Source organism: Perca fluviatilis, chromosome 4 (genome assembly GCF_010015445.1).
Source record: "Perca fluviatilis chromosome 4, GENO_Pfluv_1.0, whole genome shotgun sequence".
In the NCBI taxonomy this organism is placed as follows: Eukaryota; Metazoa; Chordata; class Actinopteri; order Perciformes; family Percidae; genus Perca; species Perca fluviatilis.
In genome coordinates, this window is record NC_053115.1 from 34,925,401 (window position 1) to 35,213,758 (window position 288,358).

At 41.2% G+C, this 288,358-nt stretch overlaps 4 protein-coding genes and 2 long non-coding RNA genes across 8 annotated transcripts; 3 read left to right on the plus strand and 3 right to left on the minus strand.

Annotated features, from left to right (window-relative positions):
- Nucleotides 1-1,597: 1,597 nt before the first annotated feature.
- si:dkey-19e4.5 (UBA_like_SF and PTH2 domain-containing protein) lies at nt 1,598-12,874 on the minus strand. Its single transcript, XM_039798459.1, has 7 exons — nt 12,684-12,874; nt 11,510-11,623; nt 8,908-8,979; nt 8,720-8,794; nt 8,056-8,153; nt 4,933-5,047; nt 1,598-3,006 (listed from the first exon to the last, which is right to left on the minus strand). The coding sequence occupies exons 2-7, from the start codon at nt 11,615-11,617 to the stop codon at nt 2,920-2,922; spliced, it is 555 nt and encodes a 184-aa protein (XP_039654393.1). The 5' UTR covers nt 11,618-11,623; nt 12,684-12,874; the 3' UTR covers nt 1,598-2,919.
- A 9,495-nt stretch (nt 12,875-22,369) lies between these two features.
- On the minus strand, nt 22,370-226,403 carry plxnb1b (plexin b1b). 3 transcript variants are annotated; one of them, XM_039797858.1, is made up of 40 exons: nt 226,047-226,403; nt 185,813-185,883; nt 157,396-157,522; nt 103,602-103,690; nt 101,382-102,546; nt 96,745-96,927; nt 59,299-59,427; nt 58,901-59,001; nt 56,775-56,907; nt 55,455-55,611; nt 53,491-53,599; nt 52,061-52,169; nt 50,339-51,304; nt 47,912-48,046; nt 47,676-47,798; nt 46,882-46,975; nt 46,584-46,750; nt 46,289-46,440; nt 46,003-46,108; nt 45,622-45,758; nt 45,320-45,496; nt 44,981-45,203; nt 44,634-44,876; nt 44,128-44,307; nt 43,866-44,014; nt 42,076-42,176; nt 41,466-41,683; nt 41,197-41,375; nt 41,047-41,113; nt 37,402-37,548; nt 37,100-37,265; nt 36,747-36,850; nt 36,563-36,647; nt 35,301-35,467; nt 29,804-29,964; nt 29,452-29,599; nt 29,088-29,152; nt 27,839-27,914; nt 27,678-27,752; nt 22,370-25,425 (listed from the first exon to the last, which is right to left on the minus strand). In XM_039797858.1, exons 5-40 carry the CDS (start codon nt 102,534-102,536, stop codon nt 25,321-25,323), a joined length of 6,792 nt encoding a protein of 2,263 aa, XP_039653792.1. In that variant the 5' UTR covers nt 102,537-102,546; nt 103,602-103,690; nt 157,396-157,522; nt 185,813-185,883; nt 226,047-226,403; the 3' UTR covers nt 22,370-25,320. The 3 variants fall into 3 exon arrangements, with proteins under 3 accessions (XP_039653792.1, XP_039653791.1, XP_039653793.1); XM_039797857.1 differs by lacking the exon at nt 185,813-185,883; XM_039797859.1 differs by lacking the exons at nt 50,339-51,304; nt 185,813-185,883 and having other exon boundaries at nt 226,047-226,402.
- Nucleotides 78,072-79,368, plus strand: LOC120557494. Its single transcript, XR_005638975.1, has 3 exons — nt 78,072-78,325; nt 78,930-79,124; nt 79,235-79,368. It is a non-coding gene; the product is annotated as an uncharacterized LOC120557494 (long non-coding RNA).
- On the plus strand, nt 79,542-80,728 carry LOC120557490. The gene is made up of 2 exons (XM_039797860.1): nt 79,542-79,913; nt 80,006-80,728. Exons 1-2 carry the CDS (start codon nt 79,549-79,551, stop codon nt 80,529-80,531), a joined length of 891 nt encoding a protein of 296 aa, XP_039653794.1. The 5' UTR covers nt 79,542-79,548; the 3' UTR covers nt 80,532-80,728.
- Nucleotides 226,404-238,083: 11,680 nt separating the features above from the next.
- On the plus strand, nt 238,084-274,596 carry ube2v1 (ubiquitin-conjugating enzyme E2 variant 1). Its single transcript, XM_039797861.1, has 4 exons — nt 238,084-238,215; nt 247,575-247,723; nt 272,145-272,270; nt 273,412-274,596. Exons 1-4 carry the CDS (start codon nt 238,194-238,196, stop codon nt 273,556-273,558), a joined length of 444 nt encoding a protein of 147 aa, XP_039653795.1. The 5' UTR covers nt 238,084-238,193; the 3' UTR covers nt 273,559-274,596.
- An 835-nt stretch (nt 274,597-275,431) lies between these two features.
- LOC120557493 lies at nt 275,432-283,664 on the minus strand. The gene is made up of 2 exons (XR_005638974.1): nt 283,216-283,664; nt 275,432-275,650 (listed from the first exon to the last, which is right to left on the minus strand). It is a non-coding gene; the product is annotated as an uncharacterized LOC120557493 (long non-coding RNA).
- Nucleotides 283,665-288,358: the final 4,694 nt, after the last annotated feature.

The following is a 288,358-nucleotide window of genomic DNA, read 5'->3' on the forward strand; positions in this document are numbered from 1 at the left end:
ACAGAGGATCTTTACCTTCAGAATTTCGGGAAATGCTCTTTATTAAATTCAAATGCCATGGAATTGGAATTAATGTTTTTTATTTGAGGGTTATATTTATCTATTTAATGAGGAAGGAACTATCATGCAATTACATAGTAGCAAGCGTTAACTACAACACGGGGTCTCTGGGGCCCAGTTCCAGGGACACCAGAGGCAGGGTTAGCCCACTGGGTCAGCCCCACCTACCGGTACGTCAGATGAATGGAGCGTGAGGCTTATATATCCATGGTATGAGGTGTCGCTCTCTGGTAGCATTTCGGAAGGGGTTGGACCTCTTTATATAGTCTATGGGTTGGACAGGGAAATTGACCAGTGCTCATGCTTTGTAAATACTTTTTAATGGTCTATCTACTTCTGCTAGCTGCCGAAATCAGTCTATTCCCACACTCTGCAACAGACACTGAACAAGTAACGGACACAATTTAAAATACCTCTCAGCAGCGGACCCCAAAAATTCTTGGGAGTTGTACAAGAGAGACAGGCGAAAAAACGAGCACGACCTTTGCTTTGCTGTGATGTAATGCTAGTTATCGGCTTAGCTACCACGCACACTGGATTTACAAACAAAGCGTAGTCGTTATTTTCGTCGGATACAAGTAAAGAATAATTTTGGACGACTGCGATTTTTATAAACTAATAGTCACGGTTTCTTGTCCTGTCATGAGACTTGAGGGGTGGGGTGGGACTCTGATTGGCTGTGGTAATAGATGCCAACGTCATTTGTTGCAGAGGTCTGATCATGTGAATGGGTCTGATGAGCTATGGCTACGACATTAGACAGCGGAATAATACAATTGTTGCGGCTGTGAGGCTTCCATAATAAAACTGATTAAGACTCAGTTTCATAAATCAGAATTAGGAAATCACGCTTAGGGTAGGCCGAACAAAGCAGTATACGGATGTAGTATACACTGCTCCCTATATGTCATAGTGGCACAACTTAGCTTGACATCAGAAATGACAGACCATCATAATGGTATGTAATTAATGTAGTAACCATGAGGTACGTAATAAATCAGTCAAAGTACATTTTTCAATGTATTTGAAATAGGTTTCAACACAAGCTAGCTCAGCTGATGGCGAAAATGTATCTTTAATAGTCGAATTATATAAAAGAACAAACTATCCACAGCAGTAAGGTAGATATCAGTGAATTGACTTCTTTATGTTTGACGTTACTCATAATTTCACTAGTATATAAATAAGTTTTCTTAGAATAGCGCTTTCCCGTCCTTTTTGTGCATCTTCTCGTGATGTTGCCCTTTATAAACTTGACCACTAGAATACTTTGACAAAACATCATGATGTTAATAATTGAAAGACAGTTAATAAATTTCTCAGCCAGCCTCCCATGATAGGCAGTGAGCATATTTCACAATACTGCCATTGTAACTGCGGTGAAAAAGCAATGTCATATGGTCAGTCCAAACCACGCACTGCAATATGGCTGTTCAACCCTCCCCCACACTGCTTTCACTGCCACAGCTCCAGCAAATCTCTTTTATATGCAGTATGTATGTTTGAGTCTGTAAAGGTAAAACACGATTCAAGCTGCTTGTTACTTAATCTGGAGACATTTTAATGGTCTCCATAGTCTGGAGCATTCACACAAATGACTGTATAACATAGGAGGTATCAAAGTGTGGACATGTTACTAAAGTTGACATAACTGTGGGATTCCAACTGACTGTTAAAATGTACATTTCATATTGCATGCATGCCACTGCAATTTTTTTTTTTTTTTAAGTTTTCTGTTACAAATAAAATCTTTGACATTAACCTAAGAATTTTGTGTCCTCTCATGCCCACAAATGTTACCGAGAACATACACATCATTCTTTGTGTAAGACTATTAGTCCCCAAGTCCACAATAATCGTCATATAAGCACAATTATCTGTGTTCTGTCAAGCTGTAAATTGAACTTCATTAGTGTAAACTATCCACCATAGGAAGTCAGAGTGCATAAAGTTAGGCCCAGCACAGATCTTTACTATTTAACATTTTGGCTCCACAGGACCTCTCGTCCATCAAATTCTACCAATACATCCAAAAATTAGTAAATAAGTATTTTCTTATTTTTGCACAAAGAAAAAACAATACAACACATTTCAGTAACTGTGCATACTGTTTAGGATGGCACACCACATATTATACAGTATATGGCCCCCAACAGGCATTTACAAAATATAGCCATTTATTAATAATGAGTAATATTATTGGTTCTATAAGATAGGGATCTTTGGGAGAATAGTTGCAGACAGACACAAATTATTTAAACGTCAAAAATGAGTGTTCATATATTCTCAGTTAATAAGTTACCCTACACTCAGGAGTAGAGAATCCAACACAGACATACATCTGGTATGGGTATAATTATAATTACATTATGTATTAGTCCACAACACATTGCCCCTTGAATAAGCACAATTACAATATTGGTCAAAGACCAAAAATGCTTGATTTTACTTTGCCATATCTGACACTGGACAACAGACTAGATGTGTTTGAAAATGTATTAAGATTCTAATGTGACTATCTTCTAAGTAGATAGCCTGTTTGGAAAAGAGAAAGGTCACCAGAAAAAGAAAATTCAACTGCCTTCGCCTCATTTCCCTGTGAACAACCGGCTCTTCTCTCCTGCTCTTAACAGCCGATTAAGCGGCTCAGACAAAGAATGAAAGGGAAATAAATGGCTGAGGGTGTTTTCTTGTGTTGGGACATGTCTTGTTTTCCCTCATTCTTTAAGCCTTTTTTTTTTTAAAGGTTGTTACACACTTGCATGCCAAGACTCTCCCTGCCGCTGGGAAATGCTGCCCTCTGCTGGATGCACTGTGGCACTGCAAAGCTATGCCTCCCCCACAGTGAGAATGAGCCCCTCAGAGCAGCTTCAGACTCCCAGTGACATTGTTCACCATCTCTTCCTCCCCCATGATGGCTAGCACAGTGCGGGACCCAGCCTCCACCTGCCAAAGACAAGTGGGTTAGTTTTGTGCTAAGACTCAAATGTCAAGTTAATGGGCAACACTGACTAATGGCGCTTACGGCACAGATCCATTTGTCCGACACAACTGAAGCGTGGTGTCGCGACGTCATACAGCAATGGTTGATGCTCCACGCCCCTGACCAGCAGCTGATTGGACGAACACGTGACATGGGTCTGGCTACTCGAGAATACTCATGGCAGCTAGTTGAGAATACGATCTCGTATTTTACAAAAATAGTTCACTGAAACATGTTTCTGAAAACATTTTAAGCAAGAAATAGGCCATGCAGTTGCTGAATGTCTTCATTTCAGATCAACAAAAGGTTAGTTTGAAAGATTTTCGTCTACTTCTACTGGATAGTCGCGTCGCGTTCAATGGATTCCTTTGCATAAAGCTGGGCATCGGCCAGCTTTTTGACGCACAGCATTTTTTCCAATGCAGCGCCGCCTTCCCGGAATGCTTTGCAGGCGCGTTGAAGTCGCTTGACGTCAACCACAGGAATAGAGTGGAGCGCGGCGCGACAGAAGCGTTGCACGGTCAAATGGATCTGTACAGTTACCCACTGCTCGTACCAGCTCGGCTCGGCTCAACGTCGTCCTTTTTCCATTGCAGATTTAGTACCGCCTCATGCGCAAGGTGAGCGTGGCTGGTTGTTTTAGCAACGGCGCAGGAAACTGCCGTTACCTAACGCGACACACACACACAACGTCGAAGGTGTGTCGTTTTTGATTCTCAGCATGTGGCTGTTGCCACAGCCAGAAGCTGGAGGCAGCAAAAAAAAACACCGCTGGCTGAACTATTTAAAAATGGCGGGTTTGTTCAGGACACCCCCGTCTGTCTCTAGCAATGATGACGCAGTGATTAGTGACGATTCTCTCTGACCAATAGAGAGCCGAAGTCCCGCCCTTCTACTTCCGGCCAATGGGACCTATCTTTCAAAAAAGTATGAACTAGAGTCAATGGAGAGATAATAATTATTTTTTGATCCCGTTTGAATTGAGCCATGGATTACAAATATGATGTTCGTCAATTTAAAACATTATTTTTCAACCGAAGAAAGTCTCCGTTTATTGTTAAACTGTTGAAGTATAAGACTGTGAAAATACTTAATTAGAAAGACTACAAACTTCATGGATGACGTCTCGCTGAAGCTACGATGTCTTTGTGTATCGTACCAGGGATGTAACGTTACTCTAATGAGCAGAGGATCTTGCTTGTTCTTTTGCTTATCTGCTGAAAACACTTCACTGGATAAAACACAGCAGTTACGATAACGTTACATGTGTTGTTTAACAGAGCTAAGATAGCTAGCTAGCTAGCGAGCAAGCCGATCATCAAGCTAGGTGAGGTAGCTAGCGTGAGACGGGAGATGTAGTTCACTGAACGGTTTCACACAAAACTAAGTGGTACTATGACAAACCTACGGCTAACTGAGACTTTCTTCGGTTGAAAACTTATCTTTTAAATTGACAAACATCATATTTGTAATCCATGGCTCGATTCAAACGGGATCAAAAAATAATTTGCCTCTCCCCATTCATATTTTTTCCAAGTTTAGGTCCCATGAGGTCCACCGGAAGGGGCGTGACTTCGGCTCTCTATTAGTAGTCTGCAGATTTTCACGTCACCTTTCGGTGTTGCCTCAGCTCGCTTGGAACCTCGACGGAGGGGATACTAAAAAAAAAAAAAAAAGTACCTGTTGGCAGGTACCAGGGACTTTTTTTTCATAATGGTAAAGCAAAAAAGACGAGTCGAGGAGAGTCGAGCTGGTACCAAAAACAGCATAACATTTTTTTACCAAATCTATTAGTACCAATAATCAATACAATATTTTGGGAATAACTACTGGTGCCTCCAAAAGACATTTACACACAAAATAATCTGAAAATGGTCTGTTCCACTGACCTGGGTAAGCCCTACATCCTGGACCAGGTAAGTGGGCAGGCTGAGGCTCATGGCCAGGGCCTGCAGTTCCAGTAGATGAGCCACATTTGTGCCCTGGACCACCACCTTCTTGGCTCTGTAGCAACACCATGCACATTTATTTTTCATCATTAGAATTGACTTAATTATTAAACAATATTATAAATGCTGGCAAAAGATGTAGCAACAATGTCAGCAATAACACACTTGACTGAACTGAGCATTTCTACAAACAATGACAGAACCCAGTGTGGAGAGCCCAGAAAGATGCCAGAACATGATTGGAAAAGAAAAAAGTTACACAGCTATCCTGACACAGTTAAAGGATTGCATTTTTTAATTCAAAAGACTAAGGGTGACAAGGGTGAACATTTCAGGAACTGGAGCATGAATGTGGAAGATTTTGTTTTTCTGCAAACGGCGGCAGTAGAACATGCTTGCTACTGCTAAACAGGGCCAGCGATTGCTATAGGCGACTGCCTAGGGCGTCAAAAGTGTTGGGGGCGCCGTGTCGCCCTTAGGTCTACTTCCCATTAATAATAGAATTATGAATGACAAGCGAAATAAAACGTGTTTATTAAACATGATCATCCTAGGGCGCCCTCTCAGTCACACGTTTACTTGTCAACCTTTCATTACACGACGTTTCCAGTCTATGGGTCAGACTCAAACACACGGAGCTCTGAAGCAGACCTGTGTGTCGCTCAGTGTCCACTCTCGCTGAAAAAACAGAGACGAGCAGCGGCACAAACAGGGAGCTGCTGCAGCGCGCCTTCCCTGGTCTGTGCAGCTTCTGGATCCCCAGACCCCCCCCCCCCCATCATAACCATGCACACAAATCTGGAAACAAAAAAACTGGCCTTTGGGTTGCCAGACCAGTTATGATTAGACCAAATGTTGGTGCCATCTAACTTACATGGAAGCTAGAAACTAAAATGAACATACATTGCTACTCTATTGCTGACACAGCGCTGTGGAGATCTGGTAATGCAAGACTGGGGGGGGAGGGGGGCGCAAAACTCAATCTCGCCTAGGGCAACCAAAGGGCTAGAACCGGCCCTGCTGCTAAATGAACTGTGACGTTGCCAGGCTGGCCCAGCAACAGGAGATCGGAGACTGTTGTGCCCACATCTTGCAGAAACCTGGCTTCATCGTGGCATCCCAGATCGGCACCTTATGTACTGACAGAGCGCAGGACTCCGGTGGGACGAGGGGAGGCGGACTCTATCAGTCAGTGCGTTTACATGCAAAACAGTAAGTGAATAACCGGGTTATAGCAGTTCTCCCTGTATGTACATGAGCGGGGAAGTACGGGAAAAAATGAAGGGAGTAACTCCTCCTCCGGTACGGTAAGTAGCGCTCGGCTAACGTACAACTGGTCAGAATAAGACCTTTGTCAAAATTACAACAAATTGAACCAAGAAATGATAGCTCAACGCTGGCTCCCCCCCCCACTCGCTTTGTATAAAACAGTGGTTAGCATATTTCCTAGACATAGTTATGCCTGACCTCTCTACAGCAAGGATTAACAAAGCCAAACTATCAACTATCAGCCTATGGGAAAGCGCAGCAACACAAATATCAGTCCTAATGACCTCAACGCCACAAGAACTAGAGGAGAGACAACTAGGCAAGGTGTGATTTCCGTTTGTTTTTTTTCCTCAAGACCGCAGAGGGTCAGGGGTGGGTTTTTGTTCTTGTTCAATTTTTGTTCATCTGTTCTCTGCACCACTTGACATCACCTTGCACGTATTGTTTTGTATGTCCGTATGGTAAATGGTGCTAAAAAAAATATAAAAATTGATCCCCAAAAAAAAAAAAAAAATTGGAAAGTGGGGGTCTTATATGGATGGGAGAACATGGATGAGTTTTTAGCTCTGTATATTCGTACGATTACGATCGCCTTACTTTTCATTAGGTTAAGCGTGATTTATGCTTCTGCGTTAAATCTACGCCGTAGCCTAACGTGCACCTAGAGGTGTGAATCTTCACGGATCTCCCGATTCGATTACGATTATCAGGTCAGCGATTCGATATCTCGATGCATCATAATGCTTCAAAATAAATTTTTCTATTAAAGCCATATAGAATATTTGACTTGACAAACTTGCATTGTCAAGTGCAATGCCCCAGCTGCAATACGTAACTTCAGACTGGAATGATGAAGTTTTTGGGTTCATTTCTTTAAAAAGGTAGCTACCAGGAAGGTTTACCTATTTTGGATTAGTCATATACCACCCTACTTTTAACCAGCAAATCTATTGTGCTGTATTGGAATAACTGACCCCAGACAACTCTTTAACAAAAAAGGTACCGTTTACTGAACAATAACTTAAATGTATAAATAACATTTAGCCATTAGATTGAATAACAACAACAAAAAAAACATAACACAAATCACACCCTTCAAATATGCTAACTGCAATATTTCTTCAAATGATATTACACACAACTACCCCTTTACCAGTTTCTCTATCAGTTTCCACTTAAAACACTCCAGCTACACAAAACGATTCCTCCTTACAGCAGTTTCAATGTAAAACTTACTCAAACCCTATTAAACCACTGTGTTTTTTAAAGTGCCTGCCCTTTTCCAGTTTCCAATGGCAGCTTCTCAAAAAGTTCTGTATAACAAACCATCTGGCGCGTCAGGTTAGTGTTTTACAATTACAATAAATGAACCTTGAAGGTTGCAGAGCTTTAGATACGGACACTGTAACTTTCCATGCTATATTTTTACGAGAATATCAAATGTAAAAGATATGTACAGTAAAAGTTAAATGAATGGCATTGTTAGGGCTTTTTGAGATTATTAATGTTAATCGTTTTTAAATTGCTAAATTTCAAAGTTCATTGCTTGCAACTCATGTTTTGCTTTAATTATTTCTTGTTAAATGTATGGTCACTAAAAGTGAATTAACCACGATTTACATAATCTTAAAATTAGATATTCAGTGTAAAACAAGTAAATTCATTTTAAGGCACTGCTAATGAACTGACATCATCACAAAGTGAGTGGTTGTTACATACAGATACAGAGCTATACAACAAATGCACAACTGTTCAGTGCATCTCCTCTTTACCTACATACTGTACAGGCCTTACCCACTGTGGTCCCACTTCCAGGCCATCTCCCTCCAGCTGTTCTTTTCCTGTAGAGCCTGGTATAAACCCACAGCAGCATGACCAACTTGGGCTGCAACCTGCACAAACACATAGCACTGAGGTCACACCTACGAGAATCTGTCGGGAGTTTTCAGCCGTACTGAAAAAGGCCTATATGTGATGTTTCTGACCAAGTTCAAATAAAAGTTACACACTGAAAAGATAACTGCACAAAAAACATTTCATTTCTTTTCTATTAGAATCAACCTAAAAACACTATGAACAAATGATATACACAAAATATTTTTAGTGCAGGTCATATTGGCATAGTAAAGAGCACAGAAGCTGGTAGGTAATAATTATTGAAAGAACGTGGGAAATTCCAGACTAATGCAAATTAAAGACATGCTTTGTGAAATAACAGAACACATAACAGAACACATAGCGGCTTTACGTCACTGTAAAAGTAGATATATGATTGGTTAAATATAGGAGTAAGAGCCTAAAAGTTAGCTTGGCTGAAAAGTCCTTCCTTCATTTTTTGCCAGTGGAGAAGCAAACCATGACTGAGCTGTTAAATATTAGGACACTTTCTTTAGGATGGATTGTGTAATTTAACACAGCATATATCCCACACAGTACACATTGGCACCGCTAAACTTACCTTTCCGACACCCATGGCAAGGTCCATGTTCACCACAAATACCATCTTGAACATGAGGTCATCGTCTCCCTCCTCCTAAAGGGGTAAGAGCATACAAAAAGAGACACTCAGATTTGGCTTTGGACAAACTCCACAAGGTCTAATGTACCAATGTGTACCTGTAGGGACTAAGGCTAGCTTATGGGCACCTCATTCTCCAGCTTGTTGAAGTAGTACATTGCCGCCTCCTCTGCAGACACGTTCCGAGTGTGTAGAAGTGCCTGAAGTGATGAGAAACAATGAAAAGGGTCAGAGAACAAATAGTGTGTTCCATTTATTTTGGCTGACAAACAATTAACTAAGCAATACATATATTCAGTAAAATCTCATTTTTCACAATTTGTTTATTCACACAGCTCAATTGAATTATTATTTGGGATATTCAACTATTGGTGGATGTAACCACAATAAATCAAATAAGTCCTTATTCTTAACATTAAAGGAGAATTCCGGTCGATTTCAACACTGTAGCTCTTTTCGGTGTTGTATTTTGTAGATGGTCCCTAAGCACTCGTCTTGCCAAATCAACACCGGAACTAAACAGAGCTGGATTAGCACAACTTGTATGCATTTCTTTCACATCTACTGCAGTCAGATTCACTGCGTTAACTCGTAAGGAATCACTTCACATGGGTAGGCACTTGTAATGACATTTCGAACATGTTAAGAGGCTAAAAGCACGTTTAAAACCTGCCTGGTTTCAGCCTCCGAGTGCTGAGGATAACATGGTGTAGGCAATACAGATTATCGTTTTTCTCGCTACTGACAGTAGGCCTGTCACGATAACAAATTTTGCTGGACGATAAATTGTCCCAGAAATTATTGCGATAAACGATAATATTGTCATTGAGAGACCATTTGCATCTAATATAATGATAATGTCCAAATAATAGGCCTAATACTACTACTACTACTACTACTACTACTACTACTACTACTACTACTACTACTACTACTACTACAGGTACACCTTTTCAAAGATCAATACACTTTTATTTCTAAAGAATATTTAACACTGGAACTGGAAGACATTTTAAATATCCACAATATGTCTTTGATCTCCTTTGGTATGTCGTCTTTCACGCTGATGTAGGCTACAGTTGTGGAATTGCCGTTTGTGACACGTAAGTTCTCAGACTAGAGACTCTGTACTACATTTTACAATTATTTAACACTAAATATTACATTTAAATAATATATAATAAAAAAATAAAATCTAAATGTATGGCTAGCTGCCACGTGGCGAGTAAATGTACCAAAATAGTTCTGTTTTTCAGCCTTCATTTTGGCGAAGGTGCGGCTTCTACTCCTCTGCAGGTCGGAGCTTCGTGGGGGCGGGCCGACACACACAGACACACACACACACACACACACACACACACACACACACACACACACTTTCCACACTCCGTGTCCGCGGACAGCTGTAGGCTTGTACCGTTAATGTTCGGTGCATTGTCGGACACATGGAGCCACTTTCCTGAAACCGCTTGCGAGACTGAAGAGTCCACAGCGGCGTGTATGTCCGAGCCCGTCTCCACAGTCTCCACCTGCAGGTTGTCAGCTGTGTGGTTTGGAATGAAACGGAGAAAACGGGACGCCGAGTAACACGGTGGATATCGCTATACTTTCTTTTTTGGCCGGGCGCCTTAACTGCAAAGTGCTGCAGGAAACCCTGCTCCAACTCTCGCTCTCTCCGCCTGGAGTAGCCTACCGCCCACACAAAGACCATGCGCCTGACAAGAGGGTTCACTCCTCGTTACGCTAAGGAACCGAGAGTGGTCCTCCAGTCTCTTTGGTAGAGAGAGAGAGGGAGAAACGAGGAAAATAAACAAGCATGCAAACGGAAATTATCGCGGCCGGAAAAATTATCGAGCTCATTTTTTCTTATCATGCGATAACTCGATTTATTGACTATCGCGACAGGCCTAACTGACAGCACTCAAAATTTACAAACAGAGCTACGTGTTGAAATCGACCGGAATTCTCCTTTAACGAAAAGCGTAACTACGACCTGATTGAGCAGTGGTATCAAAATCAAAGCACTGGAACCAGTCACTAACATTTTCATATGCTACCCATTCCAAATTTCAAAGGACCCAGGAACCGATGATCTTGCACAACCAGCTAGGTCCCATTGGCGCGTACAGCATCCAAACAACTCTGTTCATCCAGGTGAAGTGTCACAATGCTCAGGCTTGCTAACAGCATCTCTTTGGACTCCATGCATGTTTTAAACTATGAATACCAACTTTTGCCTTTTAACAGGCGATTCAGAGTCCCTTCGTTTATCAGTCCATCCTGTAGCTAAACCATAAGCACGGGGCTGCCAATTAAGATCTGGACCACATGATATCATGCATGTTTCTTTGTTATGGCTGTTGATGTGTTTTCATCTTTTGTACTAATTGTGTAATTGTTGTCTAACTTTGTGAGTACTTTTCTTTTGAGCAGAACTGCTGATCGGGAACGCAAAATTAATTTTAGTGTTAACTGATAGTAAAGTTGTATCTTATCGTATGCTCCAGCTATTAAAGTATGCTATTCAAATTCATTTGATAATGAGATAATATTCTAACAGCAGTGAGGAATGTTTAGCATGAAAGCAGTCAATTAATGCAGTGTTCACATTATATAGTATGGATCATTGGAGGTCAGCAATGGGAGCATGCTATATTTCCATTCATACAAATTATTGAATGAATATGTAAATATGGTACATGCTAAAAGCAGCTGCGCGTACTGTCCCACCTGTTTGGCTGCCTCCTCTGGGATGTCCAGCTCTCTGAGCTGCTGCAGAAAAACAGGGTTGACATCCTGAGAGCCGGAGTCTGGGCCTGACTGCTCTGATGGCTCCATTCTTGACTGTAATAGGAAAACAGTAACACTGAACATCCTGCTCAACACTAACCCACGTGAAATAGGATACTATGGTCAACTAAATTGACCATTTTAGACAAAAAATGTCAAATATACCTCGGGTCCACAATTGATATTTTTTCATATCAATGACTGTGTGCAGTTTAGAGAGACATTTAAAGCATATTCAGATTTATTCCTCAAGCTCACAACATTCTGCATGCCTCTGAATGCATACAGGATTATTTGCCCATATGGATGGGTGGATCATGGCTTACACAAACACAAGACAATAGAATAAACTGAAGCCTGCAGCCTTGAAATACACATGCATATCGTAAATGCATATCTAGCGTTACTAGCAAACTGCCACACTGTGTTTTAACCTATATATGAATTGAATTGTATAATTTCGAAAAACGTCGTAGTTAGGTTAAGGTTACTTTACCGAGCAAGGCCGTATTAAAGATTTAAGAAAGTGTGATACGACGCTCTCTTAATATGCGAGAAAGAAATATGAAGTGAACTAAAGATACCCCTAACAAACGGCCACAAAGTGTAACAAACACATGTCCTGAGATAGCTAGCTGTAGAAACACAACGTTATGCTAGCTAACGTTGGTTCCAGTTGACAGATGTTAGCTTACTACACACGTTAGCTAGCTAGCCCCACACACACACACACACACACACACACACACACACACACACACACACACACACACACACACACACACACACACCTCAATGGCTAACGTTACACACCATTGAAATTAGCATCGCATACAAAGCAGCTAGCTAGCTAGCAACGTTAGCTTTCGTTTAGACTACTAGCTAGCTAGCTAAACTATTTAAGTGATAATACAAATAATAACTGCACTACGACGCTTAAAGCTAATGCTTTCTTGACAGTTGATTAACGTTAGGACATCGTTCCTTGCTAAACAGCTGTTGGTACAAAGGTAGCTAACATTAGCCGCTACTGCTAACTGGACTAACGTTAGCTTCAGTCCAGCAGCTTTCCTGCAGTAACTCATACACATATTTATACATGGTAGTTAGTTACCTGTTCTTCTGCGCAAAACGACGCGATTTCTAGAAGTATTAGTTTTCACCTGCGACGGAAAAATTTCTGTGTGAACGGGAAATTACATTAAGTGTAATTCCGACTGCACTGTCTTCAGGGTTAACGTTACTCCATTTTGGACCCTTCTGATTGTTGGCACAGGATGCTGCCTCTTGTCGAGTGTGGTGTTACAGATGTTCTGGTAATATGTGGTGACTTGAGTGATGATGATGCGGGTGCATGATTCACATGTGCCCCACGCAGTGGTGTAAGAAGTATTAAGATCCTTTACTTAAGTAAAAGTACTGAAAACCAGAGATGGCAAAAGTACTCACTTCCCGTACTTAAGTAGAAGTACAGATACTTGTGTTAAAAAAATACTCTGGTAAAAGTAGAAGTACTGATTTAACTTCTTTACTTAAGTAAAAGTAACAAAGTACAGGCTTTGAAATGTACTTAAAGTATAAAAGTAAAAGTAGCCTTGCGAATGACAACCACTTTTTATGCAAAGCTACCTGGACCACACATGTTACTAGAGTGTAAGATGAGAAACTTCAGTGGACATAAAAACCAGGCTCTTTATATTCCATTGTCTACATTTTAAATGGATGTCTGCCACATCACATATATGATTATTGTGACAGAGACTGGGACTCCAGCTTAATAAGATTCTGACTGAGTAGCAAGATATGAATTCAATTGTGATTCTGTGAGAATTCACAGATCCAGTTTCTCTTTTTTAATCGTCCCCTTAACATTTAAAGGAATCTACATGTATGTGTGTGTGCTCAAATATAGAAAGAAAATAAAGGATACAATATGAATTACTAAACATAGATTAATTAAGAAGTTCCCCATACTTTTAGAGTTACACAGCACATTGGCCAGGAGTCACTTGATGCCTCCTAGCCTATCTCAAACATCTCTCTCAGATAAGGCCAGGGATGATTGGGAATGTCTTGCTGCTTGTCTGCCTAATCTCTGGGATCTCTGTTTTCTTCATTTTCAATCATGTCGCCGTCCATACTACTAGTGCTAACGTTACCACCATCAAGCTGCAATTATTTGCCGCAAATGAATGCGGCCGAATCTGTCGAGTCGTCTTGTAGTGGTGTGTTACATGCAACGTAGCCTACAGTATTGTAACGGACTGTGTTAATCCTTCAGATTAATGTTAAATGTTAATGTCAAATGTTAAAGAGTATCACTGTTCAGATACAGATTAGAGATGTTGAGTTAAACACTGAGATTTCCGCCTGTCAGTGAAGTAAACTTGAGTTCAGATGTTGTGAACCTTCTACAGGTCATTTTCCTATGAGAGTGAGCCGCGGGAGATCGTACACCTGTAGTTGGCTGAGAGCTAAGGGGGGTGTGGCTGTTGTTGTGTCCTGCAGGAAGAGAAAGGGGGGTTAACTGAAAAAGCTAGGGGAAGGTGTCAGTACCCGATCCGTTCCACCTGCACAATCCGTTCTGCGCATGTGCAAGATGACACGTATGCCATGACGTAGGCGCAGATGATAATGCTGCGTTCATGCCACCTCGAAATAACAGGCACCGCCCCACTGGTTACGTTGTTTCTGCAGCTAGATTCAGTCTAAAATAACGTTAAGTCAAACTTAATGGGAAAAGCAGGCTACAGCTAAATTAAGACATTACAGTAATAACAATAAAGACAAGTATTGAGTGATTGTATTTTAAATGAGCACAAGTAAAGTAGAACTAACGTAACAGCTGTTATATATGTTAACGTTTATTTTCAAGTTTTATTTTGCGCATGTGCAAGATGACACGTATGCCATGACGTAGGCGCAGATGATAATGCTGCGTTCATGCCACCTCGAAATAACAGGCACCGCCCCACTGGTTACGTTGTTTCTGCAGCTAGATTCAGTCTAAAATAACGTTAAGTCAAACTTAATGGGAAAAGCAGGTTACAGATAAATTAAGACATTACAGTAATAACAATAAAGACAAGTATTGAGTGATTGTATTTTAAATGAGCACAAGTAAAGTAGAACTGACGTAACAGCTGTTATATATGTTAACGTTTATTTTCAAGTTTTATTTTGAGGGTCTTTTAAAGTTTACATGCTGTCTCTGCTAGCGGTTAGCCGAATTAGCTGTTAGCTAAACTAACGTTAGCTTAACTGTGGAGGCTGGCGGCAGACCGCGCTGCAATCAGCTAGCGGTTAGCCAAATTAACCGTTAGCTAAACTAACGTTAGCTTCCCGTGAGAGGCTAACAACGGGACCCGCTTTAAAATCACCTAGCGGTCCGCCCGAATTAACCGTTAGCAAACTAAAACGTTAGCTTCCGGGGAGGCTAACGGCAGACCGCTATAATCACCTAGCGGTCCGCCGAATTAGCTATTAGCTAACTAACGTTAGCTGGAGGGGAGGGATCTAAGCGGTGGTGAATGAACATCGCATTAGCATGCGCACGGCGCTACCGTCATGGCATACGTGTCATCTTGCACATGCGCAGAACGGATTGTGCAGGTGGGCGGATCGGGTACTGACAGAAGGTCAGGAAAACGTGAGTTGGCTTAACTGTTCTTGTTTTTTTTGCCGTTGGCTACGGCCCACAGTAGCCTGTATTCGGGTCCACGCCCGCCGATAGGGGGGGACAAACGGGTCTGTTGTCCCGGGCCCACAGTAGGGGGGGGGCCCAGAACTGGGCCCTCATTAAATTATGGAAGAATTAAAAATCTTTTTTTAAATAGGCCTATTTGTGGAAAAAAAATATGTAGCATAATATTTGAATTACATAAAAGCGTTTTATTTGTTTTCTTCCTAATTGTCCTGGAAATGGTGGTCAAGAACCCCCACCCCCAACATAAAAATGGTTTGGCCACTGATCAAAAATTTGATATTGTCACTTGATTTGAAGTTCAGTACGCTCAAAATGTCCGGTCAGCACAAGTCCGAGCTCGGAAAAGGAAAGAAAAGAGAAGAAGAAAATAGAGGCCTTAGAGATTTTCTAAACAAATATTTAAAAAAGGTGGTGACGGTGAAGCTGGAACTGTCAACGTAAGAGCAAGGGAACCAGGCCAGCAGCTAACGTTATGTGCCATGTAACGTAACGTAACAGGCCAGCTCTAATGTTAACGTCCATTAGCTCGTATAAAAGCCTGACACAACACGTTAACTTTGACAGAAACAGTTGAGTTTGGTAGCTCCATCAGTAAGGATGAGACAGAGAGAGATCCAGCTGCAGTCAGGTGACAGAGAGAGTGATGCGGGAGGGGCCCGCTGCCCCGCAACGGAGGGACAGAGTCAGGCTACCCGTGAGAGAGAAGAGAGAGAGATAGAGAGAGAGTGATGCGGGGGGGCTCGCTGCCCTGTCGGAGAGTCTGAGCAGGATGGATCAGAGACTGATTACACACTTGATTTCAGTGAGAGATGTGAGGAGAGGAAGAGCAAGGGAAAAGGAGAGATCTGGCCGCGAGGGGGGGGCCCATCTAAGATCTCGTCCCGGGCCCAGGCAAGACTGTCAGCTGGCCTGTTCGGGTCAATAATAAAACTGACAGTAAACTGGCTAAACGTCTCGCCGGCTGCTTATTGAGGGACGTTACACTGGTGTCAGAAGTTAAAAGACGAATAGACTCGTCGCCGCGAGGCTTCCAACGGCCGCAGTGTTTTTCTTTTTCTCCCCACATCGGGCTAACGGAAAGCTGACGCTGGGACCACTACACGGTGAGGAAATGCTGCACGGAAAAAACCCAAATATCAAGCTGGAGGAGGGAGCTGATGAGCGGGATTATGATACCTCTGCCGGGGCTTTGAGAGCGGCAGGGCACGCTGGACACAGAGAGCGGGTGAGGGATATGACTCTGAAAATGGCGGCAGACGCCGGTTTTGGCCGCGCCGACGTTGGACGGGTCGGCCGTGTGGGAACAGCGGCGGTCGAAGTCACAGCTGTCGGGCCACCCTCAATTAAGACTCCCAGATACGATGGCAGGACTGACTGGGAGGCATTTCATGCTCAATTTGAACTGTTGGCTCATGCAGGCAAGTGGTCCATAGAAGTTAAAGCCCTCCAACTAGCAATGTGCCTTACTGGGGACGCTCTTTCAAGCCTGCTGCTACTAAGCCCTCAGGATAGAAGTGACTATGATGCGTTGGTGGGAGCCTTAACCCTTGTGTTGTCCTTCGGGTCCCAGTGACCCGAAGGACAACACAAGGATTATGTACTTCCGTTTACTTTGTTGAGAATTGCTCTCTAAAACCTGTTTCTTGTAAAGTTTATTTCTAGAACACATTTAAACACAGTTTAAGCTGACCAAAATGCTGTACAAACAAGAACAAAGGTGCTGTATTAACCCTTGTTTAGAGAGCAATTCTCAACAAAGTAAACGGAAGTACATAACCCTTGTGTTGTCCTTCGGGTCACTGGGACCCGAAGAACAACAAGGGTTAAAGAGGAGGTTTGGACAATGTTCTGCGGCTAGCCTGCTCCGCTCAGAGCTGTGCAGCAGACAGCGACGACCAGGGGAGTCTGTGAGGGATCTGGCCAATGACATTGAGAGGCTGGTTCACCGCGCCTATGCCCACATGCCCCCCGCCATTCAGAGTGAAATAGCCCGGGATCATTTTCTCCAGGCGCTGCTGCCGACAGAGCTGCGGTTCCAAACGCTGCAGGCTCACCCCAAGTCCCTCCTGGAGGCTTTGGAGCTTGCTTCAGAGAGGGAGATGCTGTGCGCGGCAGAGTGTGTACCGAAGGTGAGAGCTGTGAGTGGGACAGAGTCGGACACAGCCACACCCGCGTGGGTGGAGGAAATAACGCAGCTGGTACGGGCTGCTACGCTGCGTGAGGGGCAGCGCCCCAGATCGCGTCCTCTGGTTTGCTGGGGATGCGGCCAGCCTGGCCACCTGCTACGACAGTGCACCCATGACCCGAAGAAGCAGGGAAACGGGCCGGGGACCGCATAGTTGGGACAAGGCGGATCCCCGGGACAGTGTCCCGACCCCGCACGGGCAGGGAGACAATGCAGCGTGATCAGGTGGGGACGCTGCAACCAACAAACAGTGTGGATGGCCCAGTGGAGCGACTGGTGATGCTGGGCCGAACCTGGGTAGGAGACTGCTGGTATGCCCTGGTGACTGTTGGGGGAATACGCTGCTCTGCACTGGTGGACACAGGCTCCTCTGCAACCTTGGTAAAACCAGATGTGGTGAGGAACGGGACACCAGTTATCCCCACCGCAGTGAAACTGCAGACTGTCACCGGAGAGCGGGCTCCCATGATGGGAGAGGCACTAGTGACTCTGGGGTTGGGGAAAAAGACTGTTCGCTGTCCAGTGTGGGTCGCGGACCTGGAGGACTGCATACTGGGGCTGGATGTTCTGGGCTCATTGGACTGTGTCATTAACACCAAAAGAGGAACACTCATCTTTCCAGACGGACACGTCATTCAGATGGCTAGACAGCCACTCAGGCTGGGCTGCACTGCTGCTCAAACCACAGCTGTGCTGATAGCTGAGACAGGAATGGACATGGCTGCCTGCTCCACTGCCACGACCAACCACCACCACCCCTACCCCAACCCTCATTCCACCGGCCGCTTGTCCGACCCCGCATCCTGCCGCCGCCACACTGTCTGGTGGAGGAGATAGAGTCCTGGCTGTGAAGGATGTCTGGCAGAAAAACTGTGATGGACTGACTGTCAGTGAACAGGATCGGCTGTGGCAACTCCTACTGGAGTTCAAAGACTGTTTCTCCCTGTCAGAGGACGATGTGGGCCGGACAGGTCTTATCCAGCACGACATTGACACAGGGGATGCACCGCCCATCAGGATGAGACCTCGACGCCTCCCCCTGGCCAGGCAGGAAGCGGCTGACAAAGCTTTGGGGGAGATGCAACGCGCTGGACTTGTCGAGCCTTCCACCAGCTCATGGGCCTCACCAGTTGTCATGGTCCCTAAAAAGTCGAACGTTGACTGGCGGTTCTGTGTGGATTTCAGGCCCCTCAACAAAGTCACAAAAAAAGACCCCTACCCGCTCCCGCGCATCGACGAGGCCCTGGACACAGTGGCGGGGTCCTCCTGGTTCTCTTCTTTGGATATGCGCGCGGGTACTGGCAGGTCCCCCTCTAGAAGCCAGACCCAAAACCACTTTCATCACCAGCCGGGGCCTGTGGCAATTTAAGGTACTTCCATTCGGCCTCTGCAATGCCCCCGCTACGTTTGAGAGACTGATGGACAGGGTGCTCGCTGACATCTCCCGCCAAGAGTGTGTTGTCTATCTGGATGACATCCTTGTCCATGGTGACTCCTTTGGGTCAGCTCTCGGAGCCCTCAAGAGGGTGCTGGAGAGAGTGGCGGCTGCAGGGTTAAAGCTACACCCACAGAAATGCTGCTTTATGAGAAGGGAGGTTGTGTTTTTGGGTCACAGGCTTGGAGGTGGCGGCGTTGGCACCATGGACGACAAGGTGCAAGCTGTGAAGGACTGGCCCATTCCCAACACCTTACGTGACCTTAAGAGCTTTCTGGGGCTGTGGAAGACTACTGCCGCCGCTGTGACAGCTGCACGGCACGCAAAGGCCCCACAGACAGGTCTCACGCCCAGCTCCAACAGTTCCCAACAGGCTGTCCTATGGAGAGAGTGGGGATTGATGTTCTCGGTCCGTTCCCTCGTACGGAGAAAGGTAACCGCTATATCCTCACTGCCATGGACTATTTCACTAAGTGGCCTGAGGCGTACTGTATTCCAGACCAGGAGGCCGAGACAGTGGTGGACGCGTTGGTGGGAGGAATGTTAGCAGATTTGGGGTGCCCGAGGTCATTCACACTGACCAAGGCAGGAACTTTGAGTCCCGTGTGTTTGCAGTCATGTGTGAAAAGCTTGGCTCCCACAAGACCCGTACCACACCCCTTCACCCGCAGAGTGATGGACTGGTCGAGAGATTTAACCGCACATTGGCGCAGCAGCTGGCCATAGTGACGGCTAAACATCAACGGGACTGGGACAACCATGTGGCCCTCGTGCTGATGGCGTGTCGCTCTGCTACACAGGACTCCACCTCCTGCTCCCCTGCCCTTCTAATGCTAGGAAGGGAGATCAGGACTCCGGCTGTGATGATGGTTGGAAGACCTCCTGATGACCCGGGAGTCCCGCTGGGGCCCGACTATGCCAGGAAGCTCCAGGACCGCTTGGAGTCAGCTCATGAGTTCGCCAGAGACAAGCTGCAGTTGGCAGGGGCAAAACAGAAGCGGAACTACGACGTGCATACCAGAGGGCGTCACTTTGAAGCCGGGGAGTTGGTCTGGGTGTACAGTCCACAGAGAAAAAAAGGCAGATGCCCGAAGCTGGACAATGTATGGGTCGGTCCTTGCAGGATTCTGGAGAGACTGGGTGAAGTGGTATACAAGGTCCAGCTGCCGCCAAGAGGCAGGAAAGTGCGCCCTACTACAGAGAGCAGGCTGGCCCCCCTATCGGGTACGGGCCACCCCACAGGGGCACGTGAAACCCCGGACACGGCACAATCTCAGCACCCTCCTCATGCCCTCCCTGGTGACTTGAATTCCCCCTCTGACCCCCCACAGAATGGACTTTTGCCCCCTTTCCCTCTGGCTCCACCAGCCCCCCCCCTTGTCTCCTTCTGTCCCTGCCCCAGGTTGCTCACGGCCGCGGAGGAACCGCAGGCCACCCATTCACCTGAGACTTTGTTTGCCCCCTCGGGGGCGAGGGACTTTGAAAAGGGGGGGTAGTGTAACGGACTGTGTTAATCCTTCAGATTAATGTTAAATGTTAATGTCAAATGTTAAAGAGTATCACTTCAGATACAGATTAGAGATGTTGAGTTAAACACTGAGATTTCCGCCTGTCAGTGAAGTAAACTTGAGTTCAGATGTTGTGAACCTTCTACAGGTCATTTTCCTATGAGAGTGAGCCGCGGGAGATCGTACACCTGTAGTTGGCTGAGAGCTAAGGGGGGTGTGGCTGTTGTTGTGTCCTGCAGGAAGAGAAAGGGGGGTTAACTGAAAAAGCTAGGGGAAGGTTAGGAAAACGTGAGTTGGCTTAACTGTTCTTGTTTTTTTTTGGCGTTGGCTACGGCCCACAGTAGCCTGTATTCGGGTCAATAATAAAACTGACAGTAAACTGGCTAAACGTCTCGACGGCTGCTTATTGAGGGACGTTACAGTATATTCCCATCCAATTAGATTGAATTCGGTATTGATCACGTGAAAAATAATAACGGTAACTCCAGCGAAATTATTTGAAACTTGTTCGTGAGGACTAGATTAGGACCGTATTTAAGTTTCAAACTTCGCCCCCCCTCCCCCCCCAGGTGTGTCTGTAAAACACGGACAGAGACAACTTCTCTCTTTTGATGCTTTACAAGCAACGTGAAACCTAGCTAACAGGTGAAGAACACAAACAACTAAATCACTAGCTAACCTACTTTGATTGTGCAGGAACTAGACCAATACGACAACAGGCTTACATGAACTGACAACATAAGTTATACGACTTACAGTTCTCAAGGACGCACAAACACGATCTCAACTGATTATCCTCCGGACAGCGGTCTCTCTTTCTTTTTTCTCACTTTTTTCTGTGTGGCGCACGCGCCCGCTCGCGGTGTGAGGCGCGTGTCCGCGCTATTCTCCGACATTACGATCTCTTGTACAAAACTAAAGTAACGAGCCAATTTTTAAAATGTAAGGAGTAGAAAGTACCGATATTCGTGTTAAAATGTAAGGAGTAAAAGTAAAAAGTCGCCACAAAAAAAAATAGTAAAGTAAAGTAGAAATATCCGAAAAATCTACTTAAGTACAGTAACGAAGTATTTGTACTTCGTTACTTCCCATCTCTGCTGAAAACACACTATAAAAATACTCTGTTACATGTAAAAGTCCTGTATTGAAAATGTTACTTAAGTAAAAGTAAGTAAGTACGCAGGTCATCAGGAAAATGTACTTTAAAGTAAAAGTACTCAATGCAGAAAAATCCTCACATTTTAGAAACTGGAAACGATCCCAACAGTTCTGTGTTTAATGGTCTAATAATTTCAGCTGGACTTGTATATTGTCTAGTTTCATTTATAAAAAAGAAAAAGACGTGTTTTGTGTGCAAATCTCTCAATTTGCAAAGTAAATAGTAACTAAAGCTGTCAGATGAATGTAGTGGAGTAAAAAGTACAATATTTCTCTGAAATGTAATGGAGTAGAAGTAGAAAGTGGCAGGAAAAGGAAAAAACTCAAGTACAAGTACCACAAATTTGTACTTAAGTACCGTACTTGAGTAAATGTACTTAGTTACATTCCACCACTGTGTCCCAGTTACCGCTGTTAAAAATGTGACAAGATGAATGCCAGCTATTGAAAATTAAGCTGTTTTTGTAATGTCATTGTAACATAAATTTTATGACATTTTATTTAAACCCACAATGATAATCCCTTCCAATATTTTGAACCTCTGAACAGGTGAGAATGTATTTATGCTTTTATACTGTTGCAGCTTAGTAACGATAATTCCATATATTTGTTAAACAGGTACTGACTCTGCCTCCTGATCTCCATGGTGATCCCGGCATCATGAACATGCATAGTACCAGATCTGGCCCCAGATAATTTACCATTAGAGGCATCCTGTCAGTTATTACTGCAGCCCTGATACAGTCACACACTTACATATGAACATCTTGAGGGATTCAAGTGAGTGTTTCAAAAGAAAAACAACAAATAATTTTAAGAATACTTTATTACATCAGCATCTGTGATAATTTGCATCAATTCTCTTATTAAACAGGTAAAATCACTACAGTTACATTTTAAATCAATATGTACAATGATATTAACACACAAAATAAGAATAAGAAACACCCTTAAAACTGCTCCTTGCAGAGCCTGCTCTACATTGCCAAATTTATACAGCCTAATAACAGTTATAGTTTTCCCTCAAATGGCTTGTCTTTATCATCACTGAGCTTTCACTATCTAAACTAACAGTGTCTGACAGAACAAACCATCTGTTCATATGAGTCATTAGTTGCTTGTATGTGTTAGGTAATGTAGTAATAAACCTACGGGCTACATTCTGAAATGCTGAGCCTGGACCTGGGAATGACACGTATTAGGCATTAGGCTCAGCTGACACTCTTCAACACTCATCTTTTTTGGTCACTGATGACTAGGGCTGGGTATAAAACCTCATTACTTTTAAAGTAGAGACTACACTGCGTCTAAAGCACTGACTTGAGTATTGACGAACTCAAGTATCAAAGTTGGCAAGTATCTTTGTGGATCTGGGTTTCCCCTTTTGTTCACCTGAACCCAACCAGTTATCTCTGCAGTGCCTAGCCATAACCTAAATATTAACAGAAATTAAGCCCTAACCACAGAGGGCAGTGCTATGGGGGACACTATTTAAAAAGGGAAATATAGAGGTTTACTCCTCGACGCAGCGGGCCCGGGTTTGACTCCGACCTGTGACCATTTGCTGCATGTCAGTCCCCCCTCTCTCTCCCCTTTCATGTCTTCTGCTGTCCTATCCAAATAAAGGCTGAAAATGCCCAAAAACATAATCTTAAAAAATAAATAAAAAGGGAAACAGAGTTTGACACAAGGAACAGCATCAACAAATGTCCAACCATACCCAGCCCTACTTACCCCTAGGAAGCCATCTCAGTCTTTGTCATTTAAAGGTGGAGTCTTTGTTTCTGAAAAAAGACGTTTATTTTTTAACTCAACACCCAAACAAATAACCCACTCCCGTCAGTGCTCCTTCATGTGCCAGATTTACCATCACTACCTTTCTCTTTATACATCATGGCCTTTCCCATGTCCTGTGCACCAGCACCAACAGAATAGTGTTTTGCTTGTTTCTCATTCACAGAGCAGGACTGTGTATGGACGGACAGCAAACAGACTGAGGAGATATTCGCTGAATTTGACAAAAAGTGTATTGGATTAAAATCAGAGACTCCACCTTTAAATGAGAACAACATCAGCAAACATGAGCTCATGTATATAAGGTCTCTGTGCTCTAACTGAAATCAGAACAGTGTCACAAGATCAAATATACCTTCTGAACCAGTAGCAGTATAATCAATGCATAATCTGTATCAACTTGACAAAAATAAAATGTCATACATTCCATCAGCACATGAAGAAATGCCACCTTGTGTTCAATACAACTGTATACCAACCATGATGTCGATACCAAAAAACATGTACCATCACCTTGGCTTGGAGTGGACCAAGGTGAACCATGATTACCTTGTATTGATCCCAAAAGGAATGTTAAAAATTTACAAAATAGACATATGACTGACTTACACAATAAAACACTGTGGTGCACACTAAGAATCCACTTCATGGAGTTTTTTTTATGGAAGGAGTTTTTATTTTCCTCTAACATCTTTCCCATGACTTGAATCTGCATGAATAAGTTTAAAAGCAAGAAACAAAAACTAAAAAGTAAACTGTCACTCAGTTGGGGTTTAAGTACCTTAAAATGCTCAAACAAGCATGCTTTGATTTCCAATCACACACAGGAAAGAAAATGTGTGTTTGTACTGCTGCAATTGAGTCCAGCTGGAGTTAGGCCAGATCTTGCTGTGCTGCTGTATTGGTAGTTATAGCTGGTTAACTTGTACATAGTAGTGTTGCGTGAACAACACTGAAAAAATAGAAGAGTATCTGATGCAGCACAGTAGGCTGAGGTAGAGAGTGGCAGTGACTTATTAAACTCTTAGCGATTGGCTTTGTGTAAAGGGGTTTCATTCTTAAACATTCAGAGACATTTCAGATCACTGTTTTGTGAATACTGCTGTCTTAAAATCTAAAATATAATAACCACTTCAATACCTTTTACTAGAAACCAGAAATGTGACAATACAAGATGTAGAATGACAACCAGGGTAAAATGGAACACACACACAACTTTTGACTAGACAGCAGCGAAAAGCACACAAGGCATACAAGATACCGCTTTAAAAATTCACTCAAGGGAAAATGTCATCAGTCTTTAGTCAGATCAGCTGACTATGGAACAGCTGCTTTATAAGATTGTTAAGTTTTAAGTCCAGCACTGTTCTGTAGCGATGAAACCAGGGTGCAAAATTTACTTTTTTGTCCACCATCCAAATGGCTAGTGAATGTTCAAATTTGACCAGTCACTCAATAGATTACTATTGTTTTTTTGGCTGGTGAGAAAGCAAATCTCCCAGACACTTGTATATTTTACCAGCATTTAGCTGGTGGAGTGTGCAAATATTGTACCCAGGATAAAACACAATGTTCTTCCTCTAAATGTCTCTTTATAAAGTTAACAGAGGGACAGCAGGACTGACTGGTGTCTTTTACACTTTCTTTGTCCAGATTTGTTCAGTGCCCTGCTTCTACAGAGAGCTCAGACTAAAGTAACTGATGCATCCTCAGCCAACACCAACAAAGGACTGAAGGTGCTGGGATGTGAACTTCAATGCTAAGCTGAATCTTCCGATACTTCTGAAAAGTTTCTTCAAAAACTCACAGCTCCTTGACTCCAAACCTTCCTCCTAAAACAAAGGTTGGTACTGTCTTCCAATTTGTCTGTCTGTTGCTTTCTGCTTTTCAGTTCAACCTGCAGGGTTTAAGTGTCCCACTCTTTGCCTCCTCGATTTGCCATAGCTCTGGTGGGTGTTTCCTCTGTCACAAGTCCGTGACTTTATTCTCCACGGCGGCTGCGATCTGCTGCAGTCTGTAGCCGAGCTGCATCTTCTGGGCTGTGGGGTCCTCCTCCAGCGCTGTGATGATCTGATGAGAAGAAGATGGCACAAGGATGGGTGGAGAGAGAGAGGTTAAGAGGAGGAAAAGAGATGTGACAAAAACACAAATAAGTTGCATCATTCCCGTAAGCAGAAATGTACTGAAGGATTAAAAAAAAAAACAACAACACATAAACCCCCATTACTAATCTTTTAAAACTGACAAAAAAAAAGTAGTAGTTGTTTGTTTTTTCTGATTCAAACGGAGGATCTAAGGACAGAAGAGGGAAAGGCTTCTGAGACAAAATGTTATGGAGTGCCATGGGGAAATAGTCTTGAGGTGCACCCAGTCATTAAATGGTTTGTTGATTTTCCTGTGAGAGGATTGGTGTCCAGGATTTATGCTAAACTGATGCAAATATCCATAGGAGAACCCCCAATAGTAAAGAAATGGGAATGAGAACTGAGTCCTGAGGGGAACGTAATTAATTGGGAGACAGTTTGGGACAACATTGGACAACTGTTCCAAGAACCCAAATCCCCAGCAGATCCACTTCAACATATGCCATAGAACATATTGGACTCCTCAGAAGAGATCCGTCTCTAAAGTCATTCCTACTCCCTATTGCACGTTCTGTCAACCTGAACAAACTGGAACCTTCCTGCACATGGTCTGGGAATGTGAACAGGTGCATGAGTTTTGGAATAAAACAACATCAATAATATCTGATGTGATAGGATGTCAAATTCCTACTGACCTGATTGCTTTGTTACTTAATGACGACTCTAAATTACAGCTGCTTGGGAGACAGAAGAAAATTTGGCTAGCCGGCTCAACCGCAACCAAAGAAATGATAGCTCAACGCTGGCTCCCCCCGCACTCGCTTTGTATAAAACAGTGGTTGGCGTACTTCCTAGACATAGTTATGCTTGAGCTCTCTACAGCAAGGATTAACAAAGCCAAGCCATCAACCTATGGAGAAACGTAGCAGTACAGGTATCGGCCGTGGTGACCTCAACACCTCAAGAATTAGAGGAGAGCGACTAGGCAAGCTGTGATTTTTGTTTTCTTGTATATTGGTTTGTTTTGTTTTCCTCGAGACCGCAGAGGGTGGGCAAGGGTTTTGGTTCTTGTTTGTTCTGTATGTTGTATGTTCAAAATATAAAAATAATACAAAATTGATCATTAAAGTTGAGTCGGTCTTAACTTTTTGCCGCAGGCCCGTTGCATTTTTTTGCATATGCAATTGATTTAGGCTACAGAAGCAAACAACACTGCTATTTTCAGCCAGTTTTCTTTCCTAAACCTAACCAAACTGCGAAAATAACACATTAACTAAGAGTAAAACTAAAAATCAATTCTGTTCTTGTTGATACATGAACCCCACCTTCCAGGGTGTAAGCTTCGAGTCCGACCCACTCAACCCACAACTTATTTGCTATGGGAGAGAATAACCGAATAGCTGCTGTGTAACTATTCTAACCCGAGTGCAGATACTCCATAGTTTTTTGTTTTCGATAGCCTATTTCAAAGTAAATGTATGTTTTTATAAAAAAACAACTGACAGCTCTCCTGTTAAAAACCAACTTGCGGCTGACCTGTCGTAAAAACAAACCATGAATGAAATTATCATTTAAAAAAAGAACATATACATATTTTAAATTGTGTGCCTTCTTTCCATAAATTTAAATATAAAAATAAAATATAAAAGTATAAATAAATATATACACATTCAAACATTTAATTATATAATTATACATTTATTTATGTATTTAGTTATGGGCCTTAAATGCTTCCATGGCTTCAAGGTGTGCGCCCCTAAAATTTTCAGTTAGGGGCTACAGTGCCCCTAACTGAAGTGTAAAAAGTTAGTCTGTAGCACTGAATAAGTATTATTTGTACATTCATCCTGGCTGTGAAAACAACTTCATGATTGGTCGGTCCCATTACAAAAGGCAACCAAAGACTTTTGAAATTACATGTTTTAAATGTCTGCCACAGTGTCACAATGTTTGATACGACCAAAGTCAGAAGAACAAACCTGACTGAAGAAGAACCTACTTTTAATTCTCTCTTAAATAAAACAATGCTGCTAGCTTTACATGCAGCTCCTCATCTAAATATTCAGGTGGAAGTTGTAACTTTTGATATCTCACACTGACTTAATTTAGTGTAAAGACTTTAAATATTTTTTTATATTTTTGATCCATTTTACAACTTGCACATCATCACATCTTTATATTGTGCCATGATATACTGTTACACCTCTACTGTTGAGTCCGACTGAGTGATATACACACCTGGTCATAGTATTTGTTGATGTACTTGTAAAGCTCGTGCAGTGCGACCAGGTAGTTCAGCTCTCCAGAGTAGTTCTGAAACACAAAGCATTGAGGTGAGATGTGGACCTCTGTGCCTTTATGTCTCTGTACTGTGGGCTCTGAGGTTTGGCTGCACTCACCCTGGACAGTTCAGCCAGAGCAGAGTTCATCTCCTGGTCACTGGCTGAGATGGTCTGCCGGATGTCAGCATAGTACCTGCAATAATGATAATAATAACATTAAAGCTGCAAGCAGCGTTGGACGGGCCCTCGAGCCTCTGCGCACGTCAGGGTTACTATGACCAAAAGTCAATTTTGTCCTCAGGCCTGGACCCTTGTCAAACTTGAGAAATTTCAGGCAGATATGACAACGTACACTTACAACAACTTCTTTGTTCATCGATAAATGCTCAAAATGGCCACCACGCCACGCCCATACTGTTTGACGAAAAGTTTTTCTTTTAATAACTTTTGACCATCCTGAAAAGTTTCGAGCTAATTGGACAATGTACACTCAAGTTAAACCCACTTCCTGTTTCGATGGCGAAACGCACAAAATGGCTGCCTAGCCACGGCATGCCCTATGACAATTTTTTTTTTAAATAACTCTTTAACGTCTTAAGATGGTACAGACCAAATTTCAAATTTATCAGATGAAATCTCTAGGAGGAGTTCGTTAAAGTACAACATGTGGAAATGGCCAAAATCACATTAATTTCGAACTTTCAATTCAAAATGGCGGACTTCCTGTTGGGTTTAGGGTATGGCTCCAATGAGCTTTTTTGTACGTCTTGACATGCTACATATGTCTACCGAATTTCTTAGTCTACGTTAAACATACTGCAGGGGCTCAATTTTTTTTTAACTTTGTAGGGGGCGCTAGCGAGCCATTTTTGTGCGCCTATTCCCGAAACCCTTAAAATACGTAAATTTTCACCAGGATTGATGCGACCGCCAATTTTGGTGAGTTTTTGAGTTAGAGTACAAAAGGTGATTCATTTGCCAGGAAAATAATTCCTTCAGTTTCAATAGGGCCTTCGCCGATGTCGGCGCTCGGGCCCTAATTAATATTATTAATGCAATTATGATCAACGGGAGTATTTATTGGTATAACATTATCTTGTGAGTGAAAATTCAATAAAGACATTGTTGTTTTAATAAGCTGATGAAAGCTGATTTCATACTAAAAAAGAAATCTTTTATAAATGTAGAGAAAATTTTACCCAAACAGAATTTTTGATAAAATCATTATATTTATATTTTATATTTAGAGTACAGAGCAATTAATATTAAATAATTAAATTCCAAAATGCATAAATTATATTGGGTGTGAATTGTTAGTCATATTAGCCAAGGATCTGTTTTAGAATAAGTTTTAATCCAAACCAACCTTTCTACCATCTGCTTGTAGCGGGGGATGTCTCGGGCATACAGCAGCTTGTTAATGGGAGAGTCCTGTTGACAAAGAAAAGAGGGAATGAGAAGCAAAAAGAGAAGGAGGAACAGGAGGCTGCTGTCTGAATGTCAACTCTATTTCTGACTGCTGTAAAGTCGCCACCTGCAACTGAAACATCATTGAGAGCCCTTTGAAGCATCTTCTTGCCTTTCATCATTTGTGTTCAGTTTCAATTGTGACTGTATACCAAAAACCACACACAACTATTTAAAATGACAAAACACATAATGTAAAGTCTTTTGAATCAGTACTAATGTGCCTGAAGCTTCTACTGGCTTCCTCCCCCATCCAGCCTCACCCGTCCCAGCTTGTGCTCAGCAATGGTGCAGGAGTCCATAAAGGTTTGGGCAATGACAGAAAGTACTGCATCCACGTGGTCTGACGCCTGGACATCAAAGATAAACTGAGGGTTCTTCACAATATTGATCCAGAAACGCAGAGGGAGACTGGAGAAACAGAGGAAATTATTGTTGTTTCAAGATCCAGCTTGCATCAATCTTTGAAGTGGTTTAAATTCATTATTTTTAAAATTAAATACAATTGTGCTGAGGTAAAGCAGATCTAATATATTTTTAGACAAAACACTTTTAACCCTTTACATTCCTGGACAATGTCATCCTCATGTCTGCTTGTGTAAGTCTATACCGTACCTGTTGGTCTTCCAAATGTGTATAGTCTCTGGGTCGGAGATGCCATGTTGTCCTGCCTGGTCGTCCAGCAGATCAAAGAAGTATTTGACAGCCAGCGGTACAGGACGACTGGTGCTGAGGATCACTGTGAACAGATCGTCTACAAACTTCTGCAATGTACCCTGAAGTAAATGGAGAAAGAAGTGAAAATGATTCAGTACGGAGGATTGTTTGCTGCTGTTCAACAATGTACACATTACAGAGAGGAGGACTGTGTCACTGTGTTGACTCTGTTTAATCAGTATATATGCAGTTGGATACATGGATTCCCATTGTGTACCAAAATCATACAGCTAAATAAAAACTTTATGAAATATTGTAAAACAATTTTGCCCATTAATAGTCATGCAGTGGTTGTATAAATAATTAGGTAGCAAAGTTTATAAAAGAAATTAGGCTATAGTAGCCTGGCATCGCTAAACTCATTCGCAAATGCGTATTATTCTGGAACCTCTCAGTTCATTTTCAATTTCCAAGGGCTGTGATGCAGACCAAAATGCCTCTCTGCACGCAACTGGATAGACCTACAACTAATCAGAGCAACGAAACAACATAGCACTGAGCTATTTGTTCCATTTTAAAGCAGACAAAAAATTATGGCAGCTAAAATTACAGCTAAACAGGACACTGCAAATGTGTTTCTGAAATATTTAAGGCGAGAAATATGCACTAGAGTAATAGAATCTTGATTCATATTTGATCAGCACCACCTAGTTTGACGGTTTGATCGGAGTTTCCTAAGCCTGGTGTGTTGTGCTGGAAATCTGTATGAACGGGAGGGGGGCCAGACGAATAACTGCCTGAGCAAATAAAACATGAGCTGGCAGATTCAGCTGGTTTCAAGGTTAAGGCTTATCCTGCTTATTACAAGGCTAATGTTACTTACTAAATAAATCAATAATTTGACACAAAATATATATTTATTTGACATAGCAACAGGCATCATTTGGCCCGTTTCCATTTAGTAACAGTCACTGATATAGTCATAACCACTACAGTGCTCAATTACCTATTTTTGAGGGGGAAATAAAGAAAATTTTTTCGCCGCAAATACATGACCTCCCCTCCGGAGGACATCCACCAGACCAGCGGGCGCTAGTTGGATCGTTGTCAGCAGCGGCAGGCGAGGAATGCGGCCAGGGAGGAAGCAGAAGCAAGGATGTCGCTGGGCGCGCCTGCTAGCACGGCTAAGGATACTAGGGCTGCAACAACGAATCAATAAAATTGATAAAAAAAATTGGCAACGAATTTCATTATCGATTCGTTGTGTCGCGCAACTATTACGCCACTCAGTTGCGGAGATAAAAATTTTTTTTGTTGAGCGCGGAGCGAAAGAAAAGAAAAAAGAGCAGAGAGGGGGTAGAGGAAATACGGAGAGAGACCGGAGAGACCCGTCTGAAACACATGGCGGAGGCAGAGAAATCAGTACGACCTATATCATCCAAGGTGTGGGAGCATTTCACACTAAATAAATTGAAAACGTGTTAATTGCAAGATAAGCAAAAGCGACACGGCATGGCACGGGCGCACCACGGTGATGATTCAGCACCTAAAACGTAAACATATTGGAGTCCTTGATGAGGAGGAAGGGAGTTAAACAGCAGGGTAAAGTCAATACAGAATCCTACTTTTGTTCCGTTTTGAAGTTAGGAACCTAACGTTCTTCCAGTAGCTCTTCTGTGCTGAAGTGGTGTTTAGTCATTATCCAGCTGACAAGCATGACAAGCTAGCGTTAGCTCGTTAAACAGTAGTAAAGCAGGGGTGGTGTAGTTTGCAAGACTAAAGACACGGTTTTATTCACTCGCCTTTTTTGGCCCATTCATTTTTTAATCTGTTGTCATGTATATATTCTGTGCTTTGTCCCATATCAGTTATTATTGACAAATATATTTGTGAGTGTTGTATAAATGAACTTAACTTGCACTTACTACAATGATGGTAATAATTTAATGAATAAGCGTCTGTCTGTCTGTCTGTCTGTCTGTCTGTCTGTATCTGCTCTTTGGGTTACTTACCTTTACACAACTATTAACTAAAACAACAAGTATGTATGTAAGTATATATTGAGTTGATGTAAATTAATGTTTTTTGTTTTTTTTTATCCGATTCATTGATTAATCGAAAAAATAATCGACAGATTAATCGATTATTAAAATAATCGTTAGTTGCAGCCCTAAAAGGAAACTACCACATAGATCGCCACTGCCAAAAGTCCTACCAACCAACGCCAGATCGTTCACACAAAATGGATGTATATGCTACAAATACACACAGAACTGCTGCTTGTTGATTATCACCGAAGGCGGGCTGAACACACTCACTCATCCCAGACGGCAGCTAGCAGCTAACAGGGTAGGTGATTTTAAACAATGTCTGAGTTGAAAACGCATGTTGTTGTCATGTAAGGGCCCTGTTTCACAGACATTTTAATTAGGGCCACAGCGCCGACAGCGGCGAAGGCCCTATTGAAACTGAAAGAATTATTAGGGCCAGAGCGCCGACAGCGGCGAAGGCCCTATTGAAACTGAAAGAATTATTATTTTTCCCGTCAAATGAATTGCCTTTTTGAGGGGCTTAACATATTCAAAAACTCACCAAATTTGGCGGTTGCATCAAGTCTGGTGAAGATTTACGTATTTTAAAGGTTTCGGGAATGGGCGCACAAAAATGTCTTGCTAGCGCCCCCTAGAAAGTTAAAAAAATTGAGCCCCTGCAATGCGTTTAACGTAGACTCACGAAACTTGGTACACATATGTAACATGTCAAGATGTACAAAAAACTTCATTAGAGCCGTACCCTAAACCCAACAGGAAGTCCACCAGTTTGATTTCAAAGTTCGAAATTAGTGCGATTTTGGCCATTTCCACATGTCATACTTTAACAAACTCCTCCTAGAGATTTCATCCAATCAACTTCAAATTTGGTCTGTGCCATCTTAAGACGTTAAAGATGAAAAGTTGTTAAAAGAAAAACTTTTTGTCATAGGGCGTGGCCGTGGCGGGGCGGCAATTTTGTGCGTTTCGCCGCAGAAACAGGAAGTGGCTGTAACTTGAGTGTACACTGTCCAACTGGCTAGAAACTTTTCAGGATTCATAAGGCTCCAACCCTGAGGACAAATAAAGGCCGATATTTACTTAAAGTCATAGCGCCCCCTAGTGGCAACAGGAAGTAGGCCTAAAAGTCGAGGTGCTATACTTTAACGAACTCCAGATAGAGATTTCATCCGATGGACTTCAAAGTTGTGTCAACAAGTGTCAACACCTTAAAGATGAAAAGTGATTAAAAGAAAAACTTTTCGTCAGACGGTGTGGGCGTGGCATGGCGGCCATTTTGAGTGTTTAGCGATGAACAAAGAAGTTGTTCTAACTTGAGTGTACGTTGTCGTATCTGCCCGAAATTTCTCACGATTGACAAGGGTCCAGGCCTGAGGACACCCACAGGCCAAACTTGACTTTTGGTCATAGCGCCCCCTGCTGGCAACAGGAAATGCGCCTTATATGACAAACATCATCCATGTGTGAGGTATCATTGATCTCAGAGACTTCATTCTTCATTGGTGATGGTTTGGCCCGCCCCCTAAGATTTAGCCACGCCCCCTTTCATCAATGCTGACCCATCTAAGGTAGAGTCTTGTATGAGTTATCATTGAACTCAGCAGAGACTTCCTTTTTTATTGGTGATGCTTTGGCCACGCCCCCTTTCACAGCTAATGAACCGCATGACGTAGAATCTTGTGAGAGGTATCGTTGTACTCGGCGGGGAGTTCCCTTTTCATTGTTGACGATTTGCGGTGTCTGAGTGCCACGCGAATGCACGGTCGCAAGGAGCGGCGTCCGCCAGTAACCCCGACGCGCGCAGAGGCGCAAGGGCCTGTCCATCGCTGCTCGCAGCTTTAATTGTATTTTGTGTCTGTTAAGAGGCACAAGGCACTCTTTATCTTATGTCCCCTAAACTGCCGTTTTAGCTCACTGGAAGTTGTGGGCATTAGCTGCAGGGCATTAGCTGCAGCAACTCCAGTTTGCTAGGACCGATTCGGCTCGTTTTTTTTGCTATCGACAGTACTAACATAGTTATAGCGATCAAGATTAACATAAAAATTGGCTGGAGTTCTCCTTTAAGGAACAGTGTGAAATACCCTATATAACCATTCTATCACCCCTTTAACATTGATTGCGTAAAAGGGCCAAAAGTGGTCTACGTAGACTTTAGCGCCCCCCTAATGGCCGATCTTCACCAAATTTGGTACAGAGCCTCAGATTGGCATGCCGAATGAGCATCACAAGTTTCATGTTGAGAGCAATTACTACGGCAGATAAATTGTATTTGCAAATTTCCCATTTAAATGCATGGAGTTATTTGCCAAAACACATAAACGTTGATTATAGCGCCCCCTAATGGCCAATCTTCACTAAATTTGGTAGAGAGCATCGGAGTGGGATGTTGAACAGGTCTTTTGCGGATAGCATATCATTTGGCTGAGATATGATAACATTTGTGTTTGGTAGCAAGCTAGGAAAATTTGTTTGGTCGTCAAATGCGCATACTTTAACGTAGCAAAATTGTTTGCATAACTTTTGGTCAGGTCCATCTGGAGGTGCTACCTACCAGGTTTCGTGCAGATTGGTTGCACAGCGTAGGACAAGTTCGAAAAAGTTGGCTTTGTACATTGCGCGATATTGCGAAAAAACGTCTTAGCAGAAATGGGCAAGGCCTACATGATGTGATTCAGCTTCATTCAAGGAACACGTGGATGTAAGGTTTTCTAATGTGTGATGTGTAATGTGGGAGTTAAAGGCAAAAAAACATAGCGTTATGTGCTCACATTAGTGTAAGTGGTGAATCCAAGTGTGGGTCCATAGGCCACGCCCACTTTAACCAATCAGTACCCCACTGTAGGGGTGGCCTCAGGAGTGGCCCTAGACTTTGTACTTACTTTCGTAAAATGGTTGGGGGACCCCCAGAGGGTCATGACAAACAAGAATCTAAAGTTTTGCGTTGATAGCATTAATTTTGGTCGAGATAAGGCAAAGTTGGTGTTTTCGTACTTCGCTATACAAATTTATTTGTGCGTAATATGCGCAATTTTTATCCTATACAATTCTTTTCATAACTTTTTGTCAGGTCAGTCTAGAGATGCTACATGCCAAGTTTCATGCAGATGGGAAAATGGGCGTGGCCTACATCAGGAGATTCAGTTGGATCCAAGGAACGCGTGGATATGTGCATTTTTAATGTGTTATGTACGGTTTGGAAGTTATAGGGCCAAACGCGTTTATTCTCCTGTATTACATGTGTAATTTTTTGAGATATATATATATATATATATATATATATATATATATATATATATATATATATATAATTACAACATTTCACAAGCTCTTGGTATGGTATGAACTTGTATGTGTTGGACCATTTTAGCAACATTTCATGTGTGTGTGCATGTGTGTGTGTATACCTTCATGGACAGCAGGCGGGTCAAGTAGATCTCAGGGATGGCCTTGGCCCTCTCTCTCTCCCTCAGGCTCCCTCTGCGGTGTTTGGGCAGCTCAGGCTCCTCGCTGGCTTTCACCAGATGCCACAGCCTCACTCCACCTTCATCTGCATCCTCCAGCATTGGAGTCTCTGCACAGGTCAATGTTTCAAAAAGCTTTATTTAGTATAATTTACTGACCAGTGGAGCCCTGCTTCACCATCAGATATACAGAAAGCTCACATTGTCACATTTTATTTATCAAAAACAATTATTGGAATTTATAGAGATTCACTTTGAATATAAAAAAATCAATAAAAAAAAAAAGTTCAAAACCTAATATATGGGAGGACCGTGTATGGTCAATATGCTTAGTAGTTACAGGAATAGTCACTGATGGTGTCTATAATGCTAATATAGATATTAAATGTTCATCTGTAGTGGCGTTGACCGTATTTTCATCGTCATCGCGATATGAACATGAACAGATCGCAAAAGACTGCCTAAAATGCAATGAATAAGGAAAATCATTTAATTTAGGGTTGGGTATCGAAATCCGGGATTAAACGGGCCTAAAACTGTAGTATTTATCCTCACTCTCTCCCCTGCTCTGTCAGGGCTGAGCGCACGCACACACACACACACACACACACACACACACACACACACACACACACACACACACACACACACACACACACACAAAACAACACAAAAAAAAAAAAAAAAAAAAAAAAAAATAAATCATATAATCACACAAATTTATATATTGGCTATACGAACTATCAGTCATCAACCGGTTGCAATTTTCTGAGTCTGTAAACAAAAGAAGAAAGGGCACAGTCACTCGTTGGCTATTGTAAGCTGTGGACGATTGGTTCAAGTCGAAATTTTTTAATTTCAAAACTGCTGTCTGTGGATATCTTTAATTTTCATATTGTGTTTGGAATAAACAGTAAAGGCTGGACTACAATTGAGCTGTTTGGAGCAGTTTGTGAACAGTGTTTTCTCTGGAAGATGGTAAGTCCCTTTGGGGTGGACTTTGGGCTTTTTCACTTTGTAAACCTATAATGTGCACAAAAAGATATATAACACAATAAAGGAAAGAGGAAAAGCCAAAAAGCACAATATGAGCACTTTAAGATTCAGTCAAGAGTTTAGTAGAAGCGTAAAGGATTTTTAGGTGACATTTCGATCATCATGAGGAGATTCATTTTTCCAATAATACTGTTCTCATGTTAACTCACTCTCTCCTGCAATGTAGTCGTGGTTGTCATTGTGAATGTGTTTTGTGTGGCGAGGGACCAGCGCTACTGTTGCACCGTCTGGGACCTGATGAACACAAAATATAGATAGCATTATTAGAACACAAAACTATCTACTAACTACTTTTAGTGAGTAAAAGTGTGTTAGAGAAACGTGAACTCTGACCTTGTAGTGCTGCAGTGTGTTAAGGCGTTTCCAGTTGCCCTGAACCACAGACGTCAAGTCCTCATCTGACAAAATGAGATGACCAGCAACACCAGACCGCCACTCTGAACAAGAGACAACAGCCAGACAGTTAGCACAGTGTGTGTGTGTGTGTGTGTGTGTGTGTGTGTGTGTGTAGACATTTATTGTTGCCTTGGACACAGCTCAACAAAAACAACAGAGAACACTTGAAGTCAAGTGGACCATTTCACAATTTCTCTCACTTTACGGTCGCAGATATAAGTATGAATAACAAAAATGCTAGAATTGATTTTAGGCAATTTAAGGTGTGTAATGTGTATATGAATTCTTACCAAGGTCCAATGAGTCTGCGTGGGGTCGGTGGGAGAAGGAGGTGCCCTTGTACACCTGATCCAGCAGCTTTTCTTTCACCTGTGTGATGGTGTCACAGTCCAACACTTTGGAGGGCAGCGGCTGGCTCTCGTTCACTCCTCCACCCTGCACCAACACATTCAGAGTCTGCAAAAGAAGACAGAAAGTAAGAGGGGTAAGAACGTGAAAGAGGAAACAACAACTTCCTGAAGGTCATGGTGGATGTCTGGGATTCTTCAATAAGATGCAAATGATCATTTGGTATGAAGTCAGTTCTCCACACCAGGGTCTTGTACTCCACGTCCTCTCGCAGCAGGCGGTTGTCATTGAGGGTGTACTTGGCCTTGCCGGTCACAATGTCCACTGGTCCTTTATCTACCTGGTGCTTTATGGCCCTGAACAGCATGTAGAGAGACTCCCCCGCTGAGTCCTAAAATGCACACACCCACACGCACGCGCGCGCACACACACACACACACACACACACACACACACACACACACACACACACACACACACACACACACACACACACACACACACACACAATTAGCACTGTCCTAATACTCTACAGGATAGAATGAAGGGCTCAAACGACAAGGACATTATTTTATCTATTTTAATCAGTGACTTGCAACTTGAAAAAGAAGCCAGAAAGATTACATTCTACAAAATCATAGTCTATCAGGAATCAGCGTTTTTTTCACTCTAAAGCCGCTGAAGAGGCTGCTGTTTCAATCCTGTCGGCTCTCTGCAGCGGGCAGGGCTGCTCAGTCCCCCCCATGACTGACGCGTGCACACACACAAACACACACAAACACACACGTGGATGCAGGGAAAACCGGAAATGAGACGTACAGGATGACCTAAATTGAGTTGTTATTGTAAGTGCAATGAGTTAAATAGTCCAATAAGTACTTTATCAAAACCGTATCAATGTGTGTCCCAGCCCAGGCCAGGACAGGAAATTAACTAACAATGTAAAGATCAACAAGCCATTGACAGACATGTTCAAATTTGATTCAGTCATAAATTATAATTTTTTGTCCTAAATCCACCAGCCATTTTCATATTATACCAACATTTGGACCATCCTGAGGCTTTTTGGTAAGGTTACTAAGAAAACTCAGCCGAGAGTAGTTTTATTCTCCCCAAAACAAGTTTCCTTTTTATTTTTAAAGAACTATACAAAAAGAATTTTTTTTTTTTATGTTTAACATATTCTGACTTATTCAAAAGACGGAGCTTTAGGAGTTCCTCTTTTTCTTTTAAAGGATACAATTTTTGTAAAAAGCATTGTCTGGCTGGATGTGGCCTGCGGGCCGCCAGTTGACAATCGCTGGTATAATGGCAGAACTACCATATACATATAATTCACCTGGTTCATCTTTTAAATTTTTTTTTTTTTTAACAATTACAAACAGCCATGTGATCTGATGGGAGTACCACTCACTTTCATCACATCACACCTGCGAATGCTCTTGTTTTATAAAAACTGGGCTTATAGGGAAAAGTAATTGTATGGAAAGTAGATTTAATGACATATGGACAGACTGGATGAGAATAGTGTAATGCATAAAAAAATTGTTTTGGGAGGGGGGTGGGATTTTAGGCACCCCCATTCCTTATTTGACAGGAAGGACTGAGCCTTTGTACATGGGGCGCACACTCAACCAGGTGAGCTACCAGGGGTGTAATGTGTCTTTCAGGTCATACGGTCAAATTTTTCACAGATATTGTTCATCAACTCTGAGATGCTGCAGAGTCTAATATGCTAAGATACGAAAATGTTATAACATGCAGTCAAGTGACTGATGTATTATCAGATATTTTTGTCTACCAAGCATTATGTTGTTTAGTGATGACTGACAGCTACTAAGACAAGTTTTAAGAGGATATACCCACACACACTCTATTCTATCTATTTAACATTGTGTCCTCTTTTCATCATCTTTCAGTTCTAATAATGTTGACTGAATCTGTAAATGACCTTACAGGATCAGTTCGACATTTTGGGAAACACTTATTCTTGGCCAAAGTTTGACGACAAGATCAATACCACTCTCATATTTGTACATTAAATGTGAAAAAGTTAGCTTAGCACAAAGACTGTTAACAGGTGGAAACAGCTAGCCTGACTCCAACCAGCACCTCCATAGCTCACTGATTAACATGTCATATCTGGTCTTTAATCTCTTAATTCGTACAAAATGCATAGTGTAAAAACATGTTGTGTTTTTTATGTGCTGGACTTTTTCTTAGCTGGGAAGAGTGACGTTTTGGATTCTCAGCTGGTTTTACAAGACTTCAGGAAGTTACTGCTTGACTAAGCTAACCAGCTACTGGCTCCAGCTTCAAATTTACTGGTATGGATTTTCTCTCTGCAAAAAAGTGAATAAATGTATTTCCCAAAATGTAGAACTATTTCGGTGGGCTAAATGAATTGGATGTCAGCGAAGGCATTGGGCCCTATCTTGCACTCAGCACAATTGCCTTTGTACACTGTGGCATGTATGATTCCTATTTTGCACCCGACGCACAGCGGACTTTTCCCTCCACAGACGCACGTCGGTAAATTAGGGATTGTATTTGCGCTCCCGGGGGCGGTTCAGCGAAAAGAGAAGGCGTGTTCCGGCGCAAACGTTACCTGGTGCTATTTTGCAGTTTCAGAAAACAATTCCTCCACTGACCAGGAAAAACCTGGTCTAAAGTCAGTGGCGCTAGTCTAAAGTCAGTAGCGCGTTATTCAGATGCTATTTTAGGGGCGCATGCTTGCAGTTCCCATTTTTGCAAACCATACATAATTACAAGGAAAAATATTACTGAAAATGCGCTTATAAAGTGTTTGGATAGATCAGGAGGCACTTTACAGTACAATCCTCAAAAAGTCGCAGCATTCTTTGTGGCTTGTTGTGTTTTACACAACAATTCCATGAATCATGGATGTGTTGATGACATAAATGAGGAAATATTAGAGGAACTAAGGAGACGTGATGTTGAACTACGGTGGGATGTGGGATTGGCAATGCGCGATGCGCTCCTGGTGGAGCGGGTGGACGGAGATGGAGTGGGGGGAGGAGGAAGGGCCACAACAGGTGCAGGTGGTGCGTTTGGAGGCCCACGCTCCATGGCTGCAGCAATCCTCTCCAGACTTGAGGAGATGCGCCTGAGAGGCTGCAGCAACATCGCCACCCAGCCAAGACGGACATTTATTACTTTGCGCAATCCCGGACAGCCGCCGGCTGTGCGCGGCCAGGCAAACTACCGGCCCATAATAGCAATCCGCCATGGAACAAGCGCGCCTGCTCTTAAAGGGAATGTGAGATGACGCTCTAATTGGTTTATTGCACGTTAAGCCCAAACCACACCTAGCTACTTCAGACCAACCTATTTTAGATTTGTGTCGGGCGCAAGAGTCATTTATCCCGCCGTTATAATAGCAACAGCGCCCGAGATCCGCCCACAAAGCTACTTGCGTTTCACGTTTGATACTTGCGTTTCAGATAGTTAAAATAGGGCCCTTTGTCTCTTTCTTTTCATTTTCTTCTTTATATTTAATTTATTTAGTAAAGAGGATATATATTATTACATTATATTTTCATTATTAAATCAGATCTTTGATTCGACCACTTGTGCCTTTTTGTATGAATGGTGTGAAATCTAATCTAATAAAAAGATGGTCATAAAAAAGAAGTTACAATGGAACGTGTTCTTCTTAAGGCCATCTTAACAAAACATGTCATGTTTAACCTTCCCCTTACACATTTTATCACCAGGTCCCAGGTCTCAAACACTCACAAACACAGATCAAATCATTAAAAATGTTACTTAATAAAAAAGATTTTAAAAAGTATCACATTTGATTGTTGGTTGATGTGTAGTAGTGTAGTAGCAGCACTATAAAATCATGTCTTATGTTTTGACTGACCCTGAGGAAAGCATAGAGGCAGATGGACATCCAGTTGGTCAGCAGCTTCTCCACCACAGTTTCTGTTCTGTAGAGAGAAAACACTGAGTTTGAATCACTGCCAAGCATCTTTAAAACACCTTTAAACTATGACCATGTTCTTCTTCTTACCGTCGCAGCATCAGTTTGGGGTTCTTGGCCACATACTGCTCCACCAGATCGTTGAGGAGAGTTTTGAGGATGTCGGTGAAATACTCCAGTTTGCCGTGCAGCGACACCGTCAACAGGGAGGCCACATAGGCCCGGTCTCTGGGAGAGAAAGTCCGCTGGCTCTCCAGAGTGTGAATGAACTGAGAGGAAGAGAAAAGGGAAATTATCTCTCTACTCAAAATGAAGGTATCGTCTTAAACCATTGCTCTGCTCATGACACTGATGACTACCTTGGTGAGGAAGAGTTTACTGTTGAGCAGGTTGGACAGCTGCACCAGGCCTTGCTCCACCGTCTGTCTCCGACACTCCTGAACGTCCAGATCTCTCCTCAGTGGAGACTCCCGGTGGCCGGGGAAGAAAATGCGCTCAGCGTACCTCCGGTAGTCAAGGAAAGGGATGCCAGAGCCCACCAGGTCGCTGGACATGTCCATCATCTCCGTCATTAGGTCTGAGTCAGCGTGGAGGAGGAGGGACGAAAGATCAGCAGGTGTAGCTACAAGCTCTTTTGTCTTCAGCTTCTTCAGCTTCTACAATATATCATATTCAAAGTGTATGCTGTTATGAGGTAGGCGCTGGTAAATATTGACACTGGACAGTGTTGGCAGGCTAAAATTAAACTCCTCTGCAGCAGCCATGTGGGATGGTGCAGCCATCCAGGAGGTATGATGTAATGGGATAATCTCATTAGGCCATTGTGAAAACAAAGTTTATTTTAGTTTTAGGGCCAACAGATTGTTGGCCTCAAACTAAAATAAACTTTTTGTTCTTCTGTCTCTGGCTCTCAAACCTAATTTCTCTCTTTCCTGCTCTCCCCTTTGTCATGTAACTTCACTCCTTTACCTGTGAACTCTTTCTTGCAGCGGTCTCTCACACTGGTTTCCAGGTTCTCAAGTTGGATCTGGACCTTCTTGTAGTCCCTCACAGCCTGCTTACTCTTTCTCCTGACATGCAGCAACAAAACAGGACCAGAGAGTGAGGCAGGGATAGAAAAGGGAGGACAAATAATACTAGTTTCACACTGGATTAGTTGAAATCCAGTGAGATGAAAAGGTTGACTCAAGTGATTTGACCCAAAAAGCCCCCACCAGGAAGTATCAGAGTTAGTTATGGGGTCATGCTGGTTCAGGATGGGTCAGGATGGAAACATTGCCTGATTTAGTTACACCAAAACGTGAATATCCAGCTCACTGTAGCACTTTTATATAAACTAGTTAAAGTGTCATCAACAATGTTCTTCCCTCCCAGTAGCCTATTGCATAGAGTATTCTTTATAATGTCCAACAGAGCAGTATCTTTGAATGGCAGGACAACTCTTATTTAATTCCTATTTGCTACTATGCTGTATGTAAAGTTTTCAGTTGGATTTTCTGAATTTCATCCAGGCAGCTGGCATGAATGAAAAGTGAAAATATAGAGTGCTTCTGGTCTGATGATTGGACGTTGTTCTACAACACACTGTGAGAAAAAATCTTTTGATCTGACATGAAAGATATCTCAACAAATTAAAATGTGTTCATTCACAGTGTTTCATAATGTATTAAAACTAGTGTAGTCCCTGTTTAAAATTTAATATTTATTTACTAGGACAATGCACATTAATCAACATTTCTGTAAATGTGCCAGTGTTAGCAAGTCGGCTAATTTTCAACTTTAGTTACCTAGTTACCTAGCAAACGTGTCTGTTGGGAACAGGCCGATTGCTTGGCCTGTGGTATTGCTGCTTGCAGCTTTCTTGAAAACCACTCATCTTGTGAACATCACACTGCGCTTCTTTGGGTCCTCCTGAGCATAGTTTTACTTCAGACAAAAACTTTTTGAGTAGGCCTACTTCTTCTATCACTGCCAATACCAACGTTCCCAGTTAGAGAAAGGGTGAAAAGTAAATGAAGACGCTGTTTGCCTGGGACCCATGTCGAGCAGATATTTTTTGTTGTTTTATTGTCAGTCAGCTCTCCGGAGTAAAATCATTTCACTATGTCAAGTTGTGCCATCCACTCGGTGAAAAAGTCAGCAACCGTGTTCAGGCTGTTCTTATTATATATCCATGGACAACAGGCAGCTGAACCGGACCCAGGGTGAGTCTCAATGTGAGACGGAGGCAGCCGTCCCGAGGAAGAGATTTGACCGGTCAGGCTCCGAGATAACGTTATCATACATTTGATCAACATGTTAAACTGCCATTAAATTAACATAATAAGGGCACCCGGATAGCTCAGTTGGTAGAACAGGTGCCCATATATAGAGGTTTACTCCTCGACGCAGCGGGCCTGGGTTCGACTCCGACCTGTGGCTCTTTTCTGCATGTCATTCCCCCCTCTCTCTCCCCTTTTTTTCTTCAGCTGTCCTGTCAATAAAGGCCTAAAAATGCCCAAAAAAGAATCTTAAAAAAACTAATTTACATAATGAGCTGCATGTGTGAAAGGGGCTTACAATTATAAAGTCGTAACTTATAAAGTATTGATTGTACTGTTTATTACCAAGCCCTAAATAGTTCTCAATATCATCAAAACAAAAACCCCATAAGGTACCTTTAACTGACTTATAATTTGACCAGATTATGTCTCATTTTTCTTTCTCTATGCTCAACTACACAGTAAAAAATTACAGAAACACACGGTCCACCCACTGACCTGTAAATGAGCACGATGATGAGGACGATGAGGGCTACTATGGACGCCCCAACCCCAACTCCAATCTGAGCCTCCAGGGGGAAGGTAGACAGGCTGAGGTTGTCATACTGAACCTTTCCAAGGGAGAAGTTCAGGTTGCCCATTTGGACCTGAAATACACACAAACAGCAGTGTCCTTGTAAGATGCTCACACAGTCCCACCCTCCCTGATGAGTCACATTAATGGGTTTTCTGTGGTTTTGAAGTGAAAGCACGGACTCACTGTGAATTCAGGCAGATTGTCAGAGCCCTCACGTTTCTTGCCGTTGGGTCCTGGTGCAGGCTGCTGAGGTGGTGGCTCACAGTACAGATGGTTTCTGGTCAGGGTCTTAACAGCACACACACCTTCCCCAACCAACACTACCACCTCATCCTTAGTGATGGCCAGGTCCAGATCTTCCCCCTGAGAACACATGGAGAAAAAAGTGAAAAACATTAACCTTTTTTTAATCTTATTGTAAGAACTGCATCACCTAGTTTTTTTTTTTTAATAATAACTGTTGCTTGATTTTGATTGATTCGTGTGACTGTTCTGTCCTAGCACAATGAAAAAAAGCCACTGTTAACACCCAAATCTGTAGTGAGTAAATGGTAAATCAGCATGTGAGTCTGGTTGTGGTTTTCAATGTGACAGGGCCCTTATACTTAAAAAGGATTGTAACATTAGCCAATGCCACCATTGCTTTATTAAGTAAAACAACTACTTCCTATCACTGGCTCTCCTCTGACCTCCAGCTGGATGAAGCTGCCAGGGTTGTAGCGGTAGGCCTTCAGAGGGTCCTGCTGGTTAAGGGGCCGCAGGACTGGGTTGCGTGCATAGCTGAAAGTCTGGGGGTTCAGACTGCTGAAGTCAAAGCGCAGGTTGTCTAGCAGAAACTCTGTTGTGACCTTTGACCCCCAGATGGAGGAGTCCACCATAGGAGAGCGGCATAGGATCAGTGAAGAGGAGTTCACCTCACAGCGCTCCATGAACTGATGAGACAGGGAGGGTGCAGAAAAGATCTTCAGTAAAGGAAGAATAAAACACACACACACGCACGCACCCACACGCAGGCCCCACACGCACGCACACACACCTGTTTGACAGAGCAGAGTGGGTCTCCAGGACAGATAGGTTCAGGAACCATCCTCGCTTCCCTCCCAAAAGTCTTCTCCCTGTCCTCCTCTTGCTCTCCACTCCTCCTCCTCTTTCTCCTTTTATTTGGGCTGATTGACGTGAAGGGAAAGACAGCCACCACCATCCGGGGCTCCTGCACCACGTCCAGGTTTTGGCCCGACACATAGATCAGTCGACCACCACTAAACAGACACAAAACTCTTAAAATTCACAGCACTTTTGGCACCTAACAACTTTCTAAGTATCCCTACACCTAGAGGTGATGATTGAGAAATGAAGGTCAGATTCCCAGACTCACTCCAGGAAGCTCTTTGCTGGTGTGGCATGGGTGATGTTGGGGTTGTGAGTGTAGCGGTAGGCTGAAGTGTGGAGGTGACGCTGGCTGCTACCGTAATGCAGGGTGACCCGCAGATCTCCTGTCTTATTACTGCTGCCTGTCACACACTGAACACTGGTACTCTGCACCTCTGACACACTGAGGAGAGAGGCGAGGAGGCACACAGGAGAGACAGATTAACAAATTATGTGATACTTCATTGACCCCAGAGAAAGAGAGAGAGAGAGAGAGAGAGAGAGAGAGAGAGAGAGACAGAATCTTACATGTGACAAGTCACCCCTCCCACAGTGATGGTGAGGTCAGAGGGACGTCCTGTCAGCAGGTTTCGGCCAATGATCGTCAAGGACGTTCCTCCGGCTTTGGGTCCCCTTTCAGGAGACACCCCCATCACAAACGGGTCCTGAAAATGAGGAGAGGAATGAAGAAGAAGGCAGTTAGAACTGTCTCAACCTAAATAAATCAATTAAAATAAAGTTTCATTTAAAAATGAAAAGAATCATCAGAATTCTGATTTATTATACTGTATGTCTCCGATATGTTGATGTTTTTTGTTGTATGCTTTGCCTATTTGCTTCTGCAACAACACAACAACGGATCAACAAAACTTTATCTAATCTACTTTAATTAAATCTAATCTAATGTACCTGGTAGCTGAATGTCTGGCTGGACACACCAAACTCTCCTCCGCTCACTTTTACAGAGATATGGCCCACCTTCTCTCCTCCACTGGCTTTGGTCCTGCACACAATTCTGAAGGACAGACTTGTTCTTAATAAAGCAGAGTCAGACCTGCACCATGGTAATGTTTCATTAAGTGAATGTGAATGCCCCCATATGCTTTTAAGTGAGTTTTGTGGTCAATTCACAAAGGATTCCATCAAATTCCCTTAAAAACAAGACACAACACTTCAGAAATCAGTTCGTCTTTACCTGGAGGAGACCTCATAGAGGCTGGGAATGACCGTGCAGGGAATCCCGGCTACTGACACAGAGTAGAGGATGTCTTCAGCCTTCTGGCCCAGGTTGGAGCCTGAGATGGTCACCATTGTGCCACCTTCCAACAACCCAGAGAGGGGCTCGATCTGACGAAAGTCAGGACAAATCTTTATTTATTAATAATCTTAAATAAGAAGATAAATTGTGACTATAAGCACCTACATTGTTGTATTTTGTGTTTTCCACACACCCAAAATAAAGCGTGAAGAGGTCAAAGGTCAGTACTCACAGAGTGGATGACGGGGGCAGGGCACATCTGCTGTACAGATTCACTACAGGAGTCTGAATACAAGCAGCTGGCCCGAGCACCTCCACACCACACACAACCATACTTATGGTCAGCTGTGTGGCAGCGGCTGCAGTCAGAGCGGCCCACAGAGCAGTTGTACAGAGTCACTGAGGTCATAACAGACAGACAGACAAGAGCATCAGTCAATGTTAAAATGTGTTAACATTCAGTGTCTTTGGAGAAAAGACGGTGAGGATAATAGCTGTATGTTGAGTGCAAAAAAGCAGAATGACCTCACCATATAGATCAGGAGAGCTGTCCACATGGAAGGTGTCCCTCCTCTTCACGTACACCATGGCATTGTATTCCTCCACTGGAGCAGAATATGTGTACTGGAAAAATAATGGTTTCATTAAAAAGACAATTACTATTCGTTACACTGCAATAATATCAGACATCAAAGTAGACACAGTTTAATCCTGCCTCAAAAAACATTACTTTATCATCATTCATGACATAAGTCCTATAGAGCTCAACAGTGTTGTTCCGCAAGTAAAAATCCATAAGGATTTTGATTTCATCAGCCATAATGTCTAAACCAATCGATGTAGACTGACCACAAGCTACGAGGTTGTGAAACGAAAGTTTCTGCTCCTGTAGAAGCTAGAAGTTCATACAAATCAACCTTGTTTTCAGAAAAACATGTTTTATTCACGATCTTATGGAGAAATACTACATTACCCACAATTCTAAGCATAACAGCGTCGGCTCCGATTGGTGGAACTCGCGGTTATCATTGAAATATTAACCGCACTCTCAAATGGCTAGAGCAAGCTTCTACCAATGAAGTCTATGATAGTTTCTGTACACATTCCTGTACTGTTTTTGCAGTTTTCAAAATATTATTTTGCTCCGAATCAAATGTTTTATTGTCACAATTAATCTCTGAGCTGGTTAGCTTAGTTCCAGGCTTAAAACTCTTTATGCAAGCATTTAATGAAACGTCACTTCCAGAGACAAAAGTGGGCAGTCTGTTGAGCTCAGCGGCCCTGGGGTTCAAATCTGTATACATCTGTCTGTGTTGTTACACACCTGGTGTAGTTGACAGGTGATGTCGAAGTTTGATGGATTCATGTCATCAGTCTCCACATAGGCATCCACCACCACCGTCTGCCCCTCGATCACCAACACACACTCATAGTCCAGCTCTGGATCCTGAACACACAATAACTTGTTTTTGGTGAAGGGGTCACCAGCCAGGCAAACAGAATCATCGTGCGTGTGTGTGTGTGTGTGTGTGTGTGTGTGTGTGTGTGTGTGTGTTTTACCTGATAGAGGTGCAGGTTGCGGGCCAGTAAGGTGATCTTCCTCTCCACTCTGACAGGGAGCAGTGATGAACCCTGCACCTTCTCCACACAGGGACAAGCTGAGGAACCCCAGCTGACATAGGAGCCCTCGTCGCCCTGTTGCCCAATACACACACAGTATAAACACACAAGTTCCCCCTTCCTCACTCTCTCTATGTTTAAACCCACAATGTTTCATTATGATCCAGTGAGGTGTCACAGTGATGCTGCAGATCAAACTAACAATTTACTGTTTACATTAATGTTATGTGATTATTGCAGCTTTCAAATTATTCTGATGCAGTTTATTTGTTAAAATATTTGACAATTGCAGGGTGCACAGCTGTGCCCCAAAGTTCCATTTTTCATTGAACCACTGGGTGGCACCAAAGCTTGACATTTTCAACAACACACAACACATGCAACATGAACACCCCCCCTTTCGTCATCACCACCCACCCAGACAAAATTCAAGAAGATGACACAGTAATTACAATATTCTAGACAATTGTGAATTTCCCCTCGTGGGATAAATAAAGGCATTCTTCTTCTTCTTCAAGACCATTCAACAAAGCAGTAACAAAATAGACAATAAACCATTTTTTATGTATTTATTTTATGAGGAATACCTCTTGAGATGTATCATCTCATTTTCGAGAGGGTCCTTGTCCATATAAACTATATATATATATATATATATATATATATATATATATATATATATATATATATATATATATATATATATACACAGTACAGGCCAAAAGTTTGGACACACCTTCTCATTCAATGCGGTTTTATTTTCATGACTATTTACATTGTAGAGTCTCTCACAAGGCACAAAAACTATGAATAAACACATATGGAATTATGTACTTAACAAAAAAGTGTGAAATAACTGAAAACATGTCTTATATTTTAGATTCCTCAAAGTAGCCACCCTTTGCTTTTTTGATAACTCTGCGAACCCTTGGTGTTCTCTCAATGAGCTTCATGAGGTAGTCACCTGAAATGGTTTTCTCTTCACAGGTGTGCTTTGTCAGGGTTAATTAGTGGAAGTTTTTCCCTTATTAATAAAAAAGCAAAGGGTGGCTACTTTGAAGAAAAGGAAACGCATTGAATGAGAAGGTGTGTCCAACCTTTTGGCCTGTACTGTGTATATATATATATATATATATATATATATATATATATATATATATATATATATATGAAAGAAACACATTTTAAAATAAAATGTATTAGTTATATTATAGTTTATGGTGATTTTGTCTGTCTTGACTTCTCAGCTGTGTCTAGAGCAAGATACGCAATCATGCACACTTATGGTGTTGTCATATATATATATATATATATATATATATATATATATATATATATATATATATATACATATATATATATATACATACATATATATATATATATATATACATATATATATATATATATACATATATATATACATATATATATATACATATATATATATATACATATATATACATATATATATATACATATACATATATATACATATATATATATATATATACATATACATATATATATATATATACATATATATATATATATATATATATATATATATATATATATATATATATATATAATATATGAAAATAGCTCAGTCTACTTAACACTTTGCAGCTGTATTTCAGTGCGTGGTGCGTTAACTGTGCCATACTGGAACGCGACCGCACGCAGAAGCACTGCCAATAGCTACAAAGCGCTGTACAACGCCAGAAACACCGCAAGGCTATTTTCATTTCGGTGCCCATGTAATCCAATCTGTCTGGCCACACCAGGCGCAAAGCGGTGGCGCTGGCCCAGGCGCTGCAGCAATCGTTTTGGCATCTGCTCTATTTCCTCCGTATTGCATACAGGAAGGCAACAGTGCAGCTGGATACTTTACAAAATAAAACAAATTTCAAAATAAAACACCTAGGTTTATGGTGATTTTGGCTACACGATCACACACACACACACACACACACCAATATCGATCAGACATTTTTTAAGTCTTTCAGTTCCACATTATATACAGACAAGGATATAAGCCAGTGTGGGAAATATTGTCTAAATGCAACGCTTTCATTCACTGTAAACACACACAGCATCCTCCAAGAAAACTTTTAAAATGAGTTTTTTTAAAGTAATAAATGTAAAAAAAAAAAAATAATCATTATTGACTCAAAAAACAATGGAATCAGTCTATGAAGCAAAAGCAAAACAACAAAAAGATTACAGGTGTCAGGCAGTAGAGGAAGAAAAGGGTAACAAGGGCAGACAGGGAAGCTGGAGTATAGAGTCAGGAGCTGGGAGCGCTGGGAGGCTGCCAAGAAGAAGAAGAAGTAGTAGAAGAAGGAGGGAGGCGGTGGAACTCACCGGGAGGAAGGCGTCAGCTGGATCATACTGGTAGTCCAGCTCTGAGTCAGTATCCAGCAGTTTGGGGTAGGATGGGAGGGTGTGGTCGACCTCACCATCACCTGACAACACAGTGGCAGCAGAAAATGTGGCTGTGTCATTTTCTGACTGGACGACACTCTGAGCGTGGACGTCTCCTTCTTCTTTTGGCCAGAGGAGCACCTCAGGGTCGGTGCCTGGGCTTCCTGCCTCAGTCTGGTAGTCTTGTGGGGGCATCAGGGTGGAAGTCTGGGTCAGGTCCAGGTAGAGGGAGGGCTCGGAGTCGCCAGGTTCGCCCACAGAGAAGGGCGTGGGCAGGGGGAAGCCCGAAGAGGCCGATGTGGGAGGCTCTGCCAGGCTCAAAGCTCTCTCTGCTTCCTGGGCATCGCTGGGGGGCGACTCTGTCACCACCTCAAGGGTGGAGGAATCCGGTTCATGCGGCGGGATGATCAAAGGCACCACAGGGTCCAGATCTCCACTTAGACCATCAGCCATGGTTACAGGCACCAACTCTGTGGCTACCATGACAACAGTGGGTGTAACTGCAGCACCTTCAGTGTCACTTTGGGTGACAACAAAAAGCTCTCCTGCTTCAGTCTCTTCTTCCTTTATGGTGGTGACTTTCGGGGGTAGAGGTGGAGTGGGTGCTGGTGTGGTGGATGTTAGGGTGCTGGCAGGCTGAGGGGGCAGTGTGGTGGGTGGAGTGGTTGGCTCAAGGCTGGTGGTGGTCGCGGGTGGAGTAGTGGGTGCAGGGGGGGTGGTTGGCTCCTGAGTGGTTGCTATTGTGACAGGGGCTGCAGTTGTTGTTGTGGCAATAGTTGTACTTGTTGTGGGAGTTGTTGTGGTAGTTGTCATGGTACTGGTTGTCAGGGCAGCCGTTGTGGTAGTGGCTGTTGTGATGACTTTAATAGTTTTGGTTGTGGGTGGAGCTGAGGTGGGGAGTTTAAACTAGGGGAGGAAGGAGGAGGGGGGTAAGACATGGGGAGAGGATAAGACAGAAATGAAAAAAAAAACTAATAGACAAAGAAAAATTGAAATAACCAATAACTGAACATAAATGTGATGTTAAACAAATACTCTGCTGGAATTGTGTTATTGTTGCTTATGACAGCAATGATTTATGTTACAAATAATGTTGGCTTGCATATGAGGCACAACAAAACATGTATGGGCACTGATGAATGTATGCAAAAATGCATTATATTTAAATAGAAAAACATTGACCATTAATTCACTTAATATGTTCTAATTAATAAAAAATACTTGTGACAAGTACTCAGTACAACCGACCAACACAATCAAGTGCTTTTAGTTTTGAAAAAAACCAAACTTGTTTGGTCTTAGAACTCAAATGAGTAGAAGAGAAGAAAATATCTATTGAATAAATTATTGATGTTTTCCTCATATCACATGCTCTCTGCCTCCTGATGGGTCAGCTGTGGAGGTGATGCGAGGCAATCCACTAATGCTTCACGTTATTTCCCTGATCTACAGAGCGCATCAAAAAATTCTCAACTTTACAGTCAGTTTAGCCCTTTGGCTCGTGGGTGAATAACTTACAATACAACTTTCCCCAAAGAACTTGAATACACAAGAGCACAAAGTCTTCACACATGCTTTATTTAACATGGTGCACCAGCTGTGATTGTGTGTAATTTACATCTCATTGAGTGCTGCACAGATGTTTTTGTTTGAATAACTTACATGTTTGTTGTAGATGATCACCCCCTCTTCACAGGTGGGCTTATGGGTGCACAAGTGCTGGTGAACACACCAGTTACAGCCCCATCGGCTCAAAACACAACCACGGCAACTGCACACAGAAATAACATCATGTACAGATTAGAGACATAAAACTACAGGCTCTGTTGAAGGACTGTGCAGAAAGGTGACAGATAAGTAAAGGGGAGGCAAACAATGAAGCTATGAAGAGGTCCAATCAATAGAAGTAAAAAAAAAAAAAATCAAATTTATTCACAAACAATTCACAAAAATTAAAAGAGAAGTAAAATCATAAGACATAATGCAGATATATGCAATGGGACACCCTGGTAAGCTATTTAAAGCTTGTGTAAAGGGGCGCGGACACTAGCAAATAATACACATTATAAATACAATCATATTGTTTGGATAAAAAAGTAAAAGTATTATACAATTACATTTACACAAAAAGAAAAGAGAAAAGAGAAACCATAACTACCCTAACTCTACCTAAGTGGTCCCAAAACATTTAGTCCATCAGTCTAAGTATTGGTCAAATATAGTAGAAGTGGGAGAAGGGAGAAGAGAGAGAATGGTACGGAGAAACAGAGAGATGCAGCTGCTGTAGTTTAATAATCCAATTGCTGCCAATCTGGACTCTGTGGTAAGAAGGTCGGTGGTCTAATTTAATTGAGGCTCAGTTTCTGGTGGTAAGAGGAAAAGACCGACAGAGCGAGAGGCTGATAAAGCGAGCAGGTCTGGTAGGATACTAAACAAGCATTCGACACAGTGATGTTCAGACACACTTTCATGACTCAGTATTTATCAAAACAGAGTAGCTTTTTTCTCAATTTTGAGCCTACTGAAACTTGCTCCTTAGTTGGGTTAGAACTACATTACAATTATTTAAAGAAAAGAACCAAGAACCACTCGTACAAACACATTTGTTCTTAAATGGCACGTACAATTGATATTTTGCTGATATAAATCAGCTCGGGGTCATCTTTGTGTGGGCAGTGTGTGCATATGAACGATGTGTGCAACACTTGTACACGAAATCTTCACTGAAAAAAGTTTAGGATAAAAATTTGAAAAGCATGAGACCCAATGTCTTCCACCTCTTATATAATGGCGACTACTCTAAACTAAGCCAATCGATATGGTTTTGTGGTTACAGTTAAACCCAGAGTCAAAGAGCACAGCGGAGCCATGTGATGAGGACTCATAGCCTCCTCTACTCAGAGGTTTAAGTCATTCATTCAGTATTAAAAGCAGTCGAGCACGTGAGAAGAAATGGTACAAAACAGACAGATAGGGTACAAAACAACAACAGCCAGAGAGAGAGAGAACAAGACTTGATTATAAGGTGTGCAATGAGCAGAGCAGATCGGGAGGAGACTGGAGAGCAGAGCTGATAAATCATGGTAACTCACGGCATGCTGCCAGACAGCTGCTTAACAGCCGTACAGTCATAGAAGGTGAAATCCCTCGCTGTGACGGTGATGTCGCCGAATCGAAGAGACAGGGTGACTGTGACAAAGTCTGAGGAGAACACAACATAGAGAGAGGAAATAGCATCATGTTTCACCTGAGCACAACACTGAAAGAACAGCCTTCTGAAAATATTTGGCCAAGCTTATCATCTCCAGTTCTGAAAGTCTGGGATGAGTACGATGTTTCTTAAAACACAGTGAGAAAATGTGGGAGAGGTTTGGTCTAGACAGCAAAAACATAGAGGCCTAATAGAACCCATGTGCATCTTCCATCCTCATCCCAGAGAGTGCAGACATAAACAAGACACAAGATGTTTTAAAGCTGCATGAAGCTGCACTGTATGGGTACACTTGATAAAAAATGATGGAATACTAAATGTGGGTCTTGTTTTCATAGTTCTGACCATCAGTTACAATAATATTGTACTTACTAATGTAATTTATGAAGTCAGGGAACAGGACAACATTCAGATGGTAAAACCAGATTATCTAAACAACTTTATTTGGGGATAAAAGTGTAAGCACACCCAAAATGTTGGCAATAATTCCTCATTGCACGAGAAAACATGTGCACAACTACGAACCAGGAAGTTGGTTTGTAAACTGTATGCTTACAACTGACAGTTTGAGTAATAAAAATTGTATGGGTTGCCTTCATTTTTTTTTCCAAATAAGATCAACTGGTCTGATTGTTTTTTTGACCCGTTTGACTTCTTTAAAGTTCTCAGATGTCTGCGATTAACATGCTGAGTACAGAATTATTATAACTGATAGAAATAAAAATTAGAACATTGTTATTCACAATAACTAACTGATAGAAATGATAACCTAAACCACATTAAGAGAAAACTATATGAAACCAGAATGTTTTCATTTTTTAAATACATTTTTACTTTTACACAGCCATTTGATCCTTTGTTATTATAAAAACATTGATTAGTGCACCTTTAAGGTTCCAGTTTGTTCTGTCCTGTGGATAAACAAATACCAGAATGGTCTCTTTGGTCTCAATTAGTGTTTAAGAGATGGCTTCATTGCAACCATACTTTGGCTGATAAGGTAACATGGATTTAAATTGTATTTTTTATTTATTTACTTATTTAAAATTTTTTACATACAACACTTGCTGGTAGATGAGGACGACCCCATTTCAATACATTTCGGACTAGTCAAAGCAGAGTTCCAAAACTGTACAATGTGTTTTTGCATCAGAAGCTTCATTAGATGGCAGCAGCCAGGTGAGAATCAGTTGCCCTTACAGGCCTTGTCTTTTGCTATTTATTTTTTTAATTATTATTATTATTATTAAGTGAGCGCTGGCACTAACCCTCTTTAAGTAAAGGTAAGCCACAGCTGGATCCTTAAATGCAGCCTGTGTGTCTATATCTCAGTAAACCCCCCCAGGCTGATTCTTCCTGATCCCTGCTCCCAGAGAACTACAACAAGCTTTTCAGAAATGCAGGCATGGGAACCAGTGTCTGTGTTTGTGTTTGTGTTTATGTGTGTGTGTGTGTGTGTGTGTGTGTGTGTGTGTGTGTGTACGTGAATGTTTGAGTGAGTATGACCTCTTTAGAGGCTTCAATTTTTATTCACAAGCCCCTTAAATCTTCTTTTATCATTGCCACTGACCATAACAAACAGCACTCTGCACGCTAAACAACCATCCAAATATAGGAAAACCAAATCACATATCATAAAGCATAAAATCTCGAGATAAAAACATTTTTGAGGAGTTGTTTGCTTTAAAGTAAATATTACTCCCTGCTGTGTAAGCTGGTTTAGGAAAAATGGATTGGGTTAGAAGTGTAAACGTGTATTGTATGTCTGGGCATGCAAACACACACATACAAAAACACACACGCACAAAGATTATTCTCATCACAGGATGCAGCCAAAGCGCTCACCCTGTCCAGGAGGCACCATGGGTACTTGGCTGGTGTCAGGAGAATGGCAGGTGACCCCAGATTCAGTGACAATGGCTGGACTGTGGCTGTCCATGAAAAAGCAGGAGTAGGACTCATCTTTCTCTAACACTGGAAGTCCTGTGACTGTCAGAGACACCTGATGAAAGACAAAATATTAACATTGATTCAGACAGAGCTGCAGTGCATGTGATAGACTTAAAAAATCCTCATGGGATCCATGTTTGCAGACTGTTTTATGTGTGGCCATTTAGATGGGGCCATTTATGATTTTCGAGTTTCTGTCCTTTACCCACGCAACGTGACATCACATGAGACAGAGGAAGAGAAGAGGACAACCAACATCCAGCAGCAGACTGGTGGAGCAGGAAAACATGACATAGAAACAGAATAATAGCAGTCCATACCTGTGCTGTTACAGGACACTGAAGGTCATAATGACAGTAAGTGATTCAATTGTAAATCTGATCTGCTCAGTGGTAAATGTCAATATGAAATAATTCAATTTGAAAACTAAAATTGATTCCCTGACTGCAGGAATATGACTCATACTTGATTTATTATCATACTAATTTTTCCTCATTCATGTTTTGTTTCTGCACTGCAGCTCCAAGATTTCATCTGTAAATCAAAGAGTTTGACCTCTACAGTTTGTAGATTAGCCTACGTCTTCCATCTACTGGCCACTAAGAGACACAGATATACTGCCAAGGTTCTTCAAAAAGGATAACACTAAATCATAACTGCAATTCTCATCCATATCAATATACCTTATGTTGAGTTTATATTCATCCCACACATAAATTGCATTAGTTGATAAAAAAGACACAGGCCCATATAGGTTTCTTTATTAATTGATGCAGCTCTATGACAGACATGGCATCCTGCTGCAGGATGACCTTTTATAAGTGACAACACAAAACAGCTAAACACATTTTCCTGCATAGTTTCTCTTACATAGGATCAGTGAGGATATCAACCATTTTGTGTGGATTAAACCTTAATTGATACTATTTACTTTAATTAGTAACTTTATTAGTACCAAATCATAGTACCACACCTTTTTTAATAAATGCCAATGACTGCACAGCAGAGCTTACCACCCACAAATGTTTAAGCTATTATCTCATTAGACAAAGAAAGGCAATATTGGAGGTAGGTGCTTGAGGTGGATGATTCTCTTATTCTGCAATCAACAGAAACCAGAAAACATGTTTCCTCGTCATTTCTTTGTAAGGATGTGTACAGACGGGTAAATGTCAAGAGTTTTGTTTGAGTTTATGTAACTGCATTTAGACTTACTGTCCTGCTCTCCTCCCTGCTGATGTTGAAGGGGTTGAGGTCCTGGACGGCCAGACACTGCTGCTCCATGTCAAAGCTCCACAGCCACTGACCTGGCTGCTTCCCACGAGCACACTCTGACTGCAACACACACCTGCAGGGAAAACACCAACATACATACACTGTATTCACTGGTAAAGTCAGGCTATTTGTCTCTCAAACTATACAAAAAAAGAGGAGCAGAGAGAAAAACATTAAGGGGAGAGGGAGGAGGAAGGCCAGGTGGTGAGGCCAAGCAGTGAGGAGACACAGATGGGATGGAGAGGTAGATTTATTTCATCAGCCTCAAACATCATCTCACCAGTGCACACTCACTTAGTTCTTAACATGACTTGGTAAAAACATTTCAAAAACTAACGAGTGCCAGTAGCTTTTTTTGTCCACTGATATGTCAACACTGAACTTTTTATTTCAGTTATATTCTTTAAATTACATCTGCTTGAAAATACATTACTGAAAATAAATGTTTTACAGCAACATGAGCAGCTCATTTATAATGCTCATTTATAAACACTGCTTATAATAAATTTTGATAATGTCAAACTTTAGATAACTTACAAATGAAATGTATCATTCATCTTTATGTGGTCTGGTATAACCACTAGCTTATAGTGGCTAACGCTAGTGAGTGTTAGCAAACTTTAGAGAGGTATTGCTGTATCACTGACATAACTGAGTCACTTAACTGACTTTGTGGCTCTTTGCTAATTTTTTTACTGTTACACTACGTCTTAGCATTTATCTTCATTGTGTAATTTCCCCCGCCATGGAGGTCATGTTTTTGACTCGGTAGGTCTGTTTGTTTGTCAGCAGGATTACTGAAAAACTACTGGCCTGATTTTCATGAAACTTGTTGGAAGGGTGTAACATGGGCCAAGGAAGAATATATTACATTCCGGAAAGGATTCAAATCACAGGGTGGGGACACAAACTATTTTGCACTTTTGTTAACATTGAGATGTATTTGTGTTTATATCATGTGGTGTCAGAAAACTTATTCCAGACTAGAAAACTCACACTGCACTGACATTGTAAGAATGGGCAGTCTGCGCCCTCCGAGTGCCCTTCTAGTTATAATTTGTATATAATATGTATTCTGTTCAGCGAAAGTGTCATAGATTGGCTGTAACAGTAACAATTCAAGTTTACAATATTTTATTTGGTTACTATTATTCTGAGATAGTGTGTTTTGTATTATTTTCTCCAAGTCAGAAATTATACTTTTTCTAGTTTTCAACTGAAGGTGGGGCAAGCAATGTAAAAAGAAATGATGCAGACAAATGCCTATCATGCCATTAGCTGAGCCAAAACTTATGCTTATTTTGTCTTATGAACAATAAATCCAATAAAAAATAAAAAACGAGATTGATGCAAAACATAAAGATGTTTAGTTTTCCTAGTCATGCTAGCGACAAGTCAGTCTGTTGGTCAGTTGTATAATATTTCAACAACTTCAGATACCTGTATTGGGTAGATTGCCAAGAAATTTGGTACACACATTCATGTCACCCTCAGGATGAATTTTAATCAGTTTGAAGACCTCTGAATGTTCATCTAGCGCCATCATCTACTCAACATTTCAGTTTGCCCAATACTTGGATTATGACCATTATGACATGGTGATCACAGTAAACATACTACGTGCTTAGTGCTTACCATCAGCATGTTAGCATTGTCATTGTGTGTATGTTAGCATACTAACATTAACATTTAGCTTAAAGCTCTGCTGTGTCAAAGTACAGCATCACAGAGCCGCAATAATGGTTGTAGACTCTTGATAAATGACAATAGGTTAAGACACTGTCACAGATTTATTTATTTTTTGATCATCCAGTTGGTTAATGGACTAATTAACGCTTTTAGCACTGGTTCTTATGTTCTTTATGCATTACATGTTAAGGATCATATGGTATCTGATAAGGTCTGATCTGACCTTTATTTGTAAATAATCCAACACTGAGTATAACCAGTTAGATTAGGTAAATTATTTTACACCTTAAACTTTAGTTCTAATTGAATTCAATAACAGCCACACTTTCTTAAATGCTTGATTAGGACACATTTTTAACTGCTGGGGTTTATCTTACCTTCCCTCCAGGACGCACCAGCCACAGTATGGGTCGTGGGCCAGCAGGCAGGAATGGCAGTCTGGGTACTGCTGGCATTCTGCCACAGGCCGCTTCTGCAGCTGTAACCAGGATAACACAATTGTGTTCAGTCGTGCAAACCATGCACACTAAGCTCCCAGAAACCTGATTAAAATGAATAGGTGGCCCACATTTTTCCAGTAGAACAAAGCAAAATAAAATGATGGTCATTAGAATAATCTTAACTACAGGCTGCTCTACTGGAAGACAAAGAATTGGGGCAGAAACAAGAGGGACTGAATTATTTCTCTTTAGCTTTATTACTGCAACACAGGAAGGATGCATAGAGAAAAAAAAACATGAAATGAGTCTACAAGAGTCTCTGTGTGTGCATATACCATGTTATGAGTCATGATGAAGAGATGTTCCTCTGTTTGGTCCAGGATGAGGTCTGAACTGATAGCAGTATTCTGCTGAATGGAGATGACCGAGTACTCCTCCACCTCGCCGTTTGGCCCCAAGAACACCTGAGCAAATGTACACATACAAATGTTTGAATTATGTTATGATTTAACAGACTGCTAAATAAAAACATGCACTGAGTTGCAACTCAAAATGTGAATCTCTTTTAAATGTCCTTATGTTATACCATTATTTTAAATAAGAACATAAAAATACACCAATTTATTATTTTTCCTTCTTGCATATATAGAATATGCAGTATTAAAGGACACAAACACATAGTAAGGCTAGTAGGCTATAGTAAGAATTTTATTTGACCATGTTATATGTGTTTAAGCCAATATGGATGAGAAATCCTATGTGCTATTATAGAATCATATATGCTCCTGAGCATGTCAACAGATCCATCTCTATGACAGCTGATGAAGACCGTGTGATATGGTGAAAGTTAAGAAAAGAGTGTGGATGTTGAGTTGGGGTTGTTTTTTTAAAAAGGGAATTTAATTTAAGAAAAATTAAAAGCTTAATGGAATCCAAAGAGTACTCCAGCAGTGCACTCATGTTCAGACACACAATGGAAGTTTTAAAAAAAAAGGATAAAAATGTATGCAGAAGAACAAGATATATCATCGTTTTTCTTCTTCCTTGTTAAAGGGACACTTCACCGATTTAGCATTAAGCTTTGTATCAGTAGAAACCCGGTAGTATTTTTGAATGACCGTGCTTCCCTCCCTCATGTCCCCCTGAGAGGGGAGATCTCTGTATTGTGGGTCTGGAAAAAAAGCCTCAGATGACGCAAAATGACGATTTTTGCGTCATCTGAGGCTTTTTTGCCCAGAGGCAAAAGACTACAGCCAGTATTAGAGCTGAAGATCTTTGCCCGAACCCGACGTGACCCGACGGAACCCGTCGGGTTCGGTCGTGGTTCGGTCATGTTCCGTCTTAATTTCCATTATTTTACACGGGCTCGGGCTTGCGCTTCAGGTTGCATGGTAAATGAGCAGTCAGCTGATCAGTGGCGGATGCAGAACGTGACAGATGGGTGGGCCTGGATTAAGTCAAGGTGGGCCTGAATCTAGGGCGGTACCGCTGCCCCCGCCCCCCCAAAGGGCGTTCAGACAATAACAATAGTACATGTTTACACTTTAAACTACTTGCAAAAAACAGTGGTCTGCAACATTAAAAGCTGCCAGTTTACAGCACTGCAACTGGACGAGACAGTGGATCATAACTGCTGTGCTTCTGTCAGCTTTGTTCGGCGCAGCTCTGCGCTGCCTTCACGGAAACGGGATGTCAGAGCATCATCTTAAATGAGCTCTGTACTTAAGCGTGAAGCTGCATTCAGATAAAAAAAATAAAAAAATCACCGCAGTGTGGTGCGAGTCGTGCGACGTCCTGTTGTGTTTGTTAACCCCCCAATGTAGCACAAGTAGACTTTATATTTCACAGTAACAGTTTTTTGTCAGATCGTTTATAGAACACAACGTTTTCTACTGCACCTGAAGACAGCTTCATTTCACGGAGAAAGAGAGAAAGAAAAGAGACGAGCGGAGAGATAGACTTCGTTGTTTGCAGAGCCGCGGGAATATATTTTGAACTGGGGGTGCTGACAAATTTTCCAGAGTAAAGTTTTGAGCCAAAGTCAACCACCACACACCAGACTGCATCCATCACAATTTATTGAACTGTATAGACACTCAATTCATATAAATAGCCTATCCAAGACCGTAATTAGCCTGCTGTGGGCTACTGATCCCGAAACACCAGGAAATAATAGACCGTTATCGCTATTCAACCAAGTTACATTTATTTCATACCCATACTGTCAAGATGAAGACAAAATATCTCTATTTATTAAAACAAAGGCACTTCGTGGTGTCAAAACAGTACTAAGGCTTCGGTAATAAAACTGGAACACAGGTACACACTCGGACGCTCCACAAGCGAAAAAACAAAAACAAGAATAAAGTCCAAAATCCAAGACAGAACAAACTAGGCACGGGTAACGCAGGATATAGACACACGGCTACGACAATGGTACAGAATATGCCTACTACAACATCAAAAAACGGAGCCACAAAACACAAGGGTAACACATCACTGAATCATATTAAATCAAATCAAAGTGAAGCAGCCAGTCAGTCCTGACACAAACACTGGAATAGTAGCCTGGGTAAACCCTGACGACCTTCCGGCAAATTTTAGATTTGCTCTGCAGGTCAGTCTGGCGAAGAGCCCATTCAAACCCATTTCCAATGTCCTCAAAATTGAGGCACCAATCACAACCGCTGAGGTGGGCTTTACACCAATCACAACCGTTGAGGCGGGCTTTACGCGACGAGGATAGCGCCCCGACGGCGAGCAGCTTTTTGTTTACATTCAACATGACGACCACCAAAGCCGTGCTTCACCATGACCAGGGACCGGCAGGTCAGTCTTACATATGCCGATTTTATACCGGTCAATGCTATAATTAACTGACAACATAAGTTATACGAGTTACAGTTCTCAAGGACGCACGCACACACGGACAGAGACACTGGGCTAGATTTATCAAGCCGTTTGCGCCTGTTTCCAGGCGCTAATTGGTCGCAAAGACGGACGTAACCGATGCGGCATATTTACAAACAGGGCGCACTTGGGTAGAATCGCAGATTGTCTGCCACATGAGCGAGAATAGACAAGTTGCGCTTTCAATATGCGTTCGTGGGAGGGTCGTGGGGAAAGTGAGAGTTCCACCCAAAAAGGTGGGAGGATAAGTAAGCGCGCCTAATTATATATTCCGTGGTATTTACAAAGACTGTCAGTAAGAGCGTCCTATTCTGCGGGGAAATTCTCCGCCTCTTAAAAGCAGGTCTAAACCAGCTGCAATCGAGTTTCCTCGTAGACCTTTATGCCGCTGGTGAAATGGCAACAGTAATTTGAACAAGACAAAGACATAGGCGAGGCTGAAAATATTTTTAAACACAAGAATCACACTTTGTCAGTGAACACAACATCATTTAGCGTTACAGATCAAGCAGCCATGCAATATTAGAGTTACTGGAAGAAATCAAAGATGAAATTGAATCTCCCACTCAGCGTTCACATCCCATTCCAGCAGTTGTTAAACTCCTCCCTACATTACAAATATTGGCATCAGGATCATTTCAAACAGTCCTAGCATCAGCAGTGGGAATATCGCAGTCTGCACTCAGACATATCATAGCACAAGTACCGCTTTGCTACAGCGCAATTTACGGTATAGTGGGCGGAGAAAGACGCTGATTGCCTGATGGGTGTCAGGGTTGATAAATACTACGCAAAATGTGGAAGCATAGCGTGCGCTATTACCGAACTCGCATAAACAGACGCAGCGCAAACTCTGCTAGTGTTAGTAAATCAGGCCCACTGTCTCTTTCTCCTTTCTCTCAACTTCTCCGCCGTGTGTGGCGTGTACCCGCTCGCAGTGTGAAGCGCGTGTCCGCGCTATTCTTGCACATGTAGGGAGCCTCGTGAATTAACCTGCATATCAGCTGTTTGGAAATTCTTCAGCGTGTGTGCAGAAGATAACAAGTTAGCAATGTGCAACACCTGCAAGGAAAAAGTAGGGCGTGGAGGGACGACACCAAAAACCAGAATCCAATGGCACCCAGAGGTATTTGAGTGGCGTCCGTTGGTGACGCCCCTCTGGAAATGAACTGTCAATGAACCTTTCCCAGACCCACTCTCAGTTACAGCTGAGAAGGGTCTGGTGTTAACCAGGCTACTGGAATAGAGAAATGCAGCCTTAAGTTTTTGTAGCACAGCAATAGCAAATTACAGGCATAAAGATATTGGGCCTGCGTGTTAACCTGGGCCTAATAATTTTATAACAATACGGGAGGATAATTAAAAAATCGGTGTGACCTCATTCTGGTTTTCCAATACGTACGCTAAGTAGGCTTTACACAGCATAATAATAAACCAGCATTATTACCTTGTGTTGCAGTCATAACACAAAAAAAAAAATCCTCATCTCCAAAACGTCTAGCAGGAAAAGTGTGAGCCCGAGGCTGGCAGCACTGAGTTGACGTTGACGTTCCCTCTGCGGCTACCCTGGTGCTGCTAGCTTGGTTTACAGGATTAGCTCCCTCATCGTCTGTTGCTAGCAGGGTCGCTACTTCATTCAGTTACAGTTGAGTTTTCTGCCTCCGGTCTTTTACGTTTTTTGGCTTGTGGTTAATCTATAAAGAAATCCAAAATGCGCTTTTGTGCCATGGCTAGCTAACTTCTGTACTGTTGACCAGCCCGGAAAGTTTCCACAACTATCTTCACCACTCATGAATGAGCGTCAGAGGTGCACGGCGCGGCTCGCTCTTGGCAAAATCGGCAGATTCATCCTAATCAATACTGTTGTCCGCGCCCAATTGCAATAGTGCTACATTGATGTTGCATTGACCAATGAAAACTGGTGCATATATACTGTAATAGACGTAACCGGCACGACAGCTTGTCAGGCGTAGCAACAGTAACTAGGGAGGGCGGGGCTTAACGAAGGGTCGGGCGGGACAGCTGACAATGTGGAATGAAAACACACAAACACACTAAAGTTTGAATTTCTGATTGGGCGGGCCAGCTGTCAATGTGGGCGGGCCCAGGCCCGTCCAGGCCCGCCCACATCTCCGCGCCTGCAGCTGATGCGTTTCGATTAGCGTGAAAATGGATCCTGAGGAGGTGAAACAGAGCCTGGTCTCTGGAGGACTAAGCCTGTTTCTTTGTTCCAACTTCCAAGTGACCTATAGCCTCCGTTAGTCATGAATAAATGATGTTAAAACCAGTGGCGGCTGCTGGTAATTCAAAGAGGGGAAGCTCATTTTTGGCCTACATCATAAAAATTGTCCATTTATTTATATAATAATAATGTAATTATTAAATTATATAATAATAATAATAATATAATACAATAATAATATAATTATTATAATAATTTATAATATCTGTGAGAAGGTTTCATCAAGAGGCATGGCATGGCCAGCAGTACATGTTCGTTGTCACAGCACTTCCAGTCAGCCAGCTAACTTTGTCATACCAAGAGAGCTGAACAGACCTGGTACTTTGCCCTGTCTTTTGCACTAAATCAATCTTAAGTGTTGATCTAACCCTGCTGTTTAATTCTAAGTTTCTCCTCGTAAGGAAGACTTTCAAATGGCTTTGCCAAAATCAGGTCGACAATATTAGCATTGTCTGCTATCGTGTGCAGTTTGCTAGCTGGTTAGTTCACCGCTGCAACACTAGCCTAGCCTACTGTATGAATGAATGAATGAACAAACGATCTAACAAAACGATATTAAACTCGAAGGTGGAAATGTTGGAATTATGTTAAACTAAAACAAATGTGGTGTATAATTGTATGAAATGTATAATGAAAATTGGCTAGCAATTTCTGTGGTGGCAAATTTTATTTTAACCATTTGTTTAATGATATTAACCATTGGTTTGATTGTTTTAGAACACCACAAGATTTAGCTTCTTCATGTGTAGATTCAAAAGGCTCCAAGTGAAATAGTTGGCAACCGTGAACTATAGCCCAGTAGAGTTATTTAGTTCTACTAGCCTGAACCTTCTCACATTGTTGTCTTTTGCTTAGATAGAAGTGGAGAAGGCCGATGACTGTTTACGACAGTGAGAACTACGTAGGATTCTGTCTCCTGAGATAAATTGTTGTTTAGGCTAATGTTAGGAACAGAGAGCAGAGGGGAAGGTGAGACAATGGTTTGACTTTTCATGATGTCCTCTTTTCAACTATGGCCATACTAAAAGATACATTTAGATGGGTGGCTTAACAGAGTTTCTTCACTATATGATGTTTGGATGTTTAGACTTTAGGTTAGAAAGACATTTTCAGTTGTGCTGCGTGTACATTTGAAACTGTGTTTTCTCCCTTTGCAAATGTAAATAAATACTCAAAGACCAAACTTTGGTTTAATTCTCAAACAGTCGTTCGTTTTGATTTTATCATGAATATCACTAACTCTGCTGCTTCAAGGAAAACTTCCACGACAGTTTGGCGTTGTCCGGCAGGATGGATGAGTTAACAGAGAAAAGAGCTCCGTTGGGTTGCTGATGACTGGCTATCCAGGGATCAAAAATCTCCTGCCTCATACCTCTAAACCTTTAAAAAGGTTTTTCAGAGAGAAGAGGGTTAGGACCGCGGAGCGCTCTTGACTGTTTTCCACTCCGTCAAAAACGAACAGGGAGAGATTTCAAGCAGCACGGGTAAGATAAAATTGATTAATTACAATTGGATTGCAAATTCAAGGTTTTGAACAAACATTCTAAACAAGCAACTGTTGCTAAACAAATTAAGTAATGAATAATTGGCGAAATCATTCTCTTAACTAAAGAGAATAAATGAAACTAATTCTGACTTTTGGGAAGTGAGTAACTGGGTATTTTTTGGGTCAGATAGGACAAAGATATAACTGGGTTACGAGTGACATCCTTTAACAGACAGACATATTTCTGATTATTTCTTTGATACGGGTGTGACAATAGATTACAGAAGAGACAGGCTGTGGACTGTCAACAAAGTTAGTTTGATAACTAACAAAAGGGTCTGAAGACCAAAACAATTACAATTGAACAGAAATAGTCTGAGAAACTATTAAATAAAAAATAAATTAAAAAAATATATATAGTCTGTGACAATTTAAAGAAGCTCTTGACTATTTATAAGATAGTCTGTGACACTTTGAAGAAGCTACACTTTAAAGAAGCTCTTGACTACTTATAAAAAAAATGGTCTAAAAATTTTAAAAAAGAAGGGCATACAAAATAGTAAATAGTCTGTGACACCCTAAGCAGGTTCTTGACTATTAAGCGATTTTTGTCTGCGGGCGGCGGGGCTCGGCGGTTTTTGAAGGTTTGCTGAAGAAATAAAATAAGCTTTGTGGTGACGATCACATTGAAAAAATAAAAGCTTCTGTCATCATGGGTAACGAACCATCGAAGCCCTTTGAAGCATCTGGACCCATTGTGGGTGAGATGTGTCAGAAATATGGACCGGATTGTTTGAGATGTCGGGTATATTGGTCAAAAAGCTTTGGCTTTCCGCCAAATGGATCTCTAAGTCTAGTAAAGCTAAGGATGTTAAAACACGCTTTAGAAGAGGAAGAGAAGAAAGCAAAAGGGGAAAAAACAATTAAAACAGAGATTTTAGAACAAATTGAGGATAATAAGGCATGTTTTAATGTGTGGATGAAAGAAGCTGATAACAGAGAGAGAAAACAATTGCAGAAACATACGACACTGTTAAACATGAGTGATACTAACAAAACGGAGAAAAAGAAAAAAGACATGAACACTGTCACTGACACAATTTCTCCTCTCTATCCGAGTTTGAAAGGCGTGGATCCAGGTCTCGACGTTCCACTGCCATACCCAAACCCCCCGCAGCAAGGGAAAAGGCCGAAAGGCGGATGGGGGAGAAACAAAGACGCGAGAAAACATCCACCCAATTCACCGCCACCCTAGTGCATCCGTGGCTGAATTATCAGCATTCCAAGCCCCCACAGAAGGAACAACAGAGAGGGATGCAGACGAAGATGAAGCTGATGCATTCCCAATGATTCAGGTTGCTACACAGGGAGGAGTGGGTGTGCTGTATAGACCCTGGACTGAAACGGACATTAGAAGAGCCACAAGCCATCTCCCCCGTGTAAAGACTCTGGTGCGCAATTTTCCAAGTCCCTCAAAGCATTCATTGAGACTTTTCTGCCCACTGTTCAAGAAATACGACGCATTCTGATGCAAAATCTTGGGCCTATGGAGTATGCAAAGATCAGAAACTCCAGTCATTCGTCATCCAACTCTTAATAATAGAGCAAATGATGACTACAACGACGCGCTGGAGGAACTCTTCACCGGGATAGAGACCACTTTTCCGGTCAGGATTGATATGTCACGTGTGGCAAACACCAAGCAGTTGAATGACGAGGCGGTGGAGGATTTCCAGCACCGACTGGCTGAGACTTTTGACCGACACAGTGGCATTGCACGCACAACCGCCGCCGGAGCGGTGGTTGAACTTTGGGAAGCCCATTTCAAAAACGTATTTTTGGGTGGGCTGCTCCCTGACATTCGAGCTCACGTGGAGAAGACATGCATTGGATTGCAAGATTCAGCTCTGACGGAGATTGTTAGACATGCCAGACATGCTGAGAAAATCATGGCTAACAGGAAAGAAAAGCTAGAAAGGAAAAGACAACAGAACAATGACAATGCACAGCTGACTCTCATGAAAACTGTAGCAGCACTGTCCCAAGAAAGGAGAGGTGCTGGCAGAGGAGCTTTCAGAGGCACAAATAGAGGGGTCTTCAGGGGCAGAGGAGGCAAAGGCAATGGCAAGGATAGGGCAGTGATTAGAGACACATGCTTCAACTGTGGCAAGAGAGGACATTGGTCCTATGACTGTCCTTACCCCAGGAGGGATTCATCCGAAGAACAGCACAAATGACCCTCGGCAGTATGCAGTTTGACAGAAGGTGGGGGATGGAGTTGGTGGTGGGACTAAGAGACTGGAGGACATTTGCATCTTTTCAGGAGGGTAACATGAACATACGTAACATATACATGCTTGCAATGAAGACGCCTTTTGCACGCTGCAACACTCCCTACACGATAGACAGATCAAATTAGACAAAAATACTGCACATTGAATAGAAACAACTTTTGGAAAATAGCTCAATTTATTCAATGTATTTATGTGATGAGTATACAAATTGCCTACCATGGTGTTAATTATACAAGGGAAGAAAATTGGATTTTTAGTTGATTCGGGAGCAACAATTTGGGTTTAGTGAAGATCTTTGTTCTTCAATCAGAAGCTCTCTGGTAAACTAGTTTTTCCTTAGAGAAGTGATTAGTAGAATGGTGATCCCAGAAAAGTTCACCATTCTTATGATATGTGTGTATTCAGATCCTTAGGATCCTGAACTAGATAATAAAGGAAAATGTTCATTGTTTCTTTCTCCCTTTCATCTGAGTGTCCTGAAAATTTGTTATGCAGATTGCATTTGAAAATGTCTGTTTGAAATTGAAGACATTCTTTCACCCACGGGTCTTAGGAATGTTTATTCTTTTGCCCACTGGCTTTAAAGTTGTGGGTTTGATAAAAATCACTCTTTGGCTGACATATTTTTGTTGCAGCCTAAAAGTACGCATTTGTTTACAAATTATAATGGAACACGTACCATGTCAGTCTGTTAATCTCCTTACTACGGTAAAACAAATTGGGACACCAGTAGTTAAACTTAAGGAATCACAAATATTACATGCATTCCTTTTGTCACCTTTTGACCCTGATGAAGACTACGTTGAAAGGTTTTTTTTAACAAATCAAAGGACGAGTATGAGTTTTCTTTTGTCTACTGGCATATACACATGTCCAGTGGCTGTCACCTTGACTGATAAACTACAGAAGTTTTTCAAAAATTCTAACTCAAAAGCTCACATTCATGTTTCTTTGTCTCCAACAGAAGAGGAGACAGACCTAAGACACCTTGTGACTATTTGTAAAATTGACTGACTGGACTGACACTATTGATGATGTGTTTATTTGTCTCCATCGACAGGAGACTATAGAAAACCTATACAACAGCGTATGCCTTGTATTCACAAGCATTCACATATTCAGTGAACGTGTGACTACAAATAGATGCATATTCACACGGTAAAAACGACATTTTATCTACTGATGTTTCACCACTTTTTGTCTCAGGTACAGCGTTATCTCTGGGCAAAACACACAAATGTGACGTGGATTGATAGACAAATTGTTAACCTGTAGTCATCAAGCTGCGTTCGGACTACAGGCCCCAGAATACATCAGTACACGCTAAAACAGGAAGTAATCGACAGAAATCCGACCGTGTATTTAACTCTTTATTGACGGATGGGGTTTATAGTTCCGTGTTTAGATTCTCTAGCACGTGCACTTATTTTCTCAAGTAACATAAATAAGAGGAATGATTTTTATTATGAATGTTAAAGTTTTGTTTCATTCAGGACCTTCGAGCAGTAAATGCAGTGGGTCTATGCTCGAGCACCTAATGTCTCCCACAGCTAAACATAACATTCTGCAGGGAATGTTGAAGGTTTTCATTCTCTGTTGTTTCGTCTAACGTTTTTCTTTCCTCAGTGTTCCAGCAGAAAAGACAGTAAATATCGTTTTATAGTCTGGGTGATGGTAAGATGTACACCTTGACACACCTTTATGAGGAATACATTGAGTTGTTAATTAATGATGCCATAAATTAAAAAGAATAACAGTGTGTTTATATGTACCCTGGAGAAATCCTTCTTTCTTTGAGAGAGGACAGCCAGAGGGGGAGACACACACACACACACCACACAGAGATAAGACACAAGCTAAAACCAAACATGAGTAGTACAAGTGAAATTTTGGTTTAAAGAAATGATTTTGATATACATTTTTGTTGAATGTTATATGATATGATGCTTCCCATAACAGGTAACGATTTGGATAAATAGAAGGCTAAAAACTTTAAGTTGTAATGATTCTTGGAACTAGCAGATAGTAATTAGTGTTACTTTGGTTTGTAAACTGGAGATAAAAAATGACATAAACAATGTATTTTGGGTAATTCGTCTTAGTTTAATGGTGATATTGAATAAATGAAGGTTTAAATGAGATTTAATCCTAAAAGCAGTACATTTCATATCATACTCTAATGAGTTTTTGAGTTGCTATGTCACCAATTGTCTAAACTACATTAGTTGATGTTGACGTTGAAACACTTTACTGAGGTGAAAATTCCCCTAAAGAAATTATTCATTGAACTTTGGTTACTGATAAACAGGATTTGCTGTAAAACCTAGAACAATGTTAAGGATTAGTATATTAAACAGATTATTTATATTGCTTTTGAGTCATGAGCTTTGTCATGTCTCAAATAGGAGGGATATAGTAGCAATGATAAATAAGGGGTTTAATAAAGAGATAAGTGGTTTAATAAAGTAGCAAGGGAAATAAATAGTGTTAAATAATTTTTCTAAAGACGTTTGAAACATTTGTTGTGACATCACTGTAGCTCCAGTTTAAAAGACCTTGGATAACCAAAGTGCTAGAATAGTTAACAATTGTACATTGAGAAAATCTGCTTAGCTGAGAACAAAATTGACAAAATTGATAGTTCAACTGTAAACAAAAGGATCATCTACCCCTGATTGACACAGTAGTGTAAGGGGATGCAATAGTAATTGTTTTTGTTTTATTGGTTCTGATTTGCTCCAAAGAATTTTGCTCTAAAGATTTTTTTTTCTTTATTTATACATAGGTAGGGAGAGGCCCATAATAAAAAACACCTTTTTCTTCCACGGCAGTATAAGGGAAATGATAGGTTAGGTTATTATGTGAGAATTTTCTTCTGCTCTTTTGGCCGTAAGAATCCAGGTGTCAAGTCTGGGGATTCTGTGGTGATACAACTTCAGGAGTAAGGATTGGCAAATAGACGGTGACAGAGACCATCGAGATCCTTCCAGTGACACACAGGGCAGTGAAAGGTTCCAGGCAGAGTCACCTGGATACACGCATCACTACAAAAGGTTCCAGATGTGGAGAAGAGGACAGGTTTTTCTACAACCTGCAACAAGTGACGAGCAGATCCTCTGCTGAGTCACCTACGTGCCATTTCTGAAGCGACAGGGAAAACTGGAGTTTTTCTCACTGTTTGCAACACATTGAGAGAGGAGAAAAACGAGAAGTTTTTCCAAGGAGGAAAAAACCAGAAGCTACATACTGCTATTGTAGCCTGCTGTTTAAAATCTTTTCAGAAGACAGCAGTGATACTGATCTCTTCTCTGACAACCACACAGCACATTCTCTGACAGTGACAGCAGAATATACTTCACAATTGTAGAGGACACACCACCTCTCTCTCTCTGAACACACACACACTCACTGCACATTCTTTTGAGGAACTGTTGACATTCCTCTGAGATAAACACACACACTTTCAGAGCAGAGTGCTCTGAACACACACACAAGGAGCAGACGGACAGAAAGGACTGGAACAGGTACCCTTCAAGAAGAACATGGGGGGTTTTTCCACATTTGTAGTGTGATTAATATGATTTTCTATTGCATTTATGGTTTTTGAAAAGTATGATAAATCACGTGTAACCATTCCTCCCAACATTTACATACACCAACACATTAGGGTGACTGGAGGAAAAGACGGGTGATGCGTTCACTACTTTCCATATCAATGAGAAAATGGTGGTTGGTATACGAATGCTACTAAATTGGGGCTAATTGGGGTTTCGTACCTTATGTGGTTCCTCATGACCACACAAACTCAACTGATAGATTGATGAAAGAAAGTAAATTATTCCTAAACAGCAATATTGTTAATATTGAACAAAGTTAAGTATAAAGACCTAGGCCATTTCGTTGTGTGCTTTAGAACTCAGGAAAAGTTCCTTGTGGATCTTTTATTACATTGAGGTAATTTCACTTTCCACATTGACGACACACAGACACCACATTTGACATTTGAAAGATTATCTAATAGATGCATTTTCTACTAAAGTATGACTTGGTTTAGTTAAGAAATGTATGCGTGATGTAGGTTATAATGATTTTTGTTCACTATTTCTTCGCTCACAGAAATAAGCTATTTCCAGTGAAACCACACACATAGAATAACTGAATTTTATTTGTGCTCTGACAGCACTTAATGAGGTTAGAGACAAGGAGGGGTCAGTTTTATTCTGATTCTTCTCAAACTTTCACTCTGTGAGAGCTTTGATAATTGCACTGAGCGTGCTTCAATTGATTTATATTAAAATAACCAAAGGAGGGAAGCATTTGATGCTATTGGATAATTTAATTATCAGCTTTATGGAAAATTTGACTTCGCTGTATGGGTTTTCTGTACTTGGGGTTTAACCATGGGTTGTCAATGGACATACGCATGGGTAGATATGAAATTAGTAAATATTCACACTTCACACCAGGTTATTTTAATGGTTAAATACATAACATATTCTTTACACAAATTATAAGGCACTAGTCTGATGTGACATTAACCAGTGAAATTAAGGTCCAGGGATTTTAGCAGATTATGTTTGGTCTTCGGATTTGTTTTTTTTGTTTGCTATGTCGTTACCCTAATCAAGAAAAAGAGTTCACTTCATTCTTATGGTAAATATGATTGAGCCTTCTGACGTATTCCGTCTTTCTGAATATGATAATAATGTTTGGACACCGTCTCTGATACTGTGTGAGATTGATTCTTGCTACTATTTAAAAGAGGTTGTTTTTGTACCTTTCCATTTAACATGTAAGAAATAGACATGAAGATCCATAAGGTTGAATAATAAGAAGTGTGATTAATTCTATAATAAGGGTTGAATCTTTAAAAGTAAAATTTATTTTTGTGATTATTTTGTAATCAAAAGGGTGAACTGTGGTGGCAAATTTTATTTTAACCATTTGTTTAATGATATTAACCATTGGTTTGATTGTTTTAGAACACCACAAGATTTAGCTTCTTCATGTGTAGATTCAAAAGGCTCCAAGTGAAATAGTTGGCAACCGTGAACTATAGCCCAGTAGAGTTATTTAGTTCTACTAGCCTGAACCTTCTCACATTGTTGTCTTTTGCTTAGATAGAAGTGGAGAAGGCCGATGACTGTTTACGACAGTGAGAACTACGTAGGATTCTGTCTCCTGAGATAAATTGTTGTTTAGGCTAATGTTAGGAACAGAGAGCAGAGGGGAAGGTGAGACAATGGTTTGACTTTTCATGATGTCCTCTTTTCAACTATGGCCATACTAAAAGATACATTTAGATGGGTGGCTTAACAGAGTTTCTTCACTATATGATGTTTGGATGTTTAGACTTTAGGTTAGAAAGACATTTTCAGTTGTGCTGCGTGTACCTTTGAAACTGTGTTTTCTCCATTTGCAAATGTAAATAAATACTCAAAGACCAAACTTTGGTTTAATTCTCAAACAGTCGTTCGTTTTGATTTTATCATGAATATCACTAACTCTGCTGCTTCAAGGAAAACTTCCACGACATTTCGCCAAGCAAATACCAAGAAATAGGTTGCAGCAGTTCGTCTTTCAACTAGCTAGACTTGCAAAATCCGCGATGGGACTGAGCTGAGCTGTGCTTGAAGTTGAACAGCTTCGGCGACTTGTTATAGTACAAAATCGCTGTCAATCAAAAGGAGATACAGTCCTTCGACAGATCCTCCAATCATCACGCAGAAGCCCAGCGTCCAGGCCAGCCCACTGCTCCATTGACCCCCAGAGACGCTGAGCGTCCGTGGGCGGGACATCATTTATCCAATGACCGTCTAGTTTCGAAGCAGTGAAAAAAACTGTTCAAAGCAGTCCCGTTGAAGTCAACGGCAAGCCCCCAGGAGGAGCGCTAAGTCTAAATGCCAACATGGGCTTAGCGGATAACGGTGGTACTGCACCCCATGGCCCAGAAAGACTTTTCACATAGACATTACATGGCGAAAGAAACGTCTATATTTCAGCGGATAATTAGTTTTGGGGTATATCAACCTACCAGCCCGAACACTGAAAGGGTCCTTGTTTAAAACGTTACGTTTTTAACATTTTTAACATTCACTAGAAGCGACAGAATACAGAATTATTAAATTTGAAATGATGAACGCGCATAATGGACGCGAGCAGACCCACGGGACTGTGCACGTCCGCTCTCATGACTGTTCTCCCGAGCTCATGTAGCTAGCTGTAATAATGGATATAGCTAATGGTTGTAATTCACCATGTGTTCTATTAATACGTCCATGGTATTATCTTATGCAGTTATGATACATCCGAGGGATGTATGTATGTTGTAAAGCCTGTTACGTGGATGTAACGTCATTAGCGTTTCCCAAACTGGCGGGGCTATCGGCTAGCTAGCTAGTTGCTAACATCAGGGTTAGCTAGCGTGGCTGTATTAAGATCATGCCTACATAACGTTACTACAGACATAGTGATTACATGGCCTTGGTTCTCTCTTATGATCCATCCGAGGACTGTATGCTGTAAAGCTTGTAACGTGGATGACAGATAAAGCCATGGATGAGCTCTGTTCACGAAACTGCAGGCTAACTGCTAGCGCTAGCTAGTAGCACGACATAATGATTAAATCTCCTTGGTTGTCTAGTTAAATACATCAATCGTTTATTTAGTTAAGCATGTAAACGATCTGGAACAACGAAAACACAATGTTTAACGTTAGTGAATATTTTAGACAATGAAAACGGCGAGTTCATGAGTTCGCCACTTGTAAGAGCCACGAGAGATAAGCTCATGAACGAGCATGTTGCTACCGGTTGCTACGACAACACAAACAAATTGTTGCTAGTGCGCGTGTCCACCGTGACGTCATGGGCCAAGATTGCGGAAAAGCCGAGCTCCATGTTGTCTTAATGCGCTTTTGAGCACTCTCATTGAGAAGGGTCCAACTGCAGCTTGCAGCAGTCGCTCACGCCACGCACCCTGCTCACGCCACGCCCCTGCTGGCACGCAACTTCCGACTTTCAGGGTTAGTTTACAAGATGCAGTTGCACCATGGCTGTATAAAGCCCATGTTGCAGGTTAACCACCACTGTTGATTAATAGGTACATATAGCACTCAATATGTGTATATATATATATATATATATATATATATATATATATTTTTTTTTAACAATACGGTGATGACGTCATGTTGGGGAGACGTGTATCAGCCTGGTACTAGAACTATGGTGACTGTGTATCAGCCTAGTACTGTAACTATGGTGACTGACTGGGATGAGGAAGATGTGTTTTTACTGTCAGTGAATAGCACCAAGTGAAAGTCAATGTTTTCTTTATATCTAGTGACAGTGATCATGTCTTTAGTTCAGATAAGTACCGGTAAACTTATCTAGATCTAGAAAATACAAAGCATCATGCTAGCTATATGCTAGCAATGGGCTAACTTGCCAGTCCAACCGTGTAAACACCCCGACAGTTGTAAACATATTGATTAGATATCTCACGTTTTGATGGTAGCCTACTAGCTCCAGTAACAACATATTTGCCTAGTGTTTATTTATTACTTGGACCGGGGATGTTGTTCAGCTTTCAGACAAGTTTAGACAGCTAGCTAATGCTACGCCGACGTTTATACGTTAAGCGTAAGAGCGTTAGCCTAGACGGCTAGGTAAATATTACGACTGCCTTCGGAGTTTCCTATATCTGCGTCCACGTTGTCAACATAAGACCTGTGGCTGTAGTGCTCCTTTTGAACCATAATGTTATTGAATGAAACGTTAAACGAGATGGGTGAGTTTTTGTTAGTTACACACAAAGCTAACTGGCTATAGTTAGCCTGTACGTATGCTAGCGGACATTAGCTAATGTTGCATAGCCAGCCAGCAGCTTTGGCAGTAGTTTCGGCAAGCTAAGAACGACAGCTAACACATCCATATGTCTCCATTTCAAACATCACTGCAGATTGACTGCTTTTAGCAGCAGAGGTTGATTGTGGGCGACATACTGTCGTGGTAAGCTCGCCGAAACTACTGCCGATTGCCGAAGTTGCTGGCTGGCTACGCAACGTTAGCTAATCCCGCTAGCATACGTACAGGCTAACTATAGCCAGTTAGCTTTGTGTGTAATGTTACAAAAACACCTATTTCATAGGAGCAAAGCTTAATATTTCATTCAATAAAAGTATGATACAAAAGGAGCCCTAACGCCACGTCTTATGTTGACAACGTGGACGCAGCTCCGAAGGCAGTTGTAATACCGGTATTTAACTAACGCTGCTGCGCTAACGTTAGCAAACGTCGGCGTAGCGTTAGCTAACTAGCTAAACTTGTGAAAAGCCGAACAGCATCCCCGTCCAAGTTGTGTTCCACTTTCCCTCCAATATTATTATACACATAACAAAGACACATTGACTCGGTCGAGACCAAAAGCCATGTTTTTCCAGAACATTGGCAGAAACCGTGACCGGGACAGCGCCAAAAAAGAAGGGGGCTTTTTTTTGTAAAGTGAAAAAAAAGAAAGGGGCTTTTATTTTGAAGGCAAAGAAAAGAAGGGGGCTTTTATTTTGAAGGCAAAGAAAACAAGGGGCAATGGGCGGGCCTGGCGGTGGAGTGAGCAAAGGGGGCGTGGCATGAGCAAAGGGGGCGTGGCGTGAGCAGGGGGCGTGGCGTGAGCGACTGCTGCAAGCTGCAGTTGGACCCTATTGCTCTCATTGGAACGTACGAGGCTTCCCGCCGAACACTGTATCCAGTTCTCTTAATACATCCATGGTCAACGGACGCTAGGCTTCAACAGGGAAATGCACTGATACGCTAGGGGAATGAATGAGAAGGAAATCGAGTCAGCTAATTCTGAACCAACTCGTCTTTGAGATGAACGTATTCTAACGCATTTTAGTCAATAAAATGTTAACACAATTGTACGTATTTGACCATTACATTTTAGGGGAAGCTGAGCTTCCTTTGCAGTCTTAAAGAAATCGCCACTGGTTAAAACATGTATAAATGACTCATTTTTTTACGAAAGACAAAGGAGCTGTGTGCGTGCGGCGCAGTCTCTTTTTTCTTTCTCTCCCTTTTCCAATTGCACCTGACTGCAGTACGCAGATCGGGGTTGGGCCAAATGTGGGCGGAGCTAAACGTTTGACTCCGTGGGCGCGCCATCTGGTGGCGGACATCAGGCAGCACATTCGTCATTGCAACACCTTTATAATATAATATATATTATAGATATATAGATTATAATAAATAATGATATTTGAATTATAGATATATAGATTATAATAAACAATGATATTTGAATTGTAAAAAGGAAAAAAGAACGGGGTTGGGTTTAGGAAAAGAAGAACGGGGAAAGCAAACATGACTCCCGGGAAATGAGCCCTGGTCTCTGGGGAACGCCAGACAACAACTGACGGTTGTTAAGGCAGTGCGCAGTGCAATCGGAAAGTCGGACGGACTAACCTGCCGCCTGCCGGACGGACTAACCTGCCGGGCAGCCAGCGAACGGACGCTGGCTGCCCGCGGACGGACGCTGCCTGCCCGCGAACGGACGATGGCTGCCTGCCCGTGGACGGACGCTGGCTGCCGGCTGGCTGCCCGCGGAAGGACGCTGGCTGCCTGCGAATGGACGCTGGATGCCGGCTGGCTGCCCGCGGACGGACGCTGGCTGCCTGCCCGCGGACGGACACTAGCTGCCGGCTGGCTGCCCGCGGACGGACGCTGGCTGCCCGCGAATGGACGCTGGATGCCTGCTGGCTGCCCGCGGACGGACGCTGGCTGCCAGCTGCCTGCCCGCGAACGGACGCTGGCTGCCGGCTGGCTGCCCGCGGACGGACGTTGGCTGCCCGCGAACGGACGCTGGCTGCCCGAGAACGGACGCTGGCTGCCGGCTGCCTGCCCGCGGACAGACGCTACCTGCCCGCGGACGGACACTGCCTGCCGGCCGGTGGTCTACATAATTTCCCGGTAGATGTTTTGGTTCCACTCCGCCGCTGGGTTAAGGAAAGGATAACGGGGAAATCAAAAGTAATTCGCGGGAAACGAGCCCATGTCTCTGGGGGACGCCAACAACGGACGGTTGGGTTAAGAAAAACAACAACGGGAAAAGCAAACTTCACACGCGGGAAAAGATCTCCGGTCAGCTTGAAAGTCCTGCGTTTTCCCCTCACACCAATAGGCTATATGCACAGTTACTTCCTGGTTACGGACAAGCCAGCCCAATCACTTCCGGTCGTCTGTCGTCAGGTGAGCTTTCTGTCAGAGCCGGCAAAACCAAAACAATGACTTTCTACACTCGTTGCCTTCAAGACTTACCCCGTGTCACTATCAACGATGTACACCGTCTTATTAAGGCTTACTCAACCACGGCATCAAGCAAAAAAGAAAAAGGATTTAAGCTGTACATAACCAGCTATATTCATGACTATGAAGGTAAGTGTACAATGTAACCGTTAATCTAACGTTAACTGAGGTTCTGCGAGAGTAGCGTTACATAGCAATGACGTTAACGTTTATAATGTAGCTAACATCGAACAATATAATATAATCATGCTGAATCACATATTAGCAGTGAAATGTATGTGAGCTCCTGCTCTTTGAGATAAACAGGCTGGCAGTCATAAAAATAGTGTATTAAAGCTATGTTGTTATGCTGGCGTAAGCTAACGTTATACCGTTACGCTCGCTGATATGTTTCTGTTTCTCAGTTTCTGACAAGAGCGACTCAGGAGAGGTGTCTGTGGGGCAGCGCGGCTGCTTCAGGTCAATGAGGAAAAGCGAGAGACCACACAACTTAAGTGTAGGAAAATGAGAGCAGGTTCAGTGTTGTAAAAATGCATTTTAGTAATGAATGGTATTTGCAGTATAAGTATCAAGATATTAGTTCACCCGCACAGCAAGTGGACTTAAATACACCAGTGACTAAATTCCAGTAGGTTAATACATGTACAGTATTTTAGTTATATTATACACTAACATACCAGAACATCAAAAACACATAGGTTACTTTACCAACTTGTATACATTTATTTTACAGATTGTTCTCAAAGACTCTAAGCCTGTTGAACTGCTGGCATGCCAGTGCTCATGTGTGGCAGGGCTTGCGCTATGCAATCATATTGCAGCATTGCTGTACCAAACCTCACATTACAGCCAACAGGGAGCAATAGCTGTCCCCCCTACTCACAGCTGTACAGGGTCTGAGCAACAATGGCACAAACCCAGGACCCAGGTATTGTTTGTTTACAACACTTCCATAATTAAAATATTTCAATCAACTCTCAACAGGTTCGCACATAGGCTACATCGTCCTTAAATAAGTTATTGTACATTTGCTTACAGGGTTTCAAGCCTGGTCCAACAAATGAGATGGTAGTGTTGTCAGCTCAGCCCAAGGAGAGAAGAGTGGCTGAAGGAATCAGGTAACATTAGTTAAACTGAATATTTCTGCTACATTCTGTGTCTGCTGTGTCTGTCCACACACACACACGCACTTAGCGTAAAGCTACAGAACACAGAGGTGTTCATTCATTTCTGATAATAATAACATTACTACCTGTTTAACTGATCAGTTATGTTGTATGTTTTCAGGAGTAACTTATACAAAGGACCTTCCAGACATGTCAGTCCTTCGGTTGAATGACATCTACCAAGGCATGCCAAGGAAAACTGCTCCACTAATAACAACCATGGGAATAGCAGGGGGTGTACCATTAGTAGACAGTGCCTTTGGAAAAGTCCAAGAAGGTAGTGTTCTCTCCTACCATCTTCCAGCATGGACTCCACCAATGACATATCTACATGCGACTGCACCACCAAGACCATCCTTACCTCTTGATGGTTACTCTTTGGGGCCCTCGGAGTGTTGTTTTGTGCTTAACTACCATCAGCAGCTGCACATGAAATCTCTTCAAACATCAGAGATCATGGCGCACCAACTTGAGGAAAGCACAAGACAACAGAGCACACTGAAGGAATGGCACCTTCTAAGAAAGCCACGAGTGACTTCCTCTAGATTCAGGTATGTATAATCTTTTTTATTGATAGTCATTACATTGTTTAAGATGTTGTTTAAATACTTAGACCAAGTTGTGTGTGTTCATGCATTTCTAGAGAGGTTTGCCATGTGAGAGGACAGTCCTCAGCGGAGAACCTGGCACTCAGGATTTTACGGCCAGGTTATCAGACCGCAGAAATGAAGAGGGGTCTTCAGATGGAGTCCAAGGCTGTAGAAGAGTACTGCCTTGTTAAGGATGTAAACCACTATCCTTGCGGTTTCATCATCCACCCAGATGCACCATGGCTCGGGTCATCACCAGATGGGTTGGTATACGACCCGAATGCCGAGCCTGCGTTTGGACTGCTGGAGGTGAAGTGTCCTAATGTGAGAAGCTATGTAGACTGTACGTACCTTAGGGTCTCCGATGGAGTGCTACAGCTAAAACCATCTCACACGTACTACTGGCAGGTACAGGGACAACTGCTCATTACTGGTCTGGAATGGTGTGATTTTGTTGTCTATGCAGAAGATGACATGTTCATTCAAAGAATATACAGGGATGGCAGAATCATGAAAACAATGAAAGAAAAGGTTGATTTCTTCTATTTTTACTTTTATCTACCTATGCTTTTGGCTTGAAAAAAAATCATGCCATTGACAGTACTTATTTCAATCAGTTTTAATCAGTTAGTATTTATTTTAGGTTTTAGTGTTAATTTGATCATCCATACACAACTCCTAAATAGCCATAAGTAAAATGAAGATCAGGCCTGCATAGATAGAGATACTTTATTAATCTGACTGAAATGTATTTAAATTGTTGACTGTAGAACATGTCACCTTCAATTACATATTTTCTTATGTTCATTTGTTCTGAGATTATTTATTTGTATCTAAACACAGTATTGTGTAAGTGCTGCTTGTAATGACCACAGTAAAATACACATTTTGTGAGATCCCTAAAGAAAGGCTGTGGTATCATTTTATTTTTAATTTCACTGTAGCAAAATTATATGTGGAACGGCCATCAACTGTGTTTTATATACAGTAACGGTTTTAACAAACAATAACATTAACAACTATAACAACAACAATAACTATATTCTTTGAATGCTCTGCCCTCCACAGTACCACGCCACAAACATATTGACACCTCTACTTAGACCAGGCTTTTACAAGTGGACCATTCTGGTAATTTAATAGGAGGCATGCGACTACATACAGCTGGTTAATATTTCCAAACATGTTTAGGGGGATAACTGTATCAAAGAATTTGTGCTCCTTCAACCGACGAATTAGCCGCTCAACATGCACCCTAAGGCGTGCAATAGACTGGGTCTCCCTGACCTCGTTTGCTGGCATTTGAGGTCTTCCGGCTAGGAATGCAGGCCTGTACACTTTACAAGGCACACAGTCATCCACCAGGAAGCCTCTGTCCACCATGATTGCCATATCCGGCCTGAGCAGTTTACATAGTCCTGACTCCACAAGGATCTGCTTGTCACTGACTGAGCCAGCAAAGAGAGGAGAAACAAAGGTTACAGCACCATGAGGGGCCATGCCAATCATCCCCTTCAGTGTACAATGGGACTTGTAACTGGAATAAACTTCACTCTGGAGTAAAGGAGAGGAAGGTGTTTGGCATCTGAGCTCTGTGCAGTCCAGGATAACTGTAGTGTCTGGGTAATCTTTGAACTCTGCTGGCAAGTGCTCACTGATTTTGTTTTGGGGTATCCAAATTCGCTGTGAGCCAAGAACACAAAACAAAAAATTACTCCAGGTGTGAATGATCCTGCTAACAGTAGACTGGTGTACCCCATACCGGTCGGCCAAGTCCTTCTGCTTCAGTCCAAGGGCAAGGTAGTTCAGGAAGAGGAACAGTTCATCTACTGCCTGTATAGCCTGTGTCTGTACCATGGGTGTACTTTGCCTTGCTGAGTCACCATCTGCAGTTCTTGTTCTGGTCCCCCGAACCATGTACTGCAGTGATGGTTCGATGACCTGCCAAAACCGCATCAGGTGGTCATAAGATGAAAATCTGTAAAAAACAGGTCTAGTGAAAATAGGAAGCTTTTATTAAATCTACTAGTTATTATTATTGTACCATGCTCACAAGCCTACAGATGGTTAGAGGTGAACCTGTACCTTAGACAAATGGACGTGCATACAGGAAAACAAATGGTAGGCTGCATTATGCATTTTTGAATTGAACACACTAACACTATAACAAGGCTAAACATAAAAAATGTAGCGGTAAAGCTGACGCTAGACCGGGTCATCAACTACATTTTTCCAAGGTCTAGAATTTTTTCTAGACTTAACTAGATAGGCTACTTAACTAGAAAATGATCTCAGATTAGGGAACAGTTCACTGAGGAGTGATGGTTAAAGTCTTTGATTACTGAAACGTTGTTGTAGTATGCAGTGTCCTGATTGGTGGAAAATGCTTGCAGAAAGAAAGGCCTGTTTACGCCTGTAAAACAGGTAGGTGGGTATTAAGTATATAGGCTACTTTTTAACCATGGAGGGTTTATTGTAGGCTAATTACAGTAACGGTATGTAGCGTTTGTTCATCGTACGCACAGCAAAAAAAATAATCGATCGTACGGTTTCCAGTCAGTTACATGTCCGTGTGTGTGTGTGTGTTGTGTTTGTGTAGCGGGGTATCGCTTTTCAGAATCACCTATGCCGAGCCCTGAATAGTTAGGTATTACAATAGTATAGCCTATTAAATTACGAAAAAAGCTAGCTTTACATACCTTGTGTAAAAACGAATGTCTGTGTCCGAGCCACCAAATCACTGTAACCCGAAACGTTGCGTGGTGACAGCTGCTCCAGCTGCTGCCTCAGCTGGGCAACTTCATCCCGAAGAACTCTCATTCTCAGAGACCACCAAGTCCACAAACGCAGGGTCCGGCCTTGAACAATAATCATGATCGTTGGCACAAAGAGTGCCAGCAACTTTGTCGGTCTCCATCCTCTCTGGTCTGGCGCTGATCCGGCTCCTGTACCCCAAGTCTTACTTTCGAGAGAAGTTATTCCAGGGAAACAAGACAGGAACGGGCCTGGCTTTAGCCTCCTTCTACCCCCTTCAGCCGCCCGGCTCGACGGCTCTGATACAATACGTCTACTGCGCACACTCGAGTGTGGTGAGAGATAACAAACTTTTCTCTTCTGATCTTCACAATCCATTTTTACGTTGCGCGGTGGTGGGAGGGAAAGTATGGAAGCTCAAAGACGAATTAAATTTTGCTGACGATGAACACAGAGGGACACAGCAGTGCTCAGCTGTCGTTCCTTCCGGCGGCTGAAATTTATACGACTTTCTCATCTCTCCATCACTTATGTATTAGGCCTACTGCTAAGAAATAACTGTATAACTATACTAAACTACTATACTTCGCTACTATAATATATATTTACTGTCCTGTCCTGGTGGTTTTCTACAAATGTCCTTTAAATATGCTGCAGTTGGTGGCTGTTGCTGTGCTGTTGCTGTGCTGTGCTGACATTCCACCGGAAGTGAATGAGCTGGCTTACATTAATGCGGAAGTTCTAAAGAGCCTTCCGTGCATAAAGCCTATTGCCAGAGTGATAGAGAAATGACTCTGCCAATTGCTATTTGGCAAGTGGGCGGAGTCAAACGTTTAGCTCCACCCACATTGAGCCACTCCTCGATCTGCGTACTGCAGTCAGGGCTTACTCCCCTTTTCCGCCGAGTGGTGCGTGTGCCCGCTCGCGGTGTGAAGCACGTGTCCGCACTATTCTCCGACACTCTAATGACTGTTGATCTGATTACAGCCATAGACAGTATATAATGGACCAACAGACCCCGTTGCTCTGGACGGAGACCAGTGAAGGCTATTAGACTTATATATATGTCAATGCTATTAGAAGCACTTTTCCGGTGATGGCCAGCTTTACTGCGCAGCCTCCAACTGAGTAAATGTGACGTGAGCAACGTGTCTGAAAGTTGTAAGTCTTCTGGTAGCTGTGCCAAGAGAAATCTCAATTCATTCCCAATCTTAAAGAGAAGGAGAGTGTAAAGAGATAACATGGGCACAGGCTAATTATCAGTGTTGCCACAGTTACTTTGAAAAAGTAACTTAGTCACTTTACAGATTACTTGATTTTAAAAGTAGTTTAGTTACTTTACAGATTACTTGATTTTAAAAGTAACGAAGTTAGATTACAAGTTACTTTATTAGTTACATGCAGCAGCTGCCGACAACACCCCTACAGCCTCAACATAAAAATGACAACCGGTTTACTGTGAGGCAGCTCGGCATTGCCAGTAGTAGGATCTGGTTAATTATGGCACGAAAGAGAGCGAGTCAGCCGTGTTTAAGGGCAGCATTTCCTCTACAACATACTGCCCGACCAAGTTCTTCAACTCTTCCCCACTTACTGGCTTTGCACCGAAGTCCAGCTTTTGTTGTTTGGGTGGTGGGGGGCCTCCTGCTCTCTGCTTCGCTCCACCTGCTGGGACTTGCTCTGTAAGTTTGGCTGCAGTGCTGCGACTCCAAATGTTTCTTCAAATTAGATGTAGTCGCCACCAGCACAGAGTGTACAACGAACCTTAATATTGCCGTCTTTAGCTGACACAAACTCTAAATAGTGACTGTATTTCCAGCTAGAAAACGCACATCTCTCTCCTCCCTCCATTGTTGTTTACGTTTGTGTCGCTGCGTGGTACACGTGAACTGTCCATATGCTGAAAACGTGACTTGTCGCATACGTGACTTCACTCCCAAGATGCAAGAAGAAAGCAAAAATATATATTTTTACTACGGAAAATGACAAATAGTAACGCACAGTGACTTGGATAAGTAACTTTAATCTGATTACTGGTTTGGAAATAGTAACGCGTTAGATTACTCGTTACTGAAAAAAGTGGTCAGATTAGAATAACGCGTTACGTGGCATCACTGCTAATTATTGCTAACTAAAATGCTAGTTAACATTAGTAATTAATCCTAAAAAGCTCATGTAAATCGAAACTGCCTGCAAGCTTATCCTGTACTATACGGTAATTCCTCTACTATGTGACACAATCATTAGCCTATTTTTACAAAAATGTTTGCTACGGAGTCATAACGTGAGGTACAAGGTAATGGAGCCTTTTATACATTGTCGTGTTTCTTTAGAACTAAACAATGGACAAATAGAGTCTTTAAACGCTTCAGATGTAAAGTTATTCGCTGTCAAGTGGCGCCAAAATGAATGCTAGTCAGTGGAATGCTAGCGGGAGGTGATGGCCAGGTAGCAACAAAATGGTGCCATAGGAGGTTCGAGTTCTGAACAAGGGGGTAAGCTTCGCTTCAGAACTCGAGCCATCATGGCGCCATTTTGTTGCTAACTGGCCATCACCTCCTGTTAACATTCCGCTGACCGCCATTTTTTTTTTACGTCACTTGACTGAGAATAACTTTACATCCGAAGCGTTTAAAGACTCGATTTGTCCATTGTTTAGTTCTAAAGAAACACGACAACGTATAAAAGGCTCCATTACCTTGTACCTCACGTTATGGCTCCGTAGCAGACATTTTTGTAAAAATAGGCTAACGATTGTGTCATAACCAAGTGACTTACTGTCGCACAGTAGAGGAATTACCGTATAGTACAGGAGAAGCTTGCAGGCAGTTTCGACTTACATTAGCTGTTTAGGTTTAATTACTAATGTTAACTAGCATTTTAGTTAGCAATAATTAGCCTGTGCTTATGTTATCTCCTTACATATACCTACACTCTCCGTCTCTGTAAGATTGGGAATGATTGAGATTTCTCTTGGCACAGCTACCAGAACACTTACAACTTTCAGACACGTTGCTCACGTCACATTTACGCTGTCTCTCTCAGTTGGAGGCTGCGCAGTAAAGCTGGCCATCACCGGAAAAGTGCTTCTAATAGCCTTCACTGGTCTCCATCCAGAGCAACGGGCTCTGTTGGTCCATTATATATATGTCAATGGTTCTGAAGCGAAGCTTACCCCCTTGATTACAGCTTGTATTAGGAGCCACTTCCGCATAGCCCATAGGGGGTTGGACTGTCGGCTTTTTCCGGAGATTGCCGAGGAAAAAACGAGTGTCAGCCATCTTGAATCCTCGCTTAGCTTCTCAGCAGGAGCAGAAACTGTTCATCCCGACTGAAATTTTAGAACAACAATTACAGTACAGGCCAAAAGTTTGGACACACCTTCTCATTCAATGTGTTTCTTTATTTTCATGACTATTTACATTGTAGATTCTCACTGAAAGCATCAAAACTATGAATGAACACATATGGAATTATGTACTTAACAAAAAAGTGTGAAATAACTGAAAACATGTCTTATATTTTAGATTCTTCAAAGTAGCCACCCTTTGCTTTTTTTGATAACTCTGCAAACCCTTGGTGTTCTCTCAATGAGCTTCATGAGGTAGTCACCTGAAATGGTTTTCACTTCACAGGTGTGCTTTGTCAGGGTTAATTAGTGGATTTTTTTCCCTTATTAATAAAAAAGCAAAGGGTGGCTACTTTGAAGAATCTAAAATATAAGTTTTCAGTTATTGCACACTTTTTTGTTAAGTACATAATTCCATATGTGTTCATTCATAGTTTTGATGCCTTCAGTGAGAATCTACAATGTAAATAGTCATGAAAATCAAAGGAAACGCTTTTGAATGAGAAGGTGTGTCCAAACTTTTGGCCTGTACTGTATTTGCATTAAAACTACCGCACACGTGTACCACCGGGATACATTGGTACACATCGGCGAATATGCATAACACTTTATTACAGACGCAATACTGGACACACTACGCGAGCTTCGCCTGCATGGAGACCAGCGGTGGTGCTCGATGCCTCTGGCCGGTAAAGAGACCTCATCAGCAGGGAGCGTTGAACGAGTGTGCCGGTGGAAAGCTAACGCTAGCCAGCCACCTATTCCACCAATCCTGCTTGCAAGTGTCCGCTCATTAAACAAACTGGACTACATCCAACTTCAACAAAACTCCCAACGTGAGTTCAGAGACTGCTGTGTTTTTGTTGTTGTGCAAATATTGCTGTACCGGACAATCAGCCTGCCGCTCTGTCACCGGGTAAGACTAGCTAGTGGAGGAGGGCTGTGTTAACACGGACTGCCTGTTGCAGAAATGGGGTGATTTGTATCCAACTAACTGCTAACTGCTGGTGGAGTTTGTGACTGTAAAATGCCGACCATTCTACATCCCACGCAAATTTAGGGCTGTGTTTATACTCGATGATTATACCACAGCCCACCAAGAGCTAATGCTAGTAGCTATGTGTTAGCGTTCTTTTATGGCTTGGTTGAAGTCTAATGTCTGTTATTTCTTGATAACAGACCGCTGCTAAGGATAACACACCGTTGCCATGCATAGCAGAGCGTTGCCATGGACACAGTTCTGTTCACTCTGGAGCTATCAATCAATCTGCTGAAAGAAGTCCGGATAATGTATCAGCTGTGGCAAAAAAGTATATGTTTTAAATGTGTAACACCACTTGAGCCACGGTGAAACATTTTTTCGTGTATATGGTTGAAATGACAATAAAACACACTTGTTGAGTTGATCGCCTCACTGTCTGTCTGTAGGTTGGTAGGCGTGGCTTGGGAGTAGACGCTAAAGCAGCGAAGCAAGTGCATTCTGGGATTTGGTGTCTTTCAGCCACATGAGCCAAAAACACATTTTCTGGCTTTTCTCGGCCTAGAAGCCACCAATTTCTAAAATAATTTCACATTTCTACTACATAAGTGACCCAATTTAAATATATATTCATCTATCCAATGGTGAAATATTCCTTTAAAACTTGCCACCCTGTGTGTGTTATCCTAGTAGCAGCTAATGTCGCCTCAAGGCAGTAGCTTAGAATAGACAAAATAGTCAAAAAAACATGAATCAAACAAACATATGTAAAAATTACAACACCATAAGACCATCATACACGTCACTCCCCAGCACAAAGCTTCCTAGGAGCCCTCCAGAAAGCTCAGGTACTTTCCCCATTTGCTAGTGTAGAATTCCAATCTGGCAAACCGTTTATATGACATTTTTTCAAACGCCGCCACCCTGGCCATCTCACAAGCTCACTCCTGGATTGACTGTACCCCTTCATTCTTCCATCCTCTAAAAATAATCTGTCTGGCTATCATTAACTAGTCTGGACCCAGCTTCTTATGAAGCTCAGCGCAAATTCTTTCAGGAAGACGTCATTACCCCAGTCACTACTCCATTCTTAAATCAAATCAGCTGTTCAAGAAGTGACGTGTCAGTTAAACCAATCAGACTCGACCACGAGATTCAATTCTAAACAAACAATCTGGAGGGAGTCCAATAGAAGTGATGCAAAATCTTGAATTAAATGAGGGGCACCCTCACATCGGGTGACATAATTTTAATAGTCCCACAGATTCTGTCCCACTCCTCATCATCACAAAACAACAAAGGATAAAGCGGTGAGCCGTGTCTTGTTCCCCTTCCAAGAGCAAAATATTCAGAAATGAACCCGTTGGTTTGCACTGCAGCCTAATCCACTTTATAAAAATGCTGCCAAACCCATACATTTCCAAAATGTTGAACAATTGACCATATCAAACGCCTTTTCGGCATCGAGGGAAATAGCAGTAATTGGGGATCGTCTATCAGCTATACTTGCAATACTTTTTTTTTGGGGGGCATTTTAGGCCTTTATTTGTATAGGACAGCTTAGACTTGAAAGGGGAGAGAGGGGGAATGACATGCAGCAAAGGGCCGCAGGTCGGAGTCAAACCCGCGGCTGCTGTGTCGAGGAGTAAACCTCTATATGTGGGCCCCCGCTCTACCAGGTGAGCTAACCAGGCGCCCAGACAGACCATGCAATATTAATGAGATATTATCTGACGAGCTACGCCCGCGAATAAACAGCACCTGATCAGGATGAATTAGAGAAGTAATAACCTTATTTATTCTATGTGATTCGACATACAGCATCTCCTCCATGGTCATTTTTCAGTTTGAATTGTTCTATCTTTCTATTTTTGCTGCTTTTTTGTATTCTTGGTCTCCCTCCACTTTGCAAATCTGTTTATCTCTTTTTTAGTTTTGTATTCGGGGACTTTTTTCGAGTGTTGATTGAGAGCTAGTCGTTTATGCTGCCACCTTAGACTGGGTCCTCCACATCAGCCTTTTAATGTTATTTACAGGAACAGCATGCTTAATTGCATCTAATGTCATTAGTGAGATATTCCAGCACAGGTCAGGAGGAAGTGTTGACTCCCTGATTTGCCCGTGTGTGTGTGTGTGTTAGGGCTGGGCGATAAAACGATAACGATATGTATCGCGATAGACACGTAATCAATATCAATAGAAAATGCGTTCGATAAAACGTTCGATAACTTGTTTTTCTTCTTCGGAAGAAACCAGAAATTGCGAAGCAAGTTTGGTTGCATGAACAAAGGTAACCTAGCAACGTAGGGAGTGACACTCTAACAGCCAATCATGTAACAGTATCAAGTTTGGTTGCGCCACATCGCTGTCTCGTGTTGGATTCTACCATTCTACAATAACAGAACCGGCGGCGTGTAGCGATAAGTGGAAAGTGAGTGCCGCAGCGAGCGAGGAAATTGTTGATAAAACAGGAAAAGTCAGTATGGCAGTTTTGGGGAATTTATAAGTCTGACCGTCGTCCCCACCAACACTACCGCAAACTTGTTTTACCACCTTAGCCGCGCTCACACTTTGGAGCAAAGCCGTATTCGCCAGCAACGTCCAACATCTGCAGCTGCTACACCGAACAAGTAGCAGACCGCCATGGAGAGGTACTCTGCATCAGCGCCTTACTAAACGCTACAAAGAAATAACGGAGGCAGACGTGCTGAGCACTGTCCAGAAGCCAGGTTACCAACCTAGCACTAAACCTGCAGAAAATAGTTCTTCTCAGGTTTCAAGTTTCTCTGTGTTTATATTTAACACTTTGCACCATTTTATTACACCTTATTAAGCAATTCTTACTTATTCTTTCTTCACTGTGATTTTAGACTTATGTTTACATTTTAATTATTTGAGTGGTTTCCATGGTTGTGTTGACATTTCTGCTTTTATAACTGAGGGGATTATAATCAGAGCAAGGTTAAGTTTAAAATAAAAATGTTTAAATTTAATATATTTTTCTCCTGGTCCTTATTTTAAATAGGTCATAAAAAATATCAATAATTATCGATATCGACCGATATGAAACACTTATATCGTGATACATATACATACATACAGCCATATCGCCCAGCCCTAGTGTGTGTGTGTGTGTGTGTGTGTGTGTGTGTGTGTGTGTGTATGAGTGAGAGAGAGATATGGTGATATGGGTCAGTTTATTTCCTCCAGGTATGTGGAAGATTTGAGGTCAGTTATAAAATCTGATACTGTTTGATCCCACAGCACCTCAAAGACAGACTTTCCAAGTTGTAATACCTGTCCATCCAGACTATCGCACATCACTGATACGACACAGATGGGGAAACCGAGACAATTGACTAAATGACGTTCCCTTCTTCAAACCAGTAAAAGAAGAGCAAAAGGGATGCGTAGCAGAGTTTTTTTTAGTTAGTTAGTGAGGAAGACAATTATTTCAAGATTTTTGAGGGCAGGGCAACATTTGAGCAAAATGTGTCCACCCTAAAGAAAATAGCATAAAATATGTAAAATAAGATATAACACAAACACAGATGCTAATAGAAGAGTGGGACATGTAAGAAAGAAAGTTAAACTGGAAGCTGCAGTTGCATGCTTGCTCCAGAAACCCTCTCTGTCTTCCACCATGACGCACAGAGCGAACCTCAACAAAACAAACATTTAGAGATGGAATCCTAACTGGTTAGCAATGCAAAGCAAAGCATTTATAAGGTGAGGTTTCAGGAATAAGACTTATACAAATACAACTGGCTCTGTGTCTTGAACACCATCTTAACTTCATTCAGCTGCAATTAGCCAATCACTGTATACCATGTTTACCTGCCAGGGGCCTGAGGTCAACAACACTGGATGTCAAAACATAGGATTACATTTTTATATTAGCTAGACTAATATACTAGTTTATATTATTATTCTATGCTTATAAAGAACCTGGGGGATGGACCCTGGTCAGCCCTCAAGAAGACATGGGAAAGGGATCTGAGTATTATACTGGATGATGAGGAGTGGGACAGAATCTGTAGGAATATAAAAAAACTATGTCACGCAATGTGAGGGTGCGGCTCATTCAGGTCAAGATAATGCATCGCTTCTATTGGACTCCCTCCAGATTGTTTAGATTTGGATTGAAAGACACACCAAATTGTTGGAAATGTTAGACAGAGGGGTCCAATTACTTGTCCTGTGGTCTTGTGATAAGGTCCAGGATTTTTGGACTGGAATACATGATAATCTGGGTTCTATTCAGCCCAAGATGGTTTTTCTAGGAGATGGACCAATGTTAAACGGGATAGATAAGCACATAAGAAGTCGGGTCTATTAAGGTCTATTTTCATTCCAGTCCAAAGATTTACTTTATGTCTTCCACCATAATTACGTTTAATAATTAATAAACTTATCATTTCTGACCCGTAGACCTGTCTAAGAGATACAGTACTTTCAAATTGATTGTTAACCTCCATCCTTAAATGGTAACTTTAGTTTTTTTCAACCTGGACCCTATCTTCTTATGTTTTCTGTACCTAAGTGACTAATGGGACCAACAATCTTTGAAATTAGTCCAGTGTTAAGCAAGATTGCTACAGTTGGCAGGGGCGAAGCAAGCTACAATGTAACCTTATTGGGGAGTTTCGCACTATCAATTGACGCCCACTAAAAGTGCTGTTCTATGCTCATATTATTATTCTAAGTGTCTGACAACAATATGGAAAGATCATTTTTGTTTAACATGAAACAGCCCTGAATAGCTATCAAACCCACCAGACTCCATTTAAATAAACAGTAATTCTACCATTGTAAAACACACTTCATTCAAAGTCGACAGAAACTAAATAAAACTATCAAAAGCCGTCTTGGTTCGTCTTTCCACCGTTCCAATAATCACCACTCTGGTTTGGTTGAAATAAACCCATTTATTAATTTTAAAATAAAATAAAAATAAATTATATTTTTTGTTAAGTAAACCCATTATTAACTGAACCATTTACATGTGGAAATGTGCAGGCTCTATACACGCTAAAAGTATTGTTTATTTTAATGGGGTGGACAATAGCGATCTCTGAGCTGTTTCTGGTTAAACAAAAAGGATCTTACTCTATAAGAAAAAGGTCTATTTCTGTAGGGATCCTTTACATAATGTTGTCAGACAATTAGAATAATAATATGAGCCTGTCAGTAGCAAAAACAACACTTTTAGTTAACAAAATTGATGATGCACATTTGCACAATAGGATTACATTGCAGCCCAGTTCGTGGCTGACAGTGTAACAGCGTTCTCACTCATTAATGGACCAATTTCAAAGAGTTTTGTTCACATTGGTCACTTAGACACCAATGCATGAGAAAATAGAAAATACCCTTTAAAGGTGCAGTAGGTAGGATTGTGAAGATCCAGGACTTCGCCAAAGAATTTGAACATCGACAACTTCTCAGTCTCTCCCCCTCTTTCTGCTAAAGCCCAAACGGTCTCCTAAGCCCCTCCCTCCACAAGGAAGAATGAATGTGTGTGCATGAGCAGTGACTGACACACAGTTAGAAACCCCCCGGCCATGATTGGAGCATCTGAACAGGGAGCGGTGGATTTTTGCAAATCACACTACAGGCCAGAGGAGCCAGATTTTTTTTTAAATTACCAGCTTCATATAGTTCTACTGGAACATAGGTTCAGTTTCAGAAAATATGACAGAAAGTTAGTTTTATAAGTCTTACCTACTACATCTTTAAGTAACAGATTAATTAGGCTGAATGTAGACTGAACATTTCATAACGGCTGCCAGTCAGTTTCTATGATTAGTTTAAACAATCTATACTGTGGCAGGAATAACCACATGTAAGCCTACTTTAAAAAATGCTAAATGTATAAAAACGGTTTCCTGGTTTCCTATGTTCCCGCCAGTTTTGTGGCAACAGTTAGGGGAAGGCCTTTCCTGTTCTAACATGACAATGCCCTGTGCCAGGCCTGATGTAGGGGTTATTTTTGCCAACGGTAATGTTATTAGTGTTATAGGTTAGCAGCCCACTTAAACAACTGGACCCAGGGTGAGCAAAGAGGGCTAGTCTGACTGAGAAGGAGGAATACTGCTCTCTTTGCCCGGACAGTTCCAAGATGACATTATCTTCTGCTGCTGTGTGCTTAGTGCCCAAGTGGTGAATTTACAGCTCACAGCAACTCAATACGATCAAGTGTCTACGCGATCTAGTGTCGGTTTCCTCTAAGCAAAATGCTGAGTGAATTTAAGCTGGACCTTTACTGTGAAGGGTAGACGTTTTTTTTCTCAACCTTTATTCCTCAACCTTTTATCATTAGGTCGTTTAGTTTAATTCACAGTTTATTAATTTCCAATGCCCCAAGTTCATTGGGTACCCAAGAAACCAGGTGTGAAGTAGATTGGATGAACGGTTCATAAGATATTTCTCACACACACACACACACACACACACTTATTAGAGAGTTGTCAGCAAAGCTTTTGAATGCCAATGCAGATAATGATGAAGAATAAGGGTTACATTTACTTGCCACTTCAGGAAACACTGGAAGGTGACTTGACAGAAAAAAAATCAGAAAGGAAGCTCCAGGATTTATTATGAGAACAAGACATCACAGCTTTAATCAGCTGGGATATAAACTGCTGAGTGTCTGAAGTGATCGAACAACAATAAGCATAGAGCCCACATAGCCCATTTAAAACTCAAATACAGACACAGTGTCACACGTTTATGTCAGCATTTCAGAGAGGTGGCCCAAGTATCAAGGCTTCTAACTAGAGCGAGCACATTTCATCTGTGTATTACATAACTGCAGATAACACATAAATAAAACTCTAGCTGTGAAGAACATTGGCCGTTTCTGACGAATCAATATAGAGTGCGCAAATTATCCAGCGGCCATGTTTATTTTATAAATTTTTTTGTGTTACTTTAATCATGACGGCCACTAGAGGGCATAGGCTGACTGTACATGAATGAAGAAATTAATGAATAAAAGAAAACAAAGGAATAACAACTTTGTTACGATATTTTCTCTGCTACACAAATAAAAGAAAGAAAATGAAAGAAAGAAAGAATTAATAAAAGAAAGAAAAAGAAAAATGAGAGAGAGAGAGAGAGAGAGAGAGAGAGAGAGAGAGAGAGAGAGAGAGAGAGAGAGAGAAATGAGATTCACTGTGGTGGTTGCAGTCAGACAGCACAGACTGACAATGTATCCATTAATGACAGTGACATTGACACAGACACTGTCTGCTGTACGCCAATACTCTACATCAATCTGAATGAGTCTCTCTGTTAGGACATGCACGTGTCTGCCGGTCAGCGATTACAGTGCACAACACAAGTAAGAAGCTGCGTTATATGGTCACAGTGATGTGCGACTGTGTGACGTAACTGTGAAAAAATATGTTAATGGCTGTCATTGTGCTATTTCTCCATGTGCAGGGGGCCTCAATCACAAACCCCCATTGAGAAAAAAAATGACACAAAGAACCGACTGTGTGGAGGCAAGCTCACAATCTGTAAACTCCTGATTCCCTACAACCTCCCTGCTCCACTGAACTTCGAGCTTAGTCCAGTTATTAATTATCAAAATAAATAAAATACATCTGTGATCAACAAGCCCAACACTTGTGTGCTTAAAGTGATGGTTCGGAGTAATTTCACCCTAGGGTCCTTTGCACCACGACCTTGAGCCAAACGCCCCCCGGAAGCTTTTTTTAGCTGGGTCGAACATTGGGAGAGTTAGCGTAGAGTAGCGTTATCAGCTGAATAGCTTAGCACAGGGGCTAATGGACCCAGGTTTGTAGCTCGTAAATGACCCCACTAATAATGCCCAAAATGATACCAAACTTCTACACTAGTACAAATAGGTTATGCATTCATGAAATGATGGATTGGAAAGTTTGTAAGTACACCAGAAGTTTATGTAAATAACACTTGCCTGTTGGCTTCTCGTCTCTGCTGCTGCTGTTGCTACTGAGTGCTTAGGGCCGTCTACAAATTACAACACCGAAAAGAGATACAACTAAAATATTTAGTAATTTAATGATTAAATAAGTCTCCAAACTTACCTCAATTATAACTTGTCTCCTGCTAGTTATACTACAGCAATTACTTTAAAAAAAAAGTTAAATTAATAAATATTTTTGTTGTATCTCTTTTCGGTGTAATTTGTAGACGGCCCTAGGCACTCGTCTTACTGCCGGCAGCAGCAGCAACAACAACAGCAGAGAGCAGAAGCCAGCAGGAAAGTGTTATTTACATAAACTTCTGGTGTACTTACAAACTTTCCAATCCATTGTTTTATGAGTGCATAATTTGTACTAGTGTAGAAGTTTGGTATCATTTCGGGCATTATTAGTGGGGTCATTTACGAGATACAAACCTGGGTCCATTAGCCCCTGCGCTAAGCTATTCAGCTGATAACGCTACTCTACGCTAACTCTCCCAATGTTCGACCCAGCTGAAAAAAGCTTCTGGGGGGGTGTTTGGCTCGAGGTCATGGTGCAAAGGACCCTAGGGTGAAATTACTCCGAACCATCACTTTAATTGCTTTTATGCTTCCCAACGAATACACATGCTCAGCTGACATGTTCTATTCAATACACATGTACCTGTTATCCCCCTGATTTGCTCTGATTTGTCTTCCACAACAGGACATAACTTGTGTCGGGCCGAGCTTCACCCTGATCTCCATTTGAACCCACAGAGACACTGCCATACATGACCACTGTGACTCAAGTGGGACCCCCTCATTCAACTGCAGCACCTTGGAAATCAAACTAACAGCCTTGTTGAGGACAATGTCATTTCAGAGGAGCTTCACATGATCCAGCCACAGAGCTGAACAGGCTGGTTGCCATGACTGAAATGTACAGACATTTCTATTGAGTGGCACCCAGTGCCAGCAAGGACATCCCCAACAGAATGAGCTTCATTATAAAAAGGAGAAGGGGCCCACAGCTCCTCTCTGTCCCTGGTGACAGAAATTGTTGCAACCAGTCAAGACATTAACAAAAGTTTTTTTTGCAGGTCAGGTTGTGAGTAGTGAATGAGCAGATTAACTTGTGGATTTACACCTATAACAGTTCTCATAATAAAATCTTGCTACGTTAACTAAAGACTTAATGACATCCAATTTTAAAACTTATGAATCTATGTGCCATACAAACTTGATTTTGATTTTATAATCTTTTAATTAGCAATGGGTTGATTGTCTTAAAACACCAGAGGCACTGATATACCAGGCATGCACTGATGTTTTTGGAGGTCTATGTTCTCATTATTCATTGGGTGACTTGAACAACAACGGAACCAACTACCATAATCTTAGTGCATTCCTTTAACAACAAGATGTACCAGGACTCTGCTCCTGAGATTATTTCTGAAGTGCTAGGTTCAGATTACCATGTCTGTGGGACAGGTATTGCAGATACATGACAAATACCCAACACATTACCCAAATAGGGTCTGAACTCAAAATTATGACACAATTTGTTGGGTATGCCAGACTCACTTCATATTTTCAGCAATAACAGCACAATCTCTACATAACATCACAGTTAGCCCATATACAAAGTGCATTGTGTGTGTGTGTGTGTGTGTGTGTGTGTGTGTGTGTGTGTGTGTGTGTGTGTGTGTGTGTGTGTGTAATGCAGGCTGACAACCTGTCTGTGCATGCCTTGAAATCTGTGACCTCACGCTACCTTGTGCAGGTTCCCCTTGGAGTCTCCTAGGAAAGCAATGGTATGTCCCGCCCTCACGCTGACAGCCACAGCAGTGAGACGGGCAGATGGGCTGTCCAATATGGTCTCTGCTTCTATGGGCATCCTGCTGGCCATCGGGCTAGGGGTGTGGTCAGAGCCGCAAGGGTATGCAGTCAGAGTGTTCTTATAGTGGGGACACAGGAGAGGAAAATCAGTATGTGTCAAGATGTCATGTCAGGTAACATGAAGATTAGATCAAAAGAATGAATAACACACATGTAGCATGCAAACTATGACTGCTTGTTTAGTGCAAAAAGAACCCTTCAAGTGATTTGCTATTCATTTCTCAGCAAGGAAGCCAACTAACTAAAAATAACAGCAGTGTTTCTTCTGTGCTTAGTAAAATCCCAGTAGAACTGATTGTGGAGCGTTTGGGAACAAACTATAACTAGATTCCAGCGACTTTTACACTTTAAAGCCTACAGACAATTTGTTTTTGCTTCCACAGTTTGGCATTAGGGAGTCTTTGCTCTGGCAGCATGGTTGTTTTTTGTTCCGGGCAATTTATTTTTCCACGACAGCGTTTGAAAGCAGGGTTATTGCTTCATTATTGGTCATCTTAACAATAGGAAGTAGAGGGAATGAACCTGAGAGCTCTGCTTGTTGAAGGCTACTTGTTTTGATGGATTGCATGTAGTTGGCTAGTGTGTTGTTATGAATGGACTCCTTATTTGGCCTGCTGTTTAAGACTGCTGATATATGGCACACCACTGTCCAACATTAAACTTGGCTGTAATAACATAGCTGAAGTGTCCAAATAGCTATATGTAAGCCTCTGTGAGTATTGATGAAGTTAATCATGGGGAATGAAGGACAGTTTAGAAGGCCTGTTAGTCCACATTATGAGAACCCAACCATTAGAGCAAAGCAAGCAGGGGTGACTGCATGCTAAGAATAGCCCAAACTATATTATGACTACTGAAATAGTTATGAACTTATGACGTCCGGTCTAGGAACATGGCCTGGAAGCTTAAAGACTGGTCTGTCACTGACTGCGCTGGCCGATGAGAGCCTGTGATTACACTGTAAAGACACATTCAGGCTGCAGTCATCTGGACATTTAACACCAACACTGAGGGCAGTAATGACCACAAGGGAGTAACATAACGAGAAAAGATTGCTAAAGTTGCATATTGGCCACTAATATTTGGTAGGAGTTCTGAACCCTGATCATCAATAACAAAGCATTCCCCATAGACGTGGCATGAGAGTCTGTCCCTGGTGCAGATGGACTGTCCTGGCAAAGACTAAACAGGGATGAAGCTGCTTTGTTTTTTGTGTAAAGGGATCTAAGTAAGATTTTACATATTTAATGACACTGTAAATCTCTTTTCACTGTTCCCCTCCAGCCATAAGGTTTGCTTTGGCTCCCCCGTTTTCACCTTTATTTTCAATAACATGTATTCATACCTAACCCCATCAATTAACTTTTCTTTCACTTTTTGCTTTACTGTACATCTGTATCCCTAATGTATTTTTCTCTTTCTCCTTCAAAGCCTTGTTTCTGCCTGGTGTGTCTTTTTGCATTCTTGTCAGGCCTTGTTAAACATTACAATTAACCCCACCCCACTAAGTATGGCTAATGCCACTGATCGATCTCTCCCTGACCAGCAATTCTATTAAATTATACTGCCCACACTACCTTCTCCCCTAGAGCTAATCTGTTGTACGTGGCTGCAAAGGTTGAGGGGTCAGCGCTGCTCTATGTCCTCAAAACAGGAGAAGTGATAATAGAAACAGGAGAAGTGATAATAGAGAAGGACGTCCTCCATCCAAATGCAATGTTTACATGCAGTAAACACATTAATGCATACGCATGAACACACCCCATAAGTCAGGATTCCAGAGTTGGGGTTATGAGAGGGTAGGGCTGGCAATATACAGAGAAAATCAAATATCACGATATTCAATACATCGATATTGTGACAATATTGCTTTCACAAAAAAATTTTACAATTACATTTTAGATAAATAATCATCAATAATGTAGTAAACATTAGTAAGTAAATCATGTGAAAATATAGAGAAAAACTATTTTTTGAGTGGGGGTGCCATTTTCAGGACTGGACCAGATCCCTGCAAGGACCTCGGACAAAAAAATTCACCCACTTCCACCATTTTTTCTTCTGCGCTATAGCAGAAGAAACGCATTTGGCTTTATAACTCACCAATCGTACATCGCACATTAAAAATACACATATCCACGCGTTCCCTGAATTCAGCTGAATCTCCTGATATAGGCCACGGCCATTTCCGCCTTGACTTTTTTTTGCGTGGAAAATCTTGATTTATTGTAAACCTACTTTTTCGAACTTCTCCTAGACCTGTGCGACCGATCTGCGCGAAACTTGGTACGTAGCATCTCCCAACCGACCTGACAAAAAGTTATCAAAAGAATTTTTATCGGATGAAATTTGCGCAAATTATGCACGAACAAATTTGTGGAGCTAGCTACAAAAAAACGAACTTTGCAATATCTCAGCCAAAATATATGCTATCAAAGCGAAACTTGATTCTTGTTTGCCATGACCCTCTGGAGCTCCTCAACATTTTATGAAAATTGGCCACTATGGGGCGCTTCAAGTACAAAAAGTTTATATCTCATGACCAGCTCATCCGATTTTTACGAAATTTTGAGGGTACCATCTAGGGCCATTCCTGAGGCCACGCCTACGGTGGGGTACTGATTCAACAAAGTGGGCGTGGCCTATGGGACCCAGGTTTGGATTCACCACTTGCACTAATGTGAGCAACTTCAAATTTACAGTGTATATGTACAATGGTTCATGGACCTCACATACCAAAAAGTACACATATGGACCACTAGGTGGCGCTATAATGACGGCAAGCGTGTTTTTGACTCCCACACTACACATACCACATTAGAAACCCTCGCATCCATGTGTTCCTTGAATCGAGCTGAATCGGATGATATAGGCCACGCCCATTTCCGCTAGGACATTTTTCCGCAATAAGCAAAACCAACTTATTTGAACTCCTCCTAGACCGTGCGACCGATCTGCACGTAACCTGGTAAGAAGCATCTCCAGATGGACCTAACCAAAAGTTATCAAAATAATTTTGCTATGTTAACCTCTGCGCAATTTACCACCAAACAAAATTTCGTAGCTAGCTACCAAAGACGAACTTAAGCATATCTCGGCCAAATTAAATGCTATCAGCAAAAAACTGCTCCGTACCAAATTTGGCGACTATAGTCAACGTAGACCCTTTTACTCAATCAATGTTAATGGGATATTTGCAATGGCAATGTACCACAGACCTTGCAGCTCACACCTCTTGATATTTCCTGACATTTGCCGTTAGGGTTTCACTTTGGGTTCCGCTTTCGCATGCTCCCCGGGTCGTCGGGGGCGACTCGCACCGATGAGGCTTGGACCCCGTCTTAACTGCTTGCTAGCTAGTTAACTAATTAAATCACTCCTCTACAGCATTACATTTGTCTGTTAGAAAAATTCAATTTCATTCTCTCTGATACAAATAACACGTTGCTGGAACTATGGATGCAGCGATCTGATGCCGATATCTAATATTGGGCCGATATTGACTCAAATGGCTGAATCACGTATCGTGACAATGTAGTCTATCTATTCAATTCTATGTTTATATATTACATACATTATATACTGGAATTTTAATTCCTGCTGAAGTTTTGACAATTTTTTAACCAATTCAGTAAATTTACTTACGTACTAGCTATTGGACTGAAAAAGTCAGATTGGTGGATCCCTAGCTGAAATAGGAATAGAACAGGTAGCTTCAGTTGCATGATATAATATTTGGCAGGGGGATGCTCATTCAGTCATTACAGAAAAAACTCACTGTGTTCCACTCTGCCTCATGTTTTTCATTCAGAGAAAGAAAATATACTCCAATATAGAACAGCACAGGGCGAAGAATGAAGGCTGTTACTCTTAGCATGTAAGCTGTTTTTCAGTCATACCCTGTCACACAAACATACAATTACACATACTAACACATGGGAGTAGAGCGCTGTAACTGCTATGTGGTTCAGCATGTTGACCACTGGAGTAAAGTGATGGTTAAGTGACTTGCTCAAGTATATCTCAGTGGTCAGAAACACATAAATTCTAGGACGGTCTAATTGATTTAAACCAAAAATGTATTAGTGCTCATTTGTTCATACTGGATTGTTAGAAAAGCCCAAATACAAATAACTATATGACAAGTACAGGCCTGCAATTAGAGCTGGGCAATATATATTATATCGATATCGTGATATGAGACTAGGTATCGTTTTAGATTTTGGATATCGTAATATGGCATAAGGGACTGTTCGTTATTTATTTTTTGGGGCTTTTCCTTTTATTATAGTGACAGTGGATAGACATGGAAGGGGTAGAGATGGGGGATGACACGCAGCAAAGGGCAGCAGGTCGGATTCGAACCCGCGCCGCTGCAGGACTTAGCCAGCATGGGGCGAACGCTCTTACTGGGTGAGCTAGAGGACGCCTATTTTTAATTTTTTATATAGAAAACTGATAAGCATTAACACAGTCCTACAGAAACAAGCAAATTAAATCTGTTGGACTCACCTCTGGCAGGTTGGCACAGTTGGATTTGACTTCATACTCTATGTAGGCTGCCTCCAGTCCTGCTTCTTTCCCCATCTGTGTGTAGCACAGGTCTCTGGTGGAGTTAATCCTGTAGTCCACGTCCTTAAGGTCAAACATGCAGAGGGCCGAGTCCTCACTGGGCCGAGTTGATGAAGCCAAATGAGTGGAGAAGACACCAAGAAGAACTTCTGACCCTTGGCTCAATTTACTGTCCTTGTTGAGCCCAAGCTGAACAGCTTGCAAGAGGTTGTAAATTTTTCCTGCCCTGGAATGGCACGTCAAGGGAACTTCTACATAGGAGTAATAGGCCTGGTCGTCCAAACACACACGAGAGACGTAGGTGCGATATTCACGTGACTGTGACTTTAGGTCCCGCCTGTAGAAGAGGAAGTATACATGCTGGCGGTGGGCGAATGAGGCTACAAAATGATGGTCATATTCTGAGAGACGGCCAGCCACAGCCAACTTGGCAGTCTCTTCGTAAGAAAAGATGGGTTCCTGGGCAAGGTTTCGTGTGGAAATAGGTGGGTGGCTGCTGGTGTAACCCCGCCCAACAAACAGAACTGGCTGCCTGTCAGGATGAGAGCGAACCACCAGTCCCACAGTGCTAACATTGGGGTGGTTAGCTGCTACGTATTGAGTATCCACCGGCCTCTCTGTAGAGAAAAGTACCACATCCACAGAATCCAGACTACGTTTCTGGCAGATTCCTTGGTTGACGCTCCCGCAGGTAATAAGTTCCATGGAATACGGGTCGACCAGCAGGAGCTTGTTGTGGTTGCTGGTGACCCTAGCCTGGGGGCAGTTGCTCTCAGTTACAGGAGGTAAACACTCCCGACTGTCTGTGACTGGTCCAGTGTCATCCTGAAGTTCAGGTTGGAGAAACTGATCCAACTGGAACAAGTGATCTCGGGCCCCGACGTAGACCCGACTCACACTGGGGTCAGGATGCAGGGCCAAGTGCTCAAACAGAGTGTCATTCCGGATAAAGGTGGGATAAAGACTGGAGGGGGAGGACTTTGATCCTTGGACAACACCACTAGGTAATGAGGTGAAGGGCCAGCCGACAGCTAGCAGCAGGAGAGACAGCAGCGTTTGGACTGCTGAAAGACGACGCACCATCCCCGGAAGCATGGCAATAGAGCTGAGGTACAGAAGACAGGACAGGTTGTTAGAAAGAATGTCTGTGTTCACTAGAAAAGGGGATCTCAAATGTTTTCATGTAACAGACCTCCAAACGGATATATTATGCCATGGATCCCCATATGATCACACATTTAGTTGCAGAAACCCTTTTTTTGTTTGTTAATTTAGTATTTATTAAAGTCGCCATTTCTTGCATCAAGCATTGGAAGCAGAAAGCATCTTTTGTAAAAGTATAACAAGATCATCTGCATAAAGAAGGGCACTCACATTCTCCTTATCACATCTCACTGCACATTCTAGTTGTTTAATAACATTAACCAAATCATTTATGTAAACTGCAAAAAGTGTTGGTGAGAGGAAATCACCCTGCTTAACCCCACTTGGAGTTGAGAACCACCCTTCATTAAATCATTTACCCTGACACAAGCTTCTGGATCTCCATAAATTTATTTGAACAGGTTATAATATTGATCATTTACTCCAGTTTCAAGTAGTTTGTACACTGAGAGGTCAAATGCTTTCTGGAAGTCTCTATAACAAACAAAAGTATGCAGGCCCTTTTTCAATGTATTTGAAATCACTGTACAGGTTGTGTATAATATATGGTCAATGCAGGCCCTTCCTTTCGTAAATCCATTTTGCTCTTCAGCCAACATATTTGTAATCTCAATAAAGCTAGTTAGTCTTTCATTTAGTATAGAGGAGTATAGTTTGTATACTTTACTCAATAAACTAATTCCTCTATAATTTAGGGGTACTCTAGGATCTTCCTTGTGAGATTTTACTATAGGATTTATAATCGATCTATACCAGAGGGTGGGCAAGATTCCAAAAATAAAACAGTTTTTAAACAGGCCATGCAGAATCTGCAGCAGTTTCAGAGATCTTAAAACTTTGATAGGTATATCTTCAATGCCTATGGCTTTTCACAACTTTGCTTAATATAATGCATTTTGGACCTCTTCCATTGTAATTTCAGCATTTAGATCTTCGTTGCTATAGCTCTCTATTTGTGCCATGTCATCTTCAATGTCAACTTCATCAGCTCCTCACCATTGGTTTCCAGTGCTGTTTTACAGAGGCATGTCCCCTCTTGACCTCCCAGCAGTTCGGGTTTAAAAACACATCCTTCTGGACACAACCTGTAACACAAAGGAAACAGAATACACATCAGTATACTCTCTACCAGGGATTCTCGAAGTTTTGATGCATACAAACATAGACTCTGACATTCAAACACCTTGTATATTTTTTGGCATCACTGCAGTCCATTAAGAGTAATTGTACCTATTGAAATTCCTGTCAGGCCTATGTCTGACTGGTTACATCCGTTTTTGGGTGTGAAAAGCCCTCAGCAGAGGCCAAGTCAAGTAGTGTCAGTCCAAGAGGGCTTTCAGTGCCACACACACACTCTGGCCCAGTATACAATCCTCCCTCATTGCTAAGATACAAGGTACAAAACCCTCCCGGCCAGAAAAACAAGTTGATGGGAGGTAAAAGAAGATGGCATGAGAACCTTGGGGTAGAGTTCCCTTGTTTGATCACTTGAATCCGTGGTTTCACGCTTACTTTGTGAAATATTGTAATATTTAGCAGTCAGTTATGACACAAAATTCTCCTTTGCACTACATATACAGTAAATCCTACTCTTTCCTGCTCATTATCTCCTTCTTCTTTCTATCCACCTCTCCTCCTCCATCGCCTCCCTATACACTCACACTCTATCACTGGCACAGAAGCAGGATTCTCTCTTCCAGTGGGCTTATCCAAAGGGGAGGTTGGGAAAAAAAAAGACAGACAGACTGAAAAAGACACTATTCACCCCACTGAACAGACCGATCCTCACCAAGTACACACACACACACACACACACACACAAACAAACACACACACTCTTTCGCTGCCACACTAAAGGTATTAAAAGCTTGCTTTATAAGTGGCAATCTCCTGTATGTGGGAATGAGGGTAAAGGCCTGGCAAGAGGCCAAAGATGAAAAGATTACATTTACTAGAGCACAATAATTTTGATCATTGTTGTATATACTTTATACGATATACTACTACTATCATCAAAAAAGTCAATTAAATCAAAACTCCTCAGCAGGCTGATCTAGAATCTTGCTCCTTATGAGGTCATAAGGAGCAAGGTTACCGCCCCTTTCTCTGCTTTGCCCGCCCAGAGAATTTGGCCCACCCATGAGACAGAGACATCATGGCTTTCAAACGAGCAAAGTGGCAGTTGGTCAAGGCCACACCCCCACACTCCACCTCAATAGCTACAGACACAGAAATGGCACATACTAAGGAAAGCTCATTGTGGGACTGGCTCTAGTGGCTGTAATTCTGCACCAAGGCTGAATTTTGGGAAAAGACTTTAGATACAGCATTAGGGGACCACTAAGACCTATATAAAAGCATCCAAAGAGCACCACGTCATGGGACCTTTAACAAATACAGTGCTTCTCCTGTTCCCTCCTCTCGGAACAGTGTTGAATTTGAGCACACGGTTGTCTTCTCCAATAACTCTCAACATTTGCAGGCTGTCACTGTACTCATCTAAGAGTAATAGGCCAATCAAGTCCTCATCCATCTTATTTTGCTATTTGCTGAAAGCTGCAAATCAAAGAACTACAACTACAAAAACTACAGTAAACTGGGCTGACATCACTCCGAACCAATCTCATTTGGAAGCGCTTTCCTGCAGTGAATAATCCAATCAGGCTCAACTTGAGACACGTGAGAACAAGAGAATGGACTTTTGATTCAATTCTCCAACGTTAAAAATCACATTTCGTCTATGAGTGGAAGTCTTTTTTTCTGGTGACTTCAGCAAGCCAAAAAGGTACCAGTTTGATGAGAGGAGAGATCAGGAAATGTTTGCCTGTAATTGCTTTATCTAAATGTTCTTTTACTTTTAAGTAATTGTCTCCACCTTGTTCCAGCACTGTTTGCAGAAATGGTGATTTAACTCTGTTCACGTGATAGAGCAGGTATTCCAACAAAACACACATTTTGACAAATAGAGTGTGGTATATGAAGGACGCACAAGAAATAATCATACTATGGAGTTATATTACTATCATAAGTCAAGAGCGCATTATTTCAATTTGAGAGCATTTCTCACTGATATTAAATTCAGATTTTTTGCTCTCACACTCAAATAGTCACTGCTCGTGCTTGGATTTGCTCTGCTTTCACTCAAACTTTCTGCTTGGACTCAGATATGTTGTTGTTTGGACAGATTTCCTGCTCTCAGCTTTGAACCTTCTCCTCGCACTCAGGCTGATTCTGCTCACTTGCAAAGTTTCTGCTCTCGGATTTCTCCTGCGCGCTTGGATTTTTTTGTGTTATAACCCTGTCAAAAGTCAACAACCAATAGAATGCCAGCTGTAGTGTTGACCAATGAAATGATCCCAACCCCGTTGAGGGTGCGTTCGCTTTACTTTAGAACGTCTGTTGAGGGCGGCTGCACTGTAACCTGACTGTAAACAAGTTTATATATCCCCGCGCCGTTTATAGCTTTATTATAAGTATATGTCAACAATGTGCACAGAATGTTCGACTGCACCCATCAGGAAACGGGAGAAAGCTTTGAAGTGGGACGTATGAAGTTATGTCCACAACTACGAGGGTGAGTAACATAACTTAAGCACCTAGCTAGCTAGCTAGCTAGCATATGGCGCTAGCATATAGCCTAGCTTGATGTCCACAAACAAATAGATGTTCTTTATTGTATAGCTAGCTAGATTGAACGACATATGACGGACAGTATGTGTATATGTGATGACCCTACTTTGTGTTTTTTCCTCGTTTGGTTAACCATGTTCCTGGGATTTGGCTAATTTCATGTTAGAGCCAGTAGTAAAACCTAAACTGTAATATAACTGAAAGAACACAAGAAACTGGATTGTTTGTGTCAGTTTTTGCATCACTGTTGTGTGTTGTTCATCAGAATTTAGTCTTCATTCCTTCATATAACATTAGTTTGAAAATGGATTCATGGCAGTCTGTATAAAACGTTGTAATGTTAAGTTCAATTTTATCACTATAATAAAAACAGATCTAGAAATGATATGGTTTCTTATTTGCTCCTTAAATAGCAGTTATTTGTTTAATTAATACAAAGCAAACTGAACTGAAAAAACAAGTATTTTGTTTTACTTTCTTTTCATCCAGGTGGGGCTGAGGGGCTTGACCCCTGTTGATCTGTGTGTGTCATATCACCAACCCATGATAGCTAGAATTCACTCTGCTACTCCAGATCTACCTGCTGGATGGCTGGCTACAGACTACAACCATCTGCTCCAGATCTACCTACTGTATGGCGGACTACAGACTACAACCATCTGCTCCAGATCTACCTACTGTATGACTGGCTACAGACTACAACCATCTGCAAGTTTTGTTTGTAGTGAACATCATCAACAGCTGCACTTAAAGTCTCTTGGGTTCATATGGGACTTGGTTGTTCTCCATACTGCATTAAACACTATATTATTTTTTGGTGTTGTTATATTAGTACAGACAACAGTAAGTATCATTACTTAATCACAGTATATATTATTCTGGTGTACACTGTTGACTTGACTCCATGCTATTGACTATACTTTAGCTTGCCACCTCATAACTTTACCTTAATTGCTCTTGTATAGTTAATTTATCTTCTACTAGTTGTAAATACCTCCTATTTAATTGAATTATTCTTAATTCGTGTTGCCATACCTGAATCATCCCTCTTGTGAACACTAGGCTTATCTTATCTTTATTCATAACCCTGCTCACAAACTCACCTGAACGTGGGTCATCTGTTTGCCAATATCAATGTTCCTGCTACAGTAAATCCTATAGGCACATTGTACTGCTTCACCGTAGTATGAATCATACACTTTTAAGGTTTTGTGTCAAATATTGTGAAATTTGTTATGAATTACTCATTGTTTTGACAAGGTAAATTAAAGCTATTTACCAAGTGTCAGCTCTGGTAAATTTAATTGTACGGTTGTTGTTTTTTTTATAAATGTTATGGAACATGAAAAAACAATTTGCCTTGATCAGGGTTTTAATTTGTTGCAAATGTGAACATGGTTTTAATAATCTGTATCTTATTGCTCTGAAAAACTACAATGATTTAAGAAACATCAGTGATACTTATCAACATTTATTGAATTGATTGAATATATGGGCAGACATTACAGGCACCTATTCATGTCAACAGAGAAAACAATAATTTGTTCTCTCTTTTATCACTTTGATTATACGCTGATGGTGCAGAAAAGGGTGAAGTCCTTGTAGATCTCTGGCACTTTGAGGACAGACCGATCCAGGAACTCTCCACTGTTGTCTTTGTATAGTATGCTCCTATTAAAGACAGATTCATAGACATCAACACGTAATATATTAGGTGTACATAGCTTGCTTTAACATCATTACTATCTTACCTTACCTTCTCTTCTCTGATTTGGTTTTGTGGACATCAGTAATTTTCTCTCCCAGGCCTGGTTGTGCACCCTGTGAATTTAAACAAGAAACATAAATGATAAGTGTATGTAACATGATTTTACTATTATATTATTATCAGACTTGCCAACCGTCTTGGTTTGTGCTACTGCTGCCTGTCCTCTGCACACAGGTGAGTAATGTTCTGACTGGCACAGGTCCATGCACATAGTGCAGCTGTGATGCAGCTCAACAGGGGTACTTCAGTCACACCTGGAAGAAGAGAAACAAACAAACAGAATACTTGTTCTTTCTGCTCAGTTTGCTTTGTATTAATTAAAAAAATAACATTTAAGTTGCAAATAAAGCATATCATTTCTGTATCTGTTTTATTAGTGGTGAAATTGTACTTAACAGACATGGTCGGTCCGTGTACTTTTTCGTTCATTCGATTTTCATTTCATAAACAGACTTAAAAAACAAAAAACGAATGGTTATTTGATTTTCGTTTTAAAATACAACAATTGAAATTGAAATACAAGGCATTTTTTTCCTTTTCATGGTCAAAAGGGGTTTGAGAAATTAAAAATATGCTGTGATTTTCATTTTCTATTTCATGTAACAAAAATAAAATCACTCGGAAATAGAAATGAAAAAAGGTTTTTTTTTCATATTCAGAGACCGGATGTTGTCATTTCCAAGGCAACAGCGCCAGCATAGTCTACCAGTGTTGCTTTCAGCCCAGGCTAAAATTACTTTGGAAACCTGTGCTCTTGATAATGCTTGGGGGGGAATTTTATTTCATAATGTCACATGTATTTATTCCCCTCTCCCTGCCTCCCTCTGACTCTCTGTCTCTACCTGCCGCAGACAAACTTCGCAAATCGAACCAGCTGAGGAAACAGACTTTCGGTTCACGGCTGCAACGTTACCGGCACGCCACCGTAACAATCCCAGCAAACTTTCTGTTGCTGATCTGGCAGAGTCACCGGCGGTTCGGGATCAGATCATGGGGATCTGACCTCCGGTGCTGGGTCTATTATAATATTAGCTGCTGTTGCAGCTAGCTAGCAGCTAGCCACCAGCCCTGTGACCTCGGTCCCCACGGTTCGCTCCCGGGTGTTGACTGACTCTGGTCCCGGGGGGGCGGGCGGCGCCCCCCCCGCCTTGGGGGGCTGGGAATCTGCCGCGCTCGTGATTTATTCATATTTTATTTTATTTGCAGATAGTGATATGCTATGATGCACTGATGTCAGGCAGGCTTGCTGCTGCTTTTAGTCTGAGTCTGTGAGATAACCAAACTTCCCTTAAATATAACGTGCATATAAATAGATGGATAAATAAAAGTCCCTCGAAATACATAGTAAAACATACATGTATTTAGGCTATTGAAGTATTATGACTAAAGCCTGTATTTCATGATCTATTTCATAGCCATATGTATATTTATGTAAAGGGGGGCAAAAAACGGAAGTTATAGGCTACAGATTCCCTCAGCTGCAGCCGGGACATTCTAAAACGCTTAATGTGAAAAAGCTTAACTTTAATGTACCTAAACAATGATCAATCAAATATCAGTCAGTTATCAGTCAGATAACGTCCATAACGACTTTGTGTTAGATTTTTTGATCACTGTTTATAAACAGTGATCAAAAAATCGCTTAACGTGAAAAAGCTTAATGGTTAACCACGTTAAGCTTTTTCCTTACAATTTCCCTTAATGAAGCAGAAACCCTTAATGTGAGCTAACGTCCATAATAATTGTACTTTGGGTTAGATTTTTTAGTTTTTCAGTGGTTATGAGGAGCAATATGAGAGAGAAATTTGGTAATCCTTGATCATTGATCATAGAGCAGGTAACGCCAGCTCTGCAGAGTCAGTCCCGGGGAGCGAACCGCGGGGACCGAGGTCACAGGGCTGGTGGCTAGCTGCTAGCTAGCTGCAGCAGCAGCTAATATTAGAATATTAGACCCAGCACTGGAGGTCTGATCCCTATGATCTGATCCCGAACCCCCGGTGACTCTCTGCCAGATCAGCAAGCTTAACGGCAGCAACAGAAAGTTTGCTGGGATTGTTAACGGTGGCGTAACGGTAACGTTACAGCCGTGAACCGAAAGTCTATTTGCTCCGCTGGTTCGACTCTCTTCGGGTGAAGTTGTCTGCGGTGGGTAGAGACAGGGAGGCAGGGAGAGAGGGTAATAAATACATGTGACATTATGAAATAAAATTCCCCCCAAGGATTATCAAGAGTATAGCTAGCTAGGTTTCCAAAGTAATTTTGGCCCCGGGCTGAACACTGGTGTTAGGCTGGCGCTGTTGCCTTGGAAATGACAACATCCGGTCTCTGAATATAAAAAACAAGCCTTTTTCGTTTCTGTTTTCGAGTGATTTTATTTTTTATATAAAATAGAAAATGAAAATCACAGCATATTTTAAATTTCTCCCATTCCATTTCGACAATGAAAAAGAAAAAACGCATTGTATTTCAATTTCAAATGTCATGTTTTAAAACGAAAATCAAATAACCATTCGTTTTTTGTTTTTTAATACCTGTTTATGAAATGAAAATCGAATGAACGAAAAAGTACACGGACCATGGTCCGTGTACTTTTTCGTTCATTCGATTTTCATTTCCGTGTACTTTTTCGTTCATTCGATTTTCATTTCATAAACAGGTAATAAAAAACAAACGGTTATTTGATTTTCGTTTTAAATCATGGGGATCAGACCTCCGGTGCTGGGTCTAATATTCTAATATTAGCTGCTGCAGCTAGCTAGCAGCTAGCCCTGTGAGCTTGGTCCCCGCGGTTCGCTCCCCGGTGCTGACTGACTCTGGTCCGTCTGCAGTGCTGCGTTACCCGCTCTAGCTGACCTGGGAATCTACCGCGCTCGTGATTTATTCATATTTTATTTTCTTTGCAGTGATATGCTATGCACTGATGTCAGGCAGGCTTGCTGCTGCTGCTTTTAGTCTGAGCCTGTGAGATAACTAAACTTCCTTTGAATATAACGTGCATATAAATAGACGGAATAAATAAAAGTCCCCGGAAATAAATATAAGTAAAACATATGTATTTAGGCTATTGAACTATAATGACTAATGCCTATATATGTATTGCCTCATTTATGTATTTCATGTTCTATTTCATAGCCATATTTATTATGTAAAGGGGCAAAAACGATAGTTATAATCAGTTATAATTAAACAGCAGCCGGGACATTCCGCTTAACGTGAAAAAGCTTAACGTGGTAACTTAATGTACCTAAACAATGATCAATCAGATATCAATCAGTTATCAGTCACATAACGTCCATAATAACTGGACTTTGGGTTAGATTTTTTTGACAGTTTTCAGTGGTTATGAGGAGCAATATGAGAGATATATTTGGTAATCATTGTTTAGGTACATTAAACCACGTTAAGCTTTTTCACGTTAAGCGTTAGAATGTCCCGGCTGCAGTTGAGGGAAACTGTAGTCTATAACTTCCTGAGCGACATTTTCTACAATAAAGAACATCTATTTGTTTCTGGACATCAAGCTAGGCCATATGCTAGCTAGCTAGTTAGGTGCTTAAGTTATGTTACTCACCCTCGTAGTTGTGGACATAACTTCATACGTTCCACTTCAAAGCTTTCTCCCGTTTCCTGATGGGTGCAGGTGAAAGTGCGTCGACCATTCTGTGCACATTGTTGACATATACTTATAATAAAGCTATAAACGGCGCGGGGATATATAAACTTGGTTACAGTCAGGTTACAGTGCAGCCGCCCTCAACAGACGTTCTAAAGTAAAGTGAACGCACCCTCAACGGGGTTGGGATCATTTCATTGGTCAACACTACAGCTGGTATTCTATTGGTTGTTGACTTTTGACAGGGTTATGGTGCGTCTTGTAATCGCGACTAGTAGCTCGAGCGTGATGTCACATCCGTGTCAAAAAACGAATAACCGCGGGTTGTTGCATTCTTTTTGTCACACAATACTACGAGTAGGAGAAAAGATTTGATTTTTGTAACATTTGTAGTAACATTTAGGATTCTATTCACCCAGTTATTGACATATTACACATATATTTCACAGTTTGATACATGAAAATTACATTTGATTAACGTTAACGTTAGGCTACTGCTCTGCTTTCTGCTCAAGACTCGGCTTAAAGCCATTGTTGTCATATAGCAACCGAGCGTCTCTAGCCAATTTCAGCTGCACAAGCTACAAAATAACTAATCAGGTGGTATTTAACTCCTAATAAGACATGCCTATAGGTAGCAGTATACAGCGCTATGTGTACGACTTCTTCATTTGGTTACAACAAAGACAAAAGTGCTTAAAATTGTAGATAACCACAATGTTTACTACGTGTGATGCACGACGTAGCCATCTTTGAAAGTGAGCTAGGGGTCCTCTGAGTTCAGACGACTTGACGAGTCGTAAATACGACCTCGGGGGCGTTCTTTTTGCAACTTCCGGGTCGTAACTCCGGAAAACAACTCGTAAAACGACTTCGGTGGACAAAAAGAATGCACCTTTATAACACAAAAAAAATCCAAGCGCGCAGGAGAAATCCGAGAGCAGAAACTTTGCATTGAGCAGAATTAGCCTGAGTGCGAGGAGAAGGTTCAAAGCTGAGAGCAGGAAATCTGTCCAAACAACAACATATCTGAGTCCAAGCAGAAAGTTTGAGCGCAAGCAGAGCAAATCCAAGCACGAGCAGTGACTATTTGAGTGTGAGAGCAAGGTTTTGAGCGCGAGCAGTGACTATTTGAGTGTGAGAGCAAGAAATCTGAACGTAATATCAGTGAGAAATGCTCTCAAATTGAAATAATGCGCTCTTGACTTATGATAGTAATATAACTCCATAATAATCCTGGTAAATTGGTCATGATGACACATTTTTGACACAAGTGGCATTTTATAACTCATGAAGCAAAGGCTGAATGAGAGCATCAGTCCAAGTATATTTTTTAATTCTAAAAATGTTCCGCTATGCAAATATCTTGGTCACAATTCTTTGAAAAAGAAAGTTGTCATGTGTTTATGTAAACAAAGTAACTATCTGTTGATAAATTATAGTTATCATATGTTTTAAACTCTCAAATATCGATACTGGTGGGTCAGCCTTAGATAGGTCAATAGATATGTTCACCAACCATGTTCCTTTCCTTGCCCTTGTCTTGACAGAATTCAGCTGGTAGCCACATATCCTTTCAGTCGTCCCAATGACTTATTGTTTCATGTTGAAGAAGGCAGGGCCATGTCACAGTGAAGGAACACAGGAGGAAGGTTTCAACAGAGCTTTGAGGCTGGACCAGGCTTTGTTCCCAAAGGAGAGATTATATGTAAAAGCACTTCCAAACTAGTACTAATGTTTTGATAAGACAGAGGCCAGGTAGTTGTGTGACCTGAAGTAGACTGGACCAGCAGGGTAGAATCAATATACGACAAACCTCTACCCACCACAAATGGACTGGAGCTTGAGCTGCAGCCAAAAATACTCAACAAACAACCAAGCATTCCAGAGAGGCACATTCATTTGAGCCATCATCCGCTTCATTGAGTCCAGCCTTTCATTCATTTTCAATTCAACTATCCTATATTCTGGAGGAGGCCGAGAAGGGAGAACAGCAGAGAGGGGGACAGACATTCTGAAGTGAAAACGCTGGCAGAGTGACATTAGTGGACAGAAAAAGGGCTACAGGAAGACAATGGTGCATGGGGGAGACAGGGGTGAGAAAGAGAAGGAAAGAAACGACGAGGGAAATGGCCACAAACAAGTGCTTGCAAGCCTCAGTGCTCACTGAGTACTGATGGAATGTGACTAATGATAATAAGCTAGAGAGAGAGAGAGAGAGAGAGAGAGAGAGAGAGAGAAAGAGAGAGAGAGAGAGAGACACTCATTCAACACCCTCATTCACAGTATGAGGGAGAGCGGTAATAAACCATGTTTCTAATTAGTGACATGATTGTGAGCATAAAGAGACAAACGTGCATGAGCACACACACTCCTATAATGAGAAGTCCCTCCTCTGTACACTTTAAACAAATAAACACGCACACACAGGGAAATAGTGGGACTCAGCGAGGCCTTGAGTGAATGCAGCCATCTGCAATCAGTCACTGCCCTTACATCAACAAACAGTGTTTACAAAGGATGCTTTAGTGGCTAAGAGAGCCTACGGTGTTCAATTACACAAACACTGGCCGTCAGCATCCTCCTACTCCTCCACAACACAACTGTTACTGCTGTGATATATAAACTGTGGAAACCATTAGGGCGACCCTGCAACACCGAGCAGGAAGGACACCGACTTTTGTCCCTCTGGATTCACAGAGACAGAACATATCAGACTATAGAACCATAAGAATGGTTCTGGACGGAGCTAAGTACTGGTGTGATTTATTGTACCATAGTGTCAGGTTTGACAAGTTGTCAACACGTACAGGGGTACTCAATTAAAATTGAGTAGCAAAGTACAAGAAGCCACTGGTTCCAAAAGTATTTGTTTCTATTGTCATTTGAAAGTTTCTTTTAATGATATTCTTAAGGTTCCTCAACATAGAATAATGTAACAATGCTCTAGGTTTATTTTATGACTGTAAGTGTTTAACTACTTAAACTGCACATTTAAGAAATTATAAGTTATGTACCAGTTTGGTATGGTGAATGGCCCTAAATAAAGCAATGCCCATGAGCTTCAACTGCCGTTGCTATGAAGTAGCCGGTCAGAGACCAATCAAAGCTGTAACAAAATTCAGAGCACTTTGTTGTGAATGTATCCAAAACTGACCTAGAATGTGAAAGTGAATTTGTTAGCCCTGTAGTCATAAGTAGTCATAAGAATCCTAAATTATTATTATTATTATTATTTTTTTACTGTGTTACATATTTCTAGCAGATCGTTGGCAAAGGTTTTACAGAAGTGTCATCTGCTCTAGTCAGCGCTTTATAGTTACTTTGAATAACAGACAAACATTGCTTCTGGAGAGGTTTTAGCTGCACACAGCTGTCACTTATAAAGTGTGAGATTTACATTTCTTATAAAAAGATCTGAGTGTGGAAATCAAAACCAATTGCTGGCCCATGGACTGTAAATCATTCTGAATGTATCTGCCTCACAAAATGTGATTTATGATAAAAGATTGTGAGTCAGTATTTTAAAGTTAGAGATAACTGTGCAGAAGTAGCAGTAGTTAAAGGGATACTTCACAGATTTAGCATTAAGCTTTGTATCAGTAGAAACCTGGTAGTATTTTCGAATGCCCGTGCTTCCCTCCCTCATGTCCCCCTGAGACGAGAAATCTCTGTATTGATCTGGAAAAAAGATTTTTTGACCAGAGGCAATGGACTACAGCCAGTAGTAGGAGCTACTTCTGCATGTTTTCAACCCGCCCATAGGGGGTTGGACTGTCGTCTTTCTCTGAAGATTGCTGAAGCAAAACGAACGTCAGCCATATTGAATCCTCGCTAAACAGTAGCTAAGTCTCTCAGCAGCTTTTACAACAATTATGTGCATTCAAACTACCGCACATGTGTACCACCGGGATACATTGGTACAGATCGGAGAATATGCAAGACACTTTATTACAGACGGAATACTCGACACACTACGCGAGCTTCGCCCACCTGATATAGAGACAAGCGGTGTTGCTTGATGCCTCTGGCCGGTAAAGGGACATCATCAGCAGGGAACGTTGAATGAGTGCCGGTGGAAAGATAACACTAGCTGGCTACCTATTCCATCAATCCTGCTTACAAGTGTCCGCTCATTAGACAACAAACTAGACTACATCCAACTTCAACGAAACTCCCAACAAGTTCAGAGACTGCTGTGTTTTTGTTCTAGTAGAAACACTGCTGAACAACAGTGTACCGGACTATCCAGCTACCAGGCCGGCTGCTCTGTCGCCAGGTAAGACTAGTGGAGGTGGACTGTGTTAACACGGACTGCCTGGTGCAGAAATGGGGTGCTTGTATCCACAGGGCTCTCAAGTGTCACGCATTGAGCGTGACAGTCACTCATTTCGGTCTTTTGTCACGCACTCCCGCCACACATTGTATTTCTCACGCGGAAAAACTATTTAAAATAAATTGAATTTGCCGCAGCACCCAAAATTTCTCTGGCCGCACCGCTCTCACTATGGAACCGGCAGGAATCAAGCGCGTCTCCCCTGGAGTTCTTAGTCGAGCCTGCTACTTATCAGCCAATCAAAAAAAAGAAAGGGGCTACACAATAGCCAATCAGAAAATAGCACTATTGTATCTGGGTAAGATTTAATGCAACAGCCAATGAAAAAAAAAAGCATAGAGCAGCGTACAGACACTTCCCTAAACATTCGCTCATTCAGAGACCAGAGACCCAAACAGGGCTCTGTGTCTGTCAGACGGTCTGAGATCTACCGTCTCAGCAGAGCAATCACGTTAATGCACAGCAGAATATTTTCTGAAATATATTGACTATTATAACTTTATTTTTCTCAAAATATCACGACTCCTCCAAAACTCAGATAAAACAGATATATTTTGAATGTGCACAACATTTTGAACATGAGCAGAAATCTTGCTCAAACAATTCTGTTTATCAATTCATTAAAATTAATTAATGTATCATTGACGTGAATAATTGTCATATGCACATTTAAGGAGGTTAAATCCTCAACAAAAGATGCAAAAGAAAAGGGAAGAGTAAATGATGCTAGGCTACATGTGTGCTGACACAGATTTAATTAGGAAAGCTGATCTACAGGAGAATAAATAGATGAAAGCAATACAGAAGGCCTGAGAGCCTTACTGCCATATATTCCATTATGTTTTTATATTTGGATAATAATCTATGTTTACCATTACATAAATATTTCCAGCATGAATTGATTCAGAAAAAGGTATAAATAGGTGCATAAAAATTCACCAGAATGCAGGAAATGAAGAGTTTAATGCTCAAAATATTCTGTGGGAGGACCCCCATACCCCCCCTTATCATAAGTCACCATGCCATGCGGAAATTGAATAAATACTTTGTATTTGGTTGAATTGTCAGTGCCATGTGTCAAATCTTTTCTTTTGTAAATCTGAGCAATTATTAATAATAACAAAAACACTAATAATAATAATATTATTAATGAAACACCCCTACTCCTGCGACTCGTCCAACCCGCCACCAATCTATGATCTTTTTTTTGTGTGTGTGTGTGTGTGGGGGGGGGGTGTCACTCTTGCCTGTCTTCAAAACTTGAGAGCCCTGTATCCAACTAACTGCTGGTGGAGTTTGTGACTGTTAAATACCGACCATTCTACATTCCACGCAAATTTACGGCTGTGTTTATACTCTGTGTTTACAGCCCACCAAGCGCTAATGCTAGTAGCTATGTGTTAGCTGAACTTTACGGAGCATATAATGTGTGTGCACTAAATGTAGTTGTTTTTATATAATGCCGTTTTTATATATTTTAATTGTGTAACCACTTGAGCCACAGCGAAACGTTGTTTCGTGTATGGTTGAAATGACAATAAAACACACTTGAGTTGACTGTCTTACTGTCTGTCTGTCTGTAAACAGTAGGTGTGGCTTGGGAGTATACTCTAAAGCAGCAAAGCAAGTGCATTTTGGGATTTGGTGTCTTTCATCCACATGAGCCAAAAACAAATTTTCTGGCTTTTCTCGGCCTAGCCACCAATTAAAAAAAATAAATAAATAAATAAATAAATCACATTTCTACCACATAAGTGACCCAATTTAAAGATATATTCATCTTTTCAACGGTGAAATATCCCTTTAAGTCTGCCCCATGGAGCTGGAGTGCCCAGCTGGCTGCCTGACAAGAAGTTATTTATAGAAAAACACCCAAAAATCGGCGACCATCTAAAAGAACACATTCCTCCTCGCCTGATGAATTTAAGAGAAAGAATCATCACCCTGTGCTCTCTTCCGGAAAACATCCTTCCAGAAATCAAGACTGAGCCCCTCAGTCTCCCTGATCAGGACCTTTTAAGGGATGGAGTCCCTCAATGAGATGACAGTGGGCTTGTCTCAGTGGTCAGAGGAGAGCCACTCGTTGCTGCAGAATAGCTGGGTGGGTAAAGGAAGTTCCCATGGTTGTTAAATTTTATGGCCCTCAAGAAATCACCCTGGGGTGACAGAGGCTGAGCTTGGAAATATATATATAAGACAGGACGGATATCCGGGTCCCAGGGATCACCTCATAAGTTTGAGTAGGACTCTTTGACCAAAGTGTACATATTGTCTCCTTTTTCCTCATCATGAATCAGTGTTTCTTTGTGTTAAGGTTCTGTTCATTGGGCTGAGGTCACATGTGACAGCAGCCACAAAAGGACAATTCCTGCATTATTTGAGTTTTTTCCTGTTTTACATTTCACTTTTTTCATGTTGACTGACAGTTTTTTTCATTTTCACATAATCCAACATTTCACGCTCATCAACATTCATTCAAAACATAGCAATTAAGAAATGATTAAAGAAAATAAGTTAACATTATTTTTTGATATTCATACTCACGTTCAGGAGCACAACAGCCAAGATAAGACCGCCTTTTTCAAAATGAAACTTTAAATAAAGGCTAAGCTGTACCTCTTTGATGACACTGGGATCTGCCTTCTGCCTCATCATTCAAGTCAGTAGACAAACCAAAACAAGATGTTTCTACCTAGAGTCTAGAATCTAGGAAATAAAATATGACAATACAATTTAAAGACAATAACATTATCCCACTTAAAATTTCAAATAGTGTCTTCTTTTTATTGCCAGCAGTGTCAAAATATCAGACAGATAAGAAATGAGCAACAACTTCAATCACGCTGCAATAGTCCTTTGTGTCATGCCACATGATAAAGGGGCATGTCTGTGGTGGAATTAAATGTTAAGGGGCATAAATGGGAGCAAGTAGCAAGTCATCAGGGCTATCATAAAAAGTCACAGCTGCCAGACAGGAAGCTATTAAATCTGTAGAGTTTATCTGGATCGTAACTTAGATGCAGACAGGTGCGGCTGGCAGCACACACATCATAAAGTATCTAAAGCAATAACGTTTGAATGCACTCAAGCAGAGAAGCTATGGGATTATTTTTGTGACTTTAATTCCAAGCAAAACTTCTCAAGTATCAAAGAGGCGGGTCTTACAGGGGTGTGTACCCATTGGCTAATGAGTTTTTGGAGTGCTCTTGAGTGACAGCTCAGTGCCTGCCTGCACCTGACGTTTCAATGCAGCTAACGTTAGACTTTGGAGGACACACAAACCACTCCACAGCAGATTCCTACAAGAATAATAAAGTGTAAGCAAAGAATTTCTAATATAGGAAGAAGTTCCACTCCCTCGTTACTTCCGGTTTCTGAACTGTTTGCAGTTCCACCAGAGTTCCATATAGGGGGCGCTCACAGGCCAGTGCAGAATGAATGGGACTCTATGGAGCTATACCCCTCAAAACCCACTTTTCTCAGGATATAATTTTTTGTCTAGTAATTTGAATGTTGCATTCGAAAGGGGAGGCTAAGAAAATACACACTGCTGTGTGTTAGATTTTTTTAAAGTCGCTTTTTTGTTCTAAAAAGCCTTTTAAAATGTCAATGGCGTCATACACATATACGGCCAGAGATACTGCTTTACGGTGAGCTCTGAGTTGCTTCCTTTGTTCTCTCGAGGCATCGACAACACAGCTAACAGGTAAGGCTCTCCCTGTTAATACATGCTAGAAAGAGGTTTGCTAATGTTTTAAAGACCACACCGAAAAATTCACTCTGATATTCAGGCTCTGCTTCGGATGCCGTCAAGCGGGATCTCCGATCGTAATCACTCCTTCACTGACCAATCAGCATTCATTAGCAGAATGCTAGCGTGTTATGGGCTACAACGACTCACCCTGTAAGAAATCAAAAGGACGTAAGTACTCGTTCATTCAACTTTCGACCTATAACCCATGTTGAACTTGCAAAAACTACAATCAAATCTGAGGTTTCTCAACGACAATCAGGCGAAAGAGCTGATTTTTTCTCCACCTTTCCTGTCAATCTAGAGCTGTACATAACATAAAAGGCAAAAAACCTGATGATCCTTGCTCTTTCCTGAAAGTATTAGTTAGGTTTGTATCAGAGAACTAATATGTGTGGGAGTGTTTCTGATTGGTGTTTGTTGCAGATGTGCTGTGTACACATGCATGGTGGAACCTCGAACCTCTGCATCACAGTGTGTGTGTGTGTGTGTGTGTGTGTGTGTGTGTGTGTGTGTGTGTGTGTGCGTGGGTGCTCGCCCACAGCAGTCACTGTGGATGGCAGCTGAATTATTCACAGAATAGAAGGGTGGGGACACACAGCTTATCATTACCAACCTAACACACTGAGACACACTCTTGGAAACTGCATTTAACTTCTTGTGAGTGGTTTAGAGAGTTCAAAAATGATAAAACATGACAGCAGGAAGAGACTCTAGCCAGAGGTGGAGCCTTGATGTCAGAAGTGAAACACAAGAGCAGAATGGGCTCTGAGGATTGAAACATTAGAGGGGGACACCATATTGATATGTGACACCAATAAAACAAACAGGGAAACTCTATGAAAATAAGCATTTCTACGTCATCAGCAGGAGGCACGGAGCACGTTAGCTGCTGAAGTAAAACTCAGTGTATAGCTCTGCTGTTCCACCAGGAGCTCGGTGGGCAGGGCAGCAGTTATCCAGAGGCAAATTAGTCAAACACAACCTTTGGCATTGGTTTTCTCTGGCTCTGCCCACAGCAGATCATGGGCCAATTATGGACACAAGTGCATGGCTACTAGCCTTGCTGGGCCAAGTATGCTTCCACAATGTCAGCCATCTTGTGCCTACATAAGTGGAAAACGAGGACCAGTTGACTGGTTAGTATGTATCATGATTTTTTTGTGACGATTTTCAAAATTGATTATTTTCCCCAGAATCAAATAATTTTTTTCTTCCAATGATTAACCTAACTATTTTCAGTTTATATGATACCGCTGACAGCGACTACATCATATCCGTTTCCAGCAAAACAGACGGAAGTAGAAAAGCAGAAAATCCATGTTATGTACTTCTTTATAACAGTGCAGTTCATTGAGTCAGCTCCTCCGAATTTTCCAAATAGACTTAATAAGAAAGGTGGTGGAGTCGCTATTTTGTTTAATGACTCATTTAAATGTACGAAATTATCTTAGAGCAATTTTGCTAGTTTTGAACATGTGGCTCTTCAGCTGAGGTCCTCTCCTCAAGCTATATTTCTTAATATCTACAGGCCACCTAAATACTGTGCAGCCTTTTTTGAAGATTTTGCTGAACTGCTGTCCAAGGGTCTGAACATTTCCAATGTTGAGGTGACTGATGTTGCTTTATCTGACCATTCCTGTCTTTTCTTTAATGGCATTTTCTCTCTAAAAAAAAAAGTGTTCAAACAAAGGTAATCAAAAAACAGTATATCACTGAGAACACCAGTGAGTCATTTGTTCAAATTTTCTCCTCCACACCTGCTCTTTCAGGGGTCTCAGTCACCGAGCTTGTAGATAATTTTAATTGTAAAATTACAAAAATGATTGATGCCATTGCCCCCATTAAGGACAAAACTGTCTCTTTTAAAAATAAATCTCCATGGAGAAATGCCACATTGGTAAGAGCAGAAAAAAGGGAGTTCCGAAAAGCTGAACGTATATGGCGAAAAAGTAATCTCCAGGTCCATCATGAGTCCTATAAAGAGAGACTTCACATTTATAACTTTGAACTAAGGAATGCAAGGGACTCCTTCTTCTCTGACATTATTGCTAGAAACAATAATAACTCACATACTTTATTTGCTACTGTCGATAGACTAACAAACCCTCCAGTACCAGTAAAATCTGAATTGTTATCCGCTAAAGCCTGTAACGAATTTGCCTCCTTCTTCACAGATAAAATTGAGAAAATTAGACAGACAGTTAATGCGTCCGTATCAAGCACAGGTCCGGTGTTGTCACAGAGACCAAGCAATATAAATTCCATTATGACACAATTTCATATGATCAACCACAATAACCTGGAGGACATTATACAACAATTAAAAACCTCCTCCTGTTGCCTCGATATTTTACCAACAAATGTTTTTAAAAATGTTTTAAACTGTTTGGCTTCAGATCTCCTACATATTATAAACACATCTCTTCTTACAGGTATTTTCCCAGAGGCCCTAAAAACTGCAGTCATCAAGCCTCTTTTAAAAAAGAACAATCTAGACACATCACTAATGAGCAACTATAGGCCGATATCAAACCTTCCATTTTTATGTAAAATCATTGAAAAAGCATTTTTTCGACAACTCACCCTTTTTTTTGTCAGTAAACAACAATTTTGATGCTTTCCAATCAGGTTTCCGACCACACCACAGCACTGAGACGGCTCTTGTAAAAGTCTTTAATGACATCCACTCTAACACAGATAGTGGCAAAACCTCAGTCTTGGCGTTACTTGATCTTAGTCGACCATGACATACTACTAGATCGACTGAAAAACTGGGTTGGCCTTTCTGGATCAGTTCTTAACTGGTTTGAATCATATCTAAAGAACAGAGACTACTTTGTGTCTATAGGCGATTATGTATCTGAGCGTAAAATTATGACGTGGAGTTCCCCAAGGTTCAATTCTGGGACCTCTCCTGTTCAACATCTACATGCTTCCATTGGCTCAGATTATGGAAAACACAACATGGCATCATGACTTTGCGTAAATATATACGCCACTTTCATAAAGCCAAATGGCGTGTTATTTTACGCCATTTTCAGCTATCCACGTGTATGATACACGCTGGAAACAGCTGATGTAAACAGACCCACCACGTGGCCTCGCCACGTTAAGGCGTATATTGCGGCGAACGCTAATGTATTATTGCGAAACAACGCTACACGCCTGTCAAGAAAAAAAAAAAATGGTTGAGTTTAGTAAAAGAACACAGGTAAAGGCTTTAGTAACAAAACAGTGACAAAAACACGGAAAATAACGACTAAAACACGCTTACGACAACAACAAATGGTTGGGTTTAGGAAAGAAACATTGGGTAAGGCTTATTAAAAACAAAAAATTAAAAACAAAAAACGGCAAAAAACGGCCGAAAAATCGCCACACGCAGGGCGCGAACCCGGCTCTCCCAGGTGAAAGTCCTGTGTTTTACTCATCCGCCACCCCAGCCTACCTCCTTACCAAATCCCCCGTTCCTTTATACCACTCGCTACGGTGGAAATGGACTCGCAATATAGGCCAATGGCGGACGATTTGCGTTGATATACACGCAAAAATGCGATTATGCGTCTTCATAACACGCAAAAACGGATAACAAATTGGCGTGTCATACATACGCCAATTCATGAGATCAGTCTGGAAAACAACAAGATAAATCACCATAGCTATGCTGACGACACACAACTTTATATAACTTTAACGCCAGGGGACTATAGTCCAATACGAAAACTGACTAATTGCATTGAACAAATCAACAACTGGATGTGCCAACATTTTCTTAAATTAAATGAAGAAAAAACTGAGGTGGTTGTTTTTGGAGCAAAAGAAGAGAAACTGAAAGTCAGTGCACAGCTTCAAACGGCCCTGTTAAAAACAACAGACAAAGCAAAAAATCTTGGTGTTGTCATGGACTCTGACCTGAATTTTAACACACATTAAGACAATAACAAAATCAGCCTATTACCATTTTAAGAATATATCAAAGATTAGAGGACTTATGTCTCAGCAGAATTTGGAAAAACTTGTCCATGCTCTTATCTTTAGTAGACTTGACTACTGTAACGGCGTCCTTACAGGTCTTCCTAAAAAACTTTATGCTCCACATATCTGGAACAAAATACCAGAAAACTGCAGGTCCGCCCCAACTCTCAGCTCTTTTAAATCAAGGCTGAAGACCTTTCTTTTTGATGATGTTTTTTGTTAACTTTTTTTTTTTTTTAAGATTTGTCTGTTGTTGTGATTTAAGTTCTTACAAGATGTTAATGGTGTGTAGGAAGGATCTACAGATACATTGATACACCATTGATATTGATACATTGAAAGTCGTATTTTACAAAAGGAATATACACAAATGTATAACCTTACAGACACACCGTACAAGGATGATGATTTTCAATTTTTTAACATCAGAAGAGAATATAAGAAAAAAGAAAGCTAAATAAATAAAATCTATACAAAACAAAAACACAAATATTACACAAACTGTTCCCCCCACCCTTTTCCCTTGTATGGTTCTCAGTTTCCTTTCATTTATATATCTAAACAGTCTATATACAGTTTATACATACACCCATCTGTATACATACATACCTACTGTATATAAATCTACATATTACTCACAACAAATGCATCAATGAGGAAGTTATACTAGATAAGCCTGCAGAGGGCTAATTTGAAGCCAGTCCATGAGGGTTCATAGTAGCACGGTCAGCCAAGTCCAGAGAAGGCAGAATGTCTGTGAAGGGGCCCCAGATTTCTCTAAAGGCTGCATGCTTTCCTCTCACATTATATAATATCTTTTCGGTTGTGCAGTAAGACACAAGCTCATTAATACAATATCTTACTGATGGTGAATTTTCAGATTTCCAGTTGATCAGAATACATTTTTTTACTGCAGTGCTCGCAAGTAAGATAAAGTATTTTTTGTAGTAGTTTACATTAATAGAGCTTGTGTCCCCCAGGATCCATATTTTTGGGTCCTGTTCAATTTGACTTCCTATTACCCTTGAGGTTAGTTCAATTACACGTTTCCAAAATTCTTCTATCATTGGGCAACTCCATAGCATGTGTATAAGATCACCATTGGTCACTTTACATCTCTGACATTTGGAGGAAATGTTGCTGTCAATTTTATGTAATCTGTAAGGGGTGTAGTATGTCCTATGAAATATATTAAATTGAATTTGCCTGTGTTTTGTGGCGGTTAGCACAGTCTGTGCTTGTTCCAATAGATAATGCCAATCTGCCTCCTCATAAATACAGCCTAGGTCTTTTTCCCATTTCCCTTTTGTAGATGTTTTATCATAAACCGGTAACTTTCCATTGATGATACCATATAAAGAAGATATTATTCCTTTCGTTGATCCGTGTAATTTGTTACATAAGTGTGTTTCAAGAGGAGTTTCTTTTGGGATATATGGGAACGTTTCTTTGGATATCTCCTTAACCCAGTCTCTAATTTGTAGGAATCTGAAGAAACTATCTTTGGGAAGGTAGAATTTTTCATTTAGTTGTTGGAAGTTAGCAAATGTATCATTAATGTATAAGTCAGCAACTGTTTGGATTTCTCTTTCCCTCCACCCTCGCAACACTGAGTCAGCTATGTGGTGTGAGAGGTTGGGATTACCCCACAAAGGTGCCTTTCTAAGAAAAGAAATATTTGTGTCGAGAAGTGAGTGAGATTCTTGCCAAGCAGCAAATGTGTTCAGTATTACTGAGTTGTTTGTGAGAGTGGCTAAACATTTTGTTGTGCCTATGAATGGAATATCCTTTAAAGGAATAGACTTCATCTCATGTTGTTCTATTGGGACCCATCTAACCTCACTGTTGTCTGCATGCAGCCAGATCCAAATCGATCTGTACTGGGAAGCAAGATAATAATTCCTAAAATTTGGTAAGTTGAGTCCTCCCCTTGAATATGGAGCCTGTAGAGAGATGAGTTTGACCCTAGGGTTTTTTCTTTGCCATATAAAAAGGAGTAAAAATTTTGTTAAGCTCTTTGAAGAAACTCTTGGGAACATTCATTGGGAGACATAATAGGTAAATAAACTTAGGCAAAATGTTCATTTTGATAGTATTAATTCTGCCTATGAGAGACAGTGGACGATCAATCCATCTTTGAAGGTTACATTTGGTTTGTTCCAATAGTTTTATATAGTTCTGTTTAAAAATATGCTCATCCGATTTACCAATTTGTATACCCAAATATTTGAAACCAATGCTACACCATTTTAATGGGTCAGTGAGAGCTCTAATATTATTGTCCTGTATATTTAGTGATCTCGCTTTTAGTGTAATTTACATTGTAACACAATTACATTGTATTATCTTAGGTATAACATCTTCCAGTCTGAGAGCAATTAGTTTGGATAGTATCTTATAATCTGCATTTAAGAGGCTGAGGGGTCTGTATGAGTCACATTTCTGTTTGTCCTTGCCCGGTTTTGGAAGCAGTGTGATTGTTGCGAATTCCAATGAATCTGGTAATTTTTTATTTTCTAGAGCTTCTTTAATCATGTTTGCGAGTGGCGTTAATAATCTTTTTGAAAAGGCCTTATAATACTCGAAAGGAAAGCCGTCTGGGCCGGGAGTCTTGTTATTTTGTAAAGAATTAATGGCTTGGAGTACCTCCATTTCTGATGTATCTGCATCCAGCAGATCTCTATCCTCATCTTGTAATTTGGGGAGGGTTATTCCATCCATGAACCTTTTTGCTCCAATATTATCAGCGTCCTGCCCAGTTTTATATAATTTTTTGTAAAATTGTTTGAATTCTGCATTAATGGATGGTGAATTTTCAAGGAGTCTGCCGTCCTCTGTTAATATTGAGTCTATAAATTTATCGGATGTTTCCTTTTTAATTTGCCAAGCCAAGAGTTTACTTGTTTTATTCCCGAATTCATAATAGCAATATTTAGTTCTGGCCATAGCTGCTTCCTCTTTGCTGGTACATAAATTATTATATTGCATCCTTGTTTTGGTTAGTGTGTTAAGATGTTCTTCCTTTTTGGTGGCAATGTAACACCACCAGGAACATGTCAATTCTAGAGTGTGTATTATGCGTAGGTGAAAAGAAAGAAATCCCTCTGGTTTGGATAAAGATTTTGCCACACGTCAATTATGCCTATGTCTTTCATACCTTGGTTTAGATAGTGAAGATGTTTTGGGTAATGATCGATCCAAAAGAGGGTTTAAGACTAAATTAAAGTCTCCACCCACAAAACATTGACCCCCCTATTGTGGCCAGTTTCATAATCAGATTGTTAAAGAACAACGGGTCATCATAATAGGGCCCATATATATTCACTAAGGATATCTTGTTCCTATTTATTTCACAATCTACAAGCAAAAATCTGCCATTTTTATCCTTTTCAACTGAATTTAATTTAAAGTTCAGGTGTTTATTAATGAGCAACCCAGCCAGCAATGACATGTGGGGCCCAGATGGGTTAAGTACGGGTTCCATGGTTACTGTGTGGGCATGGGCTTTGGCTGGGTGAAATCAGCGGGTCCCATGTAGGTTTTGTAGTATGAGTCCCACATAGGAAGCCCATATGAGCTGATTACATGGGCCCCATAAGGGACAGGCATGGGCCAATTGGGCATGGGTTTGAACTGAGAACACATATATGGGTCCTGCATAGCATATTTATGGGCCAAGTGGGCATGGGTTTGATCTGGGAACGCATATATGGGTCCTGCATAGAATGTTTATGGGCCAAGTGGGCATGGTTTTGATCTGGGAACGCATATATGGGTCCTGCATAGAATGTTTATGGGCCAAGTGGCCATGGGTTTGAACTGGGAATGCATATATGGGTCCTGCATGGCATTTTTATGGGCCAAGTGGCCATGGGTTTGAACTGGGTTTTTTTTTTTTTTTGGGTTGGATTTTTGTTTGTGTTTTTTTTTTTTGTGGGGGTGTGGGGGTTGGGGTAAAAAATTTTTTTTTGGTTTTTGTATTTTTTTTGGGGGGGGGGGGTGGGTTTTAAAAAAAAAATAAAATTTTTGTTTTTTGGTTTTTATTTTTTGGGAAGGGGGCATGGTTTGATCAGGGAACACATATATGGGTCCCTGGCATGACATATTTATGTGCCAAGTGGGCATAGGTTTGATCTGGGAACACATATATGGGTCTTGAATGGCACATTTATGGGCCGAGTGGGCATGGGTTTGAACTGGGAATGCATATATGGATCCTGCATAGAAGTTTTATAGGCCGAGTGGGCATGGGTTTGATCAGGGAACACATATATGGGTCCTGCATGGCATTTTTATGGGCCAAGTGGCCATGGGTTTGAACTGGGAACACATATATGGGTCCTGCATGGCATTTTTATGGGCCAAGTTGCCATGGGTTTGAACTGGGAACACATACGTGGATCCTGCATAGACGTTTTATGGGCCGAGTGGGCATGGGTTTGATCAGGGAACACATATATGGGTCCTGCATGACATATTTATGTGCCGAGTGGGCATGGGTTTGATCTGGGAACACATATATGGGTCTTGCATGACATATTTATGTGCCGAGTGGGCATGGGTTTAATCTGGGAACACATATATGGGTCCTGCATGGCAGAAGCGCAAAGTAACTATGTAGGCCTATTGAGTTATGTAATTATTACTGTACAATTTTTAGTAACTTGTAGTAACTCTACATTTAGGCTAATCAAGCATGTTGAGATTTAGTAATTGTAACTCAATACATTTCAAGTCACGCTCGTCACCAAAGAACAAACATTGCATACATGTAGATCTTTCGCCAAAACAATCAGTCATTTTTGTTAGTCGTGCAGAAAATGAAAAATGTAACTTCCCAAATATGTAAAAAACATCAAAATAGGTCAAAGTTTACGCTGTGTTGAATTATGCTGATTAGTGAAATCTCAGAAAGGTTGCAGGCCTACAGTAACACTTCAAATAATAGCCCAGTCCCTGACGCCTGTCCCTTGGACAAATAACTATGCTCGATATTATCGGCCGATATTGGCTTTAAAAGTCAATATCGGTAAATATCGGTATCGGTTTTTGAAATGGTTTAAAATGACTAAAGTATGTTATTTTATACCTTATTGGAAAGCTTGTTTCCTCTCAAAGCGAATGCAGACAAAATTTGGGTGTAGGTTGTTGGCCAACCAGCATACACACAGGGTTTGTAGAGTAAATAAATTCTTGAGCAGGGCAGATCTAAGCCCCAATGAGTGGAATGAGTTGAATTTTTGTTCTTGTGTTGCTATTTGTTTTCAGTTTACCTCAGTCAAAGAAATGTTCAGTTGGCATCTTCTCGAAAGGGTAAGTAAGCACCGCGCCCCCAGTTAGCCTACCGGTTGCTGGCTAGTCCTTCAAAACATTCAAATCCCCAGTATCAAGGGAGTCATGGAACAGTGGGCAGTAAGCCTATGAACGATCATATGTTTCGGTATCTGTATCGGCTAATATCGGTATCGGAAATTAAGCATTGGACAATATTGGTATATCGGATATCGGTACAAAATCAATGTCAAGCATCCCTACAAATAACCCCATACGGTTATCCACATCCCATAGATGCCTGTCCCAATGGTCTATTTGATCAAATAAAACTCCGGGATCCTATTCGAAGTTTTATGGTACTTCATTTTTGAAGATGAGGCCAAATAGCTCACAGACAGCTAGTACCTTTATGGACATGAATATGATGCATTTATTACCTCTTAGGAAATTGTAATTCAATATTTGTTAGAAAAGGACTTGCAGGAGGCCTCATCATCAATCTGTCTTCCACTTCTGTGTTGTTAGATGTCCTTGGACCAAGGAGTAGCATGTGTTTCTATCAAGGTGTAGCTCATACACCAACAATGACTGATGTGTTGGCTGTAAAAGGTACAGTAGAAGAAGTGACGGTGGTTAAAAGTAACTAATAGTCTGAGTAGTTTTTTGTTGTTGTTTTTTTTACAAATTGTACTTTTACTTGAGTATTTCTCTCTGTTACTTGTAACAGAGTAATATTTTAGCAATGTAACAGTACTTGTACTTGAGTACAGATTTTCAGTACTCTTTCCGCCTGTTATGCACACAACACCTAATTAGGCTCATTCATAATGAAGCCAGCGGAGCAGTTAACGTTTGCTGATTCTCTCAATTTACGAATTTTACTGTATTTAATTGTTATTTGGTCAGGCAGTTCTTAGGACATCTATAAGGGGCCTGTATGCAAAGGCCTTGTTTCGCGCTCAAAACGTTAGCAGTCCATTCGGAAAGCACTGCTGCTAGCTGTGACTTCAAGGAGAACTTCTATCAGACATTCACAAATTTAGGTAAGTTGAAATATTATTTTGCCATAAAAATAACACTGCAGATTGTACAGTGGTCTGTATTTTTGGTTTGTGCTGTTTAATCTGATGTAGAATCTAACCAAAAGGAAAAACAGCGGGAGAAGTTGGACAATAATTAATATATCACGATACACGGAGCTCTGAAGCAGACCTGTGCGTTGCTTAGTGTTCGCTCTCTCTGGATAAAGACGAGCAGCAGCACAGACACCAGGGGCATCGGACCGGGGGTAAAACCAATACTGATTACCAGGGCCCAAGGGGAGAGAGGGCCCTTGAAAAGTCTGGAATATATTTTATTTTACCTGGATATTTTTATTTCCTAATAACATTTCATAATGCATATCAGATGAAATGTAGTGTTAGTGTATTGGCAGAAAAACTTGGTTGATTGACTGACTATTTTGTATACAAAAAGGTCTCACCCCTTGCTAATGTGCCAAATGGTTTAGTCCACCTGCATGCATTACGTTAGCTAGTTCAGTTGAGCGTCTGGTGGAGCGCAAACTTCTGCTGTAGAAATGTCTTTTCTCAAAGAAAGCCAAATCATGCTACCAAAAAGAAAGGAAAGACAGGAGGAGGAGAGAAAACAGAATGAGGGGAAACAATTGGTAACTGACTTCTTTTCAAAGAAAGGTGAGCACTAACTAGAAAACGAAATCCATGGTGCTTGTCAGGGACCAAGCAGTTAGGCATGAGGAGTCGCAAGGAGATTTCCAAAAAAGGGGTTTTTATTTTACACACAAAAAATTCTGACAACAAATAAAGATAAAGTTTGGGCCCTTAAAAGAGGTTAAATAAACAAACTGAACTTAAGCTCTGAACATAACAAACAAAAAAATACAACTGACCTCCTATACAAGAAACAAAGGGGACTTATATACTGGGTGATCAGACCAGGTTTGACACCCAGGGGGAGACTAACAATAACACTAATATGTAAATTACAAATAACAAAAGAAAACAACTAAACACTTACTCCAAAAGAAATGTAATCTTAATTAACATTAACTGAATAAATGTACTAAAGACAATACAAATCAAAACTCAAATATCTTAAAGGACAAATAAAGCTAACTCCCCCCTGACATAACAAGTAGTGGTAGAGTCCAATTTAGCCACCACCCCTATAAAGCTGCTGTAGTTCCAGACGCCACCCCTTTGTCCCTGCAGCCTGCATGCCTCACTCCAGGGTGTGGAATCCGCAACACTGGTAAGCTCAAAGAAAACAGTTATATTAGAAAACCAATCCAAAACTAATAAAGTATATATGTAAACCAAATCCAGTGCCCTGTAAGTTATTTAAAACTAAATAAATGTTTACAACAAAATATATGTGTCTGAAAAGATATAGAAACCAATCTTAAGGAAAACCGCATGAACTAAGATAAATGTGAGTGTATGAGGTTACCGCCTTTAAGATGGCTGCGTGTAATGCCACCATAGGCTAAACTGCTTGAATATCTCTGTGACTGTTAGCGCTAAAAAACGGACTGAGACAACCCATTGAAAGAGCAGAACATGCACTTGTTGGAGCAAAAAAGAACCTTGCTAAATTGACTTATGCTCCTTTGTTTTTAGGTGCACTGAAGAGTAATGCAATGACTCAAAATGTGAACCGCAAAGAAGTGTAAATGGAGCTGTTGAAGTGGTTTACCGGCGCACGTGACCGTGGAGGGGAGAGGGCTGCAAGAGCCCAAAGAGAAAAAAAAGGAGCGTCCACCACACAGACGCCATGAGTGTATTTTATGGCGTTATACATGTGTCACATTCCTGAGCGAGTAATTGTATGTTTTGAGCGCAGAGAACTATATTTTGCAAGCACATTACATTACATTTTGAACAGAAATTAACACTCGCAAAAAATTATTTAGTTTGAGTAAACAAAAACCTATTTCGGGCACAATAAATGTATTTGCATGTCTTTCTCTGCTCGCAGGTAAAAGCTGCTGCGCTCCGGTCCTGTCTCCCTCGCTCTCAACCTCTTCTCTCTGCGCGCTCAACTCTAGACACGCTCGCTCAGATTTTCACAGCGTTACAAGTGTGCCACAAAACCAACCAATCGCAGAATCAAAAGGTCAATTCTGATTGGCTGTTCGTCTCCAATTAGATTTCAATATCAGGAAACAAAAATCTAGGAGGAACCGTCTTTTTCAGTCAACACTTGTTGGTACGGCAAATACCGTCTACAGTGGAGCTGTTCGACTAATGTTACTGGATTAAAACACATTTCGGTCAGTATTTTGTATTATTGACATAGCTATATCACAGAAATGTCTTAATATTTGTGTGTACTATAATGCCGTTGTTTTGTTTGACTCATATCTCCTTATGTTTGACTCATCCTTCACAAGCAATCTAGCTAGCTCACACACAGCAGCCGACATGTCATCTGAACAGGCCTCGCAGCACTGTAACTAGCTAAGTTAGGTCTCGCAATGCGAGACTGAACAGCAGTAGGCCTGTCACACTATAGCCACATGTAAGTAGTTTTTAATACTTTGGTTACATTACCGTATTTTATTAACCTGAATTATGTTGCTATATCAGCTTGCGAATGAGCTATCCGTTGCTAATGCTAATTTATCAAAAAAAAAAACTTTAGCTAACTACTGCCAAGATATGATTTCACGAGACCAGAGAGGTGTTATAAGACTCGTCAAGTGTTGTCATGTCTTAAAATGAAATCATATCTTGGCAGTAACGTTCGTTAGCTACTGCTTTTTGACATAAATAAGCTAGCTAGCTAACGTTAGCAACGGATAGCTACTTTGCAAGTCAATTGAACCAACCTTAAAGAATTAAGGTTAATAAAACGCCACATCGATGTAACCAGTATTACAAACTTCTTTTAAGTGGCTCTATTGTGACATTTTAGGTTTGTTCAGATGAATATGTTGGATGCATAGACTGTATCCATGCTGGGCTAGCTAATGTTAGATTTCTTGTGAAGGATGATGTTAGTCGCACACGGAGATGTTATTCAAAAAACGGTGTTGTGATTAACACAACTATTAAGGCATGTCTGTAATATACCGGTCGGTCAATAATATAAAATACTGTGGATCAGTGCTTTCCAACCCTTCTGGTCTGAGGTTCCCCCACATCCCTGTCATATTAACTTACATACCCACCCCGTCAATTCCCAATGTGTTCACACTATCCTATTAAAGTGAATATTCTTACATTTTCATGCAGTTGAACTATAGACATTTAGGTTGGTTTGGTCAGAAATTCTACTAGCTTGGCCTTTTACTTGAAGTGTGGTTAATGTTTTAAAAGTCATACATTACTTTTAACTAATCATTTAAACTGTTAGCTAAGTCAGTAGGCCACTTTTAGCTTTTTATTTCTACCATTGATTACTTCGCTATATGTTTAAACATATGTGTTGAGCTGTTTCAGCTGATATATTGTTTTAAATCAATCATAATTAAATTATTTTGATTAGTTATGCTGCTCCACAATCTTTCCAAGTACCCACTAGCTACAGCAGAGATACCCCTTGCTGGGGAATCACTGCAGGTGTTGTGTCAAAAACTGTTTCCCTGTAGATATGTCTTTCCTGCTACTTGCGATCTAATTGGAGGTGAACAGCCAATCAGAATTGACCTTTTGATTCTGCGATTGGTTGGTTTTGTGGGACACTTGTAACGGCTGTGAAAATCTGGGAGCGACGTGTCTAGAGTTGGCGCAGAGAGAGAGAGGTTGAGAGCCGAGGGAGACAGGACCGGAGCGCAGCAGCTTTTACCTGCGAGCAGAGAAAGACATGCAAATACATTTATTGTGCCCGAAATAGGTTTTTGTTTACTCAAACTAAATAATTTTTTGCAAGTGTTAATTTCTGTTCGAAATGTAATGTAATGTGCTTGCAAAATATAGTTCTCTGCGCTCAAAACATACAATTACTCGCTCAGGAATGTGACACATATATAACGCCATAGTATTTTGTATTAATGTATTTTTTGGAGAGGTGTTTTTTTTCAGAGATTTTTAAAAAATATATTTTTGATTTGTTTACCGGTATGTTGTGACATTTAAATTGTTTTTTAAAGATCATTTTTGTTGTTCAATTTAACAATATATTTCTTGCAGTTCAAAGCGTCAAGTGTCTTTTATTTATCTTGGACTTACATTCATTCTTCGTTTTTCTTACATTGCTTCCTTAAATCATTTGGCATGGTTGGGCTTAGATAGGCCTTGCATGAATTGCCCAGTTAGGACCCACATAAGATCCTTACAGAGCCCACTTTAAGCCCATAGGGGCATTCACGGTTGAATCCTGGTGCAAGCCCACTTTAAACCCCTTTAGTCAGGTGTGGCCCTAATGGGTCTGACATGAATTACCCAGTTAAGACCCACATAAGACCCTTACAGGTCCCACTTAAAACCCATCTGGGCATCCACGGCTGGCCCCCTTGTGGATCCCGGGTGCAAGCCCATTTTAAACGCCCTTTAGGCAGGTGGGGCCCAAACGGGTCTGACATGAATTACCCAGTTAGGACCCACATAAGACCCTTACAGGTCCCACTTAAAACCCATCTGGGCATCCACGGCTGGCCCCCGTGTGGATCCTGGGTGCAAGCCCATTTTAAACGCCCTTTAAGCAGGTGGGACCCAAATGGCTCTGTCATGAATTGCCAGGTTAAGAACCCACATAACACCCTTATAGGTCCCTTTTAAAGCCCATCTGGGCATCCACGGCTGGATCCTGGGTGGATCCCAGGTGCAAGCCCATTTTAAACGCCCTTTAGGCAGGTGGGGCCCAAATGGGTCTGTCATGAATTACCCAGTTAGGAACCACATAAGACCCTTACAGAGCCCATTTAAAGCGCATCTGGGTAGCCATGGTTGGATCCCGGGTGCAAGCCCACTTTAGACCCATTTGGGCAAGTGGGTCCCAAATGGGTCTGACATGAAGTGCCCAATTAAGACCCATGCAGTACCCTTACAGGTCCCACTTTTAGTATGTCTGGGCTTCCACGGCTTGCCCCAATGTGGATCCCGGGTGCAAGCCCGTAATGGGGCCCACATTTGCCGCCCATGAAGCCCTCATCTGGGCCCCACATGTCATTGCTGGCTGGGAAGGCGACACCTCTTGCTTTTGAGGAGTAGGAAGAGTAGAAAACATTACCCACCCAGTCTCTGCGCAGTTTTAAATGTTCAGAGTCAGTGAGGTGGCTCTCTTGGATAAAGGCAATGTCTACATTTTGCCTCTTTAAATATGTCAACATTTTCTTCCTCTTAATTGGTTGACCCCTCTTATATTCCAAGATATACATGTTAATTTACCCAGAATATAAGTTCTTCATATGGATGAGAAGGATAAGTGTCATTCTATGCGGCTCTAAGGATGTTTTTTTATACATTCCTGCATTGATTTTAGAGGTAGTAAAATAACGAACATGGGTGTAATGATAAGACTGAATCTAAACCTGAGAGTAATATGAATGTGTGTGTAAGTAGAAGTTCGAGTTTTAGTGAGAGACCATACGTAACCCCAAAACATTAAAATAAAAACCTGCCTAGTAAAACCCCTGTAACAAAAACGCATTAGGTAGGTAACTCTCTTAAGTAACAGTGGTGGCTCCAGCAACTGTTGATAATTAAAAACTGGCCACTCATAACAGTTTGTATATGGGAAAGTTTGCAATTTTACAATATTAGAGATAAGGCAGAAATATGTAAGGGATAGAGAAGTTGGTTAAATGAGGTGTGATCCAATTCTACCATTGTGGTGTAAACCATAACATCACGTTCATTAGCCTGCATGCAGGGTCTACAGCTTATCATCAGCCATGGTCCCATTTATTTTGAAGATTTGAAGATAACAGGATTAGGCTATCATGTCGTAGCTTGATTCACAACCTTTCTCATCAGTGTCTATAACGGTGGACTGTGTACTGCAGTCACTTTGTTTAGCTTTATGCTACTCACTTGGGAGTTCTTTCAAAAAGTGTTGCACTTCGGCTGGAGTGGAGAAAAACTTGACTATTCCCAGATGTTTGATGCGAAGCTGGGCTGGGAAGATCAACGCGTATTCCACCTCCTTCTCTTGCAGTATCCTCTTCACGTCACGGAACTCGTCTCTCCTACGCTGCAGGTCTGCGCTGTAATCTGGGTAGAACGATATCCTTTTGTTCTCATATGTCATCTCTCCTTTACTTCTGGCCAGTCGAAGGGCTTTTTCTTTGTCTGTGAAGTTCAGGAATTTGGCGATGAGGGGCCGCGGTCTGTCAGACTTCTTCCCGATGCGGTGTGCTCTTTCCAGGGTGACAGGTGAGGTGAAGTTATCCTTACCCAGGATTTGCTGTATAAACTTTTCCAAAAATCCTACAGTATCACGACCCTCTGCTTGTTCCGGCACATTTATTATCCTGATGTTAGACCTCCTGCTGCGGTTTTCTAAATCGTCAGTTTTGTCTTTGAGGTGCGTTATCAGTTTCTCCATTTCGCCAACACGGTCGCGCGTATCTTTGATATTGTCTTCATTTGTACTCACTCGTGTCTGTATCTCCTCAACCTGTTCCGCCAGTGTAGAGAGTGAGGACTCGATTCTCGTTAATGTTGTTTGTATGTTGGCTGTTTTCTTGTCAATATGCTTTGTGAGGTCGTCTTTAGTTTCTTGAATAGCATCGAGAAGTATGCTGAAGGATGTTTCCTTTTCCCCGTCCGCCATGTTTCTTGTATTAAAGGTGTTCTTAATGGCTTTGCTTCTAGCAAACAAATTAAAGAGATGAGAGGTTAAATCATGAGAAGCAGAGGCAGATGCTAGGTACCACCACCGAGAGCTCACGAACACACGTCTGCACTCCTCCGCTGCATCCGGGGACTCCCTTTTTGTTAACTCTTTTACCAAACAGTGAATTTTATTCTTGTATTTTATTTCATACAAACTTTTAATACGGAATTGTAAATTTTATTTTTGGATTTTTATTCTCATATTAACTGTTATACTGAACAATATTTTTATTTATGTATCTTATATGGTATTAAATTTGTATTCATTTTTATTCTTATTTTAATCCCTATTTTGCTATTTGTTCTTTAATGATTGATGTTTTGTATAAAGCACTTTGAGTTGCCTTGTGCTGAAATGTGCTATATAAATAAAATTGCCTTGCCTTTACAAATGAAATAAATATCAGACTGACTGACTGACTGACATGTGATGTGCATTCTTCATAGAAAATCAGTTTTTAGAAATGAATCATGATATATTGTCTCTAGAAGTGTATTATTTAACTTTTGTTTTTGTTAAAGAAGGAAAAGAAAATCGCAATACTCAATACTATCTAATTGCAACACTTCTAGAATCGCAATAAATGAAAATCGCACTACAAATCAAATCGGCACCCATGTATTGTGAAAGAATCGACAAACAGAAGCTCCAGTCGGTTTGTCTCAGCTCAGTGTTATCAGCTGTAATCTTGCTTATATTAACAGAACAAAGTCACTGTCTAGCATTAACTTGCTGGGCAGGATGAAAAACATATGTGAGAGCCAATGTGAGTGTGCATGTATGTGCACACACTTTGTGTTGGTGCACATTTGTGTTATTGTGAGGCAATGCCTTCACAGGCAAATTATAGCTTGTGTTTTGACATGCTGATTATGGCAGGGAGAACTATGCACACATTATCAGAAAGAATGCAGAAACTGAGAGACAGAGAGTAAAAGTAAGGACAGGAACTATTTTTTTCCTATCTGCTCTTTTTTATTACAAGTTAGACATCAGCAGCAGCAACGGGCCTATAGGCAGCTGTAAAAGGGAAATACCACTGCCTCGACATACAGTTGGAAATTCAGAACTTAGGAGTGTACATTTGAATAACGTGGTGAGCAGGAACTTTCTTATACACCACATGCTGAGTTGCAATATATAATGGGTGAAAAGCACTTAAGCCAAAGTATAAAGAGTACAAAAACATGAGACTAAATTATTCAGCAAGTCATCAGAGTCCCTGATGCACATTTCTTTTCATATACACTGCCACTGTATTTCTGATTAGCCACACAGTTCTTATTAAACCTATTTGACCAAGCAGGCATGCACACACGCATGCATGCACGAGGACTATGGTTAACTGCTCCTCAGATCTCTGCAGGGTAAATCCAGACAGCTAGTTAGACTCTGTGTCCAACCTGAGTTTTCTGTTGCAAGACTAAAACAACTTTTGAACATATACGTTCCACCAAAACAAGTTCCCTCCTGAGGCTATTTTGCAGCGGCACGGTGGCTCTTTCCAGCTTAGCGCTGCCCATGACGATTGCGATTGGTTTAAAAAATTTCAAATAAACCAGAGCACACAGTTTTTCTCCCATCCCCAAATGCTGTGTGGACTAGCCAGACACTCCTCCGCAGCAATGTGGAGGACGGTCTGGCAAAGCGAGACTAATGCAGCCCTAATTCACTGTCAATGCCTACCCACATGTTAAAACAAAATGCTTTTGTCATGTCACGTCTGATGAACAATAAGTTAGCTGGAAACACAAGGCATTGTGAGGTCTTAACATCACGGAGCACGTAATGTTAGTACAGGGGGAGTGACAGGCTGTGGCTGGAAATCGGAAGGATGGGAAATAGATTTAACATGACTTTAATATCAACATCCCCTGAGCCAAAATGCTTATTTTATCATTAGTTAGCTTGTTCTTGTTTCCTAACTGCGTCGCAAGTTATAGTAACGTTAGCTTAGTTGGGAGCTTCATGGAGACCGCTAAAGTTTATGTTAGCTGCCCTACAGCTGTCAGAGTTAGCTTAGACTTCATATGTTACCTTCTAATAGCTGTATTCTCAGTAACATGACAATCTGCAAGAAACAGGTTCCTTATAAATCCCTAAAATAGTAGCGACAGCACCATTTGGCTTAGTTATCAATGCTGTTAGCATCGTGGCTAACACTATTGTTACTGAGTTTATGACAAATCGTTTCGACTGTGCTTTCTAACATGATGTAATTGTGCTAACCGAGCAACGTTAGCCTTTACAACAGAGCCGCTTGAAACGTGAGAGGGGGTATCACATGACCGAATGACGCTTAGACAGAGGGCTCTGTATTGTACTAATGTATTTATCCTTTTAGAGATACCCAGCCAGAGGTATTTGTGCTTAGTCTGGAGGAGAAACATTGTGGAAGCCAAAGATGTTGAAAAACAGAAAATCGGCAGCCTGTGGAGATATTAAGAAGCATATCAACAGCGGCTGTGACGGGCCAAGATAGCACTGCTGCAAAGCCCGGAGAAGATGTACAACAGGCTGGTGGTGCAACGCAGGCGGACACTGTTAAAATATTTGCAGCACTGGATGGGATTAAGGCCGATCTAGAGGGTCTGAAGGAAATTCGGTGCTCCATCGTTTTGATGGAGTCAAAACTCTTAGTCCTAATCACCAGAATGGATGCAGTTTAGAATTGCGTGGAAAGTATCAAGGCCGCCGAGAAGTAAAGACGGGATAATCCAGCTGCGAGCAAGAGAAAGGTGGATATGCTTTGGGAAAAAATTGAAGATTTAAAAATTAGGAGGGCGTAAATTGTATTTATTTCTATATATCCGGGAGGAAGGTTAGTTAAGGACTGGGATACACTCAATTTGCCCGGGACTCACTTGAACTGAATTGAAAAATCAGAGACAATTTTTTAAACCCAGCCCTAGGCAGAACAGTTACATTTCCCATAAATTCTTCACAATAAAAGTCCTCCATTATTTTGTCATTTGAAAGCTTTTATTATGAAGCAGTAAAATCTGAAAATGTTGGGTCTTCATCAGCAAAAAGTAACATGACTCCTATAAGCGAACATTAATTGTAACATAAAATAAGTAAATAAACCCCTAACCCCAGATACTGACTGGTTTTCGGACCCTGAGTACGGTTCGTTTCCGGAGGGGTCTGAGTCCCTTTGGAGTGTTCACATATGCGCAAAAAATGCTGACTAATAGGTCCAAGTTCTTTTGGAGGGCTGAAACAGACAAAGTGTGAAAACACTGTAAGACCTAAGATCTCAGCAGTTAACGTGGTAAGTAAAATGCTAACTAAAATTCTGAAGCCTAAACTCATGTCCTGATTTTAAAATCATTGAGAGTACACCTGGTTCACACACACGCGCCAGATCCTCCAGCCAGCCCTGGTTAACCTCCACCTGGGTTTCTCTGCGCCTCACCAGATAAAGTGCTGGTTCAGGGCTTGCATTTCAGCTGGTCTGACCTGCTATGAAGACGCACTCCCTCTGTCTTATCGTTTGTTTGATGTGGTGTGCGACTGACTGAATAAAGCCAGAAGCTGCTCCATATTCATGACTAGTCACAGGAGAGGGTACCAGACACACACCCCTCAGGCCTTGACAGCTTGTTAATAATGCTACTTGGCCTTGCAGTACAGGATTTCATGCTATCAGCACAATGCTGACTCTGAGAATTGAACCAATAGTGCAGCTGCAAAATGAAGTGTGACTGGTTCAAGTTTCTTGGCAACAGAGAGGGAGATAGTATCCCTAGTAACATCATTAAAACTTCACTTTCCTATCTCTTCCTGTGTGTGGTGATCTCAAGACCCAGTCGGCAGACATGCCAAACACCAAGCCAAACTCTCTCAATTCATTTTTAATAATGCTTACTCGCTCAGTGTTGTAGTCTTACTAAAACAGCTATCCCTTAGCTTCATTCCTGTTTGTTTCAGAGTCTGATGTTTTATGAGCTCCTCTAAGACCACTATGCCATATGTTTCCAAATTTGACATGAAGCCTCTCTGGATGCCCATAACTATGAGATATCAAAGATGGCTGCAAAGATAGGCCACTACAGACAAAATAAATCCGGAGCCGAATCTGGCCAGAATGTGACATAATCACCCAACGTCAGTATACCAAACTAAACATACATATTGTAGATGGCACTATAGCGATTGAAGTTTGGGTCTGTATCTGCTGGTCAGTCAGTCCGACACTTTTGTCTAGACTGAAATATCTCAAAAACTATTGCATGGATTGCTATGAAATATATATTATACGACAAGCTCGGGCTGAGAGGGTTAATCATGAGGCAATATAAATTTGGCAATATTCTGACACCTTTATTTGTCAAGTATTTCATCGCTGAATTAGCGAGGATTAAAAGGTCCCATGGCATGAAAATTTCACTTTATGAGGTTTTTTAACGTTAATATGCGTTCCCCCAGCCTGCCTATGGTCCCGCAGTGGATTGAAATGGCGATAGGTGTAAACCGAGCCCTGGATATCCTGCTCAGCCTTTGAAAAAATTAAAGCTCAGATGGGCCGATCTGGAATCTTGCTCCTTATGAGGTCATAAGGAGCAAGGTTACCTACCCTTTCTCTGCTTTTCCCACCTAGAGAATTTCGCCCACCCATGAGAAAGAGACATCATGGCTTTCAAATGAGCAAAGTGGCAGTTGGTAAAGGCCACACCCCCACTCTCCACTAGGGTTGGGTACCGTTTGGATTTTTACAATTCCGATGCCGAACCGGTACTTTTAAAACGATTCCGATTCCTAAACCGATTCTTGAAAAACTGAAAAATGACATAAAAGAAAGGCTTTTTATGGAGTTTTTTTTTTTAAATTGAAAATTATTTCAAAAAGGGAGAAAGAAAAAAAAAAAAAAGAGTCTGCCGCTGTCCGGAGCGACAGAGGGAAAATATTTCAGTCGGAACCGAAATGAGGAACCGAAATTCGCATTCTAATCCGGTCCGAATACTACCGTTTGCGTAGGAACCGGTACCATAGTGGAACCGGGTTTTGGTACCCAACCCTACCCTCCACCTGGCCCCCCCTCTCTCCGCCTCAATTACTACAGACACAGAAATGGCACATACTAAGGAAAGATGATTGTGGGACTAGCTCTAGTGGCGGGAATTCTGCACTAAGACTTAATTTCGGGAAAGAGACTTCAGATACAGTATTAGGGGACCACTAAGGTCTATATAAAAGCATTAAAAGAGCACCATGTCATGGGACCTTTAAGTATTTTTGGTATTATTGCTTCTCAGTAAACATCACTAAAAGTGAAAGGTGGAAATAAATAGGGCTGAACCGAATAGTTCAAAGCTTGATTTAGAACATCAACATTTTAATTCTAAATAAAAAATGTTTAACACTTTCTATGAAAGCCGTGTCTATAATCATTATAAGCACATAAGGCTTTGTTAAACTCTTTAAAAGCTTGTCAGCTTGTCAAAAATGGCATTCTGTACAGTCCTAGAAATGAAGCAAAGGGGGCTTCATAACTGACATTCATTGTTTGTGGAGATAATAATTTTACATGCTAAAAACAGTATAGTGTAGTCCTCTTTGAAAATGTGGAAACATTTCTAGACATTAAGTATTCAACTAGACATTAAGTAGAAAGCAAGCCTTAATATCACAAATACACCAGAATGCAGGCACATAATACTGGGTGAAATAGAGTGCAAGAGAGCGAAGTTGAGAGAAAAGGTGTGAGGAATAATCTTTTCTGTTCTATAACTCTTCCAACTCATTCTGTGCTTTATTATCATGGTCATTTTTTTTTTATTTTGCTCTACAGTAAGGACATTTCAGTTTGACAATTATCTAGCATTACCCAAAGTCTGCTAGTAAAAGCTGCCTATTCATCTTTTATTTGCTCATAAATGCAAAACAATATTGTATAAAACTGAGTTTTTTTTCCATTTTAGATAGAACACTACACTGAAAGAGATCTCCAGACACCTGAGAATCTACTTTTATGATTCAGTTGCATGGTAAGATGCAAGACACAAAAAGCTGACAGCTGAAAGATACTTGGAGACTCTGGTCTTCTGCACAGGTCATCGGCTGGACTTTGAAAATGATTACATTATCAATCAGTTCTTCAGTCAACAGAAAATGAATCTGTCAGTTAAGTAAAACCAACAGATATTTACTGATTTCAGCTTCTCAAATGGTTTGGTGTCATTGGTAACTGAATAGCTTTGAAGTTTTACAACAGCTGTCAAAACACTGCAGCAGTCACTCTGTTGTTGTCACGTGATTGTGGCTTTTTATGGTCTAGCCTTAGTTCACAGTTAAACAAAAATCTTAAGCATTGAGAGAAAGAGATATCCATTCTCCTGGAGCAAAGACACCATAACTGGCATCACAGCACAAAACAAGCAATTATTGGAATTAGTAGTGGAATAGGGACAGCAGCCAGGCAGCCACAGGCAGACGGATGGATGTTATGAGAGATAGAGGAAGGGCAGGCTCACTCTCAGGGGAGAGGTGGACATTTTAGACAAGTTGCACAAAAAGAAAGAATATGAATATGGAAGAAATGACCACACATAAACTAGGGATGCACCGATCCGACTTTTTCAGTCCCGATACCGATGCCAGGGCTTTGTGTATCTGTCGATACCAGATACCGTTGCTGAATTAATAATAAACTGTATACCTTCCACCTTATACCTTCCTTCCACCATGTGGAAGAGACTAAAGCCACCAGACCTTCTTAACTAAACATTACTTTCCTAACTAAGACAAAATAACATAGATGTAATGTATTGAATTCTTATTTATTTGTTATTTAAAAAACAATTGTGCATTCAAATCGAAAATATAATGTAATCAAACTTCTTAAAATAAATGTAAATAAATAATAATGGCCTTCAATAATGGGCCACCTTTATATAGGTTAATAATGGCTTATTATACTGTCAGGAGTACATAGAATATCACAAAAACATGTTAATGTCATCATGTTTACTAAAAGCTTTTATTACTAAAGGGTTTGGCTCCAAGACATTATACAATAAGTTATAACTTTAAAGGAGAATCCATGAAACAGTTACAGAAGCTAAACTATTTTTATTGTGCAAAGTAGTAAAGTAAATTCAAATCGAATGAATAGCCCACACATACAAACAACTTTAACATTGTTTCCCTTTCAAAACAAAAGAGTTGTAAGCTAGCTAGTTGTATAAACACTACCTTGGCCAGAGGTAAGTAAGGTTGTAGTGTGGTTGTAGTGGGCGACTGAACGTAGCTCTGCTGTCGCTGTTTGAATAATGTTAGTAGGTTGGCGGACGTATTTCAGCGAGGCAAGACATCTTAAATCCAGTGTTTTAATCATTGCTCTGAACCCGTCTTTCTCAGCGGTCTGTAGCGGGACTGTAGGTGGATTGCGTTCATAACGTTGCTCCGCTGCATGCGTGACATGTCTTTAAAGTTTGCACAGTAACGTTAGCACGGTAACGTTAGCACGGCCGAGTAACGTTACGGTAACGTTAGAGCGACGGGCAACAACAATGGCTAAATTATGTCAGATTTTTTTGAAACAAAAAACTTCGGAACAACAGACAGCTCCTCTCTCGAGCACACGTTGTTCTGGTGTATCTCCGGTCTTTCTTCATCCTCTAGCTCACTTTCTTCTCGGTTCTTGAATGTGCAGTACTGACCAGAGCCTCTCCCAGCTTAACAGACTGTTATGCTACCTGGCTAGCTAGCTAGGCTAGCAGCTGTAATGTTACCCAGCATGCCGTTGGGCGGTGTAGCTACTGTCACTACCCAAAGTGAGTAGAGTGCAGATTTGAGTTGCGCATGCGTCACTTTGCGACGAGTGCAGATGTGAGTTGCGCATGCGTCACTTTGCGACAAGTAACCTACAAGATGCTAACGGCGGTTTGAGCTAACGTTTGCAATCAAGTAGCCTACTAGATGCTAACGGCGGTTTGAGCTAACGTTAGCAATCAAGTAGCCTACTAGATGCTAATGGCGTTTTTAGCTACAAGTTAGCAAACAAACACAACATTGGCTGTCACTTGAATGGCGTTTTGAGCTAACGTTAGCAATCTAACAATCATAGAGAGCTAAAACGTTTTTGAAATGACTGCTAGCTACAAGTTAGCAATCAGACACAACAAAGGCTGTCACTTGAATGGCGTTTTGAGCTAACGTTAGCAACCAAATAATCATAGATAGCTAAAACGTTTTCGAAATTATTTCCATCTTCTGTTATTGTATGTAAAGAGAAAAGTTTATTATTTTACAGATTTCACAAATTTCAGTAAGACACGTTATGCCATAAACAGTTTAAATCTGAGCATGCGCTACTCACATTTGCGCTCGACCAGAGCCGGTCTGACTCGGCTAACATCGGGTATGACACGTTATGCCGTAAACCTTTTAAATCTGAGCATGCGCTACTCAAATCTGCACTCTTCTCACTTTGGGTAGTGACACTACATTTGTAAATGTAAAATTATTAGTGTTAGAAACTGTTTAAGTCACAAATTATTATATGCTATGGTGTTTTATCCTTTTAAAGAGAGTTAGTTGTGGGTTATTAATTGTTGTGTTATAAAGTTACTACCATGAGTGAGAAGGGTACACAGTTAACTGGGGTTCCGGTGCTGCGACGGAGAAAAAAAAAAAAACTGGATCGGCCCCTGGATCTGTTAATTTTTCCGATCCCCGATCCAGATAATTTTTCAATATCGGATCCTAATTTCGGATCGGTGCACCCCTAACATAAACGCAATATGTCATTTTGGGACTGTCAACTTTGATTACCGTGGAGGACTTCCAGCCCGAGAACAAGTGAGGACGCTTAGTAAAGGCAGCTACACACTGGGCCGATAATCGGCCGTTGGACAGTCTGGCGAGGTTGGTGACGCGCTGTCGTCCGTCTGAGGGGCTGTCGGCCTTTATTTTGGCTGACCTGACATGTTCAGTCGTAGACAGGGCAGTCGGGACTCACCCAGAAATGGCGAGCGGAATGAGCGTGACTAGAGTCTCTCAAAATCTGACGAAAATCTTTTAAACTGACCTTTGTTGATCTGAAATGAAGACAGATTCAGCAACTTCATGGCCTATTTCTCGCTTAAAATGTTTTTAGAAACATGTTTCAGTGAACTATTTTAGTATTTTAGTCTGTCTTTGAATTTCCGGAGAAAACAAACCCACATGACGAGTTCGTCAAATCAGCTGCCGGTTTTCATTTTTTGGGCAACAATACAGATTGCTGTTATGGAGACGTATTACGTCTCGTCTCTTCGGTGTGTTCTGAGGCACTTTTTGGACCAACTCGGACGTGACTGATCATTTCGACTGGCTTTTCTGCCGACGGTTGGCCGTCTGGTTGGTGTGTAGGCCTATGTGGAATTTGCCCTACTGACCATCAGTAAACTAAGCTAATAAAAAAAAATGGAGGACACTAGCTTGTCGGAAGAAATGTGTAAATATGTGCACAGACATGATGAAGAAAAACTTTCAGGTTCTGGAAACAATGAGCTGTGCTGATATGAGACAGAGCTCAGTAAAGAATTAGCCTCCTCATTGAAACATTGAACCTAATGACATGGTACTCACCTACACACACTCATGCACACAATAAACCCACTCTCTATTTCTCTCTAGAAACCAGTCCCATAATCCTATTTTCTTACAACACTGCTCTTTTTCTGAGCAGCTGCTGAAGTGTTAACTGTTACAACTTGAGGATAATATTAAAGGCAGTGTTTCTGAAGTAAGGAATAGAGGCGATTTTGCAAAGCATGGATAGCATGCTCTTGGGGAACACACACACACACACACACACACACACACACACACACACACACACACACACACACACACACACACACACACACACACACACACACACACACACACACACACACACACAGGCTCCTTTCTGTGCCTGCTTGGGCAATAACAAGGGCAGTGCAGAGAGAGTGAAGGATAAATGTTAGTGTGACTGCTGTGTTGTCTGGTCCTCTCTGAATGCGGTGTGTGTATAAAACACACAGCTACACAAAGAGTCTCTTTGTGGTCCCATGCTGCTTTTCCATAGTGTTGCCTTAATTAAACATTAGGGTGTGTGTTGTTTATGGAGCCAGGCTTATTGCATAACATATAAAAGGTGAGCATGAAGTCGTAAAACAGTTTGAGGGCCACTGCTGGAGCTCTTTTCACCAGACTGCAAAAGAGCGTGCAGTAAAAACTTAATGAGCTTCTCCAACAACACAATCAGAATAAAAAAATCATTATCCTAAAGAAATTGGAAACCAGAAGAGCTGCCAGCCACTCCACAGTATTGACAAGCCTTGCAACCATAAAGAGCCCCGGGCGTTCCCACAGCTGTGTATCAGATAATGGGATGATACTGTACATAATAGGTTGATAACTTTGACAAACAAGGCACTCACACAGTCGGAATCCCTGGAGGGTCAAACCAAATATACCCAATTATTTGTGAACAAATCTGTTCATCAAAAAAAAAAAAAACTACTTGCTCTTGCCACTGATTCTCTCTAAAAGTCTGTTTCCCAGGAGGCTGAACAAACAAATATGATACTGTCACGATGAAACCCTTAGATAGCCGTTAAAGGTATAGTAAGCGATGTTAATCCGATACACTTTTTGTCAAATTCAGCAAATATCTCCTCACGGTCACCTAGCTCTCCATTTTCTGTGTGTGCTAAAAATATCTGGTGTTCCTACACCGCCCTGGTTGTGTAAATGCAAAACAAATGGAATGGTGCGCTCGAGCCAAACAACACTATTCCAGCCAATCAGCGTAGGCGGTGCATGAAAGCAAGTGATGGGGGCGGGGGGAGGCAGCGGCCGGGGCCAGGAGTTATCAACAAGAACAGTTTGCAGAGAAACAGCACAAGAGGAAAAAAGACTGAAGAATACAAATTAAAAATCAAAATTGTATAATCAGGAAAGGAGCAGGATCCCTGTTAAACTTGGTGAGGCGCTGCAGAAACCTCTGTGATTTCAAAGGAATGAAAACTGATGAGGTTATGGATGAGTGAGGAATAACGTTAGCTTTGCTGTTTCACTGTTTTCAACAGGTCAGTTTAACCTTGTCCGTTTGCTATTGTTTGGGATGGCTTCTCCCAACTGGTCGGCTTTAAGGCAGTAGCTAATCCACATCCTAACATGAGCCAACATCGACTCTGCCATATAACGTTTAGCCAGCAGAGACACTAAAAAAAGTGATCACTATGGAAATGTGCGTCCATGAATCTGGGGGGCGGAGATTCTGAAGGGGGGGGGGGTTGTATTTGTTTGGAAGTTGAGTTCAACGATCTTCTAACAGCATCGCTTACTTCACCTTTAACAAGCAATACTTTTGCATCTTCTAGAAAATACACAATAAGCTGCTTACAATCATTCAAACATTTTTTTTCATTAAACAAACCAACGTCCATCAAACATCCACTTAGGGCACGACTTGGGGACAATCTCTATATTAAACATTCCTGATGACTTCCACAGCTGGCCACCTCACTTCACCAGGCTTTGTTAAATGTCATTGATTTCTCTTGGACAAAACCATGTCTGCTGCTGCTTTACCCCAGCTTTAGTCCTGCAGGCTGGGTGAAGTAAACAGCCCAACAGCCAATTATGGAGCTCAGGAGAGGGATTTTAAGAGCTGCTTACAATGCAAATGTGGCTAATATTTCTGGATATGTCATCAGGGATGGAAGACAGTGTGTGTGTGTGTGTGTGTGTGTGTGTGTGTGTGTGTGTGTGTGTGTGTGTGTGTGTGTGTGTGTGTGTGTGTGTGTGTGTGTGTGTGACCCACCATGTTTCACATAATCTAATGTAACACCATGACAACTGCAGCGAGTTACCTTTCAGTGCAATACAGGCTAAGAACCATGACACTGTCTGATGCTATAAGTAATCTCTCACAACAAACCTGCTCTGCCACAGTAGACCACCCTGAAGGTGGACTTGCCATCGTGGTTTGGACCACCCTTGGTGAGCGCACCCGTATGAAGACGCTGCCGGCTGGAGCAAAGCATGCTGGTCTGACAGAACTGACACACGGAGGAACGCCATAGAGATGTAAATTAAACTTTAAAGTTCTCTGCACATTCCGGTCTAAATCCAGAGTTCACAAATGTTGTTTACTTCTCAAATGACAGTGTGCATTTGTGTGTGTGTGTGTGTGTGTGTGTGTGTGTGTGTGTGTGTGTGTGTGTGTGTGTGTGTGTGTGTGTGCACAGTAAAGAAAGAGAAAGAGTTGAGAGATCTCACTGTCTCTCTCTCAACTTGCGATAGCTAAGCTCATCTCATCCGTGGAAGCTGCCATGTTGTTTAGACTAACAGTTGCTTCTCATTGCGTCACACCTAAACCCGCCTCAAAACAAACGCTGATTGGTTGGTCGGTTGGCGAACGGCTCCAAATCTTCTCTATCTCAAGATGCCAGACTGATCTGAGAGTAGAAAACTGGAGCTCGCGAGATCAGGAGGAGTCTCATGACTCATGATCTGATGTTCCCCCATTATATTCTCCCCAATCGGTCTCTGAATTCATACACTTCTAAATGATTTCCCTATCATTTTAGCACGTGCCCTCACACCTAACCTTTTTGGTGCAGTTTAAACAAACTGCGTGTGTTAGCCTATTTCGTTCTGTTCGTTTAGCTGTCAATCAGAATAACCAGGCTGCTTAAAAAGGTGGTCCTGGTGTGGCCCTTTTGTGGTGTGAAAGCAAAGAGAAGAATTAACAATTATTAATTACATATTTGCACTATTGTAATTTTTCTTTACACACACAGGACCTAGAGGTAGGCATTAATTGTTGTGTACAGATGTCAGAGTGATACCAGGCTGCATTAACAGACCCCCAGAGCAGTTTGGGGTTTGGTGCCTTGCTCAAGTGCACCTCAGAAGTGCCCAGAAGGTTAACAGGCAGCTACCAGTCTATAATCTGTACAGACTGATCTGTGCTGGACTTGAACTGGCCACCCTCCAGTTCCCAAGCCAAGTTACATAACTGGGCTACTGCCACCTAAAGCAGAACCAACCGCCTTATATTATTTAATTGATGTTAGTTTTTCCAGTAATGAAAATGCATTTAATTTACGTGTTGGGGTGCCTTGAAATTTTCCTAACTTAGACATGACTAAAAAGGTTTGCAATAACTTTTGACTTTATATTTTATATAACCTTTACCTTAAAAGGTATTCTTTGCAGGATTTGCCAGTTGGTGTTTTTAAACAGTGTACAAAGCTGGCCCCTCCTTCACAGCTCAATAAGTGAGTAGCATTTTCTTATTTAGACGTGTGATACGCCAATATTACTCAGGTTTTAGAAGCATTCTTAGGACCTGTATACAGCACATTCAGAATCTGTCTCAATCTGGGTTTTTACTGCAGTTTGTGACAGTTTACGGCCTCTTGGCTGTTTACGGATTACGGTTTACGGTTTACAGCTCGCGTTGCTATGGTTGTTGTACACAAACCAACCAACCAGCGGTCAGTTTAACCTCGTCAATTTGCTATGGTTTGTGATGGCTGCTCCCAACTGGTGCTTTACAGCAGTAGCGACAGCTAATCCACAACCTCACGTAAACCAGAGCTGCCAACTTTTCCAAAAACCTTGGAGTGAGATTTGGTTGGGCGAACCCAAATTTTGCTGCGTACAAAGCAAATTACTTTGGCTCATTCAGCATCAGTACTGTCAGGGTTAAATTGTGATTTGTTATGTGGGGGGGTGGGGGGGGGGGTTTGGGGTTCTCCCTAGGGGGGTCCGGGGGTATGCCCCCCCGGGAGATTTAAAAAAACAAATAAACCATTAAATGGCACTTTCTGGAGAGTTTTGTGCAAAGAAATGGAGAAATCGAGTCTTACATGATATGTGCAAAACTGCAAACTTTGCATTGTTGTAGTATCAACAGGTATTAGGGCATTTACGTTACTGTTAATCAATCACTTGATTACACATTATATTACCTTGTTATGATATAAGAAGTGACCCATACAATGCCACATGAAGAGACAGTGCAGCATATGACAGTAGCAACAGCTGAGAAGATTTGGGTCTGTGGTGACCAGGTCCACCTCACACAAACTTCCTTCTCCCATTCTCTCTCTTTACTACTACTACTACTACTACTACTACTACTACTACTACTACTACTACTACTACTACTACTACTACTACTACAACAACACACACACGCACACACACACACACACTAGTGGTTCTCAGTGTAGGCACCAGGGACCCAAAGTTAAATTAACATTGGTCTACCAAAGGGATCTACTAGGACCACTGGAATTCTAAAGAATGAAAATCACTGATTTACATACATTCTAATCCTTTCAAACTAAATAAATAGAAATAACCATTTTTTTATTTTTTACCAGGGGGACTGGTGGCCAAAGACCAAATCTCATTAGATTAGGCAGTGAGGGAAATTCATTCTTCAATCAAGGTCTTTCCCCACCACAAGGTCCAGCAGAAAATGGACTGAAAAATACCAACAGCAAGACAAAAGACACAGCATGGCTCATTTTGTGCATGTGTTATAGCACAGCCTTTCTCAAACGTTTTTTGTGCCAAGGCCCAGCAATGTTTGGCCCTCATCCTCTGTGCCCATGCGTCCATTTTATGAAACATTTAATGAATTATTTACAGTTACATTTAGAGATGCACAGAGGTTAGAGATGCACAATAGTTACCCAAAGTTTCCCAGTATTCTCCCGGACCAGTCACAGCTGCAAGGCCTGGCAACCCAATGGAATATGTTCTGTTTCCAGATTTTGTGAGGGGACATAATTTTGAGCATTAAACACTGGATTTTTATGCACCTATTTCTACCCTTTTTTTTTTTACATCAATTTATGCTGGAAACAATTGAAAATATAGAAAAATAAGGCCCTCAGGCATTCTGTAGTACTTTCAACTATTCTCTAGTCTAGTAGATCAACTTTATCTAATTTAACGTCATCTCTCTGAGTCAACAATTTACTCTTCCCTCCTCTTTTGCGTCTTTTGTTGGGGAAGTAGGCTAAATCTCTTTAAATGTGCATGTGGCACTTATTCATGTGAATCATACATTAATTAATTTTAATTAATTTATAAACCCCTGGACTTCAATAGCTCAGATGTGTTACATCAGATTTCTGCTCGTTTACAACTTTGTGCACATTCAAAATATAACTCCTCCCATCTGTGTTCTCTGAGATTTGGAGAGTTGTAATATAGTCTGCTGTGCATGTTATTGCTCCGCTGATATGGTAGTATCTTATTCAGACCGTCTGACAGACACAGAGGCCCATTTGGGTGTCTGGTCTCTGACAAAGTTTAGAGGTGGCTGTACGCTGCTCTTCATCAGAGGTAGAGCATGGATGCAACGCGTCACTGCCCACAGCAGAGCAAGTCCACTAAAATTAACTGAAGTTGCTACACTTACCAGCCACGCTTCTCACCTCTATTTTTACAGAGAGAGCGGACACAAAGCGACGGACGGGTCTGTAATACTCAAAGCATACCTGAAGCCGGGGAAATGCGCCTGGGATGGCTCGTGAAGAAATGTTCTCACATTTACGACATTTCAAACATTCCAGACAGGGAGCGCTCATGAACCCCCTCACCGTCTCTGAAAGCATAACTAGTCAATCACGAGCGGCTCGACGGGTAGATCTATAGATAAACTCATATTTGAGGCATTTGACCGACCGGGTTGCAAAAATGTTTTCCCACTATGGCCACGCCAAGACCCGCCCTTCAATAGCATTCACACACTACTATTGGCCAGGCGTCCATGCTGGTCCTATACCCTGACCAACCAGCTATCCTAACCCCAACCAATCGAGCTGCTTTGTAGGGCGGGTCTTGGCGTGGCCATAGTGGGATTCGTAATTTTGCGACCGGGTTGACACTTCAGCGTGAGAAATCGGGGGTGTGGCGTGTGAAACCATTCAAATGCGTGTGTCTCACGGCCAATGCGTGAGAGTTGGCAGCTCTGCGTAAGCTAATGTCGATTCTACCATATTTCGTTTAGTCAGCAGTGACACTAAGGGCCGGGACACATCAGGCCGATTATCGGCCGTGGGACAGTCTGGCGAGGTCAGTGACTCAAATCTGTTCGGTGTGTCCCGTGCCGTCGTCCGTCTGGGGGGCTGTCGGCGTTCATTTTGGCCGACCTGACATGTTCAGTCGGCGGCAGGGAAGTCGGGACTCACCCGGAAATGACTAGCGGAATTTAGGTGACTACAGTCTCTCAAAATCTGATGAAAATCTTTTAAACTGACCTTTGTTGAGCTGAAATGAAGACAGATTCAGCAACCGCATGGCCTATTTCTCACTTAAAATGTTTTCAGAAACACGTTTCAGTGAACTATTTTAGTACAATATGAGATCGTATTCTGAACGGTTGCCATGACAGTCTGTCTTTGAATTTCCGGAGAAAACAAACCCATGTGACGCGTTCGTCCAATCAGCTGCCGGTTTTCATTTCTTGGGCAACATTACAGATTAGCGCCGCCTGCTGTTATATGTTAGAGGCAGAGCTGGAGGATGATGGGGGATTGTCGTCAATTTCCTAGGCGGAAGTCACTGATGTAGTAAAACAACTCCACAGTGGCAAAGCCCCAGGGATTGATGAGATCCGTCCAGAAATGCTCAAGGCTCTGGGTGTGGAGGGGATGTCCTGGTTGACACGTCTCTTCAACATTGCGTGGAAGTCTGGGACAGTGCCAAAGGAGTGGCAGACTGGGGTGGTGGTTCCCCTTTTTAAAAAAGGGGGACCAGAGGGTGTGTGCCAATTACAGGGTTATCACCCTTCTCAGCCTCCCTGGTAAAGTCTACTCCAAGGTGCTGGAAAGGAGGGTTCAGCCGATAGTCGAACCTCGGGTTGAAGAGGAACAATGCGGATTCCGTCCTGGTCGTGGAACAACAGACCAGCTCTTTACTCTCGCAAGGATCCTGGAGGGAGCCTGGGAGTATGCCCAACCAGTCTACATGTGTTTTGTGGATCTGGAGAAGGCGTATGACCGGGTCCCCCGGGAGATACTGTGGCAGGTGCTGCGAGAGTATGGGGTGAGGGGGTCTCTTCTCAGGGCCATCCAATCTCTGTACGACCAAAGTGAGAGCTGTGTCCGGGTTCTCGGCAGTAAGTCGGACTCGTTTCAGGTGAGGGTTGGCCTCCGCCAGGGCTGCGCTTTGTCACCAATCCTGTTTGTAATATTTATGGACAGGATATCAAGGCGTAGTCAGGGTGGGGAGGGGTTGCAGTTCGGTGGGCTGGGGATCTCATTGCTGCTCTTTGCAGATGACGTGGTCCTGATGGCATTATCGGCCTGTGACCTTCAGCACTCACTGGATCGGTTCGCAGCAGAGTGTGAAGCGGCGAGGATCAGCACCTCTAAATCTGAGGCCATGGTTCTCAGCAGGAAACCGATGGAATGCCTTCTCCAGGTAGGGAATGAGTCCTTACCCCAAGTGAAGGAGTTCAAGTACCTTGGGGTTTTGATCGCGAGTGAGGGGACAATGGAGCGGGAGATTGGTCGGAGAATCGGCGCAGCGGGTGCGGTATTACATTCAATTTATCGCACCGTTGTGACGAAAAGAGAGCTGAGCCAGAAGGCAAAGCTCTCGATCTACCGGTCAGTTTTCATTCCTACCCTCACCTATGGTCATGAAGGCTGGGTCATGACCGAAAGAACGAGATCCAGGGTACAAGCGGCCGAAATGGGTTTCCTCAGGAGGGTGGCTCCCTTAGAGATAGGATGAGAAGCTCAGTCATCCGTGAGGAGCTCGGAGTAGAGCCCCTGCTCCTTTGCGTCGAAAGGAGCCAGTTTAGGTGGTTCGGGCATCTGGTAAGGATGCCCCCTGGGCGCCTCCCTAGGGAGGTGTTCCAGGCACGTCCAGCTGGGAGGAGGCCTCGGGGAAGACCCTGGACTAGGTGGAGGGATTATATCTCCAACCTAGCCTGGGTACGCCTTGGGATCCCCCAGTCAGAGCTGGTCAATGTGGCTCGGGAAAGTGAAGTTTGGGGTCCCCTGCTGGAGCTGCTCCCCCCGCGACCCGACACCGGATAAGCAGAATTAGATGGATGGATGGGAAAAATTCAAACACACAAATAAAATAAAAAAAAAAATAAAAAAAATACTGTCTGTACTGGATGCTGGATAGTTGGAAACAGTGAGTAGCTTACCTGAGCCTGCATGTAAGATACAGACAATATTAAAATAATCCAGTTTGATACGTTCATTTAGATTGAATTATGGAAGGACATCTATAGATACAGACTTTATTATTCCCATCATGAAGGACAATTTATTTGAGAAGCTTACACACACACACACACACACACACACACACACACACACACACACACACACACACACACACACACACACACACACACACACACACACACAAAAATCTATCGTATCTAATGTATGTAATCAAGTGGTGGTGATACAGAACTAGGTAATTTGGATCAATGTTCTGTAGTGTTAGTGTTATTTATTAGTATATGGCAATCTTGCATCAAATAGTGAACTACATACTAGACTTGCATGCAGGGGTTAAATTGGGCCGGGGCTCAGCCCCAGCACATAAGCCTACTCGTGTCCGGATGTGCCTGCTTACAGTCTAAATATGTCACAAAAAATATGATGAAAGTGATGCTTTTGAAAACATGATATTTCTGACAATAAATGAAAGATGTTTGAAATGGCATGTCTATTTTGTCTCGACGGAGCTGAGATGAGAACAATCAGAACACGGCAACAACCCGCCCAGAACTGCAGACAATACACCACTGCGGGTCAACAATATTGCCAAAGTGTCTCCGTCGGTAGGATTAACAGATAGAACGCCTTCTCCTAAAGCTAAAAATCCCGTTCGCAGTGGTGGAAGCTCGGTGCTCGGAAGCTCCACCGGCCTCTACGAGTTCATGTCAGCTGTCGCATCTCCTCCAGCGGCTCGTCTTCGAGCATTGGAGAGCCCCACTCGGTACCGTGTGTGCGTGTGTTTGTGTGTGTATGTGTTAGTAAAGAGAGAGAATGGGAGAAGGAAGTTTGTGTGAGGTGGACCTGGTGACCACAGACCCAAATCTTCTCAGCTGTTGCTATTGTCATATGCTGCACTGTCTCTTCATGTGGCACATTATGTTTGGCACATTGTATGGGTCATTTCTGATATCATAACAAGGTAATACAATGTGTAATCAAGTGATGACTGATTAACAGTAGGCCTAATGTAAATGCTAAATGCCCCAATACCTGTTGATACTACAACAATGCAAAATATAGGCTCTTAACCTTGCAGTTTTGCACATATCATGTAAGACTCGATTTCTCCATTTCTTTGCACAAAACTCTCCAGAAAGTGCCATTTAACGGTTTATTTTTCAATTTTTTTTCCCGTGGGTGCATACCCCCGGACCCCCTAGGGAGAGCCCCCCCACATAACAAATTCCAATTTAACCCCTGCTTGCATGCATGTACAAATCAGAGGGGGTACAATTTGATTTTTTGTCATGGGGCCCAAAATTCCTGGCGGCGCCCCTGCTCCTACCTCTGACACAGCGCTCTTTAATTATCTCATTCATTCATTCAGTCTGTATCAGGCGCATTTTAGCGCAGTTTTGTTATCTTCATGAATAAAAACACAGGGTTTGTTTATTAACTGAATATAAAACGTTTTTTTCTCGAACATGGCATGTCCTTTTCTTTGACAATCCTGTTGATGAAGAAGCTGTATTACTTCAGAGGGAGTTAACGATACATCGGGAGATGATATTGAGGCCCCAACTAGATGTATTTTCATTTCCAGATAACTACCTATTTGAGCCATATCGTTTTTCTTCACAGTCCATCAGATATATGCATACGCCGACCGATTTGTTTGTGGTTATTGCCATGGTAAATCGTAGTATCATGGTTCCATTCATGCTGCCTTTTTATGGTGGTGGTGCACACACTTAACTCTGAGTCAACCTACTCTGAGTTGATTGAACCAACTCAAATCAGCTGTTCTTGAACTGAAAACTCAAGAGTTTCCTATCTCAGAGTAAATCAACTCAGAGTTCAGGGTTAGACTTTTGTTAAACCTCCTTCCTGAAACGGGTCCCAAGTGTTTGTGTTAAAGCATTAAAAATGTATGTCTTTGAGATTTCTTTTGCTTATTCTAGTCAAAAAAAGGGACTAGAAGGAAGACTTGAGGAACTGAAAGGTACAATATTTGAAAGCATTGTTTTAGTATCAGTACTAAAGCCCATTGATCATACTGGCACACATTTATGCAGGAGTAGTGTGAAGTTCATGTCTGAGTGAGTGTGTGTACATTTGTCCGATGGTAAAGAAATCCAGTCAAGTCTCACACCTCCACCCTAACTGTCTCATTTATCATTGTGCTCTAGCACATGGGTCACCGCACGGACACTCACACGCACACACGTCTGCTCTGAATTCACCCAAAGGAACATCATTCACATCTAAATGAGGTCTGAGTGACCTGACCTTGAAAGGCAGGCAGCAGCCAGGACTTTACTTTCATCCAGCCAGGAACACAACACCACACAGTTTGGAGGGGCAGCCAGGATTTCTGCAACTTTCACTGATATCCCAAATATTTCAGTAATTGGTACAAAGAGCTGAACAAAAAGATTCTGACCTGATCCACTGTGTTCCTCCGATGACAAGATGAGGTTTTTCCCTGGCCACAGCTATTTACAAGAAGTAGAGTCCCCAGGTTTGAGCAATGATGGCAGTAGAGGATGTCACTCAATGGTGAGATGTGGCTATTTACACAGAGGAAAGGAAGACAAAACATTTTCCCCATCAGTGTCACAAATATGAAGTACAAATACCCTTCAGGTCATTGGCATCTTTTTATGTAGCATACAATCAGCATCTTGCACTTAAATGAGGGAGAGGATAAAACATGTGTGTACCAAGTACCAAATCTATTTATCCATGAAAAAACATTATATATGGAATGTTACTACAGATACAAATGATAAGCAGACATGAAATAGTAAAGTAATGAAGAGAAGTGACAATACCTCAAAATGTTTACATTAATATATAAAGACTGTCTACAGTACATACATACAGACCCTTGAAGATCTGTTTTTTTATACCTCTATTACTCTTTTCTGTTTTTTTCAGGGCCAGTGAATTGTCAAGTCTACAGGTTTACCCAATTTATATCATGAGGGTGGGCCAACAGAAACATCTCAGTATGATGCAACACAGTTCCTCCAAAATAAATTGAATCAGCACCTCTCTAAAACAATTTCAACAAAAACAGAATATATTACCCTTCATATAAAGGATTTATTGTTGGACTGCTGGATTACATTGCTGGAAATTAGTTTTAGTTAGGTGTTCCTAATAAACTGGCAACAGTGTATTCCCCACAGGATACATTGTAATAACTGCAATGCCAACTACCATATATAAGCATGTTAGCACACCAGTCTAAGATAATGACTGATAATGATTCACATTAAAGAACAGCTGTCACAGAGATGCTAGCATGTTTGCAGATGCAGTCTTTTTTCACTTGTGATGGAATGATGTTCGCAGTTTTTCCGGTCTTCTTTTAACTAGAATGAAATTGTCCCAGTATCTCTTTACTGGACATACAAAGACAAAATGACATCAATCTTCATATAAGCGTGTTTCCCAAAATGTTGTGATGTACCTTCTGAAGTGCAAAGCTATCCGTCCAACATTTAGCACCACAACCCAGTGCCCATTTGACACTGCTTCAACATTGTTGGTAATGGGATCAATGAGATTACACAACGTTAGTTACACAGATGCCCAGGCACTGATAAACTGATACACACGCACGCATCCCCCCAAAAACACACACACACACACACACACACACACACACACACACACACACACACACACACACACACACACACACACACACACACACACACACACACACACACACACACACGCCACTGGTGCACTTCACCCCTCCATCTGCATGTAATGACTGTCCCAGTCAATTCCCAGTGTAATCAGTCCAAACCAAAATACCACCCAACCAAGGTAAAGACAAGAGGATGTGTAAAGAGGAGGTGGGAGTGTGGAGGATGATTAGGAGCTGGGATAGACAGGTCATGGGCTTGATTTATGAGTCATCCCAACTGTCATGGTGCAATCAAAACGCACCAGTGGTCCCATTCTGCATCCATTTCCTCCTCCCCCAGTGGCAGGGCAAGGGAGGCTGGGAAAAACAGGAGCGTGTGTGTGTGTGTGTGTGTGTGTGTGTGTGTGTTAGGGGTTGGTTTGTTCTGTGTGACCACCTCTTACGCCTTCTGTTCCAAAACAAGGGAATAAGAACTACATTAAAAACACAATAGACACCCTCCCATCCCCCATCAGTCTCCTGCTGGTTGCAACTACCAGTGTGTGTGTGTGTGTGTGTGTGTGTGTGTGTGTGTGTGTGTGTGTGTGTGTGTGTGTGTGTGTGTGTGTAGCATAGCAGTTACTTACTGACCAAACTGAAGTAGTACATCACAAATTTCAGCCTGAGAATAATTAATGTTTTGAGAGGAGCTGTGCCTCAGGATTTAAGCCAGGACTTGCACTTTCTGTGCTACCTTCTACCTGAAAAGCTGCCAACTCAACGGGTTTCGTACTCCATACTCTCATATGAATATTCAAATTAAGAGTGGTTGTACAGTACCGTGAAATACATTCAATTAAAATATCTGCCATTTTTTTACAGCGTGTAACAATAAGAAAGCTGAAATGATAAAATCCCTTCTTTTTGCATATTTGTGACCCTTCTCTTTTAATTGTTTCATCATGTTTTGAGACTGCCATGGAGGATAAAGCAAGAAGACATTAAGGTTAATGAATAAAGTTGGTACCATAATAAACAGAGAGATAATGTCCCTAACCCCAAACATGAACATGCCCAATTAGAACATATGGGCAGCCCTCAACCCTTCAATATCTTCCTTTTACTGCTTGAAACAGGTCCACACTGTAATGAGGAACTGCTCTTTTGCATTTTCTTAAAACTCCTGTTCACGTTGCTTGCTAAATTCAAATTAATCCACATCTTTTCCAGAAATACTTAACTTAAAACTTGTGTCATAAAGACAAGATACTCCTTTTGTAGCCGTTTTAAACTTTAACCAATGACTTAAATCTTTCATTTTGCAGTATGGTGCAAACATAAAATACATTAAGTAACCAGTGCCTTAAGAAGGCATTCTAAGTCTTTTGTGGCTTTTTTTAAACATTTCCTCCAACTGTTTTCCTGGTAACAGCTCCCCATGTCTCTAATGTACTGATCTGCGTCCACGGGTGTGTTGAAGACAGCCGTGCGCTTCCCGCTGGTCAAAAGCAGTCGGGCGGGGAAGATGATCCGATGTTTCATGAGTCCCTGTCACCCAGTTTCTTTCTCTTGCAGTTTATAAACATCTGCTGATAAGAAATCTTATTCTGCTGTTTTTGTACATCACCTGTTTCTTCGCCCTTGCATCTCTAAGGATGTTTTCTCTGCCTTTGTAGTTTAGGCACTTCACAATAAATGTTCTCGGAGCAGTGTCAGGTTTTTGGCCTGTTTTGATTCGGTGAGCCCTCTCCAGAACAGGGGGTGATATCTTCAGAATGTCCGCTATCCATTTCTCCATGTAAGAGCAGGGGTTGGAGCCTCTCTCTCAGGTATACCCAGTACGTGGACGTTATTGCGCCGGCTTCCACCCTCCAAGTCTTTTCAAGTTTTTCCCACAACTTTTGTTTTGTTGTTAATCTTGTCCTCTGCCATGGATACACATTGTTCAGCCTCAGCAATGTGGCCGCTGCATTCTTTAATGTCGGTTTGAACATTTTTAATTGATTTCAGTACACCATCCATCTCAGAGTGAAAATGTTGTTTGAATGACTGTATAGCTTTCATGTGTCCATTGCGAAAGGGTTGTCCACGCCTTCAGCACTGCAGGGCCCCGACTGCTCCCCGTCCTCACCAGAGTTCGGTCCCGCCAGCTCGCCCTCCAGCGGTTTTATATTTGTCCTTTTGTCACTTTTCTTGGCATATTAACTTGTATTACGATGTTATTATTGTTTCAAGCTGTCATACTTTTACTTGCATCTTTATTTATTCATTATATAGTTTAGCAGTAAAGTGTGATTTATGGTTCTACGGAGGCTCCACTCAAAGCTTTCGCCATAGCCTACGTAAGTGGCCTTAAGTTTATACATGTGCGTTGGTGTGTGCGTCAACCTCTTAACAGCAGGGCCGGCATGTGTGTGCGTGGGTAGTGTGTGGTAGAGCGAGTGGCAGTGATGAGCTTCGGAGCGAGTAGCAACTCTAAAGTCATAGTGAGAGAAATAAAGTGTCTCCCCTGTGCTTTCTGACCATGGTGGAAATCTGTAGCAGAAAAAGTTAACCCTCTCCTTGATTTTTGTTGTTTATGGAGAAGGAGAACCAGGAAATGAGTTGGCGGAAATGCAACGCTACCAACCCACTGCCGAACAATGTGCGTCGCCACAAAGTGTAGTTACATTGTGCACGTCAGGCTACGGCGTAGGGTCCGTGTCTGCATGTACCTATGTACGTAGCCACAGCAAAGATTTTACACAGAAGCATAAATCACGCTTAAGGTATATTAAATAGACCTTTTTCACGGCAGACGTGTTGACATGTCATAGTAGGAAAAGCACAGGGGTATTCAAAACCATTAATGATGGCTGCATTCCACTAAGGAGAGGCCCTGGTATTGTGCATGTTGACTCACTGAAATAGCTTACTGGCACACTTGATGGAATTGAGCCATTGTTAAGGTTATCAATTTCAGCTGTGCTTTTCCTACTATGACAAGTCAAAATGTCTGCTGTGAAAAAGGTCCGTGAGTCACTGTAAATGATGCATTCAGTAAACCTGCATGAAACTAAGTTGCTCTTGTGTGCTCCCTTAGACAAGTCATTTATGCTGTCTAAAATGGGCTACTTGAACTATTTATTAAGACAACAGCCAAATATGTGTCCGTCCTGCTAAAGTCAAAACATTTTGATAAACATATTTTAACCTGCTCCAGGAGTCAGAATCTGACAAAAAAGCTGGGGCCTCATGTATAAAAGACTTTCATACCAGAAGATGGCGTACACCCAAAACTTGAATAGTACCTACACACAGAAATATTTACATGTATAATACATGGTTGTTATCACTGGGAAATAAGCTGGGTGCGCACAATATACTGTAGCTATATACAGAGGGTGACTGAAAGTATTTTCTAAGTGGATTTTTCATTCATATCACACCCTCGTCTTTAACGGAAGTTAAGTAGCCTGCGAATTAAACAGTTAATAGTGTGAAAGATGTGAAACATCCACATAAATGTTGAAATTGTTATGGAGTATCAGCAGATATAATTATGTTTTTTTGACAGTCAACATTGTAGACGTCTGACAGTAACTGAAGTGGAGACTATTTTGTAATGTTTGGTGAATTTCTGCACTTTTCAATTAGAATTCAGATCTCAGACTTGACAAAAATCACAATTCCGCTCTCAAATTCTTTTCAAAAAAATTGGCATGCAATATTATTTAGTTTTGTGCTCACTTAATAGTTTTGACATTAACAAAATGTATAGTGTAGAACACAGAAAGACACACACACACACACACAAATCCCCCTACAGTGTCATAGATGAGCTCATTGTTAACAGATCAATACAGAGGAATAACTGACACACAAACACTCACTCCCTCACACCCTCTGTCTCTCTCACACACTGTAGCATCAGCATGCACTCCTTCTACCCATGCAGGATCAGAGCCACTCAGCTGAGTGTACTCTTGCAGGTTGCACCAGGATAATCACTAGACACATTTGTATTTGTTTGTGTGTGTCTGTCTGTATGTTTCTGGCTGACATACAATACACTTCAGCAACCAAATACAACCAAACCCTGACTCTGCCATAGACTGAACAAACACATCTGTTTGCTTTTGTCTACAGTGGCAGGGGGAGTATGTAAACTCAGCAAAAAAAATAAACGTCCTCTCACTTTCAACTGCTTTAATTTTCAGCCAACTTAACATGCGTAAAACTTTGTATGAACATAAAAAAATTTAATTACTACGAAATAAACTGAACAATGTTTCACCGACATGTGACTAACAGAAATTGAAAAATGTGTCCCTGAACAAAGGATGGTCAAAATCAAAAGTTCCAGGGAAGACATCCTCCTTCATCATGTGATACCCCTCCTGCAGGCTCATCCTGACATGACCCTCCAGCATGATAATGCCACCAGCCATACCACTCGTTCTGTGCGCGATTTCCTGCAAGACAGGAAAGTTAGTGTTTTGCCATGGCCAGCGAAGAGCCTGGATCTCAATCCCATTGAGTCTGGGACCTGTTGGATCAGAGGGTAAGGGCGAGAACCATGCCCCCCAGAAATGTCCAGGAACTTGCAGGTGCCTTGGTGGAAGAGTGGGGTAACATCTCACGGCAAGAACTGGCAAACCTGGTGCAGTCCACGAAGAGGAGATGCAGTGCAGTACGTATGCAGCTGGTGGCCACACCAGATACTGACTGTGACTTTTGATTTTGACCATCCTTTGTACAGGGAAACATTTTTCCATTTCTGTTAGTCACATGTCTATGTAACATTGTTCAGTTTATTTCTTAGTAGTTGAATTATTTTATGGTCATACTAAGTTTTACAGATGTTAAGTTGGCTGAAAATAAAAGCAGTTGAAAGTGAGAGGACGTTTCTTTTTTTGCTGAGTATATTTGTCTGCTGTCATAAAGTCATTTAATGTAATAACTGGCCCTGAAAACTGCTCTGATTCTTACTCTTGCGGTCACTTCTTTTTAACTTTTGTTATTTCTATACTGCATTTTATTCAGAAAAGTCCTTCTACCAGTTGCTTTCTCCATCACAGGCATCACAGGCTTCTCACAGCAGCACTTCATTGTGTTGATGTGGTTCAGTCCCACACCATGTTTGTCTTCTTTGTCTGAAACCCTCAAGGGGAAGAGCGTATTTGGATTGGTTGTTTAAAGCTCCACAACAACTCCCCTGTACTTTAACTTCCCTCCTCTTGTCTGTGTGTGTGTGTGTGTGTGTGTGTGTTCAGGATGCTGTAGTGGTTATGGGAGTCATATTGAAGGATTGACAGTCTATTTCCACAGTCTCTCCCACACACAGTTATCAGCACAGTGGCATGACAGCAGCCTAAATACTAGTCATTACTATGTCCCCCCAGCTGGTCAGCTCAGATAGAGCCAGACTCACAGCTCCATGTATCACATCGGCTGATGCTACACAAATGTCGACACCAGAAAAAAAACACAAATGTAAATACACATTACACAGTGAATTCACAGACTTTAAACTCCAATCCATTTTTACAATACTTTGTTGACACTGAGGCTATATTCAGCATTTGACAGCTTCAGGGTCAGTGACTTTAGATTGTATGTGTCTCCTCATGCTGACAGGGGGCTGTGTCAGGGCTGTGTTACTGACAGACGTACGCCCTGCTACACCCTGTACCGCCCTGCAGTGCCCTGCTATGCCATGAACTACTACAACTACTATTTCTAGTCATAGTTCCATTATCTTTATTGTGACTATTATTGCCACTGTTCATCACACTCCCAACCGGCACCATCAGACACCGCCTACCAAGAGCCTGGGTCTGTCTGAGGTTTCTCCCTAAAAGGAAGTTTTCCTCAGCACCCGAGGTGTCTCCCTAAAAGGGAGTTTTTCCTTGCCACTGTCGCACTAAATGCTTGATCTTGGGGGAATTACTGGAACTGTTGGGTCTTTGTAAATTATAGAGTGTGATCTCGACCTACTCTATCTGTAAAGTGTCTTGAGAAAAAGTATATTTGGTTTCACAGGCTGGTCGCCACTCCTCTGGATCTGTGGGCTTCGAAGGAGTCAGGTAACAGATGCACAAGCTGGCAGTAAACTAGAGACACACACACACACACACACACACACACACACACACACACACACACACACACACACACACACACACACACACACACACACACACACACACACACACACACACACACACACACACACACACACACACACACACACACACACAAAAGTGCTGCTTCAATTCCCAAATGTCTTCATTAATTCTTCTTCACACCAGCGAGTCCTCTCTGGTCGGGCGTGTTCTCCCAGCTCAACAGCTACAATCAAAGCCTGTCTACAATTAAAGAAGAGCTAGTCTGCATGTGCACACACATGAACTGACAATGTCACATATGTTGACATATGTGTGTTGAAAAACTTGAGACTCTGCACTTTAGCGTTTCATCTCTGCTGCATAGAACTCTGTAAAACTGTACAAAATATTCTGTTTTGTAAAAAGAAATGTGTATTTTTAAAATATATTTCGCACCCTAATATAGGGTTGGGTACCGAGATCTAATACGGCATCGGTGCCTTAACGACCGTTATCTACCGGACCGAATAGCAATGCGGATTTCAGTACCTCATTTCGGTGCCACTTAAAGGTCTGCGCTTCTGTCTGATGCTCCGAAACGGACGTTAGAGGGAACCGAAACATCGCCGCATGTCACGCTAGTTAACATTACACTTGGCAGCAAATAACGTTAGCCTACCGTTAGCTAGCAGCTGGATTAAACACGGTCAAAATGCTGACAGCTAAATGGTGTAAAGTTTGTCTGTATTTCACTGTAGAGGATTTCAACACCGGGACATAAAACAGTCTGCTGCTGCTGTTGTCTGAAAAACAACACAGACATTGCGTTCACTTGAAACTCGCCTTGCCAGCCTCGTGCTGCATTCAAAGTTATTGTAAAATAACCTTTTCCCATCCAGTGGTTGTTTTTGTCATTTAACAGGAATTTTACTGGTGAAAGTGATGTTTCTGGGTATAAAGCATTGATGAATTTCTGTCGCTCCTATAGTTTACATCAGCTGATTAATGAACCTACACGTGTGGGTTCTACCACCCAAACCACGATTGACCTTGTCCTAGTGTCAGACAAATCTAAGGTAACAGAAAGCGGGGTTATAAAATATAGGTTGAGTGACCATTCTATTGTTTTCTGTACTAGAAAGATCAAGCAAGCAGTGCTCAACTGTCATACTTCTATAAAAACCCAGTCACTGAAAAAGTAAAGCAAAGAAGCACTGAATGGCTGTTTAAATAAAATGAACTGGTCTACGGTTTTGTAATGTATTGATGTGGACAGAGAATGGTGCTCATTTAAAAGTATGTTTTTAGAAGCTGAAGATAAAGTAGCCCCATGTAAAGAAATTAAACTAAAGCAGAGAACAGAACGCTGTTAGGATAAGAAATAGGAAGTATGGTAAATTCACAGAAAACAAGAATGAGCAGAGTTGGGCTGATTATAAAAAGGCAAGAAATGAAGTTAATAGATTAGTGGTCAAAACTAAAAAGGCATATTTCAATGAAAAAATTGCTGAATACAGAAATGACTCAAGAAAGTTATGAAAACTAACTCTAGATCTTGGCAATAATATTATATCAGAGAAGGAGATAGTGGCAGATAGCTTTAATAAGTATTTCTCAACTGTTGCCAGGAAGCTTGTGGAAAAGTTACCTGGCCAGACTAGTCAATATGGTGAAAGTCATGTGCATGAATTTTACTCTCAGTTAGGTGTCCAGGCGGGGAGCTTCTTTTTTGAAAAGGTGTCGCAGGCATTTGTTCTTGAGAAGCTGAGAAGGCTTGATGGCTCTAAAGCCACAGGATTAGATTCCATTCCATCTAGATTTGTGAGGGACGCTACTGAGATCATTACTCCGAGCATTACTCAACAGGTGAATAGAACAATGATACTTTCCCAATGATCTCAAAGACTGCCAGAGGGATTCCACTATATAAGAAAGGGAGTAAAGTAGACCCTGGTAATTATAGATCAATTATTGGTTGTCTGTCAAAGATAATTGAAAAGATCATTTTTGAACAGATTGATAATTACTTGTGACGGGGCGCATAGCTGCCGTCACTGTATCGATGCACTACCTAGTTTAGCTCACAAAGACGGAGTGTGAATGTTGCCTGTGTATGTTTTGTTAGCATGTCGGTATGCTCTGTTACGTATCATATGCTCCGTTTCAAATCATCTGTTAAACTTGCCATTCATCTGATTCCACACAGTAATCCGGTAGCGTTCTTGTGCACATATTTACAGCTAATACTGCGGTGATTTAAAGGCTATAGCTATATCTATCAATACATAATTCTCTGTTGTTTAAAACCATACAGTTTATCACAAACATCATCATTTATAATAATCACACAACACGTCTTTGTTAACTTGCTGTTTATTTAGTTTAAAAGGTAACAGTATAACAGGTAGTCTTTGTGGCTTACCGGCGTCTGCTCTTTTGTTAATAAAGGAAAGTTTGCCACGATCGGCGAGTTTAAATGACGTTATTACATCCGGGGTAACAGGAAGTGTCTGTAATTTTGAGGAATTATTTATTTTGTCTGTTAAAGTATTTTGTGGCTTAATGAAATGTTTTGGTGAGTCATGTATAAATCTTTAGTACATTTCTAGCCTGCTAGATCTGTTAATTTTGACTGTTTGTAGCTTTTATTGTCTGTTCGCCTTAGCCACCCCTGTATTTTATTTGTGGTTGGTATGTTCCAATTCCAGGGGCGTGCTACAGGCCTATAGGCTGTCAGTTTCAGTTGCTCAAGGAGCTAGAAGAGGGTGGACGTAAGTCTGTGTAAGGCTCTAGAGACTAGTTTCACAAGTCAACTTATATACAGCTGTATCTGTATTTTTGGTATCATTTCATAAGTTTTGACTCTCACGTCAATTTTTTTTTTTTCCGTGAAAGCATTATTAATTATTATTATTATTATTATTAATAAAAAATTATTATATTTTTTTGTTTCTTTAATTTTGGTTTTATTAATTGTTTGTTTTGCCTGTGGGCCTTAATTTGGACAGAAATTAATAAAAGTCCATCATTTCAAACTTCATCTTTGACTACCCTGAGTGTCAATATCTGCTCACGACGACTCTAATACATCTACCCTCAACATTACTTAAAAATCACAAAACCTACTTTATGAGCTCCAGTCTAGCTTTCGTAAATCACACTCTACGGATTCCTGTTTACTGTTTCTAACTGACTATTGGCGCTTTTCCATTACATGGTACCTACTCGCCTCGCCTCTACTCACCTTTTTTGGTTTTCCATTACGAAAAAAAGTACCTGGTACCTGCTAACAGGTACTTTATTTAGTACCTCCTCAGTCGAGGTTCCAAGCGAGCTGAGGCGAGCCGAGAAGGTGACGTGAAACCCTGCAGGCTACAGATTGGTCGGAAAGAATCGTCACTGCATTGCTAGCGACAGACGGCATTTTTAAATAGTTTAGCCAGCGGTGTTTTTTTGCTGCCGGAGGCTCCACGCAGAGCTTTCTCCATAGCATACAAGTGGCCTGATGTTTATACTTGTGAGCTGGTGTGTGTCGAGTCGCCGTGTGTGTGTGTGTAGCTGGTGAGCGAGGGAGAAGTGAGAGAGTGCCGGCGATTAGCTCCGCAGCGAGTAGTGACTCTAGAGTCATATATATGTGAGAGAAACAAAGTGTCTGCCCTGTTCTTTCTGACCACGGTGGGAAATCTGCAGCAGTAAAAGTTAACTATCTTGTTGATTTCATGTTGTTTACGGAGACGAAGAACCAGGAAATGAGTCGGGGGGGAAATGCAACGCTACCAAGCCACGCCCACGGCAGTCGCTATGACGACCAGCCACGCTGAGGCGGTACTAAAATCTGCAATTGAAAAAGGACGCACAGTGCGCCGAGTCGAGGTGAGTCGAGCAGGTACCATGTAATGGAAAAACGCCATATATCAAAAAGGAGGTAGATAATGGAAACGTCTGTGGCATAGTCATGTTAGACCTACAAAAAGCTTTTGATACAGTCGACCATTGTGTTTTAATGTATAAATTGAATGCCATGGGTTTTAGTGAACTAGCACTGAAACGGGTGGGCTCCTATCTGGAGAATAGAATGCAAGTAGTGTACATTGGGGGGAAAATGACTCGACCAAAAGAAATGGACTGTGGGGTACCTCAAGTGAGCGTTTTGGGTCCACCTTTCTTTCTGCTATATATAAATGACCTAAAGTCTGCTTGTTCATGCAGTCTTTTTTTATATGCAGATGATTCTGCACTGGTCGTTTCTCACAAGGATAAAAATGTGATTGAAAGCACACTTAGGGCCGTTACAGAGTCAATGCATCAGTACGCATACATGTCCGCAAGGCTACGCATCGCTACGCTTCATCGATGCGTGGCAAAATTTGTCGTCCCAGTCTTTGTTACGCACCAATGCACACAATACTATGCGTTGTCGGTGGGGGCGACATTGCAAGTATTGTACATTATTTCGAGTATAGGTTATATTTACAGAAGAAGGTTTGAATACAATGGCGGGCAAAGAGGTAAAATGATGATGATGGCAGAGGAAAGCATTATTGTGCAGGGAGATTATCTACCCCCAACCCCACCTCATCCATATCCCTGTTTCCCCCACTTCTATCTGACCCTCCCACCACCCCAACACTAGTGGCTTCGACCGTTTCTGCAGTTACCCCACCATCTCATCCCCCTATCACCCCGACATCATCAGCCTCCGTGGTGGCAAAAGGAAGCGTAAAAGTGTCAGGCTGATTATGGATCCATGTGAGAGTAACCTCCTCAATAGACTGCAGGAAATACGGCAAGAGAGAGAGAGGGAGATAGAGAGGGTGAGGGAAAGCGTGAGGATCGACATACACACCACTTTTTGTAATTACCTGTGCCATTTTCTACAAAATCTCCCACAGGAACAAAGCACTATTTTGATGTGCGACATCAAACAGCTCAACTCTGCTACCCCCTGTTGCGTGAGCGGTGTATTGCATTTCACGCTCGCCCGTGATGCTTGCGTAGACTATGAAAAGGAGCGCGTCGCTCGCTTTACTTGCTCGCATTGCTTGCTCGTGTTGACTGCTCGCATTGACTCACGACTCGTTGCCAGCGGCCTTAGCGCAGAACTTCTAAATGTTAGCATGTGGATGGCTGATAACAGATTATCACTTTGTTTAGGGAAAACTGAATTCTATTCCTATATTGTTTGGAACAAAGATAAAGTTAAAGAAAGCCTCATGTTTTAAGGTCCTAGTTGGAGATACTGTAATTACTGCCAAGGAATCAATCAGTTACCTTGGATGTATGTTAGATTGCTACTTATCTGGAGTAGGTAATCACCAAAGTAAATCAGAGAGTCCGCTTTATGGCCAGAATATCAAGGTTTTTGGATGAAAAAAACAAAGCTAATTCTGGCAGGAGCTTTATTTCTGCCTTATTTTGATTATGCCTGTGGCTCATGGTACAATGGTGTCACAGAGAACCTGAAACATAGGCTTCAGACGTCTCAAAATAAATTAATAAGGCTTATTTTAGACCTCCCCATAAGAACTCATCTGGAATCTTCCCACTTTGAAAGGGTGGGATGGTTGAAAGTTGAGGATCGAGTATCTCAGTTGCAGCTGTGTATGGTACATAAAATTGTTTATGGAGATGTTCCCAAATATTTTAGAAATAATTTTAATAGAGTAAATGAATTTCACAGGTACTCCACTAGGGGTAGCTCAACAGATTTTTTACCCCCCAGAGCTAAGACTAATCTAGGTAAACCAGTCTTTTCTTTATGCTGAAACTACCCTTTAGAACCGGTTACCTGGAATAAGCAGTTTTAAACAAGGTTTGAAAGTATGGCTTAGGTGCCAATCATAGTCATTACCTATTTGTATTGTTGTTGTTTTTTGTATAACATGGATGAATTTGTTAATGTATGATGAATGATTGATGTATAAGTGACCTGCTGCCACTTGTCCTCTGCCGCTGCCCTTATAGGGACAATGGAAATAAGTCTTTGGGCTTTATTGTATCATCCCTGACTATCATATATTTTAATGTATGACACAGAGTACTGTTTATTTTATATTTAAGTGGTCAAATAAAAATCAAATAAGTTATTACATTTTTAATAAATCATTTAATTTTGACCCTGTGGCCTTAGCAATAAACAAGCCGTTGTGTAATGTCGCAGACTGTCATTTTGTGCTCCTTTTTAAAAATAAATAAATATATTTTTTAATATTTTTTAAAAGTATCGGTTCAGGCACCGGCACCGTTTTAAAAGTATTGTTTTATTACTGGTATCGGAAAAACTCCAAACGATACCCAACCCTACCCTAATATCAATATCATAATTGTGTAGAGTGTGCATTACACAATTCCTTGTATGCTGACACCATTGTAGATGTGGGAAAAAATACTGGGATAGCGATCCTGTGATTTCCATTCCTGCTCCTCCTTGAAGCACATATAGGGTGGTTCCAGGGTAAAACGCTGAGCAAAGCCATGAAGAGCCACCAACTGGCACAACTTGGTTGAACAGTAAAAAGGGTTGCCTGCCTTGCTCATGATCATGTGTGGGGGATTCCTCGCCTGAAATATTCAGAGAGACACATTTGCCTTCCCTGTTGTGAGACCGTAGTGGAGATGCATGTCAACACGGCGTGGCATGGCGTGGCTAGAGCAGAATGAACCGGGCCCTGGAAACAACCTAATAGTGTTTTCTAAAGGCTGTTTTATGGTTCTGCGGAGGCTCCACACAGAGTTTTCGCTGTAGCCTACGTAAGTGGCCTGATGTTTATACTTGTGCGCCAGTGTGTGCATCGAGCCGGCATGTATGTATGTGTGCGTGTGTGTTTGGGGAGTGTGTGGTAGAGCGAGGGAGAAGTGAGAGAGTGACTGTGATTAGTTTTGGAGCAAGTACAGACTTTAGAGTCATAGTGAGGGAAATAAAGTGTCTCCCCTGTGTTTTCTGACCAAGGTGGGTAATCTTTAGCAGGAAAAGTTAACCCTCTCCTTGATTTCATGTTGTTTATGGAGGAGGAGAACCAGGAATTGAGTGAGGGGAAATGCAACGCTACCAAACCACGGCCGATCGACGCGTATTTGCATTTCTCGAGAGGTCCACGTCAGGCTACGGCGTAGGGTCCAGCGTAGACGCAGAGGGGTCTGCGGGGGTACGCCGTCGATTCGACACGAAGCATAAGACAGCCTTAAAAATAATGGTTTTGTCTACATCTCTCCCTGGTCATTTTGGCCAGTCTAGAGAGCTTTTACATGCTTGTGTTTCTCTGTTCAATGCTTCATTGGTTGGTAGCTTAAAGCAAAGGGAAACGGTGAGGATGGGTTTCAATTTGTCAGCTACCTCGCCCTCCAGTGATGTGGTCACAGTGTAAATGTGTGGGTGGGGTGTGTATTGTCCTTTCATCCCTTTCTGTCTGTGTGTGTGTGTAACGGTGAGAAAGGCCTACTCTCATTGATCAGCGTCATGTGTGTTTAACTGCACCCCTCTGGGTATCATCTAGCCTCCATCCATAATCTGTCCATTGTCTCTTTCAATCCATTATTTCTCTTCATCACTCACTCACTTGCTCCATCCATTTCCTCATCGCCATCCCCTGTGCTGCCCCTCTTTGTCTCTCCAATTTACCTTTCTGTTTCTCTGTGTCTTTGCTCTTTCTCAGTCTGTATATTAATTTAGTCTGTCTTGGATGGATGGAGGGGGAAGGGAGAACAGAGGCAGAGGATGGCTGGTTAAATGAGAGAGAGGTCAGGGTACGGGACAAGGTGGAGGATGGGAATTATTGAGAAGGAGAGAAAAATAAGAGACACTTGCCATGGTTAAAGACATGTCTGGGAAGACTTCATCACATATTGTGGAAATCTAATGAACCTTTAATGTTATTAATAATATGAACAATTTAAAATATTGTAACAGATGGAAAAGCAATTTCACACAGCTGCTAAGCCAAAACCTCAGCAACGAACAAGCAAATAATCAAAACCAAACAACAAAGCCACAGCAGAGCAGAAAATGGTATCCTCTCATTTTAATACATTTGAATAGCAAAAAACCAATATTACATGACTGTGCGTAAACATACACGCCACTTTCCTAAAGCCAAGTGGCGTGTTCTCTGTATGCATTTTGAGCTATCCGCGTGTATGTCTACGCGTAAATCCCAGGGGGGTCATCTAAGGGTTGTCCCCCCCCCTAGAAATATCATTAAAACAATACTGTATTGTAAATAACATAATGATGTATACTTAAAATATCTGTGTAAGTAGTAAAACAATACAAACCCCAAGAAATGCTTTTTAAGTTTAGAAACATTTTGAGTTCCCCCTCCCTTGCATCACAGTGGTTTGGTCCACTGCATGCTGTACGTTAGGATCTGCACTCGACTCACAGTCACATCGGGTAGTGACAGGAATGTAGCTAGTAAGAAAGCGGTTCAAGGCTGTTTTATACAAATTAAACATCGGATGAAGTTCTTCTTTTCTCAAATAGAAATGATGCTGAGTAATTAATGAATTAGTCATGACAAAAAAGTTTGCTATGTTAATGTAATATAATGTAACGTTACCTAGCTTGTTTAATAGCTTGTTCAATAGAAATGCACCCACTACAACTAACGTTACCACGGCGATAAGCCTAACGTTATGTATGTGAACTGATATTAGGGTTAATATTGAAGATCTAGAGTTGTGTTTGAAGTGGCTGATCAGTAGGTTTGCTGCAGTTAAATATATATCTTCTGTCCCAGACGAAACCTAATATTTATGTGGAGGATGCAAGATAATTTTATAATTATAATATGACCGCGTGGTGAACCTATGAACCTAACTTATATTCACACATCTGCCATTAACATTTGTGTTGTTGTTGTCCAGATAAAATGACAGAGAAAAGAAAAACAGACATAAAAACCTTTTTCAGTAGGCCTACACCAAAACACCAAGTACAATAAGTCTTCAAGACACGTTGGTAACATCTTTGTAAGAATGGGTGCGTATGGAAATACTAAAGTCACTATGTCACAGGCAAAGGAGACAGAAAGAACTGAGGAACAGGGAGACCAGGGACAGTCAGGTGTAGAGTCTCTAAGTGTGTTGAGCTTAGTTCATATTTTTGGAGGTGTGTGGCTGTCAGGGTCAGCAGATAGCTAATCAGATCAGCTAATTTAACAAGTGTACAAAAGTATTGTATTTCTTTTATATGGGGACACTTTTTCAAAATAAGTCATTATGTTTTAAGGTATTTTTGTGGCTTGATTGTAAACAACTTAAAAATAAATACATGGTTTTAAAGAAGAATATTTTGGTCAATTTAGACAGCTTTTTCATTGAATCAAGAGAAATGCTGAAAAGAAGCACAACGGTACAGTCTCCATGCTACACTAATGATAGTATTAAGGCTTTCCTCTAGGAGTATAATTGTGGCTGTATTATTTGTGTCCCCTTCAAAAATTTAAGTTTAAGCCGGTACACACCAGCCAGACGGCCGACCCTGAGCAGAAAAGCCAGTCAAAATGATCAGTCGCATCCCCAAGGTCCAAAAAACTGCCTCGGAACACACTGAGGCGACACCAACTTGAGAAACGTAATACGTCTCCATAGCAGCAGGCGGTGCTACTCTGTATTGTTGCCCAAGAAATGAAAACCGGCAGCTGATTGGACGAACGCGTCACATGGGTTTGTTTTCTCCGGAAATTGAAAGCCAGACTGTCATGGCGATCTCATATTGTACTAAAATAGTTCACTGAAACATGTTTCTGAAAACATTTTAAGCAAGAAATAGGCCATGCAGTTGCTGAATCGGTCTTAATTTCAGTTCAGGTCAGTTTAAAAGATTTTCGTCAGATTTTGAGAGACTCGCGCTCATTCCGCTAGCCATTTCCGGCTGAGTCCCGACTGCCCTGCTGCCGACTGAACACGTCAGGTCGGCCAAAATGAACGCCGACAGCCCCTCAGACGGACGACGGCACGGGACACACCGAACAGACTCGAGTCACTGACCTCGCCAGACTGTCCAACGGACGATATTCGTGTGTCCCGGGCTTAAGTCAGTGGAGGCCAAACGGCGTTGATAAACATGCTAAAAAGAGAGTATGCGTCTTGATAACGCGCCAATAATGGCATACAAATTGGCGTGTCATACATACGCCACTTCATGAGATCAGTCTGAAAAAAACAGAGTCTGCCACGGCCTAGCTTAGAATACCTGAATCTAAAATGTAGTCATATTTCATTCATGCACAAGTGTTTTTTTGTTGTTTTTGTTCTATTCTTTTTTCTCATGGGTTTGGACAAATTTGGGTAGTGGATCACAAAGACTTAAGTAAAACTTATTTGTAGTTGGGGGGTGTTGAAGATATCAACAAAGACTAAATATCTTCCACTCCAAACATCCTTGTTTCAGCATTTTCCTTTCAAAGTCAAGCACAATATGAAAGGGAACCCTGTGGATGACCTACTTCTTTCACCTTTTTCACAGCCTCCCCCAGTTTTGACAACACAGAATTACAACATCAAAAGCGGTAGACCGCCCAGTAAAAGCACTCAACCCTGCTTGGGTCGAATATTCTTATGGTCTGGAGCATCTTCAAGGAGGGGGCATTAGAAAGAGGAATATGGAACTAAATTGAAAAAAGCTTCAGGCTGCTGAAAAGCCAGAGTGAGTGACTAAATTTTATGAAAATTGGTCAGGCAGGGATTGAAATTCTACACCCTGCTCTGCTTGTCCGGGAAACCCAAGATGAATGTAGGTGACTTTACAGTTAAAAAAAAAAAAAAAAAAAAAAAAAAAGATGATGCAATCAGTGAAATGGGTTAGTGGCCCCTGCTCTTCATTCCTCTGTCTCGTTCGTGGAAGTCATGTGATAATGCAGATCAAAAAAAAATAAAAAGAGAGTGAGAGGACGACTAAATGACTTGATAGGATTATATTGTTCTGCTTGCTGCGAGCACTCCAGCTGCCTCGCTCCAGGAAAGTCACCTTGTCTCGCTGAGGGTGTGGAGATAAGTGGGGTTGATTGCGCTTAGTATTACATCAACTTGTTTGTTTAATGTGCGTTTCATGTACCATCAGACAAACAAAGGAGACACAAAAGAAAAATACTCTATAGGTTTACCTGAATGGAAAAAAAAACTAAAACAAAGAGGGCATCAGACAAGGACTCAGTGAGCTTCTTTACAACATACCTGCTCTAGTAATGTGTGTCTGACAAAGCTGGACTCTGACTCTTTGTCATCAGGAACATTGAGTCCCAGGGAACAAATGGCCTGCGAGTGATTTACAGTCCTCCTGGGAATGGATTTATGATTAGCAGCCACTTTCTGAGATGACCACATCCTTCTGGCAGACCCACAACAGCACACTAATTGATGCACTACTTATAGACTTAAACTTACTTAAGTACAGATTACAAATGTCAGCACATCCCACATGGTCACATCTGGAGGGAAATACTGCAATTTGCCGTTTTTGATTTTATCTCCTCAAGGGGCTAACCAGACTGTCCCATTTATTAATCCCCCATACTTTTCATGTACCATGATCTCTTCCATCACACGAACCATAGAGAGCAACATATTTTCTGTTTGGAACATCATTGTAAAGTTTCAGTTTCTAACTCAAACAAAGCAAAGGGTCAACTTTTTTTCTGAACTGAATGAATGATGAATGGTATCGGTTTTTTTTTTTCCAGTGGCACTTTTGGCAGAGCCGAGCCAAACCATGGCGCACTGATTTACGTTTCCTTTATAGCCTAAGTTTTAGCGCACGGAGCCTTGCCCGAGTTAGGCCTCTGGAGTACGGTCAAAGTGCGCCTGACCCAGCAAGCCCCCTTTCCCCCCCTCAAATGTTCTCAACTCATGTTCACTCAACTCATGCTTGTGCTGGAGACCAGAGAGAAAGAGGTTTATAAAAGTCTCTGTGTTGCACTCCACCCTCAGCCATGTTGACAAGAGGAATGGGAACTACTGTACATGAGACTGCTGTTCATTGACTACAGCTCAGCTTTTAATACAATATCCCCTTCGAGACTGTTTTACAAGCTGGGTGACTTGGGTCTGAGCAGTGGTCCATGTGCATTGGTCTCGGACTTCCTCACAGGCAGATCCCAGGCTGTGAAAATCGGTGAACACATCTCCCTAAATGAGATGTGTGTGTGGCCACTGCTGTACTCCCTGTACACGTATGACTGTGCAGCCATGCACAGCTCCAACTCCATCATAAAATTTGCAGATGATACAGTAGTGCTGGGGTCCATCTCCAAGAATAATTAGACAGCCTACAGGGAGGAGGTAGAGAGTCTGGCATCATGGTGCCAGACTAACTGCCTCCATGCTTAACATAGGCAAAACAAAGGAGCTTGTGGTGGATTTCAGGAGGGGTCAGCACTCCTATGCCCACCTCAACATCAACGGGGCCCCAGTAGAACGTGTGAGCGGTTTTAAATATCTGTGTGTCACCATCTCTGAGGACCTTACTTGGTCTGCTCACACCCAGACTATGGCCAGGAAAGCTAATCAGTGCCTGTACCATCTAAGGCAGCTGAGGAAGTTTGGAGCCTCTGCAGCCATTTTAAGATCATTTTACTCTGCCACTGTGGAGAGTATCCTGACGCAGAGTATGGCAGCGTGGTATGACAACAGCTGTAAGAAGGACAGGAAGGCCCTTCCAAAGAGTGATACGTGCTGCTGAGCGTTGTTGCGGTTCAGCTCTCCCATCCCTGGACGAACTCCATCAGAAGGGATGTTGGAGTAGGGCTGTCAAGACCCTGGCAGCTGCCTATTTCAGCTGCTGAAATCAGGCAAGCGATTCAGGAGCATCATGGCTAATACAGAAAGACTCAGGAAGAGTTTTTAATCCACAAGCGGTTAGGCTCCTGAATCAAAACATGACATGCACCTCCCTCATGAACTGCAAAATGCACCTTGCACTTTAAGTCCTGGATCTCCTTTTAGTGAGCACTTTAGTAGTACAAGGTTTTATTATATTTATGAGTAGGGGTAGTCTGGGTGGTATATCTTTTATCTCTAGCTTCTTATTTATTCATGTTTTAAACTTAACTTTAATTCTATAACTTAACTTATTATGCTATTAGTTATGTGATAGCACAGTTGGAGTGGAGTCAGAAATTAATTTCACTGCTTGTTGTAAGTGACTATGCATGGTTAGGGTTAGGGTTCATGTCTCATGACTGTCATGTCACTCTTATGTAGATACCATCAAGCAAAGTGTTACCGTCACGGTTAATGAAGACCAACAATTCCTGATTTTGCTGCTTCATAAAAAACCTTTACATAACTAGATCACGTTTTTTTGTTTTGTTTTTATGATTATGTTTTGGGCATTTTAGGCCTTTATTGGATAGGAAAGTTTAGGCATGAAAGGGGAGAGAGAGGAGGAATAACATGCAGCAAATGGCCGCAGGTCGGATTTGAACCCATGGGCGCTGCGCAGAGGACTGAGCCTATGTACATGGGACGCATGCTCTATCAGGTGAGCTACCCCGCCGCCCCAGGTTTTTTAATTGTTAAGAATGTATAGGAAATTAAACGTGTTATCCATCATTTAACAGCCGCTCCTTTGACCACTACAGCCATGGATCAGCCTGCAGCGCACAGAGCTCCAGAGAGCTGGGGATAAGAGCAGGCGGGCAGGGGTCAGATCTACGCAGAGCGCCGAAACAAAAACGCAGAGAAATCACTGACGGTATGATAATATCCAAAACACAAGATTCACTCTCAGTGGTTTATGACATGAGATGAGAATACTTTCAAAATACTAATGTTCTAAAATACACACAGAGCTACCTATAGAGCCTTAGACTCAAACGGAGTATGGAAGAAAGAGTCTCAGTAGGAAGTGGTCTGGGTCACAGCACCACTTTTCTATGTGGCTACCGAACAGTTTGCAATAGTCACACCACACCCTGCAATGTCCACTGCTGAAAACATTTCCACTAGGAGCCTGACAGCAGCATTCATTAATCCACAAAGTAGAGAGAGGACTACTGATGTTGCAACTAGCAGCACCATTTTACAAGATGTGACTTGGCTTAAATGGACATAATGCAGATTAATTATCTTTTCAGGTTATTTAAAAAAGTTTTTGATGAAGAATTTTACTAGAAATAATTTTAACAAATAATAGAACATTTCCATAATTGGAGTTAACAACAATGTCAACCTCTGCTGCATTCTGATCTTCCAAAACAAACTGAGCAAAGCATTAATTAATAAGGTGGATGGATGATGAAAATATATAAAAATCACTTCCACCATGCTTCAGGATCTTAGCAAAAGCAAAGAAAGCCTCTTCCAACACCCTCTTCACAACAGGAAAGGAGGAGACTTGCACTGGAATGAGACATGGGCCATCATCATCAGCAAGTCTCATCTTGCTTTGAGTAACACTGACACTGACAGTAAACTGACATTTGCTGGCAGCAGCATTTAACATCAGTGTGAGAGGACTTTTTTGTTGTGTCTGTTTAATTTGGTGCAGCAGACACACCTCACAGAGCAGCGAATCTGTCTCATGCTGATCTGATTTCTAGACCCATTGCTTTAAAGTCTGTGTGAAAGTGACTCAACAAACAACACCAAATATACCTTTACAGAGTAAACACAATTGACAAACCTAACCTCCAGGCCAAACATACCAAGCAGTTATGCAGAGTCCCCTGATGAAGCCTGTGACTTAAGTTAATCTGTGGGCGCAGTATGGGCTCATTTAAGCAGGTTTATTTGGTATCACCCCAGGTTCTTTATGAAACCCCCTAATGTTAACTAAGATGTCTGATACGTTTAAAAACACATTAATCTGCAGCCCCCTATCCATCCCTCCCTGCTGAGGCCTGAGCAGGCCAGACCATTGGTTCTGAGAGATACTCTTGGTGCAGCCTGAAGGCCATTCCCAAAGTCCTGTGGTCACCACATGGCATCTCTAGCCCCACAATGTAGTTATGTTTTGAGGAGGCAGCTATGTGCGTATACATAATGTTATTTAAGAGATTCAAATATATATTTTCTTTTTTTCTTCTTTATTTTAAACGTGCATTCAGGCTGTGATTCACTGTGGTGTTTTGTCAGTATTAAGCCGCTAGCTAAAATTTTCACTAGCTGCTGGCTAATTTATGTATATTACACACTGTCGTCCAGCTCAGCCAAGAACGGAGAAATGTTGAGTTACAAGAAAGCAGCCTTGTGTGTGTAGAGGTCTGTATTGTTATACTGCAGCAGCCTGGTGTCATTTTCAGGCAATTTGATAAAGGCAAACATGCTACGGCTGTGCATAATGCCGATGCTCTAGTGAGCCACTGGCTGGCTAAGCATGCATTCACACACACTGTGTCGGTCATCAGACAGTCCGGCAATAACGCAGGTCTTTCCATTTTTTTTTTTTAATGCCTGCGGCAAAAAGTTGAGACCGATTCAACTTTTGGAGAAATCCAACTTCACCCTGTGATGGATAATCACATAACCAGTGATCAGACTCGTCAGTCCATTTTAAGATGTCCGGTACAGTAAATGGGAAACATCACTGCCTCTTTCCCAGTTTACCTTCTGGGCACTGCTAAGGTGCCGTTGAGCAAGGCACCAACCCCCCAACTGCTCGGGACACCTTTAATGGGCAGCCCCCTTATTCTGGCATCTCTCCGCTTAATGCATGCATAAGGTCCTGTTTGTGCATGTTTGTGGTTACATTAGTTTAAAAGTGTGATTTCCCCTTGGGATTAGATCATCAACAGTCTTTTCTTCTTCTATCGCTGCCACAAGAAAGTTTTAAACACTATGAAGGTAAAAAAAAATAGGGATGGGGTATGTATCGGTAAGTATGTATCATGATTTTTTTGCGACAATTTTTAAAAGGCGATTCTTGAGTATGTGTTCTGTATGTTTTGTTTTAAAACAAAATAAAAATCTGTTAACAATAAAAAAGTACCCAGTTAGTACTCAATGCTTGCTCAGACTGTTTCAGATATTTACAGATTTCAATCCTACTTTTTTCATTTTAATCTGTAGTTTATTTAGGCACAACTCTTGTACTGTTGTCCGTGTTAAAGGGTAATTTTTTCTCTTCACCCTAGACCCTATTTTCCCATGCATTAAAAGGTGCTGTAGGTAGGATTGGTCACTTAGCCAAAAATTTCAACATCAACAACTTCTCAGTCCCTCTCCCATTTCTGCTAAAGCCCAAAATGGTCTCCTAATCCCCTCTCCCCACAAGGGAGTATTAATGTGTGTGCATGAGCAGTGACTGACACACCGTTAGACACTCCCTCCCCTGGCCTTGATTAGTGCATCTGAACAGGGAGCTGTGGATTTTTGCAAATCGCACTACAGGCTGTAGGTGGTGCCAGAGGAGCCAGAGTTTTTTTAAATTACCTGCTTCATGTAGTTTTATTCGAACATAGGGCCAGTTTTAGCAAATATGACAAAGTTAGTTTTATAAGGCTTACCTACTGCACCTTTAATGTGAACAAAACTCTTTGAAATTGGTCCAGTACTGAGCCAGAACGCTGGAACCGTCAGCCACGAACTGGCCTGCATGTAATCCTACAAAATGTGCTGTTACTGTTTATTTAAAGGGAGTCTGGTGGGTTTTGCGATAGCAATTTTGGGGATGTAAAAAAAAAAAAAAGGATCTTAGTCTTAAAAAAAAGGTCTATCTCTGTAGAGATCCTTTCCATAATGTTGTCAGACACATGAAACAATAACCTGAGCCTGTCAGTGGTAAAACAAGCACTTTTGTGGGCATAAATTGAAGGTGCGCAATTGCCCAATAACTTACATTACAGTGATCTTGCTTTATACTGGACCAACTTCAGAGATCAGTCCCATCAGTCACTTAAACACTAAAACATGGTTGAAAGATTGAAAGTTGCCCTTTAAGACAACACTGAACACGGAACTTTTGAATGAGAACCAGCCCTGTGCCTCAGAAACAGCACAGTTACAATGATGAACCCTGGTCTGCTACCAGACTGCCAATAATAAAATTAATCATGCCTGGATGAAGCCAAACAGAAGATCCATTTGCAAGTCCCACCCTGGTTTGTGTATTCTTTTCCTAAATCAGAGTTGGTTTCAGTCTTATAGTCACCCTTTTCCTTAACACCGTAATCTATTAATCTTTGTGTGCAGAAACAGCTAATCCAAACCAAAACATATATTTTAAAATGACACCTAGTATAATAGTTTTAAGTATGAGACCCTCAGTGGTGCGCACACACACACACACACACACACACACACACACACACACACACACACACACACACACACACACACACACACACACACACACACACACACACACACACACACACACACACACACACACACACACACACACACTTTCCTGTGTACCCTGGCTGATCATTTCCCTGTAATTTTTATGCTCGGCAGCTCATCTCCGGTTGGCCTTAGCGATGTGTGTTCAAGTTTGTGTGTGTCTCTGTGTGTCACGATTTCATTCACCAGTAATTCACTAATGATGAGAGAAACAGGCATGACTTAACTTCACCCTATTCCCAAACTAACCTAACTCAAAATCACAAGTATGAAAATGTGTGTGTAGGCAAGAATGAGGGCTTGTATATTTAAATGTTTAGCATTTAACACAAGGTCAATGTATGGAGTATCCAGCTTCTTCCGAATTCGTCTGAACTCAGAGGACCCCGAGTTCACTTTCAAATATGACTACGTCGTGCATCACACGTAGTAAACATTGTGGTTTTCTACAATTTCAAGCACTTTTGTCTTTGTTGTAACCAAATGAAGAAATCGTACACATAGCACTGTATACTGCTACCTATAGGCATGTCGCTAGTCTTATTATGAGTTAAATACTGCCCAATTAGTTATTTTGTAGCTTGTGCAGCTGAAATTGGCTAGAGACGCTCGATGGCTATATGACAACAATGGCCGACTTCAGCAGAAAGCAGAGCAGTAGCCTACCCGCGGTTATTAGTTCTTCGACACGGATGGGACGTCACACTCGAGCTACTAGTCGCGATTAAAAGACAAAAAGAACGCACCATTAGTTCCACAGAGCATTTTTCCAGCTTTCTTCCCTAAATGTCTAAAGCATGCCATCAAGTACAACACAATGGTCTTTGAGGAACCATAATGTGATCGTATGATGATAGCAGGTTTTCTGAAAACCCCATCTGTAAGTGAACTTTGCCACACCTGCCAGGTCTTCTTAATTCATGCAATGCAGGTGAAGGCCTCTATTATTCAAACAAGGCAACTATTGTGTAGCACAACAACAAAGACCCAAAACCAGATAAATGGCTTCCACCGAGAAAAGAGCCTGAAGCCCGTGACTTCAGATTTGTTGTTGTGTTTTTGTAAGGCAGATACAAACAGCCCTAACTTTATCGACAATTTTCCAGTCTTTCAAATCCAAAATGCTTGCTCATTACCTCTCAAATAGTTTGGTTTTGATTATTTATGGCGTGCTAGTTACCTCCATTTCCTGTTTACAATGACAACAGCAATTGTCTAGTTTACCAATAGGGCAACAGGGCATACAGTATACAATAGTGTTCATGCCCTGTTAATACACAGGGAATTTTGAAATCATTTCTGTGCAGAAACAGCTAATCCAAACCAAAACATATATTTTAAAATGACACCTAGTATAATAGTTTTAAGTATGAGACCCTCAGTGGTGCGCGCACACACACACACACACACACACACACCAACACACACACACAACACACCACACACACACACACACACACACACACACACACACACACACACACACACACACACACACACACACACACACACTTTCCTGTGTACCCTGGCTGATCATTTCCCTGTAATTTTTATGCTCGGCAGCTCATCTCCGGTTGGCCTTAGCGATGTGTGTTCAAGTTTGTGTGTGTCTCTGTGTGTCACGATTTCATTCACCAGTAATTCACTAATGATGAGAGAAACAGGCATGACTTAACTTCACCCTATTCCCAAACTAACCTAACTCAAAATTACAAGTATGAAAATGTGTGTGTAGGCAAGAATGAGGGCTTGTATATTTAAATGTTTAGCATTTAACACAAGGTCAATGTATGACCTGTTAAAGCAAATGAGGTGTGTGTGTGTGTGTGTGTGTGTGTGTGTGTGTGTGTGTGTGTGTGTGTGTGTGTGTTAAGAGAACACTGTGTATGTGTTTGTATGAGCTGGTTAAAGACAGAAGTGACACAGAGAAGAGGAGGGTGCATGTGTGTCTTTAGGCAAACTGAACAAACACAGCTATGGATTGTGGTGGCACCTGGATAATTTTTTGCAGCTGCTGCTGTGGTCCTACTCGACGCCCCGCACTGCTACTACTATTATTTCTAGTCATAGTTCTATTATATTTATTGTTACTATAATTGCCACTGTGCATCATGCCAACTGCTATAATTATTATGAAGGATTATTTTAGAGATTTCCAAATGTTCTGAACGCTCCAGTTTCAACAGTTTTTTCTACTCTTAAGTGTTACGGAACTCCAGAGCCGGTCTACGGGGAGCCTTTTCACTCCCTATTTAGCCCCATTGTACAGAATTTGGTTGCAGTTCCACCAGAGTTCCACTGGGGGTGATCGCAGGCGAGTGCAAAATGAATGGGACTCTATGGAGCTAGACGGCTAAATTTGTTTCTTTCACCTAATTGCCATTGACAGTACTTTTCTCCTTTTGATTTCTTACAGGTTGAGTCGTTGTTGCCCATAACGTGCTAGCATTCTGCTAATGAATGCTGATTGGTCAGTGAAGGACTGATTACAACTAACAAATTTTTTCATATAGGCCTACTGTATATACAGATCAGTCTCAGGTTGAAACTTGTAGTTCTGAAAGTTAAGTTGCACAACTTAATGTAATGTTTATGTATATTTAATGTATGCCTTAGTTTGAGGTTGATATCATTTGAAAAAACAATGTAATATGGCACTTAAATGCACTTAATATGTTTAGTTTTTTTGAGAGATGATATTGTAAGCAATGTAGGCAATACAAATGTTGCTTTTTTTCCAAAAATGTTGCTTTTTCCCCCTAGTTTGGGTTGTTTAAAAAACGCAAAAAAAAATTATCCGATTAATCGATCAATAAAGTACTAGATTAATCGATTACAAAAAGAATTGATAGCTGCAGCCCTAAAAAATTCCATTAAATTCCAAACTTATTTGGTTCAGCAGTCTGTGGGCACCTTGCCACCATTGTGAATATGATTATTCAGCCACTGTTATCATCAAGGCTGCTAATAATGGCCAATAAAGCTCAGGGTGCGAAGATTTGGTGTCAGTCTTAATGACACTTCAGAAGGGTGTATGCCCAAAAAGGGCCTGAGCCTCGGTCCTCCAGCTATAGGACAGTTGGAAGGTATCTCAAAGCACTCAGCCAATCTGCCACCCTGTAATGACCCAAGCTGAATGATGGGGTTTGGGTTATGCACAGAAACTGCTGACAGGAAGATGCGACCCTGGGCGTTCTGCTCATTTGAAACAGCTGGCTGGATGCATGGCCCAAGAGAGGTTATGAGAAGACAAAAACAGTTCACCCACCAACACCATCCGCCTGATTCAACCACAGAAGCTTCCTGGCTTTCCCCTCTCTGGCTTATCCTCCAACCAGTTCCTACGCGCTACCCCAGCCTGGGAATAAATAGTCCTGGCTCCAATTTCACAATGTAATCAAAACACTGGGCTTTGTAGGAGCGCACAGAGGATAGGAGCCAGGCAAAGCAGTGGGACAGGGAGGAGGAGGGATCAGGCCTTAGTTTATGTAACCAAGGTCAGCTGGAGGAAAACACAATAAGCCTTGGCTAAGGCAGAAACAGTAAGAGCACAAGGGAGGAGGGCTGACTGCGGGAAGGGAAATATGAAAACAAACAGATAAAAGTCCAGTAGGGAGGCCTCCGTTTGCGTGGCCTGAGCTTCTGGTTTAGCATGGGGAGGAGGTAATTGGGAGCAGCCGCTTACACTTTAAATAGCTGCTGAGTGTGGTGAGATGTGGTTGGAGAAAATTCATTTTTACAATGATAATGTGAGAATAAAAATTTGTTAAGGCTACCATTTCTTTTACTTGTTACAGTATAATTGTTGCACAAGCATTAGCAAGAAAAAGGGGGAAATTTAAAGTCCCTACCTTTAAAAATTCAGTGCTCTTTTCCTGCCATTTCTAATCTTTCCATGGCTCCCTTTAAGATTTGTCCAAACCTGGAAGAAGACAAGCAGTTATGGTGCGTTCTTTTTGTCGAACGTCGATCTACGAGTCGTTTTCTGGAGTTACGAACCAGAAGTTGCGAATTCTTCTTCCGAATTCGTCTGAACTCAGAGGACCCCGAGTTCACTTTCAAATATGACTACGTCGTGCATCACACGTAGTAAACATTGTGGTTTTCTACAATTTCAAGCACTTTTGTCTTTGTTGTAACCAAATGAAGAAATCGTACACATAGCACTGTATACTGCTACCTATAGGCATGTCGCTAGTCTTATTATGAGTTAAATACTGCCCAATTAGTTATTTTGTAGCTTGTGCAGCTGAAATTGGCTAGAGACGCTCGGTGGCTATATGACAACAATGGCCGACTTCAGCAGAAAGCAGAGCAGTAGCCTACCCGCGGTTATTAGTTCTTCGACACGGATGGGACGTCACACTCGAGCTACTAGTCGCGATTAAAAGACAAAAAGAACGCACCATTAGTTCCACAGAGCATTTTTCCAGCTTTCTTCCCTAAATGTCTAAAGCATGCCATCAAGTACAACACAATGGTCTTTGAGGAACCATAATGTGATCGTATGATGATAGCAGGTTTTCTGAAAACCCCATCTGTAAGTGAACTTTGCCACACCTGCCAGGTCTTCTTAATTCATGCAATGCAGGTGAAGGCCTCTATTATTCAAACAAGGCAACTATTGTGTAGCACAACAACAAAGACCCAAAACCAGATAAATGGCTTCCACCGAGAAAAGAGCCTGTGGCCCGTCACTTCAGATTTGTTGTTGTTTTTTTGTTAGGCAGATACACTTCTGACTGATCCTTTTTTTTTCCTCACTTACTGAGATGTACATGAGTTAATACCTAACTAATATTGTTTTCAGTTCTCTTTGACCCAGACTGTAAGGGTGAGGCCTGAAGCTGAGCTGTGTGAAGACAAGTTTGAAGTTAAAAGTGCAGAAAGCTGTTTGGTGGAATTGAGGGCAAGATTGATGGACTGAAAGGATTGACGTGATAGGAACCGGAAGGATTGCGGGCTTTGCTCTGATTGTTTTTGTTCCTCTCTGTGAGTTTCCTATTGTATCACACAATGGTTCATCAGGTTGAGTAAACAGAGGACAGACAGCAGAGAGTCTGGAGCACCTTTACTTTGAGAACATTAGTGGATGTGTTCAGTTTTCTAAGAGCAGAGGTGGGTAGTAACGAGTTACATTTACTCCGTTACATTTACTTGAGTAGCCCAAGTTTTTGAAAAAATTATACTTCTAGGAGTAGTTTTAAATCACTATACTTTTTACTTTTACTTGAGTAGATTTGTGAGGAAGAAACTGTACTCTTACTCCGCTACATTGGGCTACAATGAGCTCGTTACTTTTCTTTTTACCTCTTTGGTATTCTACGCGTCATTGTTTGTATTCCCCCGCGTACGCCTCATTTTAATGTTTTATTTTGAAAGAGAAAGAAAGAGAGAGAGAGAGAGAGAGAGAGAGAGAGAGAGAGAGAGAGAGAGAGAGAGAGAGAGAGAGAGAGAAAGACTTCCGCCAAAGGCTCTACCACGTACGTGACTGTTCACCAATCAAACGTAGTTGTGCAGTCTCGTCAGCTGGCAACAAAAAATAGGCGACGCTGATGCGTAAATCAACACAATATCACTTCTCCATCAGTCAGGACCAAGATCTGACCATAATTACACTTGTGCTTTCCATAAACTGCCGTAATTAGCCTATTATTTCAGTTGCAATCCTGCCAGTGGAAGCGATCGTGAGAGCAAATGAAAAATATAAAAAACATAATTCAAACCGCTGTGCGCATTGGCTCAAGAAGCAGAGAAATAGCCTATATGTAATTCCCTCCCATTCAAATCTATATATTTCATAAATATACCCATCAGGGAATGTTTACGGCGTTGTCGGTCTCTATATGTTTTAACTTTTATGAGCGCACTCTTCCCCCGTCTCTCTCTCTCTCTCTCTCTCTCTCTCTCTCTCTCTCTCTCTCTCTCTCTCTCTCTCTCTCTCTCTCTCTCTCTCTCTCTCTCTCTCTCTCTCTGCCTGATCTTCTATAAGAACGGTGATTCCGTTATCAATCGAGTAGGCCTATTGATTGGTCAGTAGGCGGTGCTTTTACACCGGTTGATCTCTGATCTCCAACATAACCTGCTCCCGACCAGGTTAGGCGTCCAGCATGAGTTACCACGGCGATTGAACCCGGTATCAAGTGATCCACCTCGTGATAAAGAAAACCCTGGGTTGAACCTGAAGTTAGCTCGTTAACCCCAAATCTTGCTTCATAGTACAGGCATCTGGCCTCATAATGAAAGCATGTTTACCTTAGTAAAAGTGCCAAACAGCAGCTCCATTACCTTGTTCTAGTTCTGCCTGCAGAGCCTGGTAAAAAAAAGTAGGTTTGGAAATTTGTGTTACTTGTGCTTATTTTTATGTATTATTATTTTATGTATTTTATTTTATTATAGTACTTGAATTTACTTGGATTATTTTTAATGTAAGCTATTTTGTAATTAATTCATTTTTATTTATTTTATTGATTGGATGAACTATAATTTGCCTAAAGAAATAAATCAGACGTTACTCAGTACTTGAGTAGTTTTTTCACCGAGTACTTTTTTACTCTTACTCAAGTAATTATTTGAATGGTTACTTTTTACTTTTACTTGAGTCATATTATTCTGAAGTAACAGTACTTTTACTTGAGTACAATTTTTGGCTACTCTACCCACCTCTGTCTAAGAGTAGAAGCAGTGAAGCTGTTCTTCAGCCAATAGCTCTTTTGACGCCGGGCCAAATGAAGAAACCTTATGTAAGAGCACTCACACGACACAGCCAGGCGCACTCTCTCACGTTAAGGGGGCGACTTGAATCCGGATGCATTTAAGCCTTAATGGCTCCCTTTGTGGCCATGAAAAGGAACTGTGCCAGGCTTACCATTGTTAGATGTACAGTGACTCAACTGGTGATAAGGTGTGTTCACTCATCCTAGCCAAAACCAGTGAGTCACCAGCCAAAAAAGGAGGGCAAACATCCATCTCCCCCATCCCAGAAACTACACACAGAGGGACATCACACCCAAATACGAAGGGACCTTTTGACAGTGCTGAGAGGGAATAGACTAAACTCAAATTAGGTCACATTAACATGGGAAAGAAAAGTATCACTGCCACAGCACAGTGGAGGCAAGGGGCACATTCTCTGTGAACAGGAGACACGTCCTTTAAAGCAACTAAAACTGTCACAAAAAAAAAAGGAATTCTCTTGTAAACCGACTTCAAAAAGAGGCCATTTCCAGGCATTTTAAAGTCCTAAAAATAGTTTGAAAGCTCACACTATTTTTAGGACTTTAAAATTGGCACAATTGCCCCTTGACTTGGCAAATCACAATTTGGTACACATGATAGCACCATAATGTTATTTTTTGTTTTACTTTTTAATTTTGTCAGTTCAGTGGAGCTGGAACATGTACATATCCCAAACACATCAAAAAACCTGGCTCTTCAGAGGAGGAAATGACACAGCATCACCAAAACCAACAGTGCCACAATTCCTGAGGTTGTTAAGCTGTCGGCCTTAAAACTATCATTGACAGTGTGCCTTGGTTGCGGCCGCTCTGTAATTAAATACCAGAAATTTTTACTCTCTGTTCCTTGGAAAATATATACAGAGTCTAAATACAACTCAGCCTTTCCAGGCTTGCTGGCACAGGGCTGATGCCATCCTGCTTTAATCCTCAACACACATCTGATCCTTTAACTGCAGAATGAACAATGGTTGTACCAACAAATCCCACTTGCAGGAAGGCAGAAAAAGCAGCCTTGGTGTCCAACTTAAGCCAAATGCATTGTCCTGCATTAAATCCATGCCGTAGGTACAGTACCTGTGGATACGGACCCTATGCCGTACCCTATGCTGTAGCCTGACGTGCACCTCTCAAAACATGTAACTTCACGTTGCGGCAACGCAGACCGCAACAACGGTGATTGGTCCGCATGGCCGTGGCTTGGTAGCGTTTAATTTCCGGGTTCTCCTCCATGAACATCAGGAAATCAAGGAGAGGGTAACTTTTCCTGCTACAGCTTTCCCACCGTGGTCAGAAAGCACAGGAGAGACACATTGTTTCTCCGTCTTCCTCCAGAGTCAGTAGGCTACTTGCTCTGAAGCTAATCCACGTAACTCTCACTTGCTCTACCACGCCCACCCCACGCATACACACGTGCTTGCTCTGCTATTCTCTTAAAGAGATACGCTAGAACAACGCCAATTGCGTAGTCTACGGTGTAAGAGGAGGAATGCTTTCCAGCGACAGCTTGGTCATCAAGTCTAATTGTGTTCTCACACTAAAGATGACAAGCAACACACTCTCTCTATGGCCAATTCATTCATTTGCAGTACCATGTTTTCTAATGGAAAGCAAAAAAAGATAAGCGCATCATCATAATCTGACAACACATGGTATGTGTGCCAATTCCCCCAACTCGTATAAGCCATGATTGATTTTTTTAGTCAGTGGGGGAAACACACAAAAGGGTTATTAGAGACGCCTCATCTGCAAATTTTAATTACTTTGTGACAAACATTCCTGAAAGAAAAAAAGCATCAAATGTGTTAATCATCTCTTATCAAACATACTTTGCCCTCATTGTGTGTGTATAGATGAATTTAAGCTAATGTTAATTTTGCAAACTTGGAACACTGTTGTATAATTGTAGCTTATTAAAACTTTGGTCTTATTTTTGTAGTTTTTGCCATGTCAGTTATAATAACCTTGTACTTACAAAACTACTTGTTCAGATCTGAAAACACCATTGGTCTCTCAGTCAATCTGATTTGGACGTGGCAGACAGCAGATTCGTGTAGTCCTGTAGCCAACAACAATTAATTTGTTAAAGATTATGTCATGCGTGGCCGGGTTAGCTCAGTGGTAGAGCAAGGCACACATATACTGAGAGGTTTATGCCTCAACGCAGAGGTCCAGGGTTTGAATCCGACCTGTGACGATTTCCTGCATGTCTTCCCCCTCTCTTCCCTTTCTCACTTAGCTGTCCTGTCAAATTAAAGGCGGAAAAGCCCAAAAAATAATCTTAAAAAGATGTCCTGCTTAAATCACAGGAGCAGCCAGATAAAACTTCACCTACAGCACCAAAAGTTATGTTAGAAATAAAAAAACATCTCAAATTCACACAAAGTAGAGCAAGGATTAAGTGTGAACTTGTTCTTTTGCTTTCACATGACGCTCGATAATGAATCGGATATGCAGCAGCAGAGGCCCAGGGGCAATCAATGAGGATATTCCCCACTGCCACTGTGTCAAACCCATGAAGCCAACAGTATTTACTACAGTTGTTTAGCACGCCAGAGCCCTTCCACAAAAGTCAGTCACAGAGTGATAATGCTTTTAGAATATAAAACAGTTCATTGTAATGCAAATTCTTGTTTTTTTACTTCTTCCCATTTTCTTTGCATAAACAAATGGTTTTCAAACTGAAATTATACTATAATAAACTGTTCCTATTCTGCAAATCCGCCCACTGATGACTTCCATCTTAATCCTTCTGATTTGAGAACACAGAGCCGGGCCAGCACATAATTCACTACATGGTTATTTAATTTTCATTTCTTTCAAATTATAGAAGGAAAATCACATAACATCCATGCAGTGTTTCCACTCTATTCAATCATCGGTGACAGCCAAGACTTAAAGACTGCCACCAAGACTCCCACAGGATTTCAACATTCAAATTTGATAAAATGCCCCTGACACAAGCACAGACACTTCTATTTTAGCCACTTCTGTTATGTGAGAAGTACGGCTCCACACTGTCCAAAGTAGTAAAAATACAAGATTGTTAAGGCTGGTGATCGTCTACTCTTGTGTGTGATGCATCTTCTTTCTCTGTGCCATAGAGCTCTATTATTGCAAAAAAAACAGACATGTATAAAGTACTAGAGACCCAGACTTGAGTAAAAGTACAAATGCTCTATCAATAAAGTGACTTGAGTAGAAGTTGAAGTGCTCTTTAAGCACCACACTTAAGTGGAAGTACTTAAGTATTCAACATTTTTTGTACTTAAGTATTGCAAGTAGGTTATTTTAAAAATGTACTACTCAAGTACTGAAAGTAAAAGTGCAAGTATTGTGTTATGTAGTAATTAAAGAAAGCAGTCAAAAGTTTGACTATCATATAGTTTATATTATTTCAAATGTTTAGCCTTAAGTAGGCCTGCACGATATTGGAAAAAACTTACATTGCGATATTTTTTTCCCCTGCAATATATATTGTGATATGAAAAAAGATGAATAAAAAATAATAAATCATTCTCGAATACTGGGGTGATTTTGTAGGGGAGTGCATCTACGTAGAAAATTAAAATGAAAAAGGAACTTCTCTAATGTGAACCATTCTTTAATGAACTTTAATGCTTTACAAAACACCAAAGCAAGTAAGCGCTGGGACTGCTCTTCTGAAGTGATTTTGGTGAGGGACATTAGGTAGTTAAATACACTGGTTGACGGACATGACACCATTGTAGCCTATTCATATAATACTATCAATCCAGGCGAAAGTGAATTATATTAATAATGCATGCATATTGCTTCCTCTACATTTTAGGTTGTGGTCGACTAGAGGAGCATGCTTTGGTTGTAAATTGATAAATTGATCAACATTGATTGTGATTGGTGGTTTGCTGTGCATGCAGACCTGCTTGTCACACACTAGCAACAAACTGTGTATACAAGAACACTTCAGTCAGTGTAAATGACGTTATATCAGACACAGACTGCTGTTGTAGATTGGTGTTACGTTTACAGCGTTGCGGCTCCCAACCGTAACATTTGTTGGGACTTTTTCTTTAGGCTACATATATTAGCTTTAGCCTGGCTGGTAGCAGCTTTCTGAGGTGAAAAATGGCCGGGAGATGTCGTGATAACGTTGCATTAATCAGGTGATTTAGTTAGTCTTTGCAGCGAACATAAAACACTGACTACTGTAGCTTCAATACCCATGGAAATGTGCATCACTGCGTCAGCGGCAGCTGGCGCTTACCGTACTTTTCTACACACGGAGAGCCTCACTTCCCACAACAAACCCCGTCGGACTAATGTTCCGTCCCATACACACGTTGTCCACATGATCACCTGTCTTAAAGGGGAAGGCTTGGCTGGTAACAATCATCTAAAAGGAGAAAGGTGAAAGTTTACTTTTCTATCAAGCAGCAAGAAAGTTTAAGCGTCAACATCCCAACATCCTGCGATGGAACTATCGTGTATGCGCACATGGGCATGTAGACGATGTCACACAATATCGTGCAGCCCTAGTAACGAGTGACGATGCAGCACATAAAAAATGTATCGGAGTAAAAGTATTAAACTCATCGAAAATATGTACTGAAGTAAAAGTGGAAGTAGGAGAAAGAATAAAAATAATACTCCAGTAGATTACAGATACAGCCTTTTAGTAGGCTACTTAAGTACAGTAGTGAAGTAGTTCTACTTCGTTACTATAGCCAACATCTCTGCAAAGAACTATTAAAAACACACCATGATTGCACTGGATGATAGTGTTGTCAAAAATATAAAGGCATATGGATTCTGATTATTTGAAACGGTAAAGTAAGGGGTGAAATGATTCCTCTACTAACTTAAGTAATTTAAATATCTTCGTTATATAACCAGTGCCTCATCAGTATTAAGTACCGGCACTTTACCGCACAGATTTTTGTTCACATGAGTAATCTTACCTCTTATTGTTAACAGTATTATTAATAGGCTGATATTTATACCAAAATAGGCTATATATCATTATTTATTGGGAAATACTAAGCGATTCTTTGTAAAATTAGACATTCAGCACCACCATAGGTCTAGCACGAATGGAATGATCCTTTGTTTCATAACCACATTTTCAGACAATGTGATGATTCGACTATAAGTTTGGCAGTGGCATCAGGCTCCTTAGATTGAATCATTGAATAGCCGACTATTTGGGGTCACCCCAACAAGATGTACATATGAATATAAAAAATATCCAAGACACATGCGATGATCATGTCATGCAACTGCTGAATTAATCCAAATTCTTGAAATGTATTTTTTTTTTAAATGTACTTAAGAAAAATATTTTTTAAAGTAAGGCATCCCAAAGAGGACTTAAAGACTTCTTGAAGATCAGGATTTCTGCATCAAATTCCATTAAAAGATTTGAAAATCAGACATAAACTAATTACAGTTACACTAATGAGTATGAGATCTAAATGAGGCCAATGCCTTTTGATTGCCTTTTACTAAACAGGACATCAGGTCCTGGGGTCATTATAGTAATCAGTTTGTTGTCTATGATCAACAGACTGAACATTGGTCATTGATAATGGCCTGGAAAACAGGGAGCAGCAAACGCACATGTTTTGCATCGTTTGGGCCGACCGTCCAGACGAATCCTGCAAACGCACTGCTTGAACCTGGTCTCAGGGTGAAAAAATCCGAAAACGGCTCTCGTTTGGCTTCGTATGGATGGTGAATACGGATCCGTATCGATGATGTCATCGCCACACCCCTCTTTTACACCCTCTCCCACGGCCGCTGACGCACACAACTGCGTTGAAGCTAAGCGAGCACATCCCATCTCCATGGTCAAACCAGCTCACTTCATCTAAATACTGTGTCTCTGCTCCCTGACCCTTCCCTCTGGACGTTAAACATCGCTAAAGTAGCTGACCGCTCCAGCAGCGAAGTAACGTTAACGTTAGCTGCTATGGCTATCTGTTTATAAAGTGGAAGTAGACAATTTATCAACTAGCTAGCTAATCGGTCTGCTTATAAACTCCTTGAACGGATTATAGTAACTTTTACCACGGCTTATCGTAGAAAGAAACTTCCATCATTCATGGATCATTGATGTTTGTTTGACTGCCGATGTTAGCGAGCTAACGTTAGCGCGCTAACATTAGCTCGCTACTAGCGCGCTGCAATCATGCAAAATAAAAAGCAATCCAACAGTACATTATACAATGTAAACAAAGACACGTTTTCTTGCGGCAGCCTTTATAAAATGAGCAGTGGTGGTGAAAGGTATTATAGTCCACGGATGTATTAAGAGAACGTTATAATCTAGTCATGTCATGATGGGAAGTGGAAGTGACTATGCTCTTCTTCTCCGTTTTTGGTGAATTTCTGTAGCAGAAACAGCGCTGCCTATAGGCCTGGAATATGAAGTAGCGTGTTGAGTCATTTACAAGTGGATTCGTTTGGACGCAACTTTTCTTGAAACGAATCCAGGGAAGACGGGTAAAAAAAAGATCGTTTTGGTACGTGTGGACGGGGCCTCAGTTTGATCTGAACCAAAATGAAAGGTGTGAAACCTCCCCCGGACCATGGTCCGGATCAAAGAGCCGCAATTTGGTCTGACCAAAAGAGGTAGTCTCATTCCTGATCAAACTGAACCAAGATCTGGTTCTTTTCTAGCGTTAAAGCATTTTTGGATGGTTTGGACTTTCAGACCAAATAGCCTACAGGAAGTTCTGGTAGGCTATCGTCGTGTTGTAAGACCGGGGAAGCTCCTTAAGGAATAGCTCAGTGCTTAGTGTGTACGTAGTGAGAGAGAGTGATGGTGAATGCACTTAGAGCAGACAGCTGTCGGCTATTAGAGCAGTAAAAAAAATAAGCAGTTTACTTGCTAGGAAGTAGTAAATGTACAGTGTAGGTTTTAGTTGGTCTCTGAATAAATGCTGCAGCTCCTGAAAACCCAAGTCCCCTTGTCTTGCTTCTTAACAACGCAACAAAACAGAAATAGCCGCGGTAGCACAGGTAGAGCAGCAGTCAGTTGAAAAAACTCTGACACAGAGAAAGGATACCAGAGGACGGGGAAGCCCGTATACAAACCAATCAATTAGGCTACTAGTATCGGGAGACGCGGCTCACGTATGTGATGACGACAGGACGTAGTTAGGGCTGCAGCTATTGATTCTTTTTGTAATCGATTAATCTAGCACTTTATCGATCGATTAATCGGATAATTTTTTTTGCGTTTTTAAACAACCCAAACTAGGGAAAAAAGCAACATTTTCGGAAAAAAACATTTGTATTGCCTACATTGCTTACAATATCATCGCTCAAAAAACTAAACATATTAAGTGCATTTAAGTGCCATATTACATTGTTTTTAAATAAAAAAAAATTCCAAATGAGGATATCAACCTCAAACTAAGGCATACATTAAACATACACAAACATTACATTAAGTTGTGCAACTTATCTTTCAGAACTACAAGTTTCAACCTGAGACTGATCTGTATATACAGTAGGCCTATATGTAAATATTAGTTATACTCAACCAATTTCATTTATATATTTGATTATAATGTCACACAGCTCTGTTACACTTATGCTATTAGGTCGTTGATCAGCTGTTTCTCCGTAAAAAAAAAAAAAAAAAAAAAAAAAAAAAAAAAAAAAAAAAAAAAAAAAAAAAAAAAAAAAAGAGAGAGAGAGAGAAGAAAAAAAAAAAAAAAAAAAAAAAAAAAAAAAAAAAAAAAAAAAAAAAAAAAAAAAAAAAAAAAAAGAGATGCCCAACAATCAGCTGTTTTTCCGAAGGGATAGTCAACGCGTCAGCTCTTTAGATCAGATCGTGGTCACCACTACGTATTTTCTTGTCTTTGATTTTGGTAGTTGTGTTTGGTGTAGTTTCATTGTCCATACGACTCTGTGATTTACTTTTGTCGGTCCGCTTCATGGAATGGATGATTAAGTTAGACTCCATGTTGTCTGTTGAGATGCTAAAGCACTGACGTCGTGCTATTATTGTGGTAAGCTAGTTTGATTTTGCAGTAGACATACTGTACAGAGTTTTAGTTTCAATTACGTTTGAACTGATTCCAAACTTTGGACACTTTCTGTTGTTTTCTCCAGCCTGTCTCTTCTCTTAGTCCCTCGCTATTTTCGCTCTGGCATGTGTCGCCAGCAGCAGACTGAGCTGCGTCTGTGCGACAGTAATAATGCTCCGTGCGGAAACACCGTCCGTCAGCGATACAACGTTGGTAACATTGATTTAACGAAGCTTCGAGGCAATTCATTTTGCATCGAGGATTTTTTGTAATCGAATTATTCAAGTTATTCAAGGAATCGTTTCAGTTCTAGACGTAGTTATGTCATTGTATAGTTCTTAAGCCAAGACTAACCAAATAAAATGTATACAATGTAACAAAAACATGAAGAAGCAATATTTCAATCTGCATGCAGTTTTACACAAACACAGTTACTCTGCAAATAGCTAATTTTTACAAACAAGCTTAAACGAAAGCTGTCAGTTTGTAGTCTAACTGTTTCTTAGTTTGAAATTTGGACGAATTCTTGTAAACTTAGCTGCTGGCTAAACAACCCATTCTCTTCGCTGGAGTGATAAATCCATGGATGTAATATAGGATCACAACAAATCCACATGGCTACTTAATGTGCACGTGAATTACGTCATTGTCATGTTTGCATTCTACATTCTTGATGATGATGCCTAAGGTTGTATTCTTTTGCAACAGTGATCGCTTCATTGCAAATGAGGCATACAGGTTTGCATTACTGAAAGTCGACAAAACGCTTCAGGCTCTTTGAGAGTGACATTTTTACCTGACAACAGGCCTTTCTTCCTGCAAGCATTTTCCACCAATCAGGACACTGCAAAATACGATGTTTCTGTAATCACACACTTTGACCATCACTCCTCAGGGAACTGCCTCGTAGTCTGGGATCATTTTTTATCAATTATTAATTAATAATAAATAATTCATAGCCTAGTTATCATTATGGATTTTCCATGTTTTTTAGGAGTCTGTTCACACTAATAGCCTATATGTAAATAAATTAATTTACTAAGAAAGTGAAAATATCAAACAAGGATATGGCTTATTAATTATAAATACAATTGATGTACCTATTTGAAAGTCTGGCCCACCTGCTGTGTCTACATAGAAAAACTCTGGCCTTTGGAAAAATGTAGTTGATGACTCCTGTTCTAGAAGGTGGCAGCAATGCAACATCGCAGAGGTCAGCTGCCGTAAAACTCCAATGAAATAGAAGAAGACGCTATCTGAATGAGACCGGAGGATGTAGCGTCCCTTTATCTCAATAGCTCTAACGGAAACGCCGCTGTTGTTTTCATGAAAATCCTAATGGTGCAGTCCATATAATATGAGTGTTTATGAGTGTTTACTTGCAGCCGCAGTTTATCCATTTTATCCGCCTGAGACCGTATATTAGCAAGGAAAATGCTGCATAGTATTGATAAGGTGTTAGCTTTAGCCTAGCCCTTATCCCTCCGTCTTCCCCAGTCATTGTTTATGCTCTCAACCCGGCCTGCAATCACTTCCTGTCGGCTGAGCCAGGTTGATAGCCCCCGTCAGTGAGTACATTTACAGGCACACTAATATTCCACTATTATTCCGAATATGACCGTATACCAAATTCGATTCAGGTCATGTAAACAGCATATTCCGTTTGGATATTCCTAATAAGGCCTTTTTCCGAATTTAGCATTTTTCCGATTAGGACATGTGGGATATGCCGGTATTATTCGATTCCGATCTTCCGATCTTTTTTTTAAATAGAAAATGTTTTGAACAGATAATCAATCGCTATAAAATAGAACTATATAAATTACTGTGTGGGAAAGTCACACACATCCAAAGTGCAATGTTATGGAAGAACCATTTCCTTCTATTCACATCCAATATCCAACATTTTTTATATATATATATATATATATATATATATATATATTTAGCAAACTAAACTTCTGTATGAAAACAGGTAGTAGCCGAATCCAGAGTGTTATCCTGAGTGCGAGATCCCGCAAGAGCACGACATCTATTGCCGGAAGAGACTACCGGTAAAGTACTGAAGCGAGAGAACAGCAGAAAGAGATTAAAAAAAAATGGCATTAGCATGAAACGCAACGATGAGTGTATCAATTTCGAAGGAGGAGCTACAACTAATGGAGGAGAATCTGAGAGCTAGCTAGCTAGCAGCGGTAGCAGCAGAGGCAAGGGTTATTTAAATCCTCAGCTAAGCCATCTACCTGTCTCTTAGATCCCATCCCAACGAGACTACTCAAAGAAGCGTTACCCGTGGTTAACACTTCATTACTAGATATGATCAATATGTCCTTATTAACAGGTTATGTACCGCAGTCATTTAAAATAGCTGTGATAAAACCTCTTCTGAAAAAACCCACCCTCGATCCTGAGGTCTTAGCAAACTATAGACCTATATCTAACCTTCCCTTTTTATCCAAGATCCTTGAGAAGGTAGTTGCTAATCAGTTATGTGATTTTCTACATAGCAATAGTTTATTTGATGACTTTCAATCAGGATTTAGAAAGAATCATAGCACAGAGACGGCACTGGTGAAAATTACTAACGACCTTCTAACTGCTGCAGACAAAGGACTTTTCTCCATTCTTGTTTTACTAGATCTTAGTGCTGCATTCGACACTATTGACCATACCATCCTATTACAGAGACTGGAACACTTAGTTGGCATTAAAGGAATCGCACTGCTGGTTTAAGTCCTATTTCTCTGAGCGATCCCAATTTGTTAACATTAACGATAAACCCTCCAAGCACGCTAAAGTTAGCCATGGGGTTCCTCAAGGCTCAGTGCTTGGACCAATTCTATTTTCCTTATATATGCTTCCTCTAGGTGATATTATTAGGAAACACTCAATTAACTATCACTGTTACGCAGACGACACCCAATTATATCTGTCAATTAAGCCAGACGAAAGTGGTCAGTTAGCTAAACTTCAAGCGTGTATTAAAGATATGAAATCCTGGATGACCCACTATTTCCTGATGTTAAACTCAAACAAAACTGAAGTTATTGTGATGGGACCAATGCACCTCCAAACTTCATTATCTAAAGATATAGCTATTCTGGATGGTATTGCCCTGGCCTCCAGCACTACTGTCAGAAATTTAGGAGTTATTTTCGATCAGGATATATCCTTCAATGCCCACTTAAAACAAACCTCAAGAACAGCCTTTTTCCATCTTCGTAACATTGCCAAAATTAGGAATATCCTGTCTCAAAACGATGCTGAAAACCTAGTCCATGCATTCGTTACTTCCAGGCTAGACTACTGTAATTCCTTACTATCAGGTTGCTCAAATAAGTCCCTTAAGACTCTCCAGCTGATCCAGAATGCTGCAGCACGTGTTCTGACGAGAACTAAGAGAAGAGATCATATTTCTCCTGTATTGGCTTCTCTGCACTGGCTTCCTGTGAAATCTAGGATCGAATTTAAAATCCTCCTCCTGACCTACAAAGCTCTAAATGGTCAAGCACCATCATACCTAGAAGAGCTCTTCGTACCTTATTGTCCTAGTAGAGCACTACGCTCCCAGAATGCAGAGCTACTTGTGGTTCCTAGAGTCTCTAAAAGTAGACTGGGGGCCAGAGCCTTCAGCTATCAGGCTCTGCTCCTGTGGAACCAGCTCCCAATTTGGGTTCGAGGGGCAGACACCGTCACCACATTTAAGAGTAAACTGAAAACCCTCCTCTTTGATAAAGCTTATAGTTAGGGAGTGAGGAGTTGCAGCGTCCGCCTAACCCGGCCAGTCTGCTCCTCTTCGTAGTCATCAGTTTTATTTATTATATAATCAATAATATAGCGAGAGTAGAGGGAGGCAGGCCAGTACAGCCCGATCCGGTTGGGGAGAGTTCTAGCCCGACCAGGCACCTCTCTTAGTTATGCTATTATAATTCTAGACTGCCGGGGAAGTTCCTTCCTTCCTATGGCACACTGAGCTGCTCTCTCATCTCTGTTTCCACTTGTTTCCTTTTGTATGCATCCTGTCCCAGAAATGCTTGTTACTAACCTAGCTCTGGGGAGTTTACTCCCCGGAGTCCTTATGTTTCTTCTTCTGCGGCCGGGAATTGCAGAGAATTGCAGAGCATGGCTCTGCAATTCCCGGCCGCGTCCTGCTGCGTCCGCCGCATCCACCCATGCTCTGCAGCGCCACGTTACATCCCGCAACGCCCTGCTGTGATGTTCATATGCACAGAGTAGTCAGGATTGAAAATTTAATTAAATAAACTCCTGGTGTACTCACAAACTTTCCAAAGCCTCATTTTATGAGTACAGAACCTATTTGTACTACTATAGAAGTTTGGTACCATTCCGGGCATTATTAGTGGGGTAATTTATGAGATACACCTTTGGATCTGTTAGTGCCTGCACTAAGCCATGCGGCGGATAGCGCTAACTCGCCCAGTGTTAGACCAAGGGAAAAAAAGCTTCTGGGGGGGCGTTTGGCTCGAGGTCATGGTTAGGGCTGGGCGATATATCGATATAAACAAATATATCGATATATTTTTAAATGAGATATGGAATTAGACCATATCGCATATATCGATATAGTTCAAATGTGATCCTTGCTCCCATAGATATGTCGCCGTGAGGTTCTAAACATACGTCAAAACCCGCCGCCATCTTGGAACAGGGGGCCGAAGCATTCAGATCAAAGCTAAAGATGCCGGACTTTTGTACTGCTTAATTATGTTCGATAGAGGAAATGAAAAGAACAAACAGCAATGGATAACATTTAACAGGTGACAATGTGTTTTATGATTATATATGCCGCCTTCGACCAGCAATCTGAGCTCCGGCGGCAGCGGGAGGCGGAGAGCCCCGTGGCCGGCCGCAGCGTCTCTTCCCCCGGGCAAAAACACAGCGCCCGGCTGCTGCGCTGGGTCCCCGCTGATCCAGATCGGACCAGCCAAAGACAGAGTGGTGATCGGTAGGATCTTACACGTAGTCCAGGACGAACTGTATGTTGATATCGGTGGAAAGTTCCACTAATTTAGTTTGCCGGCAGGCGACGGAACGAAAGAAGAAGCTACAGCGGGGCAGCGACCGTCGCGGCTGCAGGATCTGGAGCTCAGTGCCCGTTAAAATTACATGTAACGCATAAATACATACAGAAATAAATAGTGGAGGAATGAGCCTGGACATTTCAGTCTGTTTAAACTTCACCTTGAAGCAGAAACTCTTAGTTCAGAAGGGTGAAGTTTCCGTTTGGACTCAGATCTGTGAACCGATCATAATAAATTTCTTTGTTTTGTAGTCGATAGTTCATCTTAAGTTTATTTAAGTGGAAGCAGTATCAAGTGGAAGAATGGGACTATAACCTAGGCTTACAGGCATGAGGCATTACATTTTGAACAAAGTAGATTATATTAATATCTAAAGCTTAATTGACCTTTGGAACGAATCACAAATAGCCTATGGAGCTTTGATTTCAAAAAAGGTACTCCTGTTATACAGTATTTAGGTTTACATTTTATTGTTATTTGAACAGCTGAGCATTTAATCATGAACCAGGTGAAGAAACCGGTTTATTATTTATTTGATTTTGCAACTGTTTCTATGAAACTACTTGTGACATGTCATATTTGATTTGGGCTTTGACTGAACATTTGCTCTCACTTCGCGGAAAAAAATATCGGGATATATATCGTATATCGATATTCAGCCAAAATATATCGGGATATGACTTTTGGTCCATATCGCCCAGCCCTAGTCATGGTGCAAAGGACCCTAGGGTGAAATTACTCCGAACCATCCTTTTAACGTTAGTGAATATTTTAGACAATAAAACGGCGAGTTCATGAGTTCACCACGTATACAATGGATGTATTAAGAGAACAAAATATACTTGTAAGAGACACAAGAGAGAAGCTCATGAACGCGCATGTTGCTACGCCAACACAAACATCAGCACTCTTATTGGAATGAATGGGGTTTCGCGGCAAACGCTGTATCCAGTTCTCTTAATACATCCATGATTTGACCGGCATAAAATCGACATATGTCACACTGACCGGCCGGTCACGGGTCTTGGCACGTGAAAATCGACTAATTCCGGTCACCAGCCGATCAATCGGTGCATCTCTAGTTTTAGAGGCATTCTTTGGACATTACGGTAGCATACCAGTAACCAGTAGCATAGCTCAAGCACGTCGTTCGTCATTCGACTGGCCGTGACTGCTTTCCCAAGATGGCGCCCGCATGTATACGCGCAAGGTCTTTCTAAACTATCTTTTTAATAAACTGTCTGTACACTTACAAAGTTCTCAATGCTTCGGTTTACATGTAGGGACCCTCATTATGCTACCGTGGAAGTGTGGTGCTATTTTGAGCCTTGTTAGTGGTATAGAAATAGCAATTTCTTTTTACTTTACCCGTGCCCCGACAACTAGCTCAATAAGGTAATTAGTAATTTGAGCCAACACTGGTCACATTTGATTAGCATGAAAACACATCCCAGAGAACGGTCGACTCGGTAATCATGTGTTATTAACCCCTAGGTTCATTTTGCGCCGGAATTGTCCTTTAAGACGTGTGATATTGCCGTATTCCCCAATTCCAATTAAGTTAGGATGTTGTGTAAAACGTAAATAAAAACAGGATACAATGATTTGCAAATCCCTTTCAACCAATATTCAACTAAATACACTACAAAGACAAGATACTTAATGTTCAATCTAATAAACTTTGTTTTTTTTGCAAATATTCACTCATTTTGAATTTGAAACAAGTTCCAAAGAATCTGGGACAGGGGCAACAGAAGACTGTGAATGTTGAGGAATGCTCAAAAAACACCTGTAACATTCCACAGTTGAACAGGTTAATTGGTCATGATTGGGTATAAAAAGGAGCATCCCCAAAAGGCTCAGTTGTTCATAAGCAAGGATAGGGCAAGTTTCACCACTTTGTGAACAACTGCGTGAGCAAATAGCCCAACAGTTTAAGAACGTTTCTCAACGTACAATTGCAAGGAATTTAGGGATTTCATCATCTACAGTCCATAATATCCTCAAAAGATTCAGAGAATCTGGAGAAATCTCTGCATGTAAGTGGCAAGGCCAAAAACCAACATTGAATGCCTGTGACCTTTAATCCCTCAGGCGTCCCCCCACTGCATTAAAAAACGTCATTATTATGTAAAGGATATTACAACGTGGGCTCAGGAACACTTCGGAAAACCATTGTCAGTTAACACAGTCCGTCGCTACATCTACAAGTGCAAGTTAAAACTCCACCATGCAAAGCGAAAGCCAAGTACCAACAACACCCAGAAATGCTGCCTGCTTCTCTGGGCCCAAGCTCATCTGAGATGGACTGGGACAAAGTGTCAAAATGTGCTGTGGTCTGACGAGTCCACATTTCAAATTGTTTTTGGAAATCATGGACGTCATGTCCTCTGGGCCAAAGAGGAAAAGGACCATCCAGATGGTTATCAACGCAAAGGTCAAAAGGCAGCATCGGTGATGGTATGGGAGTGTGTTAGTGTCCATGGCATGGGTAACTTGCACATCTGTGAAGGCACCATTAATGCTGAAAGGTACATACAGGTTTTGCAACATATGCTGCCATTCAAGAAACATTTTTTCCCTGCTTATTTCAGCAAGACAATGTCAAGCCACATTCTGCACATGTTACAACAGCGTGGCTTTGTAGTAAAAGAGTGTGGGTACTAGACTGACCTGCCTGCAGTCCAGACCTGTCTCCCATTGAAAATGTGGGGCGCATTATGAAGCGCAAAATACGACAACAGAGTCGTACATCAAGCAAGAATGGGAAAAGAATTCCACCTACAAAGCTTCAACAATTAGTGTCCTCAGTTCCCAAACGCTTACTGAGTGTTTTTAAAAGGAAAGGTGATGTAACTCAGTGGTAAACATGCCCCTGTCCCAGCTTTTTTAGAACATGTTGCAGGCATCAAATTCAAAATGGGTGAATATTTGCAAAAAAACAAACTATCAGTTTAAACATTACATAACTTGTCTTGTAGTGTATTCAATTGCATATTGGTTGAAAAGGATTTTCAAATTAATGTATTCTGTTTAGGACTGGGCGATATGGAGAAAATCGAATATCACGATATTTTTGACCAAATACCTTGATATTGATACTGCAACGATATTATAGGGTTGACTATTGGTGCTTTCATAAAATATTTACACAATGAGATTTTTGATAAATAATCATCAGTAATGTGTATATAATGACTAACTGGGTAAAGGCAAATAAGAACAAGAACAGTTACAACAATCTGGTAAGTTCAGAAAATGACATAACTTTACTGTAATGCAGCTTTTAAAACTAGGAAAAGACAACACTTATACCATGTTACAATATCCAAAGCCAAAGACGATATCTAGTCTCATATCACGATAGCGGTATAATATCAATATATTGCCCAGCTCGAATTCGGTTTTTATTTACGTTTTACACAACGTCCCAATTTGGGGGTTTGTAATTGTATATGACAACCAACTGAATATTCAGAGTACCGGTACATTGTAACTCCTACGGTGGCCGAACCAAAATTAGCGACGACTTTGTCTGTGAGTGTTCCTTCCAGTGTAATAATAGTTTTACGTTATTTTGATACCATTTTATTGATATCAGCTATCAGGTTCCCAAACATATGCAAGCAAATGTTAGTAAAGTATCAGTACTATCATTATTCTGTATATTGTACGAGATTAATAGTGTAAGGCAATGTTTACAGCGTAGGAGAGAAGCAATGGAGGTTTGTGTTTTCAATATATTTCTCTGAGCAGTATGAACAATGTCAATGAAACCAAAATTAGCTCTTAGTATCTCCATCTTTTACACGCAGCTGTTCTAGCTAGTCAGTGTTACAACTCCATTACGTGAGTTGTCTGCCAAGGAAATCACGACACATATGATTACGTTTATGTTAACAGAGCAACGGGGTCTGTTAACAAGATTCTACGCGTACGAGAATACTTTGATTAGGTGGTGGAAGTAATTACAAATGAATGAGCACATATTTGTGAAAGAACAAAGGTTTTTTTTGCTAAGAATAAACTCAAAAAAATTACATAATGGAGCTTTAATATGATTGCAAACCTTTTTGATGCGCGATTTAAAAGTGAGATTGTGATCAACGTGAACACCAAGTTATTTAAAATCTGAGATGACTTGTAGTCTCTTCCCCCGCTACAACTACATCTGGTTCTGAATTTTTTTGTTTTTTAAACATACTGTTTTAGATACATTCAGTTGAAGGCAATTGTGCTTTAGCCATTCTGTGATACCTTGCATTGAGTAGCATAGTTAGCTGATCAGCAGCGTGAGCTGCACCGTTACCATGTACAAAGATTATTGTGTCATCTGCATACATACCATCGGAATGAGTCAATTGTTCTTTGTGTCCAACTTCACTATTATCAGTGTGATGTAATCCATTATAATGCTTTGATTTAAAGACTGAGGCGTTTGTTCATAAAGTGAAGCAGAAAGAAGAGACTTTACAATGGTTTGGTGTAGACAAACTGGGCGTGCCACATCCACATTATCTTGCATGTTTTGCACTCATTGATCAACTACAAATGAGTTACATGAACTTGGGAGGTAGGGTGAACAACAAACCAACAAATACATACTCACTCACCCTCCCCCCCAGCGAGGGCTTCTTAACCCTGGAAACAGAGGCCTGGTTCATTTGCAGCCAGATTAAATATACTGAGGTGGAGCGGGTGGAAAAGATTATTCCTAGTAACCAAGAAGAAAAAAAACATAAGCTCTCCATTAATAACATGAAGAGAGTGTTATTTATGAAAACTGCCTCAAGGCGGATTGGTACACACACAGAAGTCTAGTATGTCGTAAGATATTACGTTACAACTTTTACATAGACACAAGTCAACCACCACACACACACTGCACATACTCTGGACTGGGAATTATTCACCAGGATTATAGCACAGTAAACGAGGAACGAAACCAAAATTTCAGATCAACTTAAGGAATGTCTAAATCAAAGCCTTGTAAATCCAACCCAGTGGAGGCAACAGTGCAGCCTGAATACTGCAACACTGTGTGCCACAGCTCAGCTTACCAGCAAGTGGCAAAGGTTGCCAGGAAACACTGTGGGCTCACAGGGCGTTCAGAAACACACAGATGCAGTCACATATTCATCCAAACATTTCAAGGAGTCTGAGTACCTCTGTGCTGTTAAAAGCTTTGGTGGGGGGTTAAAGTCCTATTGAAGGAGTATTGTGTCAATGCAAGGATAACAGAGCAGAGTGACCCCTTGACCCCTGTGGGAGTGTAACCCAACAGGAAGTGTCATGGTAAGAACACACATGATAGGCAGGTATCATATGAAAAAAAAAAAATACTTCTCTGCTGAGGCAACATGTCTACTGTCTGTAAATGACAAGTAACCCTTAATGTAAGGTTACCAGTAGCTCCTGTAACCATTTGATGGTTGAACAGCAATGCCAGCAAAAAGTTATGACGACAAGTCATTTATCAAGTTAAAATTGTCTGTTATTCTTTTCATTCCGCAAATTGAATACTTTTAACTTAAGGTTGTTGCTTGCTTGCATGGCTAAATGTAATGAATGTTAATACTGTTGATGTGTTAATTTACTAATGTCTTGCTGCTTCCCGTTGCTCTGCATGGCTTCTTGAGAATTCTTATTTAGTTGCTGTTGATGTCTTTATGGTGTCTTGTTGTCTGCTGGCACTGGCACATTTACAGAAATGTTAATTAATGTGCATTGTCCTTATAAATAAATGAACTGAAATAAAAGGTTCACTTACTAGCATTTTTAAGGGCTTTCAACATTATCTTGTGATACTCATGGATGAATGGAATTGATTAATTGACAAAATAAGCAATTTCTACTGGAGGTAAAATGACAAGTGACACTTTAACAGGTTAAAATAAGGTTACCAGTAGCTGCAGTAGCCATTTAATAACAGCAAAAATTATAATGACAAGTAATTTATCGAGTTAAAAATGGCTTTGATCCTTTTCTTTTCACTGCAAAATGCTTCTAGTTTAACAAATCTTAAAGCTATCGTGCATAGTTACAACACAATCTTCTGAACACAGCCATACTGAGAACCACAGAGTTGTGTGGAGCTGATAGTCTTAATTAGCTTTGTAGCAACTCATATGGCAATTGCTTGAATGTAATAAACGTTCATTAATATCAAAAAGTTTGGCACTAAAGCTTTAACTCAAGGTTCACTTACTAGCATTTTCCAAGGCTTTCAACAGCATATTATGGTACTCATCATAGATGGATAGAATTGAATACTTTACTTAAGTGGAAAAAAAATAAGCAGTACGTATGACTTTGAGCTCTGGTAACTTGTGATGGGCATGTGTGATTATTGAGATAAAATTAAATATATAATTGATTAATTGATCATTTAGGATTACACGACTCACTATGGGCTGGGAAGGATTTATTGCTCATTGCTTATGAGACAATTTTAAAGTCTGCTGTATCAAAGGGCATGGCTATCCAGCTTGCATACCTTAAGCTAGGTAAGGTGGTTTCAGACATCCCTGAAACATTGTTCTATACTAGTGTAGTCCACCAGCAGCCGGCCAGGGTCCTGAACTTTTAACACGCTTAACCAACATTCGTCTCTGGCTTTCCATAGCAACCCCTCTTTTCCCAGGACATAGGGTCCGTCCCCCAAGGGTGTTTAAAGGGAGTCAAGGGGAGGGTGTGTGAGTCGATTTAGGGGGAGCTGTCTTGAGAAAAAGGGTGTTTCTAGGGAAACTGGGCGCTCACTGTTCTCCAAGAGCTTTCATGGTTGCCACTTGGCAACAGTCAGCTGTCGGTATTTTAAAATGCTTCTTTTCACACTTGCCTGCATGCCACAAAAAGCCACACATACTCACACGAAGTGAGAAAAGAAACGTGGCAAGTGTCACCACAGCTGATGCCTTCTGTATTGAGAGCCGAAGTCACGCCCCCTTCCGGTGGACCTCATGGGACCTTAACTCAGAAAAAATGCAAATTATTTTTTGATCCCGTTTGAATTGAGCCATGGATTACAAATATGATGTTTGTCAATTTAAAAGATAATTTTTCAACCGAAGAAAGTCGCAGTTAGCCGTAGGTTTGTCATATGACCACTTAGTTTTGTGTGAAACCGCTCAGTGAACTACATCTCCCGTCTCACACAATCTACCTCACCTAGCTTGATGCTCAACTTGCTCGCTAGCTAGCTAGCTTAGCTCTGTTAAACAACACATGTAACGTTATCTTAACTGCTGTGTTTTATCCAGTGAAGTGTTTTCAGCAGATAAGCAAAAGAACAAGCAAGATCCTCTGTTCATTAGAGTAACGTTACATCCCCGGTACGATACACAGAGACATCGTAGCTTCAGCGAGACGTCATCCATGAAGTGTGTAGTCTTTCTAATTATGTATTTTCACAGTCTTAAACTTCAACAGTTAAACTGAAACTTTCTTTGGTTGAAAGATTATGTTTTAAATTGACGAACATCATATTTGTAATCCATGGCTCAATTCAAATGGGATCAAAAAATAATTATCTCTCCATTGACTCTTGTTCATATTTTCTCGAAAGATAGGTCCCATTGGCCGGAAGTAGAAGGGCGTGACTTCGGCTCTCTATTGTTGCCTTTTGGAGTCAAAAGCCAAAGCTAGCCACCTGACGTCATATAGGCCTAAATGATAATCAAGTGTGCTTCTAAATCCATTCATTTTAAATCATAATCCAGAATGAATGGGCACCTGTCTGACTGCAGTAATGCAATGGAAAGAACCATTTGGCAAGAGCAAAAGTAATTTCACACAGATCACCAGTCCCTAAATCTGTCCATGAATCTCCAAGTTTCTAAATCAGCATGTTCCAACAAGCACTTGATTAAATTTCAAGGTAACTTCACAAAGTTGAAAGTTCAAAGGAGTTGTTCGGATCCCAAAGTCTGGATGCTCGAGGTTACGATCCAGATGGTGGACACTCCCTCTTCAGCCACACCTACTCACCTGTCCCTCCTCTGAGGAGCCAGAAAATAATTCTGCAGTAAACACCAGCTGTTCTCCAACTGACAGACAGGGCAGGAGATACTCTCATCCTCCTCTCCCTCTCCTCCCCCTTTCCCATCTCTCCTCGAGGTATGCCTTCACCTCTCTAACCCCCACTTTTTCCATCACAATCCCCCTCTCTGGTTAGCTAGCTGGTCTTTTCAGCCTCCTTTTCAACAAAAGAAACAAAGGAGGCGGAGCCACTTTTCCTCTTTACCCGCTGCAAAGAGCAGAACAAGGGGGTACAAGACCTGCAGCACACAGTAAAACATGTCCACAAACAAAATTATACGCAAACACATGCAAAAAATATGCAAATGGCATTGTTGCATTATACAGCATCTCTGTGGAGTATGTGCAGGAATGTAAAGGTGTAGACCGTAAAATAAAATGCAAACGCTGTTTATTTTTTCTACAGCCATGTTGTTTACACATTCTGGATCAGTTTTAAGACATGCGAGGTCCAGCCTAAAGTGAATGAAAAAGGTTCGCAGGAATTTATGTGTGTGGTGTGTTCATGTAGGCTACATCTAAAGCTGTGAGAACAAGTTGGAGTTTTAGACCTTGGGAGTGAGGATGTTTTGTGTGGGGTTGGGCTATATTGGCAACTTGTCCTATGTAGCCATTTTCCAGTGTGGTGTTCTGCTGTGCGATGCAGTTACACAGTCCTTTTTCACTGTAGGAACTTAACATGTAACATTTAGCCATTGTCTCAGGTTCTGCTTTTCTTTCCGCTGCTCATGGCCTGCTTTGAGGACAAGTTTGTGGAAATAATGCTCAAGATGATATTAAATGCAAGTTCCAGCTACTTTCAGGGGTTACTGGTTTTACAACTGCATCTGTATCAACCAGGTGAACCAATGCTTTATAATGGAGACCATTTGGTCAAATGAAAATGCCTCCATTAGTATTTGGAAATAGGTGGCCATTCAGAGGGAGCTTTCAGCGTCTGACACAAATGGGGATGCTAATTCTGATTATTTTATCTGGCCAATAGCCGACCCTCAATAGCCGTTCATTAATCATTAAACGTTACCCGTCAAGTAGGCAAGCAGAAGTCCCACTTTCCTGGAACCCATGCGACTGACACAAGGCGGCCTAGCCCCGTTCATTCCTATGAGAGTTGCTCAATTACGCACAAATCCATCATGGAGCCAAAAATACCTCTATGATCGGCACTGCTTCCTCACTGTGCGACCAATAGAGCTAGATTTTACAAATGTTATTGGACTAGGGCTGCAGCTATCAATTATTTTATTAATCGAATATTCTACCGATTATTCCATCAATTAATCAAGAAACATATTTCCCTTTATAGTAAACAGCAATAGTAAATACACAAAAGAGAGGTTTCCTTTTTAGAAAAAGCAACAGGTTATTGCCTAAATGGCATACAACAGGGATGGATGCTAATATTTTTAAGCACTGGCCGCACGGGCCACCAAACCCCTATTTCTGTTGGCCAAAGCTGGGGGACACATTTTCAGAAGGCTAACATTCTTAAAATGTTAGGGAATATGCTACTGCAAATGTATTACATTGAATATTATCACAATAACAGAAAGGAATTCATGAATTGTAATCTTAAATTTAACGCATCATATTTGCAACAAAGGCAATTTTACAATCAACCAAAACCAACATATATACATATATACATATATATATATACATATATATACATATATATATATATATATACACATATATATATATACATATATATATACACATATATATATATACATATATATATATATATATACATATATATATATATATATAATACATACATATATATACATACATATACATATATATACATACATATACACATATACATATACACATATACATATATACATACATATATACATACATACATATACACATATACACATACATATATAGCATATATATATACACACACATACACACATATATATACACATATACATATACACACATACACACATATACACACATACATAGCACACATATACACATATATATACACACACATATACACAACACACATAAATACACACACACCACACACAATACACACACACACACACACATATAATACACACACACACATATATATACACACACAAATACACACACACACACACACACACACACACACACACACACACACACATATACACAGAGACATAACACACATAAGAGCACACACACACAGAGAGAGACAGAGAGGAGAGAGCAAAGAGAGAGACACATACACACAGGAAACACAGGAAGAGAGAGAGAGAGAGAGAGAGGAGAGAGAGAGAGAGACAGCACATATAAAGAACAGAGAGAGAACACACAGGGGAGAGACATACAGATACAGACACACAAGAAAGACAGACAGAGAGAGACATACAGAGAAAGAGAAAGAGGAAGAGAGCAAAGATAATAAGAAGCAGGAGAAAAAAAATATAAAGAGAGAAAAGGAAAGAGAGAAGATAGAGATACAATAAAGAGGAAAAGAGAGAGAGAGAGAGACAGAGAGAGAGAGAGAGAAAGAGAGGGAAAGAAGACAATATAATATAAATAAAGAAGGAAAGAAGACTTTTTTTAGTAAAGGAAGGAATGGATAGGAGGAAGAGATAGTAGAAAGGATGGTGGAAGAATAATGGATAGGACACTTTACAGGACGGAGGAAGGGATAAAAGGAAACACGACAGTGGAAGGAATGGAAAGAAAGAGATAGATGGAAATAGTATGGAATAGGAGTGGAGTGAAGAAAGTGGATGGAATGAGAGGGGGGTGGGGAGGAAGGGTGGACAGGAATGGAAGAGGTGAAGGGAGAGGAAGGAATGGAGGAAGAGTAGAAAGGAAAGGAAAGAGAGGAAGGAATGGGACAGAGGGAAGCAAAGAATGCAGGACATATATTTGAAGTCGGGTGGATAGTGGTGGCCCGGGACAGAAGGACAGCGAGGAAGGCAGAGGGAAGCGGGGTGTACCTTTTCGGGCCAGGACCTGTAGAGGTTACCAGAGGCGCATCCCCTATCCCTGCCGCGGATATCTCAACTATCTCTTTGTTTCTCGGAAATTTTCTGATTGCTATGGCAGATGGCTCTAAATACTAAGATGTCAGGTCAAGTGCCAGGTCCTACAGGACAGGGACTTGGACAGGGTTGGTGTTTCTGCTACACTGGGCATCTGCATTTATGGACGTGATATCATGCACGCTATAGGCCACATTCATTTTGCAATATAATTTGGGCAAATATGTTGTAGTTGCTGTAAGTAATAAGCTAGTTAGAGGTATAAATCAGAGCTGTAGTAAAATCAGCATGCTCCGTTGTAGCAACTGGGAACAAATTAGGGACAAAACAATGTGTCATAGTTGATGAATTCATGTGAAACTGATTTAAACTGCTGATATGAGGTTTCAACAAAGTGTTAACTCACCATTATGAGTGCATGTAACTGAATTATTCTGCTTGGTGATTTTTTTTTTGTTTGTTTGTTATTTTACACAAAACACATTCTCTGGGAGAATGAAAATCTTTTACGTTTTCTGCCCTCAGGATTGTAGATTTTTATCAAAGAACCAGATATTTTCTAACACAGCTGTTCAACAAGAAGAGTTTTAAGAGCATTTTAGGACTAAGTCAAGCCCATACCATTGTGTATGCAGAAAATAAACCAGACTTTTACTTTGTAGACACTCAAACTAACTCCTTCAGCTCAGTTTCCTCGTTCACCACACCATGGCCTCTAAATACTACATTCCCGTTTCCTCTCCCACCTTTCAATCGCTTCTATTGTGTCTCATTTTACTCTGTAATGTTTGGGTTCAACACATAAAGCACTGGATATTTTACTGGATGGTTTTATCAGTGCAAGTATGATTCCTGAGTTTCAGTACTCCAATACCTTACTTTGCTACAAAAACCTTTTCATTTCATCAAAATTAGCCAAAGCTCTCAATTATATTAGTGATTAATGTTGTCTTAACAAAAACAGCAATACAAGGACATATTGTTCAGTATACTCTTACCAACTTTAGTGTTGGTATTCAACCCTTAACATTCTGAATTATTCATTATCAAATCCCGCTTTTTCACTTAACACTTGCAGTACCATCAGAAACCGTATGGACATGTACCTAAACATTAGATCCATTTCCACTGCAGACAGTACTCTAAAATGTAGGCATGGTTGTTACTGGATGTTAATAGCTGCATCAACAACGTGAGTGGCGTGTTGTTTTTAGTTTTTAGATTTCCTCCTGCATTGCTCGGATGCGTGAGGGAAGCCATGGACAGCCATGCACTAAGAAATGAGCTGAAAAAGCTTTTTATTTCTCATTGCTCCATCCAGATCTCGCTGTATTTCCTCTTTACCAACGATGCAGAGGAACATCTGCACCAATCAACGGACTGCAGTGTTTCTAGCTCCACCTTATCGAATCAGTTGGCTAAAGAGATGCACCAATTGACCGGCTGGTGACCGGAATTGGCCGATTTTCATGTGATCGGCCATGACCGCCATATGCTGCCAATTTTATGCCGATCAAATGCTGTAAGTAAATACTCACACAAGACTCTACGTCATACGGTTCATTAGCTGTGAAAAGGGGTGTGGCTAAAGCATAGGGGGCGGGTCAAACCATCACCAATTAAAAAGGAAGTCTCTGCTGAGTTCATTGATACCTCACACAAGGGTCTATCTTAAAAAGTTCAAATTTTATAAAAGGGGCGGGGCTTAAGCATAGGGGCGGGTCAAACCATAACCAATTAAAAAGGAAGTCTCTGCTGAGTTCAATGACACCTCACACGAAGTCTCTACCTTAAACGGTTCAAATGTTATGAAAGGGGCGTGGCCTGAGTAAGTGGGCGTGGTCATATTATAGGGGCGGCTCAGTATCACATGTAGACCACACATTCTAAGTTTCCTGTAAATCGGATGATGTTTGTCATATAAGGCAGATTTCCTGTGGCCAGGGGCGTACGCGACCAAAAGTCAATTTTGGCCTGTAGGTGCGCCTCGGCCGCGACCCTTGTCAATTGTGAGAAATTTCGGGCAGATACGACAACGCATACACTCAAGTTACAACAACTTCTTTGGTCATCGCTAAACACTCAAAATGGCCGCCACGCCCACCACCACACCGTCTGACGAAAAGTTTTTCTTTTAATAACTTTTCATCGTTAAGGTGTTGGGATGGTACAGACCAAGTTTGAAGTCCATCGGATGAAATCTCTAGGAGGAGTTCGTTAAAGTATAGCACCTTGACTTTTAGGCCTACTTCCTGTTGCCACTAGGGGGCGCTATGACTTTAAGTAAATATCGGCCTTTATTTGTCCTCAGGGTTGGACTCTTATGAATCGTGAAAAGTTTCGAGGTAATCGGACAACGTACACTCGAGTTACACCCACTTCCTGTTTCGGCGGCGAAACGCACAAAATGGCTGCCACGCCCTATGACGAAAAGTTTTTCTTTTAACAACTTTTCATCTTTAACATCTTAAGATGGCACAGACTGAGGTTGAAGTTGATCGGATGAAATCTCTAGGAGGAGTTCGTTAAAGTACGACATGTGGAAATGGCCAAAATCGCACTAATTTCGAACTTTGAAATCAAAATGGCGGACTTCCTGTTGGGTTTAGGGTATGGCTCCAATGAAGTTTTTTGTACATCTTGACATGATACATATGTGTACCAGGTTTCATGAGTCTACGTGAAACGCACTGCAGGCGCTCAATTTTTTTTAACTTTCTAGGGGGCGCTAGTGAGCCATTTTTGTGTGCCTATTCCCGAAACCCTTAAAATACGTAAATTTTCACCAGACTTGATGCGACCGCCAAATTTGGTGAGTTTTTGAATATATTAAGCCCCTCAAAAAGCCAATAAGCCAATTCATTTGACGGGAAAATAATAATAGAAAGAAAGAAAGAAAGAAAGAAAGAAAGAAAGAAAGAAAGAAAGAAACAATAATTCCTTCAGTTTCAATAGGGCCTTCGCCGCTGTCGCTGTCGGCGCTCGGGCCCTAATAATTCCTTCAGTTTCAATAGGGCCTTCGCCGCTGTCGGCGCTCGGGCCCTAATTAAAATGTCTGTGCAACATGAACAGGGCCCTTAGATGACAACAAAATGCGTTTAGCAACTTGGCCATTGTTTAAATTCACCTACCTTGTTAGCTGCTAGCTGCCGTCTGGGATGAGTGGGGTCTCATTTATAAACATGGCGTACGCACAAAACGGGGATGAAAATGTGCGTACGCCACTTCCCACGCAAAGGTTGTGATTTATAAAAAACAAACATGACGGGAGAATGTGCGGTCCTCCACGCAAACTCTGACCCATGCGTACACACATTTTGGAGACAAAATAGGAATTGGCGACGCAGATGGTGAGGTGGTGAACTGAAGTCAGACTGCAGAAAGTACATGTGGGAATAACGATTAGGCTACTCTTAATATGTTTAAGTATTAATGCCTCACGCACATTTCTTCACACCATATCATGAAGATTAAATCCAGCAGTGTTATTTGCGCTTGTACTGAGTGTATATTGTACCATAAACACCTTTTAAAATCTTAATATTTAATCAGCACTGTCTCGCCGTCACATTGTCCGCTACGGAGCGCAGTAGGATGAGATGGCCTGACTGCATGGAATACAGGATAGCATCAAATACCTAGCATTAGATAACTGAAAATAAGTAAATAACTAAATATCTGTCTTTAAAACATTTGCATATATCATCAAATGTCAAAGTCTGGAAATCCAGCCGTTACGCTCTTGCGCAATCGTTACGCTCTATGTCCTCGTTATCGGTCTAAACTTTAATACTGTTCATAACAAAACCTGCATGAAGAAAAGTGTGTTTGCCTATTACATTTCGATTTCAAATTGTATCTCGGGGTGGGGATAACACTAGTTGTTGCTGTGATTTTAGCAAGGTGTTAACAATCACAAATTGTTGTAGGCTAAACATATAAATACTGCGGTGAACCCATGCATAATGTTGCATGATGGCACTGCTTACCCTGCAGGAGGACTGGAATGGAAGAATCAGGAGAAAAAGAGACTTCAGGGACCATGAAGATGACATATGCCGAATTAAATTCCCTAATATAGCTGTAATAGTAATATAGCTGCGCTCTTGGATTTATGTACTGAATTGGGTCCAGTAGAGAGGGCAACGCGCCGGAACCGTGCCATCCCGGTCCAAATACAGGTCCTCGCCACTCTGGGTGAAACCAGCTGTTTCCAGAGGGAAATGGCTGACAAGTGTTTTTTTAAATAAATATTATATATAATCTTCAACTTCATCACTAAGGCTTGTTTGGATATAATATATAGTTATGTTAAATCTTATTATATACGTCTGGTATATCGAAGCTGTCCCCGAGTGCCGTAATGCCTGCTGTTTTGGAAGATTTTATTAATAAAGGTAGTCTATAGATCCGGTTTCCCTACACTGTGCGACAAATTATAATTCAATTGGCAGCAATTCCCGAGCGTCTGAGAGTTTGTTTTTTTCCTCCGCCAGTCGTCATGATTCGACATGTTTCGGTGTAACGAAAGAACAACTGCCAGGGTCATTAACATACTTATCAGCATTCACAAGGTGCTTTACATTGACTATTTATGGTTAAAAATGGGCGTGTACAGGGCGGGGTACGCACACTTGTGGTCAATCTGTGATTTATAAAGGGAACATTGCTCACAGGTGTGCGTGCATACGGTTTTATAAATATTACTTTTTTTCGTGGTACGCCAATTTGGGCTTTTGGGCGCACATACACCTATAGTAAGGATCCTCAAAACCAACATGAAAAACGTAGCTAGTAATGTTCACTCTGCGTTTTGTTTTGTTGTTAAACTGTGTGTAAAATGTAGCAGTCATGGTGACTGAAAGTGTGATGTGATGTGAGATGCTAAAAAGAAACTATACGCTGTTTTCAGGTAATGTTACTTTTTGATGTTCAACAACACCCTCCCAATGTTCTATTAAAGAAAAGATACAAATTTTATATTTGTGTGTGCTGTAAAGTGGTTAGAAAAAAAGAAAATCGGAATTGGCTAAAATCGGTATCGGTAACTCAATGAAAAATCAGAAATCGGAATTGGCCTAGAAAATTATAAATCGGTGCATCTCTAGTTTCTAGGTACCTTAAAACAAAGAATTATAAAAAAACTGGACAGAATGGAGCGGTTCTATTGGTTCCTTTCCACAAATTGACAATGGAAATGCAAAAATAAACATTCTAATGTGTAACAAACTGAACTAACCTGAACCAGACTGCTTTGTGGAAACGCAACGCAGCTTTAGTGAGTAAAAACACTCTTTTGTAGTTCTAATTCAGTCCAGTTCAAGCTCAGGAGGCAGGCTGTGCTTGGGTAAACCATCAAGTGTACTTCTTCAACAGTGATCTTAGGCAAACACACCAGCTTCATTCATGACGGAACAATTGTAGAGCAAACACACACCCAACCTGAAGAGTTAATAATTCACACTCGTACAGAGAACTTCAAAGAGATTTCAACACTTAAATCTATTTTAAAATCCACAACACTGCATAAATCTGGGTCTCCATTTACATATCTGAATAATGAACAGGCTACCCAGTTTAATTAAATCCTCAGAGAATCTTGAAGAGCATTATCACTGTTCTTGTTATCAAAGAAAATCCTCAGCCTGTAAAAAAATAAATAAGGCTTTAACGATTTGGATTATGGACACAAAAAGACCGAAGCTTCTTCCTGTCCAGCTTGGAGCTTATAGTTGTAATGTTTACCATAAGAAATATGCAGTAAGATCTAAGTAAATCCAAATCCGTCTACAGCCACACAAGTCTAGGGTTGGGCATCGTTTGGATTTTAACAATTCTGATTCCAATTCAGATTCTTCCTTTCGATTCCGTTTCTTATCGATTCTCGATTCCAATTCTTTGAGGAGTGGAGTTAAAACGGGTCACATGCCTATTTTCACGTTATTTTTATGTTGATATAATAACTTTGTCGGTAAAGGCAAATAATAGAACAGCTAGTCTGGTGTGTTCAGAAAATTACATCACTCTACTGTAATGCAGCCGTTAAAACCAGGAAAAGACAACACTTGTGTCGTATCAAGATATTACAATATCCAAAATTTAAGACAATATCTAGCCTCATATATCGATATCTATATAATCTCGATATATTGCCCAGCCCTAGAGTATCGTGTATTTTTGATGGTATCGGTACCGACTACTAGATTTTTGGTTTTGTGACATCCCTAATCGTTTCACCCCTAGGAGGTGATCAGATTTCGTATCAGATTTCGTGCCCGTCTTTAATCCCTCTGCTCCGGGTTTGCACCAACCAGCATATTGTCCCTAATCTTGGTGCATCTGTTGGCTCACACAGCCCCATTAAACAGACCACTCTGATAAGGTTACTGACTTAATGCCCAGTGACATAATTAAATTGAGTATTTAATCTGGCCATGGGAGTTGAGGAGCCCTCGACCCTTGCTGGGCAAGCAGTGCGTTCACATGGCAAGTCTCATCTGCCTTCCAAATAACAAGTATTTTGATACCCTTTGGGGTGATCATGTTTTTCAACGGGCAAGATACAAACTGGTTGCAGAGAATGTTCACTATGTAGATTTCCTGTCGGCTGACTTCACCTGGTGTTTTCTGGTCCATATTAATCCTTTAGATAGAAGCTAGTGTAATGAATTGAGATTTGAAGATACTACGGTGTAAAGGCTGGGGTGTGCTTGAAAAGTAGATCAAACTAGTTTGTACAAAGTGTCTTCCAAAACACTACAAATGTCCACACTTGAAGGTATGGCAAATAGTTCAGTCAGTGATAGGGGCAAGACCCCATAACTGCTCAAGATGGGATAAGCCGAACAGTCTCCCCACCAAAGCATTCATGGTGTTGCACTTGGTTTGCACAAAAAGTGACATACAAGTAATTAAGTGAAGAATGACAAAATAGTTTGAGAGACGTTCCATCCATTCATACCTATACACATCTGGCCATTTGATGTGTACAGTAGACATGTTTGTCAGATTGTTTCAGAAAGTTAGAAAATTTAACAGCTGCAGCCCCCCAAATAATGACATCAGAAGGGTGCGTCAGAAGAGTTTCAGACAGTTTGATGATCTGACGAGCATTTTATTAGACTATTAGACTAAATTTTACTGAAGCTACTTCAAGATAATAGGTGGATTTTTCCTCTTCATAATAGAGTCAGGAGTATGTTTACCAAAGAAGGAGGAGCGGCATCACCCGTACCTTACTATTCTTTATTTCACATCAGACTTTGCACATGCAATGACAGCTCTAGGCTGGTGGGAATGTTCAGATAGTTAATCAACGCCCAAGCCAATGATCATCCCCAGCCAATTTATCAAACCCTCAGTCCATCCTCAATGTCTCCCCAGCTGTTCGATTATCAGAATAACAGCATCAATGACACAAGGGATGCTTAGCAAGACAAATCACGGAGTGTTCCCTTATCCTCTCAGACAACGTTTGCCTTCACGCCCTCACTTCAGCTGATGAGAACGGTTGACTTTTGAGTTTGTATTAAGGAGTTTCGTTGGAAGCAGGTGCAATGAAAGATTTTGACACTACATGCTCCCTGCAGTCCCTCCAACTGCCAGTGTTTCCCATACATAGGTTCTACTTTGGCGCCCCGCCCAGGTAGATAAAATCCACGTTTCACGTTAGTAGTAGCAGCTAGATCCTCTATAATAGCACGCTGCTTGTGGTGTTGTGGCTTTCCGGGTTGTCTGTACTGATAAACTGTAGAAGCGCCACAGCCGCTGTAAAAGTGCCCCAAACGTAATTTATCAGAGTCTGGCTGTTCAGCCTCTCTGCAGCAGTCTCCGCTCAAGCATATCTTTATAATGGAGTTAACCGGAGCTAACCGAAACTAACAAACCGAATAAATTAAATTTTATAATAACATTTCTATATGGATCATAACTTTAAGGTTAAGTTTGGTACATATAGCATTTTGGCTTCGGGTAATCCGGTATTTTATCTAATGAACCATAAAATGTATTTGACAAACCAACCACATTTACAGTGCCTTGCGAAAGTATTCGGCCCCCTTGAACTTTTCGACCTTTTGCCACATTTCAGGCTTCAAACATAAAGATATAAAACTGTAATTTTTTGTGAAGAATCAACAACAAGTGGGACACAATCATGAAGTGGAACGAAATTTATTGGATATTTCAAACTTTTTTAACAAATAAAAAACTGAAAAATTGGACGTGCAAAATTATTCAGCCCCTTTACTTTCAGTGCAGCAAACTCTCTCCAGAAGTTCAGTGAGGATCTCTGAATGATCCAATGTTGACCTAAATGACTAATGATGATAAATAGTATCCAGCTGTGTGTAATCAAGTCTCCGTATAAATGCACCTGCTCTGTGATAGTCTCAGAGGTCCGTGTAAAGCGCAAGAGAGCATCATGAAGAACAAGGAACACATCAGGCTGGTCCGGAGATACTGTTGTGGAGAAGTTTAAAGCGGATTTTGATACAAAAATATTTCCCAAGCTTTAAACATCCCAAGGAGCACTGTGCAAGCGATAATATTGAAATGGAAAGGAGTATCAGACCACTGCAAATCTACGAAGACCGACGCCGTCCCTCTAAACTTTCAGCTCATACAAGGGGTAGACTGATCAGAGATGCAGCCAAGAGGCCCACGATCACTCTGGATGAACTGCAGAGATCTACAGCTGAGGTGGGAGACTCTGTCCATATGGACAACAATCAGTCGTGTACTGCACAAATCTGGCCTTTATGGAAGAGTGGCAAGAAGAAAGCCATTTCTTAAAGATATCCATAAAAGTGTCGTTTAAAGTTTGCCACAAGCCACTGGGGAGACACACCAAACATGTGGAACAAGGTGCTGTGGTCAGATGAAACCAAAATCGAACTTTTTGGCAACAATGCAAAACGTTATGTTTGGCGTAAAAGCAACACAGCTCATCACCCTGAACACACCATCCCCACTGTCAAACATGGTGGTGGCAGCATCATGGTTTGGGCCTGCTTTTCTTCAGCAGGGACAGGGAAGATGGTTAAAATTGATGGGAAGATGGATGGAGCCAAATAACGGACCATTCTGGAAGAAAACCAATGGAGTCTGCAAAAGACCTGAGACTGGGACGGAGATTTGTCTTCCAACAAGACAATGATCCAGAACATAAAGCAAAATCTACAATGGAATGGTTCACAAATAAACATATCCAGGTGTTCGAATGGCCAAGTCAAAGTCCAGACCTGAATCCAATCGAGAATCTGTGGAAAGAACTGAAAACTGCTGTTCACAAACGCTCTCCATCCAACCTCACTGAGCTCGAGCTGTTTTGCAAGGAGGAATGGGCAAAAATGTCAGTCTCTCGATGTGCAAAACTGATAGAGACATACCCCAAGCGACTTACAGCTGTAATCGCAGCAAAAGGTGGCGCTACAAAGTATTAACTTAAGGGGGCTGAATAATTTTGCACCGCCCAATTTTTCAGTTTTTTATTTGTTAAAAAAGTTTGAAATATCCAATAAATTTTGTTCCACTTCATGATTGTGTCCCACTTGTTGTTGATTCTTCACAAAAAAATACAGTTTTATATCTCTATGTTTGAAGCCTGAAATGTGGCAAAAGGTCGAAAAGTTCAAGGGGGCCGAATACTTTCGCAAGGCACTGTAATTTACAAAGCACATCAAAAGCTACACTTCATCTGTATCATCTTCAAGTCTGGTTTGTTTAATATGTACAATAGTTATTTATTTCTAAATTATCTGTTAATGTTATGTAGTCATGTTTTCAATAAATAGTTTATAAACCTTTGTTTACTAGTTGATTACTGAACCCAGCCATCACACGGCGCGCCATCACATCCTGCGCCACCCACCACCACAAGTAAATTCTCAATCTGTGGGAAATAGAAACTGCAGACACAGAAAACAAGAGCAGTCAAAACCCTTCCCCCTGCACATTTTGACCTTTGGCAGGTCTGTGACAGAATTTGTGAGGTTAATCTTGTTTATTGGAGAGGCACTGACTTCTACAAATCCTGGCTGTAAATGCTGACATCTGTAAAGTTGGCTGCTACTTATTAGTCTAGTGAAATTAATTCCATGCAATACCTTTTTTCTGTTTAACATTGACTAAATCATTAGTCATCAAATTATTTAAGTCTTTGCCTTAAAGAGCCCCTATTATAATTCTTTTCAGCATAATATTTTTCCTCTAAGGGTCTACCAGAATAGGTTTACATGCTTGATGTTCAAAAAACACAAGTTTCTTATACTGCCCATTGCTGCAGCTACTCTTTCTGAAATGCTTTGTCTGAGCTCTTGGCCCGCCTTCGTGAAAAGCCTAGTCTGCTCTGATTGGTCAGTTGGCCCACTCTGTTGGGATTGGTCATAGGGCTGGGCAATATATCGATATTATATCGGTATATGAGGCTAGATATCATCTTAAATTTTGTATATCGTAATATCCTGATACGACACAAGTGTTGTCTTTTCCTGGTTTTAAAGGCTGCATTACAGTAGAGTGATTTTTCATTTGCTGAAAACACCAGACTGTTCTAGCTGTTCTATTATTTGCCTTTACCCACATAGTTATTATATCAACATAATCTCATTGTGTGCATATTTTGTGAAAGCACCAATTGTCAACCCTATAATATCATCACAATATCGATAGAGGTATTTGGTAAAAAATATCGTGATATTTGATTTTCTCCATATCGCCCAGCTCTATCTAATTGGTCAACCAAATTCAAACAAGCCTACTGGCAGCCTATGTTGCTCAGGCAGCACCTATGGGCAGCACATATGAAAAACTGGGCTAGCTTTCTCAATCAATGACATAATTAATTGAGGAATTTCAAACAGGAATGTGGGTGAGCTGTTTTAGGCAGTTAAGAAAGTGCTGTCTGTAGGAGAGAAAAGCTCCATTTGTTTTTTTGTACTTTATACATCTTTCACAAACACAAAAACTATATAAGACACTAACAGACAAGGAAAATCCCCAAAAAGGGTAATAGGGGCTATTTAAGTTTGTCTTTATTACTCGTGTTATTCCACAGATACAAAAGAAGAAATAATCGAAGGGCCCTAAAATTATTCATTACTTTATCATTTGCCTTGAAATGACCGTTTGAAATTTAGGTTTTATTTATGAACGTTTCCAAACTGAAATGATTGAAAAATCAAATAGTCCTCTACATTGATCTGGGGAAAAACACTTTTTTCCATCTCCGGTCACCACAGCTCAAGGCTTAAAAAAGGTAAAATATGCACACCATAATGACGGCATTTATACACAAGGCCAAGGGTCATTTTACAAGTCCAGACAGCTTTAGGTGCTGATGTCTGACTTTATCCAGGTACAAGTATAAGACTGAACTGGCTACTAGTTCACTTCAGGAGCTATACAATGTGCTCCACTTAAAAATCCTTTCTAATTGCATACACTCATAATTTGAGACAAACCACAACTTTTAACTTGAGAAAGCAATGTAAAACTTGTCACACATGACTATTTTTCAGTAGCTGCAGACTTTGTCTATCTTTATTTTAGAACTTGAAAACTGGGGATAATTTGATTTGGGTCCCACACAAAATTAGCCATGTTACAATGCTCCAAATGACCTATTTTAGTGCAGCTACACTTCTCTACTGCTGTTAAAAGTAACTTAATCCCCAAAACGTGTTGGTCTGTTTAAACAAATATTTTTTGGGATTACCTGTTTTTTTTTTTTTTTAAATGTTGGTTTATCACAGGAAACTAAATTCTTTGTTGAAAAACCTAAAAAAAAAAAAAAGAGTTTTTATTTAGAAGTGCAGACAATCATGTCAGCACGCCCTAGCAGACACAATATTCTGGGCACACCCTCGTTTTTCCAATGCTACCAACAATCTGAAATAAATAAATGAGCAATCTTCATCATTGGGAGAGGATATTCCATCTCATTTCCTGGCTTATACTAAACCACCAATTCTGTAATGAGGCAATAGGAGCAGATGGACATGGTTTAAGAAGGCACTAAACTATGAGAGGAGACAATCACCCATGGAACACAATAACACAAAGGTCAGGTCACACACTCTACTGGCAGCCTTTGTAATGGACTGTCAGCCATGACACTTGAAACTAAGTGTAATATCACACAAGTTACTGTGTTAAGAAAATAACACGAAGACCTGCATCTGACCTTTGATCATAAAGAGTTGCATTATCAGCAACAGCATGAATCTCGTGCTCATTTATGATTGCTTATATTAAATTGCACTGCCTTCATTTGCAGTTCATCAGTCAAATTTTTATGAATGGGACAATTATTTGTAGCTAATGCTGTGCTGAAAGAACAATCATCTTTAATTGCAAAAATATTAATTATAATAATTGCAAAACTCATAAGTCTTGCTAAATGAATGATCATTTTAAGATGCAATTAGGCTAAGTTATTTGAAGCATAATTTTATTTGTCAACTGATTTTCTGAGGCACATTGTGCTGTAAAATGCACATGTATTGTATGTTCAGGTTCCCTGTTTGAGGCTTCTCTAGTAAATTCGACACATATGATAAAGAAATAATACATACAATAAAATGCTTTTTTTGTATCTGGTTGAAATTACCCAATCCTCCTTTACCTTAATAGCTAATCATGATGGATGTTATAGCGACTAAATCTGAACACTTTAATGTAGGCCTAAAATTAAACTTGTTTAGGCCAGGGAGGTAACGTCCATGTGAAATGGTCCATCGTAGTGATGATGACCCAGGGGTTGGCTAACGTTGGCTTCTGTCTGAGCTGTTGTGTTGTTGTGCCTGTAAATTATGTGGCACTATCAGTCCATGCCAGTGCTGTTTAATCACTTGGCATTTAAACACCGTTAAATGGAGGTCACAGCTCATATAGCATAATGAAAATTACTATTAGTGATAGATAACGCTGGTGCCTTGGAGCGACGCCGCCTAGAGGATGTGTATTGGATAAGTTAGCTAACTCAAGTGAAGCACACTGTGGACCAGTTTTTGATTGAGACTGAATGAAAACAAAGTGGTTATAACTAGTGAATACTGAAAAGTTTTTAAAAATAACGTTGCGACGTCATTGGTAGGCTATTGCTCTTCAGTCTTCACATGACAGAGGCTCGGTCACTTAGAGGGAAACACGTGGGAAAACATACGCAGTTGTAATTTTAAATTAGATAAAGAAGAGTAGATCATGTTGAGTAAAATAGGACTACACGGCCCAGACTGCCACTCACCTTGCCCTGTGTACAATTCTTCAGCCACTTGCTCAAAACGCTGGTTTACTCCTTTTTTCAGCGAAGCAGGAAGGTTTTCAATGAGAGTAACGTAATCCTATTTGTCTGCAACCGGCGCTTGTATACGCAGACAGATAACGTTATTTCTCGTGGTTACGAGATCAGAAATTCCATTGTCGTTCAGTCCGGACTTGTAAATGTGCTCTCGGGCATTCAGCTTTTACTAGTTTACATTCCTAACGCCTCAGTGGGGAAAAGTCAGTGGAGTTATTCCATGCAGTAAAAAGTAATGCTTAATTTAGTTTCTTTCCTTTGCTTGGTTACTCAGCAGGTTTCTCTCCCACACACGTAGCCGGCGGGGTAAGTAGTGGTGGGAATGGTTTGGTACTGCGCTCAACGGCCAGCTCTCCACAAGCTTAAAAAGGGGTTTGGCAAAGGGGGATATATCATGCTGCCTTCAAGTGCTCCTCGTTTTTTCGAAAAAACAAAATGCTAGAAAGTCCCATGATGCATTAATGGCTGCTTAAAAACGGCAGTTACACCACTGCTCTGTTTTCAGTCGACGTAATGGTTCTTAATCGAGTGCCTACCAAACCACAACGACAGTGCAACACTTTGCTGAAGTTTAGAAGGAAACATATGTGTACCAAACTAAATCTTTCTTTTAGCGGTCACATCATTTAGACTATACTTAGTTATGAAGGATCCCTGACTGTTCAGCTTGATAAACATGAGCATTAACTGAAATCCTGTCATGTGATATTTAGGCTTCCACTGTGGTGTTTTCTATGTATGCTGCGATGTATCGTAAGTCCAATATTTCCCCCAGCATGTCAAGGCAGCATTAGCTGCTCGAGAAATGGCTCGTACATGGCAGACCCCTTTTGGTCAACTGGAGACATGCATTCCATCCTGATCCCATCCACCTATTATGGTTTGATCCCGTCTGATTCCCAAAGTTTGTCACTTAACATACCTCTATTTAAATACACAGGCTTACAGTTTTTTATGACTGGTTGAAAGGGTGAAAGCTATGATGTTAATATTACATTAAACTCTTCTCTCTCAAGTGGCTCTGGGGATTTATGACCCCATTTTTAATACCACTACTTTTTGAGTTTCCAAGCTTTATGTACTGTTAAGCCAGCTAATGCAAGGAAATGAAAGAGATGAATAAATACTGTATAACGTGCTATTTTCAAACAAGCACCAATCATCCGCTATAATGCAGCATGCAATTAAGCATTAAGCTGGTATGACTGGAATTGAAACTGTAAATGTTTCCTATGCTCCATGAAGTTGTCCGGGGGTCAGTCCTTATCTGCTCCTCCGTTTACAGGACATGTCAAACTCTGAGACATCAGATGCATACCAACAGAGACCACACAGAGATCACAAAACCTGCTGAACACTCTTGTCATCTTTAAGGAGGGTCTCTCTCCCTCTGTATCTTTGTCCCCTGTAGTGAAAAGAAGCCTTTTATCTACCCTCTCTCCTAAATCTCCTGTTATGAGGACTGAAGATAGATAAGCTACACACACACTTCAAAGATCACCTACCATGCCACCTCCTAGTTCAAAGGCTAGACAACAACAGTGGGGTATACTCTGCTCTTATAATACAGTATATTATCAATGTTAAATGATAATCATTTCTAAAGACATGTCAGTAAATATTGTGATCAGAACATTACCCAAATGTTGTCATTAATATTGCAACATAATTAAGTCACAGATAAGGTCAATTTAATATTGTATATGATGCATCTGAATGTATTGAACATATGCTGGCGCAGTATTGGTAAGTCTTCATATTATAAAGCTCTAATTTGCTTAAAATACAATAAATTCTAGATTGCAGATATCTCTGGATTAGATTCTTACTGACAGGGCAGAGAGATTATACTAGTAGATTAAAGTAACCGGATAAAGTAACCGGATATTTCAAATGTGTATACAGTATATATCATACAGATAGTTGACAAATGACAAGAAAACAACAGTGTGTTACTGTACTGTAATAAGATGTTTAATGTGTTGTGGCATTAAGCCTTCAAGACTTCATTAAAAAGATTAAGACATGAGATGGTTCTTTTGCTCTTAACCACTAGAGCACAGCCTTTTTCCTGAATTTGTTGTGGGGACTGTCTTTAGTAAGTTCTTCCTGGCATTAATTCTCGTAGTGTGTGGAACTGAAGGGATAACCAGCATTCTTTCAATCCTCCATTTTATGATAGTGGTGGAGAGTGCTGTCTGACATGTAGTACTAAAATCTGTGTCTAGTTGGAATGTGTTCCAGTGACTATGAAGGCATTCATAGTCATATGATTCTCCTTGTTTTCATCGTCATCAGCAAGTAGATGAGAGGTTTGGCGCACACCAGAGAACTTAATGCAGGGGAAGTAAAGGTAATAATCCAATCAGTAGAAACTCCCAATCCCATTGTCAGAAAACCAAAGGAAAAAGAAGTAGCCTACACACTAGTGGACACACTTTTTGACTGACCGGTGAGCTTGAGGGAAGGAATTATGCCAGTGCAATAACAACACACAAATGAGCTATTAATACAGCAGGTTGGAGACAATTTAAAACATGTCAGAATTACCTATTCCAGCCACTATTAGCAAGCTAAATACAAAACACTGTATGTACAGCATGTGGGTATAATAGACTTTTTTGAAGTTGATAGTACCACCAATGCCAAGGTATTTGTAGCTGTTACAAACTACAAATACCTTGGCATTGACAACAAGCTTAAATGGGACTGTTGGATTGATCTTTTGCAAACTAAGACACAGCAAAGAATGTACTTTTTAAAGAAACTGCTTGTTTTTAATGTCAATAACAAAATGCTCCAAATGTTTTATACTGCTTTTATTGAAAGTGTTTTAACTTTCTGTATTATCTGCTGGTTCGAATGCCACTGAGAATACGAAAAAAAAACAAAAAAAAAATTTTTTTTACCGCCCCGCAATAAATTTGGGAAAACCCTACCAAGCATTGAACACATTTACAAAGACAGACTGGTGAGAAAGGCCAATAACATTGTATGTGACACCCCTGGAATCACATTTTAAACTACTGCCATCTATGCATCGTTTCTGCCTACCCCTTCTGACCAAGAACAGATCCAAATTCTCATTCTTACCACAAGCCATAAAAGCCTTAAATCATTCAAAATAAGCTAGTCGTCCAGCTGGCCTGATCATACCAAAGGGTGTATAGTGTATTGTAGTGTGTGATGTATATTCTTCATGTTATGCCTGTCGGTGTCTGATGTAAGGACTATTTGTTTGTATCATATGTCTGATGTCTTGTCATAAAGTGCCTTGCGACTGTGCCGCAAATCCAACTGCCCCATGGAGACAATAAAGTTATCTACTACTACTATTACTACCATACCCAGTATTTCTATCGGGACCCCTTGGACTATTTGGCTGTTTGTGTGTATGTTTCTCCGCACAGGCCTGTATTCATTTGCAGGGTGACGGAGAAGTGAGTTTGAAAAGTGGAAAAGCAGAGTGTGAATAGGCATGCCTGCCTGTCTATTCACGTCCCTGTAAAAAAACACTGAGCCATTCATCCCCAAAGTTCACACACACACACACACACACACACACACACACACACACACACACACACACACACACACACACACACACACACACACACACACACACACACACACACAGATCTCAGCCACTCTGAGAACCAACTTGTCTTTGGAGTTGAGAGAAGAGCTGGGCATGTTGGCTGGGATGGGGGATGGAGGGTGGGAGGCCGGCTTGATGGCTGGGGGAGGTGTGGGTAGGCTTGGGTCAGAGGACAGCCTCCCCCTCCCTGTGTGTTAATTATCACATACCCAAACACTCTCCAGTCTCAGCTCTAATGTACTTTACTGTAATACAAAAACTCAGATGTACATCAAACACCTTCCAAAAACCTTTCTCTCGCCTTTCTTCCATTCCCGAAGGTCCATGGAGAACATTTTTGGGAATAACTTACTAACAGACCCCATATAAAATTATTTTTGAAGTTTCTCACAGTTGTCAATGTCTGAAATTATAATTAGCCTTTCGGGAAAGAGACTTCAGATACATTAGGGGAACACTAAGGTCTATATAAAAGCATTCAAAGAGCACCATGTCATGGGACCTTTAAGATATCCTGCTAAGTTTGTCTCTTTGTTTATTTGTTCTCCAAAAGTGTAAATGATTGTTAAAGTTGCTGCAATGTCGAGGAGCATAACACAAATATATTTACTCTCTTAATTGAGACATACTGTAACAATAAAGTAATTTTAACTCTAATGACACTATCCGTGTTGTCCAGTAGATGGTGAACTCGTACTTTCAATAACCACCTCTGTCAGTGTGTGCTCTGCTCTGGGCTGTTTAGTGCCGCCTGTGCTCACATTAAAAAAACAGTAGCACCCAGTCACAATCAAATGCCATTTATGTTTTTTCACTAACCGCTGCACTGCACGTCGTCTTGATAAAGAGTGATGTCACAGTGCACCAGGGCTGTTTCTAGCCTGCTATATTAGGGTGGGCTGGTAGAAAAAAACGGTGGGCAACATGGGCGATTGGTATAGCACAGAAGTTAGAGAAGTGTGTTAAGAATATTTACAAAATGACGTGTTCTTCGATTTCTGAGGACGAAGGAGAGGCTAGTGTCGAATTTGAAAGATTAAGCAAGATGGTTTAATAAAACAACATGAAAAACGATAGTCAACAGAAAACACAAATGTTACACTGCAGCTGACAGCGGACTGCTCTCATGCTTCTCTTGTGGAGTCACAGAAGAACAGTCCTGAGATCGTCTCAGGAGCCCCCATTTATCCTGTCGATCAGGATAAGGACACACCTGAATTTAGGTTTACTCCAGGTCACAGACTAAGGTTGATTATCATGGAAGTGTTGATTGTATTCAAGTTTACAGAGTTTGCATTTCCTTTGTTCTAATCACGTCTAGCAGTTACCTTTCCTGTGGGGACAATGAGTCTCCTACAGTATGCTAAATAACAGCCATGACCTAATTAATTCTTTAGAAGCTAGCTTTTGGGTGAGCCAGACCAATGCTAATTAGTGTAGTTATTTGATTAGATCTAGCAAGTACATTGTGTTTAAACTTTTTTTAACTTCAACAATCCCTCATTTTTCACACCTTTGGTGTGAAAACACTATGAATGTTAAATGAAAACAATGTCATTACATAAACATAAAAATCCAACAAAAATGTATACATTAGAAAAGTTGTAAGAACTAAATCATAATTTATAAAAGAAATTCATGTCCTTCTCTGACCTCATTATCTGACTCCTCATCTTGTATCAAGAAGGTTATTTTCTCTTAACAAAATATGTTTAGTTGGTTTTACTCACAGTGATTAGTGACTAGCATTCCATTTGAAACAAAAACAGATACACTCAATTAAATCAGAAGATATTAAAGCTGTTGACCAGGTAAAAACAATCTTAAAAATCTTAGAAATCAAAGAAAAAACGGATAAAACCAAATTCTACATTCCACACTGCACTTCAAATACTGTACAAGTTATAACTGGTGGTCTCAAATCTGTAATGCAATCAGGTGGGCATTAGGTTTGATCTTTGTGATCCTAATCACAAAAGAGCTAAAAACTAATACACACATACTTCAATATATATTGTCAGTTCAGATGGAGCGAGCACAGAAAAACATTCTTCATCATTGTCCATTCTGTAGTGAAAGATGCACACTGGGGGAAAAAGTCTGAAATCAAGATTTTGAAAGTTCCTTGTTGTCCAATCTGAAAATTGGGAGAAAATCTCGGATCGCTGGTTCATTCTCATGCAGCCAGCACCAGGTGGCAACGTCACCAAAAACCTTAGCAGGCTATGGTGCACTCTTGACGTCACATTTGTGCGCCTAGCTTGGCTGCAGCTGCTGTAAAGAATGCCCTCATCCTTTCTGTCCGAAGAATTGGCTGAAAATTCTGGCCCTTTAACAGTTGACTGGAAGGTGACAGATCAGAGGGGAGCCCAGGGTCTCCTTGTGGATTTACCGCTGACCCAATTCTCCTCGCTCCCCTTGTTGGCGTTGGTAAACCATGTCTGACACCTGTGGATGTCATCACTGGTCTCTTCCTCCTTATCCCTCCTGTTTCTGAAACATGAAGATGGACCGGCTGTGTGTGCTGCCTGCTCCAGCACCTGTAGGAAAAAGCCATCCTTAGCTTTTTTGGTGTGTCAGCAGGCCCAGGGTCAGGGAGTGGGATCCAGTCTCCTTGCTCTGTCAGGAAACCACCGCAGGAAATCAGCAGAAGTCAGCATCGCTGGTTCTCTCCGTTGGCGTCTGAACCCGGGCTCCCCTTGACACTCTGCTGGACTGTTGTTGAAGTGTGAACATGGATCCTTGTTATGCGTCTCTCCCACTCCACTGCAGCGCTGTTGTCCTGCAGCACCTTGCATGAATCTGACCTGGATTCCTTGATCTCCTCGAACAGATGACATCATCAGGCTGAATGACTTCATCAGCAGGAATCTGGAGGCTGCTTTCACCTGTGAATAAAATGGCTGTGATATGCCAACACACTGCCTTGCGAAAAGTCATATTATTGATAGTTTGTCCTTGATTTGTCCATTAAATTTCTCATAGAGGAGAAATTTCCTTTGTCATCTGTGTTTTCCAAAGTCCTTAAGACAATGGGCAAAAAGCTTCAGTCCATAACACAATAAATGATCCCAAAAAGTCACGAGTCCATTGTAAACATACAGTACAGATCATCAATTACAAAAACACAAAAAACAAAAAAAAAAAACTTCACAATTTTCTTTCTCAATGGGGGAAATGGGCTGCTTGATTCATCTTTTACTATTACTTCAGACAATTTTGACAAACTTGATCAGCAAGTTGCTATTTTTGAGCAAATCAATTTCTATATAAGTCACGTGTCACTTTGTGCTCCGTTCCATACTCTGAGAAGAAGAAGATATGTGTAGTATTCTGTGTGGCCTGCACAGAAAACTATCCAAATCCTCAACTCTCCCCCCATTTTTTATTTTTAACAAAATATTTATAAACTAGGGAATAGAAAAAATTAAAAATAAATAAAATCAACAAACCATAAAGAAATATCAATGGAAAAACTACTACCTTGACTCTCAAATTATTTTTTCCCTTTTCAGAGAACTCCCTGGAATGCTCTGACTTGCAATGGGCTTCATCAATCACTCCGACACAGTCCTACTCAAAAGCAACAAGCCAAAAAGTAAAAGAAAAGAAAAAGATAACAGAAGGATCAAAGTAAAATGTATTAAAAATGTAGCAGAAGAAAAACAAACTCAAAATCCAGTAACCTACTTACAATATAATGATTAATCCCTTATTTCAATTACAAAATATTCTGGCATGGGGAACATATCTAATAGTTCAGACAATAATTCAATCCTTCACTCAGGAAATCTGCATCTATTGCATTGAATGAGGTGTGAACACCCCCCTGTGTCTCCTACACAGTCCTTCATTAACACAGGAGACAATACTCTAAGAGTTTGCTTGTTGGAAGAATAACTGAAACTTAGTCAAGGAACAGAAAAATGGATTTAAAGTTTAAAGAAATCTAAGACTAAGGTATTCCCAATAACAATGATCAGTGATTACCAAATTTCTCTCTCATATTGCTCCTCATAACCACTGAAAACTTTAAGAAAATCGAACCCAAAGTCCAATTATTATGGACGTTATCTGACATCTGAGGCGTTTCTTCATTTTCAGCAGGGCAGTGGAGCGGCTGTAGGTTGACTCCCAACGGTTCTCATGGGCTTTATAATGTGGTTTAATGTACCAAAACAACGATCAATCAGCACATTTCTGGTTAGATTTTTTTGACAGTTTTCAGTGGTTATGTAGCCTGGATGCCAGCCGAACTTAGCCCCGCACACAAAATTCGAGGTCGGAAGTTCGGTCTGGACTCAACCGTTAGGAAGCCACAGGATTGTAACAGTATTGTTCGACCAATCAGATTATCGGATAATATCAATCAAAAACCCCCCCAAAGAAAGGGTTCGGTTTTTTGTTTACATCAGGTGGCTGCCGCTGGAGAACTGAGATGTGTAGATTCCTCCATCGCGTCTGTTACAGACGATATCGACAGCGCATTCATTTTAAAATCCTCATCGTAGGAGCTCAACAACTGCCCGAAAGCATGGTAGCGTTATATGGTGGAGCAGATAGAGAGAGACTGGAGAGAGAGAGCGTTATATGGTGGAGAGAGAGAGAGACTGAAGAGAGAGAGCGTTATATGGTGGAGAGAGATAGAGAGAGACTAAAGAGAGAGAGCGTTATATGGTGGAGAGAGATAGAGAGAGACTGAAGAGAGAGAGCGTTATATGGTGGAGAGACATAGAGAGAGACTGAAGAGAGAGAGCGTTATATGGTGGAGAGACATAGAGAGAGACTGAAGAGAGAGAGCGTTATATGGTGGAGAGACATAGAGAGAGACTGAAGAGAGAGAGCGTTATATGGTGGAGAGACATAGAGAGGGACTGGAGAGAGGGAGGCCCAGCGGCGCTAGAACAAAGCCGTGAATCAGAGAAATAAAAGGTGTTTTCACCGATTCATCTGTAGAAACGCAACTGTAGCAAGCATGTCACTATCACTAACGTTATCCATATTTATATTTACACGCAACAAATGATATATCCAGCTTCTAAAAGTCGGAAGTTAGAACGAATGCATTGTGCAAAAAAAAAGGAAAATTTCCTCCCGTTTGGCGCGCCCCACCTGTCACGTCTCTATTCCCCACCAGTGGGGCGCGCCCCACACTTTGAGAACCGCTGCTATAAGACAACACTAAACATGAACAAAAAATGTAATCAAATGAAACCAATCATTTCCAATATTCAACGTTTTAGCAGGCATCTTTGCACTCTTGCAACACATCTTCATACATGTTTAACTGCTTAGCACATTTAATACTCTGAGAAACTCCATTCAAACTTTAAAATGTTCTACGTCTTTCATACCTTAAGGGTCGGCGCCCAACTCTTCAAAGACATTCATACAGATTAATCCATTTTCTCACTGCTCCACCCTTTTCCACAAAAATTCAAACCAATCATCCAATCAAAACTATGCTGTACTGCATTCACACTGCAATCTCTTCAGAAATTTAATTTCTCTAGTTTATCATTTTTTCCATAGTCTGACCCCTGGTTTTAGTAGACGCTCTGTTGTAATGATTTACCAACCAGATGGAGTCGCTGTTCGTTATCAGGAAATGGAATTTCCAATGCAAAACTCAACACAAACGAACATTCACAACCACACTGCATCTGTAACCTCAACACGTCCACAAACCCCACCGCTGAGCTGCACGCTCTCAATTTAAACAAAACAATCTTATTTACAATTGGTTATTTTACAATCAAAACCAACGCTGCTGAGCTGCGCGCTCTTGATTCAAACAAAACAATCTTATTTACAATTTTTCACAAAACCTACACAGCGCGCGCGAGTCGCTGCCGCAGACTCAAATCCCAACACCACAATTCTATTTCTAAAAATATTTACAGTAGGCCCTCTGTACAATTTCCTAAGTGTTTTTTACACAATTCGACTATACCTATATTAAATTGATTTTCCTATTTCCATACTATGAGTCACGAGGAAAACTGAAGTACCTTTCCATGGCGCTTTACGCCTGTCGTCACTCAACGTCAGCTTTACCAGGTCCTTTACTCCACAGCTATTAAACTGGCTTTAAAAAGACTTAATGTTTTCTCCATGCCTTCACAGAGACTAAATCTCTGTCGCCGTCCCCCGGTCTTTCTATTTAAAATTTATTCACTGGTCTAAACCCGGTCGAGATCAAATCGAACCTCTAATACTGCACGCGACTCAAACGCTTTAACCTAGTTAGTGCACTTAATATTTTAAAGTTTATCACAATCTAAAATCGGCCAAACTCAAATGGACTTCTAATAATATGCACGCGAATCAAACGCTACCTCGGGTCTCCCGTCCCGGTCGGATCTGTGCATTTACTATACCATGGACCTTCTTTCAGGCTTTTTAAGCTTATACATACAAATCACACACAATCACATACATTGCCTTGACTTATCGTTTGCTGTTTAAATTTGTTGCTCATTACTTAAAATCACTTTTAGATTTTAACAGACTTATGGGGTGATGCCGCTGAATCTCTCACACCTAAATCTCCTAAATAACTATGCAGTTTTTGATCAAACAGGAAATCTGCTCACCTTTCAATTTCGGGCCCTGTGTGAGAGATTAGCAGTCAGCACTCCAGTTTTTCAATTCGCCTTTTTTCCTTTCTTCCTCCAAAAATCCACGTCGAGGGTCACCAATTGTTAAGAATATTTACAAAATGACGTGTTCTTCGATTTCTGAGGACGAAGGAGAGGCTAGGGTCGAATTTGAAAGATTAAGCAAGATGGTTTAATAAAACAACATGAAAAACGATAGTCAACAGAAAACACAAATGTTACACTGCAGCTGACAGCGGACTGCTCTCATGCTTCTCTTGTGGAGTCACAGAAGAACAGTCCTGAGATCGTCTCAGGAGCCCCCATTTATCCTGTCCCTCAGGATAAGGACACACCTGAATTTAGGTTTACTCCAGGTCACAGACTAAGGTTGATTATCATGGAAGTGTTGATTGTATTCAAGTTTACAGAGTTTGCATTTCCTTTGTTCTAATCACGTCTAGCAGTTACCTTTCCTGTGGGGACAATGAGTCTCCTACAGTATGCTAAATAACAGCCATGACCTAATTAATTCTTTAGAAGCTAGCTTTTGGGTGAGCCAGACCAATGCTAATTAGTGTAGTTATTTGATTAGATCTAGCAAGTACATTGTGTTTAAACTTTTTTTAACTTCAACAAGTGCATTAGTGGCCCAACGGGTAGCAACTTCAAGGCCCTGGTGACATGGCACAAACATTTGACCTAATCACAGCTGGCCTGCCAACCCAAAAGCATAGGATGTATTTGAATATAAGTGCTTGGGGAGACATATGATGTGGAGGGTCTGGGGGTCCGCCCCAGAATTTTTTTTTGCATTAAACACCTAATTTCCTGCACTCTGGTGAATTTTTATGCACCTATTTCTACCTTTTTCTGCATCAATTTGTGCTGGAAATGTCTTTATTTATGTAAAGGAAAACACAGGGGACAATTGAAAATATAAAAACATAATGGAATATAATGCAGTAAGGCTCTCAGGCACTCTGTATTTCTTTTCAAATATTTATTCTCCGGCAGATCAACTTTTGTTATTTAATGTTATCTCTGCTGAGTCAACACACATGTAGGCCTATATAATTGAACTCCTCCCTCGTATTTTGCGTCTTTTGTTTGGGAAAGTAACCTTTTTAAATGTCCATGTGGGACTTATTCATATGAATGATAGCCTATATGAATTCATTTAAATTAATAAACCCCTGGACTTTAATAGCGATGTGTTTCAGCAAGTTTCTGCTCATGTTCAAAATTTTGTGCACATTCAAAATATAACTCATCCCATCTTATTTTGAGAGAAAAAGGTCACAATAATACGAGAATAAAGTCCTAATAGGCCTATTTCAAGAAAAAAACCCACCTGCCCTACTGCCCTGTCTACTGTGCATTATGTTGTTGCCGTTGCTCTGCTCATATGGCAGTATCTCATGCACATCGTCTGACATACAGAGAAACCCGCTGCTCATCTCTATTTTCACACAGAAAGAGTGGACACAAAACAATCGAAAGGTCTGCTTCAGAGCACTATACGGGAAGAAGAAATGGGGCGACTTAGCGGCATTGACATATGCTTTAGAGGCGGGCTTAGACGGTATTTTCTGTGCTTCTTTTTTCCACTGGCTGAACACATTCTCTTAACCTTTGATTGGGTGGGCAAGAAACAGTTTGGGTGGACTGAGCCCACCCCTGCCTATTGCTGGGCCAGCAGTGCTCAATGAAAAAACGTCTTAAAAGCATAACTAACTTATACCAATACCATGAAGCAAGTCAACTGAAAATATGTATTAGCCTAATGGGGAAAAATAACTTACCAAAAAACTTTTTTTTTCTTACGGCGGACACGCGCCAGTTAACATCATCGTACGTGCGCGCTTCCGACCGTAAACTAAACCAGTGACAAAGATGGCGGCCTCCGCCGCATCAGGTAAGTCGACTTCACCGACAGCTTAGAAATCTCTATCTTTTTATTGATTTTGTGTACGAACTACACTTTCCACTTTACCATATTATCTGCGCAATAATTTTGCAATTGCCAAGAGTCCAGCTGCAGTGGAGTTTTGACTGTAACAGAACAATGCTGTTACAAACGATGCTAACGTTAGCTAGCTCATTGGCTATAGCTAAACTGGCCCACAGTCTTTGAGCAACACTCGGCCATCTGCAACAACCTTGATTTACCATTATGAAGCTAGCTGGTCAAAGAAAAGGCGTTACAACGTTACATGCGGATTTAGTGCACATAAAAGATTTCTGTGGTATTGATGGGTTACTCTGTTCGCCCATGACCAGCTTGATGGGTAACTAGCTAATGTTAACGTTAGAACACTTGTTTGCGTAGATGACGTTAGCTGGCAGCACAGCCCTGTCCAGCAACTCTGAGAGTCATTCCGGAAGAAATGCTCAAAAGTACTTTGTCAACAGGAACTGAACCCAATGTATTTTACTCAACAACTTGTAAACATAGTCTTACTGCTTATGTTATGTGAACAGCTGTCCTTAGCAGTATGTTTTTACATGTAATAGTTACGTAGCTAGGCAACTCCTTAAAGGAGAACTCCGGGCAATGTTTACGGTAATCTTGATAATTATAAATATACGAGACCTGTCAATAGAAAAAAAACGAGCCGAATCGGTGCTAGCAACACTGAGCTGCTGCAGCTAATGCCCAGGGGCCTGTTGCACAAAAGTAGAATAAAAAATCCAGGATAACTTTACTAGCTAGTAGTTTGCCGATACTAACTTAGTGTGATCCTCTCATCGCGGCTTAATCGGTTGCACGTTTGCCGAGCCAGGGTTAGTAGGTGAAGCTATGTCAAGCCAGGAGTAGATAGCTGGGATAAGTGCACGTTCACGGCTTTCTTAAATAGACCACAGTATCGATCACAGATTTACTGATGCAGAAATGGAAAAGACGTGTGCAGCATATGTTTCACCCGCTGAGCAGCAGCTTCTAATGGAAATTTAAGAGGAGGTGAAACATATAATATGCAAACAAGGAAATACGGCTGTTATCAAACGGAAAAAAGCCCGACAGACAATAGCGGACCGACTGAATACGTATGGTTTTAAAAAAATCTAATTAGTCACTCCACGTTTTAATTGCTTTTATATGCTTGTTTTATGTGTTGGTTTTATTGCTATATCTGTTTTTATGCGCTAAATGTGCTGGTTTTAGTGTGAAGTGTCTTTGAGTAGCCTGTAAAGCACTATATAAATTAAATGTATTAGTATTTAGTCTACTTCGACTTAAAAGTGAGCAGAGGGAATTCTTGTTCCTGGGAAATTTATATGAACTAGGCTTAGTTTCAAAGCTTATTCATAATGCAAAAACTTGAAAAAGAAGTGACTTCAATACACACTGTAAGCATATCTGTAAAACAATGTTATTATTCATGTTTTTTTTTTTCTCACTCCCAAGATGACAAGTGACAGCCCCAAAATAAAATGATTTAAGAAGCTTATGGCATTCCAACACATTCTCACTCCCATTTGGTAAAAAAAAGGACGTTTGATCAGGTGCCATTGTCGTCATTATTGATGCTAAAAGTCCGATTTTAGAGTCTGCTGCACGGTGTGGGAGGATACCCCCGCTTCGCACGGGTGGGGGCACATTTCACGGCGACAGCAGCGGAGGAAAAGCCCATTTCCTCCGTATCGTCCCACTTTTTACCATTACCATCTCAACAACTGCAATTGTAGGATTTAAATCAAACTCGTGACAGCAATAGTGACAAGTAATGCATGTTAATAAAATGAAGCAGAACACATTCAGAAGACAACGGAATAACTGTTAAACACGTTTATTTCGGATCAGAGCGGCAGCTGATTTAACACATCAGACTCCAGGATTAATCTTAGCCTGCCTGTTAGCCTGCTCTGGACCAGGCTAGCTGCAAAGAATAAATCGCCATGGTTACTTGGCTGGGTTTAATTCAACCTGCTTTTGTGTAACCAAGTCAAAGCTAAATTCATCCAGGATAACCTGAATATCCCGGCTTAATCCCTTATCTTGGTTTTGTGCAACAGGCCCCTGAGCTCCCACTTAGGGACTGTTTGTTATTTACTTACAGGGCCACCGGAGGAGTTTTGGGATCTTTATTAAAGATAGACTTGACCCTCCCCTCGCCAGTGATAATTTTTCTATGACCCTCCAAAATGATTTGAAAAAAGGCATGACCCTCCCAGCAATTTTTTGATGCCCGGACAACCTTTGATTTTTTTTTTTAAAGCTATGACATACATGCGTTAACCTCTGCTTTCTCATCTTAGGCCGGTTACACACTGCCTGCGTGACGTGAGCGTGGCATTTCTGTTGCGTGTCAGCTGCGGGGATTTTTCTACGTCTTTACACACCAGAAACTTGTCTGACACAGTGCTGCTGCTAGACTTGTCTGGACACATGTATGTTTCCCATTGATAAAATGAAATACCATGTTAAACATAAATATATACTGATTTGATTACAGCAAAGACAACGTCGGCAGTATTGACGGCAAAATAGGCTACAGAATATTTTGTTGTTATTGACAGGTGCAATATTAGAAAATTGATTTTTTTTTTTATTACTTTTATATCAAAACCTAGAGACTTTCAAACATCAACATGTCATTTATGAATATGTATTCATGTCTAAACGACATATGAACATCTTTTTTTATTCTATTTTGCCTGGAAACGCTTCCAACACGCTTGCGTGTTGCGTGAAAAATAGGCGTCGGTTCTATTTCTAGCAGGCGCGGCTCGAGCAGGCAGTATGTAAACTCTAACCTGTTAACATGGGAGCCGGACACATAAACGGACACGCCACACAGCTGACACGCTCGTGCAACGCATCCAGCGTGTAACCGGCCTTAGGCATCACACTCCTCTGTTATTGTGTGGTGGCAATTTCAGTAGACTTAATCACTAACATTGTTGTGGAAACACAATAAGCATGGAAACTAAATGCACACTTACTGCATCATTTCACATACTAACTTACTCCTCTAGTAAACTAGTATTCACGTGAAATAAAACAATAAAACATTGAGACCATTCAGCAAAGGACACTAGGAAATAAATTCAACACTGGTTGCAATGGCCTCGTCACTAGGCTTCCTCAGTCATTGTATGTTTTAGCACATAGGTAAAGCTGCCGAAGTTGAACATTATATTCAAAACATATATTTATATATATTTATTTTTAAAGCAGATTTTGAATTACATTGTAACAATTTAACAATTCGCCCTTATGAAATCCATTCGCGGCACGAACAAGCTAACTAATGATAACCTAAGCATTTTGGCTAGGTGGATGTCAATTTTAAGTCATGTTATTTCCCATCCTTCTTACAATTTCCAGCCGCAGCCTGTCACTCCCCCCCTTTACTAACGTTACATGCTCCGTGATGTTTAGACCTCACAATGCCTTGTTTCTCACTCCTGCTAACGTATTGTTCATCAGATGTGACATGACAAAACATTTTGTTTTCACATGCCAGTAGGCCAAGGTGAGAAGAGGGAGATTAGCTAACATTAGCCAACATATTTTTTTAAATAACACATTTGAATAGTAATTTAAGCATTTGAATAGTATTGATTTTTTTTAAATTTGTTTTTTATAACTATTTGAATTATATTTGACTTTCGGAATTCAGCCCTATTCCACAGTGGCAAGCGGCGTGTATGTCCGAGCTTGTCTCCAGCGCCTCCACCTGCAGGTTGTCAGCTGTGTGTCTGCCTGTTATAATCTCGGACAGCCGATTCAACTCGCCGGTCCTCATCAATATGCTGAAGTTTCATGTGTAACGTAGCTCTCCACGAGCAGAAAAAAGAGGAGCTTAAAACGCAACTTGCTGGTTCAGAGTTAGGACTAACAAGTTAATTAGCAGTTAAGAAATAGATTATTTACATTTTTATCATGCAAAAGACGTTTTTTAAAACTGTATACAAAAAATAAAAAACCGCAGTGTCCGTCAAATTACGAAAAAATGTAATTGTTGTTACCGCGGTAAAATGTGCAATTAATCGTTTTAGTTCATATCGTGCAGCCCTATAACTAACGTTGTACCGCTCACTGTGTTTCTGCACAAATGATTATTACTAGAACGGGCTGACGCTTCTGTGGACACAAGACTGACGGCAAGGATTACAAATGAAGGAAGAGAAAGAAAATTTAAGAGGGGCTAAGAGCAGAGACAGGCAAAAGAAAATGACAGTTTGGAATCATTTTAAGCTGCAAAAACACAAATCTGTACAGTATCTATTGTAAAATCAAATTGGCTTACCACAATAGCAGGGCGTCAATGCTACATCATCTCAGTAGAAAACATCCAGTCTACTCATCCATTCCACGGAACAAGCCTGACCCAAGGTAACGTTAACATCTGCTGCTCATGTCCAACGTGCTGTTTTACACAACTACAGCATGCTACTCTTAAACATAGCAATGTTTTACAAACTAGCTAAAACGAAAGCTTTCCAGCCCCTCTCCTCTGGAACAGTAAATCCTCATGGCTACTTAATATGCACGTGAATGACGTCTTCGGACCATGCCGGTGACCATGCTTCATTCTTTCTCCTCACTCGGTATTAGCCTTCTGAACATGTGTCCCCCAGAACAATTCAATTTTATTTATAGTATCAAATTATAACAAGTTATCTCAAGACACTTTACAGATAGAGTAGGTCTAGACCCCACACTATAATTTACAAAGATTTACACAATTCCCCCAAGAGCAAGCATTTTGTGCCAGGAAAAACTTCCTTTTTAGGCAGAAACCTCGGGCAGACCCAGGCTCTTGGTGGGTGGCCATCTGCCGCTGCCGGTTGGCACACAGATACTGATACAGATATTAGGGGTGTTGAAATTAATCATTTTATCGTGATGCAGACATGGATGATTCTGCATTGATGCAGTGACGGACAATTGTTTATATATACAGTACAGGCCAAAAGTTTGGACACACCTTCTCATTCAATGTGTTTCCTTATTTTCATGACTATTTACATTGTAGATTCTCACTGAAGGCATCAAAACTATGAATAAACACATATGGAATTATGTACTTAACAAAAAAGTATGAAATAACTGAAAACATGTCTTATATTTTAGATTCTTCAATGTAGTCACCCTTTGCTTTTTTTGATAACTCTGCAAACCCTTGGTGTTCTCTCAATGAGCTTCATGAGGTAGACACCTGAAATGGTTTTCACTTCACAGGTGTGCTTTGTCAGGGTTAATTAGTGGAATTCTTTCCCTTATTAATAAAAAAAAAAAAAAGCAAAGGGTGGCTACTTTGAAGAATCTAAAATATAAGACATGTTTTCAGTTATTTCACACTTTTTTGTTAAGTACATAATTCCATATGTGTTCATTCATAGTTTTGATGCATTCAGTGAGAATCTACAATGTAAATAGTCATGAAAATAAAAAGGAAACGCATTGAATGAGAAAGTGTGTCCAAACTTTTGGCCTGTAATATATATATATATATATATATAATTAATTATTATAATAATAAGGGCTGGGCGATATGGCCTAAAAAAAAAAAACCAATTTAAGATTTTTTTTTTGTGTCCCTCTACTTAAAATCAATCTGCAAATGACAAAGAAATTGTTCAAAACAAGTTTTATTTTGTTTTTACTCATACACACACACATGGGGCATATATACTGCGCACGCCCGCTCACATGACTGTTCTCCTGAGCTCATGTAGCTAGCTGTAATAATGGATATAGCTAATGGTTGTAATTCACCATGTGTTCTATTAATCCGTCCATGGTATTATCTTAAGAAGTTATGATACATTCGAGGGATGTGTGTATGCTGCCAAGCCTGTTACGTGGATTTAACGTCATTAGCGTTTCCCAAACTGGCGGGGCTATCGGCTAGCTAGCTAGTTGCTAACATCAGGGGTAGCTAGCATGGCTGTATTAAGATCTATACATAGCTAGCTATATGCCTACATAACATTACTACAGACGGTGATTACATCGCCTTGGTTCTCTCTTATGATACATCCGAGGGCTGTATGCTGTAAAGCTTGTAACGTGGATGAAGCCATGGATGAGCTTTGTTCACGAAACTGCAGGCTATCTGCTAGCGCTAGTTAGTAGCTAGCTAGCTAGTTTCACGACATAATTATTAAATCTCCTTGGTTGTCTAGCTAAATACATTATCGTTTATTTAGATAAGCATGTAAATGATCGGGAACAACGAAAACACAATGTTTAACGTTGGTGAATATTTTAGACAATGAAAACGGCGAGTTCATGACACGCCACTTTGTAAGAGACACGAGAGAGAAGCTCATGAACGAGCATGTTGCTACCGGTTGCTAAGACAACACAAACAAATTGTTGCTAGTGCGCGTGTCCATCGTCACGTCATGGGCCAACAATGCGGAAGATCCGAGCTCCATGTTTGCTTTATGCACTTTTGAGCACTCTCATTGGAACGTACGGGGCTTCCCGCCGAACACTGTATCCCCATGGCTGCCCCGGATTGTGGGGAAAAATGTATTTGTTTCACATCGATAATGTTGGAAAGCCTGTCCTAGCCCCCTGCAGGTGGACGGCGATACTGCAGTCTGTCGGTTGAGTGAGCAGCATTGTGCTTTGATGTCGGTTTAGAGAGGCAGCGGACTTTTCCTTATTCCTTTTCTGCATTCTGTCTGGTTTGTGCGTTCGTGAGGAAAACACCACAAACTCAAACTACCAATGCAACTCAAAATAAAGCTCTGTTAACCAGACATACTTCCTCTGGAGCCTGATTCTTTGACCGGTGTCAAGTCCATATCTGCCGCCTCAACCAGTTAAATCGTAGGAGGTCACACCCCTCCGTTTCAGGTAACATAGACGTAATGAGTGGCACCTAACGTGAAGTAACATGGCATTTTGTTTTATTTGAGTTTTAACTTTTAACTTCAACCTTAGGCAAAGTGACAAACAGCTACGATACCCACGTCATGAAATCTGCACTCACACGGGTCCCGTGAAATATGACAGCTACAGTTTAATGGAAAATAGCATTGTGGACACTGAATTTCATGAATTTGCTGCGGTCTGTCTGCCTTTTGATTTGACTCCCTGCTGCAAGAGACGCTGTATTCCTCCGACACGCTGTATTAATGTTAGTTTTAAAACCGTTTTCCAGGTTAGTGAAGGTGCATACTACTCAAAACCAACATGAAAAACGTAGCTAGTAATGTTCACTCAGCGTTTTGTTGTTAAACTGTGTGTAAAATGAACGGGGACGTTAAATCGCCAGTTTCAGGTAACGGCACCCTACAGTACCTTCTATTTTCTGGATGGTTTCAAGGTAACGGTCGGTAGCTAACATTAGCAGATAAGCCCGTTGACAGTGACATTACTGTTCATATTTTGGCACAATGTTTCTGACCGTAGTAGTGGTCATAGTGACTGAAAGTGTGATGTGAGATGCTTAAAAGAAACTACAACTATTTCCTCTGTTTTCAGGGAATTTTACTTTTTGACGTTCAACAAGGGACGGACTGACAATCTGTGCGTTCTGGAAAAGTCCACAACGTCCAACCGACGGCCGTCGGCACAATAATAAAGCGGTATTAACAGCCAACAGCAAGGGGGCGCTAATACGATCACTTACTGTATATGCTACGTGTAAAAGAAACTGAGGAAGAAGAGTAGGCCTACTAGTCTGGCTATCACCAATCCACAGCCTGGTTATGATGAGGGACAGACAGCAGAGTTAATTTCACATCAGCAAGAGGTACGGAGTGCCAGGAGCAGGGCACATTATAATAGGCTACCTTTATCCCAAACCTAGCGAGTTGCATAGTTTGCTATCAACATGGGTGTGCATCATGATTATGAAAAGTATATATAATTATAATTACTGTTAAACGCGTTAGAAATTAATCACCGGTTGACCACAATTTCACTTTGTTGTATATGAGAGGTTGTATTGAGCTCACTTTTGCTGCTAGGATGAAGACTAGGGTATTGAATTAAACGGGAAAACATCAGGCATGCATTGGTACCACTCTAAACGTGCTAACAAACAGGGAAGGGGGCTAAATAATTCACCAAATTTAACCAAAAAATCCTAGTTTACACTTTGTCGGTCTTCCATCAGAGTGGAGTTTTTCCTTGTCTTTCATATTTGCATTTACTATTGTGGAACTGGCAAAGACCTGGTGGTTGTTTGTGAAAGCTTCACAGACGAAACTGACCTAGTCATTTTCATAATTTCACAGCCTTAATATGAATCAAAAGTGTAATATGACATTGACAAAATATTAAATAGGTTATTCAATGCTGATTATTTAACACAAAGCAACACATATTATATCAATAAGAGCTAATAACCTATCTTTAAAATCATTGGTTTATTCAGGTTGAAGATAGTTGCAGCACAAAAGATGACAGGGAGAGTGAAGGGAAGTGCCAGGATGTCCCAGGATGCTCTACATCACAATATTTCTCAGTGCCCAAGTCAGATAGTCACATCCTGGAATCAATTTTTTGCTTACCACCCTCCGCAAAAGCCTGTCTCTACAGAGAGTGTTTAGTTATAAAGTGGTACCAACAGCAAATGGCTAATAAACACAACCCCAATTATCATCATTGGTTTTGAGATGTTACTTGCTATGAATACCTTGTCTGATATTGTGGCATAGTATCAGGACTTCCCGGCTAGTGTCTGTCGCGCATGGCTAGGGCTGAATGGCTGGATGATGGGCCTATTTGGGACAAAGTCCAGGGCTGGTTTTTAGACCCAGTCCGTCCCTGCGTTCAACACCACCTTTTATGTTAAAGAGTAAGATCCTTTTTGTTTAACTAGAAACGGCTCCAGCATCGCTGTCGTTAAACCCACCAGACTAAATAAACAATACTTTTAGTGTGTATAGATCCAGCATATTACCATATGTAAACCGGTAAATTGTGTGTTCATTTAAACCATACCACAGTGGTGATTGTTGGAACAGTGGAAAGATGAACCATACAGATTTTGATAGTTTTTATTTTGTTAATTTTTATTTTCTATTCAGATGCTCTTCCCTACATAATCACTCCAGTAATTTGAGAGTGATTATTTCCCAATAGAGCTTTTCAAGTCATCTTATAAAAATTATTCCAATTCCATTATTTTTCAGAAAAAAAGTTTGACCTAAAGTGTGTGTGTGTGTGTGTGTGTGTGTGTGTGTGTGTGTGTGTGTGTGTGTGTGTGTGTGTGTGTGTGTGTGTGTGTGTGTGTGTGTGTGTGTGTGTGTGTGTGTGTGTGTGTGTGTGTGTGTGTGTGTGTGTGTGTGTGTGTGTAGGCATCGTAGTTCCCCGCAGCTTTCGGCTGCTGGAGGAACTTGAGGAAGGTCAGAAAGGAGGTGGAGACGGTACAGTGAGCTGGGGACTCGAAGATGATGACGACATGACACTAACTCACTGGAATGGCATGATCATTGGCCCTTCAAAGGTGAGCCACCATCAGTCTACAACACTAATACATCATACTGCTCTTCAGTTGGCCAATAGCAGGCTTAAAACTAGCTCAAGAAACATATTTTAGGAGAGCAATCTCATTCTCAAATCTCTCTTTTTAACTGCCTGTAACAATCAGATGATGTCTACACTGTTTCACATGCCCTCATGATTCTCTAAATGAGCTGAAAACATTACACAGATGGGATTTAAGTTAACGTTAATTTAGGAAACCTTTTTAAAAACAGGATGTGCTTGTTGTAAAGGCTGTTGACTAGGGCTGCAGTTATCAATTATTTTAGTAATGAGTATTCTACAGATTATTCCATCGATTAGTCGAGTAATCGGATAAGAAACAAGTATCATGTACTAACTCCACCATGCTTCACTCCCCGCCAGGAAGACGGCGAATACCGGGATATGGCTAACCACACTCACTGCTCATTTTCAGGTTAATAATTGTATTTTAAGGTTGTACCAGAATAGGTTTACATGGTTTAATTTTCAGGTTGTACCAGAATAGGTTTACATGGTTTAATTTTCAAAAAACACCATATTTTTACTGCACAGCGCTCTCTCACTGCTGCAGCTCCTCTTTTCACCTTGTGTTCAGGTCTCAGTCAAGCACCAACCACAGTACAGAGAGAGAGGAAGAGTGGTCTACGATCTTTATTAGGGATGTAAAGATCCCGTGAAACTGTTAAAAAAACAATTTAAATGGGGAGATCACGTGACCGACGACTCGCATGGCTGCTCAGGGCTGAGGCTCTTCGCCCCATCTCCGTATTATCATTTTAAAACCAGGTCTATTGTTTTTATTTGACGTCAATCTTTGCATTTGTTACCATGGAAACTTTGTGGAATGCCTGCAGGAGCGAAAAAGCAGACCCCGCTGCAGTTTAACCGAGCAAAGAATTCTGCTAACTCGGCTAGCATGGCGACGGCTAGCGAGGTTTCGGATGCCAACGCGGACATACTTATGGAGGAGGCCATGGCCAGGGTTCTGGAAAGGCAACAAAGCGGGCTTCAGTCAGCGGTCTGCATCGCAGTGAAGCAGGCGTTGGCAGAAATTGACACCTTGCTTCAATACATCAGGACAGAGCTGGAGAGGCAGGGAACTACAGTAAGATTTAATACAGCGACTAGATGAGGCACAGAAGGACTACAGACAGATGGGAAACACGGTGAAAGCCTGTATTGATGACCAGAGGAAATTTGAGCTGAAGTTGGCTAAACTGGAAGATGGATCGAGAAGAAATAACGTCCGGATCACCGGACTGAAGGAGGGCAGCGAGAAAGATGACCCAGTTGAATTTTTGCAAACAAAGTTGCCAAAATGGATTCCATCCCTACAGAACAGAGCTACCATCGAAATTGACAGGGCACACAGAATCTACGGCAAGGAGGCAGGAACACGCACGCTGATTCTCAGTTGTCTGAGATACCAGGACCGTGAGGCAATTATTCAGGGGGCGAGACAGGCACAGCAGGAAGGCCCGATTCAAGATTTTATGTACCAGTAGGACAGTCAAAAGCTCTCTTGGAGTGTCTGACTGAAGTGAAAGCTTGGATGTTTTTTGTATTTTAATGAGAGCAAGACTGAGCTTGTGTTATTTACTCCTAGTGACTCAGCAGCTATGACACCTGTTGACTTGGGTTTGTTAACTAGAGATATTAGCCCTGTGGTTACAAACCTGGGAGTCAAGTTGGATGGTTGTTTAAAACTAAACTTAAGACCAGCTTTTTCCAGCTTAAAGTGAAACTGGTTCTATCGCGACATGATTTTGAAATTGTAATTCATGCCTTTATTACTACTCGTTTAGATTATTGCAATGCACTCTACACTGGCATTAGCAAATCAAATATGGCACGATTACAATTGGTTTAAAATGCAGCTGCTCGTCTTTTAACTGGAACTCGAAAATTTGATCATATTACACCTATCCTCCAATCTCTCCACTGGCTTCCTGTGCATTTTCGCACAGATTTTAAAATTCTTTTATTTGTTTTTAAATGTCTGCATGATTTGGCCCCCAAGTATTTGTCCAATTTGATTGTACCCTATACCCCCTCTCGTGCAGAACAGGCACTACTGGTCATCCCTAAGACCAAACGTAAATCCAGGGGTGATCGTGCGTTTGCGGTGGCAGCTCCGAGACTCTGGAATGAACTGCCTTTGCACATCAGATTGACCGAGTCTCTTCCAGTTTTTAAATCTCGTCTTAAAATTCATTTATTTTCTTTGGCTTTTAACTCAGTTTGAGGGATGATTTTTGAGGTTGTTTTTCTTTTTTGGTATTATTTTATTGTTCTATTGTGCCACTACTATATGTTATTGCTTATTTTAGATTGTGTTCAGCACTTTGGTCAACCATGTTGTTTTTAAAGTGCTTTATAAATAAAGGTGGATTGGATTGGATTGGAAGATTCCAATGCAACGCTGTGCTTTAATCCTGACTACAGCGCTTTCACCACCCAGCGGTGCCATGGATTTATAGGAGCGCAGTGCAAGCTACATGCTAAAGGCATTCCATACTTTCTTATTTATCTGGCAATTCTGAGAGTAAATCAAGGAGGGAGAACGTTCACATTCACTGCACCTGAGGAAGCGGACAAGTTCTGTCGGGATTTGGATATGAAGGAAAGGGACATGACGCCCGCGCTGGATGCTTCGCGACCGGTCATCGGGCCCGGAGGGCGGCGTGGGGACCTCCGGTGCGGGAAGCAATTTGGAACACTGCAAGTTCAACTGAGGACACGGCATGTAGGTTTGGCAACCTGACGTTTAAAGGAATGTTTGATGAGGCTGAAAACATGACGGACAAGGACTGCTCAATTTACACAGCCTAAGAACATGATAAACACTTATTTTATAATCTATATTTACTACTCTTACATGGTTTGTTACCACATAAGCTATTTCAGAGTGTAATAGCTGGTCGAATTATAATGTATGAGCTTGGGAGCCGAGTTACAAGGGGCATTTGATTTGACGGCATTTTATAATCTGTCTATTACTCCTATACGGCTGATTTGTTTAATAGATGGTTGGTACTTGGTGTTAATGTTTTTTTTGTAACCTTGTTCATGTTTGACATAGGAAAGCATTAGACCTGTTTCAGTTAACCTGTGACTTTAGACAGGAGGGGCAGTTTTGAGCTGAGTTTTTGTGCAAGCTGCGTATCCCACAGAGAGGGAAGGTACACTAGCGGTGAGCTGCTACCGGGTGCGGGGCTCTCCGTGTCCCGCTGGAGCTCCGACTGCAGGTCGAGGTCGGCAGCGAAGCTTTCTGGCAATAATAGCGATGTTGCTCCGCTGGCCGATACCCGCTGGTGACGGTCCGTCTGCAGGACCTGGAGCTCACCGCCAGTGTTTCAGTTTGACTGTTAAAAAGTGTTAAGATAATTAAAAGGTATTTATTTAGAATCAGGCTGGTTGGTTAGTTAGCTAACGCTAGCTTGCTATTCAACCAGGCTTCCATGCGACATAGCTAAATAAGCCGGACAGAGTTGTCCCTCATCTGGCGATAGAAACCCTGCTTTCCCCGTTCTGTTGGATCAGAGCTCCACAGCCTAAGTCCACAGGTACAAATTAGTTTTGCACCAAATGTATCGCAACAAGTGTTGCAAAAGTCGAGGCGCAGATTCGCCTCTTTGTGATGCGAGAGAGCGCATACAGTGACAGATTCGAGAGGTTGTAATCACGGAGTTGTGGTTGTGATGGAAAATCAACCTGAGTAAAAAAAAAAAAGTACATGAGTAAATGTTGCATTACAAGTTTGCAGCTGTCTTTGTGTTCATGCAAATATCAATCTACACATTTGTGAATATTTTTTCTACAAGTGCAAATTTCAATTTACAAGTTCAGATTTTTTTTACAAGCTCTCATGTTTTTTTTCTTTTTGTGACTTCAAATGTGAATAATTTTTACAAGTGCAAATTTTTATTTTACAAGTGCAAATTTTTATTTTACAAGTGCAAATTTTAACATACAAGTTAAATTTTTTTGTTCTGCAAGTTCTCACATTGTATTCTACAAGCTCTCACGTTTTGCACCATATTTACCTTCATAGGAAGGGGGTCTGCGGTCTCGGAGGGTTAGGGGATTTATTTTGTTTTGTGTTTTCACCACGCTGTGCTTAGATCTAACAGCTCACCCTTTTGTTACAAATTTGTCAGTGAATTCCAGTAGGGTACTCAAGACATATATGTGTAAATTTGGAAGATGGCTGAACTTTCAATCCTTTCTGTTCAGGGGGCTAAAAGGGCAGATCAGATGTGGGGCTTATTCAAGAATCACATTTGCGTAAAAGAGATGTAAATCGTCTACAAAATAAATATTCCAAAGTTGCTGCTGCATCTAGTGATGACACCAGAACCAAGGGCTCCATTGTTTTGCTGTCACGGAGATGCACACTCACCATAGACAAAAATAGCAAAGACTCTTCTATCTTATATATGTACTATGATAAGGAGTAGGAAAAATCCCTTTGTCTCAGTATATGCACCGGCTACATATAATGAAAGCTTTTTCCCATGCCTAACCAATGAATTGCTTTCTCTCAATGAATACTCACTAATTATAGGGGGAGACATGAATGCGGTACTAGACTTAAATCAGGATAGATCAGGGGTCAGCCACACAAAAGCCAAAAAACACATATCGGACATGCTTAATGCAGTTGTGGAATCCAACGATCTTACAGATATATGGAGAATGCACAATCCTACTAGCAAGGATTACACTTTTTTTTTTTTCTCACGTCACCCACTCCCGCATTGATTATTTGTTGTGCTCCAGTGTACTTAAGGCAATGTTCCACACAATAGCAATGGAACCAGCAATCCTGTCTGACCACAATGCACTAATAACCACATTCCGTTGTAATATGTTAGGAGAAAAATCTAGAAGGTGGCAATTTAATAATTCCCCTCTCCAAAACACAGCTTTTAATAAAGAATTTGGAGCCAAACTAGCAGAGTTCATATCAATACTGGCTCAGTTTCGGACCCGGCGTACATCTGGCAAGCCACTAAAGGATTTATTAGAGATTTCACATCTTCCTTTGCAGCAAATTTGAAGAAAAAGAGAGCGGCAAGGATTGAGGAGTTGGAAGAACGTTGTAAATCGTTAGAGCAATCTCTGAGGACTTGTTTTTCTAAATCTACACATACTCTTTTAGTCACAAATCGAGCAGAGCTAAATGACTTGCTAAAAAGGAGAGCTGAATTCATAATGCACAGAGTGAGGCAAAATTATTATTTTAACGGCTGTAAACCAAGCAAATTGCTAGCTCTGAAATTAAAACAAAGCGAGTCCAGAGCTACTATCAATGGCATCTGCACGGACCGAGGTATCGCAACGAATCCTAAGGAGATTACTGCCACTTTCCAATCCTTTTATTCAAAGCTGTATGAATCCTCCTGCAATCCAGATCCGACGCAGTGCCGAAAGTTCCTAAAAGAGCTAAACCTGCCTCTTCTTGACCCAGAGGAGGCAGAACAACTGGGTCGACCTATAACGTTAGAGGAACTTAAATCGGCGCTTAAAACGGTTAAAAAAGGGAAAACACCGGGATTGGATGGAATTCCATCAGAACTTTAGTACAGTTCTTTGACACACTAGGACCTATCATTTTACAAACTTTAACCTCGGCCCTTGAGAGGGGCACCAATTTCGATCATACACAAAAAGGGCAAAGATCCTACGGAGTGTTCAAATTACAGGCCCATCACCCTCATTGGGACTGATATTAAGCTTTATTCCGAAGTCTTGGCACTACGCCTAGAACGCTTCATCGAGAAGCTAGTCCACCCCGACAAATTGGGGTTTATACCAAAGCGTCAAGCTACAGACAATATACACCGATTACTCCATGTAATAGAAGAAGCCAGAAACCTCCCAACTACGGCAGCGGTTTTATCACTGGACGCGGAAAAGGCTTTTGACCGCCTAGAATGGAACTACCTGTGGAAAGTAATGGAGAAGCTTGGTTTGGGAGCCAAATTCATTGACATGGTACACACTTTGTATGCAAATCCCACAGCCATAGTCTCAACCAATGGCCTGCATTCACAGCCATTCCCCATCGTGCGGGGCTCGAGACAGGGATGCCCGCTATCTCCCATGCTATTTGCAATCTCTCTTGAACCGTTAGCCCAGGCCATAAGGCAAAATAAAATATGTAATGTCCAGATTAAATCCAATAACAACTCAATATCGTTATTTGCAGATGATATTTTACTGTACATATCTGACCTTGAGGACTCTGTTCCAAAAATCCTTAAGATCTTTAACGAATTTGGCTCAATCTCCCCGGCTATGAAATCAATTGGAATAAATCTAATCTACATATTTGGGCATCCCCATACACGCATCGCTACAGCGAGTTGTCCAGGAAAACTATGTAACTATACTAAGTAGCATTCAAAGGGATTGGACTGCCAAAACGCCTTCCTGACCGTCACACGTTTGTCTCACCAGTAAAGTTTGGTTGCCATAGATACAGTATATATGGGGCACCGCCGATCCTTCATCGGCTTCCAAGCTGGCTGCGGTGCTCCAGAGCCTGGGCGCAGCGCTGCTGACCCTCAGTAATACAGCCTCCGGTAAACGTGAAAATGTTTGTTTGTATGCAAATTAGGAACAACAGGCACGCGCTTTCAATTACGAAGACATGGGATTCATCAATCCTAAGAACACAGGTGCGAACAATTCTGCTGTTTTAAGAACACGTCATGAATCAGACGTAGACTTTTCTTAGAAACTTTCTATATCTAAGAAAATATTTAAGAGAAAACTTAGGAAGATATTGGTGAATGAGGCCCATAGATCCCCTTACCCCCACCAATAAATTTCTGGAAGAAACTCGATGCCTTAATCCGGCAGTATATTTGAAATAGTAAACAACCTAGGCTAAAATACTCTACCTTGCAACGTACCACGAACACGGGAGGCCTGGCCCTCCCCAACCTTAAGGACCTTAAAGCCAGGTCCTTGACTCTATAGTCGAGGACCTCGCTTTAAGTTATGGAAAGGTGCAGTAGCACAAATATCAGTCCTAATGACCTCAGCATCACAAGAAGTAGAGGAGGGCGACTAGGCAAGGTGTGATTTTTGTTTTTCTTTCTTTTCCTCAAGACCGCGGGGGGTGGGGGGTAGGAGAGGGGGGTTGTTCTTGTTCAAGTGTGTTTGTATGTTCTGTTATTGTTTTTAAAATGAAAACTTTTATAAAAAATTGATCTAAAAAAAAATTAAAAATCAATCGCGATGCAATTTTTAAAACGCTAACTAGCGGTTAGCTAGTATCGTTAGCTGGTTTAAACACAGTTGATGGCATCTAAATGGTGTAAAGTGTGACTGTTTTTCAATGGAAAGGATTCTAACACAAGGATGTACAACATTCTGCAGCTAAAGACACAGAGGAGACTAGTTGCACTTTGAGACAGCGTGTACACTGCCATAGACAGGACTGGTGTTGCATTTGTGTATGGCTCCATAAGCTTGTGTTGCATACAATGTTGTAAAATACCCTTCTGCCATCTAGTGGTTCTTTAGCAGTTGACTGGTGAAATAAGTTAATTGTTTGGTTATTATTACATTTTAAATAAACCATTTAATTTTGACCATATAGCCTTAGCAGTAAACAAGCTATTCTTTAATGTCGTTTTGTTCTCTTTTATGGGTTCAGGCACCGTTGGCAGTGTTTCACATAGTGTTTCCCATACATGTTTTCTTCCTTGTTAAGCAGCATGCTGCTAAAAAAAAAAGTAGCGTGCATGAGACAGCGTCAACAATTCACATCAGTTTTAGAGATTGTTAGTAGTAGCATGCATCCTGCTTGTGTTGTTGTGGCTTGCTGTGGGATTAACTGTACTGATAAACTGTATAAACGCTGCAGCCACACCGCTATGAAAGCACCCCAAACGTCATTTATCAGTCTGGTTGTTTACCCTCAGCAGCAGTCTCCTTTGCTTGGGAGTTAACTGGAGCTAACCGGAGCCTTCAGTTCCCGTTTTTCTCGTTGCACTTACTAGAGGTGTGAATCTTCACTGATCTTTCGATTACGATTATCAGGTCTTCGATTCGATGTATCACGATGTGTCAAAATTGTTTTCCTATTAAAGCCATGTAGGATATTTGACTTCACAAACTTGCATTATCAAGTGCAATGCCCAAGCTGCAATACGTAACTTTAGACTGGAATGATGAAGTGTTTGGGTTAATTTCTTTAAAGTTGCTACCACGAAGATTTACCTATTTTGGATTAGTCATATACCGCCCTACTTTTAGCCAGCAAATCTATTGTGCTGTATTGGAATAACTGACCCCAGGCAACTCTTTAACAAAAAAGGTGTTGTTTACTGAACAATAACTTAAATGTACAAATAATATTTAGCCGTTAGATTGAATAACAAAAAAGCATAACACAAATCACACCTTTCAAATATGCTAACTGCAATATTTCTTCAAATATTACACACAACTACCCCTTTACCCGTTTCTCTATCAGTTTCCACTTATAACACTCGAGGTACACAAAATTATTCCTCCTTACAGCAGTTTCAATGTAAAACTTACTCAAACCCTATTAAACCAGGTGTGTTACCACACACCTACCCACCCACACACGCCAAGAAGAAGAAAAAAAAAAGCAGGACTTTATCTTCAGTGAAGCAAAAACGCAGAAATCCAACTTGCAGTTAGCTGTTAGTCCAAGAAACACAGCTCAAAACAAAAATGAAAACCAGCTACGGCAAAGTCCTCTTCAGCAGGGAAACATACTGTTGTCCTCTCCAGTCCAAAATCAACGTCCTCCGAATCAGCAACTCTCCGCCGTTAGCTCCAACTTTAGCTAGCCCGTTAGCTCCAACTTTAGCCAGGCACACTAGCACAACGTGTGTTCTAAACCACTGCTGTTAGACAAGACAAGTGCCGTAGTGTAGCTACACATCTTCAGCTTCGTTATTCCTCCTTCTCCAAGCTAGCTAACTATTCTAGTGTCTCTCGATGTTTCTCAGTGTTTTCTTTCCTCTTCTTGATTTGTGATTCTGTCCACTCTCCCGTGTCTCCGCTCAGCCGTTTTGCGTGTGTGTGTCTGTCTGTCTGTCTGTCTGTCTGGGTTTGTTTGTTTGTCTATCTGTCTGTGTGCATGTCTGCCTGCGTGTGTGAAACTGGTTAGGCTGCTGAGAATGTTATTTTTCATTTGAATGTTTATGCCACGGCCGGAAAATTAACGAGCGACGTCATTGCGTTGGGCCACTGCATCGATGCAGCATCGTCCATGTCCGCATCCCGATGCATCGATTATTTGATTAATTTTAACACCTCTAGCACTTACCCATTAACTGTATTTATCCACTCAAGCCCGAATAAAACCAACATTTTATTTAGTTGGCTTTAAAAGTTTTAAACTACAATCCAGAGTTGTTTGAATGACATAGATCTGTTTAAATATGGTCTTAATGAGAGCAACTCAAATAGTAGTAACAATGATCTATAACAAACAAAATTAAAAAGAATTATGTTTGGAAAGCCTTAGTGTAATATGATTTAACAGGAGTTAGGAGGAGAGATGTGCGCACAGTGTTGAGATTTATAACGTGTAACTTTCTGTATGGATCATAGTTTGTTTTTACGTTAATAGGCTATTTCGGCTCTGGATAACTTTAATCAGGTATTTATATGACAAACCAACCAGATTTAGCTGACAAAGCATATTATAGATATGTATCTATATATTCTAGTCTGCTTGGTTTAATATGTAAATAGTTAATTTTTACTAAATCTTATGTGGTCTTTTTTTAATTTTTTTTTATAAATTGTTTATAAAACTTTGACTAGTTTATTACTAAACCCAGCCATCACATGCCGTGCTGTCAAATCCTGCACCACCCACCACAAGTAAATTCTCAACCTGTGGGAAACACTGCTTAGGCACAGGCACTGTTTCAAAATCGTTCTAGCATCGGTATCGAAAATAACCCAAACAATACCCAACCCAACCCTGATTTTCTAATGTCTATGGGCATTATGCATGTCTTACCACCAAGCCCTAGTCTGTCCCCGCTGCAGCCAGCACAGTGGTTACATAGTGAATGCACTGGGGAGCTGGTGTTGTTGCAGTGTGCTAGAAGCTCAGAGATGGAAGGTACATGTTTTCCATTGAGCCAACATTGTGGGTGGTTGTGTTCCCTTTTGTGGCACTCGCATGGTTGAGCCTACCCTCAGAGCGCCAAGATGATGTAGTTCTTCCTTGTGTGGTTTAGAAGTAAAGAGAAGTGCATGAATGCACTAGAAAGTCTGTGTTTTTGCAGTATTGAATGTGGCAACCTTGTTTCTTTACCACTGTGGCACAGGAAGTAATTCGACAACATATAAATGTTATAATGTTGTTGGCTGGGTTGCAATGGCAGTAAGTTGGTTTGTGAGTCCACAAGGTGACTAGTTTTTATTTTTTTAAATGTAAAATCATACTGTTCAGTGTTACCTCAGTGTCAACCCAAACAGTTTTTTTTCCAGCTGTAGGGTTGCTGAATTTACAAACAGCATTGATTTTCTATGAGCATCTGTAATCAGAGCAGAGACTTCTCTCAGCTTTGTTACATGTTTGTGCATCTCTTCATCTAACCACTCATTAATAAGATGTAACGTTAGTCCTCGCTTTCTGACCTTCATCTAGCTTTGTTAGACATGTATGTAAGTATGTTTTTACCAGTCCACTCCACAAAGTTGTCCACCAGTTGTCCACTCTGTACTCTCCCTCCTGTCCATCCCTTATACACCCTACAACTGCAGAGTCATCAGAAAACTTCTGTAGGTGACATGACTCTGAGTTGTACTGGCAGTCTGTGGTTTATAAGGTGAACAGAAAAGGAGACAGCACAATCCCCTGTGGAACCCCCATACCACTCACCACCACATCAGACAGAACACGGTCCAGACGGACAAACTGTGGTCTGCCGGTCAGGTAGTCAGTGATCCAGGAGACTGTGTACGCCCTGACACCCATCATCTGCAGCTTCTCACCTAGTAGCAGTGGTTGGATGGTGTTGAATGCACTGGAGAAATCAAAAAATGTGATTGTCACAGTGCCGCCACCTCCATCCAGGTGCAAATGAGCTCGATGACCGCGTTGTCCACTCCCAGACGAGGCTGGTAGGCAAACTGTAGAGGGTCCAGAGAAGATCTCACCTGCAGCCTAAGGTCGGCCAACACCATCCTCTCCAGCACCTTCATCACATGGGATGTGAGAGCACTGGGTGGTAGTCCTTGAGGCCAGATGTTGTCAACTTCTTGGGGACCGGGACAAGGCAAGACGTCTTCCACAGCAGCGGCACCCTCTGCAGGCTCAGGCTCAGGTTGAAGAGATATTGAAGGACAACAGACAGCTGACTGGCGCAGGTCTTCAGGACCCTGGGGCTGATGCTGTCCGTGCCGGGCAGCCTTGCGCTGGTGAAGACTCTCCCGTCCGTTGGCTGTGTGGCATAGTTGTGTTCGATTTAGAGCATACAGTTGAACGCTGATGAGAAGTCAACACTTGCACGTGTTAGTGCACGTCAGCGCACGGGTCCACTACGTGACAAACCCTAATGTAGCGTACCACGTGTGTGCATATTTCGACAGTGACAGTGTAAGTGAAGAAATTGATGGAGACAACAAAACGGAATGAATCGGCGAAGCGAAAGAAAAGTTATGTCCTGTTCTCTTTATTTATTTTATACTGCACAACCAGAAAAACATGTCGTCTTCTGTAAACATGGTTGTTTTTTTATTCATGTTGTACCGTGTCCAATATGACTGTCAGTTGAAATAAACCTTGTGTTGTAAGAAAACTTGTTTAATTTGAAAATTTTAAAATGCGTTTTCCCGTAACTTTTGTAGTTACATATAAGGGTGTCGTCATTTTGATTTAAATCGAAATTGACCGAAATAAAGTCACAATCTAGAATAAAAAAAATGGAATCGTCAACGCTGCCACGCCCCTATGTCACTTCCGGTCGGCTTGACAAGCGGAAAAAAACACACATTTTGAAGTGCTGCGAAGAAATGCAGGAGACCCATCAACAGAACTTGAACCCTCCTCTTTCACTGAAGTTGCCGATGTGGAAGTATTTTGGATTTTCAGTGAATTATGTTGACAATGTTCGCGTTGTGGACAAAAAAGCCACAGTTTGCAAGCTCTGCTATGTGCGTGTACCATATTCTGTGTGTTTACCATTGCACATTAGCCTAGCAGCTAGCGGAGTTTCCTTCTGTTTATAGTGTAATCCTGACGCTGTACTTGCTCGATGGTGTTTTAAGCCCCCAACCAAGCCTTCAAGGCAGTGCTACAACCGTCGTCTTCAAGGCACCTAACCATAACCTAACCATAACAGGCAACACTGCCTGGAAGACGACATTGGGGGCTTAAAACAACAAACACCGCTGTGCGTCTGCCCTCCGTCGGCAAACTTCTTTTCTTTTTACTTTTATTGACAAATTGTCAACTTTCCAATTGACTGAAGATATAAGTTATTGTTACATTATTCGATGCCCCTATAACAAATGCAGAAATATCACCGGCAATAAGTTCTATGCAGAGTGGGAAAGCACCCGGACCTGATGGGTTTCCTGTAGAGTTCTATAGGTTATTCTCTCACAAATTGGTGCCTATTCTGAACTCTTTGTTCAAGGAAATTATCTCGACAGGGAAACTACCTACAACCATGACTCAGGCAACAATATCAGTCCTTTTGAAAAAAGCTAAAGATCCCTTGGATTGGGGATCCTACCGCTCTATTAGCCTCTTATGCTGTGACTGCAAAATCCTCACTAAGGTGCTGGAACGTCGCCTGGAAGCGGTGATACCTATTATCATCGATCCGATCAAAAAGGCTTTATACCAGGGAGGCAGTCGTTTTATGCGGCGGCTGTTCAATATACTCTACTCACTCGGCCCGTCAGCCGGAGGTTGTGCTCTCCCTTGATGCGGAGAAGGACTTCGCCCGCATCAAATGGAACTATCTGTTCATGGTACTGGATGGGTTTGGGTTTGGTACTTCGTTCATTTCTTGGATTAAATTATTGTATACATCGCCAACAGCTTCAGTACGCACTAACCGGATCAGGTCCAACCTGTTCAGACTGCAAAGAGGAACTCGACAGGGGTGGTGCCTCTCGCCGTTTCATAGCCATTGAACCTCTTGCTGTGGCGCTAATAATGAAACAGGATATCCCTGGTATTGTTAGGAACCAGTTAATACATAAAGTTTTGCTGTATGCGGACGATCTTCTACTTTACATATCCAATCCAACTGAATCGATCCCTAAGCTTCTAGACATATAACAACTATTCGGACAACTATCTGGCTACAGACAAAACCTCTCTAAAAGTTCACTTTTCCCTATTAATCAACTGGCAATTTCCATCAATTATAGCAATCTTCCCTTTAAATTGGAGCCCCAATCCTTCACTTATCTGGGCATCAGGGTTACACGACAATTCAAAGACCTATACGACTGCAATTTCTTACTGTTGCCAGAACGCACCAAACAGGATTTCCAGTGAGAGGTCTGCACTCGCGGTTACACTGGCAGGCCGAGTAAACACGGTAAAGATGACAATCTTGCCTCGATTCTTATATCTATTTCAGATGATCCCCATCATATTAACCAAGTCCTGGTTCAAAAAGTTGAGTAGTAATATTACCTCCTTTATTTGGAACAACTCCACCCCACAAATCAATAGAGGTTATCTGGAGATGCCTAAGGAAGCAGGAGGACTGGGTCTGCCTAATTTTTTTTTTATTACTGGTCAGCTAACATCTCCAAACTGAATCACTGGATTTCTACCTACAAAAACAAAGAAGGGCCAACATAGGCCTCTATGGAACTTAATTCCAATTATCCACTCTCACCCATATCTATCCTGAGTGGCCCCTTACCTGTCAGCGTAAGTCTTCAAGGTTTGAACTCAAAAACACTCTTAAAATATGGTTCCAATTCAGGAAACATTTTAATTTCAGTCGTGCAATTTCTTTGCTCCCGTTAGCAAACAATCATCTGTTTCCTCCGTCCCAGATTGACACTGCCTTCCAAGTATGGCATAAGAATGGTTTGGTATTTTTTGGTGACCTCTTTGTCGAGGGCACATTTGCTTCATTTGATAAACTGCAAAAAGATCACAACCTTCCTAAAAATCACTTTTTCAGATATTTGCAGGTACACAGTGTTGCTAAGAAACACTTCCCATTTCCCTCCTTACCACCGAAAAATGCAACTGATATCATACTGGACCTGGACCCTACGATGAAAAGAAGGGTGTCTAAAATCAAAAACAGCACTGGTCATTAGCGGGATAATGCCAGACTGGCATGGGAAGAGGACTTGGGTGTTACACTGTCTCACGAGACATGGCAATGTAGTTTAAAACGCATACACACCACCTCTTTATGCATAAGACATGGCCTTATTCAATTTAAAATTGTGCATCGATTGCATTATTGACCTGAAAAACCTGTCCTGGCACCAATCCTGTGTGCCCGAGATGTGGCCACAGTCCAGCTAAATTAGGTCACATGTTCTGGTTTTGTGATTCGCTTATCAACTTCTGGGTTAGGGTCTTTGAAGCGGTCTTTAATTTGTGACAGAACAGTGAATCCTGACCCAACAGTTGCTATTTTCGGGGTATTCCCATCAGAAGAACAATTTACGGTCCTTTACGGTTGCCCGGAGACAAATTATTTTGCACTGGAAGTCTGTAAAACCTCCCTCGTTTAGGTCAAAGAGGTTCTATATGTGATCCCATTAGAGAAGTTGAGATATAATCGGAATAATTTACGGGACAGATATGCTAAAACCTGGGCCCCCTTTATAGAATTTGTTGAAAGTGTATCCCTCACATGATGTAATTCTCCTTTTTATATTTTGTGTACCTACCACTTTTTTTTTTTTTTCTTGTTGGTTGAGCCTTGGTGGGTGGGTTGGGACGGGTTTGTAATACATTGTATCTTTGTCGTTTCTTGTTTTGTAATTTGAAAATCTATAAAGTACTAATGGTACATTGCGAACAAAGGTCAGATTTTATATTGCATAAAAGTCTAGTCTAAAAATGGCTTAGCAACCTGCGCTTTAAAAAAATGACCTTAAACCGTGACCTTAGAATCGAAAGTGTAATCGAATCAAAGATTTGGAGAATCGTGACACCCCTATTTAAATGTTTAAAAAATATCCAAATTAATATCGATATTGCAATATCACATTTTAAAGTCTTTTTATTGGGGTTCTTGTATTCAATACACACATTTCACTTCCAGCTATGTATAGAACCACTTTTTCCATGAACATATTAACAAAAGAAAGAGGAAAACCCACAGCAGGGATTGCACTATACATACATCATACTAAAAAAAAAAAAACAGTGAGACATACACCTAAAATAATAATAAAATAACCTAAAAAATAATGACAAGACAGACATACACCCCCGGGAAGGCCTAGTTATATTCAAATTGCTAGAACATGCTGTAGTCGGATCCTATGTTGTTAATTGGGTGACTCATTACCACCAACTGCGGTACGGCTGCGGATTGGCTCTGCTGCATGTCAGCTCCGCGCTCCGCCGTCCTTCAATACCCACCAGATCCAGATTTGTTGCGTAACGGCTGCGGCCATGACTGACAGCTGTAGTCACGAGGACCCACAAGATCTCGCAAATTTGCATAGAATAGAACCACGAAACCAACAACAGTTTGTTTCCATCCAGAGGAGTAGAAGGGAAACAACTCTGTGCTGTGTTTTCAAGGTGTAGTACAGGGAAATATGATCCGCCGTGAGCACGGTGTATTTTATTTTGAAAATTAACCTGATGTTTTATTTTGTTTCTGTGCTCGACTTCCTGTCCCGCACAATCTGAATTGTGCTGAATTGCTGCGGAGCTCTCCAGCGTCCGGCAAAAATAGAAGCTCTCCGTATTTCCTCCGGAGTGTCGTCTTTGCAGGTAGCGATAAAAATGAGACTGCTGAAGGGAGTATTTACTTTTCAAGCCTTCAAATGACTCAATTGTTTCTTTCATAGAGTTTAGCAAGTCGGGCAAGGCCCTTCTCCTGCCAAGTCTTGACATGAGGGGAGAAAATCTGGGTTCCCCCATATGGGAGCCAGAAATGAGAAATGTTTTTTTTGTTTGTTTGTTTAAAACAAACCTTTATTATATTCCAAGTATTCAGTGTGTTCCGAACAGTAGTTATATTGGACTTGCAGTTTTACCTTATTATAATTAACAAAAGGACAATCCCGTAGTGCCAGTGCGCCACAGTTTCTAGACTCTGTCAATCCAAGTATTTGTAATGTCTGGATTCACCCATTCATCTATGTACCTAATTTGTGCGGTGCAATGGTAGAACCGCATATTTTGACCCCCAGTCCACCTTGCTCTTTACTTCTCTGTAGTATCCTTTTTACCTTGCCAAATTAATTGTTTAATCATTTTATCTAAGTCTGTGAAAAACCTGTTGGGGATTAAGTTAGTGGGTACAGCAGCCTAGGCAGTATATTTATTTTAGACAGGAACCCCCCATCTGTGCAGGTCGGCCCTGATGCGTGTTATGATCGGTTTAAAATTAAGCTTGACCAGTTTTCTAAGGGAAGGATCAACTCTTATTCCCAGATACGTTATCTCCTTAGGTGAGAACTGAAAGGGAAAGCCAGTAGGCGGGGCGGAGCCTGCCGAGGCGCCAATAGGCATGGCTTCCGTTTTTGACAGATGGACCCTGAAGCCTGATAGATGTCCAAATTGCTGTAGGCATTTAAGCAGACATGGGATGGTGGTGTCCAAATCAACGAGGTACTGTAAGACGTCATCCACATACAGCGAAATTCTCAAGAGGAGAGAAATGTCCATTCACCTCCTTTTAGTATGACATTTTAGCTGCCTGGCCATCATGAGCGAGACTTGGTCCTTTTGCATGACCAGCTGCTTATCTGCGTTGTTGTGGAGACGGATATATACCACCCTCGGCCTCGTCGACTCCGTCCGCAGCTGTACTGGCGTGCAGTGGCACCTGTCCATCTTGATCCGGTCGTCTTTCACTGTGAGGTTCAGGATTTTTGGCAGCCACATCTCAAAGAAGCCTTTAGCATTGTCCCCCTCTATACTTTCTGGCAGGTTTACGATTTTAATGTCGTTACGTCTGGACCTGTTCTCCTGGTCCTCTAGCCTGTTGATGGCCTCACTCAGCCGAGCCTTGGTGCGCTCAAGTTTGGCTAGCAGCTGCGACACGGTGTCTTCTGTATCAGAGATTCCCTGTTCTGCGTCTTCCACTCTCCTTTCAACAACTTTTACCTTTTCGCACACCGAGCTCACTGATTTAGTTATCTGGTCAAGTTTCGTATCCAGACTGGAGTTGAGTTTGGCATATACTGCTTGACTTATCTATCTTGTCTATCTCCTTGACCTCCGCCATTTTGTCAGGTCCGCTGGCCGCTGGTCCTGGCAGACTTTTTTGAGATTTGGGTCGCAAAACTTGTTTGTTTTTCAGTTTTTGCCCAGAGGTCACGTAGTGTCATTACTTCTCTGGTTGTGCAATTTTAGCTGTATTAAGGTATCTCTGAAATGTTCAAAATCATCTATCTATCTATCTATCTATCTATCTATCTATCTATCTATCTATCTATCTATCTATCTATCTATCTATCTATCTATCTATCTATCTATCTATCTATCTATCTATCTATATATATATATATATATATATATATATATATATATATATATATATATATATATATATATATATATACAGTGCCTTAGAAAGTATTCGGCCCCTTGAACGTTTCGACCTTTTGCCACATTTCAGGCCTCAAACATAAAGATATAAAACTGTAATTTTTTTGTGAAGAATCAACAACAAGTGGGTCCCAATTATGAAGTGGAACGAAATTCATTGGCTATTTCAAACTTTTTAACATATAAAAACTGAAAAAGTGGGGTGCAAAATTATTCAGCCCCCTTTACTTTCAGTGCAGCAAACTCTCCCAGAAGTTCAGTGAGGATCTCTGAATGATCCAATGTTGACCTAAATGACTAATGATGATAAATAGAATCCAGCTGTGTGTAATCAAGTCTCCGTATAAATGCACCTGCTCTGTGATAGTCTCAGAGGTCCGGTAGCAAAGCGAGAGCATCATGAAGAACAAGGAACACACCAGGCAGGTCCGAGATACTGTTGTGGAGAAGTTTAAAGCCGGATTTGGATACAAAAAGATTTCCCAAGCTTTAAACATCCCAAGGAGCACTGTGCAACCGATAATATTGAAATGGAAGGAGTATCAGACCACTACAAATCTGACGGGCGCAGATCCCTCTAAACTTTCAGCTCATACAATGAGAAGACTGATCAGAGATGCAGCCAAGAGGCCCATGATCACTCTGGATGAACTGCAGAGATCTACAGCTGAGGTGGGAGACTCTGTCCATAGGACAACAATCAGTGGTATACTGCACAAATCTGGCCTTTATGGAAGAGTGGCAAGAAGAAAGCCATTTCTTAAAGATATCCATAAAAAGTGTCGTTTAAAGTTTGCCAAAAGCCACCTGGGAGACGCACCAAACATGTGGAAGAAGGTGCTGTGGTCAGATGAAACCAAAATCGAACTTTTGGCAACAATGCAAAACGTTATGTTTGACGTAAAAGCAACACAGCTCATCACCCTGAACACACCATCCCCACTGTCAAACATGGTGGTGGCAGCATCATGGTTTGGGCCTGCTTTTCTTCAGCAGGGACAGGGAAGATGGTTAAAATTGATGGGAAGATGGATGGAGCCAAATACAGGACCATTCTGGAGAGAAACCTGATGGAGTCTGCAAAAGACCTGAGACTGGGACGGAGATTTGTCTTCCAACAAGACAATGATCCAAAACATAAAGCAAAATCTACAATGGAATGGTTCACAAATAAACATATCCAGGTGTTAGAATGGCCAAGTCAAAGTCCAGACCTGAATCCAATCGAGAATCTGTGGAAAGAACTGAAAACTGCTGTTCATAAACTCTCCATCCAACCTCACTGAGCTCGAGCTGTTTTGCAAGGAGGAATGGGCAAAAATGTCAGTCTCGATGTGCAAAACTGATAGAGACATTAAACCAAGCGACTTACAGCTGTAATCGCGGCAAAAGGTGGCGCTACAAAGTATTAACTTAAGGGGGCTGAATAATTTTGCACGCCCAATATTTCAGTTTTTTATTTGTTTAAAAGGTTTGAAATATCCAATAAATTTCGTTCCACTTCATGATTGTGTCCCACTTGTTGTTGATTCTTCACAAAAAATTACAGTTTTATATCTTTATGTTTGAGGCCTGAAATGTGGCAAAAGGTCGAAAAGTTCAAGGGGGCCGAATACTTTCGCAAGGCACTGTATGTATATATATATATATATATATATATATGCACGCACATCCATGGACATGGTGCACAAGCAAAACATCCTTGTGGCGTGAATTTTTGCGAAAGTCAGGAAAGAAAACATCTTGCACCATGCTACTAATGGTAGCTCCTTGGTTAGAATAGGCAAGTGTCTGAAGGTCTGGCCAGAGATGTGGACAAGTTGGTGGAAGAGGCGAGGGCAATGTGGCTGAGGTTAGCACAACAAACGGATCGTATGTCGTTTTTATGTAATTCTTTTTTATTTATTTTAAATATGTAACACCACTAGAGCCACGGTGAAACGTTTCATGTATATGGTTGAAATGACAATTGAGTTGGCTGTCTCACTAGCTAAGTTTCCATCCACTTGTCAATCGAATTATCTGAAGTTCGGTAAAAAAACTCATGCGAATAAAGCTGGTGAAAGTGTGTTTCCATCCAACGGCTTTAAAGCGAATAGAAACCTGTGCGTAATGATGTCACATGCTGTTTTGTGATTAAATTGGTATATCGAATTGATTTGAGACATTTTAAGGTGTTTCCATTCATTTTTGCACTGAATCGCACAAGATTCAAGCGAACTTTTGCGAACAAAGTTTTGCTAGACAGAAGTAGTTGTTGTTGTTGTTAATATTAGAAGCCAAGCTATAAGCTCCGATGGGCCTTTGGCCGAGGATCTGATCCAGCTCATCTAAAAGGTGGAACTTGCCTTATATTTTCCCTCCGGCACCGCTGCGAGACAACTCTCTTTTTTGAGCCGTGTATCGCTGTTTGAGCGCCTTCCATTTACTCCGCAGGACGTCCCACGGCTTGTCGTAAGGGACATTCTAAAACGCTTAACGTGAAAAAGCTTAACGTGGTTTAATGTATCTAAACAACGATCAATCATTACCAGATGTGTCATGGTCATATCTTGTCATGAACACTTAAGCCTGTCAAAAAAACTAAATCGAAATCCAACGATTAAGTTATCTCACGTTAATGTGTCAGATAACGTCCATAATATTTGGACATTGGGTTAGATTTGACCGTTTTTAAGTGGTTATGATGAGCAATATAGAAGAGGATTTTTTTGGTGATGATTGATCGTTGTTTAGGTACATTAAACCATGTTAAGCTTTTTCACATTAGGACTTATAAAGCCAATGAGAACCGTGGTGAGTCAACCCCCAGCCGCTCCGCTGCCCTGAAGCAGAAACGCTTTGTCAGATAACGTCCATAATAATTGGACAATATTGGACAGTTTTCCGTGGTTATGATGGGTAATATGTGTGTGAATGTTTATCTGATGAGCAGGTGGCACCTTGTACGGCAGCCTCGGCCACAGTGTATGAATGTGTGTGAATGGTGAATGGTTCCTGTACTATGTTAAAGCGCTTTGAGTAGTCGTTAAGACTAGAAAAGCACTATATAAAAACAGTCCATTTAATATGAGAGAGAAATTTGGTGATGATTGATCATTGTTAAGGTACATTCAACCACGTTAAGCTTTTTCCATAGGCTCTATGAAGCATAAACGCTTAATGTTAGATAATGTCCATAATAATTGGACTTTGGGTTCGAGTTTTTGACAGTTTTCAGTGGTTATGAGGAGCAATATGAGAGAGAAATTTGGTAATCATTGATCATTGTTTAGGTACATTAAACCACGTTAAGCTTTTTCCTCGCCATATTAATAATATTAATACGGCCACTGATGAAGAAAATATTAACGTGAGATAACTTCAATCGTTGGATTTCGATTTAGTTTTTTTGACAGGCTTAAGTGTTCATGACAAGATATGACCATGATAAATCAGAGGCCTGTACTACGAAGCAAGATCAACATGTCCTGGATTTCTTTCAGTAATCCGGCTTCACCAAACCTAACAACCGCGGTCCCGCATAACCTGTATTACGACGCTGGTTATCAACTAGTTCAGTCAACTCAGGGTTTCCCAATCCAGCGGCGCGCGCGTTCACATAAAAGAGGCGGTGTTTGCGCACCACGACCAATCGCAAACATCTACCAGAGCCGCATGTTATATATAACAAGAGCAAATTATAATTCTACATAAATATGAAGAACACAGACTCAGTTTTACAGGGAATACGCAATACAGTCACTGCTTCCTAAAACAGGAAGGAAAAGCTGGCAAAAAAAAAATTGCAGATCACGCTGTAGATGCGTAAATTACTCTTATCAATATCACTTCCCCATCAGTCAGGACGAAGATCTGACCATAATTACACTTGTGCTTTCCATAAGCTGTCGTTGCTTTAGCCTATTATTTCAGTTGCAACCCTGGCAACCCTCTCTCTCTCTCTCTCTCTCTCTCTCTCTCTCTCTCTCTCTCTCTCTCTCTCTCTCTCTCTCTCTCTGCACCGAGCTCCGCCTGATCTTCTTTAAGAATGGTGACGCCGTTATCAATCTATTGATTGGTCAGTAGGCGGTGCTTTTACACCGGTTGATCTCTAATCTCCAACTTAACCTGCTCCCGACCAGGTTAGGTGTTCAGCATGAGTTACCACGGCGATTGAACCCGATAACAACTAATCCACCTTCGTAGTACAGAAAATCCTGGGTTGAGCCTGAAGTTAGCTCGTTAACGCCAAATCCTGCTTCGTAGTACGGGCCTCTGGTGATGATTGATCGTTGTTTAGATACATTAAACCACGTTAAGCTTTTTCACGTTAAGCGTTTTAGAATGTCCCGTCGTAACCTTTGGTCATTTCCTTCGCGAGCTCCTGATAAATGATGGCGTTTCTTAGCTTTTTGCTATCTAAAATAGCTGTTATATTTTTCTGGTAAATTAAATTAAAAAAGTCTCCTCGTTTGTCCACTTACATCTGTTTTTGTTGACACCTGTCATGTGTGCAAACAGAGCGGAAATACTGGGTGGAAATGAACTGAAACTTCGTTTTATTGCGGGTTGCAACCATAAAATGACCTAAAACTTAATCGCAATTCATTATTTATTCGGCAAATAACGTTTCCATCAGCGTTTATCGCATAAGCCGTATATCGATCAAGAGAAAATCCGTTGAGACCGAACGTATTTTCTTTGAGTCGATATTCATTCTTTCCATAAGGCATTTTTCATTCGATATCACTTAATTCGGATAAAAACGGGTCGATGGAAACATAGCTACGGTCTGTCTGTAAAAGGTAGGCGTGGCTTGGGAGTAGATGCTAAAGCAGCGAAGCAAGTGCATTCTGGGATTTGGTGTCTTTCATCCACATGAGCCAAAAACACATTGTCTGGCTTTTCTTGGCCTAGAAGCCACCAATTAAAAAAATAAATCACATTTCTACTACATAAGTGACAATTTAAAGATGTATTAATCTTTCCAACGGTGAAATATCCCTTTAAGCACTTTAAATGATACTTTTTTTATTTGTTGAAAAAATGTTATAGAATGCAAAATTTAATTTCTACACTAATAAATTGAGAAAGTTCGTAAGCTTTTTTGAGGGGCTCCCAGAAGCCATGTACTGTGGGGCTGTTTATTGTTTTGTAACATATACATAGTATGTCTATATGGTTTACAGATTGTCTATTTTGTTATTGTTTTATTGTATTGTCTTGAATATTATGGCTATTATGTTATCAGTCTTAATTTTTAGCCAAGGATATGTACCTGGGTTGACAGCCAAGGCCTGCAGCATATGTGGTGATGATGAGTGTGGGGGTTCAGGAAGGGAGGGGATGTGTTCATGTTGTAAATTGGTTTGTATTTTCGTAAAAAAACAAAAAAGGTCTTAAAAAGTCTTCAATTTATGGGTTATTTGTCGGGGACAAGATTCAAAAAGGTCAGAAAAAAGTATTGTGTAGTAATAACTCAACAAAAACATCATACAATTTTGGAAATATGTATTCACAATGTATTCAACAATAACACCAGTACATAAAATGTACATATGAGCATGTAAACGTATGTAAACAGTTTACACCAGACGCCGCAGTAAGTGCAAAATGTGTAAGTGACGTGTTCCAGGAAAAAACCTAAAAGCCAACAGATTAAAGAAGATCTACATAAACAGGTGTTTTGAACTTTGGTTTGAGTAAAGTGGCAAACTTTTTGAAGTCAGTTGACTCGCACAGTTTTTAGACATCCCAGTATCTATCCCCATATTAACCCACGCTTCCTCCCGCTTGTAGTGTTCATGCATATTTACTAACCAGCAGCTATCGGGTCGCCTGTTAAAGCCCGCCTGTAGTGTTCTCTGTCGGTCTGTACCGGCCCGGGGTTAGCTTCTGTTTCGGTGGAAGGCGGCTTTGCGTTCTCCTTGCCTTGTCACTGCTTGTTAAAGTGCCCATATTAAAAAAAAAACACTTTTTCTGGGATTTGGGGTGTTATTTTGTGTTTCTGGTTCTTCCACACACATACAAACTTTGAAAAAGCTAACTTTTTTATTTAGGTGCACCAGCACAAAGTTTAGGTGCACCCACATTTTTTTCAATTTTTATTGCGTTGCCGTTAACGCCTGAATAGCGATACACGATATATAGCTCTGTAATTTTTTACAAGGTGGGCTAAATGAAACAACAAAACAAGCTCTTTTATTAAAACAGATTGTGATTAAAATAAAATGCAAAGACAGGGTTTCCTTTACCAGTTTGAAAATATACAGCTGTAACACATGTAAATGAAAGTTATCTGAAATAAATAGCCTAGGATATATTAAAAAATATATATCTCCGAGAAAGCTCCTTCTTCCTCGTTTCCCAGCCATGGGTCACATCTCTCGCCCAGGTCCAGCAGGCTCCGTCTCACACGCGTGTGAGACTCAACGAACTGAAATTGGTTGCATTTAATAACTTCTAATGTGTTTCTTGCTGTGGCGGCCGCAATAACGGAGCGTTACCAGCGGAAACACTGGTACCAATACAGGTTTCCCTCTCATACTTAACAATATAAAGCTGTGTTAATAACAATTAAAGCTGTAGACAAATGTCAGCAGTTTGGACCGTAATAATATATTGATACTGCCCAAACTTAGCTAACCTTTCATCTTTTCTTTAATTGCAGACTGTCTATGAAGGCAGGATATATAGTCTGAAAATAGAATGTGGATCCAGATACCCAGAGTATCCTCCTCATGTCCGCTTTGTGAACAAGATCAACCTGAGCGGCGTTCACAATTCAAATGGTGTGGTGAGTATCCAAATTTTACTATCTACCACTCTTTCCTATTTGATCTACATTATAAGTTTAAGTTAAAGTGTTTATTTGTTTTATGCAATATGCACATGCCAGAACGGGGGGGAATACTTATTTTCATACAATCAAACTGAGGAGGACACGCTGTTGGATGCTGTCCTCCTCTCCTACTCACTGGTTGAAGCCTGAAAATATTGTAAACAAATTAATAACATAACTAATTACACTGGTCGGACTGTTCAGCTCTGTTGTCAAACTATACATTTTTTAATCGCAGGATTTCTATAGTTAATCGCGATCAATCGCATGTTTTATCACATGATTAAAATGTTACAAAATATTTTGCATTTCAGAACAGTTTTTATGTACATATTAACAATAGAAAGCAATTCTTACCAGTTTATCTTGATTGGGAATCAAATAAATGCAAAAAAAGTGACTTTATGAACTTGATTTTAAGATTTGTATCTTTTTATTATTTATTTATTTATTTATTTACTGTAAACAAAAGAAAAATGTGTGAATCTAGTCACATTTGAATCTAGAGTTAATATTAGGGTTGGGTATTGTTTGGTTTGGATACCGGTGCTAAAGCGGTACTTTTAAAACGGTACCGGTGCCTGAACTGATACTTTTTAAGAAAGTAAAAAAAAAAAAAAAAAGAATGGTACTAAACAGTTGTTACATCCCGGTGTCGGAATCTACAGTGAAATACAGACAAACTTTACACCGTTTAGCTTTAGCTGTCAGCATTGTAACCGTGTTTAATCCAGCTACTAGCTAGCGGTAGGCTAACGTTAACTGCTGTTGAGTGTAGTGTTGCTATTCCTGCAGCAGCAGGATGCAAGGAAGTATGTCAAAGGGTCAAAATAGTAGCCTGTTAGGCACCACGCAAAGCTGAGCAAAGTGAAAATAAATTAATAAATGGCGGCATGCGACTTTTTAAAAAAGATAACGCGTTATGCTCGGCCCTTAATCACATCGCGATTAACGCGTTAATGCTGACAGCCCTACTCAAAATACTTAAATTGCACTCTTTGTGCCAACACATTGCTTTAGCCTAGCATTCAACATATTTAACCTTAATGCCAGGGTGCACAATTGAAATCCCCCCCATCTCCTCCTCTTCCTTCAGGTGGACATAAAGACACTGACAGCGCTGTGCAGGTGGAAAAACTCCTACAACATCCGGATGGTGCTGCAGGAGCTAAGACAGCACATGATGATGAAAGAAAACAACAGGCTTTCCCAGCCGCCTGAAGGCCAGGTGTACAGTAACTGAGGCACCTGCTGCTATCCCTCCCTGTCATTCACACACAAACACATGCAACTCTACCACTTTCAATCTACACAACCATCATGTTATCAAAGACTCTCGACTCCCACTTCCTCCCTCAGGAGCCTATCATTGGACAGAGAGAGGGATGTGCGCCCAGTCATCCATTAAAGTTCACAGTGCAGACCAGACATACAAAACAAAAATACTGTACATCTTACTCATGTTATTTTTTTTAATATCTTGTGTTCTACATCCAGATTGTAAAATAACACCTGCTGACCTGAGTGTACCAATTATGTGCCCGATTCTTCACAGGTGGTGACAAATAGTCCCTGTTATATGGGTATTGTGGTGATGCATTTGAATCCACCCATTACTCGGCAAAATAAATCTGCTTCTGTAACCACGAACCAAAAGGTAAATGTTTGGATTACTCTGGGTTGTTTTTTTAAACAACAAACCATAATGTCTTGCAGTATGATTCCCCTCATAGAGAAGAAAATGTGCCCCAAACAATGCTTTGCTTGATCTCCCAGGCCCCGTTAGTCTCAAATTTCCCAGTTTACGCAATCCTGATGATGTGAATTTCACGGGCCTTCCTTAAACAAGTGCATGTCCGGTACACAGGAATAAACTGCTACTAGACATTAGCAATGTATGTATCAACAGGGCACTGACGGCTCATTACTCATGTACTCAGACTTGTCTTCTGTGTGCCATATGGGTCATAGCGCTTTGTGATGGTGATTGATTATTAGCAGCCAGTGGTTGGGATGGGGGTGGGGGGCTCCAGGTCCTTGTGCTTTCTCTCTTCAGAGAACAGTGCGCTTGGCACCTTTTTAGAAACAACACTGTACTGTGGCCTGTGCTGAGCAGGAGGATCTGTGATGTTTTTTTGTTTGTTTGCTGTTTTTGTTTCTTCAGTCTCTGGGCTGACCTGTGTATACTCCATGCTGTCTCTTCTCTCATACAGTGAATCTAATCAGGGTGATGGTGACCTGTTGCATGGTTTTATTTTAATTAAACGTTATTACTTTTGCACGTGTTTGTGTCACGATTCTGTTTCAGTACACTGCATTCCAGTGGTACAGCTATTCAACTTCTGCTGGAAACAATAGTGGTTTCTCATGACAAAGTAAGTCAATGTAGTTATAAGCTAACATAGGTTAAAAACTTTTCAAGTCTGTCTTAAAACAATCATTCAAACAGTCATATATATGGGCTCCTGACTTAGAAAATTGTCAAAATTGAAACAGCAGGCCATGATTTTCTGACTTATTTCCATCAGTCAATATAAAATACTGAAAACTACATTTCCCATAATGCAACCAATAGCATCTATTAGACTCCGAAATCTCAAACTGCGCTCCCAGTTTGGAATGCTGACTTTCAATTCTGAGTGATTTTCTAAGATAACACAAAGAATGAATGAATTACAAATAAGACAATAGTAAGAAATAAAAAAAAAAGTAAAGCTTTTAACTGTACACTAACATGTATGTGTGAAGCAAGTATTTGTTACTCAAAAAAACAATGCTAAGTAGATATGGGAAACCGTCATTTAACGTTTTATATACAGAATGATGAATGAACCAACCCACAGAACAACCTTAGTGCCCACAATGCTTATGTGGCAGCACGAGTGCTGACAGAACAAAGGTAGTATTCTAAATGAAGCCCACCTCAAAAACACCGACAACGCCACCCTGGGAATTTCACCCAAAGAATGAGATAACTTACTAATGAATGATTTTACTTCCAATCGCAAGATTAGATATATTTAAGGTCACACAGGTCAGTATACAAAAGATGCCAAAGACAAGGTTCAACTTACAAAAGAATAGTTTTATTTCAATAAGAATCAAAGTTAAAAACAATTTAAAACACATTCACACCAAAAAGGGAGAAAATAATTGTGCTGAGGCTTACCAGTGGTGGAGAAGGGGGTACGAGGGCAGTAAGGGGGAACCCAGGGAAAGTCACCCGTGAACACACAAAAACACAACAGTGAACACAGCAAATGAAAACGGGGCGACACAGCACAAAGGGAAGGAGATACCACCAACCGGACGCCAACACCTTCGGCTCTCAGCAACTAAAAATGGGGAGAGAAATGGGAAACACACACAATTAAAGGGGTTCACTCCACAAAATAAATACAATATAAAGGCCCGAACCACTAGTGGCTCCAGGAGGCCATACAAAACAAGAATTCCAAAGAAAAGACTTTGCAATAAACTCAAAAGAAACAAAACACTAATTATAATGAGCACAATAACATAACCAAGGAAACTCAAGATTTAAGTAGAAAACTCAGTAAAGAAAACAAAACATGACTACAACTTTTAACTAAATTGAAAAATAGAAAGTAAAGAAAGAAACAACTAAATCAACCAAATTAATGTAGGGAGCCAAACCCCTCAGCTACATTCATTCATGTAAAACGGGTGGCTCAGACATTGGCCCAGTAGCCGTGAAGGCAACACAGGCGTGCAGCAATGGTTACGATACTCAGGATTTTTATAGGGCAACAGCAGTCTCGGCAAAAAGCCTTCTTAGGCAAAACAGCAGCCTGTAGTTGAAGTGCTAAGCAGCTAACAGGGATCTCCGGCAGCTTCAGCGTTCCTAGCGTTTACAGAAAATAATAATTAACACCAAATAAGTTTAACGAATAAATCCGACCCCATTTAGCCCACATACCGTTCAAGCAGAGTTTTAGTAGACCCAGAGGGAGGCAGCTCTGAGCATGCAAACCACAGCAGCTATCAGTGTTACTCGCTTTTCATTCACGGCGTTCAACCGGTAAGGTGGAGGATAACCCGCCAACCGAAGATCTACAAGCGTTCAGTATATAATAAATAATGGCAACAAAATAACAGTGTAAATTAATGTGGAGGCAGCCGCTACCCTACCTGTAGCACAGGGCCTCAGGGCCCCTTTTATACAGGGCCCTGAGGCAGTGATTGGTCAAAAGAGCGCCAGGTAGTTAGGAGTTCAACTCCTACTGCTACAATCACATACTCGGCTTACATACTGTGTAATTGTACATACACAGACAATGTGTTGGGAAACCCAAACCATATCAGAAAGTGTTTACATTTCTCAAATGGGAAACTCAGCTTCTATACCCAGACTGACAATTCTGTCATGGCAGAAACGTTTCTATATTAAGCCAGCTTTCATTGGTTTCTGAGCTGCATTTTGCACATTCATGTTACAAGCTTAAGTGTGAGACTAGAGCATTCAGCAGAATAATACAGTGTCATCCTCTCATGTAGAGAGGCATCACTGGTGAAAGTAAGCTGGGGAGTTTAGCTAGAAGCTAATGTGCTGGGCATACAACACTTCTCGTCCATCTTACTGGGCTGACAGCGAGATGCTTCTTTAAGCCTAACCGGACGCAACACCCTATTCAACAGCTGCAGGGAGACAGGACAAAGAGTGGCATTTGACCTAAGCTTGGGAAAGAAAAGATTGGTGATACAGCTGGATGCCCTTCACTCTCTTATATACCATATACAGAAGCTTTATGGATTTCCAGGGAGAAACAATCAGGTATGCAATGCTGTAAACAACTTAACTTCTAACTTTTTCAGTTAGGAAAAAAAATCATCATTCATTCTTCTGACAATATATGGTGCCTTATCAATTATAAAACAAGGTGATTATGTGGATTTTAATGACAAATATCCCAAAACATACTATTTGTTATGTCGGATTAATGTGACATATTCGCTGACTGGAACCATCCTAAAAGTGATCCCTGTCAAAATTCCACATCAAACCCTTTTAACCGCCCTTATGTCAGCTAGACAGCTTATTTATTGTGTGTAGATAAACAAGTGGACAAGCCCTCAATCACTTTAATCATATTTGCTGTGATGGACAAGCTCTCTATCAGCCTAAATGTATCAAAGAGTGAAAGAGGAGACAACATGGTGTGCAACTTAATCAGCATAATTGTATTGAGGACAATCGCCATTCACCCATCTGACACACTCTGGGATCAAAGAAATAAGTTGATTTATAAAAGCTAAGCAAATGGTGGTAATTCATGAATGGGATATAAATAAATATATACATATGAAACTAATGTTTAAGTTAGCACCCTGAGCTGTATGTAATGATCATCTATTGTTTACCATGTTTCACCTTGTATAAATTATAATATACTGACTAATTAATAAACTCTACCATTTACTATTACTGGATGTCATTTGCTTCATTATAAGTTTTCAGATCAAACATCTTAATGACTGGAAATTTTTGTTCTTGTAACCACATTTCTAACATTTTAGGACTCAAGCGTGCCATAACGGTGTCATGATAAACTACTGCAGTACACATTAAAGAACAAATATAACTAAAACCACTTACAGAACATTGCAGATGTACATTTGATATCCAGAAATTCAGAAAACTGTGTAAACATTTTGACCACATTTTGCACATGACCACACACTGTTCAGCCATGTGCTAGGTTTTGACCTAATCTTGTTTAACTTTAAAGTGGCTATATGTAACTTTCAGTTTGTGTTGATTCTAGCTGCCGCTTTGGACAAAAGTAGAAGTGTTTTTACCACACCTGCTGCTTTAAAGAAGAGAATACGTTACAGATGCATTGTTGCATTTCAAGTGTTGCATACGGTAACTTAGCCTACTTTAGATGTATCGTGAGCTAAACCGGTCATCACTGTCACTGTGTCACAAGTAGGGGTGTCACAATTCTCCAAATCCTTGATTTGATTACATTTTTGATTCTAAGGTCAAGGTTCGATTTGATTCTCGATTTTTTTTTAAAGCACAGGTTGCTATGCCATTATTTGAATAATAGTCAAAGATGTAATGCTCAAATGCAGCCTTAAACATTATCTAACAAGTGTAGTGAAGCAGCTCTGTTGTAAAGGCTAACGGTGCTCGGTTAGCACAATGAAATCATGTTAGAAAGCAGAGCTGAAATGATTTGTCAAAAAAATAAAGTAACAAAAGTGATAGCCATGATGCTAACAGCATTGATAACTAAGCCAAACGGTGCTGTTACTGCTATTGAACGTTGTCACTCACTGGAAATCCAAAATACTTCCACACCAGCGACTTAGGTGAAAGAGGAGGGGGTTCAAGTTCTGTCGATGGGTCTCCTTTATCTGCAGTTGCCATGCTATCTTTTGACTGGCTGTAGCTAAGTTACGCTGCGGATCCACTTTTGCGACACAACTAAAGCGTGGTGTCGCGACGCCTCCCCTCAGCATTTTTGTAGTAGGACGTCTAGAGCAACAGACCCGCGAGAGACTATCCCCAGTCTTCCCTGTGCTCTACTTCTATTGGATAGTCGCGTCACGTTCAACGGATTAATTTGCATAAAGATGGGGCATCGGCCAGCTTTTTAGCTACGTTCACACCGCAAGTCTTAATGCTTGCTGATTTTTTGCTCAGATCCAATTTTTTGTTTGGCTGTTCACATTACCTTTTAAAATGTGGCCTATATCAGATTCCAGTGTGAACTGTTTGCAGTTTCGAACTGACCCGCATGCGCAAAAGAACAATAACAATGCCATCAGACGCAGCACGCTGTTCCACTAAAGTTAGGGAGGTTATGGAGGAAGTAAGCATTTTGACTTTAATTTCAAAATGTTTGTGTAATGGCAGCCATGACATTAATGAGCAGGTGCTGAGGAGGAGAAGAATGAAGAGAAAGGGAGACAAATTGGCTATTTTGGCCTTTTGGCTGCAAATTCACTGCAGAGGTCTGTGTGACCGGACGCCCGATTTGCACGTCAGGACCGCTACGGGCCTCCACCAGAGTTTCCTCTGGCTTCACCCTGCCCAGGCATAGTTCACCATCTTTCGGGTCCTATCACACGCGCTCACGCTCCACCTCCCCGACGGTGCGGGTGAGACAGGCCGGTGGTGTGCCCGACCCCGAGGGACCGGGATCCCACCTCAGCTGGAGCGCGCCGGCCCTCATTTTCATTTTACCACGGGGCAACCCTCTGACTCGCGCGCACGTTAAGACTCCTTGGTCCATGTTTCAAGACGGGTCGGATGGGTTGCTGACATTGCCGCAGACCCCTGACGCCTTTTACCTGAGCCGATCCCCGCCTTGGTGAGGCGACACAGTTGGGGCACACTGAAGACAGTCCGCCCCGGTTGACAGCCGCACCGGGAGCAGGGGGCCCCATCCCTCCCCGCGGAGAGAGAGGGCTCGAGGTAAAAGTCACATCAAATCCGCTTTGGTTGTTCACACTGCGGCCCCATTGAAAAAAATCTGATCTGGGTCTGATTCAGGACCTCATATGGAAGTGGCCTGAATCTGATTTGAAGAAATCAGATCTGGGCTAGATTTGAGTGTTCACACTACTTCTGAAGAAGTCTGACCTGGTCATTTGACCCCAAAAGTCGGATTTGGGCCACTTTTGCCTGCAGTCTGAACGTAGCCTTTGACACACAGTATTTTTTCAAATGCAGCGCCGCCTTCCCGGGATGCTTTGCGGGTGCGTTAAAGTCACTTGATGTCACCCATAGGAATAAAGTGGAGTGTGGCACGACCATAGACTGTATATATTAACAGTCTATGGGCACGACAGAAATGTCGACAGGTGGATCTGCACGGTTAGAGGAGTTTGACTCGCAGCACTTCAACACGTGTGTTTTTTTCCGCTTGACAAGCATTGACGATTCTATTTTTTAATTCAAAGTTCGAGATTGTGACTTCCCTTAGTCACGAGCCAAAGAATTAAGAGTTTGTTGTAGAAACCAATGTAATAATAACTTAGATTTATATAGGAAACCCAAGGACGCTTTACACAACTACAGGGGGACCAGGGAAAAGAAAGTAGTAGGCCAACACAAACAGACTAAAAGGAATAACACATCCGCGCTAAATGGAAGGGGGACATAATTTAATGTAGGTTACTGACGTACAACCACATCACGCAAACTAAAGTTAATTTATGAATGAAATATTACATAACCCACATATTACATATATGAGGCCCAATTCGGGGACGTTTTTTAATCATTTACAATCCTGTAATTGTCTCCATCTGTTGAAAGCCCGACCGAGATTGACCCGATTTTCCCTTTTAGCTTTTATTTGTTCTTCGTTTAATTTCCTCTTTTTCTGTGATGACACTGCCCCAGGATCAGCCATAACTATAGCTGATAACTTCTAAAATAAAATTAAATACATACAATTAGGCCTATATAAAGACATCTCCTGCTTCCTTTTACCTAGCTGGATACACTAGCTGGATACAATAATGAATAAAGATAACTATACATGCTATTCTTGCCATGAGCATCATGGCGTGGCGGCGCTGCGGTGCAAATTCCACTCATGTTATGTTAACTCAAAGATTCGTAGAAAAAATATAAACGTTGGAGGCCATTAATCAGTGCGCAAAGTCCTTGAAATCCATGCTGCAGTTAGCATCATATAGCTATGGCAAAAGGAAAACAAGGCAGCTTAATTGATTTTGGTTTTACTAAGAAATTGTGTAGCGATGACGTTAATAGCACGACCAATTCATCTGCTGCAAGCCCTGTTAGACACCTCCCTCCAGGGTGACAATGCAAGAAGAAGCCTATCTGGCTGAAGATGGTGGTGGTAACAGCTCGTCAGTATGGGGTTCCATTTGTGCCAAAATTAAGTCGACATGCTACCTGTCTATGCTTTGTGTCGTCTTCCATTTCTATGTGTCTATTAACTGTCTATGTCTGTCTGTCTATGCTATGTGTCCTCTTCCATGTCTATGTGTCTATTAACTTTCTATGTCTGTCTGTCTATGCTATGTGTCGTCTTCCATGTCTATGTGTCTATTAACTGTCTATGTCTGTCTGTCTATGCTATGTGTCCTCTTCCATGTCTATGTGTTTATTAACTTTCTGTGTCTATGTTAGGGTGACCAGATGAGAATGGGTAAAATTCGGGGGGGGGGTTCTTCTTAATGTTCTATCAGACTAGAATTACTTGAGAGTCAAAAAAACAATATACCATTATAAAAATCTAGGTTTCATTAAAGTTGTGTGTTAAACAAGATGAAGAATTGTTTTTTGGAAAGCGTGGCTATACGTGGCTATATGTAGTTTGCTGCTAGCATGGAGCCTGAAGTCGGACCCCCCCCCCCGTGTGAAACACCAAACTCCTTCCTACATACATTGCAAAACGCTTTGTTTGCATCGCGGAAAACTGCAGTAATCCAGGGGTATTCCCCTACCCAGTCCTCCCGGTACCTGCAGAGACGTTTTTGCTTTTTAGCTACGTGTTGATCTTGATCGGGTCCCGGGACACCAGCCTGAGCCTCCATTTCAAAAATGAATGAATGAAAATTCGCGTTGCAACTTGCAGAAAGTGAGCAGCCGATGGCATTTATATAACACATACTCTATGGTCTTACAAAGCTAACGTTTTTGATCGATTACAATTTCATCATTTTTTGTGAGCTGGAGAGGTCTCGTTACGAGGAAGCTAGCTATAGCTCTGTTTGCCATTCATTCCAATGGGGAAACATCGCGGCTAGACTTTCGACATACATTGCATATATTTACACTTTGAATTTCGTCATGGCATTTATATAACACATACTCTATGGTCTTACAAAGCTAACGTTTTTGACCGATTACAATTTAATCATTTTTTGTGAGCTGGAGCGCTCTCGTTATGAGAAGCTAGCTATAGCTCTGTTTGCCATTCATTCCAATGGGGAAACATCGCTGCTAGAATTTCGACATGCATTCCGGTGGCGTTTTAATTAAGTGGCTGCAGGATGACTCAATCACCATGAACAGTTTTTAATGTTCTATCAGACTAGAACAACTCGAGAGTCAAAAAAAAAAAAAAAAAATACTCGAGAGTCTGCTTTTGAGATTTTGCTCTAATTTTCGGGACAATTGACCCTTTCGCCGGCCCCTCCCCCAAAACGTCCATTGTCCAATCACACATCATAGCAACCGTTACTATGTGAGCAGGTCCGACAAACATTGACTCCAAGCAAGATGGTGAAGCGGTGCGCCCACGGCGTTTGTAAATCGGACACTAGATACCACCTCTTAATACATCCATGGATACCCCGAGAGATTGTCTGGAGGAGTTGTGTTTAAATATCACCCGCCTCAATATTCTCGGTTTTGAGGCCTCGCCCCTACAATTTACGACATGGCAAGACGTAATCCGGCTGAGAAGCGGCACTTTTCAGAGGTGGAGATTGAAACCCTGATATCTCAGGTTCATTTGTACTAACGTGTGTACTATTTGGCAGCCTGAAAACTGTTATTAAAGACTGTAGAAAGAATGCGGAATGGAAAGAGATCACTGATGCGGTCAACAGTGTTGCCGTAGTAAATCGGACTCCAGCTGAAGTTTATTTAATTTATAGCCTACATCCTTGACACATATATTCTATAGTCCTAATAGTAATATACAAGTTTATATTGCAATCTCTTAGGCCTACATGTAGGTGTACTTATATTTAAATAAACACACAGTAGCAGAGTTTATGTAGTGTCTTTTATTTTACTCATGTTTTTTTTCATGAGTCAGAACGAGGGCCAACGTGAGCGGTGCCTACAATGGATAAAACAGTGTGGACGGCCCCACTCCCAGTTAAATGTGTCGAACATTACGAAGCATAAATAAGTCTGCTCAAAGCTAAGTTACGTTACCTGATATAAAGTGGTCACAGCATAACCGAAATCCATTGTTTGTGGGCTCCCATGGTTCGGTTTGGTTCTGTCTGCTTCTAGCACGTTTTATGGAAGCAATCCATTTACTTCTTCTCTCGGGATCTTTAGCTAGCTAGGCATCTCATAAAATGCTATCCATTATCTTTTTTTCCGATGGTTCTGGCATCCCGACGCACAGCAGCTATCCACCATGCTGAATCAAGGCGTTTATTAAATAGGCAGCAAATTATTTCCCCTTGGGATCAATAAAAATTATCTATTCATCTAGCTAGCTATCTACAATAGGTGCAACTAGCTAGCTAGTAACGTAGCTAGCTAACTCTGGCTCAGCTCCGATGGCAGTGTTTTGATATTGACTGGTGCATGCTGGGATTGCGTGACATCACCTGCCGGAACTCTTGCTAGCTAACGTTAGCTCTTGCTAACGACAGAGTGACACGACGCATAGCAACGACACATAGCAACAATACAAGCAAGTGAGAGAAGACGACACATAGTAACGACCATGGTAACGACAGAGGGAAACGACGCATAGCAACGACACATAGCAACGACAGAGTGAAACAACACATAGTCATGACACATGCAGCATTGACACAGCAAGACGACACGGTCAAACGAAAAGGACAGACGACAGGAGTAGGTTGAGTTGACACAGATAAAAGTTGAGTCATGTGGGCAATCACATAGACATAGACAGTTAATAGACACATAGGCATGGAAGACAACACATAGCATAGACAGACAGACAGACATAGACAGTTAATAGACACATAGACATGGAAGATGACACATAGCATAGACAGACAGACATAGACACAGAAAGTTAATAAACACATAGACATGGAAGACGACACCTAGCATAGACAGACAGACATAGACACAGAAAGTTAATAAACACATAGACATGGAAGACGACACATAGCATAGACAGACAGACAGACATAGACAGTTAATAGACACATCGACATGGAAGACGACACATAGCATAGACAGACAGACATAGACATAGACAGTTAATAGACACATAGACATGGAAGACGACACATAGCATAGACAGACAGACATAGACACAGAAAGTTAATAAACACATAGACATGGAAGACGACACATAGCATAGACAGACAGACATAGATGTAGCGGGTCCCGACTAGGTCTCCGCTGGCAGATATATAGATAACCCTCTGATAGGAGTGCTCTGGAAGTATTGGAAATATTACAGAGAAACCAGTGACGCAGGACAACAGTTGCTCATTCTCCATTCACTCCGATTATATTTATTTTCAACTTCACTTTAACTTTAAATCTGCAATCATGAATTATTTTCTGTTATTTTTGTCTGCTTTGCATTGAAGCACAGGTTATATCCACATTTGGATAACATGAAGCCATATATTCTTCAAAGGTTTGTGTTCACATAAATGGGTCCTCACATATTTCCAAGCATTAACTCATCAAAATCTGTATGAAACCAAAAACAAACATTTTCCCTTTAAATCACATTTTTGGTCTATCATCAATCATATCTGCACTTCTTTCTTTAGACATCTGTCATCTTTGTTCTCTTACCAAAAGAGTATTTTTGAAATAACTGTACATTTTATAAGTAATCACTTTATACAACAGAATAATTCTCATTTGCAGTTAAGCTGTATTACATTTACACTATAAGAACACAAACTTCAATAATATATATATATATATTAGGGCTGTCAATCGATTAAAAAAAATTAACTAATTAATCGCACAATTTGCTGTAGTTAATCGCGATTAATCGCATTTTTAAATTGAGACTGAAGCTTGTAGTAATGGATATTTAAATAATGCTAAATCACTTAACTTTACAAATATGAAGAGAAAACAAACAAGGAAAGGTTCTGCTAAGTTCAGAATGTTTAATATCTTTCAGAACAACAGCAGCAACAATTTGGCTTATTTAGTCCTGCTGAAGGCTGCTGAAACGGCTACAAACTGTCCGACTTGGGAGCAGATTTTTGTCACCACCCCCAATATTAGCCACATACCTAATATACCATATTCTGAATATAATATATATATATATATATATATATATATATATATAGAGAGAGAGAGAGAGAGAGAATATAAATTACAATCTAGGCAGTACTTAATATCATAAATATTATAATATACATAGTGTTTAATCTGAATGACTAAGCAAAGCACATATATCTAAACACAGAAATGCACATCAATATCAATGTTACACATTAAACCAGTAACCCAAAACCACAAAGGTGTATGTTGGCCTAAAGGGAAAACATTGAGTGTAGTTTTAGATAGCGACGCTGTGCACAGCAATCCATTACCAATGTAAAGCGATTGACTACATTTCCCTTCCAGCACCGCAACCAGGAAGTAGCTTGTGTGACAGTGAGACGCACCAATTTCAAACATTTACTGGAATATAGTCACGGATACTATCGAGTCGACAGCGTTAAACATCAGACTGCAAATAAGGTTTTATCAGCGTGACCAACGTAACAGTTATCAAGCAAACAAATCGCGCACGCACATATCGGCAGCAAAGCACGGCGCATGTAGCGAAACAGCAGCTTACCGTGTGCGCATCTCTCCTGACGAGACAACATGTCGGAACTAGTACTCGGTCCCGTTTATAGCCCGCGTGCTCATTCATTTCTGGATTCTAACACATCATCTTTTTTCTCTTTTGGGATCTTACTGGTCCATGTTTCAACTCTTGACTGGCCCGTAGGCCTACTTCAATCAGGTAAATCCCTCCTAGAGTAGCGCCGCCTGCTCTTATGGAGACGTATTACGTTTCTCAGCCGCCACATGAAGTAAACAAACACAGCTGCATTAATTTCGTTAATTTTTTTTAACGAGTTAAATATAAAAAAATTAACGCAAAAATGAACGCGTTAATTTTGACAGCCCTAATATATATATATATACCTCATAACTTGGCGCTCAACTCTATGAACTGAATCTGTATTCAGTACAAATGCCCCGGAGCCATAAAGAACAAATAACATAAACAATCTGCGGGCGTCGGCCGCCATTTTCTCAACTGCGTACTGTCAAACTTAACTGTTTACACCTTTGACATACTTTTAGTCAACAGAGCACACATCACCGGGGATTCATATAAGCTTATAAACATCTGTAGTCACATAAAAGGTGTGCAACTAATCTGGAAGTATTGGAAATATTACAGAGAAATCAGTGACGCAGGACAACAGTTGCTCATTCTCCATTCACTCGGATTATGAGCTTATCTTGCTCTGCGTATCGCAGTCCCAGTGTGATGCTGCTCGTACTTACTGCCACCCTGTGTCCATTTTAGGAAATACATGTAATTGGGTGCTTCTTCCGTAATTTCTCATTAGTAATCAATTATATAAATCAGACTAAAATAAAATACTATTGCAATAGAAGGAAATTAAACAAAAAGTAATAATCTCCACAAAACTTATTTTGTGGGTGTCACATCCACCCCGACAAACAAAAATGGCTCCCGACATTTGTTACAACAACAAAAAAACAATTTTTCCTTAATAAACTTGTGTGGTGACTGGCATGTAATATGTGTAAGGCACGTACATTTGTGGTGCGTAAGGCATAGGCAGGATAAACTGTCTGGTTATGTGAGGCATGAATGGTAGGGGAGGCGAGGTAATCTGTGAGGAACTAGAATCTACATGAGTTTGTATTGAAGGTTGGCCCAATGACTCATAAGTGAACACCGGCCTCGGCCTCCTCTCTCTGGCCGACCTCCTAACCTCTCTGTGTGTATCTTCTGCATGCCAAGTCATCATAGAGGGATAACTCAGTCTTCCCTCCTGTACTTGTTCAGCATGTTCATCTTGCTCATCCTCTCCAGGCTGAGGTAGGTAAGAGACATCAGGTTGTTCACTTGTCTGTGATTCCTCTCCCACTAATTCCACTTCTCTATTCGCTGAGCTTTGTTTATCCTCTTTTTCAGTAATGTTTTGTTCGTGCTCTCTTACAGGTAGGTTTGTCTCACTCGTGTGTGTATAGTCTCTTTCAGGTGTCTCTCGTCCATCCGGTAAGTATGCGTCCATCGGTTCGTCCTCGTCAGTAATGTATCTGGACATTCTTTGTGGGTCATGGTCAGTTTCTTTCGAGTCGGACCAGGCACTGATGCAGGAGATGACTTTGACACCAGACTTTGCTCTCTCCCTGAGGCCGCTGATCTGTCATGTCCAACTTGATCATTTTCCATCCTGACTACAGGTGTTCTCAGCCAATAACCTCCTGTCCACGCATCCTCATCATCAGTGTCTGATATTCCATCCTTGTCAGCAGAGTTTACCCTCTGTTGAGGCTGCTTTTGCCTCTGATGGGGGGTTACAACAGAGTCAGCTGGCTGTGGGGGTTCTCAACAGGCAAGTAATTCACTAACAGCAGCAAGTTTCTGTGTATGGTTCTGTCTCTGGCATTTGGGTCTCCCTCAGGATGAATGACATATACCGGATTGTCTGAGATTTGGTCCCTCACCACATAGATCCTCTTCTCCCAGTATGAGCGTAGCTTACTGGGTCCACCTCGCTCACCCATGTTTCGAACCAGTACTCGATCTCCTGGCTTGAGGACCACGCCCCTCGCCTTTTGATCATAGTAGGACTTGTTCTTTGCACTTGATGACAGGCTGGATTTGTTTGCAATCTTGTATGCTTCTGTCATCCTTTTTGACCATTTATCCACATATCCTTTGTGTGTCACTGATTCGGTGTTTCCCAATAATCCAAACAAGAGATCCACGGGGAGACGGGGGTGTTGCCCATACAGCAGGTAATGAGGTGAGTATCCGGTGGACTCGTGGCGAGTACAGTTATATGCGTGTATCATTTGTGGCAAATGTTCTTTCCATCTCTCCTTTTCTCTGTCGGTCAGTGTCCGTAACATTTGCAGCAGTGTGCGGTTGAACCGCTCAGCGGGGTTACATTGTGGGTGGTATGGGGATGTACGTGAGTGTCCGACCCCTGACAGGCGTCCGAGGGTGCGGAAAAGGTTGTTCTCAAACTCGCGACCTTGATCATGGTGGAGACGATTTGGATAACCCAGACGAGGTATGTAGTCGTTGTATATCCGTTCAGCTGCAGTTTGTCCTGATTTA

Coding starts and splice junctions, on each gene's coding strand:
- si:dkey-19e4.5 (XM_039798459.1), bottom strand. CDS start 11,617: ATGGAGCCATCAGAGCAGTCAGGCCCAGACTCCGGCTCTCAGGATGTC. Junction 8,795..8,907: donor TCAACAAGCTGGAGAATGAG/GTGCCCATAAGC, acceptor TTACCCCTTTAG/GAGGAGGGAGACGATGACCT. Junction 5,048..8,055: donor TGGAAGTGGGACCACAGTGG/GTAAGGCCTGTA, acceptor GTGTTGCTACAG/AGCCAAGAAGGTGGTGGTCC.
- LOC120557490 (XM_039797860.1), top strand. CDS start 79,549: ATGCCAAGGAAAACTGCTCCACTAATAACAACCATGGGAATAGCAGGG. Junction 79,914..80,005: donor GTGACTTCCTCTAGATTCAG/GTATGTATAATC, acceptor ATGCATTTCTAG/AGAGGTTTGCCATGTGAGAG.
- plxnb1b (XM_039797857.1), bottom strand. CDS start 102,536: ATGCTTCCGGGGATGGTGCGTCGTCTTTCAGCAGTCCAAACGCTGCTG. Junction 46,441..46,583: donor CTGCCCCCGTCATCCACTCT/GTGAGTACTGAC, acceptor GACTTTCGTCAG/ATCGAGCCCCTCTCTGGGTT. Junction 29,153..29,451: donor CTGAGCACAAGCTGGGACGG/GTGAGGCTGGAT, acceptor CTTTGTCAACAG/GACTCTCCCATTAACAAGCT.
- ube2v1 (XM_039797861.1), top strand. CDS start 238,194: ATGGCGGCCTCCGCCGCATCAG. Junction 247,724..272,144: donor TGATCATTGGCCCTTCAAAG/GTGAGCCACCAT, acceptor CTTTAATTGCAG/ACTGTCTATGAAGGCAGGAT. Junction 272,271..273,411: donor TTCACAATTCAAATGGTGTG/GTGAGTATCCAA, acceptor CTCTTCCTTCAG/GTGGACATAAAGACACTGAC.